The 278,731-nt window shown below is 52.7% G+C and overlaps 11 protein-coding genes across 41 annotated transcripts in view; 4 read left to right on the top strand and 7 right to left on the bottom strand.

The window, feature by feature from the left end:
- Positions 1–31,552: 31,552 nt before the first annotated feature.
- ZNRF4 (zinc and ring finger 4) lies at positions 31,553–37,748 on the bottom strand. Its single transcript, XM_045902261.2, is given in 3 exon segments — positions 31,553–32,877; positions 32,880–33,020; positions 37,661–37,748. Coding segments are annotated over 3 exon segments (1,554 nt in total).
- A 59,871-nt stretch (positions 37,749–97,619) lies between these two features.
- Positions 97,620–105,420, bottom strand: TINCR (TINCR ubiquitin domain containing). Of its 2 annotated transcripts, XM_064572779.1 has the most exons (4): positions 105,106–105,420; positions 101,537–101,652; positions 101,220–101,335; positions 97,620–100,530 (listed from the first exon to the last, which is right to left on the bottom strand). In XM_064572779.1, exons 1-2 carry the CDS (start codon positions 105,363–105,365, stop codon positions 101,646–101,648), a joined length of 267 nt encoding a protein of 88 aa, XP_064428849.1. In that variant the 5' UTR covers positions 105,366–105,420; the 3' UTR covers positions 97,620–100,530; positions 101,220–101,335; positions 101,537–101,645. The 2 variants fall into 2 exon arrangements, with proteins under 2 accessions (XP_064428849.1, XP_045758216.1); XM_045902260.3 differs by lacking the exon at positions 101,537–101,652 and having other exon boundaries at positions 97,621–100,530.
- A 14,018-nt stretch (positions 105,421–119,438) lies between these two features.
- Positions 119,439–153,300, bottom strand: SAFB2 (scaffold attachment factor B2). 16 transcript variants are annotated; one of them, XM_064572630.1, is made up of 23 exons: positions 153,016–153,299; positions 151,753–151,840; positions 147,413–147,477; positions 147,126–147,329; positions 146,116–146,235; positions 145,575–145,637; positions 144,605–144,632; positions 143,182–143,692; positions 142,706–142,755; positions 142,075–142,175; positions 136,830–136,979; positions 136,627–136,739; positions 131,695–131,825; positions 130,511–130,602; positions 127,082–127,218; positions 125,216–125,506; positions 124,135–124,275; positions 123,003–123,065; positions 122,829–122,871; positions 122,145–122,275; positions 120,333–120,445; positions 120,125–120,191; positions 119,439–119,831 (listed from the first exon to the last, which is right to left on the bottom strand). In XM_064572630.1, exons 1-23 carry the CDS (start codon positions 153,199–153,201, stop codon positions 119,681–119,683), a joined length of 3,039 nt encoding a protein of 1,012 aa, XP_064428700.1. In that variant the 5' UTR covers positions 153,202–153,299; the 3' UTR covers positions 119,439–119,680. The 16 variants fall into 16 exon arrangements, 13 of the variants coding, with proteins under 13 accessions (XP_064428700.1, XP_064428690.1, XP_064428729.1 ...); XM_064572620.1 differs by having other exon boundaries at positions 142,075–142,178; positions 153,016–153,298; XM_064572659.1 differs by lacking the exon at positions 153,016–153,299 and adding an exon at positions 152,550–152,911 and having other exon boundaries at positions 142,075–142,178.
- Positions 153,301–153,549: 249 nt separating this feature from the next.
- On the top strand, positions 153,550–190,193 carry SAFB (scaffold attachment factor B). Of its 2 annotated transcripts, none has more exons than XM_045863239.3 (21): positions 153,550–153,871; positions 156,821–156,905; positions 168,321–168,385; positions 168,467–168,673; positions 171,393–171,455; positions 174,109–174,136; positions 175,082–175,592; positions 176,016–176,065; positions 176,894–176,988; positions 178,682–178,831; positions 178,909–178,991; positions 179,338–179,477; positions 179,653–179,741; positions 181,802–181,908; positions 183,984–184,274; positions 185,386–185,523; positions 185,961–186,003; positions 188,767–188,885; positions 189,201–189,307; positions 189,664–189,730; positions 189,864–190,193. In XM_045863239.3, the coding sequence occupies exons 1-21, from the start codon at positions 153,683–153,685 to the stop codon at positions 189,991–189,993; spliced, it is 2,757 nt and encodes a 918-aa protein (XP_045719195.1). In that variant the 5' UTR covers positions 153,550–153,682; the 3' UTR covers positions 189,994–190,193. The 2 variants fall into 2 exon arrangements, with proteins under 2 accessions (XP_045719195.1, XP_045719198.1); XM_045863242.3 differs by having other exon boundaries at positions 153,551–153,871; positions 189,207–189,307.
- A 3,021-nt stretch (positions 190,194–193,214) lies between these two features.
- Positions 193,215–195,400, bottom strand: MICOS13 (mitochondrial contact site and cristae organizing system subunit 13). The gene is made up of 4 exons (XM_045863903.3): positions 194,956–195,400; positions 194,090–194,267; positions 193,835–193,886; positions 193,215–193,453 (listed from the first exon to the last, which is right to left on the bottom strand). The coding sequence occupies exons 1-4, from the start codon at positions 194,982–194,984 to the stop codon at positions 193,356–193,358; spliced, it is 357 nt and encodes a 118-aa protein (XP_045719859.1). The 5' UTR covers positions 194,985–195,400; the 3' UTR covers positions 193,215–193,355.
- Positions 195,401–195,521: 121 nt separating this feature from the next.
- HSD11B1L (hydroxysteroid 11-beta dehydrogenase 1 like) lies at positions 195,522–200,454 on the top strand. 10 transcript variants are annotated; one of them, XM_064572724.1, is made up of 8 exons: positions 195,526–195,795; positions 197,572–197,667; positions 197,759–197,889; positions 198,520–198,631; positions 199,056–199,099; positions 199,280–199,373; positions 199,507–199,672; positions 199,753–200,454. In XM_064572724.1, exons 2-8 carry the CDS (start codon positions 197,595–197,597, stop codon positions 199,946–199,948), a joined length of 816 nt encoding a protein of 271 aa, XP_064428794.1. In that variant the 5' UTR covers positions 195,526–195,795; positions 197,572–197,594; the 3' UTR covers positions 199,949–200,454. The 10 variants fall into 10 exon arrangements, with proteins under 10 accessions (XP_064428789.1, XP_064428772.1, XP_064428781.1 ...); XM_045863236.3 differs by having other exon boundaries at positions 199,011–199,099; XM_064572719.1 differs by having other exon boundaries at positions 195,522–195,795; positions 199,056–199,373.
- Positions 200,455–201,743: 1,289 nt separating this feature from the next.
- On the top strand, positions 201,744–203,010 carry RPL36 (ribosomal protein L36). Of its 2 annotated transcripts, none has more exons than XM_045863234.3 (4): positions 201,744–202,128; positions 202,305–202,399; positions 202,673–202,807; positions 202,880–203,010. In XM_045863234.3, exons 2-4 carry the CDS (start codon positions 202,307–202,309, stop codon positions 202,967–202,969), a joined length of 318 nt encoding a protein of 105 aa, XP_045719190.1. In that variant the 5' UTR covers positions 201,744–202,128; positions 202,305–202,306; the 3' UTR covers positions 202,970–203,010. The 2 variants fall into 2 exon arrangements, with proteins under 2 accessions (XP_045719190.1, XP_045719191.1); XM_045863235.3 differs by having other exon boundaries at positions 201,744–202,183.
- A 90-nt stretch (positions 203,011–203,100) lies between these two features.
- On the bottom strand, positions 203,101–223,165 carry LONP1 (lon peptidase 1, mitochondrial). 2 transcript variants are annotated; one of them, XM_045863233.3, is made up of 18 exons: positions 222,698–223,162; positions 219,379–219,467; positions 218,602–218,721; positions 216,590–216,818; positions 214,843–214,904; positions 214,144–214,273; positions 213,597–213,680; positions 212,289–212,509; positions 211,331–211,469; positions 210,391–210,569; positions 208,890–208,977; positions 208,347–208,469; positions 208,147–208,263; positions 205,804–205,944; positions 205,324–205,489; positions 204,597–204,814; positions 204,337–204,501; positions 203,101–203,465 (listed from the first exon to the last, which is right to left on the bottom strand). In XM_045863233.3, exons 1-18 carry the CDS (start codon positions 223,127–223,129, stop codon positions 203,289–203,291), a joined length of 2,880 nt encoding a protein of 959 aa, XP_045719189.1. In that variant the 5' UTR covers positions 223,130–223,162; the 3' UTR covers positions 203,101–203,288. The 2 variants fall into 2 exon arrangements, with proteins under 2 accessions (XP_045719189.1, XP_064428762.1); XM_064572692.1 differs by lacking the exons at positions 203,101–203,465; positions 204,337–204,501; positions 204,597–204,814; positions 205,324–205,489; positions 205,804–205,944 and adding an exon at positions 205,957–207,675 and having other exon boundaries at positions 222,698–223,165.
- A 1,940-nt stretch (positions 223,166–225,105) lies between these two features.
- CATSPERD (cation channel sperm associated auxiliary subunit delta) lies at positions 225,106–272,899 on the top strand. The gene is made up of 22 exons (XM_064593516.1): positions 225,106–225,113; positions 225,672–225,726; positions 226,552–226,628; positions 232,368–232,440; positions 233,166–233,280; positions 236,895–236,962; positions 238,096–238,209; positions 241,565–241,648; positions 244,640–244,790; positions 245,644–245,739; positions 248,758–248,840; positions 250,221–250,397; positions 253,097–253,210; positions 253,908–253,997; positions 254,792–254,850; positions 258,260–258,338; positions 260,291–260,343; positions 262,321–262,395; positions 263,301–263,429; positions 265,439–265,622; positions 271,278–271,435; positions 272,610–272,899. The coding sequence occupies exons 1-22, from the start codon at positions 225,106–225,108 to the stop codon at positions 272,845–272,847; spliced, it is 2,280 nt and encodes a 759-aa protein (XP_064449586.1). The 3' UTR covers positions 272,848–272,899.
- Positions 272,900–274,517: 1,618 nt separating this feature from the next.
- PRR22 (proline rich 22) lies at positions 274,518–276,821 on the bottom strand. The gene is made up of 3 exons (XM_045863232.3): positions 276,280–276,821; positions 276,130–276,192; positions 274,518–275,735 (listed from the first exon to the last, which is right to left on the bottom strand). The coding sequence occupies exons 1-3, from the start codon at positions 276,407–276,409 to the stop codon at positions 274,594–274,596; spliced, it is 1,335 nt and encodes a 444-aa protein (XP_045719188.1). The 5' UTR covers positions 276,410–276,821; the 3' UTR covers positions 274,518–274,593.
- Positions 276,822–276,950: 129 nt separating this feature from the next.
- The window catches only part of DUS3L (dihydrouridine synthase 3 like), a 4,845-nt gene continuing 3,064 nt past the window's right edge, over positions 276,951–278,731 (bottom strand). For 2 of the 3 annotated variants that reach the window (XM_045863231.3, XM_064572608.1), the window contains exons 7-13: positions 278,594–278,659; positions 278,412–278,522; positions 278,067–278,163; positions 277,864–277,939; positions 277,395–277,583; positions 277,191–277,319; positions 276,951–277,104 (exon numbers count right to left, since the gene is read on the bottom strand). In XM_045863231.3, the coding sequence (XP_045719187.1) occupies positions 277,032–277,104; positions 277,191–277,319; positions 277,395–277,583; positions 277,864–277,939; positions 278,067–278,163; positions 278,412–278,522; positions 278,594–278,659 (741 nt within the window). In that variant the 3' untranslated portion in view covers positions 276,951–277,031. The remainder of the gene's footprint in view (positions 277,105–277,190; positions 277,320–277,394; positions 277,584–277,863; positions 277,940–278,066; positions 278,164–278,411; positions 278,523–278,593; positions 278,660–278,731) is intronic. The other variant, XM_064572604.1, reaches the window with a different exon arrangement.

The following is a 278,731-nucleotide window of genomic DNA, read 5'->3' as shown; positions in this document are numbered from 1 at the left end:
GAGCCCCCACTCTGTGGTGTTTGGTTAGGACAGCCTGAGCAGACTATGAGACTCTCGGAGGGTCCTCCACTGTACTTAACCACGATGGTCTAAAAACGCCCCCGAATCCAGCCCCTCTGTAACCTTCCTGATCTCACTTTCCCCCCTGCCCTCCACTCTGCTCCAACCACACTGACCTCCCTGCCGTTTCTCCAATCCACGAGCGCATTCCGACCTCAGAGCCTTTACACTTGCAATGCCCTCCTCCTGGTATGCTGTGCCCAGCTCTTCCTATGATGAGCTCCTTCTCCTCCTTCGAGCCTCAGATCCTGTGTTGCCCCCTAGATCTCACAGTGGTAGGATTTGGAGAGGGGTGTGCAGTGGGAGGGTGTGCTGTGCTTGGCAGGGAGCTCGGTGTGGGCAAAGACTTGGTGCCAAGAGAGCTGAGACTGAATCAGCTAAATGCAGGTGGAGAGGTGGGTGGCTTTGGGAGAACCAGGGCGGGGGAGAAGATGCCGGAAAGAAAGGCTAGGCACTGGGCTAGAGAGGGTGTTGATGATCAGGATCAATAATTTGGACTCCATCCCGGAAGAAAACCTTGCAGTCCAATCCTAGCCACGGTTCACTGGGCCCACTCTGATTTGGCTAGTCCCACATCTTGCAGGGAGCCCCAGCCCATCGCAAAGCAAAAGACACAGAAGCCCACACTTAGCATCAGCAATGAGCCGGCCAGACTCCATGGGAAACTCAGATAACAGACCTCATGAAGGCCGGAGCCCTGGGCTTGTATTGGAAATTCTCCATTTGCCCATCCCCCTCCACAGATCCACTCTGCAATTGGTTCCCATCCCTGCCTGTGCCCTGGGAGAGGCTCATCTACATAGACAGAACCCACAGTCTCCCACTGGCCAAATCCCGTTGTGTTCCACCAATGCAAGGCAGCATTAGGGGATCAGATAGCGAGAGAAGAAAGAGATGATGTATTTATTCTCCAGACTCTGCTGCACTATGCTGAGCCCTGAGCCCTTTCCAGGTCTCACTCCCACTGCCCCCCCTGCACCCACGCAGACCTCCCCATGGATGCAGCCCCCAGGTGCTGCACTATGCCCCAAGGGTGTCCCATTATCTGCCTACACCTCTATTTAAAAAGTCGTTTATTTCAATGTTTCCCTAATGACCCTGTTTGAGTGACGGTCCATTTTCTCCAGGACAGTATCTGATTCGGTTACAGAACCGTTAAGTGTCTTGGCCCTTTTCTGTAAGGTGAGAACATTATATGACAAGCCATAGAGTTATTAGACATTATTAAACTATGCTCTCCCTGCCCCCCACCCCAGTACAATCAAAATCTTGGGACATCAGCCCCTACAAAGTTCCAGAGAATGGAATTTCCAGTTAGAAGCCTGGATATTAAACCACAGAGATTCAGGATGATGAGCCCCCAGTAGACAGGGACTTTGGGAGAATTTCGACCATAACATTCTCAAGTAATGGGCAGCATGGCAGAGAAGATCTGGCATCCACCAAAAATCCCATAGGGTGCAGCTACCCCAGGAAGAGGCTGCTCAGCCATGGACTACATTTCCCAGACTCCCTAGCTGTGATGTGGTCACGTGACATGTTCTGGCCAATGGAATGTGAGTGGAAGTGGTAAGCCTTATTTCTGAATGGGACTCAGTTTTTCTATTGCTACTGTAGCAGATGACCACAAACCTCGTGGCTTAAAATTGACACAAATTACTATCTTAGAATTCTGGTGGTTAGAAATATAAAATGCGGGCGCCTGGGTGGCTCAGTTGGTTAAGCGACTGCCTTCTGCTCAGGTCATGATCCTGGAGTCCCGGGATCGAGTCCCGCATTGGGCTCCCTGCTCGGCAGGGAGCCTGCTTCTCCCTCTGAGCCTCCCCCCTCTCATGTGCTCTCTCTCATTCTCTCTCTCTCTCAAATAAATAAATAAAAATCTTAAAAAAAAAAAAAAGAAATATAAAATGCTTCTGAAGGGCTGCATTCTGAATCTGTTTCCTTGACTTTTCCAGTGGATCTGACCACGGCTTCTGACTTTGTTCTCTGACCTTCTAGCTTCTCTCTTATAAGGACCCTTGTGATGACATCAGACCCACCTAGATCATCTCCACATCTCAAGACCCTTAATTTAATCACATCTGCAGAATCCCTTTGCCATTTAACATAACATATTCACAGGCTCTGGAGATTAGGACAGGGAGAGCCTTGAGGGACCACTATTCAGCCTGCGACAGTATCTTCAAGAAGCATCTATGAGCTGCAGCAGGTGGCCTCTGAAGCCCGGGAGAAGGCCTACTCATGACACAGAAATTCACAAATCCCACCAGCAGTGCATGAGAATTCCAATTTCTCCACACCCTCGCCAACACTTATTTCTGTCTTTTTTAATTCTAGCCATGCATGCTACCGGGTGTGGAGTGATTTCTCATTGTGCTTTCAATTTTTAATTCTCTGATGACTAATGATGTTGTGCATCTCTCATGCATGTATTTGCCATTTGTGTGTCTTCTCTGGAGAAAGTTCTATTCAGACCCCTTGCGCATTTTTTAAGTTGGGTTGTCTTATTGAATTATGAGTCCTTGTATACTCTAGATAAAAGTCCCTTATCCCATTCTGTACATTGTCTTTTCATCCTCTTGAAGGCATCCTTTAAAGCAAAAAAATACTTAATTTTGATGAAGTCCAATTTATCTGACTTTTGTTTGATTGTCTGTGTTTTGGTGTCATATCTAAATTACCACCACCTGACCCAAGATCATGAAGATTTACCCCTTTGTTTTTATAGCTTCAGCTTTCACATTTAGGCCTATGATCTATTTCGAGTTTATTTTTGTGTATGGTGTGAGGTAGGGGTCCAACAGCATTCTTTTCCTGCATGTGGATGTCCAGTTGTCTCAACTCCATTTGCTGAAAAGATTATTCTTTTCTCCACTGAGTTGTTTTGGTCCTTGTTGACAATCAATCGACCATAAATGTGAAAGTTTATTTCTATATTCCCAGTTTGCTACCATTGATCTGTATGTCTATCCTTATGCTGGTACCAGACCATCTTTATTGCTCCAGATTTGCTGTAAGTTTTGTAATCAGAAAGTGTGATTTCTACATGAATTTTGGGATTAGTCTGTCAATTCCTAAAGAAGAAAATATAGAAGTCAGCTGAGATTTGATAGGGGTTGTGTTGAATCTATAAATCAATTTGGGAGTAGTAACAATAGTCATACATCTTTAAAAGAAAACAATAGTACATCTTCTGGTACATGAATATGGAATGTCTTCATTCAGGCCTCTCATTTCATTCAACAATATTTTGTAGTTCTCAGAGTATAAGCTTTGCACTTCTTTTAAATGTACTCTTAAGAATTTTACTCTTTTTGATGCTATTGTAAAGAGAATTGCTTTCTTAATTTCAACTTCAGATTGTTCTCTCCTGACATATATAAATCTAACTGATATTTGTGTAGTGACTGCATCCTGCAGTTTTGCTAAATTCATTTATCTCTAGTATTTGTGTGTGAGTGCCATGCGTGGTGTGCATATGTGTGTATTCTTTAGGATTTCCTTTATATAAGAGAGTGTCATTTGCAAATAGAGATAATTTTACTTCTTCCTTTCATTCTGGATAGCTTTTATTTCTTTCCCTTCCCCAATTGCTCTAATAGAACCTTCAGTACAAGGTTAAATAGAAACAGTGAGAGTGGGCACCCTTGTCTTGTTCGTGATTCTACTGGGAAAGCATTAATCAAATATGATGTCAAGTGTGGGTTTTTAAAAATAGATGCTCTTTTTCAGGTTTAGGAAGTCCCCTTCTATTCCCTTCTATTTATTGAGTGTTTGCATCATGAAAGGGTGTTGGGTTTTGTCAAATGCTTTTTCTGCATCTGTTGAGATGGTAATGTGGTTTTTGTCTTTTGTTCAATTGATACGGTATATTAAGTTCTATGAAATTTAACACATGCATATATTCAGCCAACCAGTTAGGATACAGAGGAATCCCTTCTTCCCCTAACCTCCCTCCTCCTGCCCCCCAACCCTAATTCTTGTTTTCCATTGCTACAGTTTTATGAGGGGGTTGGTTTTTTTTTTTTTAAGATTTTATTTATTTATTTGAGAGAGAGCGAGAGAGAGAGAGAGCATGGGGGAGAGGGGCAGAGGGAGAAGCAGCCTCCCTGCTGATTGGAGAGCCCAACCCAGGACTCAATCTCAGGACCCTGAGATCATGACCTGAGTTGAAGGCAGATGCTTAACCGACTGAACCACCCAGGCGCCCCGAGTTTTGTGTTTTTGAAAATGGCCTTCTATTAGTTTCCTACACGGCTGCTGTAACAAATGACCACAAACTTGGTGGTTTAACCCAACACACATTTATTCCCTTACGGTTCTGGAGGTCAGAAGTCCAAAATCAGACTAACCGGGCTCAAATCGAGGTGTTGGCAGGGCTGCACTCCTTCCAGGGCATCTAGGGAACATGCTGTTCTGTTACGGGCTGAATTATGTCCCCACCAAAATTCCTATGTTGAAATCTTAACCCCAGCACCTCAAAGTGTTTGGAGATTGGGGCTTTAAAGAGGCAATTAAGGCAAAATGAGGTCATATCAGTGGGCTCTAGTCCAATAGGACTGGTGTCCTTATAAGAGGAAATTAGGACAGGGGCACCTGGGTGGCTCAGTCGTTAAGCATCTGCCTTCAGCTCAGGTCATGATCCCAGGGTCCTGGGATCGAGCCCCACATCGGGCTCCCTGCTCGGCGGGAAGCCTGCTTCTCCCTCTCCCACTCCCCCTGCTTGTGTTTCCTCTCTCGCTGTGTCTCTCTTTGTCAAATAAATAAATAAATAAATCTTTAAAAAAAAAAAAGAGGAAATTAGGACACTGGCAAGCAGAGTGAAGACCATGCAAGGACACGGGAGAACACAGCCACCTACAAGACAAGGAGGGAGAGAGGCCTCAGAAGAAACCACACTTGCCGATGCCTTGATCCTAGGCTTCCAGCCTCCCGGACTGTGAGAGAATACATTTCTGTTGTTTAAGTCATCCAGTCTGGGGTGTTCTGTTGTAGCATCCCCAGCAAGTTAATACATGGTCTCTACCTCTTCCACCTTCTACAGCTGCTAGCATTCCTTGGCTTGTGGCCACATCACTCCAATCTCTGCCTTGATGGTTACACATGTAGGCAAATCTCTCTCTGCTTCCCTCTTATAAAGACACAGGTGAGGGCCCCTGGGTGGCTCAGTCGGTTAAGCGTCTGCCTTCGGCTCAGGTCATGATCCCAGAGTCCTGGGATGGAGTCCCACATTGGACTCCCTGCTCAGCAGGGAGCCTGCTTCTCCCTCTACCTCTGCCACTCTCCCTGCTTGTGCTCTCTCTCTGTTAAACAAATAAAATATTTTTTAAAAAGGACAGGGGTGAGTGCATTCAGAGCCCACCTGGATTCCAGGATAACCTCCTTAGCTCAAAATCCTTCATGTAATCACATCTGCAAAGACCTCCTAGGAGGCAACATTTATGGGTTCCAGCAATCAGGAACCAGATATCTTTGGAGACAAAAGTATTTGGCCTCTCATAGTCATATATACAGAAAAATCAATACGTAGTTTTCTGTGTCTGACTTCTTGCACTCAGCAGAACACCTTGGAGAATCATCCTAAATTGTTGCACATACCAATAATTATTCCTTTTTATGACTGAGTACTATTCCATTGTGCAGATGGACCTCACCTTGTGTACCCATTCATCCTCTGAAGAACATTTTGGTTGTTTCCAGTTTGGGGCAGTTGTGAAGAAAGATGCTATAAACATCCATGCACAGGTCTTCAAATGAACATAAGTTTTCATTTCACCTGGGTAATTCAGTTCACATCGAAATGCAGTTTCTGGGCCCCATGGCAAATGTATGTTCACATTTATGAGAAATGGGCAAATGGTTTTCCAGAGTGGCTGAACCACTTCACATTCCTGCCCATGTCCCGTGAGTGTTCCAGTTGCTTCACATCCTTGCTAGCACTTGGTATTGTCAATGTTCCTTAGCTGCTCTAATAAGTGAGCAGTAGTATCCATTGATGGCTTAAGTTTGAATTTCCCTAGCGGCTAATGACGTTGAACATTTTTTTTTCATATTTTTATTTGCAATCTACTATCCTCTTTGGTGAAGAGTTCAAGTCACTTGCCAACCCACCCCCACTTTTTTTTGGCGAAAATTGTACAAGTAGTTATTTTTAAAAAATAATATAGAGTGCTCCCTTCGGCAGCACATATACTAAAAAAATAATATAGAAACACATGGGGGCAAATGCTCATGATGTTGGGTGAGGCAATGATCTGATACCCAAAGCACAGTGACCAAAGAAAAAAATGGATGACTTGGATCACATCCAAAATTTAAATTTTTGTGCTGAAAATTATGCCATCAAGAAAGTCAAAGAACAACTTACAGGGTTGCCTGGGTGGTTCAGTCGTTTAGCATCTGCCTTCGGTTCAGGTCATGATCCCAGGGTCCTGGGATCGAGCCCCACATTGGGCTCCCTGCTCTGCGGGAAGCCCGCTTCTCCCTCTCCCTGCTTGTGTTCCCTCTCTCTCTCTGTCAAAAAATAAATAAAAATCTTTAAAAAAAATAAAAATAAAAATAAAGAACAACTTATAGAATGGGGGGAGAGAAGGAACTTATATCCAGAATATATAAGGAACTCTTAAAACTCCAAAAAAAAATCAATAACCTGGGGCTCCTGGGTGGCTCTGCGGTTAAGCGTCTGCCTTTGGCTCAGGTCATGATCCCGGGGTCCTGGGATCGAGCCCCGCATCAGGCTCCCTGCTCCGCGGGAAGCCTGCCTCTCCCTCTCCCACTCCCCCTGCTTGTGTTCCCTCTCTCGCTGTGTATCTCTCTGTCAAATAAATAAATAAAATCTTAAAAAAAAATCAATAACCCAACTCTTTACAGGAACAAAGGATTTGAATAAACATTTCTTCAAAGAAAATACACAAATGACCAAAAAACACACGCAAAGATGATCAACATGATTAGTCACTAGGGAATTGCAAATCAAAGTTGCAATAGGGGGCGCCTGGGTGGCTCAGTTGGTTGGGCGTCTGCCTTCGGCTCAGGTCATGATCCCAGGGTCCTGGGATCGAGCCCCGCATCGGGCTCCCTGCTCAGCGGGAAGCCTGCTTCTCCCTCTCCCACTCCCCCTGCTTGTGTTCCCTCTTTCGCTGTCTCTCTTTCTGTCAAATAAATAAATAAAATCTTAAAAAAAAAATTGCAATAGGGCCACTTTATACCTCCTAGGATTGCTTAAAAAAATGATAGGCAATAAGAAGTATTGATGAGGATTTGAAGAAATGTGGACCGTCACATAACTGCTAACATTGGTGGCATTCCAATCCAGTGTGACGGCTTTGGAACACAGTCTGGCAGTTCCTCAAAATGTTAAACAAAGAGTTACCTGATGATCTAGTAATACCACTCCCCAAAATTCAAGAGAAATAAAAATGTATGTCCATGCAAATTCTTTTTTTTTAATTAAATTTATTTATTTTAAGTCATCTCTACACCCAACGTGGGGCTCGAACCCATGACCCCGAGATCAAGAGTCACACGCTCTGCTGACTGAGCCCACCAGGTGCCCCTCCATGCAAATTCTTACATGCAAATGCTCATAATAGCTAAAAGATGGCAACAACCCCAATGTCCATCGATAGATAAATGGATAAATAATACGTGGTACATCACCCAATGGAATTTTATTTCGCCATAAAATGGAACAAAGCACTGATACTTGCCATAGTGCAGACAAACCTTGAAAACACTATGCTCAGGAAAAAGCCAGACCACACAGCGTATGGTTTCAGTCACACGAAATACCCAGGATAGGCAAATCCATAGAGACTGAGCATCGGTGATGGTTGCCGGGGGAGGGGCGGGGAGCAAGGAAGAAGTGGAGAATGACTGCTAATGGGTTTCTTTCTGCAGGAGGAGTGATAAAAATATTCTGAAATTATGTTATGAGGATGGTCGCCTAACTGCGAATATACTAAAAACCACTGAATTGCACACTGTAAATGGGTAAATTGTGTGGTATATGAATTAGCTCAGTAAAAGTGTTTTTGAAAGAGAAAATGAATAAAGATCTCATGTTTACTTTACTCAGTTTCCCCCAATGCTAACATCTTACAACATCATAAACAGGAAACTAACATTAATACAATCCATCAAGCTTTTTCCAATTTCACCTGTCTTACATGCACTAATTTGCGTGTGAGTGTGTGTGTGCGTGCGCGTGCACACACGCGTGCTGCGTGTATCTGGCCAATGTTGTCACATGTGTAGATTCATGAGACCAGTATCATAAACAAGACACAGAACAGATGTTATGCTTCTGTAGCCACAGACACCTCCCACCGTCCCCTCTGGAAACAACTTGTCTGTCCTCCATGTTATAATTTTGTTATTTCAAGAATGCTATATACATGAACTATATAGTATATAACCTTTGGACACTGGCTTCTCCCATTCAGTATGATTCCCTTGAGCTCCATCCAAATTATTGCACTTACGACTAGTTCATTTTTTTCTTTACTGAGTCGTATTTCCATGGTATGGATGAACCCCAGTTGGTTTAGCCATTCACCTATTGAAGGACATTGGGGTTGTTTCCAGATTTTGGCGATTTCAAATGAAGCTACCTTGAGCATTCGGGGGCAGGTTTTTGTATAAACGTAAATTTTCATTTTCTGGGATAAATGCCCAAGAGTCCAATCATTGGGTCATATAGCAAGCATGTGTTTAGCCTTGTAAAACAAAACAAAACAAAACAAAACAAAACAAAACTCCGCCAGACTCTTTCCCAGAGTACCATTTTACATTCTTACCAGAACATGTGAGTGATGCAGTTTCTCAGCATCTTCACCAGCATTTGGCATTATCACTATTTTTTATTTTACCCATTTTGACAGGTGTGCAGTGACATGCCAACTGTGGTTTTAATTTGCATTTCCCTAATGGCTAATGATGTTCAACATCTTTTCCTGGATTTATTTGCCATCTGCAGAGCTCCTTCAGTGATATATCTGTTCCTGTTTCTGTCCATTTTTTAGCTGGGTTGTTGGTTTTCATACTGTTGAGTTTTGAGAGTCCTTTATATATATATATTTTAGATACACATCCTTTGTTGGATCCAAGTGTTTTATCCCATTCTGCAGCCAGAGCAAGTTATTAATTTTGATGGAGTCCAACATCAAGGTTTTCCTTTATAGATCATTCTTTGGTGTCATGCCTGAACTTTCCCTAACTCCAGGTGCTGAGGATTTTCTCTTGTTTTCTTCTAAACATGCAGTGTTTTTACATTTCACATGTAGATCTACAATCTATTTTGGATTATATTCTGAGTGTGACGTATAGCCTGAGAGGGTTTTATCCTTGGAGACCATAGGGAGCCAATGGGGGTTCTTGAGTGAGAGGAGGTATAGAAGGGAAGAGGACCAAGGCAAGCAGAGTCAGGTAACTCATGACAGCCCAGTTCTGGGCCTCAGTTTCCCCCATCAGTAAACAAACAGAGCAGACCAGAGGATAGATAAAGTCACTTTTAACTAAATGAGACCATGTCCCTGGATATTTGACTCCATGCCCCCCTGGCCTGTGAAGCAGACTTAGGGGAAACTCCAGCACCTCCAGAATGTGCCTGAGCCTGGGACCCAGTGCTCAGGTGTGAAGAGTGACCGGGCGGGAAGGTGACTCAGTGGGCCAGAGCGGGAGCCGAAAATACCATGGCTCCTTTCCTCCCAGCTGGCAAAATCAGGTCATTTTTCAATTCCAGTCATTCTCCTTCATACATAAAATTTGCCAAGAGCCACTTTCCCAAAAATCTAAATTGAAAGTAAATAGCATGGGGACAATTCTTGGTGATAAAACCGCCGATTCTGGAGTTTCTTGAGATAATATTTATTCTCCCCTCTCACTAATGTCTCCAGCCGCCTCCCCAGGTTATTAAAGTAATGCGTTTGCTTAACCTGACTGGGGCCACATCCCACCCGGGGCTGATTGGACCCCGTGTGGAGCCCCCCACCACCCCCTCTGCTGGACAATTACATTAACCGCTGCTGGTTTGCAATTACTATAAATCAGAAAAGAGCTTTGGCCCGGATTTGTTTTTCTTTATTGAAAATGTTTAAACCTCATGCGTTGGAAATGTTACCGCCCCAGAGTGGATTTAAACTCTTTCTTCTAGACTCAGAGGGTTGGCTCTTAAGGGGCTTTCTGGGGGTGGTGCTAGGATCATCCCCATTTTCTAGATGAGAAAACCAAGGGTCAGGGAGGATCACACTTGCGTAGTGTCACATAGCTGGTGGTGTTCTGCATCAAAACGGCACTGAGATATTTTGTTTCAGTGCCCACTGGAGTTATATTCCTGGTGGTGAAAATTAGCAAAGACAAATAAGTCTTCAGAAAACATTGACATCGCCTGCCATCTCCAACTTTGGGGCTTATGTCTGTCTAGAGCTGTTTCTCTATGCATACACATTCACTCAGGAGCGAGATGTTTACTGAGTTCTCACTGTGTGCTGGGCACTGTTTTGGGTGCTGGGGATACAACAAGAAACAGAACAGACTTATGTGAAGATCACTCCAGGCAAAGGGCACAACCAATGAAAAGGCCCTGAGGCAGACCTGTGCCTGGCATGTTGGAGGAACAGAGAGGCTGGAACAGAGTGCAGGCAGGGGTGTCAGTGTGAGAGATGGGGGCAAGGAAGTCAGCAGGGAGTAAGCAGGGTGGAATCAGGGGGAAATGAGAGAACTTCATGTGATCTTAAAGGTGGAGGGCCAAGGTGTGCTGAAGATGTGGGGTAAGATCCAGGATCCTGGGTGAGCAGCTACATGGATGGGGCTGCCCTCAGCCAAAAAGAGGGTTGAAGGAAGAGTAGGTTTGGGGACATGGCAGGGCCCAGGGCAGCTGTGTTGAATGCAGGAGCCCTGGGAGCCCCCCATGTGGAGACGTGGAGGGGCAGCTGGACCCCGAGCATGGAACTCAGGGGAGGCCCAGGCTGGAGACAAGACTGTGGGCGTGGTGGGGACATAGAGGGGGTTAGAGCTCTGGACCACACTGGAGTCGCTGGAGTCGAGCATAGGGGGCGCTGGAAGGGGAGACGGAGGAGGGGCCGGAGAAATGGGAGAGAAGCTGGCTAGTGCAGGGTCCCTGGGGGGGGGAGGGTCAGACTTTGCCCAGGGGGGGTGAGGAGGATGAAATGGGCCATCACTGACCTTGACCAGAGGGATTTCAGGGATGGAAAGGGGAAGGTGTGAGAAACGGACGATGTCAGGATGTTGGGGGGGGGAGGGTGAGAGTGATGGAGACATCAAGTGTAGACGACTCTTTCAAGGAGTTTTGCCAGAGAAAGCCGTGGGCTGCTGGAGGGTCAGGAGAGTTGAAGGCGACCTGCTGAGCCAGAGGCGGTGTAGGACAGGGAGGGAGCCGTTTCTGGAGTCATGTCCTTGAGTGGTGCCCGGGACCCCCGCCTCTGCAGTCTGGTCTGCAAAATGGGCACGAGAATCATGCCTCCCCTCAGGCACCCGTCCCCACACAGGCCGGCCCGGCGGTGATGTGGCCCTCTCCCCGGGATGCACCCGTGAGGTGGGTGCCCCTGGCTGGGCTCGGGCCAGTGCAGCCCCCCCTCTCCCCGCCCAGGGGAAGCAGCCAGTCTCTAGGAAAGACACGGTGAGATCCCCGGTGAGAAAGAGCCCCACAAGTCAAAGTGCTTTTTCAAAAATAAATAGCCTGATTAGCATAAGGTATGCAAATGTATGCTAATGTGACAACTATTAAAAGATTCCAAATGTCATCGAGGGAAAACACACCGGGAGGGTGGGGGACGACGGGAGGAGGACACAGCGCGGACTCCGGAGAAAGGTCAGGCGCTCCCGCCCTGTCATCGGGCTTCACACACTCGGGTTATTCCCGGGTGGACCCAAGTCCTATCCTGGGCCGACCCCCGGGCTCTCTCTCCAAGTCTCTCCCCGGGGACACTGTGCCCAGCAGGGGGAAAGTGTGTCCAGGGCGACAGTGCCTCTGTCCCACAGGCTCATACTCTCGGCAGAAGAAAACCGGCACAGGTGACGGGCTGCAGAGGCTTTCCTGAGAATAAGGTAAGAAGAGTATCCCCCGCAACAAGAGACACCCCCAAATCTCCAAAGGACCCGGACAGGTAAGAGTTTTTTTGCTATCCAGGGACGCCTGGGTGGCTCAGTCGTTAAGCGTCTGCCTTCGGCTCAGGTCATGATCCCAGGGTCCTGGGATCGAGCCCCGCATCAGGCTCCCTGCTCGGCGGGAAGCCTGCTTCTCCCTCTCCCACTCCCCCTGCTTGTGTTCCCTCTCTCGCTGTGTCTCTCTCTCAAATAAATAAACAAAATCTTAAAAAAAAAGAGAGAGAGAGAGTTTTTTTGCTATCCATATATACCCTCCTTCACTCCAGGAGAAAATTTCCATCCCCTGCTTTTTTTTTCTGAGGCTGGGAGACGAGAAACAAGACCCAGAGAGGGGAAGGACCTATTTCCAGGGTCACAGGGCTATTCTAGCTCACCTACTCAACAAAAGGATCCCAGGACATCAGGAGTATTGAAAGCATTTTTCGATGTGAAAACTAGGCATCAGAGAGGTGCAGTGAATTTCTCCAAGCCACACAGCAACTGTGAGACTACCCACACCTTGGGATTCTCAAAGTGTAGTCCATCTTACCCCACCTTTCCACCACCAAAACTATTATTTCCCGAATATTTCCCTTCAAATTGACCCACTTCTTAAAATCTTAAATCTATTTAAAAAGAAATTCTTGGGCGCCTGGGTGGCTCAGTTGGTTAAGCGACTGCCTTCGGCTCAGGTCATGATCCTGGAGTCCCGGGATCGAGTCCCGTATCGGGCTCCCTGCTCAGTGGGGGGTCTGCTTCTCCCTCTGACCCTCCAGCCTCTCATGCTCTCTCTCTATCATTCTCTCTCTCTCTCAATAAATAAAAATCTTTAAAAATAAAAATAAAAATAAATTGTTTATCATGACTGTAAATGAAGAGCCAGCATCAATGACCATAAGTAGAAGCTAACTCAATAAAAACTAAATCATATTATTAATTTCTGACTAGAGACTGTTGTCTCTGAGGCTGTGAACTGGGGTTTGCTCTCTTTCTTTGTCCAAAAAGGGAGAGTCCCAGGTGTCAGAGGTGTTAAAGACTGATTAGCACCCAATTAAGACTTTCTTCTTCATAAAGAGGTGAAAGGAAGAACTCTCTCGCTCTAAGAGTCAGGGTATTTCAAGTAGTTTTACATGTAACTTAAAACCATGTCATGGTCACCAGGCTGGTGTTCATCTCCAAGACAGACAAGGGTCTTGATACCCTAGAATTCTAGAATTATGTCCAGGGACCTATTTGGGGGTTCACACTATTCGTGTCTACAGCCATATCAGTGCAGCCCAAACACAGAGAAGGGATGGTTTCACTCATAAAAAGATCCACCCATCCACTCACTCATACATTTTCCAACCACCCACCCATCCATCCACCCACCCATGCAGCCACATCCATCCACCCATCCATCCACCCATCCATCCACCCACCCATCCATCCACCCATCCATCTATCCATCCACCCACCCATCCATCCATCCATCCACCCAACTGTCCACCCACCCATCCACCTTACACCCATCCGTTCACCATCTACCCACCCATTCACCTACCTAACCGCCCTCCCACTCAGCCACCGATTCATCCACTCAATAAATACATATCTCACAACTACTTATACTAGGAACTGTTCTAGGATATGGAGACGCAATCGTGACCAAGACAAATCTCATCCTTAGCCAATGGGAGCTTCTCAACTAGTGAGGACATTTTCCATCCCTTGAGCAACATCATGAGATGGATTAGAGAATTTCACTACATTGCTTAGTGTCAAGGGTCATCCTGGTGGACATATGTGGCCTTTGCCAACCAGCCGGCTTCTCCCCACCTTCAGGAGACAGCAGCACCAGGGTTTTGCCCCGGCCTGGGGGCTGTACCGCACGTTCCAGACCTTTAGAGCCTTTGCTACATCCGTATCCTCTTTCTTCTACGCACACAGCCAGACCACATTCCCAGTACCCCTTGCGGTTGGGGCGGTGGAATTTCTCCAGTAGAATGTGGGTGGACGTGATTTCCGTCACTGCCAGTCCTGGCCAAGCTCTTTCCACGTCAAAGATGGAGAAGCCATAAGACAGAGGTGGCTAGCTCCTGCGTCACCCGGTGGAGAAAAGCTGCTTGCTAAGCAGGAACACCTGTTTGCACCTTACATGCGCAACCCCCGTCTGCCGTGTCGAGTCCCTGAGGTTTGCCCGTTTATTAGAGCGGAGGGTGTTACCTTAACCAATCTACACCTTTCCCACTTTCCAGGGCTGAGGTTTAATTGGCCCCACCCCCAGCTACAGGTAAGGCTTAGATGATTTCAGCCAATGACTGAAGCCTAGTCCTACTGGCCTCCTGATTGGGTCAGCTGTGGTCACGCGGCCGCAGGACGCAGAGGAAGGGTTTGCAGGGCCCCCCACGTTCTCATTCAGGGATACTGATGCTGCTGGCTCAGCTCACAAAGCCCGAGGACGGGGCTTCTCATATTTGTTGCTGGAAACGAAAAAAGAGAACTTCATTTATTATTATTATTATTATTATTATTATTATTATTATTATTATTATTATTAATTGATGGATTATTATTTTTTAATGCTCTGGCTTTTTTCCCGGATGGCCCAAATTCAGAAACTTGTTTCTGCATCTTTAACCCCCTGACGATGCCCTGACTTCCATCTCCAACCAGATTTGGCCACAGAGCCAGTGCTTCTGGGACATCTCCTCTCGGATGTCCACCAGCTACAACCTACCCAATCCCCAGGGCATCACTTTATCACCCACACCAACTCCTCTTCCTGACCCTTCCCCTTCTCCCCTCCATAGCTCTCCACGGCTCCCCTCTGCCTTTCAAGAAAAAGTCCAAATTGTTTTTCAAAAGGCGACTCCACTCTTCCTTGCCCCACCTCTCCTTCTTATTCATCTAACTCATCTTTAAATGTCATCCCTCCAGAAAGCGTCCCCGGACCCCCTAACCCAATGCTGGGAGAGGAGGTGCCTCTGAGCTGCCACAGTTGCCTGGGTATGTGTCTTTGAGTTCCAGGAGTCCCCAACCCAGTGCCTGGCACCCAGTCCTCAACACAGCGCCTGGCACCCAGCAGAGGCTTAATAAATCTTCTGGAGTGAATGAATGGCGATTGGAAATAGAGAATGCCACCGTGCCTAGCAGATACTGCGGGTGCCCCATCCACAAGCCTCAGCACCCACATCGAGGTCCCTGCTGACAGCATCTTTCTGCCGTCACCTGCCACTCACTAGCTGAGGCTTCCTTGGGCTTGGTGCAGGGCAGGCAGGAAGGGCCAGGGAGCTTTAGCCTCAAGAGGCAGCTCTGAGCCAGTGATGGACAGGTGCTGGGGGGTGAATACCCCCTCAGGAGGGACAGCTCAGGTGCACACTTAACTGTCTCCCCGGGGTTCCTAGTAGGACTGAGCCCCGGTTGCCCTCGGCAGTCACTTGCTCATGAGGGTTGGCTCCTTCCTTCGCTCCGGTCCCAGTCCTGCTGTCCCGCTGCCCCTCCTGGCGCTTCCTGAGATCACCTCCCACGTGTACTCTTTGACCCCAAATCCTCCCCTCAGGGCCCGCTTCCAGGCAACCCAACCTCAGAGCTGCAGTGAAAATCTCTCAGCCCCAACTCACTTGCCAGTACTTCCAAGAAGAACTTCAACGCGCTTTGGGGGGTGGGGGGGGAAACGAAAACCACTGCTTCTTGCTCCCTGTCAGCTGTGGACCTTGCTGTCTGCACACACAGACTGCGACATTTGCAGTTGTGTATTAATTGCGGGGTTTTTTTCCCCCCGAGAAGGAGATGCTCTCCTGCAATGTGTGTGTGTGTGTGCTTAATGACTTTCTCATTTTGAGATGGGGCCAGATAGCTTTTTGAAGAAAGTCTGCCCAGAGCCTGGAACATATAGAAAATTCTCCCAGCTTAATAGCACTCCCACCCGCCTGCCCATCCATCACAGACGCACCGCAGAATGAAAAACAAGCACATTGATTGGATCTATTTCTAATCGACTGCCTAAGATACCGTTTGAAATCTGCCATTAGTTGGAAGAAGTTGGAAGTGGCTGTCTCATTTCTCAAGGGCGTGGGGTCTGCGGGAGAAGAGAAAGAAACATGGCAACGTTCAGGAAGCACGTATTAGGTACCTACTGGGTGCTGCATCCCCAGCTGGGGGCTGGGGACACAGCAGTGACCAAGACAGACCCCACCCCGCCCTCCCAATAGGGGGAGACAGGTCACCTGTGACCCATGACCAGGGCCATGACGGAGGATGCTCAGGCAGCTCTGAGGGCGAAAAGGGGCTACCCGATCCAGCCTGGGAGATCAGGTAGGGCTTCCTAGAGTCAGAAAAAAACTGAGAGCTGAAGGCAGAGGAGGAATTAGATGTCAAACCAAAATATGAAATGGGGAAGAGGGCTCTGGGGAGGGGGAAACAGCATGTGCAAAGGTCCGGGGACAAGTGAGGGTGATTTGGTGCGGCTGGAGGGTGGGAAAGTAGCAGGAGATGAGGCTTGGAACATTGGCAGCACCTTGAGGGCCATGGGAGGGTGTTTCAACTTTCCTGTAAACAATAGGAAGCCACGGACAAATTTGGAACGGGGAAGGGAGTGACATTTGTTAAAAATCATTTGGGCATAGAACCATCATATGACTTAGCAATTCTGCTCTTAGGTATATCCCCAGAAGAATCGAAAGCAACGACTCAGATAAATATTTGTAACCCATATTCACAGCAGCAGGATTCATAATAGCCAGGAGGTAGAAACCACCCAAGTGTCCACCGATGGATGAATGGATAAACAAAATATGGTCCCTCCAGATGGTGGAATATTATTCAGCCTAAAAAAAAGAGTGGAGTACTGGTACATGGTATGACATGAGGGAACCTTGAAGACATTATGCTCAAGTGAAATAAGCCTTTTTTTCCCCCACAAAAGGACAAAAATTGTGTGATTTCACACAGTGGAGTTACCGCTTAATGGGTACAGAGTGTCTGTTTGGGGTGATAAAAATTTTTTTGGAAATAGTGGGGATGGTTATACAACATTGTAAATGTACTTAATGCCGCTGAATTGTACACTTAAAAATGGTGAAGATGTAAGTTTTATGTTATGTATATTTTACCACATTTTTTAAAAAGAGCTACAATTAAAAAAGAAGGAGAAGAAAAAAAAAATAACCATTTTGGCTGCTGCAGGAGATCCGGGATGGAGCAGTGAGTACAAGCCAGACCAGAGTGGAGACAGGGGAGAGGGTGAGAAGTGGGCGTCTGGGGGCGTGTTCTGGAAGTGGGGCTAACAGGAGGCCGGGAGGAGGTGCCAGTAAAAGCTTCCTTCTGGCCCCACCTCTGAGGGGTTCACTGTACCCATTCTCCGGAGGCCCGGGCACCCACCTTACCTGCAAGTCCCCTGGCCTCTCCCCTCCAAAGCCCACCCTTTATGGTCCAGCCCGGGGAGCCCCCATGCAAGGAACCCCGAAGGGGCGCTAACGCCCCTTCTTCCGTGCACAAGTCAGAGATGCCGGGTAGAAACTATCTCAGCAGGGAGCGATCCCTCCACCCACCTTCCCTTACAAGGTGCAGATGTAATACCTGCTTTTAAATTCAATTAAGTCAGATTCAGTTCTGCTCCTAGAATACATTACCCAGCTGGAGACGGCAGGGGGAAAAAAAGACAGGAAAAAAAAACACACACAAAACACAACACAGACCTATTTAGAGATTTCCCTCTAAATGGATTTTAATTCTCTCGATTTATCAGAGGCCAGAGGAGCTGCTGACAGCTTGCATTCGTAGTCTGCGAACACAGTTTCAGCCACAAGGATGGGTGAGGAAAAGCTGAATTGAGGTTCTGACATTCACTTCCAGTGGGGAGATTGAGGGGGTGGGTCTGGGGTCACCCAGACCTGGGTTCCAATCCCAGCTTTGCCACTGACTGGCTATGTGACATTGAACCAAGTATCCCACGCTCTCTGTGCCTCAGTGTATGCATCTTTGAAATGGGTACAGTGGTTGTGCTGGTCTCAGAAGACTGGTGAATAATGGATTATCTGAGAGGATTCAGGTCAGGCCCTTAGCAGGATGCCTGGCACATTCTGAATGTTCAGTAAATGCAAGGATGATGATGATGATGACAATGACGAAGGTCATCATTAATAGACATCTCTCTCAAACTAGAGGTGCAAACTGTGTTAGGTCACTGCGGGGGAGACAAAAAAGAAATGTCAGGCTTGAGCCCTGATTTCAAAGGCTGGGAGGCTTTGGGTAGGGTGGGGAAGGAAAGGGAAGGACGGCCTGTGGGGGGCGGGGGGGAGGTAGACTGGCCTAAGCAAAGGAGTGGAAGTGGGACCCAATCTGGAATGTATTGGGGACAGGACACTGAGCAGGTATTGAGGCTAGACAGGTCAGGGAGAATCTTGGATACAGATAGGATCAGAGGGCATGAGATTCTTTATCAGAAGCCCCACTTTGCCTCTATCAAAAGTTATCCAGCCTGTGTCCTGTTTCACCAGGGAAAGCGCTGACAAATCCACGACACCAGGTCACCGATGGGAGAGAGCGGTACAACCTGCCCTCTGTCCCGGAAAGCCCACCTCTGGACTTGGGCCTCACAGGCAGGAAGAAAGCTCCTCCTGCCACTCCCATAGTATTGCCCACCTTCGTGGGGCAGGGGCCAGGTCCTCTGGAGCCACAGCCTGGAGACCAGCACCTCTGGCTCTACCCTCAGCCTCCCATTTCACAGATGGGGAAACAGAAACTCAGGAAAAAAGAAGGGGCCATCCTCAAGCCTCAGAACTGAGACCTGTCCCCAGGAGGCCTGGGTCCTAACGCAACTGGATCTAGATGCACTCTCTGACTTGGAGTAGGCATGGGTAAAAAGGAGGGAAAAGGACTCTGAGAGATTGGCAAAGACAGAGAAAGAAAGCAAAAGGGTGAGAGACAGAGAGACAGATGCAGCGAGGCAGGCAAAGAAGGAAAGAGATGGAAACAAATTGAGAGAGACACAGAAAGCCTGAGGAAATTGAGAAATAGAGACAGGAGCAGACTGGAGAGAGATGGAACTGGGAGAGAGAGAGAGAAGTGGGGGGGGGGGAGATCGACAGGAAGAGCAAGAGATGGAGGAAGAGAGGAGGGGAAAGCTTTCAGGGCAGAAAGGTGGGAAGAAGGAGGAAGTTGGGAAGAAAAGCGAGCGAGGGAAGGCCGAAGCCAAGGGAGAAAAGGGGCAGGGAGCGGGCAGAGGGCCTGAGCGAGGGGGAAGGCGGCCAGGAAGCCAGGAGCCATCACAGGCCAACATGTCCCTAATTGTAATTACACGGGAACATTTAGTTTGTAGAGGCAGCAGAAATGAAAACGCACCTTGCCCATTAATCTAATGGCTGTTAGTCAATCACTCTTCAAAAGGGGCTCGGCTGTGGCTGGGGGGTGGGTGGTGGGTGGGAGTAGCCTGTGGGAGCTGGTGGGAGGAGATGGTTTTAAACTAAAGATGCCCTCAGGGAGAGCCCGAGGGGCAGCTCTGGGGAGAGCAGTTGCCGCCTTAGCTTGCAGGCAGGTGAGCTTCGGAGGCTTGCAGGCAGCCACCAGCCCAGAGGTCTGCCCTGGCGAGTAGGAAGTACAATCTTCAGGGCTGGGAAGCAGGGAGATACAATGTAGCCCAATGTAGCCATGGGAGCGGTGGAGCAATTCTTTAACTCTCCCCAGGGGGTGGGGGAAGGCTTCCTGGAGCCGCTGCCACCTAAACTGTGCTAAAATGAGGCAGGCAAGGGAAGAAGGAAGGTAGAAGGGCCTTCCAAGCAGAGGAAACAGCTTGTGCAAAGGTTGGGAAGGAAATAGGTAGACACCGCCGAGTGCGAGCTGCACAAGCCAGACCACACGGGACCTTGAAAGTCATACCGAGAAGACCTTGTTTTTCTGAGGATGATGGGGTCCAGTTCAGATTTATACTTTAAAAAGATATCCCTGCTGAGGGAGGCAGATTTGGGTGCCAGTCATAAGATCTTTGACTTACTCAAAAAGAGGGAGCTTCCCAGTCCCATAGGTACGCAAGGTACGGCAGAGAACCACCCAGAGGGGGACAAGGTGGGGATTTTGTTATCAGGTGGAGGCTGGAATTGCAGAGTTAGGGTTCTCAGCCAGGAATGTGGGAGGACCCTGTAGATAGGGGTGCAGTATGTTACTCATCTCACTTGGGGGGCACACCTGGACCCACAGTGAAGGCTGGGTGTCAATGAGTCAAAGATGCCCGGGCAGGATGATTTGAGTCAGTGCCCAGTGCACACCTCTCCCCACCACTCTCAGCTGGGGGTGACTCGCTCATTCATTTGGTCTGGAGTGTGGAGGCCTAGGGGAAGTGGGGGAGGACAAGGCCACCCAATTATCAGGCAGCTAGTCACTGCTCCTGCTTATTGAGTAGCTACTGTGGGCCCAGTCGTGTGCAGGAACCAAAATTCGGCCTCCCTGCAACCCCACATCTGTGGAATGAAATCTCTTGACTCCAAAATTACCTTCATCTCGTCCCCTTGTCACTGCCTCCATGGCTCCAGCCCTGGTCTGCTCCCTCATCACTCAGCGCAGTCCCCTCCACCCTGGTACCCTGGCCCCCCGCCTCGCGCCCGCCCCACACACAGTCTGTCGTCCCTGCAGCAGCCACCAGAGGGCGCCCATGAGCACCCGGGTCAGGTCCCGCCCTCCTCTGCCCACAGCACCCCAGGGTTCTCACCTCCCTGGAAGTAAAAGCCCAAGTCCTCTCCCCCGCCCCGGCCCCCAAGGCCCTGCATGGCCTGCGTCGGTCCCCTCCCTGCCCTCCCCTTCTCCCTCTCTCCCCTTGGCTCACTCTGCTCCAGCCACACGGGCCTCTTTGCTGTTCTGGCAACAAGCCAGGCTCTGTCCTGCCTCAGGGCCTTTGCACATGCTGTTCCCTCTGCCTGGAATGCTATTCCTCCAGATCTTCTCATAGCTTCTTTTTATTCAGCCTGAGCATCACCTCTTCAGTGAGCCCTTCTTGATCGTGGGGCTGAAGTAGCATCCCACTCTCTCCTTCCATCTTCTCCCTTGCTTTTATTTTCCTGCGAGCACTACAGTCCTCTGAAATGAATGCTTACCTGTTTACCTTTGTTTCCCTCACTTAAGGTCCAGGGAGCTGAGCTGAGGCCTGCCTTGCTCTCCCCGTATCCACAGTACTCAGGACAGGGCCCGGTACACAGTAAGTAGTCAATATGTGCTTGTTGACTGAATGAATGAATCTTTACAGCACCTCCCTGTAAAAGGGGGACTTTTATCAACCCCATTTCACACAGTGGGGAACTGAAGCTCCAAGAGGGGCAGCCTGCCACCTGCGGGGGCTCCGAGGCTGTCTATTGCTGGAGGGTGCACCCAGAACTTTGTGGGACGAATGGTGGTGTCTCAGACACAGACCAGCAAACTGAGGTTCTGTTTGACCCCGGGGGCGGGGGCGCAGTCCATGCTGCCTTGCGGACAATGTGTGTGTTGTGTACGGGGGAGGGGGCTCCTAACCTGGGGGGGGGGTTCTAATTTAGTAGAGAGGATCCTCTCCTTCCCCTTCCTGCTTTCTCCCTAAAATCGGCCTTAGGATGGCCAGGCGAGGGGCGACCCCGAGTAAAGGGCAAGCCCTTTACTCACAGCCCGGCAGATACTGCAAATTCCTCACCCACGCGCTCCTGCGCATCTCCTCCCCTCTCCTCTCCTCGGCCCCCCAAGTCCCTCCCCGAAGGCTCCAGCAACCTACAGCAGGTCCCCGAGAGCTGAGCCCGGCGCCCGCCCTCCGGGAGGCCGCAGCCAATGGCCGTGCCGCCTGATGAGGTAATGCGCCCCGACCGCGTTCCCATTGGCTGGCCTGGCCCCGTCTCTCCTGGCCCCTGGAAGGCGGTGCCCGTGTGAGGCGCGGGAAGGGGTCCCCTACAGCCTCCGGCACCGCCCCAGGGTGGCACGTAGGCACCTGCACCCTCTCCTGACCGTGGGACCCCTGCCTGCCCTTGCCCTTCTCAGGGCTCATGCTGGACCTAGAAACCCCTGCGCGCCACCTCGGGCCCACAGGGGCGCCCCAGCCCTCCCATCTGAGCAGAAAGGTTGGAAGGATGGAAGATTCCCACCCCACCCCACCCCCCAGCAATCCAAAAACCGCACAGTTTTGATCGACCTTTCTGGATAATTGCACATTCATTGAGTGTCCACGGTATACCAGCCCGGGGCCCACCGGGGATGGAGCGGTGACGAAATCGCACCCAGGTCCCCGTCGTCTGGGGCTCACCGAGGGTGGAGAGGGTAGGCAGCGGCCACGGTGTCCTTGCAGCTGGGCCGCGCCGTCTGCGGGTCTGCGGCTGCCAAGGGGTTGGCAGGGACCGTGGAGGCGGCGGAGGGGGAGGCAGGAGGGGCTTTCCCCTTAATTACCACTTTCGCTTGTTTGCTTACTGGGAGCTCCGGCGGCGCCTTGGGGCCTGCGCCTTTTTGTTCACTGCTGTATTCATTCAACAAACATTTGACACCCCTCCCCCCAACACACACACGCCTCTGGTTCTTTTCTATACTTATTTCTTCCTCCTTTATCCCCCTCCCTCCTGAACCATTCTAATGGCCTTTTTATTATTATTACTATTTTAGGCGTTCTTGAGATTAGATAAGGTCTCATCTGCCTTTTTTTCTTGCCTTGCTTATTGAGGTTTAGCGTCCACGCCACAAATGCATACATCTGAAGTGTACAGCTTTACCTGAGCACCTAAGATCCTGGTGAGCAGTGCGGGCGGGGAGGGGGGGGAGGCAGGGGGGGGGAGTGGAACCGAGTCTTGTAAATGCACGGTGGAATCCTGTCTTGACTTGGAATTCTGATATTTTGTTCATCCCGGATTTTTTTTTTTTTTGACGTTAATTTTGATTTTTAAAAATATTGCAGTCAAAGCTGGTGCAGCCACTCTGGAAAACTGTATGGAGGTTCCTCAAAAAGTTGAAAATAGAGCTACCATATGATCCAGCAATTGCACTACTGGGTATTTACCCCAAAGATACAAAAGTAGGGACCTGAAGGGGTACGTGCACCCCGATGTTTATAGCAGCAATGTCCACAATAGCCAAACTGTGGAAAGAGCCAAGATGTCCATCGACAGATGAATGGATAAAGAAGATGTGGTATATATATACAATGGAATATTATGCAGCCATCAAAAGGGATGAGATCTTGCCATTTGCAACGACGTGGATGGAACTGGAGGGTATTATGTTGAGTGAAATAAGTCAAACAGAGAAAGACATGTATCATATGACCTCCCTGATATGAGGAATTCTTAATCGCAGGAAACAAACTGAGTGTTGTTGGAGTGGGGGGTGGGGTGGGAGGGATGGGGTGACTGGGTGATAGACACTGGGGAGGGTATGTGCTCTGGTAAGCGCTGTGAATTGTGCAAGACTGTTGAATCTCAGATCTGTACCTCTGAAACAAATAATGCAATATATGTTAAGAAAAAAAAAAGAAGAAGAAGAAGGTAGCGGGAGGGGAAGAATGAAGCGGGGGAAATCGGAGGGGTAGACGAACCATGAGAGACGATGGACTCTGAAAAACAAACAGGGTTCTAGAGGGGAGGAGGGTGGGAGGACGGGTTAGCCTGGTGGTGGGTTTTGAGGAGGGCACGTTCTGCATGGAGCACTGGGTGTTATACACAAACAATGAATCATGGAACACTTCATCTAAAACTAATGATGTAATGTATGGGGATTAACATAAGAATAAATAAATGAAAAAAAAATAAATAAATGAAAAAAAAATATTGCAGTCAAATATTACTTACCTTGATTGCTGAGGTTTTTTGGTGCTTCCTTGAATTTTGTCACCGAGAACCGTGCCTCCCCCCTGCTTACCGTAGTTGGGACCCTGTATAGAACATCCCACCACCCAGAAGGCTTGGGGTGGGGGTAGGAGCTCCCAGGGAATATCCCCCACCCACACCCAGGTAACTCCCCCAGGTAACTCTTGGCTCCATCATCACAGACTACCTTGCCTATTTTTAAAATGGATATAAATAGAATCACACAGGACACAGTCTTTGGGACCCGGCTTCTTTCGCTCTTGGGGTGATGTTCTCGGAGTGCCGCTAAGTTGTGACACATCCGAGTAGCCCATTCCTTGTCGTTGCTGTCCTGCTCTGTGTGGATGGATGGTGGCTTGTTTATCTGGCCACCGGCTCATGAGCGTTCGGGTTCTTTCTGGTGTTGGGCTGTTCTGCATGAAGCTGCTATGAACATTGTCACACACGTCTTCCTGTGGACATATGCTTTCGTTTCTCTTGGGCAAACACTCAGGAGGAGGATGGCTGGGTCATATGGTAGGTGTGTGTGTTTAACTTTTTAAGAAACTGCCAAACAGTCTTTGCGAGTCTGTACCATTTTGCCTTCCCTCCCAGCAGCCGAGGAGAGCGCCTGCAAGCCAGGCTTTGGGGCGTTCCTATTTCTGAGCCTTTACTGAAGTGTAACCTATAGTTTTCCTTGCCCCATTTATTGTGATTCTTGCTGTTGTCTTGGTGCTGTGTTTGACCAGGAGGGGGATCGGGCGGCCCAGGCCCTGCTGGGGGTATGACACAGTATCGTATCTGCTGAGTGCCTGTTGTCAGTGTCTTCAAATCTAGGATATTCTGAATTCCAAAACATATCTGGTCCCAAGGGTTTCAGATAAGCTCTGTTAGTATTTACTCTTAAATAATATATATTGAGCCCCCTACATGCTACCCCACTCCCCAAGGCAGCAGGACCACCACAGGGACCAAAGCAGACCCCGCCCAGAGGACTCAGGCTGGGGCATCAGGGAGGCTTCCTGGAGGAGGTGTTACCTGAGCAAAGACATGACGGTTAAGAAAGGGGGAGGGAAGGAGGCAGGACAGGGTATTTCCGGCAGAAAGTACAGCTTCTGCCAAGGCCCTGAATGCTTCAAAGACTTGAAATCTGTCCTTTGGGGACGCAAAGTATCCTGGGAAAGGCAAGAACACTAAGGTCCATGATTGTTTCCTGCCTGCCAGGCAAAGCTCCCCAAACCCTCCTCGGACCCCAAGGAACTGGGGCTTAAGCCTCTGGAGCCCCTGGGCGTCCGGCAGGCACATCATTGCTCTCCCGAGGGGTCTCCGAGGGGCTCATTATGTTCTAATAGGTGTGGGCAGCGTTCTCCTTGATGCCAGGGAAACCCCCCCACCAAGGGGAGACTGAGGGGCTGGGGCTGGGGGCCTCACTCCATCCAAGCACACTCCCCTGGCCTTGACAATGGGCCTGTCTGAGGCTGAAGACTTCTCTTTTTTTAAAAAGGCTTCACTCTCTGGAAATCCGGCAACTTTGTGGGTCAACTATCCATTTCTTCTGCTTCCTGGGCCAAAGATCTGCATCTCCCTGCTTTCCCTTTCTCTTACACTCCCCCTCCATAGATCAGCCAACCCTGTTGCCTCTGCCTGAAAAGTGAATCCCAAATCCACCCACTTACCCCCCTCCTCAATTTCCACCTGGTCCTGCCTCCAGCGTGGCAGTCCTACCTCAGGACCTTTGCACTGACTGTTTCCTCTCCCTGAGTGTTCTTCCCACAGCTCTAATAACTTCACTTATTTCCTTTAAAAAAAAAATATGTGTGTGTGTGTGTGTGTGTGTGTCAAGGATGGAAGCTTCGAGAAAACAGTGACAGTGTTTATCTCGGTCACTGCTGGGTGCCCAGCTACCAGCACGGTGCCTGGCACACAGCAGGTGCTCAATAATAATTCCTTCCGCAGTGGAGGGCATTAATTTGCGGCAACTCAGAAAACAGCCTGGTTGTGTTCCCAAGTCCTGGACGGGAGCGTGTAGCCATGGACACAGATAGAGATATTAAGGGGAAAAAAGACTCCAAATTTTGGTTGCCTCCCTCTGCCTTTAATTATTTTGTCGACAAGGCTCACAATTCAGCAAGTCAAGGTGGCATTTGAGAGGGACGGTTCCCTTTAGCGTAGCTGACAGCTAATTTGTGGGAAGTTTAATTACAGGCGGCGTTAATTAACTGACAGAATGCTGGGCGAGGAAGCTGGCCATCTGTTCCTAAAAACGTCCTCCCCTCCTGGGCCTGGCTGGGAGGCTGGGAGGGGTAGGCAAGGAAGAGGGCAGGGCGTGGAGAAGAGGTGGGAACAGAGGAAGAGGAAGGAAGGAGGACCAGGGGAGGAACCAGAGCCTCTCTCCCCTCTTCCAGATGCCATCGGGGTAAGAACTTGGCACTCAACCTCCTTGTGGCCTCCGCCATTTTACAGTTGCCTCCCGTAGCCACTGGGAGTGGCAATGAGGTCCTTGGAATCTGCTCCTTACTGGTTGTATCATGAGGAGCAGAGGGTGTGGAGCAGAGGAGGTGAAGAGCACACTGTCCTCAGCTCACACTGGAGTGGATTGGCACCCACCAAAGCAGGTTGGGAGGAGGAGCTGGGACAGAGCCAGGGGTGCAGGATACCCTGAGAAACCTGGCCTGGGAGAAGTAGATCACTCTGCCTCTCATTCCACCATTCACTCCTTCATTTCAACCGTTCTCCATGAGGATGGCACAGAAGTGATGCCAACGGCCTCCAAAGGTGGGCTTCTGTGGTTCAGAACCCAGCTTTGTCCCTTGTGAGCTGTTTGCCCTAGGGCAACCACTTAAACCTCTCTGGGCCTCAATTTTCTTCTCGGAAAAATGGGATTGATTCTAACAGGACCTACTTCCATTTGTCTTTCTAGAATAGTCGAGGCCACGCGCTCTTGGGCTGCTGAAGAGAGCTTTGTAATAAACCTGGAGTGTCCTTACCTGTTATAACTAAAAATGCGTATGTGTGTTGAGGCGGGAGTTGTGTCCAAGTAGATTAAGAGTCTTTGTGCCTTTTAGGACTCTGGGTCCTTGAATATGCTGTTCCCTCTCCCTAGAACACCCTTCCACCCCTTGCCAAATTGCTTTTGTTCTATCCTTCGTGTCTTGGGGTAGATGCCCCTTATTTGAGAAGTGTTCCCCGACCCTGCAGGCTGGGGCCCTCACAGCCCCTGCGCCGCACCCCCCAACTCATCGTGGTCCCTCCCCCACACCGGACTGGGAGCCCCATGCAGGCGGGGGGCTGGGTCCATCTCGGTCACTGCTGCGTCTAGGCTGCCCAGCAAAGACCTAGGTGAGTGGGTGGCCAAAGCATATTTTTGTAGGGACAGTTGGAGTTGTGACCCACACTGGGGAGGTGGAGGCCAGCAGAAAGCAGAATTCAAAGTGAGAGCCATTTAAAAACGGTGCAGGAGTGAGCTGCCAGGTGTGGGGCCCTGGGCAAACCATGTTCTCTTTCACAGACTCAGTTTCTTCCTCCGGAAAATGGGGGTATCGCGCAGGAGCCTGGCTCAAGCTGCAAGGAGCTCGTGCGGAAAGAATGTGGCCTGGCGCCTGGCACAGCGTCTGTGCTCAGGAGTCGTGCCAGTGGCTGTTGCCCTCCCTGACTCCAACCCCCCACCCCCAAGCCTCAGTTTCCCCATTTGGCCACACTGCCCCTTAGACAACACAGAAGGACACTGCCTGGATGGGCGGGAGGAGGCCTTTGCTGGGGCTTACTTGGAGTAGCAGCCAAGCAGGGCCAAGGAGTCTGGCACAGGCTGGTCTCGCCAAGCTTGGCAGTGCCCAGCCTCCCTGAAGGCGGCTGGAGAAGGGCCCAGGCCTGGCTGTTGGGGGACTGAGGAAGCTGGGATGAAGCTGAGGCCCCTTCTCAGAGGGGGCAGGTTCTAATCAGGGGGGCAAGGACTTTATGTACACTTATTAAGCACCTACTGGATGCCAGACCAGGCCTTTGCACATGCTGTTCTAGCTGCCAGGATCACTTTTCCTTTTCACGGTGCTGATTCCTGCCCTTCCTGCTCTCAGTAGAGAAGACACCACCTCCAGGAAGCCTCCCACATTTCTGGGTTATGGCAAGCACTTCCCTTTGGGCTAACACGGTGCCAGAGCTTCCTTCTCACGGCTCTGATCACCCAGTATTCTAGCTGGGCTGTGGGCAGGTCAATTAGTCATTCGACAAATACCGACAGGCACTGTGTTAGCGTCTTCCATGCTTCGGGAGCCCTGCGGGGCCCATTGCTATTGCTGTCCCCAGTGTACAGATGGGAAAACTGAGGCTCGGGAAGGGTTATTGGTGGAAGCCATGTGGCCTGAGTCCTGGAGCATAGCAAGGCCTCAGTGAGAGCTGGTTTCTATCCCCAGGGACGGTGAGCTCACTCCCTCCCCTGGCAGCCTGGTTTCGAGAAAAGTCATCTGTCCCATGACCGGGGATGTGCCTGCTTCCCTGTGGTGCCTGTGATCTTGAAGGAGGCTCAAGCTAGAGGCGAGAGGATTCTTTCTCTTTCTTTCTTTCTTTCTTTCTCTCCTTTAACAAACACGTAAGCCAGCTTCCACAGTGTCCAAGTGACAGGCAGTGCTGGCCTTAATATCTGTTCTCCCCTCTTCCATAGGAATAGAACCTCAGGTTTTCAGTGGGACTGTTGGCCACTCAGAATAAAGACTACATTTCCCAGTGTCCTTTTTGGCAAGTGTGGCCACATGGCTCGGTTCTGGCCAATGGGGTGTGAGCAGAAGTGGTATACGGGATTTCTGGGATGTGTCCTTAGAAGGAAGTGGGGAGCCCTTCCTCACCCTTTCCTCCTCATTGACTGGAATGCAGATGTGATAGCAGGAGCTCAAGCAGCTGTATTGTCCCATGAGAAGGTGACCACTTGCTAAGGATATGGAGCAATAATATAGAAGGAGCCTGGGCCCTGGACACCATAGAGCCTCCATGCCATACCTGCACTGACTCTTCATATGCATGAGCCCCATGTGCTTAATATGCTCTGGTTGAGTCTTGTATCCCACCACCAGCCCAATCCTGACTGCTACATCTGTCCCTCCCAGTCCACCTCTCCATTCTCACCCCCTCTCATGCCTACTGGACAGAGAGGTCTGTCCTTGCCTTGGCAGTGCCATAGACCATCCCCAGTGGCCAAAACAGGGTGCCCTGGATAGTGTAGCCTTTGTTTGTGGCATTATGCAAAGCTGGGAGCAAGGACCCTCAGAAACTGGGTGTGAGGTCCTCATCACAGAGCTGCAGCCCCTCAGGGATCATGTGCAAGGACCTCAGCCCACCTCTACACACATACATGCCCACATGTGCGCACACACACACACACACACCAGAGCCACGACCACGGGCCTATCCTTTGCCATCATCAATCCAAGAAGGGAGACCTTTTTCCTTAAGCCACCTCGAAGTTTCCCAGCTTTGTCATGAAGTGCAGACAGCAAAGCACAATTGAAAAACACTTTCATATGTGTAACACAGGAAATCTTTGACTACACACACATATTCACTTGTGGACCTCCCAAGACCAAACTGTTGGGTCCAAATCCCACCATCACTCACCTGCTCTATGACCCCAAGCAAGTGATTTGGCCTCTCTGGGCCACAATTGCCTCATCTGGAAAACAGACCTAGAAGTGCTGCTGAGAAGGATTTTCTCTGAGCTACTTAAAACCCCTCCAGTGGTTTTACTCAGCACCTTGGAATAAAAATCAAATTCCTTCTCCAAATTTACAAGGTCCTGTACCAACTTCCTCCATCCCCTTCCTGCCCTCACCTCCTCCCTGTCCCCCTACCTTGCTCACTCTGCTCCAGCAACAAAGGCCTCCTTGCTACTGCTCCTCAAACGTGCCAGGCCTGGTGCTGCCCCAGGGCCTTTGCATGCACTGTTCCCTCAGCCTGGACTACTCTTCCTGCACACTCACCTCCTTCTTACAATTCCAGGGTCAGCAGTGTCAGATCCAATGTTCCCTCCCTGATCTTCCTCATCATGCCTGGCACGTGGCCAAGCAACTGCCCCTCACTCATTGTCCAGAAGACCCCTTGATATGGCCCAACCCTTCTGAAGAAGCACCTTAACTACTCGCCATAAAATTAAGCCACATCTGAGCTGGTCTCTGAATCCAGCTGCAAACTGGCAGGAGGCACAGGAGACTGAGGAACGTGTTAAATGGCACCAAAAGGACAAGCTGGGCAAAACCCAGGTGGGAGATGTCGCCACAGAGTATATGACCCCACGGCTTCAACAAATAAATTGCAAGGCAAAAGTAAGAGAGCAAGAGATGGGGAAGCTGTCGATTAAGACTTAGGAGACCACCAACGACTCTAGACTTTACCTTGGTCCTGACCCAGACAACATAAAGAAATGCGCCTCACAAGCGTCCACATTTCCGTGCGTCCGCTGGATGGATATCTGATGCTATTAGGGAACTGTTATTTTGAACATAATACTGAAGTTTGTGGGTCTTTTTTTTTAAGAGACTTATCTTAAGGGAACCTGGGTGGCTTAATCAGTTAAGCATCTGACTCTTGATCTCAGCTCAGGTCTTGATCTCGGGTTGTGAGTTCAAGCCCCGCATTAAAAAAAAAGAGAGAGAAGAAAAGAAAAAATGAGTCTTATCTTAGAGCAGGGGCTGTCCCCCTTGCTGACCTCGGGGTTGGGTCATCATAGGCTATCCTGCATGCTGGTGGGGGGGTTGAGCAGCATCCCAGCCCCTACCCCTTTGATGCCAGGAACCTCCCCCCCCCAGGGGCATGACAACCACAGATGTCTCCAGATATCACCCAGAGTCCTTTGGGGACAAAATCCCCAATCCAGGTGAGCACTGCTGCTTTAGAAACACCAAATGTTTACAGATGAAAACCATCTGGCATTTGCATCAGAACGACAACGGACGGAGGAGAGTGGAAGGGTGTATGAGTCGAGAGTGGCCCTGGATAGATAATCGTTGAATCTGAGTAATGGGTGCATATGGGGAAGATCATTATTCTATTCTCTCTACTTGGGTGTGTTTGACGTTTTCCACTATAAAAAGTGGCAATGACGGGGAAATTCAGATCAAAGCTGGAGGTGAGTTCACTGTAACAGATGTACCTTTCTTGGTGGGGACAGGTGAGCATGCTTTCCCCTTGCAGGGAAGCCGGGCGAGGGGTACATGGGAACTCTCTGTAGTTAGTACCTTTGCCACTTTTCTGTACATCTAAAATCAGTCCAAAGTAAAAATTTTATTAAAAAAAAAATGCTGAAATGCAGAATGAACAAGCCAAGCAGGGATGCGCAGCCCACGTGCCCAGGATCAGAACGGAGGTGCGGGGCGTCCCAGCACCACCGTTGGTGTGACGGACGACACAGCGGCCCTGGAGACACCCTCCCACCCCCCGCTCTCCTCACTCACCCGCGGACCCTGGGAGCCAGACTCGGGCTCGCGGGGATTTGCCAAATGGGTGGCCGCAGGGGCCAGAAGCCGGGTGGCCCCACAGCAGTCAGGGCGAGACTCCACTTTCAAACCCACTTTATTCTCTCTAGACTAGAAACACTCCGCATTTCCGCCCTCCCCGGCCCGATCGTGGCCAGCCCGGGGCGCCGCAGTGCCTCACAGGGGTCCTGGGGGCCTATGGGAGGACACCGTGGCCTCGGCCACCCCCACGGACGCGCCACTGGAGTGGCCCTGCGAGCCGGCTCGGGCCAGCAGCTCCAGCCTCCGCGAGCGCAGCCGGGCCTGGATGGCCCAGATGGGGGGCCGGTGTCCGGGCAGCGAGGGGTCCTCGTCGCCCAAGCTGTTGATGGTGGAGTCGGAGCCATCTTCCGTGCCGGCCACCGACTGCTTGCACACGGGGCAGGAGCGCCGGGTGGCCTGCGAGAACCAGGGGTCGATGCATTTGCAGTGGTAGGTGTGGGAGCAGGGCAGGATCTTGAGCTGGTCGCCCTCCTCGTACTCATCCAGGCAGATGGCACACAGGTCGTTCCTCCGCGTGAAGGTGCGGACCTGCGCCTTCTGGCAGGCCTGAGGCTTGACCTCCGGCCCCCGGCTCCACCGGGCCTGGAGCCAGTTCCACAGCCGGCGGAGGACCAGGACCGCGGACGTGAGCAGGGCCAGGGCGCGGCCCAGCACCCAGGAGACGGCCAGCACGGGGTGGCAGTCCAGGTCGGGGCACGGCGGGTAGTCGGGCAGCAGGAGGACGTGGGCCGCCTTGTCGCAGCGCACGATGACCCGCAGGTCCTGCGAGGCCGCCTCGCCCACGAACACGGACGGGATGGCGATCTGGCGCCGCAGGTCCTCGTAGACGTGCGCCATGCGCACCAGTTCGTCCGAGCGGACGTTGTGCACGATGGCTGCCTCGAAGCCGGCCCGCTGGGCGTGCAGCACCTTGAGGTCGAACGTGCAGTCGTATCGGCGGATCAGCACGATGGCGCCCAGCGAGCTGTTGCCCGGCTGCGGGCCCTCGATGGGGTGGCACGCGTTGGCTGGCTTGGCCTCCATCAGGTAGCCCCGCACGCCCTCGGGGGCCAGGGGCACCCCGAACAGGGCCGGCAAATCCGCAAAGTCCACGGCGCTGGCGTTGCCGTCCAGCACGGCCCGCACCACGGCCTCCGAGCGCACCAGCAGGGCCAGCAGGATCAGCGAGGCCTTGACGGCCGCCGGGGCCCCGGCTGGCTGCTGTCGCCGCCCCATGGCCACCGCCCGCCTCTCCTCCCCCTCCTCCGGCTGCTGCGCGGAGCTAGGTCCCGCTGGGGACGGCAGACGGGAGGCCTTCGGGCATCTCCAGGGCCTCGCCGGGGGTCCGTGGCCGAGATGGGCAGGGAGGTGAGCTCGAATGGGGAGCTCAGAGGCAGGGAAGCGGGACAGCTGGGACCAGGGCGTCCCTAGGCAGACACTGCTCCCGGCGGCAGCCCAGTGTGCATCGTGTCCTTGAAGGCCGTCTCAGGAGCCACTGACCTACCCAGGCGGCCTTGCTGGTGGATGACGCTGAGGCCAGGAACCCCCAGGGTTCTAGATGCCCCAGGCCTCTGTGACATCGTCCTGTTCCGTCTTGTCCCCAGGAGCCCCCAGTTGCCTAGGGCTGTGGCCAGGCCAGAATTCCTGGGTCTCTGACCCGGGTGCCCTAGCGGCCTCTGAGAAAACTTGTGGAACGCTCAGAGCATCCCCAGTTCCTGGACCTCATAAGGCTCAGAGGTGCCACAAAGTGGGCTGATGGCCACCAGTGGCGCGGATCCAGCACGTATAACTCTTACTCCAGAGCATCATCTCCCAAAGACTCCCAGAGACCCACCAAGAGAGGTGCCAATGTCACCCCCTTTTGAGATACCCAGAAGGACCCAGACTAGTTCAGGGCACCCTTCCCCCATGAGGTCGGTTCTTGAAACCCAAATTCCAAACCTACTCCCTCTCTCCGCCTCTAGTCACTCTGTTCCAGCCACACGGGCCTCCTTGCGATTCTTACAACACACCAGGCCACACCAGGCATGGTCCTGCCCCAGGGCCTTTGCACAGGCTGTGCCCTCTGCCTGAAATGCCCTTTCTCCAGGGGCCAGCTCTTTCTCAGGACATTGGTCTGAGTTCATATGTCCCCAGAGTCTAACTAGATTTGATTTGGGGGGAGAGAGGTGCCCAGGTCAGGGTGGAGCTGGTAGGAGTGGGTAGTCCCTATCCTCTATCCTCACTGCCCAGTGGGCCTCCAGTCCTGCCCCAGCTTTATCCTCCCACCTCAGTGCCTCCTCTCCAGCCCCGTCCCCAGCTGTCCCCTCAGCCACAGCCTTGGGTATCAGCCTCACGTCCTCCCCACTTCTCATCCCCCAAGCCTCCCACCCTGAGTCTGCCCCCTGCTGGGCTAGGCAGCCTGCTTACATCTGGATTGCTGGGTCTCCATTCACAAGCTGCGTGACACCAGGTAAACCATTCAACCCCTCTGGGCCCCAGACTCCAGATCTGTAAAATAGACATAATGATGAGGAAAACCCATCTTATAAGATGGGTGGGGTGAGAAGTGAATGAGGCAACGCATGATCGGTGCTCAGCGGCGGGTCTGACCTTTTCTCTCTCCCAGACCAGACCTGCCTCTGCTTTGAAATCCTTCTAGTCAGGGATTTTTCTAAAATCCCAATCCTCCCGACTCTCCCATCGCTACCCATTGCCCTCCAGATGCAGCCCACACCTCCCCTCTGTGGCCCACAAGCCTCCCCTCTGTGGCCCACAGGGCCATGATGGTCAAGACCCTGCCAGTCTCTTAAGCCCGAGGCTTTTCAATGCTGCGAACGCATCACGTGTCCTTGAACTCTAGAGCTTTGCAAATGCTGCTTCCAGGGTCAGGAACAGCATTCTGTCTCCTCAGTGGCACTTGGTCAGGCTGACCACTTACTCCAGGTTTTCTCGGTGGCCGAATGCCTCCCAGGGCAGCCCTCGCCTGCAATGGAGAAGAGACAGAGACACACGGGGAGAAGGTCAGGTGGTAACAGAAGCAGACATCGGAGTGACGCATCCACGAGCCAAGGAGGGCTGAGGGAGGCCGGCCGCCAGAAGCCCCAGGCCCGGGGTGGGGGACGGGGCGGGGGCAGGACATGGGGCAGATTCTCCCTCTGAGCCTTGAGAAGGAGCCAACCCTGCCAACACCTTGACTTTGGACTTCTGGCCACCAGAGCTGGGAGAGGATAAACTTCCGTTGTTTCGGGAGGCCCCCCCTCCAGCCCCACCCCCGGTGGTGGTACATTGTGACAATTGCTTGTAGGCAAGGAATCTTCCCTGGAATCCTTGTCCCAGGTCTGTGTGAGCCATCCAGGGCAGGTGGCACCTAGCTGAGAGCGGAGGGTGAATAAGGATGAACTTGGTGTAGGAGGGCAGAGAACAGCATGCTGGGAATGTGACCAGAGAGTGAGAAGGTCCTGAGGTGCAGAAGGGAGGGGGGAGAGGGAGAGAGGGAGAGGGAGAGAGAGAAGGGAAGGAGGGAGGGGGGAGAGGAAGAGAAGGTGGGGGAGGAAGGGGGAAGAGAGGGAGGAGGGGAAAGGGAGAGTGGGAGGGGGAGGGATGGAGGGAGAGAGAAGGGAAGGATGGGGAGGGAAGGGGAGGGAGAACAGGCAAGCTGAGTGTCTGGAAAGAGGGTCTGACTCAAGGACAGGAGAGGGGTGTGCAAGGCCACAGAGGACGGGAGCCACAGGAAAGTTGAGAGGCAGGGCATCGTCTCATTGTTTTTCCCATTTCCACTCTTTATATTTCTGGGCTGCTTGGCTCTTTTGTGATGGGAACAAATTCACTTATTACTCCTGAAATAAAAAGCAATTAGTGTTTCAGAAAGAGGCCTCTGGTTGCTGGCTGGAGGGTGTGGACTGGAGAGGGAGAGGGGGCCAGGAAGCCACGGAGGGGACAGGGACAGAGACTCAGGGAAGGGGCTGAGAGGGGACAGAGAGTGACTCAGAGGGGACAGCAGCCCTGAAAGAGTGAGTGAAGGACAGAGAAGGCGCTTGGGGCCGATCAGTGGTCCCCTGCCGATGCTGTCCCTCTGGGGATTACCCCCAGAAGTCGCTGGTGCTGGCGCCTCTCATGTCTTTCAAGCAACTGCAAATTTTCCTAAGGGACGGTCCTTGGCCCCGCTGGAATTTTAAAACATCAGTGTCTTTGTATTCTGCAAGTCCCATCTCTTTGTGGCAAGAGATTTGGGGTTTTTATTTTATGGACTCCCATCAAGTTTCTAAAGGAGGACAACAGGAGAGTTGATATTTAGGGAGTATTTGCTAAATAAAGGAGCAACGGATGGTTATAGGGGAAAAGATGGAGAAAGGGGTTCTCCAAAGACAGCAGTTGATAATGGGGTGTCTTGATTTCCTAGGGTTGCTGTAACAAAGTGCCATGAACTGGGTGGCTGAGAGCTTTAGAAATGTATTTTTTCGAAGTTCTGGAGACCAGAAGTCCAAGATCAAAGTGTCGGCAGCGTGGGCCTCCCTCTGAGGGCTCCTCTGGCTATTAGAACCTTCTTGGCCCACGTGCTGGTAACCTGGGGTGAGCCAGACAATGAACACCCCTGGGGGCGGCCAGGGACCCACAGCCGGTGGGACCATATCTCGCTCCTCCAGTGAAATGACTCTGGGGGCACATGTCCTTACCACCTCCCAGAGGACCCCAGTGGGACTGAGCCCCAACTGCCCCCCTGACAATGTGCTTGACCGTGCTGCTTTTAAGTTGCCCTGCCTTTCCTGTCTCTGACCACTACCGCCCCGGCTCCTCTCCCAGTTTTTTCCGAAATCACTGCCAAAATAAGTAATCTTGATTCAAATTCTTGTCTCAGGGTCTGCTTCTGGGGGAGCTGACACTAAGATGCTGCCTGAGAATAGAGGCAATGTATAAGAAAGCAGAACAAAGTGACGGAGAGAGACCCAGGTTCTAAAAACATCAGCACCTGGATCTAGCTGAGCCTGAAGGCCACACAACACCTGTACCACTGTTAGATGAACTAATACATTCCTTTTTTACTTAAAAGGGGGTTTCTATGTCCACACAACTAACCTGAAGGGACACTGGGCACAATTGTAAGCCTGATTTTCACCCACATCCCCCCCCACACACACTGTTTGTAGGGGGAGCCTCGTTCAGTGGTGCTGGCGGGGATACACTGAAGATGTCTGGCTCCTCAGGCTGTTAGACATAAGACACATATCAGATGGGGGATGGGATGTGTCCTGTGGCCATAACTTCTCGGAGCTCAAAGTCATGTCTCCTTCCCTCCTTCCCCCAGTGCATCTCCTGGGGCATTCAGTGTTAAACTCGTGCATACATGAGTAGGTATGCAGTGCACACACACCCCAGATCGGATTGCAATCCAGGAGACCATGTGGCCCCCCGGGGCTGGGGCTGGGGCTGGCGGGAGGAGATGGAGGTGTGCGAGGGGTCAGTGATAAGTTGCCAGTGAATCGTTCACCTGCAGCCTGACATGGGCCCCTCTGTCTCTCTGTTTCTCCTCTCTGTGCATCTCTATGCCTGTCTCCTTCTGAATCTCTGACTCTCTCTCTCCCCCCCCTCCTTCTCTATCTGTCCGTTTCTGGGTGAGCATCTCTTTTTGTCTTTGCCTCTATCCCTGTTCCCCGACTCTGTCTCTGTCTGTCCCTGTCTCTCTATGTATGTCTCTCTTTGTCCATGTCACTGCATCCCTGTCTCCTTTTGTGTTTCTCTTGGACTTACTCTCTCTTGCCTGTCATGTTTCCCTCCGTGGCCTCCGTGTCTGTCCTTTAGGCCTATGTTTATCTGTGTTGGCCTCTGTTTCCCCCTCTCTTTCTCTCTCCCCCCACCCCTCAGCCCTACACCTGGCCCACAGTAGATACACAGTGGATTTTGTCAGCTCCAAGGCCAAAGACACACCTCTGTGGACCTGAACGAGCCTGACATGGTGAGGGACGAGCTGGACTTGAAGCCCAACGTGGCCCTTGCTGAGCGAGCTCGTCCTTCCCCGTCTGTAACATGAGGGTGACGATCCATGCAATCACCCGTGGACCTCCCACTGCCCTTTGAGCTTGGGACAGTGCCTTTCCCCATTTCTCCCAGGAGGAAGCCAGCAGCATGCAGAGAGGGGACAATCCCTCCTGAGTGCCACAGCCAAGAAGGGGTTGAGCCACCCTCTCGGCCCCAGACTCCCCAGACCTCCTGCCCCACTGGCCAGGCATCGGCTGCAAATGAACAGGTTTGCCCTCCGAGGCCAGACTCCTTCAGTTGTCTCCCTACCTTTCCTGCCCCGAGGTCCCGGCTCTCGGGTGGCATAGCTGGGCTCGTGGAGACAGAAGACATCTCTGGGGAGAGGGATCTGGTGCATGGGACGATGTGCTAGGCACCGGACAACCCACCGTGGCCAAGACAAAACCCCTGACCTTACAGAGACTCTGTTCTAGCTGAGAAGAGGGAAGACAGCCAGACAACGAATTAACTAAATGCATAAACCAGCCATCAAACAAAATAATTTCAGGGTGTGAGGTGCAGCAAAGGAAATTTAAGCAGGGGCAGCATTAGGTGGGGTGCTCAAGGAAGGTCTCCCCAAAGCACGCACATCTGAACAGAGGCCCAAAGAGAGGGAAGGGATTTGCTTCTAGAACATTCTTCGGGTGCCACCAAATCATACTCCACTGAATCGACCTGGGATTTGCTGGTTGGCGTCATTTCATTTTGTTTATTTGTTCAGCAAATATGTGCTGGGTACCCACTGTGTGCGAGGTCCCGGGCTGGACACGGAGGACAAAGTGACCACGACAGACCCAGTTCCCACCCTCCCAGGGCTCTGTCCAGTGGAGGAGGAGAGCATCCAAACAAATGAACAAGCATATTTCAAACAGTGATAAGTCCCATGACAGAAGTAAGACCACGAAGAGACAAGATCGAGCGCCTGAGAGGCAAGACGAATCCAAGAACGTGAGGTAGAATTTGTGGGTAGGGCGCCTGGGTGGCTCAGTTGGTTAGGCGACTGCCTTCGGCTCAGGTCATGATCCTGGAGTCCCGGGATCGAGTCCCGCATCGGGCTCCCTGCTCGGCGGGGAGTCTGCTTCTCCCTCTGACCCTCCTCCCTCTCATGCTCTCTGTCTCTCATTCTCTCTGTCTCAAATAAATAAATAAAATCTTTAAAAAAAAAAAAAGTAAAAAAAAAAAAAAAGAATTTGTGGGTAAAAGCGTGAGGACAAGCAGGGTATTGGCCCGGTGCCAAAGCAGGGCTCCCGAGATACTTGCTAATCCGAAAAGTAAAATGGTAACTTCCCAGTGGGGAACACGGGGGTCACCGTGGAATCAAGGTTAACATTACTGGTGATGAGATGCATCCGCTTCACGCAGCTCCTGGTCTCCTGCACTGAGGACTCACTGTCACCCCCCACGTCACCCCCCTGTCACCCCCCGCGTCACCCCTGAGGGATCGGGGCAGAGATGCACAACCCAGGCTCGTGGTGAGCTGATACCAGACAGACCTGAACTGAGGGACGTCCCACAAAATCCGTGGCCAGTGCTCTTCCTAAATGTCAAGGTCATGGACAATGATGAGGAGGGACTGAGGAACCGCCATCCCAGACTTCAGGGCACTGGGCAGGTGTGCAGCATGCACATGAGCAGCTCTGGGTGGGATCCTGGGCAGGAAGAGGACAGTCTGTGGGAAAACGGGTCAAACCCGAGTACGGTCTGTAGCTTTGGTAGCAATATTGTACCCACGCCGATTTCCTGGTTTTGCTCGTCATGCCAGGTTATGTAAAATGTCATCATTAAGGAGAGCTGGCCGGAGGGTGTATAGGAGCTCTGGACTTTCGGCAACGGGGATTGGTGCAGCTCTTCCGGAAGTCTAAAATTATTTCCAAACAAAACATTTAAAAAACTCAAACAGCCTTAAAGAAAAGAAGAGGAAGAGGGAGGAGGAGGAGCAGGGGGAGAGAAGGGGGAGGAGGAGGAAGCCTCAGAGGGAGATGGTGGCTGGCAGAGACGGTGGTCAGGGAAGTCCTCTCCGAGTGGCTCAGCATGTAACCCAAGACTTGAAGGGTGACGCGGAGTTGGCAGAAGGAGACGGGGTGAGGAAGACCAGAGTTCTAAGGGGCAGGAAGAACATGAGCAAATGTCCTGTGGCAGGAGGGGTCTGGTGTGTCTGAGGACAAGTGAGGTAACTGCCTTGAGTATGGAGGGTCTTGCAGACAGAGATGAACATTGTGCCTTTTGTGGTAACCGCAATGCAAAGCCTGGCCCTTGAGACAAGGATTCGGGTACAAGGACTTTACGTGGAAAGTGATTCCAGGAAGGGAGCGGGAAAGTGAGAGAGGCATGGGAAGGAGCCCAAAAGGGGGGCTTTCGTGAGCAGGTGACTGTGATGAGCAGAGGGGGCTCAGTCCCGTTGGGGACTTCTGGGGACAGTGTAGAGCTTGCATCTCAGAGATGTGTCACTCGAGGGATGAAGGAGTGGGGGTATTTATGCACCAGCTCCTGCAAGTCACTAGTTGGAGGCTACCAGAGGGAAGAAGAACGTGATTCTGTGACGCTTCCAGCCTGCATGGGTGTGAGCAAAGCAGGCTCGGGTGGAGAGCTGGAGTGGGGGTGCCAGCCAACAGCACGGGGAGCTGGTGAGGGCCCAGGGGGTCCGGGAAGGCCATCAGTGGCATCAGTCACGGGGCCTCTCGAGCTGCACTAACCAACATGGCAGCCACTCGCTACATGTGGCTATTTAAATTCACTTCAGGGGCGCCTGGGTAGCTCAGTTGGTTAAGCGACTGCCTTCGGCTCAGGTCATGATCCTGGAGTCCCTGGATCGAGTCCCGCATCGGGCTCCCTGCTCAGCGGGGAGTCTGCTTCTCCCTCTGACCCTCCTCTCTCTCATGCTCTCTGTCTCTCATTCTCTCTCTCTCAAATAAATAAATAAAAAATCTTAAAAAAAAAAAGTTTAAAAAAATAAATAAATAAATTCACTTCAATGAAGCAAATTTTTTTTTAAGATTTTATTTTTAAGTCATCTCTACACCCAACGTGGGGCTCACGACCCCGAGATCAAGATCAAGAGATCAAGATCAACTCACAACCCCGAGATCAAGAATCTCACGCTCCACCAACTGAGCCAGCCAGGCTCCCCCTCAATGAAGTGAAATTTAACAGTTCAGTTCCTGACTCACACTTGCCACAATTCAAGTGCTCTTTAGCCACATAGGGGTGACGGTGTTGGGGGGTACAGGTCTAGAACATTCCATCATCACAAAAAAATTCTACTGGACGGCCCTGCCCTGGGGAATGTCAAGCAAGAGAGGGACACAATCTGATTGAGGGTCTAGTAAAAATCCCTCTGGATGCTGAGGAAAAACAGCCGTTTGGGGTTAACGATGGAATCTGGGAGCCTAGGGAGGAAGCAGGACCAGGCATCCGGGCTGGAGGGAGCAGAGGCTCGGACCAGTGCAGTAGCTGGCAAGGGCGGAGCAGAGCTGTTTGGAAGTAGCATCACCAGAGAGTCCTGACCATTTGAACGTAAGATGGGGAAGAGGAGGTGAATCTGGACTCTGCTGTGAGCCCCAGGTGGAGGTAGGACGGCCTGGGACCAGGGAGAGGAAGCCAGTTCAGGGACGAACATTGAGTTTTGTCCGGGCCCTGCGGGGCCTGAGGGGTCAGGGAGAAATCCAGGGGGACGCCCCGTTGGCAAGTGGAGTGTGATGGCAGCAGCCTGGGCCGACCCAGGAATGTGGGCCCACGGGGCACTTGGGCCACAAGCCCAGCCGCCAACCACTGGGCCGTGATGTCACTTGTCAGGCGGACGCAGAGCCGCGTCCCCGGGCTCCCAGGCACAGCTTGCCTAAAAGCTAACAAGTTTTGCCTCCAAATGGTTGCGGGGTGTGCGTGTGTGTATGTGTGTATTTAATTCTGGAATGAATTTAATTCTAATTCCGCCGACTTTGGGGATGGGAAACAGCTGTCTTAATGAGTTAAACAGTGGGTTTAAAATAGCGAGCATCTGTTCGCCGTCTGAGCCAGCACCCGCCGAGGCCGCTCCGAGGCTCTGAGCTCACAGTTCAGGGGCCCTGGTGGCGGCTCTCGGGGATGGTGCGGAGTGTGGCCCAGGATGCGGATTCGGATCCACCCGCGCCCCTTCTCCCCCAGGATTTCTGCTGCTCTCTCCGTACAGAGGAGGCTGTTTGCCCACGACACTGAGTGGCACCCCGTGCCGGGACTGCAGCTGTCAGGTGGGTCCCACGGGGGTGACAGATCTTGAGCACAGACCCCTGGGCTTCACGCGCTTCCTGGCTGTGTGGCCTGAGTCACTCTGTGCCTCAGTGTCCTCGGTCTGTAAAGGGGGATGGGGGTAGTAACTCACGCAGGGAGTTGGAAAAAAGTTTAGATGAGCTACCACACATTAAATGAATGCCTGGAGCGGTGCCTGGTAGACAGTAAGCGCTATGTAAATGCATAATGAGGGTTCTTTTTTTTAAGTAAATAAATATATAATAGAATTTCAAAGAGCAAAGAGGGCTAGGTAGAGGAGGTAACAGGGTGATGGATGACACAGACGGGACTGTGTGGGGCTGACGTGGTTGGGGAAGTCAGGGAGGTGAGCCTACCAGGCAGGGAGAATAGCAGCAGGTGCAAAGGCCCTGAGGCAGGACTGTCCACAAATAGCAAGGAGGCCAGCGTGGCTGGAACAGAAGGAGAAGGGCCACAATTCAGACCAGGCTTCAGTTGCATTAAAGGGGATTAAGCTTTATCCCAAAGGTACTAAGGGGCCACTGCAGGCTTCAGGTGGGGGTGGGGAGTGAGATCTGATTGGCAGCCAGACTTATGGCTCTCATCTGGGCTTCTGTGTGCATTTATTGAGCATCTACCAGACCCCGGGGCCTCAGGGGATAATACCATGCAGAATTAGACTTGCTCACAGCCATGTGGAGAGAAAGGGAGACACTGGATATGCCCACATGCTTGCATCCCAGCTCGACACAGTGCAGCCCATGGGTGACGCTCTGGGCACAGACGGCCCTGGGGTTGAGCCCCAGCTCTGCCACTCCCCACTGTATGATCTGTCCGCAGTTTCCCCTTCTTGTCACTGAGTTGTCTCATGCATAGAACAAGATCCACGCCTAGACCTTCCCATGCACCGGCATCGTGTTCCAAATGCTTAGCCCTAATCTCTTAAAAAGTGAACCACACACCGACCATATGACCCAGCATTTCCACCCCGAGGGATTTACACAAGAGAAACCGGAGCCCCCATCCACCCAAAGACTTGCACCCTCGTGTTCAGAGCAGCGGTATCCCTAACAGCCCAAACTGGAGGCCACCCAAGTGTCCATCAACAGGTGAATGAATAAATAAGCTGAGGTTCATGCAAAGCATGGAACATTCCTCAGCCATAAAAAGAAACAAAGCACTCCAACACATGACACACAAACAAATCCCAAAATCGTTATGCTGGACCAAAGGACCTGGACACAACAGGTGCACACTTTAGGACAGCTAGAAAATGCAAACTACTTTATAACGACCGAAAGCAGATGGGTGGTTGCCTGGAAAGGGGGAGGGGGTGGGGGTGAGGGGGAGAGCAGGGAGGATCTACTGGGGGAACCAAGGGAACTTTGGGGGTGACAGATGTGTTCACTGTCCTGATGGTTTTACAAATGGGGGGGCGGGGTGTGAGAGAGAGAGAGAGAGAGAATGCCTCCAATATGCGCACCTCCGATATTTGCAGTTTACTGCTTACCAGCTATACCTTCCATAAAACCATAAAAACAAAATGAAATAACCATAGAACATTCACTTAGCCCAGCACCCAGGGTGCAAGGGGGTTCCGGCTGGGTTGGGGACATCACAACTGTCATGGGGAACGGGCATGGGGGGACGGGGCATCTCAGAAGGAGTTGGCCCAGGGCCACCAGCTTGCACCCAGTCCTCCTCTGCACCCCCTCTGCCCGGGGAAGGAGCCTGGGCCTCGCCAGCCTGCACTTCACCCAGGGCCGCAGAAAGTAATTTCTTAATGTACTGCTCTCTGCCAACAAGACACAAGATTAATTACAGCCACAAACACACTGGGCACCACCTAAATATTTCATAGATCTGTGTGTGTGTTCACACGCACGCACACACACGGAGCCAGGGGGCTGACTCTGGGTTTTTTTTTTTTTTTATATATTCTGCTTTTCCTTTATAAAGGAGGCTGCAGGTGGACAAATCGGGGGACTCTCCCACCAGTGACCTCTTCGCCTGTCTGTCTTTCAGTGCTGTCCTTGCCACAGGGGTCTCGAGGGGATGGGGAGCCTTCGGCCCAGGGTTCGATGAAGGGGATCAGTTCCTCTGGGGCCTTCTGTGCGAGACAGCACCCATGCTGGTGGATGGAGGAGGGGGCAAGTGGGGGGGTCTTGGCCATGACCTTGCTCTTGGGGAAAACTAGAGGCCCCTGTGTCATTAGGGAAAGTGGCCAAGAGCCCCCTCCCCCTTCCGAAAGGACCAATCAACACGCATTTCTCAGTGTGACCAAAGGTCTCTGGGGCTCCGAGGGTGGCAGGTTAGGGTGCAGACAGGGTCAGAGACCCAGCGCCAGTGCAACCCCCACAATTCCTTGGCTGTGTAAGCTCGGGTGAGCGCCTTCCCCTCTCTGGGTCTCGGCTTCCCTACCTGTAGGATGGGGATAATGGCAGTTTCGTATGTCACAGGGCTACCATGAGGCCTAAATTAGTTCTAAAATCCTTATAAAAGTTCTCAGGGCACATCCAAAGATATACAGTTGATGCTCAGTCAACGTAGCTATCACGGGGTAGGTGTTATTACTGTTTGTTGAGCTCTGGGCCCTATCCTGGGAGCTGGGGATGGAACAGCAAAGGCGACAGTCCCTGCTCTTATACCCAGCCCCATGCTCAGACTTTATTTCTTTTTCTTTCATGTATGCACTTTATATATGGAGGCTCACAGGGACTCAGTGCAGAATGTGGACAAAGGAACTCAAAGATGCCTCAACAATCCCAATGGCTCTTCTTTTTGCTGATAGGGAAACTGAGGCCCAGTGAGGGGCAGGGAGGGCTCCCAGGCCTCCACCTCCGAGCGCAGCACTCCAGCCTCAAGAGGGACTCCACATTTTACCAGTTATGGCCCTGCCTGTCTTCAGCACTGCAGCCGCAGGAGCTGCCTGCCAGCAATTTACTAAATGTGACAGCGTCTTGGCCCCGATGGTATAGCCTGAGCCGGTGGCATCTGCAGGCCTGTCACCTCCCATTCCGGGGCTGAGTAATGGACCGAGGGAGCGAGAGTCAGGCATTTACCGTTTGCCAGAGCCCAGCTGCCCAAGTGCTTCTAAAGCAGACTTAGGGGACAGCTAGGGACTCTCACCGACCCCAAGGATGGACAGATCAGGACCCCACTAGACAGATTTGGAAACCTGAGGAAGGTCAGGAAAGGAGTCACATGGGTATCTGGAGGAAGGGCATTGTTAGCAGAGGGTCTGCCCGTGCAAAGGTCCTGGGGCAGGACCGAGCCTGGTGTGTTCCAGAAACAGCCAGGAGGCCCCTGTGGCTGGAGCAGAGTGAGCAAGGAGGAGAGAGGGAGGAGGGGAGGACAGAGAGGAGACGGAGCAGGTTGTGCGGGGCCTTGGGGACCTGAGGGAGAATTTGGGCTTTTCCCCAAGGGAAATGAGAGCCCTGGAGGGCTGTGGGCTGAGGAGGACAGGATCTGACTCTGGTCTCACAGGCGCCCTCTGGTGGCTGTTGCAGGGAGGACAGACCATGGGGGGTCAGGGCAATGCCCCCATGGGTGAGAGTCACATTAGTCAATGAAAGTGGAGGGGGGGGGGGGCAGATTTAGCCCAGATGATCTGGGAAGAAATCTAAAGAGGTGAGCTTTGAGTTCTAGGTGAGTGAGAAGCCACCGTGGAAAAATCTAGGGTAAGAAAGGGCACTCCAGGCAGAGGGCACAGCCAGGGCAAAGGCCCTGAGGGAAGAACAAGCTTGGACTATGTGAAGAGGAGCACAGAGATGGAGTGAGGCTCGGGGAGGCGGGGGGGAACGTGGGAGGAGGGCTCAGATCCCAACCTCACAGAGCCCTGTGGGCCCCAGTGAAGAGTTTGAATTTCAGTCAAAGGCAATGGGGAGCCATGGGAGGCCTGTGAGCAGGGGAGGGACATAATATGATGGATGGTGTGGTAGGCAGAATACTATCCCCCCAAAGATGTCTTCATACTAATCCTTGGAACCTATGAATAAGGCACTTTACATGGTGTAGTGGGATAAATAGTGTTCCCGAAAATTCAGGTCCACCCAAAAGCTCAGAACGTGACCTTCTTTGCAAATAGGATCTGTAGATGCCATTAGTTAAGGACCTTGGCATGAAATCATCCTGGATCTAGGGTTGGCCCTAAATCCAATGACTGGTGTCCATATAAGAAGAGGAGAGAATGTAGAGACAAGGAGAGAAGCGAGCAGCAGAGATGGGGGGACAGGGTCACCAGCCCAGGACCAGCTGGCCCCCCCCCCCCCCCGGGAGCTGGAGGAGGCAGGAAGGACCCTCCCCTAGGGCCTTCGGAGGGAGCACAGCCCTGCCCCCACCTTGATCTCGGACTTGGGGCCTCCGGAACAGAGAGAATAAATCTGTTGTTTTAAGCCACCCAGTCTGTTGGTACTTTTGTCTCGGCAGCTCCAGGAAAAAGGAAATTTGCCAGTGTGACTAGATTAAGGATTTTGAGAAGAGCAAATGCTTTCCGTAGAGCCAGTAGAACCCAGTATGATCACCTGGGTCCTCGAGAGGGGGAGGCAGAGGGTGGGAGGCCCAGAGATGGGCAGACCCCATGCTGCTGGCGGTGAATATGGAGGGGGTGCTGCGGGCCAGAACAAGGCGGGAGCCAGGTCTCCCGGGGCCCCGGGGAGCAGGGGAGCCAGCCCTGTCCACATCTGGATTTTTAGCCCCCTGAACCCAGTGTGGACTTCTGGCCTCCAGGAGTGTAAGATAATACACTTGTGTTGTTTAAGCCACTAAGTTTGAGGTCAATGGTTACAGCAACCATGGGGAGCTCATACAGATGGTTTTCATGGTTTCCACTTAAAAGGAGCAGAATCTGGGCCGATCTGGGCACAGGGCAGCTGCTCACGCCCAGCCCGACTCTCAGTCCTCTGGGGACCCGCTGATGGCCCCCCAGGCCCACTGCGTTTCCTCTCCCCTGACACCCAGCAGATCTGCCTGCCCTGGGGCGGCTGCAGGAAGAGCCTCCCCCAGCCCCTTGCACGTATTACTGTTTTTCAGATCACAAGCACCTCACAGGTCCTCAATCACCTTCAAACCGTGCGGATCAGTGGAAAACAGAGGTCGCACACTGTCAACCCGGGGGCCACATCCAGCCCCCAGATGCATCTTTTCCCATCAGGGCTTTTGTCTGGGTTTTAAAGTGAGTTGGCAACATCTGATCTGGAAGTTTCCTGCCAATGAGAATTGGGGCTTGCTTTGACGAATGAGGGAATCTGGCCACGTGGGGCCCGTGTTTTCTTGTGGAACAGTAGCCTGGTGCTGAGAGGTGCCACCCCCTTTCATGGAGGCAGGGGCCTCCGTCCCCCAGGGGAGCCCACTCAGCCCGCTCAAAGTCATCACCACCACACACTGACCGTGGGAGCCTTCTTCTGATTAAAAATATTAGTACTGGGGGACGCCTGGGTGGCTTGGTCGGTTAAGCGTCTGCCTTCAGCTCAGGTCATGATCCCGGGGTCCTGGGATCGAGCCCCGCATCGGGCTCCCTGCTCAGCGGGGAGTCTGCTTCTCCCTCTCCCTCTGCCTGCTGCTCCCCCTGCTTGTGCGCTCTCTCTCTCTCTGACAAATAAATAAAATAAAATAAATATTAATACTAGTTTGGTGGCTCCTCAGTAAGCTAAACATAACCTTACCATATGACCCTGCATTTCCACTCCTGGGTGTCTACCCAGAGGAATTGAAACTAGGTCTTCAAATAAAACCTTGCACAGAGATGTCCGTGGCAGCATTATTTATAGTAGCCAAAAGATGGAAAAGACCCGAATGGCCATCTGCTGATGAGTGGATACCGAAAACGTGGTCCATCACACTCTGGAATATTATTCAGTTGAGAACAGGAGCAAGGAACCCACACACTCTGTCCCGGGGACGGACCCTGAGCCCACGACACTCAGGGAGGGAACCAGATGCAGAAGGCCACACGGGGTGTGAGTCCACGTGGGTGACACGCCCAGAACAGGCTCATCCACAGACGGGAAGGGGGTACGTGGGTGTGAGCAGCTGGGGAGGGGATGGGAGGTGATCGTTAACAGGTACAGGGTTTGCCCTGAGGTGATGGAATGTTCTAGAACTAGACAGAGGTAGGAGTTGCACAACATTGTGAATGTACTAATCGCCACTAATGGTACATTTTGTGTTATGTGTCTTTCACCACGATGAAAAATAATTTTAAAATGTAAAAAAAATTAATATTTTGGGGTACTCAGTGTTCTTTTGGGGTGATGAAAAATGTTTCGGAACTAGAGAGAGGTAGGGCGACCTTGGGAATGTACTCCACTGCACTGGTTAATTTCACGTTGCAGTTAATTTCACCTGGATTTTTTTTTTTTTAGAATTTATTTTTTTTTTTTTTAAGATTTTATTTATTTGACAGAGAGAGCACAAGCAGAGGGAGAGGGAGAAGCAGGCTCCCCGCTGAGCAAGGAGCCCGATGTGGGGCTTGATCACAGGACCCTGGGATCATGACCTGAGCCGAAGGCAGACGCTTAACCGACTGAGCCACCCAGGCGTCCCTCACCTGGATTTTTTTTCAAAAGTAATAGTAAAATAAAACCAAGTAAAATCCTGCTGTAACAACCTGCTTGCCTTGGGTGACCCCCATTGACAGGCTGGTGCAAATGCTTCCAGAACTTTCTCCTCCCATGTCATTGTTCTGCAGCTTCCTCTTGGCCCAGCCACGTGCCCCAGACATCAGTCACATCGGCTCATATAGCCAACCCCATCCTTTATCATGCATCATGCCTGCATAGTGTTCCTTCGTACAGGTCGCAGGGGCCGCCCACCCCCTGGTGGTGGGCTTCTGGTCGTTTCCAGTTATTTGTACTTCAGCGCTAAAGAAAGGTGATTGGACATGTCTATCGCTGTGGAAGGGGGGTAGAGGCCGAGTTTGGTTTATTTTGAGTTTCATTGGGTACTGCTGACATCTCCCACTGTCCCCCACATGTGTGAGGGTATTTGATCCATGTCCCCCTCCTCTCCTCCCCTGTTCAAAAAAATCCTCCCAGGGCTCCCTAGTGCCCCTGAAACAATATTGGAAATCCTCCCTGCAGCCCAAAAGAACCCGTGCGATCTACCCCGTTTCCCCTCCTCCCTCTCTCTCCCCCTGGCTCACTCTGCTCCAGCCACGTGGGCCTCCTTGCTGTTTCTCCTTCATGCCAGGCATGGTCCTGCCCCAGGGCATTTGCACGCGCTAGACTCTCTGCCTGGATTTCTCTTCCCTGCCCACCCCCTTCTCCAAGCAAACTCCTCATTTTGCAAATCACAGCTCCAATGCCATTTCCTCGTTCCAAACGTATGGAGGGGAGAGAGACAGGTGAGGTGTCTGAGAGGGAATGGGAGCCGGTCCAAGGGGAGAAGCCAGGCAGAGACAAGAGAGGAGGGGCTGGGGAGCTGGGCCGGGGCCAGGGTGTAGGGAGAGAGGGAACGGGAGGCCGAAAAGCCTGCTGGGGCTGGGTGGGGACAGCTGGCCCCTGTCGTGCGGAGCCCCCCACCCCCTACCAACGTGCTAGCTCTCACACATCAACACTCGCCAGAGATGCGGGAAATATTTTCTCTCCGACTGACACTTTTGGCAAAATACAATTGCTCCAGCTTTTTCTGTGCAAAAAACATGTCCATCAAAACCGTCCCCGCAGTGCCTGCAGGAAAAGGAGGTCGCTGGATTTGGTCCGGGGACTGCAAGAAGGGCTCCGGGGAGAGGGAGATGCAGCTGCCTTGTCTCTGTCTGCAGTTGGAGGGCGACATAAAAACAGTAAGAATAATAGTAAAAGAGTGGCTGCTCGCTGGGCACTCGGTCAGGGCCAGATGCTCCCCTATCTGCCTTCTTCGGGTGCCTGAACACCTCCATGGTGGCTATGATCCCCATTTTTCAGATGAGGACGCTGAGCCCGGAGAGGGAAAGACACATCCCCAAGATCACGCACAGCAGAGTCAAGATTTGAACCCAGACCCCACTCCATTTCCGCAAGGATGCCTGAAGAGCTCCTTCCCACAGGAAGGAAAGAAAGGCAAGAGAGGCTGAGTGATCAGCATATGCAGGGGCTTCAACAGCTGCGTCCAGCAGCCCTCAATTAAATCAGTCTGTGCCTATGTGGAGCCTAGAACAAGGGGCACCACTGAGAGGGCTCCCAGCCACAATGGGGTGTTCTTGGACTCCCCTAGCTGGCCAATCATACCTTCTTCGACTGCCTACATCGTCCCTGCCACATCCCAGTCCCCACAAACCCTAAGCCAGGGGTAAGCATGGCGGCGGCGGCTGTGCAAACTTAAGTAAGTTGCTTAACCTCTCTGTGCCACAGTTTCCCTGTTTGTTATAATAGAAAAAAATCAATCTCTACCTCCCCATTGAAACAGTTAATGTTCCCCCAAACACTTGGGACATGGCCTGTCACACAGTAGGTGCTTAGAAATGGGGAATCTAATTAGGTAAGTGATCCCTGACCACGGATTGGGCCACCCCAGGAGGCATCTTCCTCTCTCCCCACCCTCCCAACCCAGGGAAAGGTGCGACCTCCAGAAAGGCAACGGGAAGATGGCTCTGGTCCTGGAGTCCCAGCTGCTGCCTGTTCTCATGGCAAGGGACTGACTTTTCTAGAACGTTGCCCCTCCTCCTAGTTTCCATCCGGAGCCAGAACCGCCGCATAAATCCCACTTTACGGCTGTTATTGACGGGGAGCGGGGAGAGCAGCCCTAGCAAGGCCCAATTAATTTTCCCGTCTGGCATCTGTGCGCTGGGCGAATTTCTGAGCTCCTGGAGGGAGGGGGCAGAGTGAGCTGGGGACAAGCCAGGCTGAGGACAAGGTCGTGGGCAGGCAGGAGCACTCTAGACCCCATCGTAGGAGCACTGTTCAGGGAGTTCCAGATTCTGAGCCCCAGGCTCTTGTCTGGAGTGTAGAATAGGAGATGGCTCTAAATTCTGAGTATACGGCAGGGTGTGCGATTTTTAATTAGGATAAAAGCGAGAGTTTCACTGCAGGGACATTTGAGCAAAAACACAAAGGATGTGAAAGAGGGAGGAACAGCTTGCCAGCAGCAGGAACAGCCCGTGCAAAGGTCCTGGGGCAGGACCTTGCTGGCATGTGGGAGGATCAGCGAGGAGGTGTGTGTGGCTGGAGCAGAGTGAGCAAGGGGGAGAGAGGGAGGAGGGGAGGACAGAGAGGGCACGGGGGCGGGTCATGCATGATTTTCCGACCGGTGGAGGACTTGGGCTTTTACCCCAGGGGGGAGGTGGGAGGGCTGTAGGCAGAGGAGGGCGGGACCTGACTCGGGAGCTCACGCGCGCCCTCTGGCTGCTGTGAGGAGAACACGCGGGAGATCCACAATGAAAACAAAACCCAGTTATTAAATTCTCCAGGCTGCGCGCCCCAAGCTGTGAGCCCGAGACCTCCTCTCTCGAAAAGGAAAAATCGCACATGTCAAGAGGTGTTGAAGCACTCTCGGTGAACTTTCTGCAGTAACCCCAGACCCCAGAAATGGGGTCTCTCTGCTCTGGCCGCTATGGAAGCCATCAGGGCTTTGGAGCCGCTAACGTGTGTCTCGCGCACCTGTGGAACTGCATTTCAAATTTATTTCATTTTTCAATTACATGTTTTTAATTGTGATAAAATACACAAAAATTCATCATTTTAACCATCTCTAAGTACACAGCTCAGCGGCATGAAGCACATTCACACTATCGTACAGCCACCCCCATCCTCTGTCTCCAGAACTTTCCATCTCCCCACACGGAGACTCTGTCCCCACGAAGCACGGACTCCCCACCCCCACCCTCCGTCTCCAGAACGTTCCATCTCCCTAAACTGAGACTCTGTCCCCACGAAGCACGGACTCCCCACCCCCTGCACCGGCCCTGGCTCCCACCCTCTCCTCTCTGGCTCTGTGGACGGGACTCCTCTGGGGACCTCCTGGGAGTGGGGTCCTGAGGGATGTGTCCTTCTGGGTCTGGCTCCTCTCACTGAGCAGTGTCCTCGGGGTCCCTCCACGTTGTGGCAAGTGTCAGGGTCCCTTCCTTTCTAAGGCCGGATCGTATTCCAGTGCGTGGATGGACTGCACCGTGTGTTTCCATTCACCTGTTGATGGGCACGTGGGTCGTGTCCACCCTTTGGCCATTGTGAACAATGCTGCTGTCAACATGGGTGTGCATATATCTGTCTGAGTCCCTGCTTTCAATAAAATTTTATTTAATTTTAATTGATTTAAATTTAAATAGCCACATGTAGCTACTGAGTAATGTATTGGACCATGTGTCTAGAAGGTTTGAAAGAGAATTGAGAAAATAAATGTTCTCTTCCTTCCGTGTAATGTGATACCCCATCTGGGCCAACAAATGACATCTTATAAGAACCCCACATTTATTAGCATCCCACATGATAACTTACTGCCCAGGGTGGACACAGCCCCAGGGCTCTGGGACAGTGGAAGAGCCCATGTCCAAGATGAGGCCTCCTAGGCCCATTGCTTTCTCCTCCCCGGGGCAGGTAGCCTGGACCGCCCACCCCCCCAGGCCTGGGGATGATGGCTTTCATGCCCTTGGCCACTCCTCTCTGGCTGTTGTTGTCCAAACCTGCCTACAAGAGCCCCAGCACAGCCACACCCCACCCCATGGCCGTGGGCCTCATTAAGGTGCCCAAGGAGGTTGAGTGGGAGAACATGGCCTTCCTTGCATGTCACCTGAGCTGTAGAAGAGCCCTGAAGGAAAGGGTTAAGTGTAGGTGTATCAGTCAGCTATTGCTGTGTAACAAGTACCTAAAATGTAGCAACTTCAAACAACACATTTATTATCTCAGTTTCTGTGGGTGGTGAATCCAGGCATGACTTAACTGGATCCCCTGCTTCAGGGTCTCTCACAGGGCTGCAATTTTGGTGCCAGCCAAGACAATAGTCTTGACTAGGGAAGGATCTGCTTCTAAGCTCCCTCGGGCTGTTGGCAGGATTCATTGCCTTATTGCTATAAGCAGGAAGTCCCTGGATTCTTGCTGACTGTCAGCTGGATGTTGTTCTCAGCTTCTGGAAGCCACCCAGTTCCTTGCCACATGGCCCTCTTAATGGGCTGTTCCCAACATGACTGCTTGCCAGTAAGAGAGAATAAGTGTGGCAGGTCTGCTAGCAAGACAGAGTCTTATATAAGGTAACATATCATGGATGTGACATCCTATCACCTCTGCTGTAGTCTACTGGTTAGAAGCAGGTCACAAGTCCCACCCCCACGCAAGGGGAGAAAACACACAAAGTTGTGGACACCAAGAGGCAGGAATCATAAGAGCCACCTTAGGATCTGTCTGCCACAGGAAGCGAAGGGACAGAGTGCTTGCAATGGCTCTGGGCCCCAAGGGGTTTAAGGGCTGGAAGGAAGGAAGAAAAAGAGGAGGGGGGAGGAGCTGAAAGTAAGAATGATTGGGAATTGGGAGACAGACATTAAATCCCAACACATTTTTGTTATTCCCTATTTTCCCAGGGTTCTCTGGCCAAAGAAGTCACAAACCTGGTGTGACATTTGCTATGATGGGTGCACAGGATCCTGGGGGAGCCCAGAGAAGGTCTGATTCACCCTCGGGGGGGAGGTCAGGAAGGGTTCCCTAGAGGAGGAAGCCTCTGGTCTTACCCCTAAGGATGGGATGGAGGCAACCGTGAGATGGGGCAGCAGGGTCTGGGTGGAGGGACCAGCAGGGAAAAAGTCCTGGAAGCACTAAGGAGAGAGATGTACATGCCTGGCAGAGTTGTGTCGTCGTGCAAAGGGGCGAAGGCCTGAGTCATCACTGCCTCTGAGGGAGGTAACGCCAAACCCATTATACAGATGGGGAGACTGAGGCTCAGGGCATGAAGCCACTTTCTCCAGGTCACGTGGCTGGGAAGAGGAGCAGCCCAGTTTGTGAAATGGGTGCTTGAGTTTCTTCTCTGCTCTCATACCCTAACTCTGACACCCCCTTTTGTTTTTGTTTTTTTAATATTTATTTATTTGACAGCGAGAGAGGGAACATGAGCAGGGGGAGCAGGAGAGGGAGAAGCAGGCTTCCCACCAAGCGGGGAGCCCAATGCAGGGCTCAATCCCAGGATGCTGGGATCATGACCTGAGCCGAAGGCAGACATTTAACGACTGAGCCACCCAGGCGCCCATGACACCCCATTTTGGACCTCAAGATTAACAACAGCAACAACAATAATACTGGTAGTGATATTTGTTGAGCACCTTCTGTGTGCTAAATCCTGCTGTCAATGGTATATATACATCAAGGTTGGCCCAAGGTCAAATGCAGCCCTACAACTGTGTTTTACATTTTTAAATGGCTGGGGGGAAAAAATCAAAGAATAATATTTTGGGATGCACAAAAATGATATGAAATTCAAATTTCCGGGTCCATGAATAAAGTTTTTTTTTTTTAAAGATTTTATTTATTTATTTGAGAGAGAGAGAATGAGAGACAGAGAGCACGAGAGGGAAGAGGGTCAGAGGGAGAAGCAGACCCCCCGCTGAGCAGGGAGCCCGACGTGGGACTCGGTCCTAGGACTCCAGGATCATGACCTGAGCCGAAGGCAGTTGCTTAACCAACTGAACCACCCAGGCGCCCGCCATGAATAAAGTTTTACTGGCACACAGCCAAGCCCATTTGTTTGCCGTATAATTTATGGCAGCTTTTGCACAAGGGCAGAGTGGACTGCATGGCCTGCAAAGCCTAAAATTTTGACTTCCTGGCCCTTTACAGAAGTTTGATGGCCCCTGCTATTCATGTAGTAGCTCTTTATAACAGCTCTATAAGTGAGACTCTATTGCTTTCTTTGGTTTATACAGATGGGGAAACTGAGGCATGCAGAGTTAGGTGGCTCGGCTAAGATCTCAGTGGATAAGAGGCCAAGCATGGATTTGAACCCAAGTCTCTCCACCATACTGGTCACGCCCTCTGGCACTCCACTCAGCACTGAGGGCTGAAAGTGTCTGGTTCCAGGTCTTTCTCCCCCCAGCCTGGGGAGGAAGTGGGTGGTCAGCGAGTACCCAAGATAAGCTTCCTCCGGACCATCTGGGAAGACAGCCAATTAAGAGCAAATCAATTAAACAAACTCCATGCTGGCTGCTGCCCTGTTTTTCTGACCTCAGCCAAGGGGCTCATGTTCTGGGCCCAGCTGACTTGGGTTCAAGCAAATGCATTTGTGGGCAGATCTGAGAAGGGGCTGCAGGATCAGGAATCCATCCAGAGAACTCAGACCCAGGCTCTTGGGAGCCTTGATATTAGATTGTATAATCTGACACCCCCCCCATAGGGAAGGGGGGCTGCATGAGTAAACACTGGGAGAGGGGAACCCGTTCATCTGCAGAAGATGAACTGCTTGCTAGGACTGGCAGTGTGAGGGGAGCAGTGGGAAAAGAAGGCTATAATTTGCTCATTTTACCAGTCAGTCAAGTAATGAAGTTTGCTGTTTCTTTGTCGCATGCCTTTTGCGAGATTTGACACCTGGAAAGGGAATGTTGCAAAGCAGGCCCTTCCTGATCTGCACAAACCTGGGCTGAAGTGAAGATTGCATTGCTGCAGACATCTCGTGAGGAGTCTACATGGAGCCTGAGAACAAAATAATGCAGAGAAAGCGGAGCAGAGAGACAGAGAGAAACGAGCTCCTGATCCAGCCATGCCTGAAACTCACATACACCCGGACTTTCTAGTTACAACCTGAGTTTTTATTCATATGGCTTCTGAGTGGTAACAAATCATGCTCTCACCAAATATTCCCTGATCTTCACCTTCTGGGCTATGGAAGATTACCTTATTATTCAACAAATTTCATTCAACCTCTTCCCAAACTCCATTGGGAAAAATATACTTCCCTGCCCCACTGAGGTCAGGCCCAGCCATGTGACATACTTTGGCCAAGGCAAGAGGAACAAAAGCAACAATATGACAGTTTGGAGCCTCAGCTCTAAGAAGGACTGCATGTTTCCACAAGCTGTCCTGTGTTCCTTTAGCCACGAGACAAATAGGTTGTGAGGAGTAACTGATCCAAGGAAGATCAGAAACACATGGACCAGATCTGGACACAATCCACAGATTAGATTAGAGGCCAGCTGACCTGAGGATGAGAGAATGAGAAACAAATGTTTGTTGTTTTATGCCGAAGAGACTTGGTGGGTGTTTGTCACGCAGCACTAGCTGGCTGTTGCACGATTGGTGGATGTTTGTCACGCAGCACTAGCTGGTTGTGGCACGATTGGTGGGTGTTTGTCACGCAGTACTAGCTGGCTGTTGCATGATTGGTGGATGTTTGTCACGCAGCACTAGCTGGCTGTTGCACGATTGGTGGATGTTTGTCACGGAGCACTAGCTGGTTGTTGCACGATTGGTGGATGTTTGTCACGGAGCACTAGCTGGTTGTTGCACGATTGGTGGGTGTTTGTCACGCAGTACTAGCTGGCTGTTGCACGATTGGTGGATGTTTGTCACAGAGCACTAGCGGGCTCTTGCACAATTGGGAGATGTTTGTCATGCAGCACTAGCTGGCTGTTGCACGATTGGTGGGTGGTGGGTGTTTGTCATGCAGCACTAGCTGGCTGTTGCACGATTGGTGGGTGTTTGTCATGCAGCACTAGCTGACTGTTGCAAGATTGGTGGGTGTTTGTCACGTGGCACTAGCTGGCACTTGCACGATTGGTGGATGTTTGCCATGCAGCACTAGCTGGCTGTTGGCACGATTGGTGGGTGTTTGCCATGCAGCACTAGCTGGCTGTTGCACGATTGGTGGATGTTTGTCACGCAGCACTAGCTGGCTGTTGCACGATTGGTGGGTGGTGGGTGTTTGTCACGCAGCACTAGCTAGCTGTTGCACGATTGGTGGATGTTTGTCATGCAGCACTAGCTGCCTGTTGGCACGATTGGTGAGTGGTGGATGTTTGTCACGCAGCACTAGCTGGCTGTTGCACGATTGGTGGGTGTTTGTCACGCAGCACTAGCTGGTTGTTGCACGATTGGTGGGTGGTGGGTGTTTGTCACGCAGCACTAGCTAGCTGTTGCATGATTGGTGGATGTTTGTCATGCAGCACTAGCTGCCTGTTGGCACGATTGGTGGGTGGTGGATGTTTGTCACGCAGCACTAGCTGGCTGTTGCAAGAGAACCAGATGGGATTGTGCTCCCAGCTTCTGTGACCAGGCGGGTTGAGGGGGGCTGTGTGCCTCATTCTGGCATCGAGGATGGGAAATGACCTGTGTCACTTCAGAACCTTTATTGCTAATCAGAGACCCTCTAGAGCTCTCTTCCTGTGCCACAGAGACTAACAATTTTCCAGTGGCTGCTCCATCAGCCAGGGTTGGAGTCAGGTGACATGGGGCAGGTCCCCAGCCTGGAAAAAAAAAAAAAAAAACCCACAGCAACTATACAAGGTGAGTGAGAAATAAGCCTTGGATGTTACGAGCCTCTGAGGTGCGGGGACTGGCCGTTACTGCAGCAAAACCAAGCCTGTCCTGATATAGCAAGGATAGAAATTTGTGATCGGTCAGGCAGAAAGAGGTGGTACAGATTACAGATCAAAGAGCAGACTTCCCACCCTAAGAGGTGACATTTTTCAACCCTTTCCTGTGGCTTAGCACGTTTCCTATTTTATTTCAAGTTTATTTATTTATTTAAGAAATCTCTATATGGAACATGGGGTTTGAACTCACGAACCCGAGATCACGAGCTGCACGCTCCTCCAACTGAGCCAGTCGGGCGCCCCTGAGTGACTTCATCTCACCCAGGTACCCACGTGAGGGAGTAAGAGTTGATACCATCTCCACTTTATGGACCAAAACAGTAGGCTCTGGAGGGGCCATCATTTGCTCAAGGTCACTTGCTCAAGGTCACCTAGCCAGGAAACGGTGGAGCCAGAGTTGGCCTCTGGACCTGTCTGACTCAAGAGCCTGCCTCTTCCCAGAATCTGGCGTCCCGCAGGCCACAAAGCCCCAGGCATCAGCAGCCAAGTGGCTTGTCATCTCCACCAAGCCCAACTTGGGACTGCAGCAGAAGCCACGCGTCCGTAGGCCCTGACGTTGCTCAAACATACCTGTTGGGATTTAAATCAGCAAAACTACCTTCCCCAGGGTAACCTCATGGAATCACCACTCAGTGCTTCTGGTTCCTTCCACAATCTCATGAGGGTCACGTGAGAGGTGACGTCCTAGCCCAAGGTACCCAGAACTCCGTCCTCAGTGAGACTCTGAACGCTCACTGCTTACTTTTCTTCTAAGCGCGTGGTCATCATGTGATACTGATGAGCTGCACGGGGACTCAGATGTCCCCACGCCCCCCCCCACACACACAGGTGCATGTGGGCTGCAGGGTTTCTGGGCTTGTGGCAAAGTCTTGAAAAGACCATCTTTTCCATAGCTTTGGCTCACCTCCAGAACACACCCACATACTTACTTATGATGATATCCCATGGACTCTGGGATGCCACCAAATAGAAAACCGGCCTTTATTTTATATCCTGCTAAGGAGGAAAACAGCCCTGCCCGGTTAAATCAGGGCCCCGGCTAAGAAGACACATCCCGATTACAGAGACATTAAAACAGGAAAATTGCTTATCTTCCATTCAGTGACACATGCTGTGTTCATTGTCTCGTGACCGTCTCTTCTGCTAGACCCGGGAGGGAGGGCGTTGCTTGTCATGGTCACTGCGGAGTTTGCAGGGCCAAAAACAGGGCCCGGCACACAGTAGGTGCTCAATAACTACTGGTCAAATGAATGAATGAAGTGTCTGGCCTGATGTTAAGAAGTTTCAAGCACAGTTTCATGTTACCCTCACCATGCAGACCAGACCATCAGTCTGCATTTTCTGAGGGGAAACTAAGGCTTCTAAAGGGATAGTGACTTGTTCAAGGCCACACCATCATGCCTGAGACTGACCTCCCGGCCTGAGGCAGCCTCCAGACGCAGCCTCCAGCCCCCGCCTCCCTTCTGCTGGTTCCAACTTTGCCCCAACACCCTTCTCTGCCAGCCACGCTTCCCCAGAACCTGTCTTGTGAAAAGCAAATCACGCCTGCCTGAAAGTCGACATCGAAATTACTGCTGAGCCCTTGACTCTGGGTAATTAAGAGCATTTTGGGACGCCTTGCTTGATTAAAAGCAGATCACCCGTTCAGAATGAAAATTCGAAGGCAAACTGCTTTTGTTGCCTTCACGACGCTATTTTAAACCCACGAGGCTCTCGAGCTAATAAAGGCCCGTCACTTGGGCTGTCGGCCTGCTCAGGACCCATTTGCATGGACCCCAACTGCTGTTTACTGCCGTCACCGACGCGGCACCCAGACCCGGAGGGACCCCTATCGGGGCATCAGACCTCAGCGTCGCCCCAAACCTGCTCCCATCTCAGAGACACCCCCAGGTTTGCCTGGCCCCCACCAGTCCCCACTCTCCCCCAGAGTTCTTTACTCTCTCCTCCTGGGTCCCAGGCTCTGCCTCCTCCCTGGCCTCCCACCTCCAGTCCCAGGCCTCCTATCCACACTCTCCAAAGGGCTCCTAAAATTTGATCAGGCTGCCCGCCGGCCATCTTCACCCAACTAACCCCTCCTTCCTCCTCCAGACTCAGCTCAGAAGCACCTCCCCTGACCTCCAGGCTCAGGGGCCTCCTCTGGGCTCCTCAGTTGCCTGTCTGTCCCTTTTATCGCTCTCAGCACTTATGTTGTCACTGCCCAGGCACGTGTCCCTCTCCCCCCCCCAGACTGGGAGCTCTGGGGGGACAGGGCTGGGTGTGTCCTGGTCACTGCTGGTGTCTCCAGTGTCTAGAACAAATCGCGGCAATGAGGAGGTAAAAAAATGAATGAATGAATGAATGAATGAATGAGTGTGTGTGTGGGAGTGGGAGGAGCCAGGGACCCCGTGGATCTCAAACAGCCCCTCTCTCAGCCCTGAAGCTCACCATCTGCAGGCTCAGAGCTCCCACCCCTACTACTTTGGCCCCTCCCCCACCAGAGCCAGCCCCTGGGTCCCCACGCCAGGGAGGGGTGTGGGCTCCACTCTCTAGGGGGCTGGGGGCCGGGGGTGGGGAGGAGGAGGCTGGATTCCCGCAGAGGTGCAGTAGGAACCTCAGTGTGGGCTGCTGGGCACGCATCCAGTTATAGCGAGGGCCACAGTTACGACTTGACAATTTTGCCACTCCAGGGTGTAAAATGCAAAGGGTCAGCGGACAACAGCTACCAGTGTTCAAACTCCAAGCATACACGGTGGCCGGGCCAAATCTCTTCTGAGAATTAATAACAATGCAAAGCAGTGGTTCTCACGGGGTGGGGGTGGGGAGGGAATTGATTCTGCCCCCCCAGGGGACAGTGGCCAATATCTGGAGACATTTGTAGTTGTCACAACTGGGTTGAGGGTGCTCCTGGCACCAAGCGGGTGGGAGGCCAGAGATGCTTCTCTGTAACCCCAGGACAAGAGCCCCCACAGAGATGTCAGCAGGGTTGGGGTGGGCTGACAGGACCCTGATGCCACCTAATGTCTGGGGACACTCACTCTGCACCAGGCTTTTCTGGGGGCTTTTCTATTTTAACTTCCTTTGAGGTGGGCCCACACACCAGCCCATTTTCCAGATGCAGAAAACCAAGGTCCAGAGCTGCAAAGTCATGTCCCCAAGGTCACACCGTCTGTTAGAAGGTCAGCCATGCAAGGACAGGGAATGTGGTCTCTGTCTTAGTCACGGCTGGGGCCCCGGGACCCTGGGACCCCATACATAGAAGGTGCTCAGGAAATGCTGAATGAGAGCAGAGCTGGGATTCCAACCCAAGCCCGGTGATCCTTCGGCATTCAGCTTATTCTGTGAGTCTCCCACTCAGCTGAGTGACCCTTCCGCTGTCCCCCTCGTGTCCCTGCAGCTTCCAGGACAGCTGAGCCCCACGGGCTAGAAGGCTGGGGCTAGAAGGCTCTGGATTCCCGGAGGCCAGGGCTGAAGCTTGACTTCCCGATTGTGGCCTCTGAAAAGGGAGCAGGTGTTGGCTACTTGCCGAGGTCCCAGTCGCTGCCTTTGTGCTTGAAGCTGGTAGAATCCGCTGCTCACACGGGCCTCTTTTCAATCCACGGACTCCACGTTCCACCTTCGCTGCCACATTCTTGCCTGAAAATCCCGCATTCTGCTCCCGGCCAGCCCAGAATGCGGGTGCCTTTGTTCGTCTTTTCTTGGCCTTGTCTGCGTTAATCGCTTCCTCCCGGAGCTGGGGGTGGGGGGGTGGAGAGAATAAATAAATGTGGAGGGTAAAATAAAAGAGATCCTCCAAGCTTTGGGCAGAGGTTTCATGGAAGGGGATTTTCGTCTGGCTCTTTGAGATACTGACAAAAGCGGGCGAGGGGTGCGGTGCGGGGGCGGGGGGGGGGGGGTCGGGACGCCGCATCAGGGCGGGCGCACTTGGCCCGGCAGCTGCATTGAGATATTCACAAAAACAAATTCATTGGGCCTGTCTTCGTGAAGATCTGGCTGCCAGGCATTCATTAACCCATGACACCACCATCAACGCTCCCCAGGCCTGGAGAAGGAAGGAAGGCTGGGGGGTGGGCATCAGCCTGAAGTTGGATTAGAGATTTGGGGAGCAGAGACCACCTAGGAGCCAGTGTCCTCTTTTTCTCCGTGACTTGCTGTGTGATCTTGAGGAATCTACCTGCTATCTCTGTGCCTTGTCAATAATCAACCCTTTCTGTTCCCGCCTAGGAGGGATGTACTATCTGGGAGTGATCCGAGAGTGGAAGGTACTTGCCCAAAGTCACCCAGCCATCCAGAGGGAAGCTCTAAGTTCAGGGCTCCTTACCAGAGGCAAGGAAGAGAGGAGAGGCCACGGAGGCTGATCACGGCATCCACACGGAGGACAAAAGCCACCATTCCTACATCATCCTAAGGATCATTCCCAGATGGCCTCCGGAGCCTCCCCTCCCCCCCTGGACCTTGTCTGTAATAATAATGCATCCAGTGTACGTTGATTAACTCAGTTATTCAGGCCAAAACGTTGACTGAGCTCCTACTGTGTGCCAGGCTGTGTGCTGGACACTGGGGACAGTGACCAAGGCAGAAGGACCCAGAATTCCCGGGGCTCACAGATGGTCATGACCAGGCAGTTCCAGCCCCAGGGTGACCAAGGCTTTGCTGGGGACACAGAAGCACTGCCAGACACATCCAGAGTAACCCAAGTCACCAGGAACCGTGGAGCAGGAGATGTCTGGTCTTGCAGGTCCTCGGGGGGTGAGCAAGAAAAAGCCAAGTGAAGTGGAAGGAAGAGAGTCCCTCCAGCACGGACGAGGCCTGGAGAAAGGAACAGGTTTGGGGCACAGAATGGAGACCACAGCAGACCGGAGAGGCCAGACCCAAAGCCCACATTAGCTGCTTCACGGGACAGGAGGCAGCGTGGTCCTGGAGTGGTGTCTGTCTTTGGGGCTCTCCACTGCCGAGGGGGATGAGCGATCATGTCCATTCCCATTTCTCAGATGGGAAAACAGAGGCTGCTCGGTAGGGAGCATGGCTGGGCCAAGGTCACAGGGCAAGTGGGGGCAGCGTGGGGATGGGAGCAGACCAGGTGACTCCGGGACTGGTGGGGGGGCTTCCTGGCACTCACCGCCGTTCCATGCAAACCCCATTCACGCTGAGGCGCGTCCCAGTAAATGAAGCGGCCTCCGCTGATATTTCAAGGAGGAGGGGTTTGTGCGAACAGAAAGGCTGTCAGAGCCGCCCGCGTGAGCTTCCTGCGGCTGCCTAGCAAAGGCCCGCAGCTCAGGGAGACAACGCAAGTTTGTGACCTCGCGTTTTTGGAGCTGGGAGGTCCAAACTGAGTCTCCCGGGGCTGAACCCCAGTGCGGGCAGGGCTGGTCCTTCCGGGGCCCTAGGGAGACCGTCTCCTGCCCTTTCCAGCTTCCAGAGGCTCTGCATCCTCGGCCCCTCCCTCCATCCCCACACAGCACATCCCTCCAGCCTCGGCTTCCATCCTCATATCTTCTCTGACTCTGAGCCTCCGGACTCCCTCTTCAAAGAACTCTGGTGATGACATTGGGCCCGCCTGGGTCATCCAGGATAACGCCCATCTGAAGATCCCTAGCTTAATCCCATCTGCAAAGTCTTTTCTGTCTTGTAAGGGAGCACAGTCACAGGTTCTGCCCACCACGCCCACCCTCTGAGGGGTCTTGGCCCAGAGAGGGTCAGAAGAGAGGGTCTGGGCAAAGCCTTGGCATCAGGGGACCTCAGTTTCCTCATCTGTAAAATGCGTATCAATCGTACACCTTGACTCTTAGGGTCGTTGAAAAGTTTTGCTCCACCATTTAACATCAAATAGTCAGCAGTGACAAGACACACGCGTGGCCTCTGTACCCATGGGCAGGATGATGGACATTAAACATGGGGGGATATCAGCAACGCTGGTGGGATGGAGCAAAATGGGGTCAGGGAGGGCCTCTCTGAAGGGGGGAATCCGTGATCAAACATCCATATAGAGAAATGGGGGAAAGCTGTCCCAGGAAGTGGGGATAGCAAGTGCAAAGGCCCTGAGGCAGGTCATTGCCTGGTGTTTTTGAGGACCAAATAGGAGACAGGAGAGATTGGTCTGGGGCGGGGGGAATAGCTCAAGGATTCATGGGAGATGTGGGGCTGCAGCCTGGGCAAAGATCAGGAGTATGACCAGCCTAGAACAGGGCAGGGGAGCAGACAAAGGGCAGCTGGTGGACAGAATGGAGGGCCCCGAGGCAAGCTCACGGAGCTGCAACATTCAGAGACTCAACTTTGCCCGTGGCCCGGGGGAAGCCTTAGGAGGGTGGCGAGCAGGAAGGACCTTCCGGCAGTAGATGCCAGCCTGATGTGTAAGAGCCAGCCTGCCCCCCTTTGAATCCCAGTTCTGTCACCCTCCTGCTGTGTGACCTTGGGCAAGTCACCTCCCCTCTCTGGGCCTCGTTTCCCCATCTGTAAACTGGGGATAACTGTAGTGCTAACATCACAGACCTGTGTGAAGATGAGATGAATAAATTCATGACAAGCTCTGGGCCTGAAGCACAAGAAAGCAGATGCCAAAGGCTCATTCACTTCCAGGCAAAACTCGCCCCTAAAGATTCTGCACCCCCTCCTCTCCGGTCCCCTGACTTTTATTCTCTTTGATGATACATATTCCCATGTTCCTGGGCGGGGAATCTTGTGTTGTCAGGAAATGAACCGCCACTGCCTGAGCTTGATAGAGCCACCACGCCCCAGGATCTGCTCACGACAGGGGGGTGCAGGAGGAGGCAGGGGAGGGGCACGGAAGCTTCAACGAGGGGGGCAGAATTAATCACGACTCTGTTTGCAGGACGCACCCCAGTCACTGCAAACCATTTAATAACACACACAAAATTGTTCATTCCCTTGAGGCAACGGAAGGAGGCGGTTTGCATTAGGATGTCGTTTCTTCTGTGTAAGAAAGAGGGCGGAATAAAAGCCTATTGGTGTGGGGCCCTGGTTCTGGGTTCAAGCCTGAGAAAAATGCTCCCAAGTCCCAGAGCGTTGCTCTCCCTGGGCTTCCCTGCTCTTCTGTTCTGTCCACGGGCCCCGGTCGCTCTAAATCCCCCCCTCCAGGTCTGCCCGGCGTCCTGTCGGGACACACACGTGCTGATCCCGTGGAACTGAGCACTGCAAGGGGCCAGGGAGAGGTGGGAGGCAGGGATTTGACCCCGTGCTATCTCTCCCGTATTTTTCCTTCAGTAGATATTTATTGAGCGCCTGCTGTGTGCCTGAGCCCATGCAGAGCACAGGGGACACGGAAGAGACTGAAACAGATTTTTTTAAATGCTTGCCCTTGTGTAAGGACATGGACAGGCTGAAAAACAGGGAGATGGGCATTATGGGGGAAGTAGGTGCACAGGGCAAGGGGGCCTGACCCAGAGAGGGAAGGCATCACAGAAGGCTTCCTGGAGGAGGTGACTCTGAGCAAAAACCTAGAGGATGTGTTGGAAAGAGCCAAAAGAGGGGATTTTAGGGGGTGCAGCAAAGGGCTGGAGAGGAGACCATCTCTCCCTTGGGAAATCAGAGAGTGTATGAGGGATGCTGGGGGACCCAGGGAGGAGGCAGAGATGGGGGCCCCAGTTGAGGCAGAGCCATGGGGCAGAGAGGAGGAGACGGAAGGAAGGGAAGCGTTGGAAGGAGGGCAGGCAGAACCTAGGGACAGACAGGCGTGGTGGGAGCGAAAGTGAGGCCAACATCCAGGTCTCCGACTCAGGGACGGGGCGTGTGGGGCCACCTTGGAGATGGGAACCCAAGCAGAGGGGCAGATCGTGGGGGAGACATGGAGGCCAGATTGAGTCCTGAGGATGGAGGCACGGGGGAGGGGGGGCGATGCAGGGGAGAAGCCCAGGGGGGCAGCTGGACCTGCAGGTAGGAGCCTGGGCTAGTCTGAACCCTGGCCTCAATGGAGTGATGCTATTTCCTCTGCCTAGAACACACTTCCCCCAAAGCCTCCACCCAACTTACACACTCCTCTCCCTCCAGGTCTCTGCCTGGAAGACACCTCTGGGTGCCCACTGTGCCTGTGCATCCCCCATTACAGCGAGGAGCACGCTTTGCCATCACCGCCTGCTCCGGGGGGAGCCCGTAAGGGAGGGACCCCACCGTCCCCGTCCTGCTGCGTCCCGGCACCCAGTCAGAACCCTGGGCCCGTCTGTTGCAGGAACAGTGTGTCTGGCTTTCTCACCATGACACGCCCAGCACCCAGCGGTGCTCCCGGCCCTCCGTGGAGCCCTTTGGGTCACCCCTTGCCAGGCACCCAATCCCCTGCGGTTCTTTTTTTTTTTTTTTTTTTAAGATTTTATTTATTTAACAGAGAGAGACACAGCGAGAGCAGGAACACAAGCAGGGGGAGTGGGAGAGGGAGAAGCAGGCTTCCCACCGAGCAAGGAGCCCGATGTGGGGCTCGATCCCAGGACCCTAGGATCATGACCTGAGCCGAAGGCAGACGCTTAACGGCTGAGCCACCCAGGCGCCCCCCTGCGGTTCTTCAAGAGCCCAACACACAGAGACCTTTCCAGAAGCCGCGGAAGAAAGCCAAAACTGAAGAAACGTCAGAAGCACTGGTCTATTTTGACGGAGCGTATTTCACAGACGCGGGCTTCCCTGCACGCCACACCCAAGCCACTGCGAGCAAGTGGGCTCTTCACAAGGGCGTTACACGGTTTATTCTGAATTATTCATTCAAGGTGCGCCAAGGGCAGGACTCACCCTTCCACGGACAGGCATGAATTGAGCACCGACTGTGTACCAGGTACTATTCTCGGTACTGTGGATGGGGTGGTTGGTGGCCAAGAGAGTCTCGCTGCCGGCCCTCATACAGTCCAGTGGGAAAGACAGAGAAGGAACACATAAGCAAATAAACAAACAAGGAAATGTCAGACAATGATGAAGTTCAGGGCCAAAACAAATGGAATGATGAAGTCGAGAAATCCGGGAATGTTAGTTAAGTCAGGGAAATCAGGGAGGGCCTCCTTGAGGAGGTGCTATTTGAGCTAAGAAAGTTGAAAGTTGAGACGGAGCCAGCCACGTGGCTATCTGGGCAGAGAGCACAGCACATGCAGAGGTCCTGGGGCAACATCACGCATGTTGGAAGAAGAGAGAGGAGGCCCATGTGGCTGGAGCAGAGTGAGCAAGGGCGAAAGAGGAGGAGGGAAAGACAGGGAGGTAAGGGAAGCAGGGTGTACAGGGCCTTGTGAGCTACAGGGAAGACATGGACTTTTCCCCCGAGGGAAATGGGTGTCCTGGTGGCTCTCCGTAAACACCTGTCCCTCCTGGATCTGTGTGACTGTCACATCCACAACCTCATATGGAAAGAACCCTGAAAGTAGACCTTTGAGGCTTCTGGGAAGACAAGATGATCCTCACCTCCCACATGGCCCTGGCTAGACCCTGGCATCCCCTTCTTGACCAAGCCCTTGCCCCACCCCAGACACCAGGCTGGCTGTCGCATCCCGCACAGGACGGCCTGGCTGAGCCCAGACACGGTCCCCACCTCACTCCTGCCCGACACATGGAGCGCCCCAGCCGGAAGCTACTGATGTCTTCCCACCCCCTCCGCCCCCACAGCTGCCACCTGCCAGGGCTGGGGTAGGGGGTTGGGAGAGAAGCCACATATTCCCAGTGCCCCCACCTAGTTTCTGGACACCTGGAGGGGGAAGGTCATGACCACATCGATCCTGCCAGGGGCTGAGTATGCAGAGAACCATGGTGACTGTCACAATGTCTGGACTCCACTCATGTGGGCCTTGTGGAGGCCATCAAGAAATTCCTTTATTCATTCAACAAACCCTGGCCTGGTACCCCTTTTGAGTAAGTCCGAACCAGGCCGAGCCCCAACTCCAGCTGAGTTTTGATCCAGGCTGTGATGCTGGATCTGCCCCCCTCGGGGCCTCAGGTTCCACATCCATCCCCACAAGAGACTGGGCCCCTCCCAGGCCCACTACCTCTAAATCCTAAACACGGCCCTAAGTCCCACTGCAGGACCCAGGGCCACAGACTCACACTGGCTCAGCCTGGTCCAAAAGAGCAGGGGTCCTGAGCTGCCTTCGCCCCTCAGAGCTCCCAGGACTGGAGGTTTCCAGGGGCCCAGGGCAGTGAGTGAGCGAGTGAGTGGGTTAGGGTGGAGGCGGCCCCAGCTGTGGATGAGCCTCCAGCTCTAGCCATGGATGCCCTGCCAGGAGCTCCATCTCCCGCCCAGCGGGGGCCGCATTAGCCGCTCAAAACCCATTCTGGGAAATTAGAGCAGAGACCTCTGTGACAATCAAGGGTCATTCTCAGTCTCTGGTTCCCAGGCTCTCCCGCAGGGATGACAGCCCAGCAGCCAGTCTGGGGGGGACACTGGGGGACTGGGGGATCCCAGCTGGCCGGCTCCCGGCCTGAGGCCTTCTCCAAGCCAGTCAGAGAAAGAAAAGTGAAATCACTGAAGGGTTTAAGGGAGTTAGTGCTCTGCCCCAGCACCTTCCTTGGTTCCCAGCTGCTGAAGACTTTAGTCCAAACAGGTGAATCTGACAAACAACAGCCCAGAAGAGAAGCTTGCTTTGCCAGCCCTCCAGCTCTCTCCCCACAGAGTTTGGGGGTTTCCTGAATGGTACCCCAACCTCAGCAACCCACAAGGCAAAGTGGGACCAGGTTTGCATTTATTGCAGAAGTAGGGTGGACTTCAAGAGTGGCTTGATCCAGTGTTCTAGCTGGTCATGAAGAGTCAAAGTTCACTCTCTTCTGAGATTGAATCCCAGCCTCTTCCCCAAACTCCCCAAGTTTTTCCACTCCCTGGGTTTTTGCCCACACCTGGCAGGCCTGTTCCACTTTTCTAACCACCCCCTCCCCCTAATTCCTTGGCTCAAATGTCAAGTCCAAAGATGGCACTGCCATGGAGTCTGGAAAGAGCGGTCAGGAAGTTGTCTGCTACCCAAGCCCAGTCTTGTCTGCCCCTTCTCCAGGCCTCAGTGTCCCAGCCTGGAAAATTAGAGGACATGAGTGCAGGATCCTTAGAACCTCTGGTGGCTCTAGGGATCAGTGAGTCTGGGCCCCACAGGGAGTGCTCGCTGGGGATCAGTCCTCTCGATGGCCATTTTAGTCACGATCCTAATAGTGGACATTAGCGATCCTTCCTACCAGCCTGGTAAGTAAGGACCAAGCTAGGTCCTTTGGTCTGTGATGAGGTGAGCTTTCAATCCCCAGCTTCCGCACGAAGTAGGCCCTAGTGTTAGCACCGTTTCACGATTTAAGAAAACTGAGCCCAGAGACCTCTAGCCTCTTCCCGAAGATCACACAGCTGGTAGGTGGTAGAGCTGGGACTTGACTTTGACTTCCAATCTCATTCAAGAGCCTGACCCACAAAAGCATAAGCAACAATAAATGATGATTTTAAGCCACTAAGTTTTCAGGTAATCTACACAACCGTAGTAACTAGAGCAAATCCCCAAATCTTAGTGGCTTTAAAACAGCCCAGGTTTATTTACCACTCACACTATATGCACAGTTGTCAGGAAGCCCCTGTGTCTACCTCACACAGGCTTCGAGGCAGATGGATAAAGCATCAGTGGTCCCTGAGGCAGGGGAGTGGGGATGCAGAGATGCATACTGGCTTTTAAAGGCTTCCACCTGGCACGCACATCACTTCTGCTCACCTGTTATTAGCCAAAGCAACTCACGAAGCCACACCTCACTTCAAAAGGCAGGTGTATGGGGCGCCTGGATGGCTCAGTTGGTCAAGTGTCTGGCTCTTGGTTTTGGCTCAGGTCACGATCTCATGGGTCGTGAGATTGAGCCCCTTGTTGGGCTCCACGCTCAGTGGGGAGTCTGCTCCAAGATGCTCTCCCTCTACCCCTCCTCCCACTCATGCCTGCACTCTCTCTCTCCCCCCATAAATAAATAAATAAATAAATAAATAAATAAATAAATAAATAAATGTCGCATTCGCTCTGAAGGCATAGGGAAGGATCTATTCTTCCCTCCCCGCTTCTGGTAGTTTCTTGGCTCATGGCAGCAGAGCTTCAAACTTCACATAGTGTTTTCCTTGTGTGCATGTCTTTGTGTCCAAATTTCCCCTTTTTTATAAGGACATCAGTTACAGGTGCATTAAGGGCCCACCCTACTCCGGTATGACCTCATCTTAATTAATTACATCTGAAGTGACACTGTTCCCAAATAAAGGTGCCTTCTGTGGCATTGGAGCGTAGGACTTCAACATATGAATTTGAGATGACACAATCCAACCCATAATAGCAGGGAAGTGCAATTGTACCTCATTCCTGGCAGGAGGAGAACTGGAATCCGGCAAACAGCCTTCATAACCACAACACACCCATTTATTGAGTGCCTACTATATGCGAAACTCTTTATGAGGCACCCCACACGTGCTTGCTCATCCACCTCTCAGGACAACCCTGCCAAATTGGGGCTCTCATCCCATGTTTTAGTTGAGGAAACTGGGGGCTCAGAGCTAACAAAACGTTGCCTAATGTTGTACAGCAAGTCAGAGGAAGTGCCAGAGAAAAATCTATTCCACCATCTTGCCATCCTTCTTCCCACAGAGTCTGTGGGTTCCCTGAATTTCCTCCAACCTCAGTAGCCTACAAGGCAAAGTAGGGCCAGGTTTGCCTTTAATTCAGAAGTAGGGTGGACTCAGGGAGACTTTGACCCAGTATTCCAACAGGTCAGCAAGAATCCAGATTCCCTCTCTCTCTTCCCTCTGTCACATTCATCCTAAATCTGGTCCCCTCGGGGAAGGAGGGAGGCTGCTGATAGCTAAGGAGAGAGAGAGAGAAAAAGAGAGAGAGAGAAGATTCATGAACCAGCTGCACTTGAATCTACCCTCCTCCCACTGGGTGGTCAGTTTGTGAAGACAGGGATATTTGATTGCTTGGCTGTATCCCAAGTGCCCAGAACAGTGCCTGGCACATAGCAGTTGCTCGGTCATATAGGTGAATGAATAAAAAAGGCAGGATCACCCTCAGACAAGTCATACTTCTCTCCTCGGACTGAGGGTTGAGTCAGCTTCCCCTAAAGCACATGACCAAGCAAACTTGCGGGCATGTTAGATGGGATGCGGAGGCTAGGGATAAATGTCCCTGGCTGCCTCCCCCTGCAGGGTTTCTCTGTCTCCTTCCCAGAGGCTCAGGTCTCACGGGGTGACCCTCCCCACACAGCTCTCCCTCGGGTCCAGTAACCGTGTCCCCTTGCTTGTTCCGATCTAGTGGTAAGGACACACCACTGTCGCTAGCCTGGGTGCTGAACCATCCCTTAACGCCTTTCTCTTCATCTCAACCACCCTTCTAGAAATAGTACCTTTATTCAACTCACCACAAATTACTTGAATTCAAATGGGCTATGTCCTACTGGGACCGTCCAGCTCTTCATCTCTGTCCTTGCTGCCACCAGGCTCTCACCAGACTCCGCCCTCCTTCCCCAAATTACAAAAGAGCCTAGGGAATGCAAGCAGGAATGGAGGGGGATGTCTACACTAGCAGAAGTTCTGCTCTACTTGCTAGGAATTTACTCCACCAAGCTCCAAGCTGTATGCTTTCCCCATGTGCTGTCATTTCAAGCGTCAAGGTGCTCTTATCAGTACCCTTTTACAGATGAGGAAGCGGAAGCTCAGAGAGGTCAGAGTAGCTTCCCTGTAGGGGTAGGAAGTCCCAAAGCCAGGTGTTATCAGTTGAATTGTGTCCCTTCCAAAAAGATCTGCTGAAACCCTAACAACCAACACCTGTGAACGTGACCCTATTCGGAAATAGAGTCTTTGCAAATAAAATAGTTAAGATGAGGTCATTAAGGTAGGCCCAAGTCCAATATGACTGGTGTCCTTATAAGAACAGGGAAGCTCAGACCCAGACCCACACCCAGAGAGGACAATGCCATGTGAAGACACACAAACAGGGAGACGGCTTGGGGGGGCGGGGAGCGGGAGGGGAGATCTGTCACCAAGTGCCAAGGATGCCTGGGGCCACCAGGAGATGGAAAAGGAGGGAAGGAGCCTCTGGAGACTTTGGAGGGAGCAGGGCTTTGCCAACACCCTGATTTCAGACTTCTAGCTTCCAGGACTGTAAGAGAATACATTTCTGTTGTTTAAACTCCCAGCCTGTGATACTTTGTTGCAACCGTCACAGGAATAAACTAGAACAACAGGTTTCCATCAGACTCCAGGATTTGTGCCTGTTACATAGGATTCCCCTAACTCTGCTTCTCCTCGAAGCCACCCAAAGCCCAGAAAATAAAATTCATTTACTCCTTCTCTAGGGAGACTTTAGATCAGATCTCACCTTGTCCCCGCTCTGGCCTCTGTCTCCACACCGGGAGCTACTAGAGCTAGATTGCAGTGCCACCTTGGGCCAGGAGAGGTCGCTCACACGGCCAACTTCTGTCCTTGCCATAAACCTGCAGCCTGACCTTGAAACCCTGTGTGTGTGTGTGTGTGTGTGTGTGTGTGTGTGTGTGTGGTCGGTACCCCAGTCTCAGGAAATCCTGTCCCCTCTGCTTCAAACCCACCCAGAATCTGGCAGCTCCTCTCTCCTCTGCCTCCACCCTGGTCTGAAACCCCATCAGCGGCCCCCTGGGACAGTGCAGCACCCCCCGGAAAGCGCAGTGCCCTCTGCCCTGGTCCCTGACATCCTGCCCTCGCCCCCCCACAGCCTATGCTCCCCACAGCCACCACCAGAGGGCTCCTGCTTCAATGTCACCTCCTCAGGGTAGCCTCCTGTGATGGTTCCTTTTATGTGTCAGCCTGGTGGGGCCTCAGGGTGCCCAGGTGTTTGGTTAAGCATTACTTCGGGTGCATCGGTGATGGTGTTTCCAGGAGAGATTAGCATTAGAATTGGTAGAGTCAGTAAGGGAGATGGCCCTCCCCAGTGTGGGTGCGACTCATCCAATCCACTGGGGGTCCGAATAGAACAAAAAGGTGGAGGAAGAGAGACTTCTCCCTCCCTCCATCCCTCTGTCCCCCTCCCTTCCTCCCTCTTTCCCTCCCCCTAGCCCCCTTCCTTCCCTCTCTCCCTGTCTCCCTCCCTCTTTCCCTTTCTCACCCCACCCACCCTCTGTCTCCCCCCACCCCCAGCTGGTGGTGCAGGGACATCTGTCTTCTCCTGCCCCCTGACTGGGACTTCCAGCATCATCAGCTTTCCTGGCTCTTGAGCTTGCTGGCCACAGACTATACGACTCCTCAGCTTCCATAATCTTGCGAGCCAATTCCTTACAACAAGTCTCTTTCTAGACATCTATCCATCCTGGTGGATTTGTTCCCCTGGAGAACCCCGACTGAGACACCACCCAGGGCTTCCCTGTCCGGTCACCTCAACCCGAGGCATTTTCCATTTTATCTCCTTCGCTGAGCTCTGAAAGCACCTTCTTCCTTCCCTCAGTTACACTCTGGCTCCCTCTGCCCTGGCAGAATTGAAACCATGCGAGGACAGGCATTTTCTCCACTTCAGTGGCTGGGTCCCTAATACCTAGAACAGTGCTTGGTATACAGTAGGTGCTCAAGATATGGTAGCTGGATTGAATCATTGACTCCAGGATCTGATGACCCAGAGGCCCACGTGATGGTGGAAGGAATAAACAGCCCATTTTCTCTGGATTACAACCACCGGCCGCAGACGAAGGACTCGAACCCGGGTCTCTCCACTCTCACAGCGGGCCTGGTCCCTCCCGGCTTTGGAATAACCAGGACACAGGGTTCAGAAGTGAAGATGGGCAACAGGGAGGGGAACCCCAAATTGCCCTCCATGAATTGCCCTAAAGCAGGGCAGCTCACTCTCTGGGGGGCGTCCTGTGGGCACTGTGGGGGCTGAGCAGTCCACCCACTCGATGCCAGGAGTACCCCCCATGTGAGAACCACAGATGTCCCCGGACATCACTCAGTGTCTCCTGGGAGGGCAGAACTGTCCCTCGGTGAGGGAGGCAACCCTGCCCACCTCCCTGCCTGACGCCCTGCTCGCTGTACCTGTGGGCCCCGGATATGGGAAGACCCGGGGAGCCTGTGCATTCCGGACTGGGCCCCGATGGCAGGCGGGAGGCCTGGCCCAGCCTGCCCCGTAGCAGCCAGACCAAGGAAATTGGATTAACTCGAAGGAGCTGGCCAAGATGATCCGTCATGCCATCTGAAGGACAGCGTATTGATCTCCGCGTTGCGAAAAAATTAAATGATATCCCTTTTTGTTATTTAAAACGCTGCTTAAGCAATTCTGTAATGGAACAGTCCGGCCCGGGTCCAGGAGCTCCCTGGCCGGCCGGCCGCGGCTCCCGATCGGGTGGAGGCCGGGGAGTGTGGCCGCGGCGCTGTCTTCCCCTGGGTAATTGATGACCCGGGAGAGAGCGGCTCCATTTTGCCGGCGACGTGCGCAGCTTTGATTTATTAAAGACATAACAATTATGAAAATAGCTGATTTATAATCAACTCGCCCGGGGCCCTAATTGATTTCTGGGGCAAAATTTAGAACGGGAGGAACTGACACCTTGGGAAAGGGGCCACCAGCCTTAGGGATGGGCCGTGATGGGGTGGCTGGTGGGGCCTGGCCCTGGGGCGGGGGGGGGTTGGGGGTGGGCAGGAGGACGGGCCTGGGAGACAGTGACCTGAGTCTGACCGCATCCGTTGTCACCTCGTGAGATGTTGAGCTTCTGGTCAGCTTTGCCTGAGGCGGGTGAGCTCCATGGACACCACCATTTCCAAATGACAGAGGCGGCCCCAGATCCTACAGAGGCCATGTGCCATATTGCCCGAAAATCTCTCGGCATGCTCTGTGTTTGGAGACCTCCTACTTGTACCCATAGCAGCCCTGAGAGCCTGGCACAGGGTATGGAAATGAGTCCGCCCCACTGTGTCCAGAAGCTTCTATTCCTTCAGAGCCCCATGCAAGGGTTGCCAAATTTGGCCAATAAGCGTACAGGAGGGCCAGTTAAATCTGAGTTTCAGACGAACAACAAATGAATTTTTAGCATAAGCATAGCCCATCCATATTGGGACACACTTAGACTTAAGAATTATTTGTGGCTTATCTGGGCATTTTGACAATCCTACCATGATATTCAGGACCCCAAGAGCCCCCAGGAGGGCCCATTCTCCTGATGAAGAAGTGGAGGCAAGAGGATGTTCCGTGTCTGCCCAAGGTCACATGGTAGCTGACTTCAGATTCACACCCAACCCTGGGGTCTGAGCCTTGCCAAGCCTTCAGGATCCTACCCTGCTTTCAGAGGGAAGGGACAGGCTAGGCTGCTTGCAGTGACCAGGTCTGGTGACAAATGGACTTGGGTTCACATTGCCCCAGTGCAGCCTTATTATTGCTGTGTGCCCTTGAAAAAAGAGCCTTGCCTCTCTGTGCTTGAGTCTCCAGAACTGTAAAATGGGCATGATTGTGGTATCTCCATCACAGGGGGCGGGGGAGGGTAAAATGGTGTGTGGGCACCCACACCAGATGAGCACTCAGTCCTTGGGAGGCATTTCCTGGAGCTCTAACAAAGACGGAGAAAGACAAAGACAGAAAGAGACAGAGAGTTAAGGACAAAAAGAAAGTTGGCAAGAGAGGAAGTCAGAGATAGAGTCACAGAGAGAGAGAGAGAGCAATAGAGATGCTTGCACCCCATTTGGAGACGGGGTGCCTCCAGAGGGTAGGAATTAAGTCTACAAATCAGAACGTTCAAGCAGTCTCTGTAAGGCAGGCAGAGAGCAAATAAGAAGCCCGTGGGACACAGAGATCCAGAGCTCACCACCCAGCGGCCGCCTGCACCCAGTCCCCGTGATGGCCCTGCTGAGCAGTTTTAAGTATCGTTAAAGATAAAATAATTTTCCCCCTCTGAGCCATGTGATTGACGAGGTAATGGGCCCCGCCGACAAGGAGAAGGTCAGGCTGGAATGTAATCAGTTTTTTCCAGAGCAATGCATAAACATGATGGCACAGAGGCGGGGAAGAGAGGAGGGACCGTGATTGTCCCCAAACACTCTGAGCTCTCAGCTGCAGGGCATGATGAGGCCACGGTGACAGTGGGGACCGGGGGGGCCTCCTGGAGGAGGTGTGGCCGCAGCTGGGATTGGAAGGAGAAGGCATCACGGGCAGCAGAGACTGCAGAAGCAAAGGTGTGGAGGTAGGACATGTGTCTCCATGCATCTTCCTGCCCCCACCTGATCTTACTGTCAGAACCCACAGATCAGTGCATTATTCCCAGCCTCAAACCTCCCGTGGCCCCCAGGCCACCCACTCCAGGCTTCTCTCCCTCTTATTAGCTGTGTGATCTTCGACCTGTCAGCTCCCCATCCCAGCCTCAGTCTCCTGATGTGTAAATCAGGATGGGTATCGCCCTTCTCCACCCGTGGATATGGCCAGAGAGCTCAAAGAAAGGAACACTCAGAGCAGTGCTTTTGGCTGCAAGTAACAGGAAAACCCAAGTTATTCGGCTTCAACGTTAAAAAACATTTTTCATTTTATACAACAAATCACTAAGGTCTTTACTCAAAAAGCGCCTCTTCCAAGAACCAAACTGATCAATGCTCCTGCTCTCTCTCTCTTTTACCCTTTCTCTTTTTTTCTCCCTAGCTCTTAATACATCCTGACTCTATTTGTTCATTATTTGCTCCAAGTGTCAGCTCCCTGAGGGCAGAAATTTTTGTCTGTTTTGTTCACATGCTCTCAACAACAGTTGCTCATTAGATGCTTGTTAAATAGATGGATGGCATGGGGCGCTTGGGTGGCTCAGCTGGTTGAGCGTCCAACTCTAGATTTCGGCTCAGGTCATGATCTCAGGGTCGTGAGATCAAGCCCTATGTCAGGCTCCGTGCTGAGCGTGGAGGCTGCTTAAGATTCCCTCTCTCCCTCTCCCTCTGCCCCTCCCAGCCCCTCTCTAAAAATAAATTAATTAATTATTTAATTAAAAATAAATGGATGGTTTACTTATTCATCCAGGGATGATATATTCTGCTATTCAAGAACTTAGTCCTGTGTTTTCCTCAGTATGTCCACCATGTTACTCCTCATAGTCTAAAATGATTGCCAAAGACAACCATCACACCCTTGTTCCAGCCCCAGGAAGGAAGAAGAGTGGAAAGGGCAAAGTATTTCTCCAGAGGACTGTCTCTTTTAAGGAACCTTCCCAGGAACCCCTCCCAAAATGTCATTGACCGGAACTCAACCACATGGCCACACCTAGCTAGGTAGCTGCAAAGGAGTCCGGGAAATGTAGTCTTTAACAGGTGCCATCCCTCCACCTGCTTAATCCAGCCGCGGTTCACAGATGAGGAAGAAGGGGATGATGGGTGTAAGGAGGCAGAGCAGAACGGACATTCCCGGACCCTCACATCTGATAATGCCTGTTTTCGTTTCCTATGGCTGTTGTTCCTATCACCACAACTTACGAAGCTCTTAGTAAAATAACAGCAGTAAAATTTATTACCCTACACTTCTGGAGGTCAGAAGTGAGACACAGCTCTCCAAGGCGTCTGCAGGGCTGCTTCCTTCTGGAGGCTCCAGGGGAGAACCGTTTCCTGCCTTCTCCAGCTTCCAGAGGCACCCACATTCCTTGGCTCCTGGCCCCTCCCTCCATCTTCACAACCAGCAAAGGCTGGTGGAGTCCTCACACTGCCATCTCTTTGCTTCTCCCTCTCCGGCCCCCCTCTTCCACGTTTCAGGACCCTGGGGATTACACTGAGCCCACCACTCCAGAATATTCTCTCTGAAGGTCAGCTGGCTAGTTACCTTCCTGCTGTCTGCTGGATTGCTGCTTGCCATGTAATCTAATGCAGTCTGGGGATTATGGCCTTCACCTTCTTGGGCCTCCACAAAGGGAGACATTCCACTGTACCCATTGCCCAGATCAGAACACTGAGGCCCCCAGACACAGAGCAACTTGCCTGTGGTCTCATAAATTCCAAAAGCTGGAGTTCGAACCTATGCATGCATGACTGCAAAGCCTGTGCCTCCTTGACCGTCATGTTGTATGACCACTCTTGTGATTCGCATCATTACTATTATTGTGGCTATAATAATATTACTATTATCACTCACCGACCACTCACTACGTCGGCACCAGCCTCCAGGATTCCCACTTGAGCTGACCCCCTACAGAAGGGTGTTACAAAGGAGAGCATGGAGGCACGGGGAGGTCGAAGGGCACTCCAAGGTCACCCAGGGGGTGGCAGAGCCAGAACTTGAACCCAGGTCCATCTGGGGACAGACCACTGGCCTCCCCACCACTGAGGAGAAAACCACGGCCCGACAGAGGCCGCAGAGGACCCTGCCTAGGTTACCCAGGCCCTTTTCCTGGCAGAGGCTGGGGCAGCAGAAGGCACAGGAAGCCAGCCAAGTGCTGAGTCTGCAACGCAACATATTTCCACAAAAGCCACTGGCCATGTGGCCACGTGGCCCCAGGGCTCTGCAGATGATCAATCTCGCCCTGTCCCTCTTGCTGCCTGCCCCCCCCACGCCCCCCCCCCCACACGTCCACCCCAGTGCCCTTCATCCCTCCCTCTCCCGGTCTCTGCCCAGCTTCCCGCATCCTGGAGGAGGCATCAGGCGAGGAGGGTCAGCCCACCCCATCCATCACAGAAACTCTCAGCAGCAGGATTTGCTAGCCAGAGGGTAGGAGCACAAATCATGGGGTTCACGGGCCAGGTCCTCAGCTCCGGTTCTCCTGCAGTGTTGGGCCAGGAATTAACTTGCTATGCCTCCGTTTCCTCGTCTGCAAAATGGGTTTGAGGAAAGAGAATCTGCGTTGTAGGGTTGATGTGAGGGTTATGAGAACTATGACAAGCACTTTGGGTATCGACAGTAGATAAATCCTGTATTCAGCCGTAAGAGGTTTCAGGGTACCTTGGGAAGGCTTCCTGGAAGAGGCAACATTTGATCTGAGCCTTAAAATTCTGGGAGAATTTGGAGAAACTGAGGGGGAGGGGAAAGTCCTGGTGGGTGAATGGCTTGAGCAAAAGGCGTGGAGGCTGGAAGCTACACAAGGGTGTTAGAGCATCACAAGGAGAGGAGGAATGAACCACCCAAAGACCTCAAACGCCAGGTGGAAAGAGTCGGGGCTCTGCTGTCGGTAATGAGGAGCCGTGAAAAATTCTGGGGTGCCTGGGGCCGGGCAGTGACCCAGTGAGAGAAACATATCGGTGCTCGGAGGCATGACGAGGTTTACTGACTTTCCCCGGGGCCACCGGACAGGCAAGTTCCAGGGCTGGGATTTGAACCGAGGCAGTCTGGTACCGAGGCAGGAGGGCTCCTACCGGTAGCACCAGCTCCAACCCCAGAGCTGCTTACTCAGCCGCTCTGTCCCTAACGCCTCCCAGATGTTAGAGGCTGGCCCCCTCTCCTATCACCCCAGCCGTCCCTGAACCTTCCAGCCTCCGGGACCGGCCGAGACCGTTGTTTAGTGAGAGAGATTCTGCTTGTTCCACAGAGATCACTCGCTGGGTGCCCGTGATGGGCTGAATTGTGTCCCCTGCCCCCAAATTCAAATGTGCAAGTCCTAACCCCCAGGACCTCAGAATGTGACTGTATTTGGAAACAGGGTTTTTAAAGAGCTAATTGAGTTAAATGAGATCATTAGGGTGGGCCCTGATCCACTAGGACTGGTGTCCTTATAAGAAGAGGAGATTAGGACACAGACACATGCAGAGGGAAGATCATGTGAGGACAGAGAGAGGACAGCCATCGACAAGCCAAAGAGAGAGGCCTCGGAAAAAAACAATCCTGTCAAGGCCTTGGCTCAAACCTCTAGCCTCCAGAATTGTGAGAAAATAAATGTCTGGTGTGGAAACTGCCCAGTCTATTGTAGTTTGTGACGACAACCCCAGCAAACTCATACAGTGGCTGGGAGAAGAGCTTCACCAGCCCCAGATCCTCATCAGTCAGGACTGTTTGGTCTGCAAGTGACAAACAAACACACAAACAAACAAAAAATGAATCGGTTCAGATTCTTCTTAAGCAAGAAGACAGCTATTATAACAGAACACAGAGCTGCAGGCATGGTTCGATCCAGGTGCTCAAATCATGCCCAGATCATCTGTTTTCCTTTCTACTAGCTCCATCCTCAGGGAAGTATTTCTCTCATGGTGATCAGATGGTGCTAGGAAGACCAGCCTCCCATCTGCTCAGCAACCTCTGAGGAAAACAAGTATCTTCTCCCCTGTAACAGAACTTCCCCCATAAACCCAGCAAACTGTTCAGGAGCTCATTCTGATTGGGCCAACTTGGGTCATGGTGGGTGATCCAGTCACCCATCCTGGTGGGTGATTCAGTGAGCCAGTCACTGAAGCCAGAGTTTCAGCAGCCTCTAATTGTCTTCCTGGGTGTCTTTATTGGGCTGCACTGAGGCAAGGAACGGGGGTGGGGGCGGGGGGGGCATGGGGCAAATCGTGTATTAGTTGATCCCAGGAAGCATCAAGGAGGGGAACGTGAGACCTGGAAGGGAAATGGCCAACACAGAGGTGATGATGAGCAGGTGGTGTGGAGGGGAGGGGTCTCTAGGATACTATAGAGAACGTGCCTTGGAGTTATCCCAACAGTAGGGTCAGGCAGCTGCCGTATTTACCCACCGGCTCCCTATCTGTAAAGGTTGAGTGCTGCATTAATTCTCTTGCCTTCTGGCCTGGCCTGCCCTGGCTGAGTGAGCTCCAGCAGCCAGGAAGATATCTTCCGAGAGCAGGTTGCCAGTTTCTGCAGTAAGCAGGCTTGGCCCGCAAAGGTGAGCTCAAGAGGATACGGGTATGGTGGCTACACGGGCTCATAGCTTCCCTACCTGGTGCCCAGGCTGAAGCCAACCCTGCCTGAACCTCATGGACCAAAAGCAAGACAAGGGAAGTCCCCCTAGGAAAATCCAAGGCGCTGTTCTGGAAGAAGGAAGGATGCAGGACAGGCTAAAGCAAAGATGGTCTAGATACAGTCAGTTCTTCATTCTTCCCATGAATCTCACGTGGCTGCCTCTTGACATTTCCCTCAAGTTGTCCAAGAACCCCAAGACCCTTCTCGGTCCACAGCTCAGTCATGCTTGCAAACATCGGTGGCAGGCGGGGGGCGGGGGGGGCGGGCAGATGGTGGGATGGATGGGCCATTCCTACTGTTACTTCTGTGGCGATGTTGAACAATGGTTTTGTGCAGTCCTGCTTCCTTGTCCCTGCTGGTCCTAAGCCAGGTCCTTGCACACACCGGTGGGACTTCAAGGTGACACTCATTTGGTTTACAGTCATGAATGAGTTCAGGTCCCAATCACCAAGCTAGACACCATGACAGGTGAAGTGAGTGAGGTAGGACTTCCATCCCCACTGAGCCCTGTGTTAGAATCCAGTCCCTTCTCTTTTTCCTTAGAACTAAGTCCCCACTGGGACACCCCCGAGTGCCCTTTCCTGCCCTTAGATCTCTATCCAGGCCACCTCAACCCATCAGAGAGAACCTCAAATGGGAAGGAACTCTGCACATCCAGGAGTTTGGGGAGAGGTGTATTAGCTAGTTATCATTGCAGAACAAATGGGCACCAACTTAGCAGCTTAACACAACACTCGTCTATTATTTCACAGTTTCTGTGGTTGAGAGCCAGGACACGACTTAGCTGCTCCTCTGCTCCAGGATTTCTCAAAAGGCTGCAACTAAACTGTCAGCTGAGGCCACAGTCATCTCCAAGTTCAACAGGAACTGAGTCTGCTTCCAAGTTCAAGAGGCCTTGTGTACTTCTTTTGCTCTCTCGGAGCCCAGCTCCCATGCGAGCAACCCCAGGCTAGTCGGCCAAAAGGAGAGCATCCTTGATCTTCATAGAAGATGATCACAGCTCAAAATCCAGTTGTCCCAGACAGCAGCCAGCTGACCCCCCCAAACAAGAGAGCCCAGCCAAGATCCACAGAGCCGCGTACCCAGCCCTGAGTTGAGTGCAGAGGCAGGACTGAGGCTGGTTAAGACGAGCCGAATCATCCAGCTAATCTGCAGACTTGGGAACAAAAATAAGCACTCGGTGCTTTCAGCTGTTGGATTGGGGGCTGGCTTGACAGATCCAATCTGCTACGGCGCCATCATCACAACGGGCTCCCACTGAAATATGAATAAAACGAGGAGGAATCACTCAGTCGGCTCTCCCCAAATAAAGAAGTTCTGCTTCACAGAGTTTTGCTGTCTCTGCTCCACAAAAGAAAGGTGGCTGGCAGCTTCTCCTGATTAAAAACTGTTAAGTTCCACCTCACCAGGCATCCCATTAACCTCCTCTTCCGGCCACCTTCCCGGGAGGGCTCAGGAGCCCGGGGATGCTCTTGCAGCCTTGCAGGCTGGACTGGGGACTGGCCAGGGGTTCTCCGAACAGCACCCCTGCCCGCCATCCTATTCCCGGCTCTCTGCTACGGAGGCTCGCTCGCTAAGGATCTGCTAGCCTTTTCTTTCCCACACCTGAGGCCCTCTTAAGGCAAAGGAACAATAATAGCTGCTGAAGAATAGCAGGATGGACTTCAGGAAGCCTCAGGTCAAGGCTTGTTCCGGACTCAGCCATGAGGTTGGACTCATCACTGTCCAGGAATGCTTGGTAAATAAAGGATGTCTCCTGCCCACTCCCCAGGCCCATCCCTGAGCAACGCCTCCCACCCCCACTCCCCAGACCTCCTTCAAGGTCTAGCCCGGAACAGAGCTTCTGGGACCTGCCCCAGCACATCCTCTCTCATTGGTGGGTCCCGCCGCCCTACCCGTAGCTAAGTATGTTTACTATCACCCCAGAAAGCAAGCACTCTCAGCCCCACAGCTCGGTGATCACGAGCATAAACTCTAGAGTATAGAAAGCTTAGAAAACCTGCAAGGAATGCAGGAATGATTCGACCTTGAAGGATGATCCACCCATATCTGTGCAAAGGGGTAAAACAGTGCAGAACCTCAGCATCACCCAGATACACTGTTACGGCAACAAAGCAAAAGTCCTGGATACAGTTTCTGTTTGGGATGATTAAAAAAAGAAAAGAAGTTCTGTGGATGGATGGGGTGGTGATTGCACAATGGGGGATACCCAAGGCCGCTGCGCCGTTCACTTAAAAATTGTTCAGATGGTGAATTTCCCATTATATATACCTGACCACAATTTGAAAGGGTTGGATGGGGGCGGGGCAGAAGGAAAGGTTTTGCCTCTCTCAGGGTGACCCCACTTTATGCTTCCCACATTGCAGTCCCTCGTGGGAAGCTTAGAAGCAGCGTCAGGAACCAGTTTAGAGAAACTGCGATCCGGACAGGAGGGGAGCTGCCCAGAGCCACACAGCAGGGAGGGCTCATGGCCGGGACTTGAGCGAATAAGAAAGTCCCCAAGATCCCTCTCCAGGGAGCGGCTGATTTTGCTCAAGCTCCTGGCAGGGGAGGCAGAATGAGAAGGAAGTGTCTTCTCTCCTTGCGGGAGCCTTGGGAACGTCTCCCTGGGGAGAGGTGCCGGCTGCTGAGGACGTCCCCGTTAAGTCTCCGATCAGGAGATTCGGTGATTTCATTATTGTCTGCAAAGCTCCCGGGAGGGTTCGCGCACAGGTAATCACCCGTTATACAGGGCACTGGAGTCATCAAGGATCCCTGAGGCTGCTCAGAGGGTGGGGCCGAGGTGGGGGTGCAGAGATGGCCCTGCCCATCACCTCTGTGTGGAGAGAGGTCTGGGGGGGAGGGGGGGTGGGGAAGCCCAAGGTCACAGAGCCAAAGCCAAAGAGGGGCAAGATACTCCCTGACAGCTACCAAAGGGGAAACCTGAGTCAGGTCCCTTCCCTCTGCCCACAGCCCTCCAGGCCTCTCACCTCCCAGGGGTAGAAGCCCAAGTCCTTCCCGTGGCCCCCAAGGCCCTGAACTACCCCGTCCTTCCTCTGACCTCCCCTCCTCCCTCTCTCCCCCTCGCTCCCTCCATCCCAGGCCCTGGTACTTAATGAGTGCTCAGAAAAAAATGAAAGGCCTCGCTCAATGCAGAATAAATGGGCACCTGGAGCACATTTGGAATCTGAAAAGAACTTCTAGTGCACAGCCTCTGCTTGGATTCCTCTCTAGATGAGAAGCTCACTACCTTACAATCAGCTCCCATTCCATCTCAGAGCTGTTCTGGCCATTAGCAGGGTCCTCAACAAAGACTAGGCTGAGTTTTGTTCTCTGAAGCGTGTGTGTGTGTGTGTGTGTGTGTGTGTGTGTGTGTGTTGAAGGATGGGGGAGTGAAATGAGGTCATGAGGGAAATTCTGGAAGCTTTGCAGAGTAGCCTCTGTTTTGAACAAGTTGAAAGCCTGAGGCCATGAGGATGAGGTGAGCCAGACTGACTTCCTCCCTCTCCCTCTCTCTGTGTCTCTCTATCTCTCTCCATTTGTCTCTCTGTTTCTGTCTCTCTCTCCTTTTTTCTTCTTGTCTCTGGGTTTCTATCTCTGGGTCGCTGTGCTGTTCAAAGTCACACAGATACCAAAGCAGCCTCCCAGCCCCAAAAGAAAATTGCTGGCCACCCCAGCAGCAGAATAATTGAATCCGCGGGCGGCCCGGGATTGAATCAAGTGAGGGAGTAAAGGTGGGTGGACTGGGGGGGGGGTTGAATTCAGGCTAAAAGCCGCCGCGCCAGGAGGATGTGCTTAGCTCTAGGAAGTGGGGGCACAGGCGTGGGGGGTGGGGGGCTGTGAAATCTCAAGGGCGGCTCTGGCTCCCCCCCTGCTCCACATGAGCCGGGCTGAGCCCTGCAGAAGGAGCCAGAGGTCTGCGGCACCGTCTCTGCCCATCCCACACACAGTCTGCTGAATCCCCAAAGCCAGCTGGCAGGGCCGGGAGGTGGGGGCTTCACCAGGGGCCCCTGCCAGGGGCAGCCCAGCTCAGCAACTCGAGACTCCGTTACCTGTCATCCATCCACCCATTCCCTCATCCCCCACCCACCCACCTATCCCTCCCCCCCACCTATCCTTGCATCCATCTGTCTCCCACCTAGCCACTCACCCAACCTGCCATCCCCCTGCCCCTCAGCCCCCTCATCCCCCCATCCTCCCTCCCACCTATCCTGGTCAAACATTCAGCAAACACTTATTAAGCTCCTGCTGAGTGCCCATTCCTGTGCTGGGTGCTGGAGATACTGGGATATTGGAGGCCCCTGCTCAATTGGAGTTCAGCATCTAGTTGGGAAGATGAATGCTAAGCAAACAATTGAACAAACAGTTCCATCACAGAAATTGTGCCAGTTCTCTAAGACACGCTCTGTCTGCTCTGGGATATCTAATACGGGGAGGGGCATCATTAGGCCCAGAGGGCATGGCCGGGCTCCAAGGGGGAACAGTGTCACAGGCAGAGGGAACAGCATATGCAAAGAGGAGGCAGATGCCCAGTGGCTCAAGGGCAGGGCATGTGGAGCGGGCCCTGGACATGAAGTGAGGACCCTGGACAAGGAGTGGATGTGAGGGGTAGGGGCTGCCCCCAGATTGGGGGCTGCTGGAGAGTCTCCAGGCGGATGGGCAGGAATCAGCCAGAGGAAGTGACAAGGAGGCAAAGGAGATGATCAGGCCACAGAGGTGGGAGGGAAACCAGGGGTGGGTGGGGTCTCGAAGCCAAGGGGAAGGAGACCCGGGCATGGCCAGTCTTCCCTTCTCCTCGCCCGGACCACCCAGCCTGAGAACTGAAGGTCCTGCCCGCCAGCCCGGGCTCTGCCCAGTGACCTCTCTGTCTCTTCCTCCTGTTGGACAGCTGCTGGGGCCCTGAGGACCACGGAGGGAGACCCCTCAGTGGTTGACCTGGCAGCCTCCATGTTCTCCCTGTGAAATGGGAACATTCCAGCCGCTTCCAGAGGCAGAGGGGAAGCACCAGGGCCAAGATGACCACAGTGAGAAGTTATCATGTCCTCTGCACGATGACTGGCATGGCCTTCTGGCCCCGGCATCATTCATTCGTTCGTTCATTCATTCATTCACTCAACAAATAGTTATTGAGTGCCCAGGTACTGTTCTGGGTGCTGGGGATACAGCTGTAAAGAAAATAATCACAGCTCCTCTATCCTCGAGGAGCTAATACTTAAGTAGCATGAAACAGAGAATAACACACAAATGCTGACTCTAATTTCAGGAAGCACTATGAATTATAAAGCAGGGAAAGGGGACATAATGGTTTGGTAAAGATGCCCATAGCTGGGGTCGTCAGGGAAGGCTTCCTTGAGGAGGTGATGTGTGAGCTGAGACAGTGGAAGGAAGCATCAGTCTGGCCAAGATGTTGGGGAAAGCACTCCAGGTGGGGGCAACAGCAAATGCAAAGGCCCTGAGGCAGGACCAAGTTTGGCATTTTAAGAATCAGCAATTTTGTGTGGCTGGAACAGAGTATGAAGGAGCGGGGAAGGGGTCCATGCTCCCTGACCACCCATCCCTGGCACTCCTATCCCCCTTCTCTCTTGCTTCTCCTCCACTGCAATTCAAACCATGTCCCACGCTATACCTTTTCCTTATTTATCTTGTTTGTTTTCTCTCTCTTCAACTGTCAGCTTCATAAAGATGGAAACTTCTTTCTTTCTGGCTGGCCTGTTTGTTCCCTGCTTTGCCACCAGAGCCTAGAACAGTGCCTGGCACACAGTACACGCTCGTAATTTTGAATTAGTGAATGAATGAATGAATGAATGAACGAACGGACAAATGAATAGTCATCATTCCCATCAGGAGGGCCAAGTAGGAAGGTGATCAGAGGCTCTGGCCACTTCAAGAGGCCCCTCTAGGAGGTCAGAGCTGAGAGATGTGGGGTCAGGGCCTCCCTTGATTACTGCGATTCTAATTAACTCCTGAGCAGAGAGGGCTGCCCGCTCGGAGGAATTAGAGATAAGTTTGCATCCAAGTGTTTGAGCAGCAGCTCTATGGGGGAGGGCAGCAACTCCCCCCTCACCCCCCACCAGCCAGCTGGCTTGGGAGGCGGGTGCGGAAAGAGGTCATTTGCATAGGCAGGTAATTGGTTTTGCAAATAAATCTGGTTCTTGAAATTTGTAGATTAGCAATAATACGTCTCCAGATGAGAGAAAAAGGTCACGGATGAATAAAACTACAATTAAACTTTCGGGAGATTATTAAACTAAACAGAAATCTGGCACGGGGCGGCCGAGGGAATATGGAGCAAGGCAGCAAAGGTGGAGAGGGTCTGGAGTGGGGGGGGGGTGCTCTAGCCTCAGGGGCCAGTGGATGTCCTCACCTCGCTGCCTCATGAGAGCATCTTCTGTACGTCAGGCCCTGTGCACAGCGGGGCGTTCTGTGCGATACGCCCAGGATCCCATTTCTCAGTAGAAAACTGAAGCCGGGGGAGGGAGAGGAAGAAGCCCAAGGCCACGCCAGGCAGGACTTGAACCCAAGACCATTAGCTTTGCACTGTCCTGGGTGGCAGTGAGCCTCATCTTACAGCAGGGGGAAGATGAGGATGGAAGTCCACGTCTGTCTCCTCTTGGCGGGGTAGGACCATTCCTTCCCCACATGAGCTTCACGTGCCTCAAAAATTGGGGCTAGGAGCACTTCGGGTGTGATTTTCAATTTGCAAATGTTTTCATACTTGTGTGGCAACTAAAAGGAACCCAGCGGTCAATGGACCAGGCACTGTGCCTGGCATGATGGGGGTGCCTCTTTGGTCACCCCAGGCTCTTGGCTGCAAGCAACAGAAATGTGCTCTGGGAGACATAAGCAGGACCAAAATCGATAAGTAATTCTCAGGGTAGAAGACAAAGGTGGAGAAAGAGGGTGAGCTGATGGAGAGGAAGGGGGAGCCGGGCAGGTAACACAACCCTCTTTTGCCACCCATCAGCATGTGACCTTGGGTAAGTCACCCTTCCCCTGGGACCTGTTTCCAAGTCTCTAAAAGGGGGAATGATTGTGCCTGCTTTATTTACTCAGTGTACTCATTCAGAATATTTCCCGAGTCCCGACTGAGTGCCAGGCACTGTTCTAGGCACAGGGAAACCCTGCCCTGGTCGAGCTCACAGCCTAGTGGGGGAGACAGGCAGTAAGCAAATAAATCTATAGAGCTTTAAAGAGTGCAAAGTGCTAGGAAGAACATTAGGGCAGGGAAGGCTTCAGGAAGGAGCAAGAAGTGGGGAGGGAGAGCAGATTGCAATTTTAAACAGGACATTCAGGAAAGGCCTCTGAGAAGGTGATGTTTGAGCAGAGATCTGAAGGAGGGGAAGGAGGGAGCCATGGAGAGATGTGGAGGAGGAACATCCCAGGCAGAGGATGTGCGAAGGCCCTGGGGCAGGACTGAGTCTGGCATGCTGGAGCAACAGCAAGGAGGCTCATGCGGCTGGAGCAGAGTGAGCAAGGGGGAGAGAGGGAGGAGGGGAGGACAGAGAGGGAATGGGGCTGGGTCACGCAGGTCTCCTCGTCCAGAGATCAAGAAAGGCCCTGCTAGGATCACTGAAACAGTGAACAATGTCCAATCTTCCTTCCCAGCCCATTCAGTGGCAGAGGCTGTGGGCTGGCCCTTGATATTCATTCTCTGCTTTCTCTTTTAGAAATAGAAGCTGCCCAACTAAAGACCAGCCTCCCTTGCCGCTCAGTGTGACCTTTTGGCTACATAGTGGACAACAGGGTGTGAGCATAAACCATGCATGTAACTTCCAGGTGCTAACCTCAGAACATAAGGACAGGCCCTCCTCCACCCCTTCCCGCTACCCTCCTCCCACCTCATCTGGAAGGTGGCCCATGATGGCAGGAGCTGGAGCAGCCTGTATGGGCCACAGATGTAAGTTCAGCTGAGGAGGTGGAGCCACAAGGTAAAAAAAGTCTGGTCCCTGGTGATCGTGGGGCCATCACTGCAGCATGGGATGATGCCCGGACTGTGAGGACAGGAATGATGAGCTGCTCTTTCACGTAAGCCATGGTCTTATGGTGTCACAGACACGGTCATAGACTCAAGGCAACACAGAGCTCAGATAATACATAATCAAAAGTTTTGAGGGTGGCTCAGTCGGTTAAGCGTCTGCCTTCGGCTCAGGTCATGGTCCCGGGGTCCTGGGATTGAGTCCCGAATCGGGCTCCCTGCTCAGCAGGAAGCCTCTTCTCCATCTGCCTCTGCCCCTCCCCCTGCTCATGCTCACGCCCGCGCGAGCTCTCTCTCTCTCTCCCTCTCTCACAAAAATAAATAAATAATATATTTTTTAAAAGCTTTGAGCACCACCACCGCGCACATTGCAAACCCCAGACTTGCTCTCCTCCCTGCTAGCACGCCCCTGCTGCAAACTGTCCATCACCCATTGCCCCCTCCTGAGGTCCCAGAGACTCGGCTCTGCGTTTCCCAGCCTTGCTACAACCAAGCTGGACCATGCCAAATGTGCCACCACGTGGCCGGCCGGGAAAGTGCACCCCCCTCGGCTCTCCTCGGGGAAATCCTGCCCGTCTGGGGCTGCCCACTGGTTCCCCAAAAGACTTCATTTTATTCCAGGATATTTGCAGGACCGCCCATCCTCTCCTACGGTCTCTTGCCCCTCATCTCGCCCTCTGTCTCCCTCCCAAATTTTGGCAGCTCCACTAGAGCTGCGCTGGGTCCTTTCAACCTCTAAGTCCTAGGACGGTGGTGGTTCTGGAAGGCAGAAGGCGGCCCAGAGACCGCCAGTGGCCTGGCGGGGTCGCACAGCCAAGCCATCCTCTGCGAAGGAAGCAGGACGTGGAGCCCGGCGACAGAGGGCATTGGGGGCGCTTACTGTGAGTGCCCACCACTACTCCCCCCGCCCCCGGGGAACCCCTGCATCAGGGCTGGGCCATTTCATCCCCTCGTTCATTCCACAAACTCTGAACAGGGGCTGTGTGCCATGTCCTTCTGGCGACACAGGACCAAAGCACACTCTCTCCTCCCTCTGAGAGCTCGCGGCTTAGTGTCGGAGCTGTGGCGAGGCGCCGGGAAGAGGCGCCTGAGCTGGGCTGGGCCTCGGGCTCCCCGGAGGAGGTGATGCACACGCTGAGAAAGTGAAGGGGAGAAGGCAGCGGGGCCCACGCGGAGGGAACAGCAGGAGCCAAGACGCAGAGGTGGGTGCGGTGACTGTGAGCCCCTGAGAGGCAGCCAGAGCTGGGGGGGAGGGGGGGTGCGGGGTGTGAAGTTAGGGAGGTAATGGGAGCTGAAGGCAATGGGGAGCCAAGGAAGGATTTAGGGCAGGGGGGCAGTGCGATCCGATTTGCCTTTGGGGCCGATCGCCGGGAGGAGGGCGGGGGCGTGGGGGTCAGTCCTGGAGGCCGGTGCGGGCCGGTGAGGGCCCGGGACGGGGCTGTGCGTCCCCGCCGCATCCCCCTGCGGCCTCGCTGCGCCCGGGCGCGAGCGGGAAGGCGGGCCGGGAGCGGGTACCTGGCAGCCAAAAGCCCGGCAGCTAATGAGCCCGGTGCGGCGCGCGCTATTTTTAGCAGCAGCTCCTCGGGACGCCTAATCGCTCCGGCCGGCTCCCGCCAGGCTGCCATGGAAACGCTCAGCGCCGCCGCGAGCGCGGTCCCGGTCCCCGCCCGCGCGCCCGCCCCGCCGCCGCCCCGGCCCCGCTCCGGCCTTCGACCCTCGGCTCGTCTCCGCTCTGCTTGCAGCCTCGGCTTCTCGCCCTTTGAAACGGGCCCACCTCCTAGGACTGCAGGGACCCGGGTGCCCGGAGCTCGGGTTGAGCCCAGCGCCTGGCCCCGGCGATTTCAGCCCCTCGTTGAGCACCTACTGCATGCCACGCATGGCCCTAAGCTTTCCGAGCATTCATCTGACTCATTGAATCCAGAGGCATTTTACGGAGGGGTTGAATGGTCTGCCTAAGTCACACAGCCTGCAGGTGGCAGAGCAGGATGTGAACCCAGGCCAGCTGGCTCCGGACTCGGCACGAACCCCCTGGCCAGCATATATGTTTAAAGAGGAATTTGGAGGGTTTGTGTTGATCCGCCAAGGAAGGCCTCACGAATGGTGGCCTCTGAGGCGAGTGGGGTCCGGGTTTTTACCCCCCACCTTGCTTTACGGGAAAGCAGAGGTGAGAGGCTTTACTCCCACAGGGGACAAATGGGGGCATCGAGGCCCGGCCAGGAGCAGCCAGTTGCGGGATGCTGATGCCTGAAAGCTATCGTGGAGGGCATGGGTCCCTGGCACACGGACAACGGCCAGCAGCTGGTGCCCACAGTTCTTTCAGGCAGCGTCGCTCAGGCAAGTTGACCGGGGCGAGCTGGGAGCCGGGATGGAGGAGTCCGAGCAGGGGAGGGAAGAACCAAGCCCCACCTGGACCAAGGGGTGGGGAGGGCAGGCAGGGGGTCAGATGGGGCAAGAACATACCCCCGCTTGGCTCCTCCCCCGTTTCCCCCCCCCCCAACCTCCCCGTCTGTAAAGTGAAGTGTTGATTAGCACAGTCCCACCTCCCAGGGGCTGTGGGGACCATCAGAACATTCATACAAGTCCGACCAATGCAGGGACCTATCCGCCTGCCCTTAACATTGGATATTTTGTTCCGCGAGGACTCTTTTTTGCATTGGTTTGAATTTTTGAAAATATGACTTAAAATAGTATTTCTCTTGTTGACCGGGCTTGTTGGCGCCTGCTTACGTTTTGTCTTACCCTAACCCCGGCCTGGTGATAATCATGAGGGTAGTTCAGGACTGTGCCTGGCCCCAGTAAGCCCTCGGTCAAGGTGGCTAACATCTTCAGAGAGCCAGGTGCTGCCAACAGCTCCGAACGTCGTGGGATCCTAAGTGCTGGCGCTCATTCACTACTGTTGGCACCAGCCCTGTGCCCTGGGACCTCCGGCCTTGGCGGGCTCACCTGGAAGGTAGTAATAACCTGCTCATCCGAAGTATTTTTATCAGTCCCGATCCGTGGAAGTGAGGGAGGGAGGGATGGGAGCATCATCCCGAGGCAGGCACACAGTGGGCCTCCTTCCCACCACCCCGCCTGGCCCTGAGCTGGGGTTTCTGCCATTAGCACTGCCTCCAAGGATGCTCCCTGGGACGAGGTGCTGCAGGGCTGGCTCCCCTGCCTAGGGCTGGGGGCGGAGAGGGGGACACAAAGGCCCTTACCCTCCCCCCACCGTTCCCCAATCACCCTGGCAGCAGGAAGGGCGGGGGGAGGGGAGGCCAAGGTTACCATGCCCCTCCCCCAGCCTGGCTGCAATTAGCCCCGAGATGAATTAAACATGAGGCCGGCCGTGGAGGGGTGGCAGCGGCGTCTCTGACACTGCAATTGTTCCCAGGCAGAGGGCGGGGCTGATGTGCGCGGCGGGGCGGGCGGGGGGCGAAGAGCAGCGGGGTAGGCATGGGAACCCATCGCTCCGGTTGCCGGCTGACACGCCCCGAGTTTCCACCGTTAGGACTTCTCAGCCACTCACCCCTTCCTGAGCATGCGAAGCTCCCCAGGACAGAGCTCTGGGTCGGGGCGCGGAGAGGTGCGGGGCGGGGGTGTGGCGAGATCGAGGGGCGGGGGTGGGAGAGAGGGAGGACGAAGGCTTCGCACCCGCACTGCGGGCCTCCGGCGGCCCGAGAAAGCCCGCGGGACTGGCGGGCCCTCACTCTGGGCTCACCTTGCCCCGTCCTGCACCAGTTAAATTCATTCCCTTGGCCCCAGGAAACGGTGAAATCTCCCCACCAGCCCGCTGACAGGCCGCAGGCGGGAGAGGCAGGTGGAGACGCGGGAGGGACCGGGAAGGGGTGGGGCCTCGGCCTCCCCAGTGGACACGCCCCCCCAGCCCTGCCCTAACCTCGCCCTTCCACCTTACTTCCAGATCCACCACCCGCTCCGACGGCGGGACTGTCCCCAGCTCCACCCCCAGGATCAGCCATGTGACCTCGGCGAGGACGGCTTGCCTCACAGTGCCTCAGTGTCCCCATCTACATAATGGGGAGGGGCCGTGGACCCAGGAGGCAGAAAAGTGTCAGAGTTTAGCTTCCAGGCCCTGTGCCCCATCCCCGGGGAGCCTGTGACTCAGGTCACTGGTTCTCTCCCCTCCTGTTTCCTTCCCTGTAAAATGGAAAGATAATAGTGCTTGGAAGGTGGGAGAAGGGCCATCAGGGGCCCCTCTGTCCCCCGCCCCCCGCTCCCCACAGCCTTGTCTGCAGCCAGAATGAATGTGAGGACAACTCCTATCTTCCCTGAGAAAAACCGATATAGAATCATCTGTTTGCAGGTATTTTAGACCAGAAGGATGTTTTCCGCACTCATGGCTCCTCTAGGTCCCCACAGAATCCAAGAGCCCCTGAGTGTCCCCACCCCCATTACTGATATCCTACCTGCCCTGGGCCAGGCCGGGCCGGAGACCCAGCCCTGGAGGGGATCTCAGGCTGGGGAAGCCAAAACCAGCCAGAGACTCCCAGCCCAAGTGGTCAGGCTGGACAGAAGAAGACGGGGTGCCCCACGGTGGAGTGGGTGAAGCCTCAGTGCGGGGTTCACAAAGAAAGCCTCATGCAGTCATGGACCCTGAGTTTTGAAGACCGAGGAGTATTCACACACAGGAAGGAAAGCTGTTCCTGGTGGAGCAAATGGCCAAGGCAAATGCTTGGAGGCAGAAAGCAAAGGAAAAAAAAATCACAAATTCTGGTCTCTTCTGGAACCCAAAGTGGCTCACCTGGATACAGCAGCCTGGCCAGGCTTTGCAGGACAAGCTCTCAAGTCAGAACCCACCCTGATGTAGACAGTGGGGCTCAAGAACACAGATCCTAGAGTCAGACAAGTACTTGCAAAGTGGGGGTCATAATAGCCTGCACCCCCAGAGCTGTTGTGAGGAACAGATGAGTGAAGAGGAGTGTGTAAACACTCAGCACATACTCAAGTACTCACAAGGTGGCTGTTGTTACTATGGTTCCAAACAGGACCACGCAGATCATTTTTTAACAGTTATATATTCATTTTAATGTATATCCTCCCAAATTCATACATTGGGAGGATATACTGTCTACTTCACTCAAAAAAATATATACCTGCGTTTTCATTGTTTCATTTTAAAATAAATATGTTTTGTTGGGAAAGAATGGGGAGGAGTTTTAGAGAAAAAGTGATGAAGCAAATGAGGGAAGCCTCGAGTCGGGAACTGCTCTGCTAATAGATTTCTCAGCCTGCTCCTGGGCTTGTAATTAATCCTGAGGGGCTCATTAAGTTCCGGCTTCCGCTCCAGCCACTCATCGGCCTCCCTCCCAGTCTTCCCTCTGCCCCAGGGAGGCCCAGCCTGGCCTGCCCCTGCCGGGGCCTCCCTCCTGCAGTGCTGCCTGGCCCCCAGATCCCTGGGCTTAATCATGGAGAATTAAGGTTTAATCAGAAGCTTTTACTGCTGGGAGGGGAGGCTGTGCGGGGGAACGGCCTCCCAGGTGCAGCAGTAGCGGGAATAGGGTGAGGCCAGCGGGGCAGGGTGAAGCCAGAGCAGGGTCAGAGCCTGGTGATATTTCACACTTTGATACGTTGTTCATTGTAGATGTTTTTGCACTTATTGTGGTTTTTTTTTTTTATTATTTATTTGTGAGAGAGATTGAGCATGCACGAGTGCATGAGTAGGGCTAAGGGGCAGAGCGACAAGCAGACTCCCGCTGAGCAGGCTCAATCCAAGGATCCTGAGATCATGACCTGAGCCAAAGGCAGACGCTTACCCGACTGAGTCACCCAGGCGCCCCTTTTCATTGTATTTTTTAAATGTGGTATTAAAATAGTAGTTATCCAGGGCGCTTGGGTGGCGCAGTCAGTTAGGCTTCTGACTCTTGGTTGTGGCTCAGATCATAATCCCAGAATCCTGGGATAGAGCCCTGCGGTGGGCTCTATGCACGCTCAGTCTGCTTGAGATTCTCTCTCTCTCTGCCCCTCCCACTTATGCTCTCTCTCTCCAAGACAAATAAGTAAATCTTTAAAAAAAATAGTACTCATCTGCATGACTGAGTTTGTTGGCACCTCCTAAGTTTTGTGCAGAGGCTGGTGTCTCTCTTGCCTCCCCTTAATCCTGGTCATGACAGCTGCAGGGAGGCTGGAGCTCCTAAGTAAGCATCCTGAGGCCAGGAGCTAATTGGAACGTCACCACTGTCAGAGGATGGTCTACTACTGGACTGATTTTATAGATGGGAAACTGACGCCCAGAAGGGCAAGTCACTGGCCTCAGGTCACCCGGCTAAGAGAAAGCAGAGGCAGGATTTGAACCCTTGACAGCCTTCCAGGGCCCCACTTCCCTTGGGGTAAAAGCCTAAATCCTCCCTGTGGCCCCCAGGGCTCCCGCAGGACCCGCCCCCAAGGGCAACCAGATCAAAGGAGGGCTGTGGGCAGAGGAACAAGGGGACCGGACTCCGGTGCTCACGGCCGCCCTCTAGTGGCTGCTGCGGTCCACGCGGCACTAGTCTGCACTAGTCCACGCGGGTGATATAACCATGTACCTGATTCTATACCGTCCAACATGCGAGCCTCTGACATACATACATACATTCATTCATTCATTCATTCATTCATTCATTCATTTAAAGATTTTATTTATTTATTTGACAGAGAGAGACACAGCGAGAGAGGGAGCACAAGTGGGGGGAGTGGGAGAGGGAGAAGCAGGCTTTCCGCGGAGCAGAGAGCCCGATGTGGGGCTCGATCCCAGAATCTTGGGATCATGACCTGAGCCGAAGGCAAACGCTTAACGACTGAGCCACCCAGGCGCCCCGAGCCTCTGACATTTAAAACGTGACTAGTTCAACTGAGATGTTCTGCAAGTACATAACCCACATCAGGTTCCGAAAGCCTTGGTATAATGGGGAGGCTGGGTGGCTGAGTCAGTTAAGGGTCTGACTCTTGATTTTGGCTCAGGTCATGATCTCGGGGTCTTGAGATCAAGCCCCACGTAGGGCTCTGCGCTCAGTCGGAGTCTGCTTGAGATTCTCTCCTTCTCCCTCTGACCCCTCCCCCCTCCCCCCCTCTCTCCCAAATAAATAAATCTTTATTCTTTTTTAAGATTTTATTTATTTGACAGAGAGAGAGAGAGAGGGAACACAAGCAGGGGGAGCGGCAGAGGGAGAGGGAGAAGCGGACTCTCTGCTGAGCAGGGAGCCCCAAAGCAGGGCTGGATCCCAGGACCCTGGGATCATGACCTGAGCCCAAGGCAGACACTTAAGGACTGAGCCACCCAGGTGCCCCCCCACCCCCGCCCAATAAATAAATCTTAAAAAAAAAAAAAAAAAACTTGGTATGAAAAAAAGAATGTTAAGATAGCTCCTTAACAGTTTTTTATATTGATTGCATGTTAAAATTATATTTTGGCTGTATTGAGTTAAATAAAACATATTAAAATTAATTTCACCTGTTTCTTTTTACTTTTTTACTTGTGGCTACCAGAAAGTTTTAAATTACATATGCGGCTTCCATCATCTTTCTACCAGAGAGCGCTGGGTATTTAACTTCTCACTCACTGCCCACCAGGGGACGCTGTGCCCTTGCGGTGGGGTCTGGCACTCCAGAATCTAAAGGAGAAGGAAGTAGTAGTTCAGAGAGTTGCTCCTTTGTGGTTGTTGTCTTGGATCAGGTCTTACAATTTGGACCTATGTTTGCCATCTGCCATCGCTCACTGGCTAAGGGAGACAGAGCCCCCTGTGGGTAAGGAGTCTGCCTCCCACACTGACCCCATTTTATTCTGCCAGGGTCAGGGGGGAAGAATTAGGCCTCCAGAGGCAACTCACAGATTCTGCAGTGTTTGTTATATAATTACGGTGGGCCACCCTCTGTTAATTCAAGGTGATTCCTGCAACACATTCTTCCAACAGACAAGGATTTTTTCCCCCTTTTTCCAAATGAGAAAAATGGAGGCTCAGAGAAGGAAAGTGAGCTGCCCAAAAGAGCCCAACAGAGGCAGGCTTTGCACCCAGGTCCATCTGGCTCCAGTGCCTTCTGGGCCTCTCCCCCCCAGCCAGCTGCCTCTCAACCTCTTGGAAACTCTTGAGAAATGTCGAGCAGACATGGCGGTGAGGACACTCTATCTGTCTAGATCAGGCCAGCTCAGCAAGACAGTCAATAATTAATTCTGAATTTTCCCCATTTATCACAGTGGCAGGAGCCGGAGTGAATGGAATCCTAATCCCAAGCTTCTGTGTTCCTTGGCCACCTGGAGCTGGACACAGTGGTGACAGCAACTGGGGCAGGGTCCCTCACTAAGCCTAGCGAGGGAGGGTGTTCCTGGCTCCCCAGTCCCTGACACTGGGTTATTAAACATTGTGCGATCCAGCAGTGCCCAGATGAGACCCATCCCAGCCTTCACAGTGCCCACAGGCTGGTGGAAAAAATACACACTGAATAAGTAATAATATAAATAATTAATGCTACAAAGGAAAAGAACAGGATGGTGCGAGAATGCAAAACTGGGGGGACATGACTTGTTTAGGGCCTCCTCAAGGAAGGGACATTGAACGTGCAAATCAGATGAAAGGAGAGGATGGGAGAGGATGCTGCATACAAAGAGCACACGCAAAGGCCCTGTGGCCAGGAAGAGTTTCTCCCATGTGAGACCCAGCAAGAGGTTGAGTGGGTCTGGAGCTCAGAGCACTAGTGGGAGGTCAGTGCCGACTCAGGAGCCCTCAGAGCCAGGCCTGGAGCCCTCATGGGGAGGCCAGCAGCCTTCAGTGGGTACCAGGGGCCATCAGGGGAAGAAACAGGCAAGTTTCCCTAATGTTCTGGGGGATGGTAGTGAGGCTGCTTCCACCCCAGGTGAGTCAGATGGCAGGCTGGGCAGTTGACTTTGCGATTTTTTTTTTGTTTCGTTTCTTCTTACAACTCCTTTCCCCTTGGAGGATTCTTTCAAACCCATTTCAGTGCAGGGATTAGTCAGGATTTCTCTATACCATGAGAGCAACTCCTGGCCCAGTCACCCCTGCTTCCTTGGACAGCTGGGAAAAATGAGGCCCACAAAAGGACAAGGATCCACCAAGGTCATGCAGTGGAGGACTGTGGGTCTAGCCCAGAGGAGGGGTCTCCGGGATCCCAGGAGCAGCCTCCCACCCTGCAGCATCATGGGTCTTCTGCTGAACGTTCCTCCAGCCTCCTGAGGGTCATCATGTGGGTGTCTTGGCCTTTGTGTGAGTTACAGAAAGTGTCCCCTTCCTGGGGCCCCCTCACCCCTCAGCTGGGTGCTTTGGTGCAGTGAACAACCTGTCCCACTGTCTGTGGCAGCTGGAGCAGGATCTGTCCTGGTATCTCCAGCAGCCAGCACAGGGCCAGGCACACAGAGGGCACTTACAAATGCCCAGGGAACAAATGAGCAGAGGCAGAGAATGCCAAGACCTGGCTTGGAGACACCGAGGGAGAGAGTGAGGCAGAGAAGGACGGACTCGGGGAGTCTGGGCGCTGGCAGTCTCTGGCTGAGCCACCGACGCCTCCTCTGGGAACCACCTGGATCTACCTGCCACCCAGGAACACCCCCCACCCCCGGGATGCTGGGAGCCCAAATCAAGTGGGCAGCTGAGAGGCGGGAGGTGGCCCCTCCCCAGGACGCCTTGGGCCCCAGGAAGAGATGGTGGCTGCCAAGTCTCACTCGAAACTCCTTGCAGCCCAGACTTGCTCTGGGGGTGGAGCCAGGAGCCCGAGAGGCCCCAGGGGCTGGCGGGGGCAGGTTTCCCCTATTTTCACAGGCCAGAGAGGGGAGGGGCCGGTTGGGGCCAGCCAGAGTAGGAGTCGAGGGAAAAGGTTCCTGCGTGGAAAGAGGCGCTCACCCGGGCAGAGCGAAGACCAAAGACCAAGTGAAGGAGCTTGAACTTGATTGTTGTTCTGAAACACATTTAACCTTTTATTCATACGCACTCGAAGATGGCCCTTCCGTACCTGATCCCAACCAGGTGATGTGACCCTGGGGCCCCAGGCTCAACTCGTCAGGCTGGGAGGACCAACACACCGCCCAGTTCCCTGCGTCAGGTCTCAGTCAGCAGGAATGGAGGCTGCAGGACCCAGAGGCCCACGGGGAGCCCTGCAGAGCTCACACGGGGGGGGTGTCATAACCAGGCAGGTGCCAGAACTGAGCCGAGTGGGCAGTGATGCTGCAGCCCCTAAGTAGCCAGAGCTGGGCCATAGAGAGATCTAGCATAACTGAAGCCCAGAGGGAAGCGGAGGCTCTTCTTGGAGGACCAGAAATGACTGTGCGAAGAAGGGGGCATTGCAGCTGGGCTTTGAAGGATGAATAGGAGTTTGCCAAAGAGAGAGGGTAGGGCATGCAAACTGGCGGTGGCCAGAATTCAAAGAACATGCTGATGGAGTAGCAAGAGAAAACAGGATTGGAAAAGCACAGTCCATCAAGGTCCGAGTTCTCCAGATCCTAGCTCGGGGCAGCTTGCCATTCGAGGCCAAAAACCTCCAGGATGATTCCCCTGGGCTCTGCCAAGCCCTGCCAGGCCTGGAGCCTCCTCAAAGGCCTGACCGCTCTAGCCACTGTCATCTTCCTTCTTGGGTCATAGGCTCTGTCCACTTTGGTCCATGATGACACTCGGTGGGGGACACCACTTTCTACATGTGGCCCTGGGACCTCAGGCCAGACTTGTGCCTCCCTGTATCTCATCTGGAAAATGGGAACACTGGGAGCTACTTTTATTGCTTTTTGCATTCACCTCGGGGACTGGGAGGCCTCGGAGGGACCAAGTGAAGGAAGAAAAGCAGTAAAAGGAATAAAGGGAAGGAGGGGGAGAAGGGAAGGAAGGAAGGAAGGAGGGAGGGAGGGAGGAAGGGGAGGAAGAAGGAAGGGGGATGGAAGGGGGGAGGGGAAGGAGAAGCTCTGTACTCCTCCACCAGGCAAACGCCAAGGGACAGGTCCAACAGTATTATTTCAGTACACGCCTGGGCTGTCGAGGCTTAAGAAACGGGTGGTGATTTGCATATGATTTGCATAGTGTTTGTTAAATGTCAAAATGGTCTGAAATGCTTCCCCCAACCCCCTGCCCCCACCCTCAGTCAAGAAGCAGGAAACCCTCCCCTTCTTCCATCAGGGACCCCACAGGGGCTGAGACCCCTCAGTTCAGGGGCTACTGGGGCAGCAGCCCAGAGAAAGATGACCTTGGACACCCCATCTGTAAAATGGGCCACAATCCCGGCTACCACCATGGGGCAGTTATTTGTCTAGAGTTAAGTCAAAGCTGGCCAAGGAAACGGCCCAGACTCTGGCACGTACTGGGGGCTGAGGAATGGAGCTGGGTGATCATCAAGAGCCCACTTTCCTGCCAGGCCCCGTGGGGCAGGCCCCCATGTGTGCACAGGGGTGTCCCTGGGCACAAGTCAGGCACGTGTGCATGGCTAAGTGATGGACAGATCCAAACCAGCCAGGAGCAGGGGTCAAGCAGCCGAGGCCTCAGCTTACCCATGACAAAAGAGGGTGTTGGAGGCCCTGCCCTAGGAGGAGCCCCAAGGAACAGGCACTGGGGTCTCAAGGTCCCTGGTCTTGGACTGGGCATCAGGGGGGTTGGAGCCCAAGGCTCGGAGGGCAGGTGAGCAGAGCCGGGTGGGCCTGGTGCCATCCCTGTGCCAGCAAAGGCTGAGGGTGGCTCTCCCCGTGGCCGCCACTGATTACCCACCTGTCCACGCTGCAGCCAACATGCCTCTTAATGAAAACATTATTTCTTCCCAGGCTCCCGCGCCTCTGCCCTGCACCACGCCAGCACCTGGACCGTGAACACGGCCCTCGAGGGAGTGGGCCAGCCCCGCGCCTCCCCCCCAACCCTCCCAGGGTCTGTGCAGAGGTCCTGACAGCACGCGGCACAGGACAGAGGTCCAACCCGGACCCGGCGTTCTACCCGGCGGGTCTCGTCCCGAGAATTCCCAGGACACGCTGCCTGCAATGCCCCCAGGGTCACCGCCTGTGCCCCATGGCTCTGTGGACAGGGACACAGACACGGCTCCCCCAGCCCCACCCACTTACCCAGGGCCCTTCAGACCCAACCAGGAGACCCCGCATAGGGAACAAGGCAGCCGGATTTAGGGGATGAGGACACGGCCAAGGGAGTGGGCGCAGGCGCACAGTGGGGAGGTGTCTGGGCCTGGGACCATGCACCATGGGACGCTGGAGAGCTGGGGGAGGGCTGGGGCCCCCCAGTCTCCACCTGTAGTCATTGGAGATTTCATTAATAATTGGCTGCACCCCCCCCCCAGCCAAGGCTGTTCACAACAGAAGGGGCTCGCGGGGGCCCCACAGAGGACAGAGTGCTCACTGGCTGGTGAGGAGGGAATCCCAAGAAGACTTCCTGGAGGAGGCTGGAATCCCAGGTGAGTTGGAGTGGCAGGGAGGACTGTAGAAGGTGCGTCAGGCAGGGGGCACAGCTCGGGCACAGGCGTGGCCGAGAGAATGTACAAGGTAGGAGGGATGAGGTCCCCGAGCTCCTCTCCACTCCCCTCTGTGCCTCTCTTCAGGTCATATGCCCTGGCTGCACCTGGGAGCCTTCCGAGGTGGCACGCTGGTTCCCACTGCAGACTGGGCACTGGAGGCCCCGAGGGGGGAGCCGGGGCCTCAGGGTCACACGAGCTCCCCGCTGCTGACTGGGCTGGAGCAGCAACATGCTGGGTCAGTGCCCGGGGCCTGGGGGGCTCCGTCGGGCGCGTCCAAGGCAGCCGGCAGCCGCTGGTCAGAAGGTCCGGCCAGTACTTCACTGAACACCCCAGGAGCCCAGAACTTGCAACGGCAGCAAGGAGGGAACAAAACAGTTTCAAGCCAGGCCCGGGGAAGGGGGAAACACCAGCTTTCCTTTTTCCCTTTCCCTCCCATCCCTGACTTGGACAGTGACACAGCAGCCACGTCCTCCTCTCCGCTGGCCCTGCCCCACCCCCCCAGGGGCGGGAGCTGCGCTGTCTTGGAGCCACCTGGTGACCGTCTCAGGAATTGCAGGCAAAGAGCGCAACTCAACCAAACCTGCCAACCAAAGCCCAGTCTTTGCCGGGTCAGAAGCCGGGAACGGAGCCCAGAGAGGAGCGATTTGCCCAAGGTCACACTGCAAGTCGGGGCAACATCATTCCTGTTAGTTAGGGGCAACAAATGTTAGTCTAAAGGTAAGCAAGAAAGCAAGGCCCATGTCCTTATCCAAGGGGCAAAAAAATCACAAGGGTGTGGAGTGGGGCGATAGTCAACCACCATCAGTCCCTTCTCCTCTCTGGGCCTCAGTTTCCACATCTGTGCTCTCTACAATCTCTAAGGTCCCTTCTGCATTAGGAGTACTAGAGACTTAAGGGGTGTCTGGCTGGCTCAGTCAGTAGAGCATGTGACTCTTGATCTCGGGGTTGTGAGTTCGAGCCCCATGTGGGGTGTAGAGGTTATTTAAAAGTAAAAAAAAAAATCTTAAAAAAAAAAAAGTTCTAGAGACTTACCCAGAGTGAAGTCAGGGCTCCCAGGCGGCGCCTCCGGAAGGTGCCCCCAACCCCAGCCTGCTCCTTCAGCCAGCACCTCCGGTCCCCTGGGTCATTGCTCTACCTCCTCCAACTACCTGAAGGATGGGGACAGAAAGACACAGGTTGCAGGCCAAACGCAGCCCTCCCCTTGGCACTCAAGGCGTGATCTGCTCAGTGCCAGGCCAAAGCATCTTCTGGCACCTGCCCAGGGCTCCCTTCTGGCCTTGAGCCCCTACCCCCACTTCCAGGCCCTGCTAGAGCTTCCAGGAAGGTGTCCTAAGCAGCCCCATCCTCACCTCCAGGAACAAGACATTGAACAAATATGTACTGAGGACCTCCGATGTGCCAGGCACTGATCCGGGAAGACAGCAGTGAGTAGGAGGGACAAAAATGCCCCCATAGAGTTTACAGTCTAGGGGAGGAGATGGGGTGAAAAAAATCATGAAACATAAAGAAGTCAGCTGCTGATTAGTGCTAGGGAGCAAGATAAAGCAGGGGTGGGGGGTGGGGCATGTCAGCAGGATGCAGTGGTAAACAGGGTGGTTGGTCAGGGAAGATCTCACTGTGGTGTTATCTGAACCAAGGCCCTGAAAGAGCGGAGGGAGGGAGGAAGGGTGGTGGAAAGCATTCGAGGCAGATGGAACAGCCAGTGCAAAGACCCTGAGGCAGGACCCTGCCCGGAGGGTTGCAAGAACAGTGAGTTGGCTCTATCCTAGTTCAGTCTCTGCCATCACTTTCTTGGAACTCTGCCCTGGTCCCCAGTCTTCTGCCCTCAACTCCCCACAGTCTGTCCTCCCCACCCACAGTGACCACCAGAGGGCACCTGTGAGCTCCTGAGTCAAGTCCAGCCTTCCTCTGCCCACAGCCCTCCAGGGCTCTCACGTCTCTCAACAGTAAAAGCTGAAGTCCTCCTCATGGGCCCCAAGGTCCTGCACGACCTGCCCTGTCCCCTCCCCGCCCTCCTCTCCTCCCTCTCTCCCCCTCCCTCTGCTCCAGTCACACATGCCTCCTCACTGCTCTAACACACCAGGCCTGGTCCTGCCCCAGGGCCTTTGCACGGACTGTGCCCTCTGCCCAGACCATTCTCCGCCCACACTTCCACTTGGTTCCCTCCCTCACCTACATTAGGAATTTACTCAAACTGTCACCTCATCAGTGAAGCTGTCCCTACAACCCTGTTTAAAATAACAACTCTTGGGCTGCCTGGGTGGCGTAGTCCGTTGAGAGTCAGACTCTTGGTTTTGGCTCCGGCTGTTGTGAGATCGAGCCCCATGTCGGGCTCTGCGATCAGCATGGAGTATGCTTGGGACTCTCTCTCCCTCTCCCTCTGCCCATCCCCAGGTCCCATTCTCTCTCTCTCTCTCAAATAAATGAATAAATCTTAAAAAAAAAAAAAAAAAAAGACAACTCTCGGGGGCACCTGGGTGGTTCAGTCGTTTAAGCATCTGCCTTCGGCTCAGGTCATGATCCCAGGGTCTTGGGCTTGAGCCCATGTCAGGCTCTCTGCCCAGCGGGGAGTCTGCTTCTCCCTCTCCCTCTGACCCTGCCCCCTGCTCTGCTCTCGCTTGCGCGCTCTCTCTCTCTAATGAATAAATAAATAAATCTTTTTAAAAAATGACAACTCGGGCGCCTGGGTGGCTCAGTCATTGAGCGTCTGCCTTCGGCTCAGGTCATGATCCCAGGGTTCTGGGATCGAGTCCCACATCGGGCACCCTGCTCGGCAGGAAGCCTGCTTCTCCCTCTCCCACTCCCCCTCCTTGTTCCTGCTCTCGCTCTCTCTCTCTGTCAAATAAATAAATAAAATCTTTAAAAAAAAAATGACAGGGGCGCCTGGGTGGCTCAGTCGTTTAAGCATCTGCCTTCGGCTCAGGTCATGATCCCAGTGTCCTGGGATCGAGCCCTGCATCGGGCTCCCTGCTCAGAGGGAAGCCTGCTTCTTCCTCTCCTATTCCCCCTGCTTGTGTTCCTTCTCTCTCTGTGTCTCTCTCTGTCAAATAAATAAATAAAATCTTAAAAAAAAAAAAAATGACAACTCTTACCCCTCCACTCCCAAATCATCCCACCCTCTGAGTCCCTCCTTCCAGAGGGCCTGGGGAGGCCGCTCTCCTACCCCACCTCGAGCCTCCAGGACCAGCATCAGAGGCTCCTGCTTGCCAAACATCACCCCAGGTTTGGCAGACCAAACCTTAAGGGCCAAACCCAGTGCGTGTGACCCCCATAAACTCTAGGGTTACACATCCTGGCTCTGGTCCATCCCCTGCCCACCGTCACCGCCTCACTGCCTGGCTGGCTATGGACTGGCCTCCAGCATTTCCCAGAGCTGCCCGGGGACCTCTCCACATGCTCTCTGCAGACCCCTCCTTGGGCAGAGAGATGCCCCTCATGCACATCACCTTGGCCAGGGGACCCCTTTGGAAACCTCACATGGCCAGGTCAGAGTGTGGGCAACAAGCATCAGGACAGGATTGGTGAGGGAGACAGAAGGGAGGAGAAGGCAGAGAGACTCAGAGAGACAGAGAGCGGCACAGAAAGAAACAGCAGAGACAGCAACGGACAGAGATACAGAGACAGGAAGAATGACCGGAAATGAAATAAACAGGGCCCCCGCACCACTGAGAGGGGAAGGGACTGAGAGGCACAGTAAGAAAGACAGGGCAGGTCAGAGAGAGGGGGCAGAGCAAAAGAAAAGGAATCAGGGGCGCCTGGGTGGCTCAGTTGGTTAAACAACTGCCTTCGGCTCAGGTCATGATCCTGGAGTCCCGGGATCGAGTCCCGCATTGGGGGGGTCCCTGCTCAGCGGGGAGTCTGCTTCTCCCTCTGACCCTCTCCCCTCTCATGTGCTCTCTCTCATTCTCTCTCTCTCAAATAAATAAATAAAATCTTTAAAAAAAAAAAAAGAAAGAAAGAAAGAAAGAAAAGGAATCAGGCTGGAGCGGGGGGCGGGGGGGCGGGGGGGGGGGGACGGGCAGCCGCCCCAGGCCTCTCACTGCCTGTCTCCAGTCTCCTCCCAGCTGGTTCCCAGAACAGCCCGAGCTCAGGCCCTGGGGAGGCCCCTAGTCCACCCTCCTTCCCCCATCGCACCCCATTCCACCCGGCCTTCCTGCCTTCCCCCCAGCCCTGCCCCACTCCCCACCCCGGACCCCACCCCAGACCCCAGCCGGGCTCTCCCGCCTCCTCCCAGCCGGGCCCCACTCCGCACCCCGAGCCCACCCCGGACCCCAGACCGGACCCCAGCCGGGCCCCACTCCGCATCCCAGGCCCCAGCCCTGCCCCACTCCCCACCCCGGACCCCAGCCCGGACCCCAGCCGGGCTCTCCCGCCTCCTCCCAGCCGGGCCCCACCCCCCACCCCGAGCCCACCCCGGACCCCAGCCCGGACCCCAGGCGGGCTCTCCCGCCTCCTCCCAGCCGGGCCCCACCCCCCACCCCGAGCCCACCCCGGACCCCAGCCCGGACCCCAGCCGGGCTCTCCCGCCTCCTCCCAGCCGGGCCCCACCCCCCACCCCGAGCCCACCCCGGACCCCAGCCCGGACCCCAGGCGGGCTCTCCCGCCTCCTCCCAGCCGGGCCCCACTCCGCACCCCGAGCCCACCCCGGACCCCAGCCCGGACCCCAGCCGGGCTCTCCCGCCTCCTCCCAGCCGGGCCCCACCCCCCACCCCGAGCCCACCCCGGACCCCAGCCCGGACCCCAGCCGGGCTCTCCCGCCTCCTCCCAGCCGGGCCCCACCCCCCACCCCGAGCCCACCCCGGACCCCAGCCCGGCCGGAATTCCCGCCTCCCCTCAGCCCTGCCCCACCCGCACCCAGCCGGGCCCCCGCCCGCCCCTCCCCCCAGGCCCTCGCCCCCCCGCCCCCGTGCCCCGCCACCTGGGGTCGCTGACGAGCAGCAGCACCGAGCCGTCCTGCAGGCGCACGTCGCGCACCGTCTGGTGGTCGTCCAGCCGCCGCGCGTTGTAGTAGAAGGTGCGCTTCCAGGAGCCCACGCCCTGGCCCACGAGCTGCGCGCGCAGGTCGCTGAGCGTGTCCCGCGGCCGCACGGTGAGCGGCAGCAGCAGCGCCTCGTCCGCCAGGTGCACCTTGATGTGGTAGCGCTTCCAGCGCGACAGGCCCCGCCGCAGCCCCTCCATGGCGCCCGCCCGGAGCTGCGGCCCCGGCCCCGGGCCCCGCGCCCGCCCGCCCGGCCCGGCCGCCCGCCCCCGCGCCCGCCCGGGCACGCCCGGCGAGCAGGCGGGGGCCCCGGAGGGCGGGACGCGGCAGCGCCGGGCCCCCCCCGGCCGCGGCCGAGACCTGCGGCCACAATGCACAGAAAGGAGACGCGTCACGAAGATAAATGCGTGCTGGGGCTCGTGGGAAGGGCCGGGGAGGGAAAGGAGGAAGAGAGGAGATGAGCGGGCTATTGTAGACAGAGATCAGGGTCAAGGGAGGTCTCTCCGAGGAGGTGGCATTTGGATCGAGTCGGGAAGGAGGAGGAGTGCGCCGGCCATGGAAGAGGTCGTGGTTGGGAGTACTGCAGGCCGAGCAGGGAGCCAGCCGCCGGTGCAAAGGCCCTGGGGCAGGACCCTGCCGGGCCTGCTGGAGGAACCGCGGAGGAGGCCCTGTGTTTGGAGCAAGGCGAGGAGGGGAGGGCGGGGAGGTTAAAAGGGCAGATTGGAGGGCGGGGAGCAGGACTTGGGCTTTTACCCCACGGGAGGTGGGAGCCCTGAACGCTATGGGCAGAGGAGGGAAGTGACTGAAGTTTTTATTTGTTACTCATTGATTCCTTTATTTCCTTCAAGACACATTCAGCAAGCACCTACTCTGTGTCTGAGCTGTGCACCAGAGAAATCTCAACCTGGGGGCCTCGCCCTCAAATGTCTCTAGTTGGGGAGGTGGGGACAGAGAGCAGGACACAGACACTCACAGCCTTATGTGGTCAAGGCTGGAGAAGTAGGAGATCCCAGGCTGAGAAAGGCCAGTAGGTGGGGATGGCTTCCCAGATGGGGGGGCATTGGAGCTGGGGCTCTGGCAGATGAGTGGGAGTTCAACACTCCCAGGAAAGAGGTACCTGCCCATGATTCCCAACTATTAGTTCAGTGTGTGCCTAGTGGGGAAAAGCAGGAGTCAAGACTTACAGCCAGTGGCAGCCACGGGTGGTTCTGAACAGGGGATTGCCCACCCCCAGTTCCTTGCTTGTCTTCTTCCACCCATGCAATCCCTTTCTCAGGCCCAGCTAGTCTCTCCAGTCACACTTATCCAAGCACCCTCTTCCCAGAAGCCTTCCCTGATTGCTGCCTTTCCCTACCCATTGCCATACCTGCCAGGACAGGACTGACCGGTTCTGGGTATCCAGGATTCTGGCTTCACCTCAACAACTCTAAGTCTGGACTTAGAAGCCAGTTTCACTGGGCCCACTGGGAAGTCCTCCTCTAGCAGTGGCCAGGAGGGTAGGAGGATGGGAGGGAGGGAGGCTGAGGCCAGAACAAGACAGAGAGTGGGCTCCAGTCCTGACCCTGACCCTTGAAAGTTTCTGAGGAAGGAACCTACCCTCCCTGGTCCTCGAGGTCCCCATCTATCCAGTGGGATTGTTATGAGGACAAAGTACTGCGGGTGAAGCACTTAGAATGTTCCTGAAGCGTAGTCACTCACTAATTGGCTATGCTGAGAGAATAGTCACAGAGAAGTGCAATCTGACTCCTCAGAGAAAAGCAGATAAAAATAAAAATAGCAAACAGAAAAGGCACCTGCTAAGTGACAGATGGTGTTCTGGGTATTCGATTAAAAAAAAAAAGCTTCCCTTAATTCTCACATGACACTATTATCTCCCATTTTACAGATGAGTAAACCGAGGCATAGAGAGGATAAGTGACTTCCTTAAGGATACGCCGTGGAAAATGGCAGAGCCAGAATCCTAGCCCAACACTAGCCACCAGCTTCCAGACATCATGTTCTTGTCAACTACACAGCTTCTCATGCAATCGTCAGAGTTCAGATGCAGATTTTAAAAGTGACTAAAAGCAGGGCGCTGAGTTTGTTAAACATCGGACTCATGATTTCAGCTCAGGGCATGATCTCAGGGTTGTGAGATTGAGCCCCGAGTCAGGCTCTGTGCTGGGCATGGAGATTCTCTCTCTCCCTCTCCCTCTGCCCCTATCCCCCGCACCCCTGCTGGCGTGTTCTCTCTCTCAAAAAAAACAGAAAGTGACTAAAAGCAAAATAAATTTCAGATGGGCCTCTACCCCCTGAACATTTTTTCCAAAAAAAAAGACAGAAACTATAAAACTACTAGAAGAGATCGTGGGAGTTCAAAATAGCAATCCCAGAGTGTTGAAGCATGACATTAAGCCCTAAAGCCTTTAATTAAAAGATTAGTAATTAACTGCATACAAATATAAAATTCCTGCATGCACACACACACACACACACACACACACACTAGAAGGTCAATAGACAAAGTTAGGGAAACTTTTCCAAGACATGCTAGATAAAAAGCTGATTTCCTTAATATGTAAAAAGCTTCCAGAAATCAATAAGGACCAACAACCCAATAGAAAACGTACCAAGGACATATGGTTTTTTAAAAGGAAATACAAATGTCTTCTAAACACATGAAAGGAACTTATTATTCTCACTCATAGTAAGCGAACTGTAAAAGAAAACTACCAAGAAACACCCCCCCCCTTTTTTTTTTTATTAAATCAGGTTGCTTGAGATGAAAAGGTTGGATAATTCACCATGTTCTTGGGCCCCGTTTTGGGAAAAGGGCAATCTCACACATCGGGGGTCAGAGTGTGAAATGGCATAAGCTCTCTGATAAGAGCTATTGAAATGATCAGCTAACTGTATCTCTTCTGGGAATCTGTTCACATGCCCAAGGATAGAATATAGCACAAGTGCTATTTACATATAATCCACAGCAAAGTAGGAGGCTGAGCTCATTGCACAAAGGAGGGAAACTAAGGCTGACTAAGGGAAACTAAGGGCAGGTGGACAGGCTGGCTCTACCTGCAGAACCAGGTCACCGTGGCCCCAGCCACCCCCAACTCCCCCCACCCCGCCCTGTCAGGCTAAGTCAGGCCTCATGCATCCATGAACAGGTCAGAGCAAGGCCCGGGGATGCCGGGCTTTAGCATACGGAGGCCAAGCCAGCCACGCTGAGCCCTGTGAGTGCTGAGTGTCAGTTCCAATTAATTCTGACTTTCTCATTAAGCCGTTAGGAAAGCCAGGTGGCTGTGGGCGGTAGCCCTCTGCCTGGGCCGCTGGATTAGAGGGATCATGGTTTCTGCCTCAAGACACTATATTATCTGTCACGGGCAATTATGGAAGACCCAGGCGGACAGTGACAAGCTCAGAAAGTCCCTGAGCTCTGGGATCTGGGAGGCTGAGAGTCGTGGGATCGCCAAAACTGTGGACTCCCAGAATCTTGGAATGCCTGGCGTTCTAGACCCTCAGGATCAATCCCCTGAACATTCTAGAATCGGAGAGCCAGGGTTTAGAATGGAAATTAGCACACATCACTTCTGGCTGTCTTAGGAGAAAAGGCACGTTGGGAAGCTCCTGAGGGAATTCAGAGAAGGAACAGGAAGTGGGAAGGGTGGGTGGTCAGAGGCAGAGGGGGCACAAGTGGGAGGGGCCTGCATCCCACCAACACCGCAGGCAGATGGGAAGACAGGGTGGGTGCTGGGCCAGCTTGCCCCTACCATGCATGGCATGTCCGCTGAACTTGGCATCACAAAATTCTGGAATCACAGATGCTCTTGTGATGCAGAAGAGATTTCTTATCTAGTTGTATCCCCTTGGATTGGAGGTCTCCAAGCCACAGCCGTGGGCGCTCCGTGGATGGGACATGAGTTCTCTACAGTCCCTACCAGCTCCGATTCACTCCTTGACCTCTGAAGGGTGAGTCTGCTCTCACTGGACCCATCATAGTACTAACTTTTGTATCCTTGTTTTATGACAAAGAAAGTGAGTGCCTGGGGCAGCTGTTTGCTGTTTGCCAGGGTCCCCCCAGGTGAGAGGCTCGGGAAAACGGACAGTACCTCCCTGCTTCCCCTGTCACCGATTCTATGAGATGGGTACTGTTGTTATCCCATTTCTCAGATGAGAACACTGGGGCTCGGAGAGGGAAATCACTTCCCCAAAGCCACACCAGAAGGCAGGGTTAGAGCCCCTGGAACATGGCAGGAGTGAACTAATGGGAGGGCTCAGGTGTCTCTCTCTACCTGGGGGTAAACAAAAAGGAAAATGTGTGCAGAGGTGGGAATGGCTTTGAGAAGGGCATGGAAAAATGATTTCGGATTTTCTTCTAAGGGCAGTGGGGAGCCATGGGAGGGTTTGAAGGAAGGGAGTGGTGTGATCTATTTTATGCATTAGAAAAGTCCCTGAGTGCTGAGTCTATCTCAGAAGATGGATACATTGATCCTTAGCTAAGAAAGGCTTTGCCTCAGGTCAGAGTGCTCTCTTCATAGCTACTACTTCTTGGACCTCTGTCCTCCTCCAATGAAATTTCATAAGGAATTCATTGCTAGGATGTCTGACAAATGAGAACTCATGGTGGTCCCTGTTGGTAAATTGGGTTATTCTAGTCTATCTTTATTGAAAACAGAAGTTATTTGCCACCAACATGTTCAAAAGTGGCATCCTTCATATGAAAAGAGTTGTTAGAAATAAATAAGAATTGAGAGATACATGCATAGAACATGGATGCTATTTTGGATACACAGAAGACGTCAGTGGGAAATTATAAAAGAAAGGCTCACATGCAAAAGTGTTTAACCACCCTAGAGCTCCCCCATTCTTATATTTGAGAAAGATATCTGATATCTGATAATAGTAGATTTTTTGAGGATGCAAAACAATGGGTACTCATTCCATTGCTAGCATGAGTTAATACCATCTTTCTGGAAGGCAAAATGGCTAAGTGTATCAAAAGCCTTTGATGGATAATAAGCAATTATAATAACTCACCTTTATTGAGTAACAAATCAACTTCACTTATGATGTTTTCTCCACTTGAACAGAAGCTCCCCTAGGGCAGGGATTCTAGTGTGTTTTGTTCACTGCTGAGTCCCTGGTGCCAGGAATAGCAGCTGGCTCTGATTTATATACCCAGCATGATCTAGTCTACTCATTTTCCTGAAGTTTGAGAACCACTGAGCTAGACTAGACAAAAAGGGAGGTTTTGGTGCAGACAGATACCTGAGCATCCAACTTACTTAGGTTTTTAAGACAACCATCGAATCTGTAGCGGTGCAGGGAGGATTCTCAGGGGCTCCCACTGACCCATGCTTTAATGGATGTGCTTGTAATTCTAAGGATTAAGTGAGATGATTCTGTGCCAGGCTGTGCCAGGCAGTGTTCAAAGAGCTTCACAAAACTCAGCTCAATCACTTAATAGCAAAACGAAGAGTTAGGTGCTAACATTAGGCCCATTTCACAGATGAGGAAACTCAGTCCCAGCATGAAAGCAGTACCCTAGCTAGGGCCCGGTGCATGGTAAGTGCTTAGGTTTAGTAGAACCTAAATCTCATTCAGTGAGTGTGTGAGCATCAGTTCTGGTCTCCGCAGGAAGCATTTCCTCCAGAGTCCTCGGGAGACGGGGGACCCTCCTACGGAGCACCAGGAAATGCTTCCTGTTTCAGTTCTTAAATTCCTTGAGTGACTCAAAGCAGAGCTGCCAGGGAAGGTGAACAGAGATGGTCGTGGCATGTTTCTGGGGATGTGGAGACGCACAACATTATAGTCGCCCCTTCTCCCCAGACAGACACAGGGACACACATGACAAACAGAGACAGCACAGCCCCTGAGACACACACACAGCCTGGATCCCAGCCCCAGCTCCAGCCCCCGCCTCTGTCCCTTATCCTGGGGCCCAGGGCCTCCCACTAAAGGGGGGGCCGCCCAGTGGGGGAGTCGTGGCGGAGGCTGCGAGAAAGAGCCTCGCCCGGCTGCAGGCGGGGCAGGCGGGACGGCGGAGGACACAGAGCACGGCTCTTGGGCGCCACCCGGCGGGCACGGGGGGCAGGGGGCACGGCAGCCCCCTCAGCTCCACATCTTTGCGGGTCTGTGGGTCTCTCTGGGTCCGTGTATGCCTTTGTCTCTGCATCTGTCTCTCCTTCTGACTCTCTCTGTGTCTCAGCCTCTGTCTCCCTTCTCTGGAAGTCTCCGTCTCTCTCTGCTGCTCTATCTCTTCTGCGTCTCTCTGTCTCTGTCTTTCTCCCCCAGGCATCCCCCTACCTCTGGAGCCCGGGACCTCTTCCACAGAGGAACCCGAGTGTGTCCGGTGACCCCTCCCTGCCCACCCCACTTAGCAGCAGCGTCGCCTGTGCCCTGTCCCCCGATGGCATCTATGGCATTTCCTGCCACCCGTGGGCGGCCAGCATGACTCAGTCCAGGTGGGGCATGATGGCCAGCCTTGTCAGCTTTGCCAGCCTACATTCTGATCTTTGGGGAGGGGACCCCTGCTGCACCTTTGTCCAGACAGAGCCTGATGCATGAGCTCACCTTGGCTCACCCTTTCCCCAGGGCTGGCTGGTGCGGGCTCCCTGAAGGCGGGAAGTACTGGTTGCACTGGGGAGGGGAGGGAGAGACAGGGATGGTCACCCTTGAAGCCTGCTGGGAGGGCAGGGATCTCCTCTTCTCAACTGCTGAAAACCCACCATGGGCCCCTCATCGCCTACAGGCTGCTGGCCTGATCCCTGAGCAGCCCAAGCCTCAGAGCCCACTCTGACCCCAAGCCTCCCACTGGCTCCGTTCCTTCGAGGTGCCACGCCCTTTCCTTTCTGGGGGTTTTTGAGCATTCTGCTCCCTCTCCAGATGCCCTTCCCGTCACCTCCTCCGGGAAGCCAGCCTCCCCCCACCCCCTGCTTGAGGCGTCCGTGGAGCGCCGACAGCAGCTGGGTCTCCTGGCACAGAGCCTGGCACTTAGGAAATGTCCGGGGAAGCGTTTGCTAAACAAACGAGCACGCGGGAAAGGGCTCAGGGGCTCGGGGGCGCCTTCAGGCCCAGATCTTCCATCTTGCCGTGCTGGGGGCACCCTGGCCCAGTGGGCTGCTCCCGGCTCTGTGCCCTGTGTCCCTGGGACAGGGGGGGAGGGGTCGTTTTCTGGGCTGCTGCTGAGATCTACCCTGCTGGGTCTCACTTCAGCCGAGTCCGTAAATATTTGGGCCGCCGTGGCCAGCGCATCCATGCGGGGGAAGCTTCAGTGCCTTTTATGAGCCTCCCCGCGGGCGGCCTAACGCGGGGTTTCTGTGGCTGGGTATGTGGGGCGTCCGGGAAGTTTCACAGCTGGTTGGCACGGGGTGGGGAAGGCTGTGGGGCTGCAAGGAGCTGCAAGACGCCACTTGACCCCGCAGCGTGCAGCCTCACGAGGCCAGGGCCAGGCCTCCTGGTTTAAAAATTGCTAATGCAGGGGCGCCTGGGTGGCTCAGTTGGTTAAGCGACTGCCTTCGGCTCAGGTCATGATCCTGGAGTCCCGGGATCGAGTCCCACATCGAGCTCCCTGCTTGGCGGGGAGTCTGCTTCTCCCTCTGACTCTCCCCCCTCTCATGTGCTCTCTCTCATTCTCTCTCTCTCAAATAAATAAATAAAATCTTTAAAAAAAAATTGCTAATGCAACATTATAGATTACAGCCGTGGTTGAGAAGGCAGACTGAGCAGACTCCCTTCCCAAGTCCGAAGGACATGCTGAATCCTTAGGGGGAGGGGTTTCTGGCAAGGAGGGGGAAGGCCCCTCTGGAAGAATCAACAGCAGCTCTGACAACCGGCTAAGCACCTGCTGTATGCTGAGTAGTGTGCAAAGCACCTTCAACGCATCATCTCTTGCGTCCTCGGAAAGCACCCAGCCCATTTTACGAGAACAATCAGAGGGGTTCGGGGTAACTGGTTTAGGGTGAAGGGCAGGGCTGTGATTCTGACCTTCCCGCCTGGCATGGGCTATAGTAAGTCACCCAACCCTCATGGAGGCCTCCCTGGCGGCGCCACCGTGGTGATGCCCTGGAAACTGCACGGCACTTCTCACCCACTGGTCAGGACCCCAGGGGTGACTGGAGGTAAGGCCTGAATCAGATCAGCAGTTCTGAGTTGGTGGCCTGCATTTTAGGCTAGCACCTGCCTCCGCCCCGGGTGACTCTCACTAGAGGGGCTCCTCCATCCTTTCCCATGACAGCAGTCTTTTTTTTTTTTTTTTAAAGATTTTATTTATTTATTTGAGAGAGAGAATGAGAGAGAGAGAGCATGAGAGGGGGGAGGGTCAGAGGGAGAAGCAGACTCCCTGCCGAGCAGGGAGCCCGATGCGGGACTCGATCCAGGGACTCCAGGATCATGACCTGAGCCGAAGGCAGTTGTTTAACCAACTGAGCCACCCAGGCGCCCCTCATGACAGCAGTCTTACTACTGCTTCCGTCCCAACAGGTTTGCGATGCTCCCTCTCAATCCCAGGAGGGACGGTCGGCCACCTACCGGCTGTTTCCTGGAGACACCACAAGACCGAGGATTTGGCGACCCCATCAGACACTAAACTAGGGGGATTTCCCACCGTCCTAGTTTGATATTTGATGCTTTAATATCAGGGGGCAGCCCCTCCAGGGCTAGCTAATTCCCAGAGACAGCAAACGTCTCACCCTAGTGTGCCTTTTACACGCAAATCACCAACAAAGAGTCCACAGCTCTCTCCTCTGGGGGGCTCTCACACTCCGGGCCAGGATCCCCCCAAGGCCCTGGGGTCAGACAACAAGGCCAGCTCCCCACACCCCAGAGCCCGCTGAGATCATTCCGACGAGCCGCTCCCAAGCCTGCTGACCCTGCTTCGCCGTTCCTGCTAGCAGAAACCACAATAAAGTTCTTGTCCATTCTGTGCCCAGCCTGCCCCCACCTTGGGAACAGTGAATAACAAACTTTTTCTTTTTTTTAAGTTTTTTTTTTTTTAATGTAATCTTACGCCCAGTATGGGCCTCGAACTCACAACCCCGAGATCAAGAGTCGCATGCTCCGTGGACTAAACCAGCCAGGTGCCGTCAAACTGTGTTATGGGTGGCGGTCCTCTCCAGCTCTGCGGCCCTGACCATGCCTGCGTCATCATGAGATCTGGGTTTTGAAATACAGGGCACTGGAGAGGCGGCTGAGCACACGCCCGCTGACGTCTTACACTCGGCCTGCTGCAGGGTGTGGACGGTATGCGGGCGCCCCGGGAGGGGGTGGATCTGAGCCCCCACCACCGCCCTTAATTCACCGGGTCCCGCATCGTCGTCCCGAGTGTAGGACGCGGTCTCTGCTGTGTCCTTATTTGCTGCCCGAGGTGACCCCGGGCGGCTCTGTCTGCTGTGGGTTCCAGGTCGGGCAGGTGCAAGCCAACAGCCCCGGGGCCGCCCTGCTGCTCCTGGGCGTGCCCACCTTTCGGGGAGTGATCTGGCCCCGCCCCCCCCCCCCCCCCCCCCGCCCCACACTGCTTTCACTTTCGCTGGGGCCAAGTTGGCCTCTGAGGGTATCAGGGACGCAGCAAGTTACCCTGGAGGTCAACTCTAAAGGTCAGGCACACACAAAAGAAATAGTGTAGACAGTAACCTTCGAGTCCGGCCTGCTCATCGGCGCCCAAAGGCACGGTCACTTCTCTGGTTCCCAGAGAAGCTGGGACTGAGCACGTCCGGGCTTGGGGATGTCTTCACAGCCACAGGACAGGAGTAGGTCTCACTTCTTCGGCCAGCGTTCACATCTGCGACCCCCAAAGCAGAGTGTTTCATGCCCCAGGGTGATAGGCGAAGTAGAGCCCCCGCCCACCACCCAAGGATGTCCATATCCCAATCCCTGGTGCCGTGACAATGTTCCCCGACGTGGCAAAAGGGACTGTGGCAGATGTGATTGAGGTCAAGGACCCTGATGAGGAGAAGAGCCTGGATTCCCAGGTGGGTCCAATCTGATCACACGAATCCTTAAAACTGGAGGCTCTTTTTCCAGCCTGTGGTCGGAGATGGAACTCAGGAAAGATGGGAGGGCGGGGTGGGCTGCAGGCTCTGTAGACGGAGGAGGGGCCAAGGTCACGGTGCGGGAGGCCTGGGAACCTGGAAAGGCAGGGAATCCGGATTCCTCCCCCACAGCCTCTACAAGAAACCAGCCGTGCAGACACTGGGTTGTAGGACTTCCGAAACTTGAGAGGGTAAGTTTGTATTGTTTAGAGCCACTGAGCTCCTGTTAATCTGTGAGGGCGTCCTACACAGGAAATGCACACACCCAATTATCCTGCAAGCGTTGTGCGTGTGCAATGCTCCAATCCTAAGATGAACACAGCACTCTGGGGAGAGGAGGAAATCCTGAGGACCCAGCGCCCCACTGAGCCAAAGAGGCCTCCAGCAGACACGTTGGACCTGCCGTGGTCGCCCATCAAATCCTCCCAGGATGAAGAAGTTATCACACCCCTCTGAGAAACGGGAAAGCAGTGGGCTCAGGGGGTGAGTCACTTTCCCAAGGACCCACAGCTGATGAAAGAGGGCGAGCTGAGATGTGAACCCACTTGGGAGGTGTGAGCTCAGGTCCAAACCCTGGCTCACCATCCTGTGATGGCCGTGCCCCAGGGAAGGGTGGTCTTATGTGGTGGGGTGGGGGGGTGTCAACACCAGCAGAGACCCCACCCCTCAGCCCAGCCAGCCAGTTAGAAGGCCCTCCATCCCCACTAGCCAACAACTTTTGCGGCTGTTATTTTTTAAAACTCAAAAGGGCTTTTTATAACTTCGTGTTTGAGGTTTTTTGACTAGGAGTCACACAGGCAATTTAAGACTGGCAATCATCATGCAGACTTGGGAATTCCTGCAAACTGAGAAAATTTAACCTAGCAACTGTTTTGAAATGTAATGAAATCTGTATGAGTACAAAATTTAGCAATTGATGAAGTTGACACATTTTTGTAGATGTGGAGACATTTGATAAGGTATTAATTCTGATTTTGCAGTTTTCTTTATTTCTGGAGCTGAGATCTCTTCCTTCCTATTCTCCAGGCCTCAAAACATCTTACAGTTTCCCTGTACGGCACGAGCACCCCGGGACCTTTCCCTGCAGGCCCCCCCAGTGCCAGTCAACATTAAGCACTTACTATATGCTAGGAACAATTCTGAGTTTTTCATGTATTTGACTAATTTCATCTTCACAAAGATGCTTTACGGTGAATACTATTATTGTTCCCTTCTTCCAGTTAAGGAAGCCAAAGCAGAGAGAGACTATGAACTCCCCGTGGGCGGACAGGCAGACAGGGTGGATCTCGAGCCTGCCCTCCTAACCTCTACCCAGTGCCTCTCACTCCGATGGTACCCAACAGAACCCCCATCTTCAAAAAATTTTATAAATTGTGATAAAATACATATAAAATGTAACCATCTCTAGGTGCACAGCTCAGGGGCATGAAGCACACTCACACCGTCCTGCAGCCACCCCCACCCTCCGTCTCCAGAACTTTCCATCTCCCCGCACGGAGACTCTGTCCCCATGAAGGACAGACTCCCTACCCCCTGCCCCGGCCCTGGCTCCCACCCTCTCCTGTCTCTGTGGACAGGACTCCTCTGGGGACCTCCTGGGAGTGGGGTCGTCCTTCTGTGTCTGGCTCCTCTTACTGAGCAGTGTCCTCAGGGTCCCTCCGCGTCGTGGCAGGTGTTCAGTGTATGGATGGACAACGCTCTGTTTATCCACCCCACCGTACACCGTTAGGATGGCTGTTATAAACACACAGACAGAAACTGGAAAATCAGTGGAGCGGCACTCCGCGCGTCACTGGTGGGACTGAGATGGGGCAGCCGCTGTGGAAAACAGGTGGTTCCTCCAAAGTCAAACACAGAATTACTGTGTGAGCCAGCAATTCCAGGCCCAGGTACCTACCCAGAATGGGAAACAGGTATGCTGGCAAATACGGCAATAAATGTTCACAGGAGCCAAAGAGTGCCAACAACCCTGTGCCCACTAGCAGCCCCCTTTTAGAACGCAGACTTGGGAGACAAACCGTAAGAGACTCTTAATCATAAGAAACAAACTGAGGGTTGCTGGAGGGGAGGGGGTTGGGGGGACGGGGTAACCTGGGTGATGGACATTGGGGAGGGTACGTGTTGTAATGAGCACTGGGTATTATGTAAGACTGATGAATCTCAGACCTGTACCCGTGAAACAAATAATACACTGTATGTGTGAAAAAAATAGTGAAAAAGTTTTTTTTAAATAAATACAAAGAACACAGACTTGGTTCTACCTCCCTTTTCTCTCCTGGAATAAAAATCAGACCTAATACAATCTAACTACACACTATTTAAAAACAAAACAGTAAGATGTGTTATCAGACACAAACAGAAGAAATAAGAAAACAGTGTCTAGCAGATCCCGCGAGCTTCGGCCTGTAAACGCTCGGGCCCAGGATGATGGGGGGCTCAGGTGCACACCCGTGCCCGGCTCCAATCCTGCACGGAGGCGGTGGGGAGGCAGGGACACCCGGGAGCCCCAGCAGCCTGTTCATAGAAAGGGGGAACTCTAGGTAAGGTCCTGGAGTCGAGAAGTAATTTTCCCTCGATTTACCTGGAAGTTGCATCCGGGCAAGATTCCTGTGTGGAGGTATAGGCCCCAGGACCTCAGAAGGTGGCTTTATTTGGAGAGAAGGCCTTTCCACCGGCGTTCAAGTTCAAATGAGGTCATTTGGGTGAGCCCCGACCCATATGACCGGTGTACTTACAGAAAGTGGAAATTTGGCCACAGACACGCAGAGAGGCTGGATGACGGAGGCAGAGAGGTCAAGGGGATGTGTCAACAAGCCAAGGGACGCCACCAAAGTTTGTCAGTGACCCCAAAGCTGGGAGAGCATGGGACAGATTGTGTCACAGCCTCGGAGGGAAACTTGCCCCAGACTTCTGGTCTCCAGGACCGCAAGAGAATAAATTTGCTTCCAGCACTGTCTTACGGCAGCCCTAGCAAACACAGATTTTATGCATCTACGTAAAACCGAGTCTGGTGTCAGGCCCAGCTGTTTGGAAGGGGCTGTTCTCGTCCCCACAGGCTGTCCAAAGCTCTGACGGGGCAGCTCGGCGGCAGCGCCCAGGCCGAGGGCCCTCAGTCTCACTCCCGGATGTCAGTCACCCCTGGAGGGCGGTCGCTCCACAGCAACGAGGGGACAAGATCTCAAAACGGGTCTCACCCACAACCCCAGGCTGATTATGGCTTTTATCACCCAATGTGGGTGAGCCCAGACCCCAATTTCCAGACTCTGGCTTGCGGAGGAGACGGGCCCCGTGTAGGAGGCACCATGGAGACAGCATCCTGTCAACCTGTCACCGGAAAATGACTCCAAAAGCCCCCGTGGTGCCGGGGAGCTCACGAGGTATTTACTTGCCGCAATTCAAAGAGGACACCAAGAGCCAGAGCCGACCTGCCTTTAATGCTCAGGCTTCCACGGCAAGCTGGGGAAGATTTTCAGATTGCTCTTTTAAAACTAAACACCCCAGCGGGAACACAGGCTACTCCAGGAGAATTGGCAATTGTTTGGTAGCCTGTGGGGCGGCTGTCCTAGTTCTGGAGGGAGGGAATCCAGGTTCCCAGCAGGGGCACTGGGGGAATTAACTCTCCCCAATCCGGATCAGGGCCAGGATTTGTGGGACACAAACTTGGCCCTTGGATGCCCCAATGGGCCTGCGGTCACCCAAGCTCCCTGTTGGCACCTGCTCAGCTGTCCTGTGGGAGAAGCACTTCACTGTGGGGTCACACTGGAGGGGCCTGGACTGGAGGGCTCCCGCTCACCACTCAGGGCCAGCCAGGTGCCTTGTGTGCCAGACTTTAACGAGGAATATTAGGATCCTTTATAATCACACATGAGGAAATTACATATTAATTTGCATTTCCAGAAAACTGGGGGGAATCCGTCACCACCAGTCCCACACCAAACAGGGCCTGCCCTCAGCCAGATCGCCAAACCCTGCACACCATCACCAGATGCCCCCCACCCCAGGCACGCTAGCATAAGGGGTGAAGTGATTGGTCTGAGGCCCCCACCATGCATGCCCCCCTCCTCCAATTAAGAATTTCTAATTCGGATCCCAGCCCTGCCACCTACTGCAAGCCCTGTGACCCATTTCCTCATCTGTGAGAAGGGGAGTGCGCCGGGCTGTTGGGAGGACTCGCTCAGACGGGCTGACAGCCTCGACCCACAAGCACAAGGGTGCTGCTGAGGTGGGCACCGCCCTCTGCTCTGCAATCACTGCAACACACACGAGTGAGAACCATAAACTTTTATTAATGGAAAATGGAATGCCTCGTTAACAGAAATGTTGTCTTAAAAATGGCAGAGAAGAACACGTTTATTTAAAAAAAAAAAGTGAATTCACATTGTTTTGAGCTACAACATGGTGGCAGGATTTGCTTTTGTTTCTGAAAAGGTTCCACAAGTTCAAGGTAATTCCGGCTGAGCTTATTCAACAGTGCATCTGCCTACCTGGACACTCGGGGTGAGTGGGGTTTAGTAGCGACGGGTGAAGTGGGGGTACGGGTGGGGGTGGGGGTGCGGGACTCTGCTGCCCCGGTCCTGGCTGGCCAGTCCTCCACCTTCCAGTCCGCCACCGGGCACCATGTGACCCTGGGAATGCCCGCCTTGTGCAAAGCCGCCTCGCCTAGGAACAAAGGCACACGTTTTGTCCCCTTGAAGGGCTTCACATTTTCTTATGTGGGGCAGCATACGGCTCTGCAGCCTTTAGACCTGTTTGGCTTTTTCCAGGTGAGAAAATCATAATCCCAGACTGCATTCCGGGTAACTGAGGAGTGCGACTTGCAGAAGCTGCCAAGAGCCACTTTGGGGGCTTGTTTTCAAAACAGTCACCCTAGCAAGTTGGTCAGACACGCAAAAAAGGGAGAGGAAAGGAGGGGCAGGAACAAATTAATTTTATCCAGGGACGAAACTCCTTACCCCGACATCCCGCCCCGATTTGCCAGGTGTCCTGGCCCCGAGGGCCCAGATAGGCCCCTCTCACCACCTGGAAGAAAGGAAAGAGTCTGCACACACTCCCCTCTTGAAAGCTCCTGGAAGCCTCTGCAACTGCCAGAGGGGACCGGCCCCTGGACTGTCCTGAAAACGTGCGGCCCTCCTTCAGCTCCTGGCAAGAGTCAGCCCATACCTTGCCACCGCGCATGCTCCCGGCCCGCCGTGCCTGTGTCCACCGAGCCTGGCCACGCACGCTCCGGATGCTCTTCTAGCCTCTGACTGTGCTCCGCCCAGTCACGTCCAGCCCTTCGGTCAGAACAGAAAGCAGATAGGTAAGTGTCCCTGGCGCCTCTACGGTGAGGCCGTGGCCCCGCTGGTCCTGTCCCAGGTCAAGGGTTCCTGAGGGAAGAGGCAGAGGATGAGAACAGTCACGCCCCCAGAGACACACGCGTGGTCAGCGAGCACACGAGCAGGAGCTCAGCCCAGCTACCGCCAAGACCACGCGTGCCACCTGCGAGGTTGGCCTGTGGCCAACTGACAGACGGTAAGTGCTGTCGAGCATGTGGAGAAACAGGGATCCTAACGCGTGGCCAGTGAGGCGGTCAAACAGGACAGCACGCGGTGACCGTGGGAGCCGCCTAGTCCATCCGTGCTTACCCACCCAAGGGAACGGGAAACATGTTCATGGAAAAACTCTCGCACAAACATTCCTTGCAGCACGACTTTGTGACAGCCCCAAGGTGGAAACCACCCCAGTGTCCCCTGGCTGGTGAGCGGAGAAACAAAGTGTGGTCTCCGCACACGTGGCACGTTACTGAGCCATAAAAAGGGATGCAGCTGGGGCGCCTGGGTGGCTCAGTCGTTAAGCGTCTGCCTTCGGCTCAGGTCGTGATCTCAGGGTCCTGGGATCGAGTCCCGCATCGGGCTCCCCGCTCAGCGGGAAGCCTGCTTCTCCCTCTCCCACTCCCCCTGCTTGTGTTCCCTCTCTCGCTGTCTCTGTCAAATAAATAAAATCTTAAAAAAAAAAAAGGGGGGGGGGATGCAGCTGACACGTGAGACCTCGTGGATGAACCTTGCAAACACGATACTGAGAGAAACCAGACAAGAGGCCACATAATGTGATTTCATTTGTGTGAAATGCCCCGAAGAGGCAAATCCACAGACAGACTGGATCAGTGGGAGGCAGAATGGGGAGTGACGGCTAACGGGTGCTTCCTTTGGGGGTGCTGACAACGTTCTGTGATGGATGGTGGTGATGAATAGCCAGCTCTGAACACACTACAAGCCCTCAAATGGTACACTTCAAGTGGGTCAACCCTACAGCATGTGAATGTGACTCATAAAAGTGGTTTAAAAAAAGTTAGAGAGAAACTCCAGGTAGTACAAATCCAAACAGGGTTCCAGTGTGTGAGCACCAGCAGCCACCAGGGGGTCCAGGCCCAGGCTGACCTGTCCTCTGAGACCTGGGACGAGGAGCCCATTGGAGCCCCCGACACCTGTCCTCGAGGGCGAATGCTCGGCTGCCCTGCATGTGTGGGTGACAGCCGCCCAGCCCCACGGTCACGGCGCTCGGGGCTATCTTTTGTCTGCAGAGGAGTTCTCCCGGTTTCATTTCCCACAGGTATTTAAGGCAAAATGGACTAAATGGTATTCAAGGACCAAGTGCTAAATAGGTCACTTGGGAAAGAACACTTTACGTTTATATCTATCAAAGTGGTGCTGCCTTCTTCACTCCATACCTGAAAACCCACCTGGGGGAGGCAGAACCTTCTGACAGGCACCACACCTGCCTTAAAAGCGCCTAAAGGTGACTGGGGGACAGGGGTGGGGGTGCATAAAGCTTCTCTGGTCCCCGGGGCAAGTGTAAGAAAGGCTCTAGGGCTGTCTCCATCAGCAGGCAGGGGATCCCATTCCTAGGGGCTGAGGCAAAGTGGGAAAGGGCTGTTGGGGGCAAACCAGCAAGGCACCCAGGGCCGGCCCATTTCCAGAGCCGCTCGCTGCTAACCTGGGTGGAGGCAGTGGCCCCCGACCCTCACTCATCCTCTTGTCAGAGCTGTAGCCCCCCCAGCCGTCCCGGGAGTCCCGGCTGTGGCGCTCTGGTGGTCCTCCATGGCCATGGCGGTCGTCTGAGTAGTGCTGGAAGGCACAAGAGGGACAGGGCGACTCTAGCCACATCACTCCTGTGAGCCTGTTGCAGCCGGCCAGGCTGTGGCTCCTGACCCTCAGCTCGCCGGATGCTCCCTTCCAACCCTGACAGTGCTTCAGAACCCTTGAGTGTCCCTACAGCTCCATCTCTGGCGCCACACGAAGGGCCAGCTGAGGCCTCTCTGGCCCTGTGCATGTGGAGAGCCCCGCACTTTATGGTGCTTGACGGCTCCGCCCAAGGGTCCTCTGAGAAGAGTCAGTCTTCCCTGGAAGAATCAGGATACCTCCTCCTTGCTGATGACAGGAAGGCCCCTCCCACACCCCCAGGGTGGTCAGTGCCCGCAGACCCCCAGATACATCCTTCTCAGGAGGCGGCACAGGCCCTACGTAGTCGAAAAACACAGACTGACTAATCAGAAAACAATCAACGATGCACACTTCCACTCACCGGCCAGAACGGACACGTCCGCAATCTGCCCCCCCCACCCCCCGCCCCAACGCAGAAGCAGGTGCGCCCCAGGCTTGGCGTCTGGGATTTACTTACTTGCCCATCTCGTTCTCCCATCACTGACCTTGAACCTTCCCTCCTGCAAAAGCGAAATATCTCATTCCAACGGCAGCTGGTGGCACTAGACAACATTTCGGCAGGCCACACACACGAGTTCCACAATTGGGGTACTTATTCCATTCCACCCAGTAAGAACTGTAATTTACTGGCCTGTGCAAAAAAGCTGGCTTGCATCTAAAGCCTTCTCCCTGAGGGTGGGAGTGAAACCGGATCCTAAGAAGGTGGGAATAAAGATTTTACTGAACTAAAATCCCTTGGAGGGATCTCAGAGGTAGTGACCCACACCACGAAGCCAATGCCTATTATCTGTGGCCAAGTGACAAAATCCAAGGTCTACCAGAGAAGCCTTAGAGGGTCCCCAACCTCTGATTTGATCCAATACATGTGATTCACACCAAATCTCAAACCACCATTCATTAAATGAGTCGCTTCTCAGCCCGTCTTTCCCCTGCTCTCCCTTCCTTACAGAAGAGCTTATGAACGGTGAAACGGCTCAGGGATATGCAGCCCAGGGGAACATGATAAGAAACCCAGACAGAGAATTCTTAAACTAGAAATTTGAGGGTTGCCTTTCTAACGAACTACATATATATATTCCCCGTTTAAAAAGACACTTGACAAAAAAAAAAAAAAAAAAAAAAATTTTTTTTTTAAAAAGGGCCTGGCTAAAAAAAACCTTTTCAAACCTTTAAACCACCACGCTAGGCAGCAAGAACTTTCCCGCGTGCTACAGTCAGTTCTTGCCTGGTGTGCTGGCACAGGAACCTCTGTTGCTCAGTGAACCCCGTGGACGCGGACTCCGGCCTGCTCTGCCTGCAAAGGCTCAGGCGGGTCATACCCCTTCTCTAGACGGCTTTCTCTCCGTAGAAACAGGAGGCTGGGCATGCCCTCCTCGAAACCCTCTGTTTCCCAAGGGACGCTTTGGTGGAGGGGTGGCTGGGACAGAGCCCAGGGGAGCTGTGAGGCCCAGAGTATGGGCCCTGGAGAGCTGGGCATGGGGCTGCGGAGACTCAGGAATCGCCCCCAGTCCCCACTGGTCTGTGGAGGGCAGTGCGTGAAAGGAGCTGAGGGTCCTCCCGCCACACAAGCTAAGGATGCCCTAAGGGACGCCCGAGTCCAACATCCTGCTCAAGGCGCGAGCTTCTAAATCCCACGTGCAGCGGGTCAGCCAGGCACGGGGAGCCTCACAAGTAAATGAGACGTCGGAGAACAGAGGGAGACCCATGCCTGCGTCAGGCTGAGCTGGCTCCGTCCACAGCTGCAGGAGAGGGTGGGTGCTGACCTGTCAGCCACATGGTCCTGGTATTGGCCCCGGTCTCGATGGTCAAAGTCATGGAAGCGGTGATCAGGCCGAGGGAAGTCTGGGCGGTACCTGTCCTCCATGGCCACACGCTTGCCTTCTGGCCAATAAGCATCATCTCGCCTGTTTTTTATTTTTAAAAGGACGTGAATTTCATTTATGACAGAGAATGAGGGGAAAAGGGAAAGAGGTGGAGGTGGGGAGGGGAGCTCTCTCCAGACCCAGTATCGTGTAAAATGTCCTGCAGGGCTAATCTCTAAACATTCAATCATTATTGCTTTGATTTGATAAATTAAAATCCCCCAAACTGCCAAGAGGCATGCCGGTATTTTCATCTGACAGTCCTGAAAGGAGGGCTGCTGGGAGCTAATTGTATCACAAGGCTGTTAATACCTTGATCCCCGTGTGAGCCCAGATGCAAGGGAAATGAAATATTTGATTCTTCTGGAACGCCATTCCGAGCTGCCACATTTCCCCTTTCCTGTCTTCTATGGTAACCTGCATCTCCCTCTGAGTTTTTTGCAAAAGCAAAGGGAATTAGATTGGGTGATAGTGAACTACATACAGCTCAGGATGGCATTCAATTATCTTCTTCCTGATTTTTAACACTGGGCTCATGCATGGGTGGTGGGGTGATGGGTGACCATCAATTAAGCAGCTCAGAGGGGCTGGAGACCAATAAACCCACTTTGTGAACGGGAAGGCAATTTCCTTTTCTACAGTGCAATTCCATGCCTCTCCCTCTACGAGGTCATGGTGCCCACGGGCCTAATCGCAGGCTCGGCCGGCCCCCGACAGGCACTTGGCAGGTGGTTATGCTCCACCAGGAACCGCAGTGTGAAGAACGGGGCAGCCTAAGCGAGAGCATCACAAACTGTTCCCCAAGTGGCAACCATCAAGCTTCTCTGCAGAGTAACTCCGGGAAAACGCCGCAGAGCCCCCAGATGGAGAAACTCCATGAACTCGAGGTGGAGGCAGCTGTGAGTCCTGCGCGGGCGTCCAGAGGCCCCAGATTCGGTCGTCAAGGTCCCCAACCCTCCAGGGAAGGGGGCCGGGTCCTTACCGCCCATCGTCGTAGGGCCTCCGCAGCACCGGCCGCCGCTCCTGCTCGTAGCGCAGCTGCTCCTGCTGGCGCCGCAGCTCCTCCCGCTCGCGGTGGATGCGCTCCTGCTCCTTGCGGCGCTCGCGCTCCACGCGCATGCGCTCGCGCTCCAGCCGCTCGCGCTCCATGCGCTCGCGCTCCAGCCGCTGCCGCTGGCACTCGAGCTGCAGGCGCTCCCGCTGCAGGCGCGCCTTCTCCTTGCGCTCGTGGAAGGCCTCCAGGCGCTGCTCCCGCTCGCGCTGCTCGCGCTCTCTGCGGGAACACGGGAAGGCCGCCCTGACTTGCCCGCGCCGGGGCACCGTCCTCCCAAGGGGGAGGTGGGGGACAGGCGCCACCCCGCTCCGCTGAGCTGCGCGCCTCGGCCGCAAACCCCCTCCTCGCAACTCTCCTTTGTCACAAAAGCAAAGCCAGGGGAGAGCAGGGTGGGGTCTGGGCCTTGAGGACTTGGCTCAAAGGCACCAAAGTGAAGCCACACATTAAGGGGGAGAGGTGTAAGAGAAGCCAAGGCTGACTGCTACAACGAAGGCTGCCTTGCACAGAGAGAAGCCCGGAGGAAGGACTGCACGATGCTGTGTAATGGGCCCTCCTCCTTCACACCTTCGCTCCTACAAGGCTGCATTTTCTTTTCTTTTTTTTTTTTAAAGATTTTATTTATTCATGAGAGACAGAGAGAGAGGCAGAGGGAGAAGCAGGCTCCCAAGGAGCAGGGAGCCCGATGCGGGACTCGATCCCAGGACCCTGGGATCATGACCTGAGCCGAAGGCAGACGCTTAACCATCTGAGCCACCCAGGCGCCCAAGGCTGCATTTTCTAATGACCGCGCCTTTTCGCGCCGACCTGGGAAGCTGTGGGCACAGAAGGCCAGGCATGAGCTGAGGGGGCCGCGGTATGCGGCCTGGCGCCAGGGCTCGCACCATCAGCCACCGCACGCCCGGAGCTGAGGGGGACTGGGGACGCCCCCTCTGCATCTGCCACAGGAGTCGCTGCCACTCCTCGCACCTGCCCCCCAGGGACTGAAAAGGCTCCAGAGTCAGTGTGAGCCAGTGGAAAACATGACAGCCAATGGTGCTTTTACTTTCTAAAGCTACATAAGCAGAGACACCGGAACCCCACTATGTAGGGAAGCAAATGTAGCGTAACTGGAGAAGTTTCTACACGACCCGCTTTCGCTCAAGCAAGTTCTCCAAACACCATGACGTAAAGCTTTCGTTTCGCCGAGCGGTATACGAGGGAAAATGACAAGGGAGCCCTGGATGGGAAAAGGCAGAAGGCAAGACTGGGAACAGGCCTCCTTCCATAAACTGCCTCCTTAACAAAAGGTGAGTGTGGCAAAGAATGTCGTGTGTGACGGAGGCCACCTGAAATTGCGGAGATGTAGACATTTCAGGAGTGAAGACGCCACTCCCGTGAATAACATCTCTAATAATAAAAATGCCACATCCCTTGGCTGCATTCTTGATCTTATTTATGTGGGGTTTCAGCAGGGAAGACTGAGACCTCGACACTGGGGGTCCTTCCATCAAAGCCACACACAGGTGAGCTTGCTACCTGGGCCAGGAGAAACGCTACACAGTGGAGAGCAACTCTGATGAGGGCGGCTCAGTTGGTTAAGCGTCAGACTCTTGATTATCAGCTCAGGTCTCGAACAAAACCAGCTCTGAGGAACATCATGCCGAGGCTGACCACGACCCCTGCTGACCCTCGCCTTTTGCCTCGGGAAACAAGGCAGCCAGCAAGCCTAGGCCAGGCAGGTCACTCGCTTGGGGAGAAAGGCGGAACGCCCCCAGAGGAGACCACCCACCTGCCAGGCTGCGGGGCCCCACTCACCGCCGCCTCTCCGTCTCTCGGATCTCCCGTTCCCGCTGCCTCTGGCGCTCGCGCTCCCTTTGCTCTTTGATTTTATCAAACGACAAGATGTCTCTCTTCTCTTTGCTTTCTGATTTGCGATCCTGACTCTTGGAGCTCTGTTTACCAAAATTGGTTTATTAACGTCAAAAAAATGCAACCAGCACACAAAGAAAGTTATATGCGTATCTGGGGTAGCTTAAAATTCTTCTGTCCCCCATGGTTTCCACGAAGGCCCAGCAGGCAGTTCAGCTCACCCACAGCCCAGAGACGCTGCTCACTCGAGAGCTACCTTCACACACCGCAAACAAGGGGCGTCACGGAGGAGCAAGGAGGGATGACACCCCACAAAACCTACAGGCAGATCTAGCGCAGGAGGGCCAAGCACTCTGCGTAATCTAGAACAAGGCCTCACAGAGCCATGGGGCAGGTGCACACTGGATGCCCAGCTGGATGATGGACTGCACTTCTCACTTCTCACCTGCTGCCTCAGGCCTTCAAATACAACAGGCCGAAGCAGCTCTCCTGGGAAAGAGAGCTCCTACTCAGCTACAAAGTAGTCACGGGCAACTGCCCTGCCACTCCGTTTCCAGGATAAGGCACAAAATGTCACCCGCCGACTCTCATTTCTGAGGCTCTCGGAGGCTAGGACACCCAAGCTAGCCACGATCACTCTCCCAGGAAGCTTTCACAGCTTGGAATACAGGGCCTCTTGCTGACCCACCACCTCAGGGTCTCTAGGGAAGGAGCCTGGGAGACATTTCAAAAAATTTCCCCAGGTTATTTTCTTTTTAAATTTATTTATTTGACAGAGAGAGACACAGCTAGAGAGGGAACACAAGCAGGGGGAGTGGGAGTGGGAGAAGCAGGCCCCCTGCCGAGCAGGGAGCCCGATGCGGGGCTCGATCCCAGGACCCCGGGATCATGACCTGAGCCGAAGGCAGACGCTTAACGACTGAGCCACCCAGGCGCCCCTCCCCAGGTTATTTTCTTAATTACCTCGTGGGTGGTGGGGCTGGAGGACCAACCCAATAGAAAGGCAAGAACAGTTACGAACAGATATTCTGCCAAAAAGAGAGGGCCCCAGAGAGGACAATCCCATCACAAAAAAAGACCGGAACCCAAAACACCAGGATGATACTCTTCACCCATGAGATGGGCAAGGGGTTTTGAGTCTGTTCCCACACACTACAGGCTGGAGGGCGGACGGCCAGACGCCTGAAGTGCCCAGGTGAGGGTGCAGCTAGTGTCCACAGCCGGGCCTCCCACATACCAGCAGCCTGGCGCGCTCTACACACCCAGGGACTACAGGATCCTGTTCCCTTTCTGAAGGGCACTCGGAGAACATCCGTCACAAAGAACAACATCCATGCTCCTCGGCACCTAGAAACCCGGAGCCCGCCACGGCCAGTGCACACCAACGCTGCCACACAGCAGTCCTCAACAGGGGCCGTGACACCAGCAAGTGTCCCTAATCGAGGGACTGGGTAAGAGATCACAGGGCAGCCGTAAACATAGCTTTTTTTTTTTGTAGTTTCATGGTTTTATTAACACGAATATGACGTGCGCAACAAACTATTCATTTTCTTCACTGTGCAGCCTGGCACTGGGACTGGTGACTCTGTCAGCTGGGCTGCTTTTCCCACAATAGCTTTGCGGTTCTTGGAGGAGACACTGTGAGCAATCTCTGCACAGTAAGATTTGCTGCACATCAGCAGCACTTCAAGCTCCTCAATGTTGTGCACTAGGAACTTCCGGAAGCCACCTGGCAACGTGTGCTTTGTTTTCTTGTTGCTCCCTTGATGTTGGGCATCAAGATCTGGACCTTGAATCTTCTGCACACCCTACCGTCAGTGCCTCTGGGTTTTCACCAGTTGCGCTTAATTCTGACATATCGGTCTGACTGGTGCCAGATGGACTTCTTGGTCCCCTTTTTAACGATCCTGGGCTTCACCAGAGGTCTGAGGGCAGCCATGATGCCCAGTAACAGATGGATGCCGCCTCCGTAGGCAGCACCGAGGAAGAGAGGGGAAGCTAAACACAGCTTTAAAGAGAGGGCACATACACACACACGCAACCTGCACGGCTCTCAAGGGCATCATGCTGAGGTCACGTGCTACATTCTCACTGGGACAACATTCTAGAGATGGGAAGCAGAGGACCAGCTTCCCAGGGCTGGGGCTGGGCTGGTGGGGTGGGTCACAAGCGGGAGATCTCTGCGGTCTGGCCCTGGATCCTGACCGCGGTGGTGCTCACGTGGACTCCACTGTAACTGAAAGTCCTAGCACTCCATGCACGCACATCCCACAGACCAATGTCACAGTCCTGGCTTGGAAACTGGGCTATAGTTATGTGAGCAGAAACTACTGGGGGAAGCGGGGTGATGGGTACATAAACCATACTATTTTGGCAACTTCCTGTGACTCCGTAAATATTTGGAAATAAGAGCGTACACGCCGTGTCCTGTGTACGATGCCCTTGGAAAGGAAGTGTGAGGAGTCCACGTGAAAGTGAAGAGGCTTCTATTATGCTGTCATCCTCCTACATGACCTCAAGGTTCTAATCAAGCACACTTTATTACTATTTATTTTTTCTAACTCCAGAGTTATTCCGGTGGTAAGTTTATGGGGTTTTTGGGGGGGCTTTCTTTAGATTTCTCTATTTTTATAGTTCTTTTTATGGTTTTCACGTAGCCCGTAAGACATTATGAATGAGTGTATTCGAGAACACAAGTTTTCATTTCAAAAGTCAGTCCTTCACAACAAAATGTTCTTGGATGAATACCGATAGCTCTGCGTTCGCTCCAAGAGGACAGCTCTCCTCGGGAATGTTTCAGCTAGAACCTTCAGCTGGTAAGCAGAAGGTTTTGTTTTCCAGGGTGGAAAAAAACAAAATGAGAAGCCACTAGTTTGTCCAGCTGTGTACCGCTTAAGAAATGGAGGTCCATTCTCTGACAACATCAAAGTCGGTTTTGCAGTGGACTCTTTTCTTTCCCGTTAATGTCACAGAAGACGAACAAATCAAGAGAAGAAGTGAATCAACTAGCACTAGGTCAACCAAGGAGCAGAGCCTGCCTTCTGACTTGAACAGCCTGGGTCCTGCCCATCCTACCCAATGGTGGGCTTTCTGTGAACCGGTTTCCTTTCAAAAAGATGGTATAATCCGACGAAGAACCCGCGAAGGGTCACCCCATCAGGGAAAGTAAAAACATTAAGTATTGTTTTGAAATAAGCTGTAGAACCTAACTCTGTGTGTGTACGTACAATCGAAACAGTTAATAACATGCCTTCTGAGCACTTCAAAAACTCTTCAACTTTTAAAGGTGAGACAACGTTGTTTTCATAATGCAAATCAAAGTGGTCGTTAAACCACCCACAAATCCGCCGGACTTGGGGAGGAAGCAATACTTACTCTCTCTTTTGACCTGCTTGTGGTTTTCACGCTAATGACAGGCTCTCCTTTCGATTTATCCATCACGACCGTCCGTTCCATTCCTCTGCTTCCTTCAGGAAAAAAAAAGCAATCTTTGAAAACCCGCTGATGCCCCCACTTCCCGACAGCAGGTAGCGCACGGGCTGACTGGGGGTTCTCGCTGCTCCCTCTAGGGACTCATGCGAACCCCTGGAGCCTCCGCACCTCCTCTCTCTCCTCGTTCTGACCTGCAGCGCACATTACGGACACGAAGCAGCTGGTGTACCTTCACAGGTCTTTGCTCACCTGGGATGAAGTGGCTGTGATTTCCCCGAATCTTACAATGTAAATCTAAGTCAAGGTGCATTCTGCAACACAAACACATCCAACCCACCAGCTTCCTTTACCCGCATGCTCAAACCTAGTGGCTCCAGGATAACCAATTTCCATTTTTTAGTCCTCCTCCACATTCTGGAAAGCTCTGCAGAATTCAGGCCCTTGTGTTCTGAATCAGATGGCTGGGCTTCCCTTCATTCATATACAGCAATAAAGGCTTCCAAATGGGTTCTTCCCCTCGATGACACAATAACCAAACTCTTAACCACCATGACTATTACTGATTTGGGGAGATTCGCAATACTTGAGAAACATTTTAAAAACGCGTTCCTCATGAGACTGCCAGTAAATTACCCCAAACACTTAAGATCTAATTTGTAATGCGCTGTACCAAATTCCAAGGCTCCAGATGGCTGAGTTTTGTTTGTTTTACTGGGGGGGAGGGGCGGGGAGAACTGGGTTTTGTTTTCTCCACAAAACATTCTGTGGTGCCTCATGGCAATCTGAAGGTGCGGAACAAGCTGCAGAACAGCATCAAATCTGTGACAAGAACCAGGACACCTCTCCCTCGCACATCTGCCAAAGGTACGCAGGAAGAGCAAGCAGCCCGGTCCCTGAGCCGCCAGTGACCATAAATCACGAAGCGGAACACCTCCAGGTGTGTGATGTCACCAGAGACTCCTTCAAGCCAGTCATCCCCTGAGGCCCTGCTGCTTTATCAGCTGCCGATCAACAGAGCCCACAGTCAGCCCAGGCACACCGCCCTCACTGGCTCACTCCATGACACCCCCCCAGCCCCTCCCACCAGGCTCTACTCTCCTGGGGAGCCCTGGGCAGGTGCTGCTCACCTGATTTGGTGACTCGGGACCGATTTGTAGGTCCTGGTTTCGGCTCATCCTCGTCTTTTTCTTCCTTCTTAATGTCTTCAGGCTTTTTTTCCTCCTTTTTCTCCATCTTCTCCTCCTTCTTAATCGCAGTTCTATTTAAAAACACGGTCATCACACTTGAGTTCCTGGGACTCTGGCAGCAGCTCACACTTACTGACTTCCATACACAACCAGCCAGCCGGGCAGCAAGTGGACGGGAATAGTTACTGGGAAGCTGCCGTGATGATCTAATACCCGCTCGAGACACAGCCCTTATTCCCCCCGGAGTTCTCTGCTACACCTAGAAATATGCAGCACGGAACTGCAGGCTCATGGACAGTTTTCCGAACTGCTCGATGCAGTGGTTTGCAAGACAGCACACGGGCACACGAGAGACACTCCCAACTAGAGAAGAATGCTTGCAAAAAACTGATTTTAAGTGTTTCACTCCAGGTGGAATTTTTAAGTTTTTTTCCAAATAAATTCAGTATAAAATAGAACAGAGGTACAGCATGAGGATGCGAGGTGCCTGCTACATGAAGCAGTGGGCCATCCACCCTGAACACTGCACCTGGTCACTTCTGCATACTCTGGGGGAGTTAAGATGGCTACGTTCCAGCTCATGTGGAAACTGTTAGTAACACTTCAGCTGAAGGCAGCTTTATTCTACGCGGTGAACTAAATCATCATTGCCACTCACACTTGTCTCCCATATTCCCTAATGCTGTTTGTCCCGGGTAATTAAATCCCACACTTATTAAATGCCCGCCATGTGCCAGGGTCCAGGACGGGAAAGCCAGGCCCCTCAGGGTTCCCTAACCAGTGCTCCCTGCCCTTTCTTCCCTACAACCCAGGCAGAGCTCAGGCTGTCCAAAGAAACCTCTCAGCTCATTCTTCCTCTCTCAAATTCCACAGTACAAAGCTTTTTTTTGGGGGGGAGGGTGTGGGGGTGTGTGCGCGCGCAAGTGTGTGCGCGCGCAAGTGTGTGTGTGTATGTTTGGAGAGTGGTGTGTGTGTCTGTCTGTCGGGGGCAGAGGAAGAGAGGGAGAATCCTAAGCACATTCCATGCCCAGCGTGGAGCCTGACCTGGAGCTCAATCTCAAAAACCTGGAGATCATGACCTTAGCCAAAAACAAAGAGTCAGATGCTTAACCGAATGAGCCACTCAGGCACCCCGGAGCTGTCTTTAAAATAATATTCACTTTGGGGCACCTGGGTGGCTCAGTAGGTTAAGCATTTGCCTTCGCTCAGGTCGTGATCTCAGGGTCCTGGGATCGGGCCCTGCATCTCGCTCTGTGCTTAGCTTGGAGTCTGCTTCTCCCTTTCCCTCTTCCCCTCCCTGCCGATTTGTGTTCATGCCCTCTCCCTCTCAAATGAGTAAGTAAAATCTTAAAAAAAAAAAAAAATTAAAATAATATTCGCTTTAAAAAAACCTTAAAAATTTTTTTTTTTATTTTTAAGTCATCTCTATACCCAATGTGGGGCCTGAACCCACAACTCTAAGTGAGATCAAGAGTCGGAATGCGCCGATGGAGCCAGCCAGGTGCCCCCAAAAAAACTTTATTAAAAAAAAAAAATTGGGGCACCTGGGTAGTTCAGTTGTTAAGCATCTGCCTTCGGCTCGGGTTATGATCCCAGGATCCTGGGATCGAGCCCTGCATCGGGCTCCCTGCTCGGCGGGAAGCCTGCTTCTCCCTCTCCCACTCCCCCTGCTTGTGTTCCCTCTCTCTCTGTGTCTCTCTCTGTCAAATACATAAATAAAATCTTAAAAAAAATAAAAGTAAAAATAAATTTTTTTTTAAATAAATATTTGAGAGGGGCGCCTCGGTGGCTCAGTCGGTTAAGCGGCTGCCTTCGGCTCGGGTCATGATCCCAGGGTCCTGGGATCGAGCCCCGCATCGGGCTCCCTGCTCAGCGGGGAGCCTGCTTCTCCCTCTCCCACTCCCCCTGCTTGTGTTCCCTCTCTCGCTGTGTCTCTGTCAAATAAATAAATAAAATCTTTAAAAAAATAAATAAATAAAATAAATATTTGAGAGAGAAAATGAACAGAGGGAGGGGCAGAGGGAAAGAATCCCAAGCAGACTCTGCTAAGCGCGGAGCCTGAAGGGGCTGGATTTCACGACCCTGAGATCATGGCCTGAGCCAAAAGCAGAAGTTGGACACTCAACTGAGCCACCCAGGCGCCCCCAATATTTTAAACTGTAAACACATACCATAATAATTGATGGTGTGTACCAGGATCAAGAACTGGTTTTTTTTAGCGTATTGGTTTTGCTTAAGAAAAAAGAAAAAAACACAAAATCCCTAACACTGTAGGTGCGTCAACTTATTCAAACAATTTCCCTGGGACGACCACCTTTACTGAATGGCCTTTACTGTCAATGACTGGGCTCCACCGCCCGTGCCTATGCTTTGTGAGGCCCCGCGAGGCTGGGACGGCACTCAGCATGCTGCACTATAGCACTTCTCCCCTCAGCTTTGTTGTGGGTAATACACGCGGATCTGGTTCCCCCTCAACGGCTACAGCCGTCCGTGTCCCTTCTAAGAGGAACAGTGATGGCTTGCGGTGACTACATGGCTGCAAGTAAAGCCACAATGAATTACATCTGATGTGCGTCTCCCACTATTCTGGGGTGGTGCCTTCTCTCTCCAAGGAGACCCCCTGGTTGTTCTGTACTCACATGGCACCGCCTAGACACAAAGCAACCTCCTGTAACACCAAGTTAAAACTAATTTCTAAAATACAAACATGAGAGTATGAACAAAGGCTGGAGAAATATACACAAAAGAGGGTCACCCTTGGGTAGTGGGATTATGCTTGACATTTGTGTGGACTTTCCAAATGTGAACTATATATAAATCACCACTCACCCAACTCGGGGAAGACGAGCCACTTCTTTGGAAAAGTGTTTCTAATTTTTCACTTAGGTTGACTACTGAACCTAGAAATTTTTTTTTTAAGATTTTATTTGTCAGAAAGCGTGCACAAGAGCAGGGGGAGCAACAGGCAGAGGGAGAAGCAAGCTCCCCGCTGTGCAAAGAGCTCGATGCAGGACTTGATCCCAAGACCCCAGGATCACGACCCGAGCTGACTGAGCTACCCAGGCGTCCCTGAACCTAGAAAAAAAAATTTTTTTTTTAAAAGATTTTATTTATTTATTAGACAGAAAGAGAGACAGCGAGAGCAGGAACACAGCAGGGGGAGTGGGAGAGGGAGAAGCAGGCTTCCTGCCAAGCAGGGAGCCCGATGTGGGACTCGATCCCAAGACCCTGGGATCATGACCTGAACCGAAGGCAGACGCTTAATGACTGAGCCACCCAGGCGCCCTGAACCTAGAAATTCTTAAAGTCAAAGAAAAGGTTAACAAACAAAGGTTTACTGGAAGAAAAAAATATGGTTAAAACATATTTTGAAATGCTCAACCTCCCAGTCAGACCACCTGAAGGCAGTTTGGTTTTAAACATACCAAGTTCATCACCTGGTTATGTGCCCCAGTGCTGGGGGCAGCCAGCCCAGACCGAATCCTGGCCTTGCCACTTCCTCGCTGGACTGGGTGCTCTTTAGCCGGGCACGTCTCTTTCTGAAGCCTATTCCCTCTGTGACCTAGGACCCTTCCAGGGATCAATCGAACCACCTGATGCAGGTGAGCTAGTTATTACCCCCCTTCCTTTCTCCCGCAAACACGTCTCACCGTGTGGTCAGAAAATCAATAAAGATGCATTCCAAAACACCAAGAACTCTGAACAACTCTGAAGAGCTACCAATATTCTACAAATACAGGGTTTTTTTGTTTTTGTTTCTTTCTTTTTTTTTTTTTTTAGCACTGCTGATAGAACACATCTCTTTGGAGAAGCTGCTGATAAAATTACAGGTCTCGCTTGTAAATACACGAAGGCTAATCTGACATCCATTGCTCATGGGCCAACAGATTCCAATTTGGAATGAAGACTGGCAATTATACCTTTCAGAATGGGAGTTGTAAACTTAGGAGTATTAAGGAAGTCCACACATTCGCTCGACTGTACGTTTTCTTAATATAAGAAACAATGGCAAAATGGAATCACTGAGACTGACAGATTCTCAGCAAAGGGTTCAATCTTTGGAGTGAAAGTGGCCCTAGAAGGGCAAGTAAATGGTACTGACAATATAAACTTAATGTACTCAGCCCTGAGAATTGTACCACCATCAGGAACATCACCAAAATCTACCTTCTCCAGAGGATACACCGACGACTCTGAGAAAATTAGCAAGCAATCCTGCTCTGAAAAACCTGTCCCAATTTCCATCCTTTATAGATGGTATCTCAGACCCAGAGATCCCAAAGTTCTGTGCCAAGGTACCCCACGGGTGCCACAGGAAACTCACAGGTATCCCGGGATATCTTATATTTTTGAGGGAAACACAGCAATAGTTGACAACTGCCTGACACTGCACAAACTACTAGCTTGAGGTCATTCTTTTCAACATTAGATTGGGTTGCGTTCCTGTGATAAAAAACAAGGACTGCATGAACACCAGTCTGGGTCAGGAAACAATTCCATGGTATGAGTGGCTGTGCAAGGACCCAGAACTCTGAGTGAAGTAAAATTATTATTCTTTCCTTTCAGATGTGTTATTTTCTTTCAACAGCCCACTAAGTCGTTTGGACGTAAATACTTACTAAGGCTCCTGTGAATACACTTTTGAGAGTTACGGGTTACATCGCAGGGACCCTTACTGAAACCTGAACACGTAAGTGGTAGCAAGATGCACAAATATGATACGTAAGTGAGAAGCCAATGAGGCTGCTTGCGGCAAGGAGGACACGAGTTTGCCTGAGTGACCCTGTGGCTGCCACCTACCCTCTTCCCGACCAGCCCACCCCCGCACCCTGAGAGAAAGCTTAAGAGAAAGGTTTTAAATAATCAGTTTACTTTTCAATTTTGATCTCCACAGGATGATGTCTGTCAACACTAGATAATTTTTCTTTCTTCACTTCACATTCTTTCCTGTCAGACAGCTTTTTCCCAGCAGGTTCGTTTTTGGCCTAAAATACAACACAGATTAGAAATGGCCCATGGTCCTGGTCTCCTCGCTCGTGAACTCGATAGGTTATAACAGGCAAGAGTCACCTCACCTTCTCTACGGAGATCATTCTTCCATGCAGCTCAGTTCTGTGGAGATGGCTGATGCACTTTGTAGCTTCATCAGATGTCGACATGGTAACAAATCCATAGCACCGAGCTCCGGGACTGCGGGCGTTGGTCACCACTTTGGCCCCAACAACCTTCATGAGAAAGGACACGCTTACCTTCCCATATAAATCACCACACGATTTGTCAAAAATGACTACCAGTTACCTGATCATCAGAATTCTTTCCACTAGTTTTTACTTCTCCACAAATTGTTGGTTTGCCATAATTAGTTATTAAAGTGGTTCTACCTCATCCTGACTATCAAAATACAATTGCTTCCGATACAATACAAGATCAGCCCTCAGAGTGACAAAAGACGAACAGGGAAAGCTAAAGACTTTTTTTTCCCCCCTAAAGATTTTATTTATTTATTCATGAAAGACAGAGAGAGAGGCAGAGGCAGAGGGAGAAGCAGGCTCCCTGAGGAGCAGGGAGCCCGATGCGGGACTCGATCCCAGGACCCTGAGATCATGACCTGAGCCAAAGGCAGACACTTAACCAACTGAGCCACCCAGGCGTCCCAGCTAAAGACATTTAAAACTCCACAAACCACAACTCATTAATCAAAAGTACTGCCCACTTGGATCATTTTCTCCAATTGGATCTCGACTTCCAGACAGGTTGACACACCAAGCATTACCCCCCTGCTGCCTAAAAAACCTCGCAAATTAGAGGAAATGTAGGCAACCGGGGTTTTCAGACACTGTACACCAGGCCACACAGGACGGTGACCCCTGCAAGGGACACACACACGTATGGTTGCCCTGGCTTACTTCCTAGAGGTTCCCAGCCAAGGGCAGGGAAGAGGACCTGAGGTAAGGGTGGGAGGTGGTATCCGAGAGCTGAGCACAGCTCAATGTCTGAAGAAATCATAGTACCGGAGAGGAAGTGCTGCATAAAGACAGCCCCAGAGCGCTACAAAGGGCCCTCTAAGCAGCACACGTGTCAGAGGCAAGGGAGAAAACCACCTGTTAAGAGCAAATAATCCCCAGGCTCAGAGTCTCAAATAATTCACTTTTTCCAGAGTGAACCCGGAATGGCAGCCGGAATGGAAAAGCTTGCAATTCACAGGGCATCAGGCTGAGACCTCAGAAGGGTGCTGCCCTGGAAGTGCACAAAGCTAGCCCCAAATTAAGGCTGCTCTGCTCACCTAAAGAAGCCTAATAGCAACCTGGGGAGGAACAAGTAACTGAACTATGTCCCAGCAAGAGCTCAAGGACACTGACAGGGACACACGAATAACTAGAACGCCTGGTGTCCGATCAAAAATGACTAGGTAAACCAAGGAATGAGAAAATGACTCTAATGAAGAAAACCAACCAACCAATAAAGAGATCCAGAATGCACTCCAGTAACAGAATTAGTGGATGATGACATTAAAAGTTATTTTAGCTATATCCTAAATGTTCAACAAGTTAGGAGAAACCACGGAGCATGTTAGGTAAACACAGAGAAGATATTTAAAAACACCCAACCCCAAAGTCTGGAGATGAAAAATACATGAGATGGGACGGACAGCAGACACTGCAAAAAAAAAAAAAAAAAGATGAGGGAACTTGGAAGACATAGCAACAGAAGCTACTCGAAATGAAACAGAGGAAAAAAGATGGAAACAAACCAAAACAGAACCAGAACATCAGTGGGCTGTAGGACCACCTGTGGCGTCGTCAAAAGAAGCACAGAAAACCTTAGCGGATGAAACCATAGCACATCTGTGGCATGAACTGCTCCAAACCAGTGATAAAGAGAACCTTCCAGGTAAGCCAGACAAGAAAGACACCTGTGCCCTAAGGAGCAAAGGTGAAACCCAGAGCCAACTGGTTAGCCAACATGAGCCAGAAGGAGGGAGCACCACTGCTGTCTGGACCAAAAATAAATAAATAAATAACCAACCCCACAATTCTGCATGCAGCAAAAACAGCTTTCAAAGTGAAGGCGAAAGAATAATTTTCAATAATTTTCAGATCTACAAAAGCAGCAGAAATTCATCCTTGGCAACACTGTACGATAAGAAAAGTTTAAAGAGGGAGGAAAACAATACCCAATGGGAACTTAGATATCAACAAGAGGGAGTAAAGAGCACCCCAAAACATAAACATGGAGTTAACAAAGAGCCCATGCTTTTTCTTATTTATGTATCTCTTTAAAAGATAAATGTTTAAAGCAAAAACAAAAACAAAAAACACCAAAAAATGAAAAAAAACAAAAAAACACAAACACACCAAAATCCAAACCAACCAACATATCAACGAACCAAGAATGTACTATGCTGTTTATTAAAGCCGTGACACCACCACCACAAAGGCTGGGAGGGAAGGATGGCGGTGCACGTTATCAGGTTCAAACGCCCCCTGGGAACTGGAATTTTCATCACTGAAGGACAGACCGCATTAAGCCTTGTAATAGAATTCCTATACGCAGATAGCAAAGAAAACGTTATAGTTCAACCAACGGCTCAAAGAAGAAACCAAAAGACAAATACCTTGAGACAGATGAAAAGGAACTGTAACACAGCAAAACCTATGGGGCGCAGTAACAGCAGTTAAGAACAAAGTTCACAGGGATAGATGCCCACATCAAGAAACACAAAAAACTCAAATAAGCAAGCGGACTTTACCCCTCAAGAAACCAGAATACAGCAACACTAGTGACATAAACTAGTTCCAGCTAATAAGTGACAGATCATAAAAAATACTCAACACAGGGGCGCCTGGGTGGCTCAGTAGTTAGGCTTCTGCCTTCGGCTCAGGTCATGATCCCAGAGTCCTGGGATGGAGGCCCACATGGGGCTCCCTGCGCAGCGGGAAGCCTGCTTCTCCCTCTCCCACTCCCCCCTGCTTGTGTTCCTGCTCTTGCTATCTATCAAATAAATAAAATCTTAAAAAAAAGTCTGCACTGGGGCGCCTGGGTGGTTCAGTCGTTGAGCGTCTGTCTGCCTTCGGCTCAGGTCCTGATCCCAGGGTCCTGGGATCGAGCCCCACGTCGGGCTCCCTGCTCCGCGGGAAGCCTGCTTCTCCCTCTCCCGCTCCCCCTGCTTGTGTTTCCTCTCTGGCTGTTGCTGTCAAATAAATAAAATCTTAAAAAAAAAAAAAAAACTCAATTCAAAAGGCAGGAAATACAGAGAAGCAAGGGATCCAAGAAACAGAACAGAGAGCAGACAGGGAGCCAGATGGCAGATTTAAACCCCACTATATGATGCTCGCGTTAAACGTAAATGTTCCCGTAGGACATTCTAGAGAACTGAACGTAGAGCCAGCACCAGTGAAAGTGCAGAGCCCCTGATCAGGACACAAGAGCCCTAGAGGGTCTGGCTCTGACCAGCTGTGATTCAGTACGTCAACGTGAGCAAGGCCTCTCCTCTCTCTGGACCTCAGGGTCCCCAGCTGTGAGACAACAGGGGGGTGGGGGTGGGGCAGTCCATCATCTTCACGTTCCCAGCAGACCCTGGTGTCCATGTTTCCACTTGCAGATATGGAGGAGCCTGCTCTCCCTGCAGAGGAAAGCCCCCCTCTGTCCACATCACCCCATACAGGGCCAAAGGGGACAGACTCTCCTGAGAGAGTCACTTCTTTCAGAGAGGAAGCTTCCCCTTCTTCCTTCTCTTCAAGGTCAGGGGGCTGAGCCAGACAGGATCACATGACCTTCCCATCAACCTAATTATCCTTGCAAAGACATCACCTCCCACGGCCCTGAGAGCAAAATCCAAGACCACCTCACCTGTCCCTGGGCCCCTGGCCTTGCCCTCCACCTTCACAGCAGCCTTTGATGGGTTCATCTTTTTTTTTTTTTTTTAAGAGTTTATTTATTTGTAAGAAAAAGAGAGAGAGAGCACAAGTGGGGAGAGCGGCAGGCAGAGGGAGAAGCAGGCTCCTCACTGAGCAAGGAGCCCGATATGGGACTTGATCCCAGGACCCTGGGATTATGACCCAAGCCAAAGGGAGACGCCCAACCAACTGAGCCACTCAGGCATCCCTGATCAGTTCATCCAAATTACAGACTCGTCCCACCACTGGGCCTAAGTCCCACGGCTTTAGTTCAATGCCGAGCTCTGTGGGCAGGGCCAACTCTATCATTACTCAGGCTTCGGCTTAAAGAGCACTTACTCAGCAAGGTGCGCTGAACCCCAGACCCCCATCTAAACTCGGTCTCCCTCCCACACACTGATGGCAGGCTGTAACGTCCCTGAATGAATCCCTCGTCACATGCTGTATTTACTTAAATGCTCTCTCCAGCAGCCTGTAAGATCTAGGCCAGCGCCCTCATAGCGGCTACGCTTCACAACTGGTGCCTCAATCAAGAAGGAAGTCAACAAACACTGAGGACGGGTTGCAGCTTCCCAGTTTTAAGCCCTTCTGAAAGACATTCGCCGTGAAGAAATATTCACCTCATGAATGCTTCTTCTGGGTCCTGTCCACTTAAGTCACAAACACATTCGCCAACTCCTACTCGGGGATACAGACCTGGGCAGAGAAATGCCCACGGCAGCCAGGACATCCAGCAAAGCTCCGCCTGGACTCCCTGCAGCTCCTCCCTGACAAGGGGCGCCAAGCCCCCACAGGCACCCACAGGACCAGGGTGGTCCTCCTGGCTGAAGGTGAGACTGTTTCACCATCTAATTCCAGGACAACGAAAACTGGGTTTTAAATGTCCTCGAGTCCCTGCAAGGCTTCTGAATGGTAATGTTTTCTTTCTGCCCCTGTGGACCAAGTCTTTGTTGATTTATTTTTAACCCAATATGTTCCTGTTCTCGAGCTACGTATTTAAAAATGCAGGAATATTAAAAGCCAACTCTTCACTTATTGTTTGGGAAAAAAAAATTCAGCATGCCAGCTTTAAGTTTTGTATAAGCCAAAAAATGAGCAGTTTAAGAGAAATTAGAAGAACGTTCAGACGTAGCTATTTATATACATTTTCTGTGACACGATGAACTATCTGCTGCCTATTACCCACTCTCAGCGAAGAAACAAGGCACACTACCCAAAACCAGGTGAGCCTTTTCTCCCTCGTGGTTTTGTTTTTTTAAAGGGAAAAACATAGACACATAGACACACACACACACACAGAAAAGACCACCAACAAAACTAACAATAGAAGAAAGAACTCTCCATAGTCTTGAGTTCATTATTTAACGCCAAACAGAGGCTGGGTGGCGAGAAGTTGGGGGGGGGGGGGGGGCGGGGCACACACCTTCCCATACTTGTTGAAAAGGTTCTTCAGATCCGTCGCTCGAGTTGTGGAGGACAGTCCACTGACCCACAGGTTCCGGCCAGAGCTGCTGCTGGTGCGACCTGCTGCAGGAGGGAGAGGGTCAGGCTTGGCCTCCAGGCCAGATAGGAGCACGACCTGCCTCAGGACGCAGCCCGCTCTTAGACCCCAGCTACCTCCCACTTCAACTCTTCTGGTCTAAGCATTTCAGGATGGAAGACAAAAAATACAGGTTGCAGAAACCGTTCCCTTACTCAAGGAATCATCAGGTCCTCGTCATTTACAAACGGAAATGAATTTTGATGACCAATTCTCAACCGGGATGGCAGTTTCTGCAATCTTGTTCTGTTATTCTAACGGGCAGAATGGGACTGTAATAGGATGCGGTGCACTGGGATTTTCACTATCCCATAAATGAAAACCACAACAGAGACATAAACCACAGAAGCTCACCAACATTTCAATCTAGTCTCTCAAGATACTGTTAGATGGTTACTTCCAGTAATCCTCCATGAAACCAACCACCGGATCCCCAGTGTGGGTACCTGTAAGCCCCTCCCTCCCCAAATAAGGGATCCGTAGGCGGCTCCCTGCCACATAAATTAAATCATACCTTTTTCATCTTTAATGATTGGCTTTATATCTTTTTCTTCCTTAAAAGAGCTAGAGACAAAAGCGAACGTTACTCAGACGGGAACAAAATGAAAGACAACTAAATTAAAAGTATGGTATGTGCTAAAAACTGAATACCTACCAGAAAATTAGTCTGAAATAAAATTTTAAGACACCTTTGCAAGCTTCTCTAGGCAATGTGACCCCCAAAATACCATGTCAGATTCTTAAAAGTCAATTGGATTTAGCTGAAGATAGCTGTTAACAATTTAAGAACACAACCATAGTAGGTTGAGAAAAAGAAAAGAAATAGATTCACCCATTAGAAATACACAACGAGAAATAAAACATGGTTTAGAAGTAAACTACAATTGCATCAGTCTGGCTGGCCAATTGCAGAAAAAACAGCTTATGTGTGTCATTAAATGACCAATGAAAAGGAGATAGCGTCTGGTCTAAAACTGAGAAAAAACAAACCTCATTTTCTGATCAGCGCCCTCACTGGCTGAGGACTCTTTAGGAGCCGGAGGGACTTCATTACAAGCTTCAAAAGCAAACTTCTTCACGTCTTCTTTGCTATCTCTGGGGCCTGGGCTTGAGGCTTCCGGGGGCGCTTCCGCGGCCTCCTCGCTAGAGGCTTCCGTGTGCTCTGAGGCTTTACTACTCTGCTCAACTGGCTTCTCTAGCCCTACAGGCTCACAGTCCGTCCGCGCGCCATCGCCTGGCTGCTCCACGGGCTCCCTTTTCACTACCGCTAACAGGGTGTCTGCCCTGCTCGACTGAGCTTGTGCTGTTGACTCGCTGGCCAAATCTAAATCACCCTCCTCCGGATGGGCGCTGCCAAAAAGGTCCTCTTCCTCCGCAAGCTTTCTGTCTGGCCCCACGCTACTTGTATCCTGTGCAAAGGGCTGCTCCAGCTCGGAACCTTCTTCTTTTACTGGCTCAGATTTACAAGTTTCCCCCAAAATGTCGAGTATTTTCTCATTTTCTACGGATTTAACAGGAATAGAATGGCACAAGGTTTAATTACCAGGGAAATAAAGCAATCACAAATGCGGAACTGGCACGGCTGCCACACTAACACGAAGAGAACTGCTAGCTACACAGAGATTGGAAAACCCGCGGGTACACAAAGTTACACCGGTTTACACTACCTGCGCTCCAACCGACTGCTACAGGAAGCCGCTACGCTACATGGAAGAGAAAAGGCCCCCACAGATTCAAACACCTACAACCACATGGCTGCTTCTCGACAGTCTTCTTCCTGTTTTTGTTCAAGTGTGGGTCTTCAGACTTAGTTTTCCAATGTCCAAGGTGCCGAACCGAATGCGATCGCCATTTGATGACAACTCAATTTCCAAATTTCTTTGAATTTCTTTTAACAGAACAGTCCAATACGCAAACCAGAAACTCTTCCAAGGTGGGAGATAAACGCAGTCCACAAGGGGAGTAATGCGTTGAAAATTTTCCTGAAGAGACTCTGTTTCCTCTTCTGGAATCCAGTCACTTCTCGGGTTATAAGTGCCCTGACAACCACTTTATCCTGCCTTAACTGTAGTAATCAAAAAGACTGCAGCAAAATATCACAAGATCTGTTTCATGTGTAGAAACACATGGAAGAATCACTGGGGGAATTACTTAAATGCCCCTCTACGTGGTTAGAGAGATGAAAATAATCACTACATCTCACCAAATATATTTGACCTCCAGAAACCAGAACGGCACTTCCACAGATCTGGTGATACGAGTGGGTTTCCAATCTCTGATCCTTGTACGATCTGGATTGTCCACCATTAAAATCATTTACGCGACCATACACAGCTTAGAATATATAGATAGATTGAAAAAAAGAGTGGGAAAACTTTCAAACCATTAACTGTCGTGTTTCTCTTATCAGTACCTGGCTCCAATAGAGGTTCTTCAATATCCTGTTTTAAAAAAGAAAAGAGAAAAAAATTCCATAAAGTACTTAAAAACTGGGCAAATACACTTCCCTGGCAGACACAGCTTCAATCACATGTGAATAAACACCTGTTTCAAATAACTCTCTCCACTCAAAACGACCATATTCCATTCTGGGATGATTCGGTGAGGACAAGCCCATTTTGTTGGCCTCTCCCCAGCAAAGCCAGGCAGGCAGCAGTGACACTCGGCCTGTTCAATTCTCCCTGGAGGGTCTGGCCACCCCACCCCAAGTCTGAGCTGACCTAGTGGCCTCCGGAGAGAGCAAAGACAGCCACAGCAAGAGGTCGCACAGACGGCGAATGTTTTGTATGTCATACCAGATTTGAGATCGATTTCTCCCCAAATAAGCTGTTATTTATAACTGGAACCTGTCAACAAAACCATCTGTTCACTCCTCCCAAAACCTTCCACTGACTTCCCACTGTACTTAAGACAATGGGCCAAACCCTTTCCCCGACCCACAGACGCGGGCAGTCAGGCCCATCCACGTCTGCAACCTCACCCCTGCGTCTCTGCCCCCACCCTGTGTCCTCCGTCCCTACATTCAGCCACTCTCCCTCCTTGCCCAAGGTCCTCTTTTCCCCTTCACTGGGCTAACTCCAGACCCATGGGTCAGACCTCAATTTGAGTGGGGTTTCCTCTGAGAGCCCTACGGCCCAATCACCTCAACTTCTCCCTCGAACTTTTCTAGTCATTTTCTTGCTGGTTATGAACACTGTCCCTACCGAATGCAAACAGTAGGACTGTACTTGTTTGGCTCAACCTCTTACCCCAGGCACTCAGCTCATTTTACGAATCATTTTTACACAGAATCATTTCTACACAGACACACATCCTTTTTCACCATGGAAAATCAACCGCTCACATAATGTTTCCAGCCAGGGAGCACCAGAATGGTATCTTACCGGAGGTACTTTGAAGTCCAATGATGAAGCATCCAAAGTGTTCTCGAAGCCCTCCCCATCCACCTGAAAGACAAAACAGAGAACCACGTAGTGGAGACAGAGCTGTGAATTCCAAGACCTGCACCTCACCAGTTTCTAAGGGGCCCACGTGTCTACTTCCCTCAAGCTGCCCACCATCATCTACAAGTCCACTGTTGGATTATTCGGTTTCTCGCCGGCCTTCCTGACTGCTCCATGACTGGGCGGTACTGCACCCCTGAGAGGGTCTCACAGACAGCAGGTGCTCGGTCAGCACTGGCCCAGGAAGGTACACTTTCAGTTCCCAGGCAGCGTCTATTTCCTGGTGGTCCACATATGTGACCCGGACACGATTTCCAGAGCAGAGCTCAAAAGCAAAAGGAAAAACTTCACACTTCTCCGATTTTACTTGGCAACGATACTTTGAAAAATAACAGTAACTGGGCACTTTCACCTAAGGTGCTTTATTTAAAACATTTAACTGAACTACTCTTAAATGTCACTCGATTTGACAGGTTTTTACCTTCTTGAGTGAAATACAAAAACATGCCTTCTCAAATGTATTTTTTTTTCCTTTCCCAGGTTTGAAGCTTATGACCGGGATGCTTGGATTAACCAAAAGGTAAGAAGCCAAGTCCATGCTCTGGAAATAATTAACACACAACAGGATCACACTGAGAGAGGCCAAGACCAGCAAGTCAGTTGCTCAATGGCACCCTAGGCTGAGGGGCAGTGACGTTTGGAGTTTGTTGACTTTTGAACCTTTAATGTTTAAAGTCCAGTCCTACAAGGGCCCCCCTTCCCCCTGCCCAGCTTAGTGCCTTTAAAAAAAAAAAAGAGAGAGAGAGAGAATAGAAAACCAAACCAAAACACAAAAAACTAAGAGGCTGAGTATGCCAAGGTAGTAAGATTAAAATGGCAATCAGTTTTAGGATGGCCACCAGAGTTCTCTGCCAAATACTACAAGCGAAAGCTTGAAAAAGCAATATTGGTAACAGAATTCAAGCTCTCCTTTATATACTAGGCCATTAAGCGTGGTTTTCTTTTCACGGGAGGGGTGCTTCTGAGGGCACGAATACTTTCCTTCACTCTTTCCCGTCTTTTAATAGAACCATCTAACCTTGTACCTAAAGCACATCTTAAAAAAAAAAACCAACAGGATGACCGAATGCTGAGATTATCAACTGTTTTCTGTTTCCTGTTTTCCAAAGGAAAATACTTCCACCAACAGTGTCAGCCTTTTACGATTCATGCTGCGGAAGGGCCTCCCACCCTTTTATCAAAATACTCCCCGGGATCGTAGAGAAGTGAGCCGTTCGTTAACCTCTGACTTACGTGCAGTTTAAATGGATATAATTTACCATGAGGCTTTAGACACGGAACTCCGTGTTTTTGGTGACTGCTGACGCGGTGGTGCACTACTTAATCAACCGCCAGTGAGCTCTCACTCCCAGCGGCGGCCCGCGAGCGCTGAGGAGCCCCGAGGAGCCCCGGGGCTACTGGCACATTCCACCATGTCTTCAAGTTACCTACAGCATGCTCTGTGAGCTGCGCCGGGAGCTCTTGCAGTTGGGCCGCCACGTATTCTTTGCTATCACAAAGGGAACCGAGAATGCTGTCAGCGCCGTCCTCCCCAAAGTCGGGAGCACTGCTATTCTCAACTTCGCTTTCTTCCAACACACCCACATCCATCATGTCAAGGTTCTGCAAGCTCTCTAAACCTGCATCCATATCCTCCTGTCAAGAGAACGAAAGGCGTCAACGGCCGGGTGGCTGGTCACAGAGCTCCTGCTAGTGTCTCTACCGTGGACGCCACATACCTGCCCATCTCTGGAATCTTCTTCCAGGCCATTGTCTTCTGTACCTTCTTCCTCCATCTTTTGTCCTAATTACAAAGTAATTTTTCAGTCAGATAATGCTCAGGTTCTGGCCTCAAAAATGTGTATACTTTTTATTCTAGAAATCCCCCCAATATGGGTGTGCACGAAAATGTCTGATGAGGAATTAAAAACTTAAGTCATCTATCTAGAAAACTGTAGCCAGCCCAAACATTCAAAAGGGAAACAAATCACGACAGTCTGTTTGTATGCGGGATACCAGTTGTCCTCAAAAGGGGAAGTGGGGAGGAATTTGGCAATGACTAGAAACATTTCTGGTGTCACAACTCGGGGATGCTACCGGCAGCTAGGGTAGTGACCAGGGATACTGTTCAACATAAGATACTGCACAGGACAGTGCCCCACCGGAAAGGATTACTTACCCCAAACTGTCAACAGTGCCAAGTTTGCAAAACACTGTGGCCCACCATACAGTGTCTTACAACTTCAAAAAAAATTATGCTTCCAAATATAAAGAATATTGAATGCCACAGGAAAATGCCCACAAAATTAAAAAACCATATACAGTAGTTCTACTTTTATTAAACAGCATGTATACAATGAAGTGTGAAAATGCATTTATAAAATATACACGGGAACGACTCAGGAAGTCACCAACAGGGATTAAAATACAGGGTGATAACATCAGAGATAATTTTATTTTCATATGCATACTTCTTACATTTTCTGAAGTGTCTAGAAGTACCCTTTTTGTAATTTTTTTTTTTTTTAAGATTTTATTTATTTGAGACAGAGAGAATAAGAGAGAGCACATGAGAGGGGGGAGGGTCAGAGGGAGAAGCAGACTCCCCGCCGAGCAGGGAGCCCGATGCGGGACTCGATCCCGGGACTCCAGGATCATGACCTGACCCGAAGGCAGTCGCTTAACCAACTGAGCCACCCAGGCGCCCCTTTTTATAATTTTTTGAAATGAGAAAACTAAACAGGAGACATCAATCTCTGAGTAAAGACCCAAACTGCAGTGTGTACCCCTGAAGCGCCTTCTGCACCATCATTACGAATACTCATTCAAGATGTGTGGCTTTACTAAGTGTCAGGCACTGTGCTCTCTCAGCTAATACTCCCCACAACACCACCAGGTTTATTAGCTGCAGTTGACACGTGAGAATTTGGTTCAGCTCTTAAAAGAGGTCCTAAAGATGGTTGGTAGCAGCACCCACTTTCAGTGCCTTTAAATAGTAGCCAGCAGTTCCCACAATGGATGTCAACAGGAGAGATGCAGACCTTTCCAAAGTGCCCTAAAGGAGGGGGGACGACAAACGCTGGGCGGAGAGGCCGGGCCCCAGTTCCAAGGGCCTGGTTTCAGCTAACTAAAAGCTGAAGGGGCGGGGGACCAAGATGCTAGAAAACCTAACTCAAAATTGTAATCTTTCAAAACATACCCACAAGCTTCAAAAATGTTGCCTGTTTAAATGAGTTAGGACAAGAGAAGGTCTCTTGTTCTAACTCATAATGAAGTTTTTTCTCAGAAAGTTTAGCTTATTTTTTACTTCTTTTTTTAAAGATCTTATTTATTTATTTGACAGAGAGAGAGAGAGAGAGAGAGAGAGAGCACAAGCTGGGAGAGCAGGAGAGGGAGAAGCAGGCTCCTCGCCGCTGAGCAGGGAGCCCAATGAGGAACTCGATCCTAGGACCCTGGGATCATGACCCGAGCTGAAGGCAGATGCTTAACTGACTGAGCCCTTTTAACTTTTATGTAATCTTGAAGACCTAATTTCGAACAGGACACCATGAGGGTCCAGTGCTTCATGTAACTATGTGTGCGGACACCTACAAAGAACATGCTAGCTCAACTACCTATAGGAGCTGTTCTTTGCCCCAGGGCCCTGGCCACCTGTTTCCTGTCTGGGCCTTTGGTGACTTCTCAGTAAAAACGGAAAGGGAAAGGACCAGTGCCCTTCTAATCCCAGCTACATCTATACTGGGACCAACATCCCTTTATACAAACAAAAGTAAGTACTATTAAAGCTTTTTTGACAAAACGGTAACTTCAAGCAGTTTTACCATCACCTAAACCGTAATCCAGACATTCAGACACACACTGGAAGCACTCGGCTAAGGTTTGGTTTGTCTTAATGATGCAAAAATCCCTGTTAAGAGCCAAGAACACTTTGATTAGTAAACATTGAACCTCTCAAGTTTTAAAGGAGCACCTATCTTAAAAACTTCCACTAAGAACTTTTATTTTTTTAATTTTTTTTAATTTTTATTTATTTATTTATTTTTTAAAGATTTTATTTATTTATTTGACAGAGAGAGAGATAGCAAGAGCAGGAACACAAGCAGCGGGAGTGGGAGAGGGAGAGCAGGCCTCCCGCCGAGGAGGGAACCCGATGTGGGACTCGATCCCAGGACCCCGGGATCATGACCTGAGCCGAAGGCAGACGCTTAACGACTGAGCCACCCAGGAGCCCTCCACTAAGAACTTTTAAATCGACACACACCTCTGTCTGCACTCACTTGACTAGTCAGCATTTATACTTGACCATTACAAGAGCAGCAAAATCACATCGAGGTGTTAAAATCCAGCTTAAATGTAACTCCTCTATATAACCTAACTAAAAAGTTTAAGCTTTTAAAACACACATAAAAGGGTGCCTGGGTGGCTCAGTCGTTAGGCATCTGCCTTCGGCTTGGGTCATGATCCCAGGGTCCTGGGATCGAGTCCCATGTCGGCCTCCCTGCTCGGCGGGAAGACTGCTTCTCCCTCTCCCGCTCCCCCTGCTTGTGTTCCTCCTCTCGCTATCTCTCTGTCAAATAAATAAAATCCTAAAAAATAAATAAAACACACAAAGTTTTAAACAGATGAGTCATGGAAAAGTCTTTCTAGAAAAGCACTTATAGGGCCCCTGGGTGGCTCAGATGGTTAAGCGTCTGCCTTCGGCTCAGGTCATGATCTCAGGGTCCTGGGATCGAGTCCCGCATCGGGTTCCCTGCTCAGTGCAGAGCCTGCTTCTCCCTCTCCCTCTGCCACTCCCTCTGCTTGTGCTCTTCTGTCTATCTCTCTGTCAAATAAATAAATAAAATCTTAAAAAAAAAAAAAAGCACTTATATAAAGTAAATTAAAGTTACTGAAAAGGCTACAAGCTGGTTTCTTTTCCCTTTCTAAGCATCTGTCCTCCACTGCCTAAGTTTAAGTCTTCTTCAGATGAACAGGGTACATCCAGCCATGACAATTTTATGTTGGCACCTTTCAAGAAAATAATCCCCATCACCTGGAAGGTCCCAATTATATTGTCCTCACCCATATAAAAATGAGGATGAAAGCCAGGGAGGGTAACAAGGTTTCAAAGTTTCAGGGAATTAAATACTTCCAAAATTAGCTAGTACCACCCACAAAAAGAAATGAGGCACTAATCTATGTCACAAAGTGAATGAACCTTGAAAACATGCTCAACAGAATAAGCAGGCACAGAAGACCACATATTGCTATTTACATGAAATTGAACGGTCAATTACACACTGCGAGTCCGCAGGAGGGGGAAATGGGGAGCAAGTGCTAATAGGCACAGGAGCTTCTTTTTGTGACGATGAAAATGTTCCAGAATTAAATAGTGTTGACAGTCGCATAGTTTTGTGAATATACTAAAATGTAATGAAGTGTACACTGTAAATGGGTGAATTCTATAGATGTGAAGTGTATCTCAATTAAAAAAAAAAAATCTCACTGTGGGGCACCTGGCTGGCTCAGTTGGTAGAGCATGTGACTCTTGATCTTAGGGCTGTAAGTTCGAGCCCCACGTCGGATGCAGAGATTACTTCAAAATAAGATCTTAAAAAAACAAAACAGAACAAAACAAAACCTCACTGGTTAAAAAAAAAGGCTGCATGAAAATACTCCAACAACCTGTTCTGTATCCTTAAAGATAGTCGGTTCTACTCCGTCTCAGATTGGTGTCCTTTTCTTTGGTTTAAAACCCCGTTTTTCAACTTCCCAGGAATAAAGTCACGTAGTGTATTTGGTTGCTCAGAGCAGCTTTAAGAATGTGACTTACTCTGGTTGTTTTTGAATCCCGATGACAAGAGCTAAAATGTCTTTAAGGCAAAATTTACGTAACACTTGCATATCTCTCTACTCCTCCCAGCACTCCTGACAGAGCTACTTGTAAGGTGGTGAAAACCAAGCCTACTTGTTAGATGGGAACAATGAAGGCCAAAGACATTCTCTGGGCCCAGAGGACAGAGGCGGTGTTAAAAAACTAATCTGTAAGTAAGTTCTCTACACGTTCAGGCCTCCAGCAGCAATAAGTACAAGCAGATACCTTTAATACATCTCTTTGTTGTCCTCTTGCTTGTGGCTTCCAACGCGACACCAATTTCATCAGGATCCTGCCCTTCTTCCTTAACCGCCTATTAAGAAGAGATGAAACTTTACAACACTGTGGAGACCTGCAGGGCACACATTGTTCTCTGTTAAGTAACAACTTCCCAGCAAACAAAGTCAAACACTTCCTTGCAAAGAGCAACAACTCTGGTTCTGCTCTCTGGGCTGCCAGCCCAAAAGGCACAGGATGAACCCAGCGCAACTTGGTTCTCTCTGGGCCCTAAGCACAAAAGACAAAGGGATGTGTGAACTGGGGCTCCAGGGTCCAGGTCAATGACCAGTTCCAAAATGGCCCTTAAACTAGACATTGCCTAACCCTCCACTTTAATAACGGTAACAGTAACAGAGATGCTGCACTAGGTCCACTAAGTCCACCATCTGTAAAGGTCTGAGTGGTGTTCCACAAGCCATGCTTGACTTCTGGGGAGAAAACCCACCAGACAGACTGGGAGTGGGGTGTGTGTGTGTGTGTGTCTGTGTGTAGGGTTGCTCAGCACCTTCCTCCGGACTGGCACAGCACTGGACACTCAACGGTAAACCCAAGCTCTGCAACGAGCTTGCTCCGGTTGGGGAGACAGCTATTCCTCCATACTCAACGTGGGGTTGAGTGCGGCCAGGTGGGGCATAAACACAAAACGGTGCAAGAAAGAAGCAGGGAGGTGGAGCAACACTCTAGGAGGCACGTTGGGGAGACATCTATCCCAGGGAGAGCGAGAAAGGCTACGAGGCACTAACCAGAAGCCGTGAAGAATAGCGGTGGAGGGGAGGGCATGACAAGAACAGAAGTCCTGGAGTATTAACAAGCACAACTCCCTCTCCTTAAGATCGCAAAGGCTCTTTACTCATCCGTGCTCCAGGGGAGGAAACTGAGGGGCAGGGAGAAGGCACCTATCCAAGGTCACAGAACCGAGTCTCCAGCTGGAGCCCGGAAGAAGTCCAGGCGGCCACCCGGCGGCGAAAAGGACGCGCTTTCGGCACTCTTGAGGCGACCAGCTGGAAGGAGGATCAAAAGCGAGGCAGAGAGGGGCGGTGACGGGCCAAGGTCACACAGCCGGGCCCCGTGGTCCCCGCGAGCTCGGGCCGGGGTCGGTCACAAGGGGGAACGGTGGAGGGGGGCCCGCGTCCGAGAATCGCGGTGACAGGTGGGCGCGGGGGCGTGCCGCGGCCCCCTGCTCCACCCCGGGACGTCGAGCCGCCTCACCTTCTTGAGCCGCTCCATCAAGACGCTCTTGTTGCCGCCCGTGTCCAGGTTCCGCTTCTTTAGCTCCGCCCGCAGGTCTATCACCCGCAAGTCGCTCAGCCGTCGCGTCCCAGCCTCCGAGGTGCCCGACCCGACAGCGGCTGTGCCAGAACCCGACTCGCCGGACCCTGCCAGAGTCTCCGCCATCCCAGGTCTCGCGTCCCCGCCACCCACTTCCCACACCGCCGGCGGCTGTAGCGGCTCTGAGCACAAAATGGCGCCGCCTAAGAGGAAAACGCACTCGCTTCCTCCCGCCCCGCTTTCCGGCAGCGCATGCGTGCCGCACATGCCAACTTTCTTAACAGCACGCGCGCTCGCGCGTCGACCAACCGCACGTTCCCCACCACAACGCGCAGGCGCCGTAACTGCAGCACGCATGTGTCACGGCCGTTCGCGGCGGGAGGCTGGCGAGATGCAATGCGCCTGCGCACATCCCTGTGAGCGCTCACCACGCATGTGCACACGCGACCGGCAGCGTCGGCTCCGCGCCGGGTGCGCCTGCGCAGAAGGGAGGCGCGCCAGGGCGGCTGGAGCGGTTCCCTCGCAGGCGGCGCCATTTTGTGCTAGGTGCCCAGATAAAACCGGCCCGGTTCTGTGTGAAGTGGGCGGCGGAGCCACGGTCCCTGGAATGGCGGAGACTCTCTCAGGACTAGGCGATTCGGGTGCGGCGGGCGCAGCGGCTTTGAGCTCTGCCTCGTCGGAAACCGGGACGCGGCGGCTCAGCGATCTGCGGGTGATCGATCTGCGGGCGGAGCTGAGGAAACGGAATCTGGACTCGAGCGGCAATAAGAGCGTTTTGATGGAGCGGCTCAAAAAGGTGGAGCTGGGGCCCTGCGGGGGCGGGCAGGAGAAGAGAAGGGGGTCCTGGCGGCCGCGACTGCGGTCCCCTGGTCTCGGGGTCCGCCCCCGGTCCCTTGTGGGGCCTGCCTCTGGCCGGGAGCTCCGGGCTTCTCCCGACTCTTCCCAGGCCCTAGCGGGAGCTCCCAGCCTTGCTGGGCTCGGGTGCGAACCTCAGCGCCGCCCTGGGAAGGAAGGAATGTCTGGGCGCGAACCGGCGAAGGCGCCGCGGCCTTGCGGCGGCGGACGGCAAGGCCCCCAGGCCGAGGGTTCCTGTTTTCTTCACCGGCCACTGCGCGGAGGGCCTTCCTCTCAGCGGCCCACCCTAGCCTCCAAAAATGACGGGAAACCCGGAAGCCCTCACTTCTGGGGCGAGGTGGGGGGACTCGGCCAAGGTCACACGGCCGTGGAGACGAGGCGTAGGGACTGGGACCCAGGCCGGGCGCTTTTCTGAGCCCGCGCTGGCCGCGGGGCTTCCTCTGGAGATTCCGATGCTCCGTGGCCCGTTAGGGTCGACGCACTTTGAAGAGGGATCTAGTTGACTGGGCAAATGTGCCAAGAGCCTGTTCAGAGGTTAAAAAAAAAAAAAAAAGGTTTGTGAATTTGCAAGCTCTAGGTCGGGGAAATAGCACGGAAAAGGAAGTACTGTTGCGATAGCGAGCAGAAACGTAAGAGACGTTGGTGGGGAGAACGTGAAGACGGCTTCAGGACTTTGCTAGGAGGCAGGCAGAGTGGGGGCTCTCGTCCCTGTGTCTGGCCTTGGGTCTCTTCCGGGTCTCAGAGGCCTGATCTTGGGCACGGAAGGCGTTTAACGCTCTCTCAGCTTGTTGATCCTGTAAAGAGAAGGAAAGATCGTGCTTTCGTGTTAGGATCAAACGAGATTGCACGAAACGGGTTTGGCGTGCCGCCCGGTACATGAAGATACGATCGTTGACACAATTCATTTTTTTCTCTGTGCCATCATTTGTTATTTGCAAAACCAGGACTCTTATCCCTACCTTGAGGGGTTCTGAGGGATGGGTGTGAAAAGCGTGAGCAGTTAATTAAATGTTTGGGTCCTTCTTCCCTTTTTTCATATTCTCGTTGGCTTTTTTGTTTTTCTCCCATTGACCTATTCTCGTCTTGGGACCTCTCTCGTGTAATCGCAGCATCGCTACCCCCAACCCCTGCAGACGGTGTGATTTGCGACTCTCTGCACCCTCCTGGCTCCCGAACAACTGAAGACCAGGGCATTAGTTATTACGGATTGCTATTAAGGGGAAGTAGGGATTGTTTCCCATTTTCTGAATGAGGAAGCTAGGGCTTGAAAATGGTGGGTTGATTAGTCCACAGTCAGTTGGGCTTTTCTAACTTGATCTTGTGTTTGTTTCACTATGGATACGAACTTCCTTTACTCAAGTTGGGGCAGGTAGTTCGTCGACCAAGATGTTCTAGGAAAAATGGTGGAAGGTTGAGGGTTGCCAGCAGGGCCTCCAGTCAGCAAAGCCAAATTGGGACCTTTATCCTTTTTACTCAGTCTGCAAGACTGCAAAGCTGATAGGATGGCATTGAACCTTCCTGTCAGATTGGTTGCTGAAACTGGTATGTGACTTCAAGGATCCTCCATCACTATTATCTCAGAGCCATTCTTCATTTCTTCTCCCTGTTTTCATTTTCTTAGGGGTGTGGTCATAGGACATAAATATCAGCGACTATGTTAATATGCTACCTTATCCAAGTGAGTCTAGAATTAACTGATTTTGTTTTTTACTTCTACCGTCTAGTTTAGTTAGTGTCCCCTTTTTTGTGTGTGTGATTTTTCCAGAAAGGGCAAATGAGGAAAAGGCGGAAGGAGCACAAAGAGTAGTTTCCTGAGCTCTGTAAGGATGACTCATAGCCTACAGTGTCCCTGGGGATGATCCTGTAAACACTGCACCCAGAGGAGACATATTGAGGGGCAAAATGGTACACCTCCTGTCTGGGGCAGTTCTAGCAGTATTCCAGAATCCTCTTTTGCCAGGAAGAATGGGAGGGACTTTCTGGTTGTGTTTTCCTTGATCCCAGAGCAGAAATCCCAATTCCTTCTCCTCACCCTGGCTTCGGAGAGAGGAGAGATTTTCTTTGTTCCTGGTACAGTTCAGATGTGGAGTCCCTAAGCCCCATTGCAAATTCAGACTTCGACGCTGAGAAACTCCTGAAGATCGGAATTTCTGAAACCGTCTAGAAAAAAGACATGCTATTTGAAGTGGGTTTAAACAGAACTTGTGCTCATAGGATAGTACAGTAAAGAGAGAAAGAGTTATCAGTAAAACCTAAAAGCGAAGCCCAGTATTCAAGGATAACACTGATGACAGGCTCAGTAACCATTTGCTGCGGGCCGCCTTGGGGCTATGCGCTGTGCTGAGTGTGGGTGCGGGCTGTTCAAAGGAATGATGAGCTCTTGGGTGGGAGGTGGGGCTTGCCAAGAGATCATTATAATTCTGTACCCTTTCAGGTAGGTCCCCTGCTGGTTAAGAGCAAGACCTTTGAAGTCAGTCACGGATGTGAGTGATCTGATGAGGTCATATGGGTCATGTCCAGTCTCATGGCACACACAGTACGATCTCAGCCGAGTGAGTGTTAGCTGAGTATTCTGTCCAGACAGTGCCAAGTGTAGGCATGGCATGGAGAGGGAGTCACAGAGGGTCAAACAACACGTCACTGGGTGAAGTCATAGGAAAGGGAAGAGTGTGCTTTTTCCTTTTTGAGTTCCCTTGGGTCCCTAGTCCAGGATGGACTAGATTGTGGTGTACTAAGAAATAAGTTGACTCCAGAGCCTTTGTTCCAAGGTAGAGCAAGACAACAGATGGGTGGGGGGAAGCCCTTTCCAGATCAGCAACCTGAAGTTTCCGTGGAAGTCGAGTCTGCGTGCTGCCTTTTTTGCTAAACTATTTTTTAACCTTCCGTTTAGGCAATTGAAGATGAGGGGGGTAATCCTGATGAGATTGAAATTACCTCCGAAGGAAACAAGAAGACATCAAAGAGATCCAGCAAAGGTAGGAAGGATTTTATAAGCACTGCTAATGTTAAGAACTTTCTTCACAATTCTTTCCTTTGCCAATGAGCCCGTTTAGTTGGCTGTGTTTGGGGTCTGTGAGCTACCCTGTGAATCCAAAGGGCCTGGAATGAAACTTTGCATTTCCTTTAAGATTTCTCTAGTGTAGGGGCGCCTGGGTGGCTCAGTTGGTTAAGCGACTGCCTTCGGCTCAGGTCATGATCCTGGAGTCCCGGGATCGAGTCCTGCATCGGGCTCCCTGCTCAGCGGGGGGTCTGCTTCTCCCTCTGACCCTCTTCCCTCTCGTGCTCTCTGTCTCTCATTCTCTCTCTCTCTCAAATAAATAAATAAAATCTTAAAAAAAAAAAAAAGATTTCTCTAGCGTATTTTTTTTCTGGTACTTAGGAATTCAGACAGGATGGAAGGGATATTAACATATTGGTTCATTAGGCCTCTCAGCAGCCCTTATTTATCCAGACTCTTAACCTTCTTTACATAGAGAGTATTTAGGACTGCTTGGGTCTCCTGTTTCTCTGACTTCTCTTTTAAATACCACCTGGCCAAAACAGTTGTCTCTTTCACAGACATTGCTTTCAAAATTGCCTAGTGCATAAATGATGCATTCATTCCACATGGCATTAGTGATGTTTATCATCTGACCCAAATCTCCATTTCCCTCTTCTCCCCTTCAGCCTTCCTCTACTACATCCTGGGCTTTAGTCAGGCCCCGAACATGTGCTTCCCGCTCTTGGTCCTCTTTTGCCCAGTACTTATGTTCCTTGCCTACCCCTCTCCCCATGTGTCTGCATTCAGGTCCTTGTTCATCAACAGATGCCTTATGATCCCACCAGTAGCAACTCCTCCTACCTTCAGCCCTCCGCACAATGATGACCTGGTTCCTTAGACCTTGTTTTATTTATTTATTTATTTATTTTTTTAAGATTTTATTTGTCAGAGCAGCCGCATATGCACACATGAGCAAGTGCACAAGCAGGGGAAGTGGCAGACAGAGGGAGAAGCAGGTTCCCTGCTGAGCAAGGAGCCCAATGTGGGACTCAGTCCCAGGGTCCTGGGATTATGACCTGAGCCAAAGGCAGATGCTTAACCGCTTAACCGACTGAGCCACCCAGGCGGTACCCCTTAGACCTTGCTTTAATGCTAATGTCACTCTGCCCCATGTTAATGAGATTATTGAGGGGAGGGGCTCTATCTTCCTTGTCTTTCTTGTTCTTTAATATTTACTTAGTAATTTCATTCAATAACATTCAACTACTGTTCTTTTTTTTTTTTTTTTTTTTTTTAAGATTTTATTCATTTGACAGAGAGAGACACAGCGAGAGAGGGAACACAAGCAGGGGGAGTGGGAGAGGGAGAAGCAGGCCTCCCGCCGAACAGGGAGCCCGATACAGGGCTCGATCCCAGGACCCTGGGACCATGACCCGAGCCAAAGGCAGACGCCCAACGACTGAGCCACCCAGGCGCCCCTCAACTACTGTTCTAAGAAAGAATCAGCTAGGGGCACCTGGGTGGCTCAGTCGGTTAAGTGTCTGCCTTCGGCTCAGATCATGATGATCGAGTCCCACATTGGGCTCCCTACTCAGCGGGGAGTCTGCTTCTCCCTCTGACCCTCCCCCCCTCATGCTCTCTCTCTCTCTCTCTCATTCTCTCTCTCAAATAAATAAAAATCTTTAAAAAAAGAAAGAATCAGCTAAAACTGGGCATTTGAACTGTTCTAAAAGTTCTCTTGGTAATTGGTGGCTTTGTTGCTCAGGCCCCCAAACAAAATGAAATATTCATATTACCTGGCCAGTGGTGAAGAATTGGGTTTGAAATGTCTTAAGAAGCAGGGACCAATTGTCAGCCACACTGTGTGGTGTAAGCTCTTGGACAACAGCAGTCAGGTGACCTCACTTTGGAATGAAGTCACTTCTGTGGTCCATAGTATATTGTGCCTTTTTGGCTTTGCCCAAGTAAATGTCTTTGCCAGGGTAAAGAGTACTGGAAAATCACAGAAAGACAGACTGATGGAAAATAGAGCGTGTTGGACCTCTTTTTGTGTTTTCTTTTCTTTTTGATAAAAAAATTTGTTTTGTTTTTTAAATACAAGCATTAAGTGAAATGTAGAAGCTCCTTTTTTCCTAGTGAGGAGGTAACCCATTATTAGAAGGTTGGGCATACTTTCCCAGACTTTTATGTGTGTATGTGGTCTTTTAGAAATAAATATATAAAGGGGCGCCTGGGTGACTCAGTCGGTTAAGCGTCTGCCTTCGGCTCAGGTCATGATCCCAGGGTCTGGAGATCAAGCCCTGCATCCGGCTCCCTGCTCCTCGGGAAGCCTGCTTCTCTCTCTCCCACTCCACCTGCTTGTGTTCCCTCTCTTGCTGTCTCTCTCGCTGTCAAAAAAAAAAAAAAATATGCACATATATTTTCCTTAAGGAAAAGGTCTTAGTTTACAAAATATTTTTTAGATTGTTTTTTTCCCTTACCACATTAAGGACGTATCTCCATAGTGCCTGCAAGTATAAAAAGACCTTTTTTTAAACAGCTTATTGTAACGTTTCTTATCAATGTACCAGTTTGGTTCATCAGTCTCCTTTGTTATTAAACTGTTGAGATTTTTTTCCAGTTTTGACTTGGCATTTCCAGTTTTCAGTGCTGCCATGAACCAGAAATGTCTCTGTGTAAAGAAATACATTTTTGGGGGCACCTGGGTGGCTCAGTCGGTTACGCGGCTGCCTTCGGCTCAGGTCATGATCCCAGGGTCCTGGGATCGAGCCCCACATCAGGCTCCCTGCTCAGCGGAGAGCATGCTTTTTCCTCTCCCTCTCCCTGCTGTTCTGCCTACTTGTGCTCTCTGTCAAATAAATAAATAAAATCTTAAAAAAAAAAGGAATACATTTTTTGATAATTTTTTAAATATTTTATTTGAGAGAGAGTGAGCAAGAGAGCACAAGCAGTGGGGAGGGGCAGAGGCAAAGGGAGAAGCAGACTCCTAGCTGAGCAGGGAGCCTTACGCAGGACTCGATCCCCAGGACCCTTGGATCATGACCTGAGTCCAAAGCAGACGCTCAACTGACTGAGTCACCCAGGTGCCCTATTTTGTGATAACTTAATTAGAAGTATAATTACGGGGTCAAGGATATGTGCATTTTATTTTGAAATAGCTACTGACAAGTAGTTTTTCCAACCAGCTGTACTGCTAATATCTCCACCAACAACAGAGAGGGGGTGCCTGTTTAAATTCTCACTGAATGTTGAGGATTATTTATCTTGTTACGTGTTGCCTTTTACGTAGGAGAAAAGTATTATATTTATCTGCATTTTTCCACAGGTAAAATTTTAACTTACATCTCTTTACAGGTTAAACCGCTTCTGGTAATGGGCCATCTGTATTTTCTGAACTGCTTTTAATGCCCTTTGCCCACTTTTCTACTGAGTTTGTCTTACTGATGACTTCTGAGGGCTTGCTCTTTAAAATGTTGCAGTTGTTTTTTCCTAGTTTGTCATTTGACTTAACTTCTTCGTGATGTTATAGTCATTCAAGTTTTAATCTTTAATACAGGCTGCACTGTCAACCTGTCCTATATGGTTTCTAGACTTTATGTTGTGTTTTAAAAGGCCCTCCTTGGGGTGCCTGGGTGGTTCAGTCGGTTAAGCATCCAACTCTTGATTTCAGCCCATGTTATGATCTTGTGGGTGGTCGTGGGATGGAGCTCCGCGTCAGGCTCAGCGCAGAGTCGGCTTGAGATTCTCTCCCTCCCCTCCACTCCTGCACATTTGCACACTCTTTCTCTAAATAGATAAAAAATCTTTTTTTAAAGTTTAGTTATTTTATTTTATTTTATTTTTAAAGATTTTATTTATTTATTTGAGACCGAGAGCATGAGAGGGAGGAGGGTCAGAGGGAGAAGCAGACTCCCTGCCGAGCAGGGAGCCCGATGCGGGACTCGATCCCGGGACTCCAGGATCATGACCTGAGCCGAAGGCAGTCGCTTACCCAACTGAGCCACCCAGGCGCCCAAGTTTAGTTATTTTAAAAAGGTAAAAAAATAAAATGTCCTCCTTTGCTTTAAAATTATAAAAAGTATTCTACGTTCTACGTTGTAGAGTAATATTTATGGTTTTGTTTTTTTTAACTTGGATGTTGAGTTCATTTGGAATTTACTTTTGCATATGGTGTGAGGTAGGTAGGGATCAAAGTATGGACCATTTCTGACTGATTCTTTGTGCCTTTCCCCGGTCACACTCCCCTAAGCCCCCTAACACCCATCCCCCCCCAAAAAAAGTTTGTTATTACTTTATGATGGATTAGTTTTGCCTGTTATAGAACTTCATGTAAAATGAAACCATTCAATACAAACTCTTTTGTGTCTGGTTCTTTGCTTGGCATAATTTGTTCTATTCCTGAGCTTTACAGTACCTTTTGATATTTGGTACGGCAAGTATGTACATTCTACTGAATTATTTTCAACAACCTTTTACATATTAGCAAGAGTTTAATGAAAATAAGGTTCATTCTTCTGACCTGTTTGAAGAAACTGAAAATGCTTTGAAATCATACTGATTATTTTAATCACAATCCTAGAGTGTATGTCAGGCAATCTCAGCACTTCTCCAGAGTAGTTTCATACCAGTCATCTCTTAAGCAGAATCTTTTGAATTATCAGAACAGTAAACGTAACTGGAAAAGCGAAGTTTATGTTTGCTTTTTAGCTCTTTTCTGATCTTTGCTGCTGGGCTGTTTGTCTGTTTTGACACAGGTTAATATTAGGGCAAAGATGCAAGAATCAGAAAAAATTTTCATGTGTCCTTCATCCAGCCTCCTCAGATGTTATCATTTTACTAAACTTCTTTACCCTCCCCCCACCTCCTTATGTATGTATGTATGTTTTTTTTTTCATTTCTGAACTATTTCAGAACGAATGGCTGGCATGGGCCCCTTTGCCCCCCATACTGCGGTATTGCCTGACAGCAAGGGTATTACAGAGACCTAGTTGTCAAAATCAAGACATTAACATGGATACAGTTGCCAAAGCTGACATCTTCTTTAGATACTAGGTTCTTTATAGCTCAAAAGTTAAAATAATCCAGGGTCATGCATTGCATTCAGTTGTCATGTCTCTCTGGTTTCCTTTTATCTGGGGCAGTTTCTAAGACTTGTTGTGTTCCTGTATTGCCATTTTTGAAGCGTACAGACCATTTGTTTTGAAGGCTTTGAAGGTTTTTTGAATTGGGATTTATTTACTTGTTCATTTTTTCTCTCTCTCTCATTAGATTCAAATTATATACTTTTGTCAGCAGTACCAGAAACTTCACTCATCCTCCATATTCTCTTCCTCCGCTTATCCTCTGGAGGCACATGCTGTCCATTTGAGTAACTTAAAGTGCTGTTGGTCAGGTTTCTCCACTGGAAAGTTACTATCTTACCCTTTGTAATTGTATCTGTGGGGAAGATACCTTGAGACCTCTGTAAATATCTTATTCATCCTCAGCTAGTTTTAGCACCCACTGATTCTTATCCACTGGTGATTTTCTTTTTCTTTTCAGATTTTATTTATGTATTTGAGAGAGAGAGAGAGACCACATGAGAGGGGGGAGGGTCAGAGGGAGAAGCGGCTCCCTGCCAAGCAGGGAGCCCGATGCGGGACTCGATCCTGGGACTCCAGGATCATGACCTGAGCCGAAGGCAGTCACTTAACCAACTGAGCCACCCAGGCGCCCCTCCACTGGTGATTTTCTAAATTTATCATCCTGTCTACGTTTATTAGTTGGTTTTCTGCCATAAGGGATGGCTTGCCCTTCTTCCTTATTTATCAGTGAGAAACTTAGAGATTCTTACTTTGTAAATTATAAACCTTTGTGATGATTATTTTGATGTTCAGATTGTTCCAGTGAGAGCCCTTCAAGCTGACTTGTGTGTCTTTTTGACATACCCATATCACTCTTTGAGCACTTTGTTACTTTCTGGCAGAATAGAGTATTCCAGTCTCTTGTACTTTCCTGCTGAACCCTGGGAATCAGCCATTTCTTCTAGGCACCCTTGTTCTTTTTTGTGGAGAGTGGTACCTTGTAGGCCAGTGCTGGGTTTGTAAGGTCTGTTGGACTGACTATGCCTCATGAAATTAAATGCTGATGAAGCAATCAAATTAGCCAGTGACAGCTTCAGAAATGTGAAAAAAGTAAAGCCCTGGCTAATAAGAGCAGTGCACCAACTAAATTTGCTAGCTAGTTAAAATTGTTTATTAATTGATTCTCTTGGATTTTGCAGGTGGCAGTGATACTTGTGAGTCAAAGAGTTAAGCAAGATGGATATAAAAAAATCTATGTTTAGTGTTCTTAAGTGGCAAAATAAAAGTAAAAGGAAATATTTAAGACCTGTGACATAACTAATTTTGAGAAAGTTTTCGTAGATGTGATGATCTCATATTAGAAAGTTGTCGATTAGCCCCAAGCTGATCTAAAAAGAAAGTGTATAAGAATAACCAAAATTGGGGCCCCTGGGTGGCTCAGTTGTTAAGCGTCTGCCTTCGGCTCAGGTCATGATCCCAGAGTCCTGGGATCGAGCCCCGCATTGGGCTCCCCACATCAGGCTCCCTGCTTGGTGGGAAGCCTGCTTCTCCCTCCCCCGCTCCCACTGCTTGTGTTCCCTCTCTCGCTGTGTCTCTCTCTGTCAAATAAATAAAATCTTAAAAAAAAAAAAAAAGAATAAATAGTAAAAACAATTTTAAATATTCTAAATATTAAAAAGAATTTTAATAGTAGGACATCAAACAGTGGAAAGTTTGAAGATTTGTTCCTCTTAAAGGTGGCATTGGGGTTGCCTGGCTGGCTCAGTTGTTAGAGTGAGTAACTCTTCATCTCAGGGTTGTGAGTGCAAGCTCCATGTTGGGTGTGGAACCTATTTAAAAAATATATATTTTTAAAAATTTTATTTATTTATTTGATGCCAAGACCCTGGGATCATGACCTGAGCCGAAGGCAGACGCTTAACAACTGAGCCACCCAGGCGCCCCTAAAATTTTTTTTTTTAAGGTGGCTCTAAGGATTTTTCAGTAGATGATGCTGGAACAGTTGGCTGTCTATCTGATGGTGGGGAAAGGTCTGTTCTTCCTCCTTCCATGGCAAATAGAAATTCTGGCTAGGATAGCACTTTCATAGTCACCGTGGTGAGGGAGACCTGAAATGACACTAAAAGCAAGACAAAAAGGCAAACTCAGCTGCATAAAAGGTTTAATCCTCTCAGCAAAAGACATAAATAATTCAGATGCAACAGGCTTAGAAAAAAGTATTGTAGAATATGAATATTTAGAAACCGTTAAGTATTCTTACATCTCAGTAAAGAAAACATGCAGTCCGGTTGGCAAGTGGAGACTATGAATAAGCAGTTCACAGATAAAATAAAAACAAACATGACCTGTATACAAAAAAAGGTTATCTTGCTAGTAATTGAAGGAAAGCATATAAAAATAGAATTATCATTTTTGTCTCTTATGTTTATAAAAATTTATACTGTTCCTAATATCCCATATTAGCAAGGATGTGAGGAAATGGGCAGTTGTTGGATATGGTAAATTAATAAAGCCTCTTTGCACTGGGGTCACTAAACTAAGCAACGTTCGCAGTAGGAAGTAAAAGATGGGGATGGATTAATATGTAGTGCAAGAAAATATTTATGAGCATGAATCTTTTATTAGTGAAGTAAAATTGACAGTGAAATGAGTGTGACTCTTTGAGTGGATAATTACATAAATGTATTTGTATAATCAAATACGTTTTAAAAGTAACGACCTGCCCACATGCATTAGGCCACTCGGGGTGCTGTGTTGGAATCCGAGCAGAAGTCCGAGGAGGCAGTCTAACCGGTGCGTTTGGAGATGATCCCTGAGGCAGAAGTACAGCCAGGAAGAGGAGCTGGCTAGAGACAGGGTAGGGATGCCAGAGCAGGGCAAGTAGAGCCTTAGAGTTTGGAGGCTGGGAACGAAGAGGACCTTCCTCTGGAGAAAGGATTTGAGCGGCACCTTTTCCCTTGGTACTAAAGACCGCATTCTGGTTTATTCTAGATAGCTGTATTTTTCATTCAAATCAATTCTGCATTGGCTTAAGCGCATTTTTTTCCTTTTTAGAAAGTAGGGTGCCTTGAGGCACCTGGGTGGCTCAGTCGTTACGCGTCTGCCTTCAGCTCAGGTCATGATCCCAGAGTCGTGGGATCGAGCCCCACAGCGGGCTCCCTGCTCCACGGGAGGCCTGCTTCTCCCTCTCCCACTCCCCCTGCTTGTGTTCCCTCTCTCGCTGTCTCTCTCTCTCTGTCAAATAAATAAATAAGATCTTTAAAAAAAAAAAGAAAGAAAAAGAAAGTTGGGTGCCTTTTCCCAAATAGTGCTTCTTGATAAGCTTCCCAGCCAGGGTTATGTTTTCTATATATACCGAAAATTAATTTTTTTTTATAGGGGTTGTTTTTGGTTTTCTTTAAAGATTTTATTTATTTGACAGAGATAGTGAAAGAGGGAGCACAAGCACGGGGGAGCTGGAGAGGGAGAAGCAGACTCCCTGCTGAGCTAGGAGCCTGATGCAGGGCTCCATCCCAGGACCCTGGGCTTATGACCTGAGCTGAAGGCAGACGCTTAACCATCTGAGCCACCCAGGCGCCCCAAGACTAAATGATTTTAAGACCATGAATTCCATTGACATTTCTGGTCCTTTCTTACTTGAGAGCATTTCCCCCTCCCCCAAGAGGTTTAGGCTGCCGTGTATCTGTGCTACTGCTCTGGAGCAAAGGTGGTTGTGAAAGTGGAAAACTGATTTTGCTTGTTGGAAACCTGCTGCCTCTCTTGTGAAAGGGAGAGAGAAAGAAAGGGTTGCAAGTTTGTGGTGACCTACTTAGGTTTTTCCTAGTAACTGGGATAGAACTGGATAAAACCAATGTATATATTCTAGAATGATACTAGCTTTATCAAATATAAATCTGTGGAAATGCTGCTGGTGCAACTTCCTGGTATATTTACATAGAGACCATTGAGGTGAGTTCAGACATTTTTTAAAGCTCAAGGCATATTTTGTCTTAGATATTACAAAATGGCAGTGGTGTTCCCAGCCAGCCACTAAGGCTATTTGCACATAATGTATTGAATTCTACTATTAGTGTCATGATCTATGTTTTTAAATAATATATTCCTGAAAAACCTTTCAGATTTCCTGAAAGATATTTCTGAATGAAATTAGAATATGGAAATATCAGGGGTTCCTGGGTGGCTTAGTCGGTTGGGCGTCTGCCTTCAGCTCAGGTCATGATCCCAGGGTCCTGGGATCAAGCCCCGCATCGGGCTCCCTGCTCCGTGGGAAGCCGGCTTCTCCCTCTCCCACTCCCCCTGCTTGTGTTCCTGCTCTCGCTGTCTCTCTGTCAAATAAATAAATAAATATAATCTTTAAAAAAAAAAAACCAAACTCAGTTATGGTATAAATGATTAGGTTTGGGTTTTTTGTCTTCCTTCTCCCGCCTTTTTTTGCCCTGAATATTACACATTTCATATACTTACAAGTTTAATCCTAAAATATAAGCAAGTTAATGTCTATTTCTCTTATATTTCTTGAAAAAACACTTAATGGCCTTAAGAAATCCATCTTCAGGTTGGGAAGAAGGTCTTGAGGGAAGTGAGGGTTTTTTTTGTTTTGTGACTAAGTCACAAAAGAAGTTGAGCATTGCCTTTGTGATAAGGAGCTATAGCTCCAAAGCATGTAACCTTACTGGGTACTACACTGCTTTTGAGACATGGTCTCGTATTTCATACGTGGGATTTTATTCTTCACAATGAAAAGAGTCAATCAGTTTAATTTTAGCGGGCCTGTTCTTAGATCAAAATTTTCACTTTTCCCCTACATTTTTCATGATTATCGTGGCTAGTGATTTCCATTTTCTCTTCAGCCGTGGCATTTCTATTATCCTTTACATATTTCTATTTTTTTTTAAATTCATCCTTATAATTAATACAAAAAATAAAGGCAAATCTCCACATAAAATGCTATTTAGATGAATGTGCCAATGTGCCTGCCCACTGTGAACTGTTGTCTTCAGAACAGATTGTGAATGTTCTAAAATTAATCTCTCCGTAAGAAATACTAAAAGGTTGAGTGAAGGAAGTTAAGGGGAAATTATTTCCTCATTTTTCAAAGCAACGGAGTCAAATCTGTCTAAAAACTGTAATGTGAGCCAGAAAATGAGTCCAGCCTCCTGAACAAAAATACTCAACCTAAGGATAAATTCAGGTTAAAAAGGTATTCCTTTTTGCCTAGAACATTGGCAAGGGTAAGAAATAAAGCTGGTTTTAACAGATTCAGAAAGATTGGCACTTGTATTCATTGTTGATGGAACTGTATGAATTGGAACAACCTTCCTCTGGGGCATCTTGATGATATGTGGGTTCTTTGTTTTTAATAAAAGTCTTAAAAATATACACACCCTTTGTCTTAGGAATGCCATTTCTAGAAATATGCTCTAAAATGGTAATTGCCTATGTACGAAAAGAACTGCCAGGATGTTCATCTTTATAAGCATTTTCTTGAATTTCCACGCATACGTATTAATTAGATCAATGGTGGTATCTATATAATGCTGTTAAAGAATATGGAAATAAGTTCATAACATAGTAAGTGACAAGATCACAGAATGATGGTACAGTGTCATTTTATACAGTAAATACAGTGCATGTATATACATAGCAGAATAGAGGAGGATGTCTGTATGTCATTATAACATGGGGGCTATAACTAGGTGGTAAAATTACGAATGGCTTTTCTTACTGCTTATTTATAGTTTGTTGTGTCAGTTTCTATGGGAAAATATGCCCCATGTTTGTTTGTTGGTTTTTTTTTTTAATAAGTTTTATTTATTTGACAGAGACAAAGCGGGAACACAAGGAGGGGGAGGGGCAGAGGGAGAAGCAGGCTCCCCGCTGAGCCAGGAGCCCGATGTGGGGCTCGATCCCAGGACCCTGGGATCATGACCTGAGCCGAAGGCAGACGCTTAATCACTGAGCCACCCAGGCGCCCCTATGCCCCATGTTTCTTAACTAAAAAACAGCACACTGTATGAAATACTGTCTTCCCCACAGCCAAAGCTACTTGACGCAATGGCCAGGCATTAAAACAGGTCTGATCTGCCTTCACCTTACTAAGTACTCATTTCCAGCTCCTTATACTTGCACAGCCACTTGATGAGAACAGAACCTCTTCTGCTTGAGGGGGACGGGGGCGCGGGCTGCTCTGTCCCGAAAGGCCTTTACCCTTCCAGGATTACCATTTCTAAATTGGGAAGTGCTACAGGTGTTGGTGTCTGCTTCTGTGATGCTTAGGGCCTGTAAAAGTTACTGCTTCTGGAAGATACAGATCATTGATCTGGTGCTGTAAACTATTCTCTCTTCAGGGCGTAAACCAGAAGAAGAGGGTGTGGAAGACAATGGGCTGGAGGAAAACTCTGGGGATGGACAGGTATGTGCAGCCTTGTCAGTGAATCAACTTGGTGGATGACCTACGGCAGTCATGTGATGGTTGTGTTTTGTTTTGTCACAGGAGGATGTTGAAACTAGTTTGGAGAACTTGCAAGACATTGACATGATGGATATCAGTGTATTGGATGAAGCAGAAATCGATAATGGAAGTGTTGCAGACTGTGTAGAAGACGATGATGCAGATAACCTCCCAGAGTCCCTGTCCGATAGTAGAGAGCTAGTCGAGGGAGAAATGAAAGAGCTTCCTGAGCAGCTTCAAGAACATGCTGTAGGTAACTCGGCAGTGTCTCTCTCTAGGATGCACCGTGAATGTATCCGTTCCTCAAATGTCCTGAGAGATGATAAGGTTTATATTTGGAATTGAGCTCTTTTACTGCTAGTTCAGTGGGATGGTGCTTAATCTGTTCACGTGTAAAATCCAGACAATCTGAAAACACTTTGTTGAGAAGTGTCTCGGTGAGATCCAGGAGTATGTGCTGTTTGCATAATGCATCATTAAACATTTCAGGGACGCTCTCAGAGACCTTCCTATTACAGGAGCTTGGTCTGTGGTGGTATGGTTCGCATGCCTTGAAAATAGCAAAATAGAGGTTGAAAGTTGACCTTTTCCTGATAGCTGATCCGTGCCTTCCTCCTAGTCAGCGTTTCATAAAATAAGCTTTGACACGGTCTTCAGAGCTTTAGTTTTTTTCATTTTAGAAAAAAATCTAATTATACTACAATTATAATGGGTACTATTTATTGAATTCAGTTTGCCAGGCATTAGGCAGATGTCCTTCAATACTTTAACAAGAACAGGGCATATGTAGATGATATTTTGCCGATTTTCCACTTGAGGAAATCCGGGAGTAAAGAGGTAAAGAAGTCTCTCCAGGCAGCCCACAGCTCCGAAGAGAATAAGAATTAAGACCAGGCTAAGTCCAGAGTCTGCTTTAACTCCTACATTGTGTTGACTTGGTGCAGATAATTTGTTGGATTATTTCTGTGAGGATGAGTGTTTGTCGGGTAGACCGAAAAGGCAGTGAAAATCAGCAGCTGTTAGGCATCTCAGTAGCAATCCTTACATGTTGGTTCCTGGGAGGTACCTTGATTTCTTAGTGGCTCTCAGATCTCTTGCAGTGAGTATATCGAGTTGCCCCAAGGGAAAGAAGCCCTGTTTTCTGCTAGTGGATCCGCTCTTGCCATTCGTTAGAATATTTTTGCATTTCCTCTTAGAACTGATTCTGAGTATCCTGAGAGGTAGTAGTTTGTCATCTTTGAGTGGGGAGTTTGATTTTGAGAATTGACTGTCATTTTGATACAAATAGGGTGTGTAATTTTATTTTTCGGTGTAAGTCTCATTTGCTGGCTTCGTAGAAAGTACCCAAAACACTAGAGCAGTGACACAAAGTACATACCCTTCCTTATTAGCTGCTCTTTCTGAAGGCTGTTTTTCCCCCCTGACTAGAAAATAATACCTTCAGTCATAAAAGTCTGGAAACATCCTACATGTTTGCCAGTGATGGTTAATTAAAATTGGTGAAAGTAGGGTAAGTTAAGAATTGAAGGCCGTTCACTAGAGGTCTCACAATTTGCTGAGTGACCTTGGGCAAATTACTTAACCTCTCTGGACCTCACTTGTAAAAATAATAGGTTTTGGGAGGATTGAATAGATGAACATTTATTAGTAGCTTAGATCTAAAGTCATCAAACGGGCCAACAGCTGTTGGAACATAGCCATACCTGTTTTGGCAGTCGTCCGTGACATCTGATTTCTCAAACAATAGAGTAGTCATGACAGAGACCATCTGGCCTGCAAAGTCTCAAATATTTACTGTCTGGCCCTTGGTAGGAAGAGTTTGCTGACCCTGGTTTGGAACTGTGCCTGGCATATAGCAACACCATGGGGCTGTTGTTGTTACTGTAAAATTGTAGTAGTATTTCTAGTAACACAATTGTTACTGTTACATAACCACGTAAATGAGATAAGTAGGTTCATAAGAACTAAAGCAGTTGTCACAAGGGAGGCGGAAATAGGGCAGGGGACAGAAAGTGCTGCCGCTCAGCGCACAGAGAAAGGAGGGGTGGTCTTGCCCGCATGTGTGCAGCGCTCTTTGTGAGCATGTACTGACTGTCCGCAGACGGTTGCATCAGGGGAGGGAAGGGGTGGCGCAAGGGTGGTTTCCTAGTCGGGTAAACGTAGTATAGCCACGCATGTTGTTGCTAAAGTACTTGAAAATTACCCCCCCTCCCTAAAATATAACCACCTTGGGGCTTCACAGCAAGCAGTTTAAACTATTTTGGTTCTCACAACAGTAATATTATGAACCTCCCTTATGTGTGTGGGGAATCCCCACCTTATTGGGGAGAGCTCACCTTTTGGAATAGAAGGTCAACATACCAGTCATTTTTCCCCAACAGAGGGGCCTCCGTGGGCCACCTGCCTTGGCAGTCCTGTGTTCCTGTCCCCACACTCCAGTTTGGAAATTGATGAGGCTAAGAGGCCGGTGCTCAGACATGCCATCTCGGTCTTGGCCAGAATCACCTTGGGGCAGCGGGCTCAGTAGCAGTAGCGTTCGGGCTTGGAGAAGTGGTGGTGGCCCCAGAAATCCCAAGAATCCATTCTGCAGTCTGTTTCTGGACCTTGTTCACAGAAGAGCAGCCCCCAAACCTAGTGTTCCAACTGACTTGGGAGAGTCTGTGTACTCTTTAGTTTTAATCTCTTTTCTGCTTAACTTAAACTTTGTTTTTCTTTCTTCGCTTGGCTTATATCTTAAAACCCTCAGTGCTACCATAGTGGGTCTCCCAGTCTGTTTGCAAGTACTATATACATTTATAACATTTTTTTAAATCGAGGTGAAGTCAAGCTATAATGCTGTTTGGATTCCTGCATCATGTTTGGAATTTTGTCATAAGTGATTTTCATGGTTATTACTTTTCATTTTACAGATGTACTGTCATGTTACCTAATACTGACATTGTAAACTGTATTTTTGTTTATTTTACAGATCGAAGACAAAGAAACCCTAAATAATTTAGATACTTCATCATCTGACTTCACTATATTACAGGTAAATTATATGTCTCAGTAATTTTAGAATCAAAGGTTAGACTACCATTTCTGGAGACCACTTCAGATGTTGTATGGCCTTCCCAAGTAAAAGTCATTACAAGGTTTGTTTGACCTATTGGCATTTTCAGAGGGCTTCGTTTTCCACTTTCCCCAAATACAACATGCTTACTACAAAGGACTCATCGTCGTGGCTTCCCCTACCAGCACTGTGGCTTATCTATAGCTGGGAGGAGGGCCTGTCTGGGGACGTTCTTGTTGATTTTGACTGCTGGGGGAAGAACTGCCTGTCTGATCTGTTCTGGGTGGCATTCTCTGCAGAAAGACTAAGGGGAGATGGTGGCGGGGGTTGGGGGAGCACTCTCTACCTAGGAGATATTATTGGGGTCCAGGTGAGGACTCAGGAGGGTGGGGCGGCGAGAACACAGACATCACAGCTGGGAAAGGTGGCATCTTGGGGGGTCTGGTTCTGCCTTTGGGAATTTTTCTCATAGAAAATGCACAGATTTCCTTTGATGACTTTATCGTCTTGACTGTATCATCTGTGTAAATATTAAATCTTAGATGAGAACAAATGAGATGTGGACTAACTTTCAGGTAGGATTTACATAAATGTGGGTCTTGAGTTACCTTTTAATTTTTCTGCCAGCCTGCCTAGATATATAAACCATTGGAATAAACTTAGCTGGATAGCTATCTGATTTTCTTCGTTGGATTGGAAAGTTTTGCAAGGAAATGAAAATACAGTCAGTTTTTGCCAGTGTTTATTTTTGTTTTGGGGGGTTTTTTTTGTTGTCATATTTCATTCACCTGTATGCTTAATTAGAAATCCTCTTTCAGATGCAATCTCCATTTGCTTCAGCCAGGCAAGGGCAAGGTTAGTTATTGGCAAGTCAGAAACCCAGCTTCAAGGAGTGTACAAACCTCAAGAAAGCATGGTGGAACCCAGCCTACCTTTAGGGCTGATGTCTCTCTCCAGCTGCAAAGTGACACCATCCATTCCTGGCTCCGAAAGGAAAGGAGGAGCTGGGTGTCATTTTCTCAAGTCTTTCTAGGTCCAAGACTCCTGTGTTAAAGTGGGAAATACGTAAACCCTTCCAGAGACAAACAGGGATAGATTTGTTTCTCTCTGGAGAAAGTTAAAGGAGAGAATTCTGCCTAGAATGATCTTTGGCTTTAGTAGTGGGGTTAAATCTCAGAGTGGGGTACGTTGCATGAAAACAAAATACATAGAATGAAGGTGTGAGGAAAGTGAACAGTTTCCTGGGGCTTTTCAGAATGGCAGGCCAGCTCCCAATGAAGGTGTGGACCTCCCGCCCCCATGTCCCAGGCGTGTGTTCGTGCCTGTGGTATGTCGGGCGTGCGTGCAGAGATGAATGTCGCCATCCTCACAGGGCCTTTCCTCCCTGTGTGAAGTACACACCAGCCATGTTGGGAAGAGACCTGGGCTGACCTGGACTCCTGCTCACACAGCCATTGTGCAGAATGTGGCTCTGCTTTGTATCCTTAAGGCAGTTTGTCAGCCATTCTGTGCCAGTCTCCCAGAGGAAGGATGATACTAAGAGTACCAACCTGTTAGGGCTGTCTGATGATTAACGTGTGTGTGTAAAGGGCTTAAATACGTGCCTGGAACCTAGTCAGCGCTCATCAGTATTGGCTGGAATTCCAGGATGAAGTGCCTCATGCAGAGGGTCTGTAGGCACTGAGGACCCCATAGTGAGGGAAAGGCTCTTCCTTAGTGGGGCAGCCTCTGAAGCCATTAGGAGAAACCTTTCTAGGAGGAGATGGCCCCTGAGCTAAGTGCTGGGGGATGTGTGGGACTCAGCTGGGGGTGAGGAGGGGTATAGATGGACCTGTCAGGAGAGAGTTGGTGTGAGGGGCCATTGCCAAAGGCCATAGGCCACGGAGGAACCGTGTGCTCACCATGGTGGCAGATGGATAGGGAAGGGATGGTAAAACCGGATGCCGTTGGAGGCGAGGAACAGCAGTGGTCTGGATTGCTAGGGCTTCCTGGGAAGGGTTTGGGGATGTTTAGGGATTAGAGGTGGCACAGTGGAAACGCCGGTGGGAGAGATAAGGGAGGAGTAGTGTGTAATCCTGGAAAGAGCGCTCAGGTGACCAGGTGCAGGCATGGTAGGACCATGAGAACTGAGAGCAGGGGTCAAACCACCTGTGCCTTTATTCCCTCACTCTCTGAAAATTTCAGCAGTTCATCTACAGTAAGTGAAAAAAAAAGATAAATGTCAGGCATTCTGTTACACACTACATGTGGACAAAAACACTGCCCTCTTGGCTTTTTTAAGAGTTCGGTCTAGGGGGACAGACGGGCATGTGATGCAGTCATTGCCATGGAAAGTGATAATGTTGCCAGGCGCTGGAGACATGAGGCAGCACAAACAGGAGCAAACGCCAGATCCCAGGCCCCTTGAGAGCAGCCCAGGCGGAGGGGGTGGGCTGGGGTTTGGGGCAGAGGCAAGCGAGGTGCGGTGTCGTGTGTGGGCTCTGTCCTGAATGTGAGTAGGTTCTCCGCCTGTTGTGTTTGTGAGTTTCTTAGTCTGTGTTTTAGAAATTCCCTTTTTAGTTACAGCTTTTGGTGTAAAGAAGCTGTAGGTTTCATTCATCTGGCACAGTCTTATTTATGTTTTTTGTTGCAGGAAATTGAAGAGCCATCCTTGGAGCCAGGTACTGTTAAACGAAAAACTTACCAGCGGGGGTTTGGAACCATTCTAGCTTTCCACCTTCTCTAATTTAAATTCTTTAATTTTAAAAAGTTGCCTTACTGTAGTATACATTGTTCTAAAGGTTTACGATCCAGAACATACCAGGATCATAGAGATTGGAAACCCAGCCATATCACCAGATCTGTGAAAGTGGCTCACTTCTCATGTTACAGAACGTTTGATGAGATGAAACGATCTCATGCCTTTTTAAACGTAAACGGCACTTAAACGAACGTAGAAAGAGTTTGCATGATGCCTCTCACGAGCTAATACCCGTGCTCCCCACAAAACAGATCTTGTGATATTGGGCAGTGTCTTAACTTTGTGGTTTTTAATTCAGGCAGTGCAGGTAGCTGTAGGGAGATGCATTTTAACACATTGAGACATAACTGGATTCCAGAAGAGGAAAGAGTTTCTTCATGAGAATTCCAAACAAATGCTATTCACTTTCTGGACTGCAAATATCTCAGAGCACCGATGGAAGAGATTCTGGTTTTCATGTTGGACTGTTCTGTTAAAAGAAATTCAAAGAAAGTTGGAAATTGAGCTATTCAGTGAATGGTGATACATTCAGTTAAGCACCTTGGACTTTGGAAGCTAAATTCGGAAGAGTCCTGTGTAAACGACGACAGAATGAAGACTGTCAAGAATCAGCCAGAAGGTTTTGGGGGTTAAATCTCTGGGATGCTTTTCTCTTCCATGTAGCGTAGCGGCTTCCTGTAGCAGTCGGTTGGAGCGCAGGTAGTGTAAACCGGTGTAACTTTGTGTACCCGCGGGTTTTCCAATCTCTGTGTAGCTAGCAGTTCTCTTCGTGTTAGTGTGGCAGCCGTGCCAGTTCCGCATTTGTGATTGCTTTATTTCCCTGGTAATTAAACCTTGTGCCATTCTATTCCTGTTAAATCCGTAGAAAATGAGAAAATACTCGACATTTTGGGGGAAACTTGTAAATCTGAGCCAGTAAAAGAAGAAGGTTCCGAGCTGGAGCAGCCCTTTGCACAGGATACAAGTAGCGTGGGGCCAGACAGAAAGCTTGCGGAGGAAGAGGACCTTTTTGGCAGCGCCCATCCGGAGGAGGGTGATTTAGATTTGGCCAGCGAGTCAACAGCACAAGCTCAGTCGAGCAGGGCAGACACCCTGTTAGCGGTAGTGAAAAGGGAGCCCGTGGAGCAGCCAGGCGATGGCGCGCGGACGGACTGTGAGCCTGTAGGGCTAGAGAAGCCAGTTGAGCAGAGTAGTAAAGCCTCAGAGCACACGGAAGCCTCTAGCGAGGAGGCCGCGGAAGCGCCCCCGGAAGCCTCAAGCCCAGGCCCCAGAGATAGCAAAGAAGACGTGAAGAAGTTTGCTTTTGAAGCTTGTAATGAAGTCCCTCCGGCTCCTAAAGAGTCCTCAGCCAGTGAGGGCGCTGATCAGAAAATGAGGTTTGTTTTTTCTCAGTTTTAGACCAGACGCTATCTCCTTTTCATTGGTCATTTAATGACACACATAAGCTGTTTTTTCTGCAATTGGCCAGCCAGACTGATGCAATTGTAGTTTACTTCTAAGCAATGTTTTATTTCTCTTTGTTTATTTTAAACTGATTACATAATCTTTTTTCTTTTCTCAACCTATCATGGTTGTTTTCTTTAAATCTTCCTAATTATCTTTAGCCCAGCAGAATTAATTAACTCCTATGGGTCTGAAATCTTATGGTTAGGTCAGATTTCCAATACAAGTTTGTCGGGGTATCATTTTTTCAGAACTAAATTTCGGGTAGGTATGCAACCTCAGCACGTGTTTTATAATTTTGAGTTTGTTTCGTCTCTGCTTTTTCCTTCTGGAGTGACATTATCTTTTGTCTCTAGTTCTGTCGAAGATGACTCGGATACAAAAAGGCTTTCCAAAGAGGAAAAGGGTAGGTCACTGGGGCGACACTGGTCTCTTGGAGCATGTTTGGCCTTGGCAGCAGTGGGGTTTCTGGTTCTAGTTCATTGCGTACTGCGTTTCTTAACCAGATTTGCCTCAGCCTTTCATGAAGCCTTTCTCCACTCCTCTGCTATTTACTCTGCAGGTTCTGGGTTATAGGGAGCAAGCCAGGTCCTCAGAGTTAAGGTATCGATCTGAAGCAGACTCCTGCTTTGGCTAGAGCACTTTGACACTTTGAGCTCATTAATCCTGACTGACCCTTCGATTTGCTGATTCCTTAGCCTCAGTGACACTTGTAAATGGAAAAATTTTTTCTGATTTCAGATATCTTGGGGTTACCTGGTACTTCAGATTTATCAACACCGTATCTGTTATTAAAATCGCTAATGGAGAAGACATTTTGTCGGTTCAGATTCCTTCTTAGCAGCCTAGAATACAAACAAGGGATAGGTGGGAAGGTATTTGCGACAAGAAAGAGAAGGCTCTGAATTGGGTTCATCCTGATAGCAGCTGTTTTATGTTCAGAAGCCACCCCACTGGGCTGCCTAATGCCATTCGGTGACTTTCTGAGGGAGCAAACTTCCCATGGTCCTAATAGCCCCTGACTCACTATATCGCAAGTGGCATTGCTCGCAGCCCTGGGGAGCCTAGTGTGCCATTTGCAAGGGTTTTGCGAGGACGGGGGCAGGCCCTCCTGCCTAAGCTGGCTTGGGTTGTGCTGGCAACTGGAGAGCGTCTGGTTTGGAATGACTTCCGTCTTTAAGATTCAGGATCCTGTGAGTATGGTGTTTCTGACCAGGCTTTTCTTTTGAAATAGGTCGTAGCAGTTGTGGTAGAAATTTCTGGGTTAGTGGACTTTCTTCTACCACCAGAGCTACAGATTTGAAGAATCTTTTCAGCAAATACGGGAAGGTAAGACCAGGGGTTTTCTGGAGAAGAGAATGTTTTGAAGCCAGTGTAGTATGGCCTTTACATGCAGATGATTGTCGCCTCTTGGTGACTGCTCTGAACAACACCTTGCCATTCTTTAAGCTCGCGTTTGCTTATGGCTTGTGAAGGATCTGTCTGTCCACGGTTAGAGGTGAGAGAGGTGGAAGCTCCCAGAGCCCACATCAACTTAGTATTTTTTCTTCCTTTTCCCCGGCCCAAAAGCCACCACTTGAATTTTAGAGGATTTCCTGAATCCATTTCTAATGGTTTTGAGCCTTAAACTCCAGCTCAGGGAGGGTTTTGGGGGTCGTAGAAGAGGGCAGGGTGGGGAGAGTGCAGAACTCGAGTGAGGCTGTGGAGAGGGGTTGTGAGCAGGGCCCGTGGAGTCAGATTGGTCTGGGTAGCTAGAGGCCACAGCTCTGCTGCTCGTTTGCGTGGCCGGGAGCATGTCACTTCCCCCATGAACCTCGTTTCTACACTTGGGGGCCCTGAAAGTTGCTGCCTCCCTGAGATGGTGTGTGTAGCTGTAGCAGAGCTGTTGGTGCCTCCGCCCCATGACTCTCAGCTCACCTGCTCTCACCCACAGCTGGGGCAGCTCTGGCCACTTGTCCTCTGCAGCACTTGCCTGTCCTCCCTCCCGGCTCAGCCCGTGAACTGTGGCAGTGATGGATAGATGCGCCCGCCTCCCCCCGCCCCCAAGGCCTGCTGCAGTTCCCTGTGTGTTTCCGAGCACCTGTGTTGGGTCTCTTCCCTACTCTTCTTCACCATCCCGGGCTCCTTGTCTCAGAGGTAGCTTTTGGGGCAAGCCAAAGGCTCGGACCTTTGTAGTAAGGGTTCGACCAGTCACAACAGAAAACCAATAGTATTTACCTTGGTTATCGATGTCCGAGAACTAACGAGTGGAATTAAATATGACGTGGTTGTAGAAAGAACTAGCGATTCCCTGAGGCTCAGTAATACAAGGTCGGCCCCTTTGATGATTCCACTGTGGCCCTCAGAGCAGATGGGTGCTCTCAGCAGGGACATGTCACCTTGGAGCCTCCAGTGTCTTGGGTGCATTGCAAGCTTCAGGTGTTTTGAGTCGGGGAGCCAGCCCATTTGGAAACTCCCTTGGGTCTGAGTCTCTGTGTGGCGTAATGAGGATGAATGCTGGCTTATGGGGGACCTCCCCTGAGCCCGGGTGCCTAACTTCAGCTTGCGAGGTCACCTGGAAAATTAAGTAGTATGTAAAGATGTGCCTGTAGCACCAGAAACCTCTCATTGAGTTTTGTTACTGCTCCGAGTAAGTGTCGTCTCTCAGGCTCCATCTGCAGATACGTCTTCTTGCTTTACTGCCCACATGGCTAACGGAATGCCGGCAGCGGCCTGCTTTGTATTTCACTTCCTCGATGCTCCTCTGTACTGCCGTCTTGGTCCCCAGGAGGAGCAGCCGGAAGTGGGGCAGAGCCTCAGAGGAGTCGCAGTGAGGCAGTAGCATTATCCTCCTTAGTTGTCAGGTGCCACTTGTCGGACAGCGGGTAACAGGGCCTCCCCCACAGTCCTCACCCTAGGGAGGGCGCCAGGACTCATGGATCCGAGGAAAGCAGCGTGAACTGTGATGCCCTGCTCATTTCATCTGGGGTTGGGGCAGTAGTGGGGCTCCTGTCTGAGCCATATTTGTGTGCTTTCCTTTGAGGTGGTGGGTGCCAAGGTGGTGACAAATGCCCGGAGTCCTGGAGCTCGCTGCTATGGCTTTGTTACAATGTCCACAGCAGAAGAGGCCACAAAATGCATTAACCACCTGCACAAAACAGAGCTCCATGGGAAGATGATCTCAGTGGAAAAAGTAAGTGGCTGTTTTCTTCCAGGGATGTGACCCTTTTAGGAAATAAGGTAATACTTGCATTTCATTCTCTTTTTTAGGCGAAAAATGAGCCTACTGGGAAGAAAACCTCTGAAAAGAGAGAGGGTGAGGGGAAAAAGGAGAAGTCCAGCACCAGTGACAGGTACTGCTCTTCTGTGAGGGAGCTGTGGCCAAGATGGTCCTTTTCTGTAGTTCCCGTTCTGCATGTTTTCCATACAGCTGGGGGAGACTGCAAGGCCCCTCAATCCCTTCATTTCTTTACGTTTGGTGGAAGGGTTTCACCTCCAGTAGCTGAGATTCGTTCCTGCAGTCACTCTTCCGGGGGTGCTTGGGGAGAGCAGGTGGGACTCCCTGTTGTTCATCGTCCTGTCCATGCCAACCCAGGCAGCCTCCTGGTCCCGTGGTGCTCAGGGCAAGAGTCAGGTCGTGGCTGCTTGCTCTAAATAGGGGATCTAACACGCTTGTGTGTCCTGGGACGTTATTTCTAGGTCTGCGAACCTTAAGAGGGAAGATAAAGCTGATAGAAAAGAGGACGTTAAGAAAGGTGAAGACGGAAGCGGAGAAAAGAGTAAAGATCAAGACGATCAGAAAGCTGGCCCCTCAGAGCGATCTCGAACTACAAAGTCAGGTACTGTCACCGGAGATGCCACTTTGTGTTTGTTCTTCTCCTGGTTGGTGGGCTTCATGGTTTACTGGAGTCAGTCAGCAACACAAGTTAGGTTTCTTTTCCATAGAGTTGAGTACTTTTTTCTAATTTGGGTGTTTCCTGTTTCTTCTGTTACACAACTCCTTTCTTCCTGTAGGAAGTCGAGGAACAGAGCGGACTGTGGTGATGGATAAATCTAAAGGTGTGCCTGTTATTAGTGTCAAAACATCAGGATCCAAAGAGAGAGTGAGTATTCTTTTTTTTTTTTAAGATTTTATTTATTTGCGAGAGAGAATGAGATAGAGAGAGCATGAGAGGGGGGAGGGTCAGAGGGAGAAGCAGACCCCCTGCCGAGCAGGGAGCCCGACGCGGGACTCGATCCCGGGACTCCAGGATCATGACCTGAGCCGAAGGCAGTCGCTTAACCGACTGAACCACCCAGGGACCCGAGTATTAATTCTCTCTTTTTCTCATTTCACATTTCTTTCATTTACATTTCTATATAGTTTAGGGAATTCTTGAGCTTAATTTAAGAAAGATGGTATATCTTTTCAAACCGTAGACGTCTTGACATTCTAAAAAATAGTTTTAAAAGTTTTCATTAATAATTCTGATGAGGAAATTTTTTTTTTTTTAAGATTTTATTTATTTATTTGACAGATAACGAGAACAGGAACACACGCGGGGAGAGTGGGAGACGGAGAAGCAGGCTTCCCGCTGAGCAGGGAGCCCGATGGGGGCTCGATCCCAGGACCCTGGGATCATGACCTAAGCCTAAGGCAGATGCCTAATCATCTGAGCCACCCAGGCGCCCCTGTTTTTTGTTTTTTTGTTTTTTAATTTCCTAAAGCTGATTTTAAAATTCAGATGTGGTGGAGAAGGTTCCATAATAGCTCAAGGGTTAGAGCAGTGGTCTTAAAAATTCAAATATGGGACTGGTTGGCTTTTTTTTTCTGAATCAGCCTGTGTATGGCTATTTTATTGCCTCCCCTGAAAGTTTCAGCAGCTTTCCATTGTGCATTCCTAAACTCTTGTGCAACTCAGCCAGCCTTTCCTGCCTTTCTAAATCCGGTCTCCACTTTGGCTCAGTCCCACGCTCTTGCTCCTTGCGGATGCTCCAGAGAACAGAGAAGTCACAGAGGACCCATCTTAGGTTCTTACCACTTCACTCTGCCTGCTATTAGGGTCTTGGGCAGCTGTTGATATCCATAAGTGCAATTTTTGACAGTTTTGCAACTTGGGTAGATATGGGTCCAGGGTCCCCAAGGCCACCCACATTCAGTGATTCACTCTAAGGACCACTAGGCTTAGCCTCTGGTGGGCACTCCCAGCTAAGATTGGCTCCAGTGGTACCGTAAGGACCACAGCCAGATCGTGGGGAAAAGACACAGGCAGCATGTGCAGGAGACCCGTGCGGGCTCCCTTGTGCTCTCTCCTGCCTGTGAGCTCACGCAGCCCTGAAAATGTACCAGCACGTGGGCACTGTTCCTGCCCAGGGAAGCCCATCAGCCTGTTAGAGCCTCAGCACCCCAGGGTTTTATCAGGGACTGGTTACATAGGCGTTCTGCCAGGTACAAACTTCCTGACTTCCACAAGGAAAGCAGGTGGTCAGCACAAAACACATTTGCGTGGTCTAGGCACTAGGTTCCCAGGCTCCAGCCTAAGGCCTGCCATGTTACCCTGTGCTGCAAGGTGACAAACCATTGAAGCTCCTGCAAGCTTCCATTGTGGAAAGTTTCAGTCTGCTTGTGTTTGTACAAATGATCTCTGTTAATGTTATAATACATGTGATCTCTTTTACATTTATTTTACATAAAATAATTGGAAAATGGCCACAATTGAAGTACGAGCTCCAGGGCTAAGGATGGGAAGGTCTCATAAAAGTAATGTGACCACACAAATCAGGAATCCTCCGATATACCAGAAGTAGCCATGGTTGGGCACTCACCGCCTGTTTAATTAGGAAGGGAAAGAACAAGAAGAGTAAGGAATCTATTTTGGATGCAGAAGACAAAGTATTAAAAAATTGGTTATGATCATTGAAAAGTTAAAAAGTTTAGTGGGAGAAGTGCTTCCATTTTGACCCTATTGAAAGTACTCAGTGGATAGTTTAGCATGGTGATGAGGCTTTTTTAATTATAAGGAAAACATGACATTTCTTAAGAGGGGAACACCTTGTTACCTGGTTGTTCCATTAAACATTAGTGTTTATTTCCAACTTTCGTATTGGATGTTTGGACCTGGACCCACCTGATTCTTCTGTTGTCATTTCTGCTTTAACTTCTGGATGTTTCTTGGTGAACCAGGTTTCTAAGAGCCAGGATCGCAAATCGGCCAGCAGAGAGAAGCGGTCCGTTGTGTCCTTTGATAAAGTCAAAGAGCCTCGGAAGTCGAGAGACTCTGAGTCCCGTAGGTGAGTCTGTGTCCAGGTGTGTTACTGGTTTGCTTGTATCTCTGGACTGGTTATAATCGTGTCCTAGGGGGATAGTTCCAAAGTCCCCTGTCTGTGGAATATTGCTTTAAACCTCTTGGCTCCTTTTTTTTTTTTTTTTTTTTTTTTTTAAGATTTTATTTATTTATTTGAGAGAGAGGATGAGAGGAGAGAGAGAGCACATGAGAGGGGGGAGAGTCAGAGGGAGAAGCAGACTCCCTGCCGAGCAGGGAGCCCGATGCGGGACTCAATCCCGGGACTCCAGGATCATGACCTGAGCCGAAGGCAGTCGCTTAACCAACTGAGCCACCCAGGCGCCCTAAACCTCTTGGCTCCTTTGGCTTTCGTCCTGTGGTTTTTTCCCCATGATCTTCTCATGCAGATAGGCCCGTCTCTTTTTGAAGATCATGGAAGGGAACGGCAGGGAGTTGGAATGCCTTCTTGGCGCAGTAGTGCTCATTAACCTACCAAATGTGCCCCAGAAGCTGCGGAAAGGGAAAACGAGAAACAGTGGAACGTATGCAGGGAGAGAGTCATGACAGTTAATTTTTCCTATCAAGAAACCATTCTTTTTTATTTTTAAAGATTTATTTATTTTAGGGGGTGGGTGGGGAGGGGAGCAGAGGGAATATCAAACAGACTCCCCGCTGAGTGCAGAGCCCGCCATGGGGCTCGATCTCGTGACCCAGAGATCATGACCTGAGCTGAAACCAAGACTCGGACGCTCCACTGACTGAGCCCCCCAGGCGCCCCTCAACTTGGGAATTTAAAAAAAATCATTAGTAATATTGGCAGAGTGAGAATGAGTAGAGGGGGTAAGCTTCCTGCTTCCAAGGGCAAGGCAGAAGGCACTTTTGTTGAAGTAACTGGCAAATAGAGCCACGGACCTGACCCATGTGCGTGTGGGACTGTAATATGTCAAAAGGGACATTTCTCACTAGTGACCAAAGGGTGGACTCCCCCAAATAGCTTCAGGTCACTTGGCTGTTCTTTAGACAGCACTTTGGGTCTCTAGCTCACGTCAGTGATAAAACAGTCACCATAAACTGGTGACTGAATGTAAACATGAAGTCTGCATTTGTATAAAGTTAGAAGTAAGAATATTCAGGAGTTTAGGGTTGGAAGGAGAAGTCAACTAAATAAGAATGTAACTTCTGTTCATTTCGTAAAGACACGTGAGAGATGGGAATAAACGTGATTTGAAATCACTGTAACAAGGCAAAAGTAACCTGACGGGAAAAGCAGACAGAAGAGAGTTGCCCGAAGGGACAGGTCAGACGCCGCCAGCCATGCAGCGTGGCTCAGCCTCACTGGGCATTGGGGTGCATGTGAGAAGAGTAGCTATTCTGGTCCAGGCCACGGGCACAGTGAGGCCGGAGTATGCATTTCTGCGGGTACAGACATGTATCTGGAAGTGCGTGGCCAGGGCTGGGGGGAGACAGCCCGGCAGCCGTGTCCCCCGGCTGCTCGCCGTCACCCGCACAGGGCGCCGGGAGGAAACGCGCCGGGGTGCAGTTGCTATCGCTGGGGACAGAGTAGCAGCCGGGGGTCCCGCACAGCCTTGCCGACCCCTCTCGCTGCTGCCGCAGGCCCCCGCTGGTCGGTCAGCTCGTCTGAACTTCTACAGCCGCGTCCAAAGGTTCGCCCCGTTCCCTGGTGACTCATTGAAGCTCACGGGTTAGGGAGCAGAGGTTTTCGTTGAGACTTAGTTCGCTATGAAAAGGATGTTCTGTTGCTTAGTTTTAATTGGCTATTTCATGGAATGAGATGTTGAGCTCCAGAAAAAATTTCAGGGAGTGAGGCTGAGCTCCTATTCTAGCTGCCCCTCTACGCGCACACGCCTCTTTGCCCCGATGACCCGCCGGGCAGGAACGTGGCTGGGGCGGGGCCCGCTGCCCCCCTTGCCCTCTCGTCATTGGGCCTGCGAGAGCTGGAGTCCCGTAGGGGGAGGCACAGCCCCGAGTTCGCGTTTCTGCCGAGCCCCAGGGCAGGCCCGCGTTCCCGGCTCGGGAGCCCCTGGGTGGCCCGCGGCCCCTCCAGCTGCCGCTCTCCCGCAGGGTGCGTGAGCGCAGTGAGTGGGAGCAGCGCATGCAGGCGCAGTGGGAGCGGGAGGAGCGCGAGCGGCTGGAGATTGCCCGCGAGCGGCTGGCCTTCCACCGGCACCGGCTGGAGCGCGAGCGCATGGAGCGCGAGCGGCTGGAGCGCGAGCGCATGCACGTGGAGCACGAGCGGCGGCGGGAGCAGGAGCGCATCCACCGCGAGCGCGAGGAGCTGCGGCGCCAGCAGGAGCTGCGCTACGAGCAGGAGCGGCGGCCTGCGGTGCGGAGGCCCTACGACGTGGATGGCCGGTAAGAGGAGCTAAGTGGAGCGGCTCTCAGCCCACCCTAGCGGTGGCCTGGCCTGTTTAGAACGAGGGTATGGACCCCAGGAGCATGTTAATGGGAGAGTTTTGTTTGAAAGGCAGCACAGGTGCATGCTGCAGCCCAATTTGATGTCCTTTACGTCGTCGGGAACGTGAGACATGGTTACAGGTCGGTGGAGAAATAGTTGCGCAAAGCAGTGCCTAGTAAAGCCTCACGTTCAAGTCCTAGTGCAAACCGCAGAGGAAGGAGTGCGGACTCCCAGAGGCTCACGTGACACCCGAGTGCTAAGCGGGTGGCCAGAGACCAAGAAACCCCTCCTTCGGGCCCCCTTTCTAGGCTTTATCATCACTGTAGGGACCTGGTTTATCCAAAGAACAATTTTTTATTTCCCGGACATACCGATGTGATGTGTGAATACTAAAATGTTAGCCCCAGTGAAAAACAGGCCTGATTTCAAACCTGCTGTTGGGAGTCGGGGGTGGTAGTCCCAGCATTGATCTATCTGATCAAAGCTTTTCCACCTGCATCCCCACTTGGGAAAAAAACACAGTTTGTATTCATCTTTTCTCAGCTGCGTTGGTTAGAGAGGTCCCATGTAATATTCAGCAGGACTGCTCTTGAGGGCCTTCAAGTTATTTTAGGACTTCTGGCCTTTGTGCAAATACTGATGCTGGGAGTTCACTACGGTCCTAAGTGTTTTGAAACCATATGTTTCGAGTGCTTCTCAAAGCCCTCGCACTGGTGTCTGCTCGGTCAGGTCCACGTTGGAGGAGAGACCATGTGCTAGGGAGAGCTCGAGGTCCCCGCTCACGCTTGCTGTCCTCCTAGATCGAGGCGGTGTGCTATTCCCAGAGGCGACCTGCAGAGGTGTGCCCATCTGCCCTCCTGTCAGGGAAACCAAGGTTCTGTGTAGGGGAAGCGGGGCACGTTAGACGAAATAGAACGGAGGCTTCCAGTCGGATTCCACATCACCCCGCCAGCCCCTCTCAGCTTGTGAAGTAATAGGAGCCAAGGATCAGTTGAGGGTCTGGATCACCTACTTCCCCAAAGGTCATGAAGGTGGAGGAGAAATTGCACTTACTCCTTCCCCTTCCAGGAGAGACGACGCCTATTGGCCAGAAGCAAAGCGGGCCGCCCTGGATGAGCGCTACCACTCTGACTTCAACCGCCAGGACCGCTTCCACGACTTTGACCACAGGGACCGGGGCCGCTACCCTGACCACTCCGTCGACAGGTCAGCCAGGCCCCCCTGGCCCTGCCGGCCCCCTTGCTGTCTACTCTCCTCTTTCATTCTTTTTTTTTTTTTTTTTTAAGATTTTTACTTATTTATTCGAGACCGTGAGAGAGGTAACACAAGCAGGGGGGAGTGGGAGAGGGAGAAGCAGGCTTCCTGCTGAGCAGGGATCCTAATGCGGGGCTTGATCCCAGGACCCTGGGATCCATGACCTGAGCCAAAGACAGACGCTTAACGACTGAGCCACCCAGGCGCCCCTCCTCTCCTCTTTTTCTGAATGCTGAAGAACTAGGGTTGGCCCTTCTAGGCTTTGCGGGCCCACTCGAACCATTAGAGCATGAATTACCTGGCTTCCATTTGGGAAATATTTTGTTTGTGGGGGCCTAACCGACCTATTTTTCTTTCCCTAACATTTTTATGTAAATTGCCTTTTTCAGGAGAGAAGGTTCAAGATCTATGATGGGAGAAAGAGAAGGACAGGTGAGTCAGATACTCCAGTTGTATCCTGTTTTTGCCGTGGGATCAATTCTCCCTCCTCAACTGAGGAGGACGAGTCGTTTATCCTGGAGCCTCTTTAGGCCTTGACCCTGAAGTTCTGTCCACCTGTAAATAAGAGTAGTAATGCCCTGTGCTAACGGCTAAAGAGCCTTGGGCGCGTCCGACGGGCTCTGCTGGATGGTCGTGCGCTGCACAGCTGAGCACGTGCAAGTCCAGGGCCGCGGAGGTCGAGCAGTGCTGGCTGACTTGGGTCCCCCTGCCCATGGAGCCTTGGAAAGCAGCTTAGTCTTGGCCACACCTGCGCTCTGCAGATTGATGGCATCAGAAGATAGGCTTGACTGGCTCCTTTTTCCTGTCTTAGATTTAGCTTGAGAACTTCCCCAAAGAGCATTGACTTTCGTGGGTTTACTTGGAAGATCAGGGGGACTGAGGGAAGGGTGTGGTCAGGGCATCCTTGGGCAGAATTGCCGCCCCGGGAGTTTCCTTTCCCTGCCTCTAGCACAGACCACTCCATCCGGCTTTCTCCTCCCTCTTCCTGAGGGCACAGCTGGGGGTGGCTGCCTTCCTTGGCCAGCTGGAGGGGGTTCTTCTGCCACCTCCGGAGGAATCCTCACATGATTCCTTTTTCTCTACTCCTGGAGGTAAACCTGAGATGCAGCTGAATGTACACTTGGTCTTCTGTTTCTCTTTGGTAAAGTTGAGTGCGGTGGTCAAATGTCTCAGGTTCCAGAACCAGAACCAGAGTCGCATCCTGGTGCCAGCACGTGTCTCCAGCTGGAAATCGAGGGTGCTTCCTCTCCTGCACAAGGGAGTGGGACCCAATGGGCCGATAGCCATGCTAGCACAGTCCCTCACGTGGACCTCCTGGTCTCTGTGGCCTCCCTTGCCCATTGTTGTTAGTAACTAAAGCGCTGCTGAAACCAAAAGGGTGCTTTTCGTCTTGCACACTGTCCTAAATAAGACCCCAGTGCAGCCCTGGATGGCAGGTGGGGACAGGGGACACAGAAGGGGAACACTGCCACAAGCTTTCTGGTCTTGCTGAACCCTCACACGGGGTGGTCGGTTGGACAGAAGAGCGTGGCTACGTGGTGAAATACCAGGGAGAGCTGGAAGTGGGCTTCGTATGAAAAGTGTTCTCTGTCAGCTTTGTGTTTTTAGAAGGCTATTGATAAAAAATTATTCTTTTTTTTTTTAAGATTTTATTTATTCATTAGAGCACGCACAAGCCAGTGGGAGGGGCAGAGGGAGAAGTAGGCTCCCCGCTGAGCAGGGAGCCCAACATGGGGCTCGATCCCAGGACCCTGGGATCATGACCTGAGCCGAAGGCAGATGCTTAACTCACTGAGCCACCAAGGCACCCCGATTATTCTTTATTAATATTTTTGTTTGTCTAAAAGTAAAGGAAGCGGTTTAAATCACAAGCTGTGATTTTTTAAAAAGGTGCTGTGTTTTGAAGGTTCTTTATGGAAGTGTTACTTTGGGGTCTCGTTTGCTCGGCTCTTGCTCCAAGTGGCAGCACCAACTTTCTTGGACGCTTTGGCATTTGGTTTTGCTCCTGGAAGGAACCATCGTGTACAGTGGGCCCCCCCCAACCCCCTTCTGTTGAGGGAGATGTCTGCACACAACGAGAGGCCAGGGGAAGCAAGGAGTGGAGCACATTGGTTAGGGCTCCCCGTGTGAGCCCAAGCCCACTCTGGCCTCAGGGACTTCCTGGTTCAATGGGTAAGATAAGCATGGCTGGGAACAGCCACAGGGCGGCCGGCGCATTCATCCAGGGGCTTCATGACCAGGATTCCTTTCTCGGTCTTCTCACTCAGAGTGTGATCCTGGCCCAAGAGAGGGCCAGGGCTGCAGGTTGGATTCATGGGACAGTGAGAGCAACGGTGGAACCAAAGCCACCTCACCGGCTCTCAGAGCAGGGGCAGGATTCAGGTGAAGGATGAGTGGGCATTTATTTCAAACCGCTTTTCCTAGGGGCGCCTGGGGGGCGCAGTCACTTAAGTGTCCGACTTTCGGTTTGGGCTCAGGTGGTGATCTCAGGGTTGCGGGATGAAGTCCCATGTCGGGCTCCACACTTAGCGGGGAGTCTGCTTGGGCTTCTCTCTCTCTCTGCCCCCCCGGCCCCCACATGCTCGCTTGCTCTCTCAAATAAATATTTAAAACAAATAAAGCTTTTCCTAGAATAGGAGGCTTTCTCTTCCATCCTTCCGTCAGATGGCGCCCGGAACGGGGTCAGGCATTCGTGTGGCCTGTGCCAGGCAAGCCGTTTCCACAAGCGGGGCCCCAGGGCGGCTGGCGGTGGGCTGGCCAGCGGCGTCAGGCCCAGGATGAGTCGTGGTAAAGGATCCCTGGTGGCCCTTCTGTTCTGGTGGTTCTGTGGGGCCGGAGCACATGCACCCGGCATACCATTGTCTGTTCTTGGCGCAGGGCAGTTTACTAGGCCCAGCGCCCTTGTCTCCTTAGTGCCTGAGTTCTCTCCACTTGGATTAGGGTGGATCTCAGCCCTCAGTTTCTTTCTCCATTCTGTGACTCCATTTTTCGACTGTCCTCACTAGTGCCCAGGCGGACTTCGGGGATGTGGCTGTCGTGCAGGCTAAAGGCCTGTGTGGCACAAGACCACGTGTCGAGTGCTTAGCAGCACTTCTGAACTCTCGTCATTGTGATTATTAGCTTGTTGCCCCAATGGCCTTGGGATCCAGGCTCGAGACCGAAGCTTTCTTTTTGTTCTGGTTCTTTAACATCCAGCATTACCCCGAACGCCACGGAGGACCAGAGCGACATGGGCGGGACTCCCGCGACGGGTGGGGCGGATACGGCTCCGACAAGAGGATGAGCGAGGGCCGGGGGCTGCCTCCTCCACCCAGGTTTGTGTCCTGCACCCCGCCGTGCTTGCGCAGGCCTCACACGTCTCTGGCAGGATTGATGTGTCCAACTGAGGACCCTCGGTCTCAGGGAAAGATGAGGGCCGGCCCCCTGACCCAGCCACTGGCCTCTGCTCGGGCCGCCTCAGAGCCCTGAGCAGCCTGGAGAGCCAGGTCCCGCTTCCCACGGACCCCCACCCCAAAAGCGATGGGGACTGGACACACAGAATGCTAAATGCACCTTCCAGAACCCACCACCCCTCCCACTGTGAAAGGCAGAGAAGGGGGCAATCCAAATCAGAGATACCTTTTTCCAAGGGGCAGACGTGACTGGGGGGACCATGGCCGAAGAATAGAGGATGACCGTGCGTGGCAGGGTGCTGCTGATGGAGGCATGATAGACAGGGACCACAAGAGGTGGCAAGGTAAGGCCTGGCTCTCGGCCGGGGCGTGTCTGTCTTTGTGGAGAAGCGTCTGGAAAGCTCAAGCAGCTTCTTGAGGCAGGAAGCGCTTTCTCTGCTCTCCCCAAGACCACGGGGTCTTGCTCATCACTGACTGGACGTGGGCGGGGGGGGAACGGAGGACGTTCACTCCTCTCTGCCTCGACTTAGGACAGCAGGTGTGCGGTTCGTGTGCTGATGCCTTGGCCGGGATCTGCGGGTTCTGGGTTGACTGGGTGGCTCGGGAAAGGGACTGGAGTCACACGAGCCCCGTGTTGGGGTCCTCATCTCCACGCGCTACGCTCGGAGGCGCTGTTCGAACTGTATTTCTTGTTTTGTAGGTGGCGAAAGAAGTATGTCTGGTCACTCTGGGCCGGGTCACATGATGAACCGGGGAGGGATGTCAGGGTAAGTGTTCATGCTGCTTGTCCTCCTCCCGGTCTCCTCTGCATGTTGGCTCACCTGGGAGCAGGTTTAAAAGTGCCGGCAGGGCCGACGCAGGGGCCCGGCCTCTGTAACCCGGGATCCGTATTGGTCGTAGGCGCGGCAGCTTTGCCCCCGGTGGGGCCTCGCGGGGCCACGTGATCCCCCGCGGTGGAATGCAGGGGGGCTTTGGAGGACAGAACCGGGGGAGCCGACCCAACGACACCCGCTTCACTCGCCGCTACTAAGTGCTTGGATCCCCGTGTTCTGTCACGTGGCTACAGGAATATGTTCTGTTAGGAGTTATCTTAAACTGTGTACAATAATTTTTTTTATCTGCTGCCATATTGTAGCTCAATACAATGTGAATGTTTTTGTGTTTTTTTTTTGTTTTTCTGATTTTTTTTGTTTTTTTGTAATAAATGTGTTTCTGTTCACATACCCTTTATTTAAAGCGTTTTCTCTCTTTATTTCTCCTCTTCGTGTTAATTATACTTGGCGTTGCTGAGCCACGGCTCTTCCTTCAGGGAGAGATGGAAGGGGCAGCTTTAAGGGGCTGTTAGGGTTTCCAGAAGCCCTTTGCTGACCGCGCACCCTCTTGGCCTACGTGAGCTCAGGCCCGGAGTTCATGGGATTGTGGCCATTTGGTCCCTCTTCCTTGTCCTGGGCCCTTTGATGTACCTCAGGTGGTTCTGTCCCCCACGCTCTGCCTCCATGTCCAGGACACGCCCAGCCCTTGCTGAACAGGCAGGCCGCTGTGCTTTTTTTTAATGCGGGGAAAATACACAGAACATGGAATTTCCCATTCTAACCACTTCTAAGCGTACAGCTCGGAGGCGTTCGTATTTGCACGCTGCCGTGCAGCCAGCCATCCCTGACCTCCGTCCGCAGAACCTTTCATCTTCCCCAACCCAACTGTCCCCGGTGCTCACACTCCCTGCCCCCATGCCCCCCCCATCAACTCCCCACGTCTGTGGCTTTGACTCCTAGGATCTCCCAAGTGGAACTGCATCCCAGCGGGCTAAGATCTGACAGCAGTATGCTGCCTCCCCAGGTCAGCCAGACTCTGGTCTCCTGGGGCCCGGCATCTGTGGCCGTGGTGCTGGGGAGGGAGGCCGGGCCCACCCATACAGGGGAGTCGGGGTGACGGGGAGGCCTGCTGCCTCTTGGTCTGTGGAAGCGAGCTGGTGGAGTCCAGCCCTGTCTGGGGGAAGACAGACACGTGACCCAGCCTTCAGACTCTGCGGTGGGCCAAATAAGCCCCCTCCGGAAGGGGCCCGAGGTGTCCCCACCCTAATCTCTGAAATCTACGCATGGCACCTAACGCGACAAAAGGGCCTTTGCAGCCAGGATTCAGTTAAGGACCTGGAGATGGAGAATTATCCAGGTTATCCAGGGGGGCCCAGGGTACGTGTGTCGCCTCTGTGAGATGGCCCAGCCCTGCCTGCTCTGTGTTCTCAAACAGGTGCACCCTGCTCAGCCCGTTCCCTCACCCTCTCTCACCCTAAAACTGCGTGCCCCTCTGCCGGCCCTCGCTGTGCGCACCTGTGCCTTCCCAAAGCCCTGCCTGCCTGCCCAGCCGCCCCCGGACCCGCCCCCAGCCATCTCTGCTTCTCCGGAGCCCCCACCTCGCGGCCCCCTCCACCCCTGACACGGGCGTCCTGCGGGGGCTGCAGTCGCTCTTGTGAGCAGTGCGGCTGGGGCTGCAGGCTCGGCCGCCCGCATGGGCATGAGCACGAGCACGAGCATGTTCCTTCCGTGGCTCCCTCCTGACCTCTAAGGGCTGGAGTCCCTTCCTGTGGGCATTGCCGGGAGTTGGCAGAGTGTGGCAGGGCGGCCCTGGCAGGTTCCCCCCGCCCCCCTGGCCCAGGTCGGCCTCAGTCTCTGTAAAATGGTGGTAGTGATGATGGTGGGGTCCGGAGGCTTCAGGGACCTTGTGGAGCACATGCCACAGCCCCAGCCCCGTGTGCCCTGAGCACAAACCCTCCTGTCTTCGAGGGCCCAGGACTGGGTCCACTGGGGTGAGGCACCTGGAAATCCTGCACCCCGGGGAGGGTTGAAGCTAACTCCCCGGGTTCCAGGCTGCGTGCAACCTTCTCCACCTGTAAACGGAGCCCACGGTCGGCCCCCTTCCCTGGGCTGCGGGAAGGGCTCGGTGGAGGGTGCCAGCCAGGGGTGGGTCACAGGGCTCAGCCCCGACCCAGGGCTGGCTTCCCCCCAGGCAGCCCCCGGGATCAGGGATGTTCCCACGCTGCCCTTGCCCTGGACCTGCTCGTCTCCTTGCCGTGGCCCAGCACATGAGCGGGCAGGCGCCACGCTGGACATGGGAGACCCAGCCAGAGACTCTTCCTGGAGAGTAGAGTGGCACACTCGGGGCTCTGCCTCCCCAAACACCCCAGACCAGGCCACCCATCCCCCCCACACACACTCCTCCCCACAGCTCCCGTGGACACAGGAGCTTCTCATCCCCGGAGAGCCTGGGCAACGTCTTGGCTTCTGGTCTCTGCTTTCCTCACCAGTAACCGCTGTCCTCTCCTAGTTCACGGGCCTCGGTGAGCTCTGTCCCCCAGACCAAGCAACATAACCCCCAGAACTCTTAGAAACAGGGGGATCCCGTGTCAGCTCAGGGCACCATTGGCCAGGCCTCTCCATGCTCCTGAAGCGACATCCTAGGCAAGTCTTGGGCTCCCAGCCAAGCCCACCTTCTACCTGCCGTCATCTGCGAAACAGGTTTCCTCCCACTGCCATCATGGTGGGATGCCCTCCGGGCTGGGAGTATTCCCAGGGCCCACCCTCCCGGCGATTCAGCCCCCAGGGGTTGGGGCGGGGGGAACATTCAGGTCACCAGGCAGCTGACCCAGTGTGGGGCGGGAAAGCCTTCCCAGGGGAGCAGGGGATGCAGGGAGGGCAGAACCTCTCTGGGTACGGGAGCCCCCCACCCACTGTAATGACATGAAGCCTGTGGTCCCAGGAATCCCCAGATTGTGGGGAGAGGGTAGAATGCGGGTAGGGAGCAGGCAAGGGAGGGCCAGGACCAGACGAGACAGGTAGGTGATCAGCGAGCTGAGCCAGATGTAGGCTCAGTGTCCACAGGAACTCCTGGCCGTGTGGAGAGATGAACTGATGAATTGTGCCCACTCTACCGAGTCCCAACGTCCAGAATGCCCCACCCTGGCTCAGCCCTCCACGAGCAGACATCCCTAACCTGGGCTGGCCCTCAGTACTTCCTCAACCCATTCCTGGGCCCTGAGCACAGTCAATGGAGCGCCAGGGCCAAGTGTCTGCTCCCCATCCCCATACCAGGTTGGGGGCCCAGCAGGCAGGGCCCCGGAGAGCGAAGGCGTGAACCCAGGCCTGGGGGCAAGGTCAGGCCCTGAAGAGCTGCTAGGTGCCAGAAGCCCAGGCCCCTGCGCTCTGGGCACCAGCCAGGCCACCCCAAGTCCCTGGGGCCAGCACACGGGTCGGGGAGCACTTCTTCCAAAGTCCTTTATTGGGCCGGCAAGGCCAGGAGCTGCCCTTGGAGTGGGGTCCCAGTCCCAGTCTGGAGTCTCAGGGTCTATGGTGCCCCTGCCCCTGTTCCTGACCGGGGCAGGTGGCCTCTTCTGACAGGCTACTTGGTTCGCTCCTTCAGGTACGCCCAGCCCTCCCTGGAGTACTCGCGGGCCTTGGAGGGGGCCGCCGACAGGGCCGACATCACCGTAATGATGCCTGTGGAGAGGGAGGGCCCAGCGCCTTCAGCCCCCCGCTTTAGTCCACCAACACCAGCCCCCCGGAAACCCTAGCTCTGCGAGGCTTTTAGAGGCACCCGTTCCAGGTGCATCAGTTCCACACGCGGAAACAGGCAGAGTGGGGCAGGGCCTCCTCTTGTCTAGGTCACACGATGAGCTCCAATGTGACCCATCCTCCAAGGAGGCTCCACTTTGCTCACACCTCCCTGAAATCTCCACCCCTTTTCCTCTTTTAGGTCTGTGGGAGCTGCACGGAGCAGCAAGGGGAGCAACGGAAAGGAATGACCAGGAAGCGGTGGTAGGGGGTGCTAGGCTGGGGGGTATCCGGGGCCACCCCCCAAGCACAGGGACCAGGGCCTACCTGAATTCCAGGTGTCGCGGATGTGAAAGTTAAACTTTGGAGGGGCTGGGAGCTGGGAAGAGAGGGGAGAAGGGGCAGGTGAAAAGGGAAGGGCCCGGCCAGCAGCCCCAGCCCCTTCCCGAGGCCGGGAAGAGCAGCACAAAGCCCAGGGCCGAGGATACCAGGCAGGGCTGGAGGGACCAGGGACCAAGAGCCACCCCGGAACTGACACCCTCCTCCCACCAAGCCTTGGCCTCACCCCCAGCCCCAGGGTACCTGGGGCATCTTCAGACCGGTCTGCTCACACACGTACTGGCCGAACTGGTACATGGCTGGGGGGACTACCTCCTCAGCCTTCTGAAGGACGGCCTGGCTCTTGTCGCTTGGCCCCAGCAACTCCTGGTCATACACCAGGTAGACGGCACCCCCGGCCACACTGCCCTTGATGAGGAACCTGCGGTCAGGGAAGGACAGCCGCTCAGCAGCTCCTCGGGCACTGCTGGCCGGCGCGGGGCTCTAGGCCCACACGGGGAGAGGAGGCCGGCTCCCGGGCGCCACGGTCCTAGGAGTGACACGCCTGAAGCCAGGCAGCCAGTACGGAAGAACAAGGCACGCGGGCGGCCCAGACGCGTGCCTGGCGCCTACTGTGCACAACGCTCAATCTACACTGCGCCCCACTGGACTGGTAAACTGAGGCCCGGGGAGGAGGAGGGGTCACTGGTGATCCCGCACACAGAGCACGGAACCGTGAAGATGTAAGAGCCCTGACTTTATGCCTTCCAGCCCCGGGAGGCACGACCTGCGCGCCACCCTCGAAGGGTTTCCAAGTGGCCCTGGTCGCTTCCCGTGTGTCATACGTCGCTCTGGGCACGCATGAACTTCCTGGTACAGCGCCTGCGGCATTCCCACCTTCCAGAGGAGGCAGCGGGGACTCCGACACAATCAGGAGGCAAGGGCTCGCTGGGAAGCGGGAAGGAGGCGACAGGACATCTCGGGAAGGCCCTCCCCGCCTGAACCTCAGCTTCCCCATAGGGGCGATGGGGGCACGGAATTCGGAGATCCAGCTGGAAGCAAACCAGAGGTAGTGCCCACAGGAGGGGACCTTCTCGGGGGCTCGGGGCCCGCCCGGCAGCCCGACGCACCTCATCAGCGACCACACTCGGGGCACCATGGTCGCTCGGCTCCGCGCGCAAGGACACTCCACTCGCCCGCCGCTTCCGGCGATAGCGCCGCAGAGGCCTCTGGGAAGCGTAGTCGCCCTAGTCAGTCGCAAAGGCCTGCGGGAGTCGAAGTCGCGCGACGGCTCAGAGACGCCGGGAGAGGGACCGCGCGAAAGGATTCTGAGAAGCGCAATCTCCAGAGCCCGTCCGCCGCAAAGCTGCCTGGGAAACGGAGTCAGCACCGCCCCGTGAGGCGCCGGACGCCTCGCCTAGCCGCCGAGACTCCTGGGAAATGTAGTCCGGCCTGACACGGCCCGGGTGGCGTGGGGGGGAAAAGAGGAGTCACGCGTCTAGAGTGAGGCCTGGAAGTGACCCAAGAAGATGTCGGGGCCCGGGAGATCCACCCGCGCCCGCGCGGGGGACTGAGGGCCCAGGACCAGGAAGAGTGTGCCAATAGCATGGTTGTCATGGCAACGCGACGGGCGGAATTGTGCGAAGGGGCGGGGCCCTGTGTCACGTGATCTGGTCAGGGGTGGGGCTTTCGTCCAGGGGGCGGGACCGGGACCGGGACTAGTGCCGGGAGGGGGCGAGCCCGGCGGAATGCCGTTGCCGGGCAACGCCCGGGAGCGGTGTTCCCGTGGCTAGGCCACTCCCCCTGAGGAGGTGGGCTCGGTGTCACGTGACCCGGACCCTAAGGGAGGGGGGCGCGGTCGGGGGCCCGGCCGGAAGCGGCCGCTTAGGGAGGTACGAGGGGCGCGCTGCGGGTTCCCAGGCCCGGCCCCCGGCCCCGCTGGACGGCGGGAGAAACTAAGGCCCGAGTGGGTGAGTGCGAGGTTGGGAGCGCGCAGCACGTCGCACGCCCTTTTTGTCCAGAGGGGAAACTGAGGCCTGGCGAGGTCAGGAGACCAGTACGTTCTGCGAGGGTCTGGTTCTCCCAGTTCCTCCCCCATCGCAGGCGGCTGCTTCATCCATCCATCCACCCATCCATCCATCCTTCCGTCCATCCAACCATCCATCCATCCACCCGGACGGCCGGCCAGCTAGCCGTTCATCCGCCCGACCCCACAGAGCCCTGCATAGCTGCTGGGGTCAAGGTGGGAAGAGGGTCGAGTTGCGGGACTCCGCGGGGCTTCCCCCGGAACGTGGGGAGAGGTGGGATGGCTGCCGTGACTGGGGAAGGGCGAGTGCACCTTTCTGAGAGCTGAGAAAGATTCATAGACAGTAATGGTGGAAGATGCGGATGGACAGGTGGGCCAGACCCGCGGGGCATTGTGGGCTGAGGTGAGGAGCTTGGTCTCCATGGGGGGCAGTGGCGAACCCTAGGAGGCTTTGGAGCAGGAAGGGGAACATCAGATTTCTTTGGAAGATCCCTCTGGCTGCCGGAAAAGCATAGGGTGGGAGGGAGGGAGTAGGAGGATGGGAGAGGCAGCTGGAACTTTGCAGTGGGGGACGAAGGACTGAGGCCTGGATCTAGAGATCTGAAGGCACCCCAACCCCACCATCTCTCAGCTCTGGAAGTCCCCCTCTCCTCTTTGTCCTACTGAGTCCAGATGACAGAAACCCCAAGATGTGATGGTCCTGCGCCTTTCTCAGGGAAGATTCATGACCTGCCCCCCGCTTAAAGCAGTTAAGCACTTGGCCTGTTTCTCTCTTTCACCTTCTCCCTGGAACAAGTAAATCCACTCCCACAGCTGAAGTCACATCTTAACCCTAATGACACAGGCCCCTGTGTCCCCTACCGAGCCCTAAGATTCCTTCTGGGTGTCTCCAGACAGAGCCGTCTTTCTGCCCCACCCCCCCGCCCCCTGCCCAGCTCTTCTCTCCAATGTTCTTCATATCACTCAGGGTCAGTCTGGTATCTGTTGAGCGTCCTACTGCATGTCTGGCACTGTTTGGGGCCCTGAGGACCCGACAGTGAACAAAGCAGCAGCAGGTTTCCGTTTCCTTCCTGCCTCATGGAGCTGACAGTCTAGGAGGAAACAGGGCCAGTGAACATGTAACAAATCGTCAGGATAATTTCAGGTCATGGCAAGTGCTGAGAGGATGGCAGTTGTAGAGGGAGGCAAGGGAAGGAGAGGGACCAGGAGGCGCTCTAGAAAAGGAGGCCAGGGAATGTCCCTTGGAGTAGGTCAGTTTTGTGCTGACTTCAAAGAAGTGAGAGAGCAACTCCTTGGGTTCTATTTGGGAAGAGCATTCCGGGCAGAGGCAACAGCCAATGCAAAGGCCCTGCGGCAGGTTGGAGACTGGCTGATTCTGAGGAACCGTGAAGAGGCGGGTGTGGCAAACAGCAGAGTGAGCCAGAGGGGCTGGTCCCTGCAGGGCCTTTTTGACCATCAAGGAGGCCGGCTTTTGTCCTAAATGAAATGGGGAAGATGTTCAGCAGGGGGAGGCAAGATGTCATTTGGCTCCTTCGAGGAGGGAGAAAGCCATTGAAGAGGCCAGGGGAACCTATGTAGTGACCTGAACTAGGTAGCGGCTGCCGAGATGGAGGGGAGATAGGGCAGGGCCTGGAGCATCTTCATCAAACAAAGGCGCAGTTGTGGAAATGGGGGTGGCTGTGGGCCAGGCCTGTGCCTGTCCTCCTCTCTCCCGCTGCAGAACCTGCAGACCCAGGGCTGGCCATGAAGGTTCTGCTCCTCACCGGACTGGGGGCCCTGTTCTTCTCCTACTATTGGGATGACAACTTCGACCCTGGTGAGTGCTTGGAGGTGGAGGAGGGAGGAATCGGGCCAGCTGTCCGGTACCGCCCCGCCCCCCAGGATTGACCACCCCTGCACCCTGCTAGCTGGCCTGCAGGGAGCCCGAGTGCTGCTGACCGGGGCCAGCGCGGGCATTGGGGAGGAGCTGGCTTATCTCTACGCACGCCTGGGCGCCCACCTGGTGCTCACGGCCCACACCGAGGCCCTCCTACAGAAGGTGAGGCAGCCCATTTCGTGGGGCGGGAGTGGGTGGAAAACGGGGCCTGGGTGTAAAAACTTCCTTGCAAAGATCCAGGCTTCCGGGGTGACCTTGGGCAAGTAGCTTAACGTCTGAGCCTTAGTTTCCTCTTTTGCAAACCAGAGACAATTAAAGTACCTTCTCCTGGGTTACGGTGTTGGGTTGATCCATTAAGACAGTGAGTGTAAGACAGGGAGTGTTCCTCAAAACTGGGGTTATTGGTGGTGTCCAAAGCCTGGCCGGCAGCCAGGGTTCTCAACTTCAGACGAGGGGTGGTGGACACTGCTCAGCAGCAGCCCATTGTGGCTCTAAGGAGATGTACGGTTCTTGGGCACGGACCTTGCAAAACTTCTAGAGAGGCCAGAAATCTCGAGATTTATATGACATCCCCTGAGTTTTAAATGTTGGTATTGAGCAAATAAAACGTGCCCGATTTGGGCCCGCAGGCTGCCGGTTTGTGACCCCAGTGGCAGAGCTTTGGGAATAATGTTGACTGTCACCTGAAGCTCCGAGTCGGGGAGGGGCTTGAGGTTGGGGCCCCAATGGTCTAGCAGGTAGAGGGGGCCCAGCCGGGGTGGACGGGCCCACGGGCAGCTCTGGCCCCCCCAGGTGGTAGGGAACTGCCGGAAGCTGGGCGCTCCCAAGGTCTTCTTCATCGCTGCGGACATGGCCTCCCCTGAGGTGCCCGAGCGCGTGGTGCGGTTTGCGCTGGACAAGCTGGGTGAGGGGCGGGGCCTGGACTCTGGGACTGGGGCCGAGCCTCACCCGGCAGGACCCGAAAGGGGTGGGGCCGTGGCAGTCGGTGGGCGGAGGTTTATGGGTCCGGGGCGTGGCTAGGGGTGGAGCCCCATTGCCTCCAGGGGGCGGGACTCTGGACTGGGCCTTACTGGATCAGGGACGAAGCCTGGCAGGATCCAGGGGGTAGGGCCCGGTCTCTTTGATATTAGGCGGGGAGCCACCCGGGGCGGAACTCACTGGGTCAGTCCTCTGGCCGGAGCTTCTCTAGTTCAAGGTGACGGGGCCAGGGGCGGGGGGCCTCTTCGGGCCCAGGGGCGGAGCCTCAAGGACTAGCTCCTTGCTGATGGGCCTCTCCGGGCCAGGAGGGCTGGACTACCTCGTGCTGAACCACCTCGGCACCCCGGCAGGCACGCGGTCCCGGAGCGTCCAGGCGACACGCTGGCTCCTGCAGGTGCCCCGCCCCACCGCGCCCAGCGCCCCATCCTTCCTATCCCCAGGCTCCACCCTCCCCCCGCCCCAATCCCCACCTCAGGTCCGGCCCCTCCCAGGCCCCGCCCAACGCCTCAAGGCCCCGCCCCTCCCGGGGCCTGAGTGTCTCCGCGATGCGGTGACTCGCAGTCGCCACCTCCAGGTGAACTTCCTGAGTTACGTGCAGCTGACTTCGTTGGCGCTGCCCAGCCTGACGGACAGCAAAGGCTCTCTGGTGGTCGTGTCCTCGCTGCTCGGTGCGTGCCCGCGGGGCGGGGAGTCGGGAGGTCACAGGGCTCGAGGCGGGCGAGCCTGGGGAGGGCAGGAAGGCTCCCTGGAGGAGGGGGAGCGCCGTGTGGTCACTCAGCTGCTGCCCTCCCGCGCTCCTAGGCCATGTGCCCACATCCTTCTCCAGCCCGTACTCGGCGGCCAAGTTCGCGCTGGACGGCTTCTTCGGCTCTCTGCGGCGGGAGCTGGACGTGCAGGACGTGAACGTGGCCATCACCATGTGTGTCCTGGGCCTCCGGGATCGCGCCTCGACTGCCGAGGGAGTCAGGTGAGGCCCGGGGCCATCAGGGGCAGGGGGCTGTGGGGGGCCGCCCAGCTGCAGTCTCCACCGCGCCCTCCTGTCCCCAGGGGCGTCACGAGGGCCAAGGCGGCCCCAGGGCCCAAGGCAGCCCTGGCCGTGATCCGCGGCGGCGCCACACGCGCCCCTGGCGTCTTCTACCCGTGGCGCTTCCACCTGCTCTGCCTGCTCCGGGGATGGCTGCCGCACCCGAGGGCTTGGTTCATCCGCCAGGAGCTCAACGTCACCGCTGCCGAGGCTGCCTGAGCCCCCGGCCGTGGCACTCCTTCATCTTCCCGGAGGGGAACCCTCCATCCAGCCGCCCCAGAGCGGCGGCGACACAAACCGAGACACCTCTGAGCTGGTGGCCGTGGCTCAAGACAGAGTCATCAAGACAGAAAAGGACAACCGAGAAAGTCTCCCAGCCCCTGGAAACGGTCACAACTCCGGGCGAGGTGACACGGTTGCTGCTTCCATTTTGTAGATGAGAAAGCTGAGGCTCAGAGAGGTGGTGTGACTTGCCCAGGCCCCTGGCCATGTCAAACAGGGCACCCTGGGAACCCTGTCCGTCTCCCACCTGGAGCCAGTGCCTCCCTGATCTCTTCTTTCCACTCACGCAACCTTGGAGGGTCCCCCTACCCTGGCCGCAAGCAGGGGACAGCCTTCTAACTGTCCATCTGCCGATGGGGTCTGAGGCCGGGGAGGAGGGAAAGAATGTGTTCTGGGCTGGACCCAGCCTTCTGTTTCATAATAAAAATCCTTCTTCCCTTGCACATAGGTTGTTCACATTGCTTAGTTTTTCCAGTTTGCTGGTGGCAGGCGGGTAAAGAGGGATGTGTGTACAGGGATGAGATGACCAGACTTCTCCACCCTATTTAACAGTGAAGAAATGGAGGCTGAGAGACGTAGATCTCACCTGGGAAGTCAGGGGTGGAAAGAAAGGTACTGACTGTGTGTCAAAGGCCACATTTGCAGTATAAAGCATGTGGTTTGTGTGCCGATGACGGAAATGTGTATCAGGCACTAAGCCCTTGACATTAGTGATCTCATGGCATCTTCACAATTGGACGTTGGTGCTACAATTGTTAACATTTTATAGATAAGGAAATGTGCTTGGAGAGAGGGAGGAAGGGGTGCCTGGCTGGCTCAGTCGGTGAAGCATCTGCCTTCAGCTCAAGTCATGATCCCAGGGTCATGGGATCGAGTCCCGCATCGGGCTCCCCGCTCCGTGGGAAGCCTGCTTCTCCCTCTCCCTCTGATCCTCCTCCCTGCTTGTGCTCTCTATCTCAAATAAATAAATAAAATCTTAAAGAGAGAGAGGGACAGAGAGGGAGGAAATCCGTGGCAGGAGGTGGGATTCTGACAAGGGACTTCAAACAAAGTGTTGGCTGTATTTATCGGCACATCACTGATGTTTATTTACATCAGGTCGTGAAAAATTGACACTTCCTCTCCCTAAAATGATAAATTAGTGTGGTTTGCATAAATAAAAAGCAACTGTACAGTTAAAAACTGTAGAACAAATACAATATTGCAAAATGCTAGCTACTGTTGGCTGTGCAAGGCTCTCTAGAATTAGCAAGTGTTAGAAGGGTTAACCCCAAAGAGACTAGCGCAAAATGGGGACCATCATTTGGGAATAAGTAGGATTGAAAGACAAAAACCAGAAAAGAATTTTGTTTGTTTGTTTCTATCATGCCTCCAGTCCCTGCACCACCGAAAATCACATCAAATTATATCAAACGCCATCAGGGGTACTATACCAAATCGCCTTCTTCAGTTCTAACACAGTTTGGTGTCATACAGAATGAAGCCAATATCTGTTTATGGAAATTTTATTTTGTGTCAAGTACCATTACATCTTACTCGAACAGTTTGGAATAGGTACTATTATTGTCCTCATTCTAATAAAGATTTTTATTTATGTATTTATTTGAGAGAGAAAGAATGAGCGGGGAGGAGAGGGAGAAGCTGGCTCCTCGGGAGCAAGGAGCCCCACCCGGGGCTGGATCCCAAGACCCTGGGATCATGACCTGAGCAGAAGGCAGACGCCTAACCGACTGAGCCACCCAGGCGTCCCTTATTCTCCTCATTCTATACACGAGGAAATTCAAGTACTGGGAGCCGAAGTTCCTGGCGCAGGGTCCCTAAGCCCGCGCCCAGGTGGGATTAGCCAGCAAGCTGCAGAAGTAGGATTCCAACTCTCAACCCATCGGCAAGGGAAGGCACTTCAGTTCCGGCTGAGGCTAGTTTCAACCCACTACCGTAAGCGCGCATGCGCAGGTAGACGGCTCGCGCATGCGCATAGAGACCGCAGGGCCTCCAGCCGCCAGGGGGAGCGCGCGGCGTTCCTGCCTCTCTGGCCCGCTCGACCCGCGGAAGCGAGATAGCCCAGAGTTCCGCGGGGCGACAGCCCTTCCGCCGCGGGAGCCATTGAGGAGCAGCAGGTTAGTGGGGCGCCGGGAGCGTAGCATCTGCTGCCATCCGGACTCCGCGGCCCCGGTGCGGCTCAGGGCTCTGGCTGGGCGCCGGGAGGGAGCCCGGGGGGGGTCGGACGCGGGGTCCGGGCGGCGGGGGCCGAGCCCGGACTCACCTCCACTCCCCTCTCCGCTCCCGGCCCCAGCCATGGCTCTGCGCTACCCTATGGCCGTGGGCCTCAACAAGGGCCACAAGGTGACTAAGAACGTGAGCAAGCCGAGGCACAGCCGCCGCCGCGGGGTGAGTGCGGGCGCGGCGCTCGGGGGCCGTGCTGGCGGGAGGGTCGAGCGTGAAGGGGGTGGGGCGTGGGGCCCGCCCCGCGGCGGGTGGACACCCCGGGAAGCGCGCGCGCGGGCAACGGACGCGGGGCGAGGCCGCCGGCCGGAGGAGGGCCCGGCCCGAGCGGGGGCGTCCTGCCGTGGGAAGGCGGGCGGGAGGGGCTGCACGCCGCCGGTGCCGCAGCGGACGCCCGGGACCCCGGGCGCCTCGCCCTGACGCCCCCCGCGCCCCCAGCGCCTCACCAAGCACACCAAGTTCGTGCGGGACATGATCCGAGAGGTGTGCGGCTTCGCCCCCTACGAGCGGCGGGCCATGGAGCTGCTCAAGGTCTCCAAGGACAAGCGCGCCCTCAAGTTCATCAAGAAAAGGGTAGGTGCCCCGTCGCGCGCAGGGGCCGGGCTGGGACTCGGGGCCCGGACTGAGCGCCCGCCTTGCCCGCAGGTGGGGACACACATCCGCGCCAAGAGGAAGCGAGAGGAGCTGAGCAACGTCCTGGCCGCCATGAGGAAAGCGGCAGCCAAGAAGGACTGAGCCCCCCCCGCCCCCCGCCATGTAATAAAGCCTTTTCGGAACTTGGGGGTCTTGTGCTGGTCTGCGGGAGGGGGCGCGCCTCCAGGACGCACCGGTGAGGGGCAGAGTGCACAGAACAAGCAGCCAGGCGGTACCGGAAAGGGGTTTTAATCATAATTAAATAGTTCACATATGCCAGACTCCGTGATTAAGCCGTAACTGAGGTCCTTCGACTTGGGCCTCCGCTGAGCCCCTGGGTGGCTCAGCTGCCCAGAGCTCCTGGCCCTGGTGCCCCCTTGGCCCAACCGGCCCGTCTGTGCCAGCAGAGCCGGGCCTGCCGTCACCGCTCCACGGCCAGGGCCGCCGGCTGCTCCTCGGGGAAGGCGATGGTGAAGATCTCGCGGTAGTGCTCCACGAAGTGGACCTCCAGGCCCTCGGTGATGAAGGCGGCCAGGTCGTAGAAGTCCTTCTTGTTCTCGGCTGGCAGGACGATGCACGTCACTCCAGCACGCTTGGCCTGGGAGGGAGGGCCCGCGGGCACGTCAGCTGAGCACGGCTCGGCCCGGACCGGGCTCCCCCGCACACCCTATCTCGCAGCTGAGGAAACTGAAGCCCGAACCCCATTCCCGGCCTCTCTTCAGGAGCCAGTCTCCCAGAGACCCCGTTTTCTGATGCATCACAGTAACCAGGGCCTTAGGCTGAGTGGTTGGGCAGCTAAGCGCACCAGGGAATTTAACAGAAACCGTGCGTTAAAGCACGCCCAGCCTTACTGTACAGCCTGGGGGCACCTGCGAGCTCCAGACTCCCCCCTCTGCTCTGCCCGCAGTCCTCCAGGGCTCCTGCCACCGGGCCCCACGTCACCCTGCCGCTGCCTCACTAGCCCTTTGGGGGACCATCCAGGGACACAGCACGTGCTGCCTTATTTCATCTCCCCCTTTGCAAGTGAGGAAAGTGAGGTGTAGAGTGTCTACAAGGCTGGGGACCCCACCTTGTAGGCAGTTCAAGGGGGGGATGGGGCTGCAGGTAAGGCCAGGTTCCAGGAGGCAGGGGATCCAGGGCTGCGTGATGGGGCCGGAGTCCCACCACTGAGGGAGAAGCCCAGGACCAACTGGTCGAGGTAGGCCTCTCGCTGCACCCCCAGGAGGCCATTCTCCTGCTTTTTCTGCATCCCCGATTCTTGGTTGAGGAAGGAGAGCGACCAAGATGGGAACTCTGCTCCAAGAGGCAGAGGCCCACTGGACAGGGACGGCCAGGACACTGCTCAACACGGGCCCAAGTCGTAGTCCGTAAGCAGCGGGCACCCGTCCTTGCCTGCCTGAGGCCTACGCCAGCTGTGCGAGGACACAGGGCCACACGGGGGGGGGGGGGGGGCTCTGGTCCAGACTCACCGCGATGGTCTTCTCCTTGATGCCGCCCACCGGCAGGATCTTGCCCGTGAGGGACACCTCGCCCGTCATGGCCAGGTTTGGCCGCACCGGCCGGCCCGTCGCCAGGGAGAGCAGGGCCGTGACAATGGTGCAGCCGGCGCTTGGGCCATCCTTGGGGGTCGCGCCCTGGTGGGGAGAGGCAGGTGGGTGGGCGGCTGGATGAGGGCTGGGCTCCGCTAGGGGGCCGGGGCTGGAGCCCGAGCGGGCAGGCGGGGCCTCACCTCGGGCACATGCAGGTGGATGTGGGAGGTCACCAGGTAATCATTGGAGGGGTCCTGCTGCATCAGGAAGGCCCTGGCGAAGGTGTAGGCGATGCGAGCACTTTCCTTCATCACGTCCCCCAGCTGGCCTGTCACCTCCAGGCTTCCATCCTTGTCCCCCTTGCTGTCCTTGTCTCGGGGCCGCCGAGGGGACGTCTCAACAAACAGCGTCGAGCCTCCTGGCAGACCAGCCACAGAGGCTGTGAACCCGGGACCCCTCCCCGAGCCTCGCAGTGGGGCGCCTAGGGGACACCCACGTCTCCCCTGCGCGCTCCCGCTGGCCTGCCGCCCCCCTGCTTCACCGTGCAGCGCTGCCACTGGGACTGCCGCCGGTTCACGTGGACACAGCGAGGTCGCGGCCTCCCAGCACCGAACCCCAATTCCCTTCCGTCTCATCCAAATGAGCAGGGACTGCACTGTTCCGAGCCGGCCGGTTTTGTGGACCTCTCCCCACGGCACCCCCCCGGCCCGCTGCCCGGCCTCCCTGCGGGGCAGAGCGAGGTCACCCGGACGAGGAGGGCCCCCTGCTGGGTGTCAGCGCCCCCCAGGCCAGAGGGACGCCCCTCAATGCAAGTAAGGCTTGTGGGGCGCTAGCGCCACCTTGTGGGCCCATCTTCTCCCTCCTTGATGAGCCCCCGGTCTCCCGAACCCCTTCAGTGAGGGGAGCTGGGACGGAGCTGCTGCTCACCCATGGCGGTCCAGGCCAGCCCCATGACCACGCCGGGCGGCGTCACGTCGTACATGCGCTCCACGGTGAACACGGGCTTCCCCACGAAGTCCTGCAGGTTCTCGGGCGTCACCTCCACCAGGTCGGCCTCGCCGCTGACGATCTTGTAGGCAGACTTCCGTAACACCTGGAGCGGGCAAGGCAGCAGGGTGGGCGTGCGCCCCTCACCCCACGCGTTTTTAATTTTTAACATTGCGGTAGAATACATAAAATGACCATTTCAACCACTTACAAGTTTACAGCTTCACGGCTTCAAGTGCGTTCACATCCGTCTCCAGAACTTTCCATCTCCCCACACGGCGACTGTCGCCATGAAGCACCAACTCCCCAGCCCCCACCCTCTCCTGTCTCTGTGGACGGGCCTCCTGTGGGGTCCCCCTGCGGTGGAATCTGCAGGGTGTGTCCCGGGGTCGCCCCCCCACCCCGCCCTCCCGGGCTCACCTTCTCCACCTGCTTCTGCAGGTTGCGCACACCACTCTCCCGGCAGTACTGCTTGATGAGCAGGGTCAGCACGTCTGACGACAGCCTGGCCTTGCTCTCGTCCAGGCCACACAGGGCACGGGCCTGAGGCACCAGGTACCGCTGGCAGGGAGGGGCCTCAGGGTCAAGAACCGGCGCCTCTCCTGTGGCCCCCACTCACCACTGAGCCTTCCCAAGACCCCTGGCCGGCTAGAGATGATGGAGACGGGCCCAGCACCAGCCTGCACAAGCTCTCATCCCGGGGGGGGGGGGGGGGTGCTGGGAGGGGGGGGAGCAGGGAGAGCTCGCGGAAGGCCGCCCCAGGAGGTGACAGCAAAGCGATGACCCGAGAATAAGGAGCCAGCAAGGCGAGGAGGAGGGAGTATGGGCAGAGCGCATGGTGGGCGCCAGGACCCCACGGTGAGCCCGCAGATGCCCAGCCCACCACCTCCAGAAGCTCCCAGGCCCCTGCTCCTGCCGCATCCTCTGCCCAGGTTCCATTCCTGCCCTTCCTCCAAATGTCAGCTGAGATGCCACTCCTCCAGGAAGGTCTCCCCTGATCCCTGGGCTCCCCCCACTCACACTGACCGGCTGTCACCCCGAGCAGACAGGAATGTGGAGGTCAAGAGGCCCCAAGGTCCCCCACAGCCCAGCCCGACTCCTGCCACACAGCAGTCCTGGGACAGACAGACCTGAGCACCAACTGGGGGGTAGAAAGCAGCTGAGACATGAGGGACACAACCATACACGTCAATACGTTTGTTGACCGACATGGGTGGCCCCGAAGCCTCTGGGAGTCCATGTTCTCTTATCATCCCTTTAAAGGTTTAAAAGCAGTCCCCTGCCCAGGTCCCAAGCCTGCCCCTCCTTGGCCGGGTGGGGAGGCCCCAGGACCCCTGTAACTACCTCAGCCAAGAGCTCCTCTGGCTCCCCTCCCACCCCAGGAGACAGGAGGCTGGTGTCAGGCCCCGAGGGCTGGGGCCCAGCACCCATAGGCTGCAATGGGCTCAGGGAGAAACGTGCGCAACCTCTTTCCAGTTAGAAACACTGGGTCAGAAACAGTTTCCCTTTTCTCTGGAAGGAAATCTGGCTCTCTGCTCCGCTTAACGTTCTTCAGGATAGGAATCCAGCCCCCGGCCTGGGGAGACCAATAACGTCCAGGAAATGCACAGAGACCTGAATCCCGGGTGAGCCTCGGCCTAGGACACTCGTTCCGTCACAGAGCTCAAGGACGCACGGCTGGTGGGAAGACGGGCGGCAGGGGTGCCGGCCCTGGGACAGGTGTGCTGGGGACAGGGAGCAGCGCACTGACGGCGGAGAGGACTATCAGGGCCGAACGCACAGTCCCCAGCGGAGCACCAGCTACCCGTGCCTGGAACACCCAGGAGAGACTGTGCTCTTTCCCCCTTGTTCCTGTGCCGGGGCCCGGGAGAGTGGGGTAGAAGAAATCTGTACTGGGTGGGTCTCTGGCCCCCGAGCTCCCGAGACCCTGGAGTTTTCAAGTGGCAGGGTGAGTGGGCCAGCTGCTGGGACCTACGATACAGCCCCTTGGCACCACACCTGAGCCTGGGCCAGCGAGGTGGCTCCTGGGGCGGGGGTCTGAGGGCCTCGCCCCGACCCCCAGGGAGAGGAGAGGGCTGGAGGGACAGTCACGGTGGCTAATGATTTACTCAACGATGCACACAGAATGAAGCCTCGATAAACACCCTGGGCCGAGGAGCTAGGAGAATGCGGACCCGCCGGGAGGCGCTGGGAGGGGGGTGCCCAAGGACCGCCCAGAAGCCCCTGCCCCTGCCCCTGCCGGGCTTGACGCGGCTGTTCCAGCTGTTCCCCGGTTGGATCCTCTATAATGAACTGGTAAGGAAGGAAACCGTCTGAGCTCAGTGAGCTGTTACAGCAACCCAGCAAGCCCCAAGAAGAAGTGTGGGAACACCCGATTTACAGCCAGCTGGCAGAAGGAAGCGAGCCCTGGAATGCACAACTGGCATCCGAAGCAGGAGCATCCCGGGGGCCTGGGCCCTCAGCCCGCGGGGGTATAACATGAACCCCAGGCAGGAGCGGAACTAAGCCGGAGAAGCGGGCGGGCTGGGGAAGTGCCCGCGCCGGGGTTACACGGCTCACAGCGGGCTCGCCTCTGCTCTTGGCGACACTCACGCTACACGAGTGGGCAGACCCCAGCCGCCCCCGCTCCGAGCAGGGCCGCTGTGGACTGTCCCCTGCAGCTCTGGTTAGGGGCCTGGCACTCGGTGCTCAGTTATGCCCCCAGCCCCAGCTGCAGGGGGGCACCCCCGCTGTCTAGAGCTGGGGCGAGGGTCCTGCGCTCACCTCTGCGATGGCGAGCTTCTCCTGGGCCACGTAGCCAGACACGTTGATCATCTCCATCCGGTCCCTCAGCGGCTCTGGGATGGTCTCAGTGACATTGGCCGTGCAGATGAACAGCACCTGGGGAGGGCAGCAGGGAGGTACCGGAGGACTGGCCACCCTGCCTCTCCCCACTGGGCCCAGCTCCCCGGCGGGACACACACCTTGGACAGGTCCACGGGCACGTCCAGGTAGTGATCCAGAAAGTTGGCATTCTGCTCGGGGTCCAGCAGCTCAAGCAGTGCTGACGAGGGGTCCCCCTGGTAGCCCCGGCCTATCTTGTCCACCTGAAGGGGCAGCAGAGGTAGGCAGTTTGGGAACCCGTCCCGCCCCCCCGTGCCTGCTTACCAGATGCTCCTGGTGGGAGGGTGCCGGGCGGGACCAGATTTCACTAGCACCAGGGGCGGGCACTGGGCAAGCCCGGAGCAGGAGGGCTGCCATGGGGTCCTCCGAGGCAGGACAGAAGCCTGTCATGAAGTGGCCTGGTGGCGGTGGGACCACACGGTGACTAGGGGACAACTGAAATGGCAGGGGCCGCGGGTCCAGTCTTGGATGCAGACTCTGCCTGGTCAGGACTGCCTGGAGCTCTGGCTCAGGAGGACCTAAGGGACTGTGTCTGACCGCGGGGAAGGGTGCTAGGAACGGAGGCTGGGCTGCCTCGTCAGCTCCCAGTCCGGCCGTGCGCCCAGCCCTTCGTCCGTGCACACCTCATCTATCAGGATCAGAGGGTTCTCCGTCTTGGTTTTCTTCAGGCATTGGATGATCTTTCCTGGCATAGCACCCACGTACGTCCTCCTGGGGGGCAGAGCGCAGGAGAGGTGGGCTCCTTACCCGGCGGCACCCACAGGCCCAGCTCGCAGAGAGCCCCAGGACCTCAGTGTACCACTCGGCCTCTGTGGAGGGCTGCCTGGAGGCGGCAACGGGGAGATGCACAGCAGGTGGCCACCGTGGAGGCGGCGTGGAGGCTGGCACCGGCTGACGGCACCCCTCCAGCCTGTGCTCTCCAGCGACGGGAATGTCGCCCTCCAGGCCTGACTCAGGCTGGGAAAACAGATGCAAAACCAGGTCTCGCTCAGACCCGTCCCCCCGGCCAGCACCTCCTATCCGGATGGTGGAATCCAGCCCACACGGCCCAATCTAACAGAATAGAGGTCAGGAGCAGCCAGGTGCTGCCGGCGGCAGAAATGCTCCCCCCACCCAGGTCTCCCCAGGCACAGCACGGCCTCCCAGGCCTCGGGGTCACAGGGCCCATGGCCCAGACCTGGCTAGCGCTTGCCGGAGTGCTTTTTGACCTCCTCCTTGCTCTACTGTCCCAGCTCAGCTGCGGCAGTCTGGCACTCAGAGAGAGTAAGGCAGACCCGAGTCCCGTGCCTGCGAGGGAAGACCCAGCAGGGCAGACAGATAGCCAGATGGAGCAGGGAATCACGAGGTACAGTAAACCGTATACGCTCTACAAAGGTAAGACAGGATGGAAGATCTGAAATGACATTTCAGGGGCAATAAAGTGGGGATAGGGAGCGTTTTGAGAAGAGGTCCTGAGCAAAAAAAGCGAAGAGACAAGCTATGTGGGTATTTGAAGGAAGAGGGTTTTCTGGGGGAACAGCCTGTGCAAAGGTCCTGGGGCAAGGGCAGGACCAGGCGTAGTGTGCTGAAAGCCCATGTGGCTGGAGCAGAGTAAGTTGGGGGGAGAGAGGGAGGCAGAGACGGAATGACGGTGTGAGCTCCAGGAGAACACACCATAACTGCCCCAACGGACGGGCACACGCACACAGCTGGCGGTTCTCAGACCCTGGACTCAGGGTAGCAGCCCCTGCTCCGGCTGGGGAGGGAGAGAAGACCCAGGAGAGGTGCCGGGGCCTCACTGACGTGCTGCCCCATTCTCAGTGGGGCCCACCTCGCCCCTGGCTCTGGTCCACAGTCCCTAGTCCTGGGGCTGGGTGCATGGCCCTGAACTCTGGCCGCAGCGCTGGGGGAGCTGAACTGGGTAGGATGGAAGCTGGAATAAGCGAGACCGACTACCAACAGCCTGGCAAACAAACACTCCCGGGAGTCTGCCTGCTTGGCAGTCGAGAGGCCAGTGTTCTGAGCCAACTACTGAGCGGCTGGACTCCGCTGGGCTCGTGGGTCACTTACCTCAGCGTGAGCAGAGATCACCGCTCGCCCTGACACCCCCCTGCACACACAGGAACGGAGCCCGGCCGGGCCTACCTGTGCCCTTTGATCTCAGCCACGTCCGTCATGCCCCCGACGCTGAAGCGGAAGTACTCGCGGTTCAGGGCGCGGGCGATGGAGCGGGCGATGCTGGTCTTGCCCACGCCAGGGGGGCCGTAGAAGCAGAGGATCTTGCCCTGGGTGGAGCCTCGGAGCTGGCTGACAGCGATGAACTCCTGCAGGTGGAGGCAGGCTCCCATGAGCCACGCGCCGCCCACTCTGCAGGACCAGGGGCCCTACCTGATGTGATCCTCGCCACTGTCACGCTGCCTTTCAGGCCGAGGGGGCTGTGCAAGGGACCAGGCATGACCCGGAGGGGCCGGGCGGACTGCAGTGACCGCCTGCGGGTGGCCAGGGCAGCAGGCCGAGCTGCTAGCAACCCCTTCCTCCCACATCCTGGACCGTATCGACCCTCTTGCCGCTCCAGCCACAGCTTACTGGCGCTGAGCCAGGCCCGTCTCATGTCGTCAGGCACGATTCTTGTCCCTCCTCGGAAACCCGAGGCCCCTGGAGCAGACGGCCTGGCCCAGGCTGCCCTTGCCGCCTCTGAGCTGCTCCTCCCCCTGGAGCCCTCCACCTCTCCTCTCCTTCCTCAGCCTCTGCTGACCCCCCCGCCAGCCCTGTCTTGGCCAAGACCCTCCCAGAGCCTAGACCAGAAATTCCGCAAGGGGCTCCTCTGAGACTCCCCCCGCCCCTCCCAAGCATGGGGGGAAGCCTGGGTCCCGAATCCAGATCACCACAGACCCTGCTGCTCAGAGCCCGCCCTGTGTGCTCAGAACAAGTGCCTGGGAGGTGGGACTGTGGCGCCCAGGGGAGGCTTCGAGAAGCCCATGCCCAAGGACCTGCATGAGGGGTGCAGGCGGGCCTCACAGGGACGGGGTGGGCTGTAGGGGGTGGGAAGGCCTGGGACCCAGGGGAGGGGTGCGGGGGACCTCACCAGGATGCGCTTCTTGACATCCTCCATCCCATAGTGGTCCTCCTCCAGCACCGCCTGGGCCCGGGCCAAGTCCAGATTCTCATCGCTGTACTTGCCCCACGGGATGGACGTCAGCCAATCCAGATAGTTACGAGTGACACTGCCAGAGGACAGACCAGAGCTGGTAAGCGGGGCCCAGCTCACTGCCCGGCGCGGCCGCGGCCAATCCACGGTGCCAGAGCCCGCTGACCCCGACGCATGAACCGCGCCCAGGGTGCCTCAGCTGGAGGCGCCGATAACCGGCAAAGGCCGCACTGTGGGCGCTGCCCGGCTCCCAGCACAGGGGCTCGGCCTTTTCCTGGCCCAGACATGGCGAGCACGGGGACTGCTCGGAATCCCCTTCCGTGGAGGTGGCAGGAGACTACCTCACCCGGGGCACGTGGGACACAGGGCTGGCTGGTGGCAGGTCAGCGCTGCCCCAAGAGCAACCCCAGGTTGGGAGCTGCGCACCCACGGGGCAAGGCTGAGGCCCCAGGAAGAGACGCTGACTTCCTGGCTCTCAAGGGCATGCAAAGGAGGGCACAGAGGCAAGGGGGCAAGGGGGCAAGGGGAGGGGTCCTGGCTGGAAGCACTGCTTAAAGCCAGACATCCCTGGGATCAAATCCCTGTCCCCATCCACCAGCTCAGAGGCCCTGCTCACTGACTTGACTTCTCTTAAGAGGTAATTTCTCCAGCTGGGAAACGAGTGACAAAAAAAAGTGTGTTCCACACGGGGTCGCCAAGAGGACCATCACACACCAAGTGCTTCTCAGGCGCCCAGCGTGACCAGAGGGTGCCCAAGGGACCCACCCTCCCGACCTCTGGGCCTGGCATCCTGGACCCTGCCAGGTCACCGGCTTTTCCGAGGCTGAGGCACGAGAGGGGGGCCGCCTTCGAGGGCGGACGCCATGTGGACGGGCACGGCCCCCAGGACGCTCACTTGAACTCGGAGGAGTGGTTGTCCAGCAGGCCCAGCTTGCTCAGCTCCTCATCCACTACGTCCATGACGTGCTTGGGGACCACGAGCTCCTTGAGCCGCTCGCGGAACTTCTCCTCAATGGCGTCCTTGTCCTCCTTCTCCAGGCCCAGCTCCTTCTTGATGATCTTCAGCTGCTCCTGCAGGAGGTACTTGCGGTGCGTCTGCTTGATCTTCTCCTCCACCTGCAGGGGCCGAGGGGCCGCGGTCAGAGCACACGGGAGGGCGCACAGGCATGTCCGTGGACTGCCACGGGCAGGGGGCGCTGCTTCCTCCAGACACAGTTAGAAGGAAACGCCGAGCGGCCGCTTCCAACCCCTCCTCCTTGAACCCAGTCTCCCTGAGCTAGAAATAAACAATGCCAAGTTCCAAGAGAGGAGGGGATTCGCTCTTTGGGCCTGACTGCGACCAGGTGAAGCTCGCCTGCCGCTAGCGCACCTCCCAAAGGCGCGGACCTCCTCTGGATGGACAGGGCTGCAGGCAAGGGCTCGGAGGTCGCTGAGCACCAGGGCCGCCTACAGCCCCCACTCCTGTGTCCCATCGGAGGTGCATTAAGAACTGCCTTGTGCCGGGGTGCCTGGTGGGCTCAGTAGGTGGAGCATGTGACTCTTGATCTCAGGGTTATGAGACTGAGCCCCACACTAGGGGTAGACATAAATAAGTACTAAAAAAGTGGCAGGTGCCTGGGTGGCTCGGTTTGTTAAGCATCTGCCTTCGGCTCAGGTCATGATCTCAGGGCCCTGGGACTGAGCCCTGCATTGGGCCCCCTGCTCTGCAGACAGCCTGCTTCTCCCTCTTTGTCTTTTCCCTCTGCTCATGCTCTTTCTCTCTCAAAAAACAGATAAAATCTTTTAAAACGATGTTATCAAATAAATCTTAGAAAAAAATTTTTTGAAGTTGCCTCAAGCTAATAACCAAGTGTTAAAAATTTTCCAAGTAAAGATGTGACCTGAAAGTTTTCTTCCAAAATAAAGTAGAAACAGCGAGTCAATTCTGAAAAACAACATGACTGGTAAGCACCAATGATCCAGGCAGCCCATGGATTGGGCCACAATCAGGAAGGGGGGCCACAAATGGCGGAGCCTTGGGAAAACAGATTTTCAACCTCTCCCAGGCTGGTCCCCAGTGTCCGGCATTTTCCCAGGATGCTGAACCTAGCGCACTGCTCTGCCATGATGGAGGGCATCCTGGACTGCAGAGCTTCCCAGCCCCACCCGAGTGATGCCCGCACGGCACCCTCCCTGGGGAGGCATGTCCTCAGCCCGGGCTCACCTCGCGCCCCAGGCGCTGCTGCAGCTTGCTGAGCTCAAACTCCTTCTTGAGGAGGGAGAGGGCCTTGTACAGTCGCTTGGGAATCTGCCAGGAAAGGGAAGACGTAAGCGACAGTCAGAAGTCGGCACCTCTCTGTGCACGGTGAGCATGTGGGGGGAGCAGGCACCTCCCAGACGGAGCGCAAATAGGGCAGAGTGACCAGGCCACGTGTCACCAACCCGAGACAACCTGCTCTGACCCAGTAAGCCCAGTTCTGCAAACACCTCCTACAGATAAAGTCCGGCACATCTGCAAGCTGTGGTCGAGAACGTTCGTAGGGGCATGGCTCATTAACAGCACAAGCCGGGTGGGGCCAAATATACCACCCGCTAAACAGAAGGCACCACCCGGAGAGAATGCCAGCAGCCGCGAGAGAGACAGGGGAGCAGGGTGCGGCCTGACAGACCCGTGCAAGCACAAAATGGAACTGTAAAGCAGAGGTGGGGACAAGCAGCCAGGCTGGGAGGCCTCCCACCACGCAGATCAGCACCGGCCAGGGCGCACTCACGTTGGTCTCCTCCAGGACGTCCTGCAGCTCGTGGGACTCAGCTCCGGTCAGCGCAGCGCCCATGTCGCTCAAGTAGATGGGGTTGTCTACCACCCTCTGGCCGGCCTGCATCATCTGCAGCACAGACTCTCTGGAAGGGACAGAGGATGCTGCCACGGGGTGCAGGGATGCTGCAGCAGCCAGGGCTGGGCCCCTGGCAGGAGCGCTGGCCTGAGTCTCCTTTCCCGGCAGCGAGGGTCAAGGTCCTGGGATGCCCACGGAAAGCCAGGTGTGGAGCAGTGAGGCCACCCGTCCTAGAATCACGAGACTAACGACCCCATGCCCAGACACAAGCCCCCTCCAGCAGCCATGGAGTGACCTCCAAGTGAGATTCCCTTCCTCCACCTCAGCTGATGACAAAAAGGCTTCCGGCCAAATCCAAGGCCGTTAGTATGAAGGAGGCAAAGAACCTGCACTGGTTAAGGCATCTCCCTCCACCCTCCCCTGCAGGGCCTCCCTGCCGCAAGGGAAGCAGGATCTACTCACACAGGGCTGGGCTCTAGGCCCTGAATCTCTGCCCCTGGCAAGGTTTTCTATCGGGACAACACTCTGAAAAAGCCTCCCACCAACCCAGCTGCAGAAAGAGGCAGACAGACCCCAGGCTGGCCTCAGGGAGGGTCGACCACACACCAGGACTAGGGAATGGCGCCGGAGACCAACCTGTAGAGCGGGTTCAAGGCAATGATGTCCCGGATGGTCTTCACAATCTCAGCGGTCAGGGCCTGGCAAACAGGGAGGCAGCCATCAGTCCCTGGGTCCAGCAAGGGCCATGGCCCAAGGAGCCCCTACCACCTGGCTCAAGCCAGGTAGGGCCTCAGATGCCCAGGAGCATAGCCTGAATCCACCAGTCATGGGGACTCAGGATCAAGACAGTAAAAATGAACACCAACGCCTACCTCCTTATACCACGCTCAACCTTGACCTTAGATCAAGCCATTTTCAGAAAAAAAGGAGGACGGGGGTTTTTTTACTCCTTATTTTTTATTTCAAGCACAAGTCTCACAACCAACGCTCCCCTCCTCAACTTCAGCATACTCTGGTTTGAATCTCCTCTCTGGGGATGTGCCGGCAAGTCACTAGAGCTCTTGGCCTATCCCCTCCCAGAACCTCAGGCCCAGGCTCGCCCTCTGCTGTGGATACCACAGGCATCACCGCCACAGCGAGGACAGTGATGCTCCTGGCGGGACCATGGACAGTTTATGGGGTAACCATCGGAACCCGGTGATTTCCAGAAGGTGGCTCCCAGCATACCACACCCCAGTGAGGGCACAGGTGGGAATGGAGAAAGCATCCAGCCTCTAGTTAGGGGTTCGTCCCTGAAATGACGGGGCTAACCTTCCAGAAGGAACTCGTAGAGAGCAGCTAGAGGCCCATGGCGCTTGCACAGACGAGCACGAGTGTGCAGCCTCCTCAAGTCTCCCAGATTCTTTTCCCTGGGGCATCTATGAATTTCGCCGTGTTTTTCTCCCACTAGCGATCCTCATAGGAAACTCTAAAGCTCTGCTGCCCAGTCCAGCAGCCAGGCATAGCTACTCACATTTAAATAAATTAGAATCAAGACAAAACCAGACATTTCGTTCCTCAGTCGCACTAGCCGCAGATCGAGCACTTGATAACCATGGGGGCTAGTGGTGCAGAACCAGAGAACGTTTCCACCATCGTGGCATGGCCCTGTGGGTGTGACTGCTGCCCTGGGCAGAGGCAGCCAAACCCCTCCCAGCGCTCGGGGCAGACATCACCAGTGGACCACAGGATTCCTTCCCCCCAAGCTCAGAAGCGCCCAGAACTCTGTTCAACACTGTGCCACGACAGCAGACCGAGGCTGCTGGCTGGCTAGGCACGGCGCGTTCTCCCCAGGGAGGCCAATGATGCCGGGACGCGCAAGGGTAACAAGCCTTTGATGACCTCTGCCTTTCTTCACCCCCCACCTGCCGGAGGCAGCCCCCGCCGCTGCGGCACCAGGAGACCGGGCGGGAAGGCATCACCCACCACCTAGACAGCTGGCTCCCTACGGTACGATGGCGGCAGGCAACCTGCATCTGGGCTCAAGGCAGCCAGAAGGCTGCTGCCTGCCTGTCTATAAGCCACGGGGAACAGTGCGTGGGCCCTGCTCCCACTCCCTAGCGCCCTGGGCTTGAGGGAAAGGAGCCAGTATGAAAAGAAGGCTGGAGGCTCCTGCACAGCGGACACGGGCTGGACCCAGGTCACAACCCTGCCTCCTGCACACAGGCAGCTAAGGGCCTCGGCACATTTCCTTTACCTTCTGGATGCCACTTTCTTCCTAGACTTTGGGGGGGGGGGGGGGGGGAAGAGCACATTTTGCACTCCACGAGAACCTGACAGCCTAACGGGCTAGAGCCTCATGTCCCCTGCCCAGGGAGCTCCGTGGGCAGCCGCAGCGACTTACTTTCACTTCTTCCGTGACCTGGAAGTCCTCGTGGACAACATTCTCCACCTCCACCATGAGCACCTCGCTGGGGGGCCCCGAAGAAAGTTCTGTCATCACCTCTACGTGGTGCCCACCGCTCAGCTCCTCCTCCGCCTTCTTGCCCCGCTTCGTCTTCCTGCGGGGATTCTGCTTGTTTTCGGCTTCAGCCTCCTCGGGCTCCACCTCCAGCTGTCTGTGGATGTGAATCCTGAAGACGGAAACAAGGGAGACGTGAAGCTGCAGGGGCTTCCAGCGCTGACAACGGAGAGGCCCGCTGGGCCCAGGAGCTGGACACCAAGCTGCTGTCTCAGAACCCCAAAACAAGCACCCCCCGCCCCTGGCACACCGCTGGCCTCCAGCTGACCCAGCCACTCCGCATTTCACACCAACACCCGCTGTCCTCTGCGAACATCTGAAGTCTGCCGGGTAAGCCAGCGGCAACCAGCTCTGGGGCCCATCACAAGCTGTCTGCTCCACCAAGCGCAGCCCAACTCTAGGACCCCACCTGCCCCTCCCTCGGCCTGGAGTTCACCAGACAGCAGCTCCTTCGTGTTGCTCAGGCCTCAGTTCAAGGGCACCTCCACAAAGAGGCCCTCCCTGTCCACTCCATGTGAGGTCCAGCCCCCATCTATGCCTACTCCTCACCCTGTCCATCTTCGCATCCCCCCAAAGCTCCCACCACTGCCACAATTCAGCTGGTGACCTGCCTTGATGCTCACATCCTCCCCTCTTGGGATGGGAGCTGGGCCCCTGGCCTGTTTCTCCACACCCAGTTATCTACCACCTCCACCCCCAGATACCCAGCAGACATCAGGGGTTAAGTGACATGAGTGCAAACATGCCATCTCACCTCTTGGCTCTGTCCTGTCCCACAGGGTAACTAACTGCCACCTTCCCCAGAGGGCCAGCCTGAGAGCTGGCGGGGCGGGGACCCAGTGCCTGGCTGACCCCAGTTGACTGCACAGAAAAAGTAGGCCTGGCCTTGGAGCCAGCAGGACTCCTTCCATAAGGCACCTCATAGGTCAGGACAGCACTTAGTAGCCACCACCATTCCATTCATTTTGTTGCATCTTCCACTCCCTCCGGCTCACAAATCCCCCCAGGGGATAGAGCGGCAGCCTCTTTCCCCTAATGGAAGCAGATGAAGACGGGCGTGGAAGCTCCGTGCAGCGGGACAGCCACCGGGACCTTTCACAGAGCCAGTGCCTAACACAGCCCGTGTCCCCGAGTGTGTCCTGGGGGTGCTGCCTTGCTAACACCAGAATAAAGCTCTGGGAGGGAGAAGGACCAGAACTCGATCCTCAACAAGTGCCAATGGGCGTCTCTGTTGAGGGGCTTTTCATAACATTTACTCCGTTAATGGCTCAGGACTCAGAAATGTTTCCCATGTGGATTTGACTGTGGCACTCTTGACAAGCATCTTGAGAACCAGTGTTTCCTGGAACACAAGTGAAAAGCTGGAGAGCTGCAACCCAGCGGGATCCTGCAAATTTTTCATAATTAACTGTGACAGGACAAGGATTTAAACTGGGCTCACACGCTGTATGCAGCCCTCCGGCAGAGTGGCCGTGGAAACTACACAGACTGACAAGGAAACGTGTCTGGTCGAGTGAAAAACCGCGGCGCTAAGCTGGACATCCAGCATGATCTGCGCACAGACGCAGACAAGGCCACTTGGGCAAAAAGCAGGCATGCCCAACCATGAACAGCTGACACCTAGGCACGTAAGCCTACCGAAGCTGGGGCGTGAGGCAACTTACTGTTCAGTATCTGTGACACGCCTGTGAATGATGTGCATGAAAGATACAAGCTGTCACTGACCACCCATACTACCACTTTAAGAGCGACCCAGAGGTGACCTGTGTCCGCCATCTCCAGGTTTGGTCTAGCTCCTACAAGGCAGTAGGGCTGAGCAAGGACGGCCGGTACCAGAACCTGGGGACCCTCAGTGCCTCTGCCCCGCCCCATCCTACACACTCGGGGCCCCTCACCTTCTGTGTCCCATGACGATCATGCGCAGCTTGTCCCCAAGGTCTTGCATCTCGTGGATCTGGACAAACGTCCCCGTGTGGTAGACCTCATCCAGACTCTCAACCACGTCAGACTCATTGCTGAGGGACAGGGACACAAAGGTGCACGGTCACAGGCCCTGATTCCCAGTGGGATATCTCGGGCGAAGAGGGAGGAGGAAGAGAAGAGAAACACTCCTGCCAGCCTCCACTGGAAACCGAGGGCAACCTCCTCGCTCCTGCAGGGGCTGCAGGGCCCCCCAGAGCGCCTGCCAGCTGAGGGCGGCCCTCGGCTGCCGCTGCTGCACAGGTGAGTAGCTGCCAGGCGAAGTCAGCTATAAGGACAGGCCCGGACGGAACGGATCTCATTCCACACCTCCCCCTACAGAACGTACCTTCTAACTCAGAAGCGCAACTAATTCCCACCTGGAGTCAAGGTGGATGTACCTGGAGCTGTACTATCCGCCCACCTAGCTCTGCTCTCAAGCGACCTCACAGGCAGGTTGACCACCAAAGGTCCTGGAGATTAATATCCGCCCCCCGTCAACAACTTGACAACACATGAAACCCAGAGCCGAGCCAAGTCTTCAGCCCAGACTAAAAAAGTATGCTTGGATCTTGGCCTTGTGCTTGGTAGGTTTTGCTTGATTTCTTCCAGGTCAAAGGTCAGAGGTCCAGACTACTCTACAGAGCAGGACTTGTGATGAGCTGCACTCCAGGGCAACTTCAATGACGAAGTGAAGGAAAAGTTACACTTACTTGTCATCCCTCTTCAGAAAGACACCGGCGTATGGCTGGGCAAGACGGACTTTCCTTCTCAGCAGCTCAACCAACTTCTTATTTTTAACCTAGCATGACAATGACCCCAAAGTGAAACACAGGGCAGGTTTTCTAGCTGACGTTTTGACAGCAGCTCTAGCATTTTCTAGATTATTCTCGAGGCTATACTAACCTGACCCAGGACACTAACCAACACAGTCCAGGAAGTCCCAAACCAAACACACATACACATACACACACACGTAGAGAATGTAGTGGGACAGGTTGACAGGGCTGCATTCCTTGGTGGTTCCCCTGCTTTCTAAAGAACACTCAAAGTAGACCAATGGCCAGAACCAAGAAATTGATTTCACTTCCAATTTCAAGAGCTTTTCAGAGATGAAATGTCTTGGCTTGAAAATCCAGACTATTCTGATTTTATCAATGTCAGAAGGACAACACTAAATGTGCACAATTCAGCCGTGGCCCATCCCCCAGGCCACAACTGCCTTCAATTTGCATCGTATTTCCCAATCACATCTACACCCTTTTGATCAAGGCCTGAAAGCTTCAGGATGACAATGCATCATCTTGATGTCACTTCAATGACAGGGAGAGGGCTAACATCTTCTAGGGACTTCTGATGGGGCAGGAGCACAGATGTCCGTAAGGCTCAAGTGATTTCCTTCCAGCCCATTAATTCCCACCCCAGACCCTGATTACACTGAAGGGCCCTCAAACTTCAGCATGCATTGGAATTACCTGGAAGACTTGCTAAGACAGATGGCTGGGCCCCAGCCCTGGAGTTTTTTGACAGAGGAGGCCTGGAGTTGGCCTGGGAATCTGCATTTCAAACGAGCTCCCAAGTGATGCTGATACTGCTGGCCTCATCACCACAGTTTGAGAACCAGTGTTCTAACTCATCCCTTAGCAGGCGCTCTTAACTTACAGTCCCGGAATTCCTGACCCTACAGATGCGTTTTTCCCAGGGAAAAGGTCCATGACAGCAATAAGGATGGGTACATGACCCACCACATATTAAGAACCACTGATCTATACTGAGAGGCCACTAATAAGGGGAGAAACTACAGGAGCAACTTAGCCCCAGGCCGTGTCAACCACACAATCAAGAGTAAACACAGCTTTGTTAATAGGTCCAGAAACCTTTTCCCAGTGCCATGGAAGTTTCCCTAATTCCTCTCTGGTAACAGCTGAATGCTGCATCTTAGCACTTGCCTCCTCTCTTTGGCAGGATTCCTCATCGTCACTGACAAGGTAAAAACAATAGAAACACAGTGCATACCATGTGCCAGTCTCCTGCTTTCCGCAGTGTTTCATTTAACCGTCCTGGCTAACTCTGGGTGGGGAGACAGAATCTCCTGGAGTCCTCCTCTCTGGGCACAGGGCACAAGAGGCATCTGCCACTTTGCAGGGCTGAGGGGACCGTAGCTGACCACTCCTGGCCCCAGAGGTCGGCTGGGGTCAAGGCCAGGAAAAAGGCCTCCAGGGCACACTTCTGAAATGTAAGGAGCCTACCACACAGGAAATAGCAGCAGCTTCTGATTAAGGTATGAGGCTATACCCCTGACACAGATGGACTGACCTCCCAGACCAGCTCTAGGAACTGAGGTATGATTATGAGGCCCATTTCACAGATGAGAAAAAGAAGGCCCAGAGGAACAGCTTTCTGAAGGTGAAGGAGCTATGGGTGGTGGAGCTAGGATATGAACCCATAGGCTCTGGGGCCTGCAAGTAACCACTACTCAAAACCAAGGAAGGGTGCCTGGGTGGCTCAGTTGGTTAAGTGACTGCCTTCGGCTCAGGTCATGATCCTGGAGTCCCGGGATCGAGTCCTGCATCGGGGTCCCTGCTCGGCAGGGAGTCTGCTTCTCCCTCTGACCCTCCTCCCTCTCATGCTCTCTGCTTCTCATTCTCTCTCTCTCAAATAAATAAAATAAAATCTTTAAAAAAAAACAAAACAAAAAACCAAGGAAGACCCTTGGGAGAGTAGCTCGAACACACACAATCAGCAGGTGGGAGAGGAGGTGGAAGGGGCTCCTCCGGTCCTGAGATTTATTTAGCAGAGACTAGAGTATGAGGGAGAGGCTGGAGAGTGAATGCAGAGGCTGATTCATCATATGACCTTGCTCAGTTAACAAATAACCTTTCACCAAGGACTCTAATTTCCACATTGTTTTTAAAAAATGGGGGGGGGGAGGGGGCGACTGGGTGGCTCAGTTGGTTAAGCGACTGCCTTCGGCTCAGGTCATGATCCTGGAGTCCCTGGATCGAGTTCCGCATCGGGCTCCCTGCTCGGCAGGGAGTCTGCTGCTCCCTCTGACCCTCCCCCCTCTCATGTGCTCTCTCTCATTCTCTCTCTCTCAAATAAATAAATAAAAGCTTTAAAAAAAGGGGGGTGGAGGGAGGGGACAGGGAAAAAGGAAGCCATCTGGGTCCTTCCTACTCTAAAAACTCAAGTTCCTTGCACTCATATTGCTTTCTATTACATCACCCCAGTCCATCATCCCCATTCCCTTAGCTCTTAGTCTGAAACGATCTTGCTTAACGTCTCTTCCATCAAAATACAAGTTCCTTAGGCACAGGGATTGCATCTGACTTGTTTGCTGCTGTATCCCCAGTGCCTGTTACATAGCAGGTCAAGAACACTCTTCTGAATGAAAAAACCATGGCTGCACCCCTCTGAAAACATCCTTCCCCCACCTTCCTCCTAAGTCTCCTATACTCTATTCCTGGCTTTATTATCCCTATAGCAGTCATTGCCTTCCAACATGTAATTTGCCTACTAATCTTGTTTATTGCCTCTTGTATCCCGCTAGAACGTAAGCTCCAAAGGCAGGAATTTTTATCAGTCTTGTTCACTGCTGTATCCCTAAAAACCGTACCTGGAACGTGGTAAGCGGTCAAGAAATGTTTAAGGAAAGAATGAATCCTGATCCCAAAGGGGCTCGAAACCAGACTGCAAACCGCCCCGAGTAAGAGTGTCACGAAACATTTACCAAAACCCGCAGAAAAGTAACTGGGCCACAAGACTTTTCGGTCCTTTCCAGCATCGGAGAGTTCTATGACTAAGGCTCTAATTGGGCAGTCTTAAGTTCACTGGGTTCATCAGGGATCTGGAAGGGGGAGGAATCTGGCTCAAGTTCACCAAACTAGCGAGAAGGCAAGGACTCGAACTCCAACTTTTAAGAAGCTTCATGCCTGGAATAAGTTGTGGCATGAGGGTGCTCAAGGATCCCTCGGTCCAACCCGCTGCTTGAAGAGCTGGGGAAACTGGAGCCACCGCGGGGCTGCTCATTACCTCGATAATCTTGATGAAGCGCGGAAACACCGGGTTGCGGGTGACGGCGATGAGCGGCAAGTGCGGGAATACCTCTGGAATCGTCATAGGAGTCAGCGCCGTTATGATCGGGCCTTCCCCGCCCCCCGCGCTGGCCCCCGAGCCCGCGGCTCCATCCTCCGCGCCGCCCTCGGAGGCATCCTCGCCGCCGGAGAATGCGCCACCGCCGCCGCGGCTGTTCGCCTCCCAAAGTCCCCGCCACTGGCCCGCGGCCACGGGGCCTCGGCCCCACAGCGCCCAGGGAGGCGAGGCGTCGCAGGCCCGCCGGCCTCTGGGTAACCACACTCCGGCGGCAGTCGGACCCCGCCCCCCGGCGGGGGCCAACAGTGGCCGCCGCAGCGCCCAACATCGCGCAGCGCCCCACAGCCGCACGTAGCCTGTGCCCGCCGCCATAGCCCGGCCATCCTGGGGACGCACAGAACTTGCGTCATTTCCTCTCGCCCGCTAGTGCGCACGTGCAGTGCCGCGCGTGCCCAGGGCCCCCCGGGGGGGGGGGGAGGGGGCGTGACCCGGAACGGAAAGCGGCGGGGGTGGGGCCTGCAGGGCTGTGGGGGCGGGGCTCAACCTTTTCACCGCCTCGGCCTCTTCCGGTCTCCCTGCTGGCGCGCTGGAAGCCCCTTCGGCTCACGTGGAGGGCTGTGGGCACGCTGCAGGGCTCCTGAAAAGCGAGCCGCTGGTGCTGCAAGAGCAGGTGTGAGAACGCGTAGGCAGCCCTGTGCATACACTTGGGCTTAGGCGCGCGGGCGACATGCCCTCCAGCTCTGGAGCGCGATCTGGTTGGTGGATTCGGGTTTCCCGGGAGACGCTGTGCGCATGCTCAAACTAGCCAGCCCACGGGTGGCTGTGCGCCAGCTGGAGCCCTCCCTGGTGGCGGGTTCTGGAGACGATGAACGCATGCTCAGACTGGAGAGAGCCTGAGCGTCAGTGTGCGCACACTCAGACGCTCGAGGAGGGGGGGGCGTGTTGTGTGCGGCTTCGCGTTCCCCGGGAGCCGAGGTGCGCATGCTCAGACGCCAGGCGTCCCGCTGGCGGCTGCGCGCTCAGGTTCAGGCTCCAGTCTGCGCATGCCCAGACTGTGAGGCACCACCCAGCGGCGGTTGAAGTGTGTTGGTGGCGGTGGTTCTGCGTACAAGATGCTGGTGTCGGTGCCGCTGGTGGCGGCGATCCTGCGGCTCTGCTTGCTGGCCAGAGCTCAGCCGCTGTGCCGGTGGGGCTGCCCTCCCCAGGGAGGGGGGCTGCCCAGGGTCGGGGGGGGCCCGGCTCGTCCCTGAGCGGAGGCTCCCCAATCTCGTTAAGGCTTCCCAGTTTCTTGTTCTAGAAATTGAACTTGCTGTTTCCCGTTCTTTCACCCCAACTCCTCCGGCCCATCACAAAGTCCCCCCACTGCCACTTCAGAGCTTGGGCCCGATTCCCACCCTAGGAGCCACGTCCGCTGCGGCCGCCGCCCTAGCCATGCGCTTCTCTCCGTCGCCCACTCCCGCCCCCAGAGGGATCGTTTGTAAACCGCTCTGATCTTGTCATCCCATTGCCCTGATTCTCTGTGGCGCCCAAGATAAAACCCAAGTTCCTGGCCCGGTCTACATTTCCCCGCATGATCTGGCCCAGGCATTCTCAACAGCTGCGCTGCTGACATTTAGGACACTCTTTGGGGTGGGGCTGTCCTGTGCTGCCTAAGATGTTGCGCATGCTGCCCTCCACCCGCTCGATGCCAGTAGAACTTCCTTACCCAGGCTTGACAATCCATCAAGACTGTCTCTAGGCACTGCCAAGTATCCCCTGGAAATTTGAGAACCACCGATCTGGCCCCTGCCTACCCCTGAATCAATGCTCCAGTCGCACCATCCTTGAACAAGCCGAACTCTGGCCATAGCCAGCCAGCCTTGCGGACAGGGGAGACGGCGCTTGCCACTCCCTCTGCCTGGCACACTTTGCTTCCAGATTTCTCCGTGGCTGGTTCCTGATCCTGGTTTAAGGCATTCTGATCCCGACTTAAAAAGCACACCTCCTTATTTAAAGCACCCCCCCCCCGCCCCCGCAATGGCTTTTTCCTATCAATCACTAATTTCTGTTATTGTTTTGATAAATTTTTTGTCTGTTGTTGTCACTACAATATTAGCTCCATGAAGGTGTGGAGTATTTATCTCACTCGTTACCCAGAACATTTTTAGATTTCAGTAAATATTATATTAGTGAATACTGTATGGAGGGTGCCACGGGGGTTAGACAGATAAATGCTAACGCCCAGTTCCTGTCCTCAGGGAACTCCTGCCTGGAGTAAGCTGTCATATTAAGCAGGGCCCTGTTTGCCCATGAAATAGTAAATGTGCGCTCCTGGCGCGTGGCCTAACTTGATCTTTACAACAGTTGTCATGGAGCAGTGAGTCCTTAAACTTATTTTATAGACGTGAAAACAGACCCAGCAAAATTAAAGACTCACTGATCTAAAGACACATAGCTAGTAAGCAAAAAGTAGAGTTTTCCAGTAAGATTTACCGATGGGATTTGTCCCAAAGTTTAAAAAGATTGGTGATACCCAATTCTCCCATTTCCTCACACTGGTTCTCCAAGTGTGGTCCTGGACCACAGAAGCATCACCTTGGAATTTGTTAGGCTTGCAATCCCTGAATCTACTGAATCAGAGACTTGGAGGTGGGGCCCAGCAATCTAAACTTTATCAAGTCTCCAGGTGCTTCTGGCGTATGTCAAGCTGGAAAACCTCTGCTATAAGCTATAAACTGTACCAACATTCTCCAGCCACCAATACCCTCCATCTCCCCGCCCCTAGCCACAGCCAAAGAGAGAGAGAGAAAGAAAACCCGTAACCCTAAAGCATCAGGAACAGGTATTTGAGGGTTACCCCAGAGATACCCTGGTAGGAGTCATGCTGAATATTCAGTAAAAATGACAGATGGTCTCTCTTGTCACTTACCTCTAGTAATCACACAGTGAGGACAGGAAAGGTGTTTCATACCATTCAGCAAATTCAAGGGGTATGTGTCTCCATACTTCTCTCTCTCTCATTCTTCACTTTCAGAACTAACACTTGCTAGTATTTCTCGGGCGCCAATGATGTGTCAGGCATAGAACATTATCTAATCCCTACCACTGTACTTTGAAGTAGGGCTTAACCTTTCCCATTTCACTAAAAATACTAGTTGAAAGCGATCAAACGACATGAAGAAAGCCAGGAGATGGAAGTGGGTTTAGAACTCAGATCCCCCTTTTCAGTGTTCATTTGCCACATTGTAACAAGAAGCAGACCCTTACTTTGCTTACATGACATCCTGCAAGAAGGGACTTTTTTTCACCCCATGTGTGCCTACAATGCAGGAAAAAATATTTCACCTGTTAAAAAATGTGTTTCCTGTTGACATGGCATTATTTCAGAAGTGGTGTCTGCATTTCTAAATCCTCTCCAAGCGCCTGGTCCCTAACATGTTACAATTACAATTCCTCATCCTCTGGTGTCTCTTTCAAATAACTCATGATCTGTAAATAAGCAATAACATGTACAAGGAATGCAATGTGATATCAGTAATTATCCTGTGAAAATTTTTTATTTTGACATAATTGTAAATACGCAGCAATTTGCAAGTATAGCACAGTGATGTCTCAGGTACCCTTCACCCAGCTTCTTCCCTCCCCTGCCCCCCACGACATCTGATGTCACCAGAGTGTACTAGGAAAACAGGAAAATTACATTACATTCCTATTATGCACCTACCACAACTTCACCTTTACAGTTTCAATGTTATACATCAGGAAATTGTTTTTCTCAGCTGTTCATTATTATTAAGATTTGATTATCTCTCTAGGACCAACTGTATTTTTCATCTACGAGACCACACTTGATTAAACATCCTTGCAAGAAAAACATAGCCCTGTATCTAGGGTAAGTGACCATTTTATATACTGTTACCTTCCTTTTTTTCTTTTTTTTTAAAGATTTTATCCATTTATTTGATAGAGACACAGCAAGAGAGGGAACACAAGCAGGGGGAGTGTGAGAGGGAGAAGCAAGCTTCCCACTGAGCAGGGAGCCTGATGCAGGGCTCGATCCCAGGACTCTGGGATCATGACCTGAGCCAAAGGCAGACGCTTAACAACTGAGCCACCCAGGCACCCCTGTTAACCTTCCTTTTTATTAACACATTAGATTTGCCCAATTCATCCATTCAACAAACATAAGGAAGATGGCTCTGTCCTGTGTTGCTGGGTGCTGGCCTGTAGGGAGTTCATAGTCGGGGTGGGAGTCAGAGGAAGAGAAATGAAGAAACCAGCAAATAAAAGAATTACGGTATGGTATGGTACCACCTGTCACAGATCCTGGATATAATTAATCATCACAGAGGGGGGCACATTCAAAGAAATGGGAACACTCTGCCCAGCGTGCACTTGGGGTCATCAGGGTGCAAGGTTAGAAAACCAGATGTGTACACCATACTGAAATGTTTACTCCTCATCCTCAGGGCGATGGAGGATTGGGGGATACACAATTTGTGTTCAGAAGGATTTCAAGAGCCCAACCCCCCCCCCCAAAAAAAGAAAACCCAAAGCAACAACATGCTAAAGCCTAAACAGAAGGCAAGGCTATAATAGAGGAGCAGGAGGGGACTCAGCAGGACTTATCAGTTCTCCTGGGGTGTGGAGAATGGAGGTGAGCAAGCAGTTTAAGGTGGCCCTCAAGTTTCTGGTGTAAGAAACGGGGTAGGGGAGAGAGTTGGCAGTATGGGATGGCTTGCTGCTTGCGAGACATCGAGGACACATGAGGCCAGAGATGGGAACAGAAGGTCATCTACATGTCAGTGGTAGTTCTGGCCGTGGGCAGTCACCTAAGGATCCCATGTTCATCGGCCAGAGGTTCTGGTGAATCTTGATTTTACAGAGCAGGTGGGAGAAGAGAAAGAGAAATTGGAACATAGGAGACAAAGAAGCTAAGGAAGCCAGGAGCCAAGGAGGAGGGAGGGATGTCACAGAGAAGGCAGAGCACGTGGGTGGGGAAGCAACCAACGAAGCAGTAGGACAGATGGGAGAGAAAGCAAGGACACAGAGGTCCAAGGCTTATGACACACTCTGCAGAAGCCAGGACATTCTGGCACCTGCTACAATGTGGATGAACCTGGAGGATGTTAGGCTCAATGAAATAAGCAAGACCCAGAAGGACACATCCCGCAACCCCACTCCTGGAGGTCCCCAGAGGAGTCCCGTCCACACAGACAGAGAGGAGATGGTGGGAGCGGGGGCTGGGGCAGGGGGTGGGGAGTCTGTGCTTCACAGGGACAGAGTCTCAGTTTGGGGAGATGGAAAGTTCTGGAGACAGAGGGTGGGGGTGGCTGCAGGACAGGGTGAGTGTGCTTCATGCCGCTGAACTGGACATTAAAAATGATTCTAATGGCATATTTTATGTATATTTTATCACAAATCATGAAATACACATATTGTGTGTGCGTTACTGCAATTCAAAAAACTAAAAATTTAAATTAATTAAAATTAAATACAGTGCAGAATCCACGCAAACTAAGCACATTTCAAGCACTCAGTGGAGTGATGGCAAGCGTGTCGGACAGCTCAGGGGCAGAATGTTTCCCTCGTCACATCTGCTTTAGAGCAGGAGTCACAAAAACGATGGCCTTCCAGGCCAGAGTCAGCCCCGCCACCTGATTTCGTATGGCTGGCGAGTTAAGAATAGTCTTTACATTTTTATATGATTGAAAAAAATCAAAAGTAGAACCATATTTTATGACATGCGAAATGATGTGAAATTCAGATTTCTGTGTCCGTAGTAGTTTTACTGTCTGTGGGGGCTTTTGTGCTACAAGAGCAGAGTTGAGTGGTCAAGACAGAGGCCATGTGGCCCCTAAAACATTTCCTCTCTGTCCTTTTACCCAGGAAGTTTGCCAGCCCCCTAGCTTAGAGCATAACATGCTTAAATGATACCCTGATGCCCAGAACACATTGCAGTCAGAGAGGGTCTGATTCCAACAGCTTCTGGCAACGAGACATTCTAATGCTTAATACAATGATGAAAACGTCACTTTTTGCCTGTAGTGTTGGCGAGGATGAGGGCAAACGTGGATGAGGCTAAGTGGGTTTGGACAGTTTGGCAGAATCTGTCAAAATGTTCAACACACATTCTCCAACACAATGATCCCATTTCTTGGCAGTTAAACTAAAATTATAATTTGTTTATGTTGCTGGTGTGTATGCTTCCTGAGACCTTTATCCCACCTGGAACCTCTCCCTAGAGCGTCCTTTCCTCTTGCAGTCAGGGGGAAGAGCATTCCAGGTGGCAGGGACAGCATGTGCAAAGGCCCTGAGGCAGGACCTTGCTTGATTTTTGGAGGAACAGCTCAAGGACAATGAGTGAGGGGAAGGAGTGAAGGGAGATGTCAGCAGTATCAGATCACACGGGGCTTTGTAAGATGTGGTGACAAATTTGGATTTCATTGGAAAGCCACCAGAGATTAAGCAGGGGAGTGACACAATCTGACTTCTCTTTTAAAGGACCATTGATTGTTGGGTGCTAAACAGGAAGCAGAGAGGTGAGACAGCAGAAGGACACAAGTGAGGGGCTGAAGCTATGGTCCAGCGGGACACCAGGGAAGCAGCATTGGAGGGAGATAGGATTAGGAGAGTAGTACTTGGAAACTAGTGGCTCAGAGGAGGAGGGGTCTTGGGGCCAATCAAGGAAGGCTGCATGGAGGAAGGGGCATCAGGGACTAGTTGAAGCCCAGGTAGGATTTCAGTCCATCAGGGTGACTGTGTAGGGAAGCTCAGTAGTGCTGAGGGCAAGAAGCCCTAGGGTAGGGAGACAGGTAGAGCTCAGATCATGGACCACCCTGTAGGCCCGTTAAGAAGTCTTGCCCTTGATCCTTCAGGATATAGGTAGCCAGTCAAGTTTTCTGAGTAGGAGCGTCGGCCTGGCTGATGCCAACAGCCACTGCCTTTGGAGCTGGCTGTTATCTTGTGCTATAACATCATGATATATCTAATTTAAACATGTTTCCTGGTTTCTTTCCCTTGTTTACAGACGTCATATTTTGTTGTCCACATGCCAGTCTTTTGCAAGACTGGCATGAGAGTCCCCTACTTTCTGATATACTGTTTCAAACTTTTTTTAAAAAGATTTTATTTATTTATTTGAGAGAGAAGCACAGAGCCAAACGCAGGGCTGGATCTCACAACTCTGAGATCCTGACCTGAGTCGAAACCAAGAGTCAGGTGCTCAACCAACTGAGTCACCCAGGTGCCCCTCTAATTTACTGTTTTCAAGTTGTGTCTAAAACCAGATCACATAAAATTTGAAGGAAAGCATATTCATAAGGTATTTGACCTTTAGCCTGTGAACAGTAGTGTTGATTTTGCATGTTCTTAAGTTTGTTGTTACTTCTGGATTCTTAACCAGGTTTCTAATAGCTAGGGTTCCTGAAAAAGTGAGCCACTGTATATTTATTTCAACCCCAAACTTGTTTCTTTGTATTTTTTTCCCTAGTGAACTAAAGAAGGTCTTGTAGGGGGGCGCCTGGGTGGCTCAGTTGGTTAAGCGACTGCCTTCGGCTCAGGTCATGATCCTGGAGTCCCGGGATCGAGTCCCGCATCGGGCTCCCTGCTCGTCAGGGAGTCTGCTTCTCCTCTGCCCCTCCCCCCTCTCATGTGCTCTCTCTCATTCTCTCTCTCTCAAATAAATAAATAAAATCTTTAAAAAAAAAAAAAAAAAGGTCTTGTAGGTAGAAACAGTGTTTGGTCATCTTTATGTCCCCAGAGCCTAGTATCCAATAAATGTGTGCCAAATGCATGAATGAATAGAGTTTGTTAAAAAAAAAAAAAAAAAAGGTGAAAACCTTATAGTAGTTCAGAAAACTTTTTGTTTAGGGGGCGCCTGGGTGGCTCAGTTGGTTAAGCAACTGCCTTCGGCTCAGGTCATGATCCTGGAGTCCCTGGATTGAGTCCCGCATTGGGCTTCCGGCTCAGCGGGGAGCCTGCTTCTCCCTCTGACCCTCTCCCCTCTCATGTGCTCGCTCTCTCTCATTCTTTCTCTCTCAAATAAATAAATGAAATCTTTAAACAAAAAAAAGAAAAGAAAAGAAAACTTTTGTTTAGAATACTCACCTCAGGGGAGCCTGTTTTGGCTCAGGTCATATATCAGGGTCATGAGATGAAGCCCTGCGTTGGAGCCTGCTTGGGATTCTCTCTCTTCCTCTCCCTTTGCCCCTCCTACCCACCAACCCCCACCCCCCACCCCCCACTTATATGCACATGTGTTCGCTCACTGTCTCTCTTTAAAAAGAAAAGAAAAGAAAAGAAAAGAAAACTCACCTCAATGACAGAGTCTAAAACAGAAACAAAACCCAAGGGTGCCTGACTGGCTTAGTCCATTAAGCATCTGACTCTCGATTTCAGCTCAGGTTTTGATCTCAGAGGTTATGAGTTCAAGTCCCACATTGGGCTCCATGCTGGGCATGGTGCCCACTTAAAAAAAGAGAGAGAGAGAGAAACCCCAAAATAAGTAAACAACTAAAATAATATTCTGTAGTTTATGCTTCAGTGTTCCTTTCTCCTCCAATGTTTTATTGGTTTTGATGTCAACTGAATACTTGCTGAAAGTATTTAATCCTGTAAAAGAGACAATATAAAGGTAAAAATAGAGAATTGTATCACTCTCATTCAACTTTGTATTAGAGGTCCCAGCCAATGCAATATGACAAGAGAAAGACATGAAATGTAAAACTCATTGGAAAGAAAGAGACATTTGCCAATCTGAGTATCAGCTACTAGAAGTAATAACTGAGTGCAGCAAGAGGGCCAAATACAACACAGACATTGAAAACATCAACTGCTCTCTTGTATACTAGCCATGAACACTCAGAAAAGGCAGTTATGAAAAACATCATTCTTAATAACAACAAAACTTTAAAACATGTAAGAATTAACTCAGCAATTCCTTTCTGTCTAAAACCATCAAACTCTTCTGGAGGAGGCAGAAGAAAAAAGATCTGGATAAGGAAGCAATATACCATGTTCATGGATGGCCTTTCACTTCTTAAAAGTTTCCTGCCGGAGGAAACACATTGTTTCTTTTGTGCATACACATTCCTGGTCTGAAACCTTTTACTTTAGTGGGATTAGAACCATATAAATGACAAAGCTGAAGTTCATTCTGAGTAAGACAAGCTGTTGCTTAATGTACATTTTATATAATTTTATATTTGACATGGTCACACTTCTAAAATGTTATTTCAAGAAGCCAAATACCCAGTCTATAGAGGTTTACTCATGCAAAGATAGAGAGATAGATAAAAATCTAAACCTAAACCTTGTTTTTAAAGGGGGGGGGCACCTGGGTGACTCAGTCAGCTGGGCGTCTGATTCTTGATTTCACCTCAGGTTGTGATCTCGGGGTCATAAGATCGAGCCCCATGTCTGGCTCTGTGCTCAGTGGGAAGTCTACTTGGGATTCTCTCTCTCCCTCTGCCCCTCCCTCCTGCTCACACACACCCTCTCTCTCTGTAAAATAAAATTTGTTAAAAAAGGAATTTTGTTTGAGTAGAACATTTTAGAGTGTCTGGCATTATCTTTTTTTCTTTTCTTGTGTGAAATTTTCCTAATTTAACTCTTTTATTGTCTATTTCAGAAGGCAAATTTTTTTCACGAGAGATAATTTCAAAAGTAGTCTCCTTCCACTTTCCATCCCTGCATCAATGAAGGTAGTCATTTTACTGAACCATCTGAAGGATTCTCAACATAAGTAACACTCAGGGGGAAGATACAGTTTGGAAATATCGCACTAGTCTGTTTTTGTTAGTTTGGGGGCTTGTTTTACAATGTACCTCTTAAAGATATTGAGAATAGTGTCTAAGCCAGAAGAAGGGTTGATTCTATTCTGCCCTTATTACTGAGATAGCCTGTTTGTTTTTTCTGAAGCAGAATTGTTGGAAGTGCTCCTTATAACTGTTTGTGTGTTATGAATAGATAGATTATATGCACTAATTTCAGGGCCTCCCTAAATTGTCCTAAACCAAAACAGAAAAACCTTTGCCCTCTCAGTAACTATCTTGAGAAATTCTACCACTGGGTCCTACACTAAAGAAGGCTTTGCCATCTATTAAAATGCCAGTGTTTCTCTTATAAGCAACACATTTATCATTTATGTTCATCGTTCATAATTTACACTTCAGGCTTTATCTTCAGGGAAAGTTTTGATAAGGAAGAAGGAGATAGCTAAGGAGGAAGGAGGTATCCAAGGGCACCAAACACCAATTCCAAGCTCTCAGTTTCGGTCCCAGCTGCGCCCAGAATATTCAGTTCCCAACACCTGGGAACCAAACAACTCTTGCTAGCATACATGTTTCTTAAATGTGCATCTAGACATCTTACTTTGCTAATCGTCCAGAAGGATGCACCTCCTGATATCCTGTGTCGTTATTTTTAGGTTGGCACACCAGAAGTAACATCGGCACATATCGCTGACTCAGTATTACTGTTAGTAGTGAATCAAAAAATCTATATTTATGATTACGAAGCCAATTCCTGGAACACATCTATAGGTATACATGTTTTGTATTTTTTTTTTAAAGATTTTATTTATTTATTTGACAGCGAGAGACACAGCGAGAAAGGGAGCACAAGCAGGGGGAGGGGGAGAGGGAGAAGCAGACTTCTCGCCGAGCAGGGAGCCCAATGTGGGGCTCGATCCCAGGACCCTGGGATCATGACCCGAGCCGAAGGCAGACGCTTAACAACTGAGACACCCAGGCACCCCTGTTTTGTATTTTTTTAAATTTTGTTTGCAATCTGCCAACATCCAAGCACAGGTTTTTTAATTTTGGAAATACAAACAAAGCTGCTCCTTGGATGTCAGCCCCTAGACACTACCTTGTCCTTTAAAATTCAAATGAAAATTGTTTGTACAGTGGGAACCTAGTGTTTCTGTCGGGGATTGTAGTTACAAACCACAAAAGCCTGCTCTGACATGATTGGAGCAAATGAGGGACATCAACGGGAATTGCATTGGAGTGGATGTCAGGGAGGATTGAGAAGAGCCAAGAATGCACATACATGCTTGGTGACAAGGCTGAGTGATGGGAACATTCAGTCCCACCTACTGCCCATTAGGGACAGGGAACAGAGAGAAGGTAAGCTGTATGAAGAGAGAGAAAGAAGAGAACCCTCACGTAGGAGGCAAGGGGATGAGGTCAAGAATGAAGACAAGGGAGATGCCATTCTTTAGAAAAGAAGGATGGTTGGTACCCATTGTGATGAGAAAGGTGTCGGTTTGCGGCACCTCGGTGGTTCAGACAGTTGGGCATCCGACTCTTGATTTTGGCTCGGGTCATGATCTCAGGAGGTGGGATCAGGCCCTGTGTTGGGTTCCCTGCTCAGCATGGAGTCTACTTCTCCCTCTCCCTCTGCTCCTCCCCACCCTCCTGCTCTCTCTCTCTCCTAAATAAAATCTTTAAAAAAATTTTTTTAAACTAAAGAAAAGAACAGAAGAGAAAAGGAAAAAGAAAAGGGGTCAGTTCCAGGTTTTTCAACCCTAGCACTGCTGACATTTAGGGCCAGGTCATTCTCTGTGCGGGGGGCCACCCTGGGCACTGTGGGGATTCGGGGCAGCATCCCTGGCCCCTCCCACCTCCTGCCAGGAGCGCCCCTCCCCTCTCCCCATCCTGACACCACAAATGTCCCCAGACATCATCCACTGGATGTTCACTGGGAGTCAAAATCTCAGTCAAGAGCCACAAGGGTTGGTAGATCACCATCTTGCAATTCGTTATTCTTTTACGTCACTTATATTAGTTTTGGCGAAAGACTGTGGACCCCACGAGAGGGAACCTTGCCCAGCCAGTGTGGTATCTGCCAGGTGCTTGCTGAGCCCTGGCTGGAGAGGGGCTGGCAGCCCCCTGGGAGGGACAGGGAAGCACAGCAGGAGAGCCACACCTTGGTTTGGCCTCTGTCTGACTTCTCGTTAACAGTGTTGGGATTTGACCCCCGACAACAAGGTGACCTGGCGATGCAGAATGAATGATGCTTGGTGGTGTGGGGGGTGCGGGTAAAGAATGTACCTAACCCAGGTGGAGCCAAGTCCCAGGGCTTCTGTCAGGGACTGTAGTAACAAGCCCCAGAAACCTGCTCTGACCAGCCTGGGGGCCATGTCATGCTGTCACATCCAAACCAAACACCCAGCTGCCTCCATCCATTCCTTGCAGAACTTACTGCCCGCAGCCAAATTGCCACATAGCCCTCCCTGCTTTTGCTCCCTCCCTCTCGCTCCCTCCAAAATTCACCCATGAGCTGGCTCTTGCTTTGCTGCCCGGTCCTCTATCCCCCTCCTGACTTTCCGCATCACTTCTTTTCTCTCTCACATTTCATGCCTCTTTCTCCTTCTTGGGGTGGGGGGAAGGGAGCCTAAAAGTCACATAAAACTGACCATTTTAACCATTTTAAAGTGTACAATTCAGTGGCATTTGGTACATTCCCAGTGTTGTGCAACCATCACCACTATCTAGTTCCGGAACATTCCGTCACCTCAAAAAGAAAGACTGTCCCCATCAGCAGTCACTCCCCACCCCCTCCCCAGCCCCTGACAACCACACACCCACTTCCTGTCTCTCTGGACATGCCTGTTCTGGACGTTTCACACACGTGGAATCACGCACTTTGTGGCTTTTTTGTGTCTGGCTTCTCTCCCTGAGCGCCGTGTTTTCGAGCTTCCTCCCCATTTGTCAGCGGCTCGCTCCTTTTTAAGGCTGAATAATATTCCACTGTATGGATGAACCACTTTTGTCCGTTCATTAGCTGCTGGACACTTGGCTCGTTTCATCCTTTTAGCCATTGTGCAATAGCGCTCGTGTGCACATTCCTGCATGAGTTTTTATGTGGACGGAGGTTTTCAGTTCTCTTGGGGTAACCTAACCTAGGAGTAGAATTGCTGGGTCATCTGGAAACTCCATGTTTTAACGTACTGAGGAACCATAAGGGCTCCTCGTAGCATAATTCAGTCTGGTCTCTATTCTTTCTCTTCTCTCCATCACTTTCTTTAATAGCATCCAAAGGGCTGACTCGCCACCCCCTGCCCCAGCCCTGGCTCCCACCATCTACCTTCTGTCTCTATGGATGGAACTCCTCTGGGGACCTCCTGGGAGTGGGGTCCTGCAGGATGTGTCCTTCTGGGTCTGGCTTCTCTCACTAAGCACAATGTCTTCAAGGTCCATCCTTGTTGCAGGAGGTGTCAGAATGCCCTTCCTTTTTAAGGCCAAATAATATTCCACTGTGTGTCTACGTGACATTTTTGCCCATCCATTCATCATTTGTCAGTGGACACCTGGATTGCTTCCATGTTTTAGTTAATGTGAATAATCCTGCCTTGAGTCTCTGCTTCCGGTTCTTTGGGGTAGAAACCCAGAAGTGGGATTGCCAGATCTCTATTTTCAATTTCTGGAGGAACTGTCATCCTGTTTGCCACACCACACGCACCCATTTACATCCCCACCAACAGTGCATGAGGCTCCCAGTTGCTCCCCATCCTTGCCAACACCGGATGTCTGATTCTTTGATAATAGCCATCCTAATACGTGCGAGTGCCACCTCGCTGTGGTTTTGCTTTGCGTTTCCCTGATGATCGGTGATGCTGAGAGCACCTTTTCCTGTCTTTGTTGGCCACGTGTATATTTTCTTTGGAGCTGAAGCTTCTGCTATTGTAATAGAATCAAAGAAGGCCTCCCTAAGAGAAAGGAGCCCTGCAATTTTGGCAGGGTCCTAAGAGTTCCTGCGAAACCAGTGGTTCTCAGTTGGGACAGGTGTGCCCCTCTTGGCAATGTCTGGAGATCGTTTTAGGTGTTAAGACTGGGGGAGGGTGCTGCTGGCATCGAGTCAGCAGAGACAAGAGTGCTGCAAAGCCGAGTGCAACACACACAACACCGCCCCACAACCGAGAACCGTCTGGCCCCAAAATGTCAGTAATGTCAAGGTTGAGAAACCCTGCTCTATCCCTTCCCCTGAAATTTAGGGAGCTCGTGGTTTATTTATTTTTTTTAAAGTAGGCTCCACACCCAGTGTGGGGCTTGAACTCACAACCCCAAGATCAAGAGTCGCAGGCTCCACCAACTGAGCCGGCCAGGCGCCCTGGAAGCTCGTGCTTTTTAAAATGATCTTGTCCTTTTAGGTATAGAACACCCTGTTTCACATGTTTCCGGTGACAACTGTTGTTATAGCAGACATCCCTTTTGCGTGGTGAGTATATGGTGTGGAGCCTGTCATTTTTTACTCTGTTTTGAACATAGATCATTATGAATGAAAATACGGGCAGAGTAATCCATGAGGGCTTGGGCATCAGGTTCCATGAGGGACCTGGGCAGGATCCCTTCCCGAGGGTTCAGAAGAGGACCTGAGATACGGGATCACGTGGCCGACACACTAGGAATATATCCACCTGCCTTCCTTTTTTAAACTTGTTATTTTGAAATAATTATAGACCCTGCAGGAAGTCCCACGCCCCCCTTACCAATGGTCCCACCAATGGTTCCACCTTACGTAACTATAATAAAAAACTAAAGCCGGGAAGCTGACATGGAAATAACGTGTGCGTCTAATTCTGTGCCGTTTATCACATATGTGAAGTCACAGGAGGACTTCTGCCTTCTAAATACTGGACTGTTCCATCACCCCAAAGCTCTCCCTCCATACATCCCTGCCCTGCTGTCCCTAACCCCTGGCAGACACTAATCTGTTCTCCATCTCTAGAATCTCATCATTTCAAGAATGTTCTATACATGGGATCCTACAACATGAAAATCTGGGGATTAGCTTTTCTCCGCAAAACGCTCTGGAGACACCTCCCACTGGTTGTGGGTATCTAATACATTCCCCTTTGTCATCGAGTAATACTGGTTGTTTCCACTTTTTGGTTATTATGAGTAAAGCTGCTATGAACATTCATTTGTGTCTGCACATAAGTTTTCATCTCTGGGATAAATGCCCAGGAGTGTGATCACGGGCACATCTATCTCCTTTTTTTCAACTGAGATATAATTGAGATGCAGCAGTGTATAAATTTAAGGTGTACAATGTGTTGATTTGATACATTTATATGTTATAAATAGATGATCACCATAGCATTAACTAATATCTCCATCACATGATCATCATTTCCTTTTTGTGGTGAGAACAATTAAGATCTAGTCTCTCAGCAACTTTTAAATTTATAATACAGTCTTGTTGTCTGTAATCACTATGCTGTGTACTAGATCTCTAGAACTTATTTATCTACCCATTGCAAGCTTGTACCCTTAGAGAACATTTCCCCAACCCCTCTAACCCTGTATCTCCTTTTAAAGAGACTGTTTTATGTGTTTCTGTTCTTCCAGGATATAAGTAATTCAGTTTTTGCTTATTTGCATGGAGATCAGATATCTCAGACCAATGTCTATTTCTCAAACACCCGGGGATACAGATTTCAGAAGTTTGCCTATGAAAGACAGGTATGTTCAATTTGGTAAAAAAGTGAACAAGAAAAATAACAAATATATATTTACATCCTGCATGGTAGGAGTAATTAGCAATCGCTGGGTGAACAAGGGCTTTTCTCTTTTTAAGAGTCTGATGGGCTGGGAGAGTAGGGAAAATTCCAGGTCAAAGGAGCTGGCTGGGAAGCTTAGGAAGTTAAGAAAGGTTTCAAAAGGTGTTAGGTCATTGGATGGTTTCAGGAGTACTTATGTAAATAAACCTGGTGCCACAGTAAAGTCTGCACTTAACCCCAGGCCCGCCCAAAGATCGGTACCATCAGGTACCATCCTCATCCCAATTATACAGAGGAAAGAACTCTCATGGGTCAGTTCCCACCCTCCCCAAATTATATTCATCCAAAACCACAGAACGTAACCTTACTTGGAAATCGGGTCTTTGCAGATTTAATGATTTAAGTTAAGATGAGATCATACTGAATCGGGTGGGCCCTCAATCCCATGCCTGTTGTCCTTCTAAGAAGAGAGGACATGGAGAGATGCACACAGAGAAAGAGGCCATGTGAAGATGCAGGCCACATTGCAGGGATGCATCTGCAAGCCAGGAGATGCCGAGGATTCCTGGCAACCACAGACACTGGAAGAGAGGGATGGCGAGGTTTCTACCTCAGAGGAACCGGCACTGCCACCACCTTGATTTCAGACCTCTGGCTTCCTTCTTCCACCAATGTGACAGTACCTTTCTGTCGTTTTGCGCCATCAAGCCCAGGGCAGCACCGGGACATGGAAATGTGGGTGAAGGCACAGAGCGGTGCAGGGCCTTCACCACACAGCCTGGCAGAGCTGGGATCCGAACAGCTGAAGTGGGACAGGATGCTTGGGTAGCTAAGGGCACGAGGAGCTTTCGTTCTGACCCCGAGAGTGGCTCCTCCCCCAGGCACTCGGGAAGTATGTGCAAAGCAAGGCAGGGAGTCCACTCTGCTCTCAAGCTCTGACCGGCTCCTGAATGGGGTTTCTCTGCCCTGCCCAGGAGGCCCAATGGAGCCCAGAACTTAACTGCCCACATATTTCCATCCAAAATTAGGCCTAGAAGGACTTAACATGTGTGCTCAGTTGAAAATGATCATCACTAAAAAACCTGAGAGGTAGGTAGATAGACAGAGGGACAGACAGATAATAGGAATCAGCTCACATGCTTAAGGGGGCAGAGAAGCCCCACCATCTACCATCTGTGAGCTGGAGAACCAGGAAGTCTGATGCTTGAGGGCAGAAGATGGACAGGACATCCCAGCTCAAGAAGAGAGAACAAATTCCCTTTTCCTCCTCCTCTTTGGTCTACGTGGGCCCCCAACGGGTTGGGTGATGCCTGCCCACACTGGTGAGAGTGATCTTTATTGGGTCGACTAAATTAAATGTGAATCTCTTCCAGGATCACCCTCACAGACACACCCAGAAATGATGTTTTACTTGCTACCTGGGCATTCCTTAGCTCAGTCCGGCTGACACATAAAACGAACCAAAGCAAGTTCCACCCTTTGTCAACTTGGTACCCCTACGCATCTCCTTCAACCATCCTTAGTCTCCAAATAAAGACACTGACAAGGTCATCATTCCACCCAACACAATACAACCATCCTAAGCACAACTGAAAATGCACTCCTCCCTTCTGTATGAAGTTTACTCTTCTTTTTGATGTCTCCTCACTCAATACAACAGTCTTTCTGCTCTGTGGGTGTGCGTGTGTATGTGTGTGTGTGGTTATTGTTTTCGAGGCCAGAAGGCTGATGTACCTGAGCAGTCGTGAGTCATCTCCTTGGAGTTCTGCCAGCAGGGGAGGAGTTGGGGTGTCTGGTGGGGAGATGAAGGGCTGGAAAGTCCAGCAACCTCTGCCGTTTGGGATGGATTGACTGTGAGTCTTGGTCACCTTGGGCCACCGTAACAGACATCACAGACTGGGCAACTTAAACAGCAGACATTTATTTCTCACAGTTCTTTTTTTTTTTTTTTTAAGATTTATTTATTTATTTGAGAGAGCGAGAATGAGAGAGAGAGAGAGTACATGAGAGGGGGGAGGGTTAGAGGGAGAAGCAGGCTCCTCGCCGAGCAGGGAACCCGATGCGGGACTCGGTCCAGGGACTCCAGGATCATGACCTGAGCCGAAGGCAGTCGCTTAACCGACTGAGCCACCCAGGCGCCCCTGTTTCTCACAGTTCTGGAGGCTGGAAAATCCAAGATCAAGATGCTGGCTGATTCAGCTCCTGGTGAGGGCTCTCTTCCTGGCTCACAGAGGGCCACCTTCTTACTGTGTCCTCGCATGAAAAAGAGAACGCTTGGTGTCTCTCTTTTTAAAGATTTTATTTATTTGAGAGAGAGAGAGAGCAGGGGGAGGGGCAAAGGGAGAAGGAGAAGCAGACTCCCCACTGAGCAGGACCCTGAGATCATGACCTGAACCGAAGGCAGACGCTTAACCAACGGAGCCACCCAGGCGCCCCTCCCAATATGAATTCTTGACCAGGTGCTCTGGTGTCTCTTCTTATAAAGACATTAACCCCATCATCGGGGCCCCACTCTCATGACCTCATCTAAACCTCCTTAGCTCCAAAAGGCCCCACCTCCAACGACCATCCATCCCATCAGGGGTGCCAGTTTGAATGTGTGCCCCCCCCAAAATTTCTATATTGCCATTCTAATGCCTGATGTGATTGTATTAGGAGGTGAGGCCTTTGGGAGTGTTTCGATCATAAGGGTGGAGTGAATGGGATCAGAGTGCTTCTAAACGAGGAGGCCACAGAGAGCTTGCTAGCCCCCTCCCATGTGAGAACACAGAAGACTGTAACCTGGAAGTGGGCCCTCACTTGACCGTGCTGGCACCTTGATCTCAGATTTCCAGCCTCCGCAACTGTGAGCAGTAAACCTCTGTTGCTTAGAAGCTACTTGTCTGTGGCATATTCTGTGATACCAGCCAACATGGACTAAGATGGGGTTAGGACTTTAACATATGAATTTTGGGGGAGACACAATTCCGTCCATGGTGCTGTTTATAATAGAAAACTCCCAGGGCGCCTGGGTGGCTCAGTCGTTAAGCGTCTGCCTCCGGCTCAGATCATGATCCCGGGGTCCTGGGATTGAGCCCCGCATTGGGCTCCCTGCTCCGCGGGAAGCCTTCTTCTCCCTCTCCTGTTCCCCCTGCTTGTGTTCCCCCTCTGGCTGTCTCTCTCCTCATTCAAGGTTCTGTCCTACATGCTACATTTCCACAGAGGGGAAATAGATCGTAACAAAAAGACTTCCCTTCATTTTAGCTTACGAGGTAATCTGGAGTTAAAATCAAATGCGTTAATGATTTATTCATATGTGATATTTGTTTGTTTTATAGGCAGAACTAGTCGGATCTTTGGGTGGGATCTTCTGCTTTCACTCCTTGTCACAGGTTGGGCTGCTTCTCATTGATCAAGGGAAGGTGAGTAACTTTGGACTGAGAAGAAAGACTTAAATGACCTTTGCCCCAAGCCAGGTTTTTGTTAAGACACACACTGAAATCCATCTAGCTTTTCATTCACCTGTTCATCCATGTATCCATCTACTTAACTATCCATCTGTCCATCTGTCCATCCATCCATCCAAACAACCATCCATCCATCCATCCATCCGTCCATCCGTCCATCCATCCATCTGTCCATCCACCCACCCACCTGTCCAACCTACTTATCCATCCATCCATCCATCCGTCCGTCCATCTGTCCATCCCATCCACCCACCCACCTACCCACCTGTCCAACCTACTTATCCATCTGTCCATCCATCCATCCACCTACTTATCCATCCATTCAGCCACCCACCTGTGCACCTACCTACCCAGCCATTCACCCATCTATTCACCTACCTATTCATCCATGCACCCATCTACCCACTCACACACCACCACCCTCCTCCCCCTTTCACTTGTTCATTCAGTCATGCACTGGGCAATATTTAAGTAGTGCCTAGGAGGTGCTTAGCACTGTGCTGAACACTAGGGATAAAATACAAAGTATGTGTACATATCGCTGACAATGCACAAGATTGTTTTAAATGCTTCATGTTGAACTCTTTGTTAATGATTATTTTCATGGGTATTCAGAAAATCAGTACATGACATCTGTGACCTCACAGATATCATCTAGAATAAGACTAAGTTAAGAAGAGGAGCCAGTCCAGGGCGCCTGGGTGGCTCAGTTGTTAAGCGTCTGCCTTTTTTTAAAGATTTTATTTATTTGAGAGAGAGAGAGAGCAGGGGGAGGGGCAAAGGGAGAGGGAGAAGCAGACTCCCCACTGAGCAGGACCCTGAGATCGTGACCTGAACCGAAGGCAGACGCTTAACCAACGGAGCCACCCAGGCGCCCCAAGAATATGAATTCTTGACCAGGCGCTCTGGTGTCTCTTCTTATAAAGACATTAACCCCATCATCGGGGCTCCACTCTCATGACCTCATCTAAACCTCCTTAGCTCCAAAAGGCCCCACCTCCAACGACCATCCATCCCATCAGGGGTGCTAGTTTGAATGTGTGCCCCCCCCCCAATTTCTATATTGCCATTCTAATGCCTGATGTGATTGTATTAGGAGGTGAGGCCTTTGGGAGTGTTTCGATCATAAGGGTGGAGTGAATGGGATCAGAGCGCTTCTAAACGAGGAGGCCACAGAGAGCTTGCTAGCCTCCTCCCATGTGAGAACACAGAAGACTGTAACCTGGAAGTGGGCCCTCACTTGACCGTGCTGGCACCTTGATCTCAGATTTCCAGCCTCCGCAACTGTGAGCAGTAAACCTCTGTTGCTTAGAAGCTACTTGTCTGTGGCATATTCTGTGATACCAGCCAACATGGACTAAGATGGGGTTAGGACTTTAACATATGAATTTTGGGGGAGACACAATTCCGTCCATGGTGCTGTTTATAATAGAAAACTCCCAGGGCGCCTGGGTGGCTCAGTCGTTAAGCGTCTGCCTCCGGCTCAGATCATGATCCCGGGGTCCTGGGATTGAGCCCCGCATTGGGCTCCCTGCTCCGCGGGAAGCCTGCTTCTCCCTCTCCCACTCCCCCTGCTTGTGTTCCCTCTCTCGCTGTGTCTCTCTCTGTCAAATAAATAAAATCTTAAAAAAAAAAAAAGGGGAGTCAGTCCATGTAAACTGCATTTGAAAAAAAATTTTAAGGCAGAAAAAGAGTCAGTCCATGTAAACCGCATTTGAAAAAAAATATTAAGGCAGAAAAGGATTAAGTACAATATTGCATCCTGGGTAGGTGGGATGTGCAGCTCTGGAGTTCAGGGGAGCCCTGGTGTCAGGAAGCTTCGGATGGTTGGGCTGACCTCCATGGCTGAAGCCCCCACCCTCTGGCCGTGTGCTGGGTCCCGTCCCTGCCCAGAGTGCCCTCATTAGCATAGTCCCCGCCCAGAGTGCCCTCATGACCACAGAGTCCAGGGTTACCACCTATGCACAGTTTCTCAGGCTGCCCACCCGCAATCCCACAGGCTTTGGTTGGCGGGTGTCCACACTTGGGGTGGGGGGCAGATGCACTGCGGGCTCTGGGGCTCGCTCCCTGCACGTTTGCATTCCTAGCCTATGTCCGTTGAGCTGCCTCGGTCACGGCGTCTTACGGAGGAGGAAACCTGCAGGGCATGTTTCTCTGTTCAGTACTCAGTACTCAGTGCTTTTCTGCTCCTGGCCCCTGAGTGCCTGAAACTGCTGGAGGCTTTGGCCTGGGGCTCCCTCCGCAGGGAGCCGAGCCCCAGTCCTGACCCAGCTGCTGTGCTCTTGCCGGGAGGGGCAGCCCGGGCTCACGGCTTTCCCTGGCCTCACCTGGGAGCAGTTCAAGGCTGCCCTCCTTCAGGGTTGGCGCCTTGCCTTAGCTGGCTACTCTGCTACCCGCAGCTCGGTCCCCCAGGACAGGGGACCAGACGCGGCCAGTGTATTACACAGTGGGCCTGGGCTGGGGCCCGCGATGTGCACTCACAGGCTCAGCACGTTGTGCAGATGGGCCTGCACCGCCCCCGCCCCAACCCCCCCCCCCCCCCCGCCTGGTGTCCTGGAGGTGGCAGCTGCAGGGGTCCAGCGCCATCCATCCTGCCCCGAGCGTGTTGTCTGTGGCAGCCCAGGAGAGGGCAGGGCTCCTCAGCCTCCCACTGTGCACACTGGGGGAGGAGAGCTCTCTGTCCAGGGTTGGTCCAGGGCCATCCTGGGCACTGTGGCCTGTGGAGCAGCGGCCCCAGGCCAAGCCGGGAGCAGCCCTAGTCCTGACAGCTCCTCGTATCCCCCCGGACATCGCTCAGTGTCCCTTGGGGGCAGGGCCGCCCCAAGCTGAGAGCCACTGGCCCAGATAATAAGATTTGAAGGAAGTCTCCGCCGCAAAGCACGCCGACCCCTGCTTCCGCCAAGCCTGTGATGCCTTCCCCCAGATTCCGTGGTCTTTCCCTCTCAGGCTAGGTTCGGCTACTCAGAACACCCGCTGAACAGCAGTTTTGGGCTACCCTTCGACTACAACGGGACCCTGGACATCCTCATCACCCCAGGCCAGAAAGGCATTCTAATCTTCTGGTTTGAGAAGAGCCTGTTGGTTTCCAGAAACTCAGGTGAGCCAGGCCCAGGCTCTGGGTGTCCCCCTCTGCGTGGGGAAAGCACAGCTGGTTTTTGTCTCCCCTGCCTCCAGCAGGGGAGAGGCCTCCAGCCCATTCTCACTCTCGGTGTTCACTGTGTCCATCTCTCCCCCTGCCCCCCACCCTACCCCAGTTTCCTGCCCCAGGAGTCCTGAGGGGGCCACGTGGGCAGGTTCTGAAAGTCGCCCACCAGTCACCTAGGGCAGAGCCCAAGTCTCCCTCCAAGAACCACAAGCCTTGTTTCGGCGCCAAGGTCAGCGACTCCAGGACATGGCTCGGAGCTGCCCACTTGGACTTGCCCTGGCCAGAGAGAACTGGGAAAACAGCGCAGCACCTCCCACTGGCCTAGCTGAGAAGCAGAAGGCAGCCCCCCCAGGGGGAAAGGGGTACTGTCAGGGAAGACCACCCACTACGCCCACTACTCAGGCCGCCTGAACACCGTCGATCCCCTCCCCTCCCCTCCCCCCAGTGCAAGAGAAGGGCTCAGGGCTGGCCTGTCCATTTGGAGAGCTCATCGGAGAACGGAAGCTCTTGTTCCTTGCCCGTGTTACGCATAAGTCAAAGGCATTCCAGCAGTGAGACAGCCTTTCTTGTGAACTCCGCAGCCGATGCGCCACATTCCCGTCCCACCGGGCACACAGGCTTGGTTTTCTCAACCCTAAGCGCCTTCTGCACGATGCTCTACAGTTGGTGCGCCTCGGTGCTGTGTTTTCCCCCACTTTGTATCATTTGAGTCCCTCACCAAGGGTTGGGGCGGGCGGCGGGGACCACTCGGTGTTTCAGCAGTGGGGGGTCCCTTTCCTCATGACTGTGCCCTGTCGTCTCACAGGTCAGCTCGTCTACCCTGTCCATGTGCAAGAAGGACCCAACACCTTGTATTCTTCCATCTCTGAAGCCAACATCACCATCCACAGCGTTGCTGCCAGTGCGTGCCCCACCCATGGGTAGCTTTCTAGAAGTGCCTTCTACGGGGCTTAGTAACCACTGACCCACTAGATTCAGTCTAGCCAAAACCAAACGGAACCAAACGAAACCCGAACCAAAATGTGATTATCACACATTCGGGAACAATTCCCGGCATAAACTTGTACCCTTCACCAGGAGGTAGAATAAGGATTGGGTGTTGGCTTCCTAGGCCGTTACAGCAAATGCCCACAAACTGGGGGGCTTAGAACGGCAGATGGTTCTGAATCGAGGTGTCGGCAGGGCCGTGCTCCCTGCAGAGGCTTCAGGGGAGGATCTGCCCCAGGCCTGCCTCCCTGGCTTGTAGGTGGCTGTCTTCCCCCTGCACTCCCTCTGTGCGCGGCTGTGTCCAAACCCCCCCCCCCGCCTTCTTTACAAGGACACCCATCATACTGGATTAGAACCCACTCCGATGACCTCATTTTAACTTAATCACCTCTGTAAAGACCTGATCTCCAAATGCAGTCGCCTTCTGAGGTCCTGGGGATTAGGACTGCAACATATCTTTTTTGGAGGGGACACATTCCAACCCATAACAGATGGCATCTCAGGATTTCTTTGCCACTCAATTACTGGTCCTGCTACTGTCCTGAAAGATGAGCGTCGCCCGACTAATATTTCTCCTCACAGGAGGCAAAGAGTGGGACACACTGGGGAGTCACGTGGGCGCTAAGTCAGTATCTCCCCTGTTGGCTGATCATCGCATTACATTCTAGCATCTGTGTCCCTGTAGCTGTTTAAAGTTAACTTTAAATAGTTACAGAAATTCATGATGTAAAATGCTCTTATAACTAAACCAGTGGTGCATGGTCCTTTAAAGGATGTTGTTGTTGTTTTTTTTTTTTAATATTCCAAGTACAGTTGAAGTCCCTTGGGGCGCCTGGGTGGCTTAGTTGCTTAAGCGTCTGACTCTTGATTTCGGCTCAGGTCATGATCTCAGGGTCGTGAGATCGAGCCCCGCATCGGGCTCCGTGCTGAGCATGGTGCCTGCTTGAGAGGCTCTTTCTCCCTCTCCCTCTGTCTCTCCCCGCCCCCCACCCCTGTTCACTCTCTGTCTCTTAAAAAAAAATTATAATAAAAATGAAAAAAATAAAGTCCCTTGTACCGGCTCCCTAAACCTAGGCCCCTCTTTGGCTTCCTGGAGGTAACCATGGTTAGGAATTTGGGGTGAAACACAGTCAGTTGCAAGATGCACACCGCAGATCAATTATGGATCTGCTGAGAATGTCTAGCATCGCCCAGACGGGTTGTTTGCTTGTACATAAGGGGCGTCCTGTCACTGTGTGAGTCGCTCTGCCACCTGCCTCCTCCATTACACCTCATTTTCTACTCCATTGTGGTGAGAACACGTAACAGGAAGATCTGCCTTCCTAACAAATCGTGAGGTGCCCAGTGCAGTATTTAACTACAGGCATGATGCACAGCTGAGCTCTAGAACGGACTCGTCCTGCATCCTTCAAACTCTAGACCTGTTGAACAGCAGCCCCCCATTTCCTCAACCTGGGGACACTCAGCGATGTCTGGGGATGACATCAGAGGAGATGGTCGTCTTGTCTGGGGGCGTGCTACTGGATCCACTGGGTGGAGGCCCAAGATGCTGCTCAGCATCCTACAAGGCACAGGACACACACACCCTCCCCCCACTACAAAGAAGGATCTGGCTCCAAACTCTGTAAAGCCAAGGTTGAGAAACTAGGTTAATTCGCTCCTTGCTCTGCAAACACCCCTCCGCATTTCTACATCAGATGCTTTCCCCAAGTTTCAGCTTAAGCCTCACTTTTTCTGAAAGCGTCCTTGATTTTCTTTTTTTATTTTTGTTATTATTTTTTTTTTAGAATTTTTTTTTTTAATTTATTTATTTGAGACAAAGAGATAGAGAGAGAGAGAGAGTAGGAGCAGTGGGGAGAGGCAGAGGGAGAGGGAGAAGCAGACTCCCCGCTGAGCAGGGAGCCCGATGCAGGGCTCGATCCCAGGACCTGGAGATCATGACCTGAGCCGAAGGCAGACGCTTAACGACTGAGCCACCCAGGCGCCCCGATTTTCTTTTTTTAAAGAATAAAAATATGTAGGAAATAAGTTGACCCTTTCACAAAACCTTTTAGTGGTGTCCTGTGTTCCTTGGAACTTTGTGTCTGCAAAAGACCAGAAACAACCTCAGTGTCCATCCGTGGAGGACAGGTTTAATCAGTTGTAGTTCATCCGGGTATATTCATACACATGAAAGAAAACAGTTAAGCTCTTTTCTTTTCTTCTTTTAATTTTATTTATTTATTTGACAGAGAGAGACACAGCAAGAGAGAGAACACAAGCAGGGGGAGTGGGAGAGGGAGAAGCAGGCTCTTCAGGTGCCCCAAGTTCTTTTCTTAAAACACTTGAGGGGGTTCCAGAATATGATACCGCGAATACAAGACTACCAGAAAAGATGTTTCTTAAAACATTTAACTGGGGTTACCTAAGTCAGGGGTCAGCAAACCATGGCCCAAGGGCCAAATGTGGCCCACCACCTGGTTTGGTAAATAAAGTCTTATTGGAACACAATCATGCCCATTCATTTACAAGTTGCCCCTAGCTGCTTTCACAGAGTTAAACACTTGTAAACATAACACATGATCGGGGCGCCTGGGTCGCTCAGTCGTTAAGCGTCTGCCTCCGGCTCAGGTTGTGATCCCAGGGTCCTGGGATCGAGTCCCACATTGGGCTCCCTGCTCAGCCAGGAGCCTGTTTCTCCCTCTCCCTCTGCCTGCTTGTTCTCTCTCTCTCTGTGAAATAAATAAATAAAATCTTAAAAAAAAACAAAACACACAATCAGCAGAGCAGAAAATATTTACCATCTGGTTCTTTACAGAAGAAGTTTGCTGACCCCTGGCCTATATGACGGAATCTGGGGTAATTTTTTGTAAACTTTTTATATTTTTTATATTTTCGTCCATTGAAACAACCCTTATTTCAATTTTGTTCTATCTTGTTTGGTTTTTCCTAGATGAATATGAACTGGCAGTTTTGACTCAGGAGAACAATTTGTATTATTGCAGCTTGGGAATCCTATCAAGTTCTCTAATCAAAGTAGGTAAAATCAAAGTAGTGTCATTGTCCCGCCGATGAGGAAATCGTATTCTCAAACTTTTTTTTTTAAGAGAGCAAGCGGGTGGTGGGGGGCAGAGGCAGAGAGAGAGGGAGAGAGAATCTTAAGTAGGCTTCATGCTCAATGCGGAGTCCAGCGCGGGACTTGATCCGTCGACCCTGAGATCATGACCTGAGCCAAAATCAAAGGCCAGACAGACACTTAACTGACTGAGCCACCCAGGTGCCCCATTGTTCTCAAACTTCTGATCCTTTTTCTGAAGGCTAGAAATTACTCTGTTTATTAAAATAGTCAGACTATTTTAATAACAATAGTAATAATTTTAATATTAATGTTAATTAATATTTAATTAACATTAATATTGAAAAAATTAACAGTAATAGTGATTTTACTAGTTATGAAAATCATGACAGCAGCAGCTAAAACCTACTGAGCACTCAGAATATGGCAGGCGCTGGTCTGAGTGTTTTCCAACTGTTACCTCATTTACCTGAGTGTTTTCCAACTGGAACCATCATCTTAAGAAGTGGAACCTTAGGGGCGCCTGGCTGGCTTAGTCGGAGAGCATGTGACTCTTGATCTCGGGGTCGTGAGTTCGAGCCCCACACTGGGCGTAGAGATTACTAAAAATAAATAAACTGAAGAAAAAAGAAAGAAAAGAAGTAGAGCCTTATATTGTCCCCATTGGACAGACGGGAAAACTGAGGCACGGAGAGGTAGGAAGTGGTGGTAGGGAGGGGTCATTTCACATTACCTTATACATCATGCCTATCCGATTCTGTTTCATCCTCACAAAGCCCCAGGAAGGAGATCATAGCATCCAACTTTTACAAGGGAGGAAAAACTGAAGTTCAAGTTTCCCTCTTTCCTAAGGCCCCGTAACTCGTTAGCAGCTGAGCCAGCGAAGTCCCCCAAGTGTGCTGATCGCTACCTCAGTGCTTTTGCTGCTCAAGCCACAGGCACCATAGTTCCAGAAGGCTGCCTGGCATTGGAATAGGATAGGACGAGGAATAGGACTGTCTCTTCGAAGCCTTCACCCTGACATTCTGACGACCAGGGCATTTTCTGGGTGAGGGTCTGTAGCTTTCGTCCCGACTCTCCAGAGTGGTCCAGGACCTGTGCATAAGTCTAGACTTAGTTCCTGCCTATCCTCTCTGATGAAGAAAAGACGGAGTTTCCATTATTAATCACCAAAGAATGAATGAAGCTGAAGAGTAGATTTCTCCACAAAGTGTACCGATGACTTTGTTTGTTCGTTTGTTTGTTTGGTCTACCTTCTTTAAACCTGACGTGTAAGATAAAATTGATGTCCTCAAAAAAGACTTTGAATGACCTGATTTTCGAAATTGCTTTCCTTTCAGTTTGCAGGCCAAAACCTCTGGTCCCAAGAGGCAGCCCTGATGTTCACTGATGTGGGGAGAGTGGAAATACTGACCCCACTCCCTGATTCGGTGTTTCCAGCTTTCGATTTCCAGAAGTGCCCCGTGAACATCCAAGCGGTTCTCATGGATCCCCAACTCCAAGTTGATGTTTGCAAAGTATGTGATCATCACTGTTTGGATCAATGTTCCCGGCACTCTTTCTAAAAAAGACAAATCTCACAGAGCCAGAGTTGGGCATTTGTCACCAGCAACCACACCCAAGAGCTCCAAGGAGGGTTGCCGGGGAAAATATGGGACGAGCAGTTATACTTGAATTTCACATAAACAACTAAATCTGGCAACCAGCCACCCCTGATCCCCAAAGGCTGGCACCCTCTCCTTATATGGGCTTCATGCCCCTTATTTCAGATAGAAACATACATCACCTTAGTAGACGCTCTTTGTAACAAGGAAGCCAGCCAACCCTTAACGATGGTTTGTAAGAGAATAAAGCAAATGATGTGCTTGCCAGGACTGCTCCCTCCTCAAGCAGTCAGATGAACCATCAGTGTTCTATAGAATCTTACCTGGAGAGCTCTGGAGAGGGAGATTCGATTGGGCTCTAGGCTTCCACCAAGCTGTGGGGCTCAGCCTAGACCCCCCCACCCCCGCACATGGGCTGATCAAAGGCGGGGGGGGGGGGTTATAGAAATATGGAAACCTGGATGCATCAATTTTGATTCGTCGTTCTGCGAGTAACAAAGTCCAAATCGAATGCGGTTAAGCCGCAAAAGCAACTGTTGGCTCGTGCAGCCAAAAGGTCTGAAGGGGGAAGACCTCAGGCGAGGCTTGATTTAGTAACTCAGGTCATGCCGGCAAGGAACCGGCTCCTGGCCATCTCTGAACTCTGCCTGCCGGGGGTGTTCCATGCTTCATCCTGAAGATTCATCTAGATGCCTCTGGGAAGCCCTGGGTTCTCATATGGTATCGAGCCGGCAGCTGCAGGCGGGCAGCCTCGCACAGTATCCCAGGCAAGAGACAGGGTCTCTCCTCAGAGTTCTGCAGAAGCCAAGAGAAGTCCCCACCCCCTCCAGTGTCTCCCGCATCTCATTGGCTCAGAGGAGATGACATGCTCACTCCCGCACCAATCACATGGCTGGGAATGAGCCAATCAGAATCCACTCCTTCGAATAGTAGTGAGGTTAAGTCCACCAGGCCATCTGCCCAAGGATGTGAAAAGGGCCGGTCTGCCAAAGGAGACTGAGGATACCCTGGGGTAGGGGGATCAGCTGCTGGACAGAAGTAGTATAATAGTTTTCCCAAATCCCACCAAAAACAGCAAAAAAAACCCCACCCAAAACAGCAACTACATAGCATAACGAAAATCCATGGATTATGGGGCTCCTGGCCAGCTCAGTCGGAAGAGCGTGTGACTCTTGATCTTGGGGTTGGGAGTTCAAGCCCCACGTCGGGCGTACAGCCTACTTAAAAAAAAAAAAAAAAAAGCAAAAACAAACAAAAAACATGGATGAAAGCTGGGACAATTAGTTGGATAGTATGAGTCCACAAGGATATAAATAAGTGACTGAATAAATAAAGGGAGCAGAAACACATCCCCCGCCTACAGAAGAACTCTGAGTAATGTACGTATATACTCTCCCTCCTAGAGGAGAAGTTTAACCCCTGCCTGAGGGTGGACTGGTCTTAGTCATGTGCTCATAGGGAACAGTCTGGAAAGGGGGAGTAGCCACTTGGTAGTGAAGAAACCTGGCAGGCACCATCAGGCAGCAGAGCAGGATTCACATCAACCGTCCCGTAGCTAGGGCAGGATTCTCCACCCCAGACCTGGAATCAGCCACTTCTCCAAGAAGCAACTCATTGGCTACCTTCCTAGGATGGCCAGAAGCCAATCCTTGTTTCCTTGAACATGGGGTAAGTAAAAGGCAAGATGCAAGCATTTATCCCATCTTCCCTTCCAACTGTTCTACTGGGTCAGCGAAAATTAGAAGGGGGAAAGTGTCTTAAAATTCTCCCGGCAGGGGCACCTGGGTGGCTCAGTCATTAAGCGTCTGCCTTCGGCTCAGGTCATGATCTCAGGGTCCTGGGATCGAGCCCCGCATCAGGCTCCCTGCTCAGCGGGAAGCCTGCTTCTCCCTCTCCCACTCCCCCTGCTTGTGTTCCCTCTCTCACTGCCTCTCTCTGTCAAATAAATAAATAAAATCTTTAAAAAAAAAAAAAATTCTCCCGGCAAATGTGTGAAAACAAAATGATAGAATGTCGTCTTGTGGCAACCCCAACACCCAAAGAGAGGGACGGCCAGCCTTAGGTGCTGCTGATAGAAGATCAACCACCCGTTGAGTCTTGCCAGTGTGATCCAACCCAGAGCTGACGGATCCAGCCTCTGGTCTGCCAGAAACTCCGCGCATGGAGGAACATGCCCACCTGTGCCAGGAAAATCCAGACTGTGGGAATCTACAGGTCCAGCAGCCTGGGTGCCTCAAAGATGAATAGAAATGAAAAGAAAGGGATGACAAGGAGCCTGGGGATTGAAGGAGACTTATACAGAACAACGTTTGAGAATGGGCAGGACTAAGTCCCATCACCTAGGGATGCACACATAGCAAGAAAGCAGTTGTGGTAAAAGTCAGGTGGGTGGGGGAGGGCACTTCTGGGGAGAGGAGGCCCTGCTAGGGGTTGATGGCATGGACCTTGAGGGTCTTCTGGGGGCTGCAGGATCTATCAGGAAGACATGAGTGACAGATTGGAAAGTTCCATCCCTAGGGGAGGCCACGGAGGGCCTCCCACCTGATTGCCCATTCTGCTTTGGGAACAGGAGCTTGGTTTAATTCATGGATTTGTTTGGCATTCCTACCTAGGCAGAACTTCTGCAAGGAGAATTTGACAACAAAATGTACACCATTGATATGAACAGCAAATTGGAGCTGACCGCCCTGATGATACCGCGGCCAGGCATGTCCCTGGTCCCACTGGTAAGGTCACCTCCTGCATCTGACAGGCGCTCCTGAGACGGGGCGTTCTCCAGCGTCCTAGGCTCTGAGAGCCCCCTGGCATCCCCCAGGGGGAGACCTCGCTTATGATGCTTCATAGACATGCCCTGTCCTGCTCCTCAGTGGGCCTCTGCCTGTCTGGCCTCCTTTCCCAGGGCCTGTGCCCCTCATTCTCCGCCCTTCTCCTGGGCTGCCCCGTGCTTCCCATAAGCTCCTCTGCCTCTTAGCCCAGCTGGAGCCCGACTCAGGCCTTCCCTCAGGCAGTGGGCGGTGCTCGAGAGACAGTGGGTGTCCCCGGACCTGAAACCCAAGTGTCCAAGCCTGGACTCTCGGCTATAAGTAATGGAGCGGAAAACGGGGGGGCCAGTTAATGCAAGGCCATGGGACGAAGTCCAGCCAGCCGGGACCAGCGCCTGCAAAGGGACGCCAGGCCATGCACTGGGGATGGGTCTGGGTCCTGCAGCTCTGCAGCTCTAGGCTGTCTGCTGCACAGGGCTCGGGGGTAGATGAGGTTGGGCACATGTGGGGATTGGAGGGTCCCCTGCCTTTGCAGAGCAAGCTCGGTTTTCAGTGGGAAGGTGCACTGGGGTCACCTGTGGATGAGACCCCCCAGTGGCACCCCTTTGTGCCTGCTGGCCCAGAACATTTGTGTGTGCTTCTCCTCCCCGGCCCCTGCCAGGCGATGGTGAGCAACCCCCACTCCCTGGGCCTGCAGGCCATCATCTACGAGGACGGCTACACTTATGACGGGAACACCAAACACAGACTGGTGAGCTGCGCCCCTGCCCCAGCCCCAGGTGCATGTGATGAAGGGCACAGCCTTGACGGCACCCAGCCAGCTCTGGCCACCTTAAGGTGCCTCTCAGCCTGACTTTCCTCCCTCCTTTCCTTCCCTGCACACAGCGAGGTAAGGCGCTGGAGAATCTGGAGAGGACATGGCCCTGCCCCTCCCCCCAGGCAAGGCAAGCAGCAGTCACCCAGATTTAATGAGTGAGGTCATTAAGGTGTCACAGGGGATAAGCACGAGGGCCATAGCAGAGAGCCTAACACAGCCCTGGGGAAATATGGGTGGTTGGGTAAACCGAGGCATCAGGACGGAGCGGAACTAGGGGGACCAGGAGGGGCTTGGCCAAATAGGGTCTGGGGGATCCGTAGGGCCAAGCCAGGCCTCATGGTCGCACTATGGGGTTTGCGCTTGACCCCAGAAGCCTGGTGTGGGGTTGGGAGGTTTCCACGGGACAGGGGCAAGGCACCAGTCTGCCACAAGAGTCTTTGGACCAGTCCTTGCCACCTTCTAAAGAAGAGGGGAAACAAAGTCACCCCTCACTACAGGTCCCCCAAAGGCAGCAAGGAAATGCATGAGCTTGGGGTGATCATTTCCATGAGCTTCTAGAAGCCTCTCGCTGGTGGTACAATTAGAATCAGGAGAGGGCTAGATGCTCTCCAGGCTCCTCCTCCCAGGGCCCCGTCCTACCTCCATCTCTCCTGAGCCCCGACTGTGCGACTGTGCGTGGCCCCAGGCTGTCCCACCATCGCAGTGCCCCTTTGCTCTTGACTCCACAGAACATTTCCCTGAGGCAGCAGCACCACTGGGGAAGAGCCGACCCCAATTTCACCTCCAGGTATGTGGTCGCGTAAACTGGAGTGGGGGAGGGGGCGGCCCAGGCTATCTATGGGGTTCCCTTAACAGGGTCTGGGAACATGGTGCCGAGATCCAGACTCCCTCCCTCCAAGGACGGTAAGGCCAGAATGATTGAAAACACTTTCTAAGTGGTGGGTCCCAGAAGGACACATCCTACAGGATTCCACAGCCAGGAGGTCCCCAGGGTATATATTTCAACAATAAGCTTTAATTCTAGATCTAGAATTTTGTACCACTGTATAGTATAATTGAAATTTGCTAAGAAAGTAGAACTTAAATATTCTCACCACCTCCCCACCCTAAACAAAGGTAAATATGTGAGGTGATGGATGTGTTAATTAACTCCATGAGGGGTGGGATCCTTTCACAATATGTATATACACCAAATAATTACATTATATACCTTAATGATCTTACCATTTATTTATCAGTTATACCTCAGTAAAGCTGAAAAATGCAAATGAAAAGTAAAAAAAAAAAGTACATTATATGTTATTAATATAGAATACATGTTCCTCTCTCACACTTATGGTGAATTTATTTAAAAATCACTCAATTTTTTCTCTCTGTTTCTCTCTGTCTCTCTGACTCTCATGAATAAATAAATAAAACATTAAAAAAAAAAAAAAAGGGCTCCTGGGTGGCTCAGATGGTTAAGCATCTGCCTTCGGCTCAGGTCATGATCCCAGGGTCCTGGGATCGAGTCCCGCATCAGGCTCCCTGCTAGGCGGGGAGCCTGCTTCTCCCTCTGCCTCTGCCTCTCTCTGTTTCTCTCTGTCTCTCTGACTCTCATGAATAAATAAATAAAACATTTTTTAAAAATAAATAAAATAAAATAAAATAAAAATAAAAATCACTCAATTTTTGTATATCCTTGGCCATTAGAAACATCAATCAGATCTCCCAGGAGAGATTTTCAGACCACATGCTTGGACTTTAATCCAACAAAACTAGAATTGAACAGCCAGAAAAGCAAAACCAGTAACAAAAAGCCCCATTTCTGGGGCGCCTGGTGTTTCAGTGGGTTAAGCGTCTGCCTTCGGCTCAGGTCATGATCATGGGGTCCTGGGATTGAGCCCCACTTTGGGCTCCCTGCTCAGCAGGGAGCCTGCTTCTCTCTCTCCCTCTGCCTGCCGCCTCCCCCCCCCCACTTGTGCTCACTCTCTCTGCCTCTTTCTTAATTTAATTAATTAATTAATTAATTAAAAAAATTTTAAAGCCCCTTTTCTTGGGAATTAAGAGACACTTTTCTAAATAATCCTTGAATCTCAGAATCCATGGAACACAGCTAGATACTCAGAGGAAAATGTGTATCCTGAGCACTTTTATTATTAAGGGGAAAGATGGACTAAGGATGCAGGAACTAAATATTTAACTTAAAGAACTAGGAGAACCTCAAAAAGAAGGGGATTAACAATGATACCATCTGAAATGTATTAAACAGAGGGCAAAAGACAGTATCAAGTCACAATGAGACTTAAGGCTCGCTCTTCAGAAGACCAGTACACTAGATGAGACCCCATGATCCTGCCAAAGGAGGAGAGAATTGAAATGAACATTGGGAATGGAAAATGAAAAGTATGGACACAGAACCTATGAAAAGAATAGTGGGAGGGACTTCCTCAAACTAAAAAGCTCCTGCACAGCAAAAGAAACCATCAATAAAGTGAAAAGGCGACCTGCTGACTGGGAGAAAATACTGGGGCTGATCTCCACCATATGTAAAGAGCACACACAACTCAATAGCAACAACAACAATACGATTAAAAAATGGGGAGAAGATCTGAATAGACACTTTTCCAGAGAAGACATAAAAATGGCCAATAGTACTTGAAAAGATGCTCAATGTCACTGATCATCAGGGAAATATAAATCAAAACTACAATGAGATACCACCTCACACCTTTCGGAATGGCTAAAATCAACAATACAGGAAACAATAGATGGTGAGGATGTGGAGAAATGGGAACCCTCTTGCACTGTTGGTGGGGATGCAAACTGGTGCAGCCACTCTGGAAGACAGTATGGAGTTTTCTCCAAAAGTTAAATGTAGACCCACCATACAATCCAGTAATTCCACTTCTGGGTATTTATTTGAAGAAAACAAAAACATTAATTTGAAAAGGTGTATGCACCCCTATGTTTATAGCAGCATTATTTACAGTGGCCAAATTATGGAAGCAATTTAAGCATCTATAGAGGGATGGGTAAAGAAGATGGAGTATATGTACAATGGCATATTACTCAGCCATAAGAGGAATGAAATCTTGCCATTTGTGATGACATGGATGGATCTTGAGGGCATTATGCTAAGTGAAATAAGTCAGGCAGAGAGAGACAAATAACATATGATTTCACTTACATGTGGAATCTAAAAAACAAAACAAAACCAGACTCATAGATGCAGAGAAAAGACTGATGGTCGCCAGAGGAGAAGGGGGTTGGAGGGTGGGTAAAACGGGTGAAGGGAATCAAGAGGTACAAACTACCAGTTATAAAATAAATAAGTCACTGGGGGGGCACCTGGGTGGCTCAGTTGGTTAAGCGACTGCCTTCGGCTCAGGTCATGATCCTGGAGTCCTGGGATCGAGTCCCGCATCAGGCTCCCTGCTCAGCGGGGGGTCTGCTTCTCCCTCTGCCCTCTTCCCTCTCCTGCTTTCTGTCTCTCATTCTCTCTCTCTCAAATGAATAAATAAAATCTTTTTAAATAAATAAATAAATAAATAAATAAGTCACTGGGATGTAATGTACAGCATGGGGTATATAGTCAATAATATTGTACTAACTTTGTATGGTGACAGATGGTAACTAGAATTATTATGGTGATCATTTTGCAATGTATATAAACCTCAAATAACAATGTCCTACACCCGAAATGAATATCGTATTGTATTTCAATTATACTTCAGTGAAAAACAGAATAAGAAAACATTATATGTAGCTCAGGGATAATGAAATTGGACATCAGATGTTGTTTTCAGTAAGTTATTATATGTAAATTAACAAAACTGACTCAAGAAGAGATAGAAACTCAAGGGAGGGTGGGGTCATTATGTGTGAGCAGAGGTTCTTGGGCACTATTCTGGAACAAATGGCCGAGTGGATGGGTGGACAGATGGACAAATGGAGGGATGAATGGATGGATGGATGAATGGATGGATGATGGATGGATGGATGGATGGATGGATGGATGGATGGATGAATGATGGATGGATGGATGAATGGATGGATGGATGAATGGATGGATGATGGATGGATGGATGGATGGATGGATGAATGGATGGATGATGGATGGATGCATAAGTAAATCGATGGGTCAGTGATTATTGTTAACACTGGCACTATAGGGACACAGGTGTGCAATACCACACATTCCCGTTGCCTTGCAGCATAAAAAGACCCACAGGATCTACCATCACTCTGGACATAGCCAACAAGGAAATTTCGTGTGTGGACCTCAAGCCACTGGTGTGTCGCAAATTTTTGCTGTCCCATATTCTTTGTTGTTAGTGTTAAGAATAATGGCCCTGGGGGTGGGGGGTACGGCACTTGGGTGGCTCAGTTGGTGAAGCGTCCGACTCTTGATCTCAGCTCAGGTCTTGATTTCAGGGTCATGAGTTCAAGCCCCACATTGGGCTCCACGCTGGGTGTGGAGCCTACTTAAAAAAAAAAGAAAAGAAAAGAATGGGCCTCATCTGGCTTTTCTTTGAGGGGCTGGCTGAGCCCATGCTCAGGATCTGAAAATGGAGGTGATCCTGTCCCAGTTGCCAGGGTCACTCCCTTTCCTCCTGACAGCATCCCCCAGGACTGCCCCTCATGACTCACCGTCCTTGGAGCAGGTGCATGGGTAGTCTTGTTCCTTGTTGGACATGCCCGTAACAGGGCTCACCAACTCTGGTAATGGCACTGCTCAGTGCTCCAAGAGAATGGAAAACAATATACATCCACACAGAAACCTGTACACAAGTATTCATAGTGACATTATTCATAATAGTCAAAAGGTGGAAGCAACCCAAATGTCTACCGATGGGTGAATCAATAAACACAATGGGGCCCATCCTCACACTGGAATATTATTTAGCCTTTAGAAAGGAAGGACATCGTGACACCTGTCACAACATGGATGGACCCTGAGGACACTGTGCTCAGTGAGATGAGCCAGAAGGACACATCCCGCAGGATGCCACTCCCAAGACGTCCCCAGAGGCGTCCTGTCCACAGAGACAGAGAAGAGATGGTGGGAGCCAGGGCTGGGGCAGGGGGTGGGGGGGTTCGTGCTTCTTGGGGACAGAGTGTCTCAGTTTGGGGATATGGAAAGTTCTGGAGATGGATGGATGTACTTGCTACCACTCTGAGCTGTGCCCGTAGAAATGGTTGAGATGGTGAATTTTCGGGACGCCTGGGTGGCTCAGTTGGTTGAGCATCTGCCTTCGGCTCAGCTTGTAATCCCAGGGTCCTGGGATCGAGTCCCACCCACATTGAGCTCCCTGCTCAGTTGGGAGCCTGCTTCTCCCTCTCCCTCTGCCTGCCGCTCCCCTTGTGTTCTCTCTCTCTGTCAAATGGATGATAAAATATATATATATAAAAAAAAAAGATGGTGCATTTTATATCATATGTATTCTATACCACAATTTTTGTAAAATTGATACAATCTTGCATCCTGTTCCATGGTAAATCCATGTTTGTCTTAACATAAAGCTCTTTTTCAAACACCAAAAGTTTCTCTGTCTTATGCTTTTTATTTTTATTTATTTATTTTTTTTAAATTAAAGTTTTGGGGTTTTTTTAAGATTTTATTTATTTATTTGACAGAGACAGACACAGCGAGAGCAGGAACGTAAGCAGGGGGAGTGGGAGAGGGAGAAGCAGGCTTCCCACTGAGCAGGGAGCCCGATGCGGGGCTCGATCCCAGGACCCTGGGATCATGACCTGAGCCGAAGGCAGACGCTTAACGACTGAGCCACCCAGGTGCCCCTGTCTAATGCTTTTTGGACTCCCTTTTATATCTCTGAGGGTGCCACCATAGTCCAGTTTCAGAAGCATGTCCCTAAGACTATCAGGCTAACCCCAAATAACTTTTTCTCTTTTTTCCTTTCTGTTTGTTTATTGATGCCCATCCACTCATTCATTCATTCATTCATTCATTCTCCTCCCCTCCCTTCTATACACCCAATATTATCCTGCATTTATAAATTGGTTTGTGATGGGACCACTTAGGCTCACCCCATAGATCTGGCGGGCTCTTAGGGCTTGAGCTCCAGGGGCCAAGCCTGGCTACAGTGAATCCCAGGAGCCCGGGTCACCGTGTCAGGATCCAGGCTCACCATGTCCAGTCTCTCCTGGGTGTGAGTTTTTCCTGTGGCTGGACCATCAGTGGCCCTCACGACCCAGGTCAGCATCCCTGCCTCTCTCCTCTGCAGACGGCGCTCATTTCAGTGGGTTGTGACCAGGAGAAAAAGATCGTCATTCAGAAGTAAGTGTGTTGATGTCGGGGTGGGGGGTGGGGACGGGACAAGCTTGGTCACAGTTGCTTCACAACTGTTGAAGTCGGGTGACATTATCCTGTCTACTTTTGTGTATATTTAACATTTCCATAATAAATAGTCAAATAATGAATACGAATAAGTTAAGTTGGTGTTTCTGGCACAGTGACCTCCCCTCCTTTATCAATTTGGTGATATTTACATTTTTTCCTCTTCCCTAATCCTTTGTGTGTTCTCTTTCCTTTATGAGTCCCTGAATTCCTCATTTTGATTAAAAATGCTGAGGGTTTTTGGTTTTAATTGGTTGCTGAAATTTTGGGGAACTTTGCCTCCAGTATCCATAGTTACCCCCAGGGAATGCAGCCATGAGAATCCAATTTAAAAAAGAAAAAAACCCAGAAGATTGGCCAAATTGCCATACTTTTCCCCTTCAGGCAGTGGTGTGTTGATAAATGTATAACAATTGGTCCTGGGCCGGGGGGGCGGTGGGGAGGGGCCTGAATCCCAGACCACGTGCCAATTCCTGTGGTGTGAATACTCAGGCCCTGTCAACTTAAAGCACAAATATGAACGATCCACTGGCCCACAAAATTCCAGAAGATTTAACACTTGGCTCTCAGGAGCTAATTGAGGCTAGCTAGCTTCAGTGCTCCACTGATCAAGGGCAATAATAAACTCAGGCGACGATTTTACCACATTTCCCCCAAATGGAAACATTTTGTTGAATCAATAAATTATATATTTAGGACATGTGTGCAGGGAACATTTTTTAAACGATATATGAATAGCTTCTGCCAAAGAAAGTGGGGAAGATATTTGCCACATGTGTAACCAGCAAATGGCTTGTATCCAGACTTTATAAAGAATTCCTACAAATTAATCATTTTTAAAAAGACAAATTTAAAAAAAAAAGGCAAAAATCATGAACAGGAACTTCCGAAAAAGAAAAAAGAAAGAAATCCACATGGCTGGTAAACATGAAGAAGTACTGGGAAGGTGGCCAACCTCACTTAATAGGGAAAAGAAAACAAAAACTTCTTAGAGGCCATTATTCGCCCACCAGCGTGGTAAAATTTGCAGAGTGTGGCCAGTAGCAAGTGCTGGTCAGCACGGGGAGCCCCTGGCAGCCTCTGGAACACACTGACTTCACGGTTGGGGGGTAGGTATATTTTTCAGCGCTTTAGAAAGCACATCTTTTTTTTTTTTTTGAGACAGAGAGAATGAGAGACAGAGAGCATGAGAGGGAGGAGGGTCAGAGGGAGAAGCAGACTCCCTGCCGAGCAGGGAGCCTGACGCGGGACTCGATCCCGGGACTCCAGGATCATGACCTGAGCCGAAGGCAGTCGCTTAACCAACTGAGCCACCCAGGCGCCCAGAAAGCACATCTTTTGACCCAGCAATCCAATCATGCACATGGACATTGGCAAGGGGTCTGGAATGTTCTTAGTAATATTATTCCTAATAGCTCCTCACTGGAAGCAAGCCAGCTCGACTCCATCGACAGGACGATGGACAAACAGGTGCTGGATGCCATGGACTATCCCAGCCATGAAAATTGTCAAGGCAGAATTGCCTGGACGGGTTGTGCAAACATGGATATGGAGCAGAAGACACAACAGAACACACACAACATGATTCTAGTCTTTAAAACCCCCAATCCGGCAGAAATAAACCACATTGCCTAAGGAGGCATGCCCAGATGGTAACACTACAAAGAAAATCCAGGAAATGATTGTCTCAAGAGTCAGGACACCCAGTGCCTAGGTCTGGGCCTCTGATAATCATTCTCCCACACGAATCCGGGCCCCTTGGAGATTCTGGGCAGGGAAGATGCAAGCTGAGCCTGGAAGTAAGACAGGTCTCAAAAATGAAACCAGCGGGGGTATACATGCCCAAGGGAAGAATTCATGATTCTTTTGGTGCTGCATGGGGGCAGGGAGCTTCTCACCAACTTTTGTCCCTTGCAGCGAAATCTCAGCCTGTCACAAGGGCATCCTCGACCCCGTGGGCCTTCAGGACAATTACAGCTACGTCATCGAGAAGTGAGCCCAAAATTTCCCTTCACGCCCTCTCTCCCGTGACTGCCCCCTAACCCCAAAGGCAAATCGGAAATCATTTTTAGGTTGATATCTGGACAGTAGGGAATCTGAGGTGGGGAGGGGACAGGTAGGGGAGGTGCAGGTCAGCAGGGAGCCAGTGTGATGTGGCAGGGCCGCCAGCCCAGGTTTGCCCACCTACCAGGCCACCCTTCTGCCATCTTGCCAGCCTGCCACCACCTCACCTGAGCGAACAGAGGTAGCCAGACACTGTCAGCCAAGGCAGGAGGGGGTGAGGGCCAGGGTGACCCTCTGTGCGGTGCTGCTGGTCCCGAGTGCCAGTGAGCGGTCACGGGGGGGACTTGGCCCTTCTTGGCACCCGGGCACAGGGAGCCCCCGACCCCCAGCAGGGGAAGACACGTGCGTGTGTTTTATACACCACGGCCCCTCAGATACAAGCCAGGAGTCAGTCACCTGTCCACACTCACGGCCAAGGCCAACCTGGCGCTGCTGGGCTTGCTGACCAGCGAGCCTGCAGTCAGCCCTCGTGCGGGCACGGAGGGGTGCATGAGGCAGGGCCTCAGGGAAAGAGGTGACAGGACACACATGGAGAGGTACAGAGAGACAAGAGAGACAGAAGGAGAGACAGAGAGGGACAGAGAGAAAGACAGAGAGAGAGAGAGTAGAAGGAGCTGGTTCACATAACTGCCCAGGTTTGGCCCGTCCACAGTCTGATGGGGGAGGCTGGGGGTGCAGGGAAGCGTTGCAGTTCCCGTCCAAAGGCCGGGCCGGCAAGCCTGAAGCCCAGCAGCCGGCCCGGCCTAGCGGGCCCGTGACGTTAACCGTCGCAGCGTTCCCGGGGTCATTCTGACCACGGCTCTGAATGCTGCCCCCTACCCGTCTCTACCTAGGGAAGCCTACGACCCCAACTTCCAGGGACAGAAGGCCAGTGAGGATCTGGTGGTGGACTACCAGTACGAGAAGCTGGGCTGCCCCCACCTCGTCTACTACAACACCCCATGGAAGCCCGTGGTGGAACTGTAAGACCCCGGGAGGGCCCTTCACTCACTCCCCTAGCACTCCCTCCTCCCCGCCGCCCGCCCCACCCCTCTCTGCACACCCCAGATCCCCAGGGGCTCCTCCGGGCCCTGCCCCTACTGTGCCCCTCTCTCTGCGATGGCTTTTTTTTTTTTTTTAAAGATTTTATTTATTTATTTGAGACAGAATGAGAGAGAGAGAGAGCACATAAGAGGGGGGAGGGTCAGAGGGAGAAGCAGGCTCCCCGCTGAGCAGGGAGCCCGATGCGGGACTCGATCCCGGGACTCCAGGATCATGACCTGAGCCGAAGGCAGTTGCTTAACCGACTGAGCCACCCAGGTGCCTGGCTTTTTTTTTTTTAAGATTTATTTATTTATTTTAGAGAGAGAGAGAGCCAGCAAGAGTGGGGGAGGGGCAGAGGGAGAGAGAATCTTAAGCAGACTCAGCACTGAGTGCAGGAGCCTGATGCAGGGCTCAATCTCATGACCCTGAGAGCGTGACCTGAGCTGAAACCAAGAGTCGGACGCCCAACCAACTGAGCCACCCAGGCGCCCCCTCTTCCTTCAATGTCTTACCTCACACAGCCATAACAAAATACCACCAACGAGGGGCTTAAATGACAGGCACTGGTTTTCTCACGGTTGGTCCTGGAGGCTGGAGGTCCAAGGTCAGAGTGCCGGCAGGGCTGGTTTTGCCAAGGCTCCCTCCTTGGCTTACAGGCGGCCACCTTCTGCCTCTGTCCTCAGGTGGCAGAGGGAGTGAGGACAGCCATGCTTCTCCCCCCCTCCTGTGGGATCAGGGCCCACCCTTACGACCTCACTCAGCCTCAACCACCTTTTTAAAGTCCCCACGTCCAGACAGAGTCACACAGGGAGCTAGGGCTTCCACACGGGAGTCTGGGGGACACGGCCTAGCCCATGGCTCTCATTTTGCTCCCCCTTCCGTGGACTCTGCTGCCTTCCTTCATCACAGCCCCTGCACACCCCACCATGCATAGCTTCTACACTGTCGTGGGTCGTCGACCAGCCAGTGGGGCCCCTGGAGCACCAGCCCGGGGGCCCAGAACCACGCCACCCTGAGGTGGAGCTACCTCCTTGCTGCCCCAGACCAGCAGTGCCCAGTGGAAATGCTCCATCCTTCTGTGCCACCCAGGTGACAGGAGTGACACGTGGCTCCTGAGCGCTCCGAGTGTGGCCAGGGCGCCCGAGGAACTGGCGTTTTCCATTGTACTTAATGGTAATTGACTTAAACAAGCACGTGTCGGCCAGTGGCTCAGCTCCGTGCCCTGCAGACCATCCAACTCAATAGTAGTAGACTGACTTCATGACGGCAGGAACCCGCTTACACTTCAAAACAGGCGGGGTCGTTAGAATGTCCCGTCTCAACTCCCCATGGCCCTAATCCCACGCGCGGGCAAGACTGTGGGGCCGGGCACATGGGACCAAACCCCAAACTCAGAGCAGCCATGTGAGGGGATGCAAGCCCACATGGGGTAAAGATCAAGAAGAGTGACCAGTCAGGCGATGGGCGTAAGCTCCCACCTGGCAGGAGATCACAGACTGTGTGCCCCCAAAACGGTGATTTTTAGAACAATCCGAGTCAACAGCCCTAAATATATCCCTTTGGACTGGTGGCAGATGTCATCAGAAAAGTGTCAGAGGACAGGTGTGAAGGGTTTTATTCATCTGTGTACTGGTTTACTTATTAACTAATTAATCTATTTCTTTACAAGTGATAGTTTTTGGCTATAGACGCTCACACCAGTTTCTCCCAGTCTCTGCTTCTCAGAGAGGCCTTTTGTGGCCATCCCGCGGGAGACAGGGCCCGCGCCCCCCCACCTCCCCGCCCTCCTCTGTCCCACCTGCTGCTGGTTCCCTCCTCGAAGTGTCACGAAGTGTCAGCCTGGTGAGGCCGGCCCCCCTCCCCCGCCTTGCTTGCTGCCCCCCCAGCCCCCAGCACACCTCAGGGCTGCTTCATCGCCCTGCAGCCCAGCCCTGCGCGTGTGTCCTAGGTGGCGGGAAGGAAAGTTCCAGGAGGTTATCAAGGCAGAGTTCGTCCTGCTGGAGGTGCACGGGCTGTTCACATACACGTACTCCCTGACCGCCCAGACGGCGCTTTGCCGGGCCCAGCCGCAGAACTGGACCACCATCATGGAGAACCCCGGCGACAAAGGACCCTTCGCCTGGGACCGAGAGGTAGCGTTCACTCTTTCTCCAAAATGGGTCAGAACAGCGCGCCTCGGCCAGCGGGCAGTCGGTGCTGACTGGTCAGGCCAGGGGTGTGTTCGGGGACTTCTCCAACAGCGCTCGCTGGATGGCTTATGACAATAGACATTTCTTTCTCACGGTTCTGGAGGCTGGGAGTTCAAGTTGAAGGCGCCGGCAGGGTCCGTGTCTGGCGAGGGCCTCTTCCTGGATCACTGACCACTGTCCTCTCCCCACGTGCTCACAGAAGCATAAAGGCACTCATCCCATTCATGGGGGCCCCACCCTCATGACCTGAGCCCCTCCCCAAGGCCCCACCTCCCCGTACCCTCACCTGGGGGGTCAGGTTTCAACATAGGGATTTGGGGGGACGCAAACCTTCAGTCCACAGCAAGGGGGTGGGCGTGGGAATGCACACGAGGACACCTGGGGCCGCGTCTGGGAGTGCGAGGCGAGCAAGTCTTCGGGAATCTCTCTCAAGGGAGTTGGCCAGACCATCGCGGATGTCGGCACCAAGGCCCTGGGGTGGGCGGGGGTGGGGGGTCGGGGGGAGGCATTCTCATAATGTGCAAAATTCCAGAACCATCCCAATGCCTATCACTACCGGGGCTGATTAAATTCATGGCCTCTCCCGCCGCGGGAGCGTTTCTGTCGTGCACACGGGTTCGTACTCAGTGGAGAAATAAGGGTAGGGTGTCAGCATAAGGAAGAGATCCTTCCCGTGCGCAGGTTCCGTCTACTCAGCCTCTCGTTGCCAAGGGCGCGAACGCAGCGCAGCGCAGCAACGCCACCAACAGGTGGCGCTCGCTCCCCACACCTGAAGCCCATTCCGCGTGTAGACACTTGGCTCCTGTCTTAGCCCGGCACCTTCAAAGCTTTCTCACACTCCTCCCGTCTCAGTTTGATCATTGACTTTGTTACTGACGGTGGGTTTACTTTTTTTTTTTTTCCCCTATCTGAGGTGAAATTCACCTAACCTATATAACCAACCCTTTTATTTTTTTTTTAAGGCTTTTTTTTTTTTTTTTTAAGATTTTATTTATTTATTTTGACAGAGAGAGACACAGCGAGAGCAGGAACACAAGCAGGGAGAGTGGGAGAGGGAGAAGCAGGCTTCCCGCTGAGCAGGGAGCCCGATGTGGGACTCGATCCCAGGACTCTGGGATCATGACCTGAGCCGAAGGCAGACGCTCAACGACTGAGCCACCCAGGCGCCCTATAACCAACCCTTTTAAAGTGTACAACTCACTTAGGCGATGCGTTTCATGCATTCACCATGCTGTGCAAGCACCACGTCCCTGATAGATTTTTTTTTTTTATATAGAGAAAGCCACACAGATGTGATTTGCGTTTATTATTTTCCGACTGTGCCCATATGGAGTATTGCATTCTTCTTGTTAGTGCTGTCATTCCAAGTAGCATGAGAGATTGTCCCATTACAATTTGTTTTTCATCAGTCCTGGGGATTGGCAATTTTGTAGGATGAGAGGCTTTTCCATCATGTTGGACCCACAATGCCTGCATTTTCAGCACAGTCACTGGATGGACTGTTTATACGGCCCCTTAGCCACTGAAATCCACAAGATGGAGCTAGCTATTTCAATATAAATGGGGCTTTAGGCTAAGCAACTGTCTCCTTTTTTTCATTTCACATGGTCTTTTTTTTTTTTTTTTAAGATTTTATTTGACAGGGAGAGAGCGAGCACAAGCAGGGGGAGCGGCAGGCAGAGGGAGAGAGAGAAGCAGGCTTCCCGCTGGGCAGGGAGCCCGATGCGGGACTCGATTCCAGGACCCCGGGATCATGACCTGAGCTGAAAGGCGACACTTAACGACTGAGCCGCCCAGGTGCCTTCACATGGTCTTTATATGACCCAGCTTTTTAAATTTTGTTTACTCCCAAAGGCTTTTTTTTTTTTTTTTTTTTTCTTCAAAGTAGGCTCCATGCCCAGCATGAAGCCCACTGTGGTGCTCGAACTCACAACCCTGGATCAAGACCTGAGCTGAAACCAAGAGTTCGGAGGCTTAACCGACTGAGCCACCCAGGCACACCCTGAAGGATTTTTTTTTTTTTAAGTAAGCTCTACACCCCACGTGGGGCTCACACTCACAACCCTGAGATCAAGAGCCACATACTGTACTGACTGAGCCAGTCAGGTGCCCCATACCCCTTTTAAAAATTAAGGATTTTAAAAAGTTTTTTCAATTGTGGTAAAATATGCACAACATAAAATGTACCATTGTAGTCATTTTAAGTGGCATGAAGCACCCTCACACAGTCCTGCAGCCACCCCCACCCTCCGTCTCCAGAACTTTCCATCTCCCCACACGGAGACTCTGTCCCCACGAAGCACGGACTCCCCACCCCCTGCCCAGCCCCGGCTCCCATCCTCTCCTCTCTGTCTCTGTGGACGGGACTCCTCTGGGGACCTCCTGGGACTGGGGTCCTGCGGGATGTGTCCTTCTGGGTCTGGCTCCTCTCACTGAGCCCAGTGTCCTCGGGGTCCCTCCGAGTCGTGGCAGGGGTCAGAGCCCTTTCCTTTCTAAGGCTGAATAACATTCCACTGGATGGATGGACACCATTCATTCACCTGTCAGTGGACGCTGGGGCTTCCACTTTTTGGGCATTGTGGTTAATTAATGCTGCTAGGAACACAGGTATATAAATATCTCCTTGAGACCCTGATTTCAGTTCTCTGGTGTCCCTTATTAGAAGGGCACTAATCTCACCCTGGTGACTCCACCCTCAGGACCTCGACTAAACTTCATTACCTCCTAGAGGCCCCACCTCCAAATTCCATCCCATCGTGGGCTAGGGTTTCAACATATGAATTTGGGGGGGACACATCCAGTGCCTAACAGGGGCACAACCAACAGGGGCTGGTGAGGGACTGGATGATGTGGGAGGAGAAGAGTCAAGCATTGTCCTCATTTCCAGCTTGAACACGTGGGCTGACCCTGGGGCCATTTACATCGTAGGGACGAAGCGGGCAGCAGAAGGAAATACAGAACTCTCTTTGCACGTGGGAAACTCAGAGGTGCCACAGAGGAGCCCAGCGGCTAGCGAAACATAAGGAGCCGCTGGAGGACAAGTGAGGGCTGGCATGGGTTTGAGAACCAGCTCTGTTGGCATTCTGACTTAAGGATGTGTCTGCCAAGGAAGCCAAGGGAAGGACCAGAGCAGCTGGAGGAGTGTGCTGGGGGGGGCCGGGGGCTGGAAAAGAGGTGCTTTTGGGGCACCGTGTAGATCCACCATGCAGGGAGCTGCTGACAAATGGGAGGGCCTGTTGCTGTTAACACCAGGGAAGCTGAGATCCAAGGGGTGCTTGGTGCCAGAGCACAGCTGAAATCAGGTGTCCGCCTTCACTCTGTCCCTGGACCTGCAGAGGGGGCAGGGCTTGGGGATGGGCAACATACACCCAGGTGGCCATCCACACCGTGGACATTGCTTCTGCATCTGTGTTCTGTTTTTAATTCTGAGAACTTTCAAGCTCAGAAAAGCCGAAAGGGCAGTAAGACGGATAACTAGCCACTACCGAGTGCTGCCAAACCATCCACCCCCAACTCAACAGGATTGTTTGTCGAGGTTCTGCACCTTAGACCCAAGGCATGGGCCGGGGCGCCCCTGCAGGGGCATTCAGCTGGCAGGTGCAAGAAGGTTCTCTCCTGTGTGGGGCTTCTGTTAGCCAGGAGCTGAGTTGTCCATGTGCTTTTTCTCTCCCCAGCAGGGCAGCCCGGGCTCCCTTACAGCATGGCCTTGGGGCCTGGAGAGCGGCTTCCTTTTAAAGTCACGTGACTGTGCTCCCCTGGGAGGGTGCTCTGGGGTTGTTCAGCCGCTGCCCCACTGACAGGTGTGGGCCATTTCCAGTCTCTCACTTCCATCCACCCGCATGGGTCCCTTGTCCTGTGGAGCTGCCTGCAGGCAGGGTAGGGCTGGCTGGGTTACAGGCTACAGGCATGTGCAGTTTGGGCGGATGCCACGAAGGTCCCCTCCGCGGGCTGGTGCCACGTGCCTCCCACCCCGCGCCTGTCCCCACAGCACACCAGCTAGGTGTACCACCCCCAGGACGAACTCGTCCATTTCCGTGCGCCTGACTTCCCCTATGGGCTGGGCTTCGTGTCTTTTCCTGTTTGAGGGCCACTTTCACTTCTTTTCCTCGTTGTCAAGAGCTCTTTATAGAGCCAAGAGGTTAACTAACTCTCAGTTGCAATACAGTTTGCAAATGCCTCTCTCAGTTTGTCTTCGATGTCTCTTGGGTTTTTGCTCATGCCATGCAAGAGGAGCCCTTCAGTGTTTTATATTGCTGGGCTCACCATCATTTTAACTTTCTGGCTTTTCCATTTTCTGTCTCTTCTTTTGTTTATAAGCCCAGCCCCCCTCCCTTCTGGGCCCACCAGCAAATAGTGCAGAAGAGCAAAGTTTCCCACTCAGGGAGGCAGCATGATGTTACCAGTTAAGAGCAAGCAGTTGAGTCACGGATGAAATCCTGGGACCCAGGGACGGGGAGGAGAAGCTGCTGCCACCACCTGACCACTTCTTGACGCCACGACCGTGCTGGGCGGCAGCACCAGTGAGAAGCCCCAGGAAGGTGGCTCTGTCTCTTTTCTGCCTTCGGATTTCCCAGGTGTATCAGTTAGCTAGGGCTGCTTTAACAAAAACGCCACACACCGGGCAGATTCGACACCAGAGATGGATCCTTTCCCGCTTCTGGAGGCCAGAAGTCTGAAATCAAGGTGTTGGCAAGGTCGGTTCCTTCTGAGAGTGAGCAAGAATCTGTTCCAGGCTCTCCTAGCTTCTGGTGGTTTGCTGGTCATCTTTGGTGTTCTTTGGCTTGTAGACATACGCCCCAATTTCTGCCTCTGTCTACACGTGATGTTTTCCCTGGGCACGTCTGGGTCCAAATTTCCCCTTTCTTTTTTTTTTTTTTTTAAAGATGTTTTATTTATTCATTTGAAAGAGAGAGAATGAGAGACAGAGAGCATGAGAGGGAGGAGGGTCAGAGGGAGAAGCAGACTCCCCGCCGAGCAGGGAGCCCGACACGGGACTCGATCCCGGGACTCCAGGATCATGACCCGAGCCGAAGGCAGTCACCCAACCAACTGAGCCACCCAGGCGCCCCCAAATTTCCCCTTTCTATAAGGACACGAGACATACTGGATCAAGGCCCACCCTAACAAGGACCTCATTTTAACTGGATCACCTGAAAAAGACCCTATCTCTGAATAAGGTCACATTCTGAGGCCCTGGGGGTTAGGACTCCAGCATATGACTGGCAGTGGGCTCGGTGGGGGGGATGCCTCAGCCCATAACACCAAGAGTACTCGAAACTGGCAGTATTCATTCACACCCGGACTCAGGGCTGTAAGGGATTCTGGCGAGCAGAGCGGCTAAGCCTGCAGCCCCCAGAGCATGGGAAGGCCCGGACACAGGAGGGCAGGATAAAGGCTGAGCAGCCACCCACGGTGTCCCCCACGAAGGTCATGAACCACCTGCCCACCAGGCACTTGGCCCTGGACTCGCCCCTGTGGGTGTTTGGTGAGAAGTGTTGCGGGTGGGGCCCTGCATGCAGTGGGGGTGCATCTGTGGGCACTGGCACGGCCCTCCCCAGCCTCCGGAGCCAGTGGGCATGCCTCTGTCCTTCTCCCCAGAACTACATGAGCTGCCATGACCCAGACAACGATGCCCCGTTGAGATGGCCAAATGTCCCGTATCAGATCTTGGGAGGCCCGACGGCAAACAAGGTTATTTTTGACCAAAGGAATGGAATCTACATCTTCTACATTTCTATCGTGGATCCGTACTACAGGTGAGCAGGGGTGAATCGCCCTGTGCCAGGGGCCTCTGGGGGGATGGCTGGCTCTCCTGGGGCGGGTCACACACATGCGAGGGACCCACTTTTCTCCCTCCCCTTGGCGGGTCCTGGATAAACATCAGTGTTCCCAGCAGCCCAGACTGTCCCTGGGAAGAGTGATATTTTAAGTTCTAGATGATATTTGTTCACTACTAAATAAGTCTTATTCAGAACCCATGCTGGGTGCTGGGGGAAGAGCAATGGCTGGCAGCCACGTCCCTCGCAAGCCCCACCTCATCGGTGGCGTGCATGAGCTGACTCTTAGATCTCCAGGGATCTTGCAAGCCAACTGTCTTTCCCTTGGTGGCCTGAAATCAGCCACGGCAGGAGAATTTACACCATGGGACTCAGCACACCCTACAAATTTCAGCCTTTCCCCCTTAGAGCTTGTTGTTGAATATTTTCCACCCACGTGTGCAAAGAGGTTTCTAGGCGTGCTGGCCTAGATTACCAACGTCTCCCACTGGAAGGGGGCATATGGGACAATATCCTTCCCCCCCATCATCTATCCCCTCTAGACAGATACAAAGTCCACCCCCAAAGCACATGGAGACCCTGCCTTCCCTTGAGACCCCACACCCTGACCTCGTGGAGCCAACTCTGGGATGGCCATGGGCGGAAGACATGGGGTGGCATATCCAGAGGAGAGGACTACCTTTGGTCCTATCAGCTCCTCTCTCCACACCATGCTTCCAGCGAGTTCTCCTATACCCTGGGTCCCCTCTCCTGGGATGCCCTTCCCTTCTGGCCTGCTCCACCCTGCCGCTCATTGCCTGCCTCGTGGATGCCCGCGGCCCCATCATGCCCGCCCTCTGCTTCCACTCGGCAATGGGATGGTTTGTTTGCCTCTCTAGACTGAGCCTGGGCTATGGAGTCAGGGAGACTGCTGGTCCCTGGAGGAGGAGGGTACCACAGGGAACCTGGGGGGGAAACAGGACCGTTGCCAGCAGACGGAGGACAGCAGACTCAGACTGGAGAAGAGTTGAAATGGACAGAAATGGAACTCGGTGTCCCAACTGACCACCGGGGGCCCCGCGCTCCTATCTGTGGGTTTTAACACATTTACTGGGGTGAAGGGCAGGGCCCCAGGGGCAGCACCCCATGGCCTCTCTCCAACCGCCCCTTGCAGCTACTGTCACTTGGAGACCACCTTCAGCGTCTACGTGTACGGGGCCTTCCCCCTGTCCACCATCCCGGCGGCAGTCACGATCATCCCGCTCACGGTGGCCATGCTGCTGTCCGTGTGGTTGGCCTACGCCATCCCCAAACTGCTGCACACGGAGAAGGGCCTCAGGTTCAAGGGCTTCTGGATTCATCTGTGCGGGAGGTGCCGAAAGGCTTGTGCGTGTTTCCGAGGCAGGTGCTGAGCGTGCCGGGGGAGCCCAGCGTGGTCTTAAAGCGTTCTATTAAAACCGCCGGCGGTGGTGTGCGTGCGGCATGTTCTGAGCGTGTTCTGAGCGTGTTCTGGCCCCCTTCCACCCGCCTCCGCCGCTTCCCGCGGCATCCTCATGTCGCAGCTCCTCTGCGACAGGAGCGGGGCAGCCCGGGTCCTCAACAGGACGCCGGTGACATGAAGGAGCCGGGCACCCGGCAGAGTAAGAGGTGACCCTCTGAAAGGCCTAAGACACAGCCATGTGTCCCATTAGAGAAGTGGGAGGGGGGAGTCTGCAGAGGCAGCGACTGGTGGGATTCCATTCCTGGGGTATAAACCCTCACGTGTATACAAACACGTACGTGCGCGTTCTGCTACGTACACGGAGAAACGTCTGGAAGCGTCGATTTCACGTGTACACACACATGTATATACATGTGGATGCATGCACACACGTGCACGGGTGTTTTGTGTACGTATACACGCGTGTGCATGCACGCCTGTGCATCCACACCTATGACGCAAACACGTGAGCAGCTGAGTACGCGTGTACATTTAGATACGCACACCTACGCACACACATGTAGCTAGTGTGTATACAGGTGCGCATACATGTGTCTACACGTGTGCACGCACAGGTATGTGCACGTCTATACAACGTACACGGCTTTGTGTATTCTCCCTAGCCGGCCAGTATGGGTCCCTCTCCACCCACCACCTCACTCTAACTCCCGGGTGGCATGGGACGGCCACCTCATCTGAAGGGAGAACTTGGGTGGCCCCGTGAGTTTCCTGACTGTTAGGTTAAAAAAGTACATTCCACGGTCCGCTTCATGGTCCAGTCCCATCTCGGTCCTGTCGTGGAAAGCCTCGACCCGCAGACAGAGCAGGGAGCCGTTACCCCGCCCTCCCGGGCAAGCGTGTCCCCAGCCACCCTCCACATTAGGCTGACAGCTAACATTCGCATTGACCTTCAAGGAAACCAAGCCCATCCTCCGACGTCCTGGGCCAGGGCCTTCCCTTCGCCAAGTGCACTTGGCTTTAGTCTCAAAAACACCCCAAACGTGGCTGCGGGGAGAGGGGGCTCAGCAGGAAGTGGAGGGCAGTGGGGGGCCAGGCGGGGCAGGCACAGACTTTGGAAACTCTGGAAGGAGGGTGCAGGGAGGTGAGCCCAGCAGGCTCCCGGCGCGGTGCGTGGCAGACGGGAGGTGCCGGGTTCCAGCTACTGACGCTGCCTCCCCACACCCAGCCACCCCCAGGGCCACCCCCGGGGCCACCCGACCTTGAAGGCCCTGGAGACCCAGCCCAGGGCCTGGGGCAGGAGGGCCCCTTGGTCCTCTGCAGGGGGAGAGAAGCAGGTTGGGGGGGCGAGGGTAGGCCTCATCTCTGGGCCATTTCCTGCCCCTCTCTGGGCAAAAGATCCTCACAGCACAGTCTGGACAGCATCTCCCCACCTTCCAGAAGCCGCCCCCCCGCCCCCCCGGCCTCTCTGCTGGCTGACTGATTTTCCGGGGCTTGGAGGAGGGATTTAGAATTCCCTGTGACTGTAGGGCTCACCGGCTCAGCTTTGGAAGCCCAGTACCCGGGAGGTGCTGAGGGCCTGCCGGGCCTTCCCATGTGACCCCGGGCCCGCTGCAACAGGGCGGAGGAGGGGACCGTCCTCCATGTCCAGCCTCAGCTCACTGTCCCCGGGCCCTGTGATGCCACCAAGCTGACAGCAAGCCGAGAGATCAAATCCATTTTAATGGGGGGTGGCTCCCAGGTCCTGCCTGGGCCCCGAGGGGGCGGCACTGGCCGGGCCCGCAGCCTGCTTGCCCTTGCCTCCCTGCCTGCCCTTCTTGGCGGACGAGGTGCCGGCCTTCCTCTTGCCGGGAAGCTCAGGCCGCACCGCGGGGGCCACGGTGTTGGCGGCTGGGGGCCCCGGGCCGGGCGGCGGCTCCTCATCCAGGGCCTTGAAGTTGAAAAAGTAGTCCACGTTGGACACGGTGTCCAGAATCTCGGGCACACTGTAGTCAAAGGACAGCAGCTCGTCCGGCAGGTGCAGCGAGCGGATGTCGCTGGACGAGTCGTCCCTGCCGCCCCGGCTGTCCGGCAGGGCGGGCCCAGGGGCCGTGCGCGGGGACCCGTCGGGCTCAGCGCTGCTGCCCGGCAAGCAGTCGAAGAGCTTCATTGCGTCTTCCAGAAGCACCTTCTCAGGTAGCACGAAGGCCTTGGCTGCCTCGGGGGTCCTGGCCTCGCCCGCCCCCAGTGGGGCTGCCTCTGCCTCGGCCGCCTTGGGCTCCCCGGGGCCCGGCGGGTACAGCAGGGCCGGCCCGGCCCCACCACCCTGCAGCTCCTTGGAGGGGAAGGCCAGGGGCTCGCTGGGCCCGTGGAACTGACTGAGGTGGCCCTTGAGGTGGCCGTAGGCACCAGGGGGCAGCGCGGCCTCAGTGGGGAGCGTAATAAGCACGGGAGGCAGCTTGTTCTCCTTGGGGACAGGTGGCGGTGCGGGCGGCGGTGGGGCTGGCCCCAGGCCTTCCTTGAGCAGGGGCGGAGGCAGCTCCATATAGGCAGGGGGCCCCCCATCCCCTACAAAGCCCAGAGCCTCTGGCCCAGGCCCCTCAGGTGGGAAGTAGGGCATGAGGTACTGGGGCCCCCCAGGCAGTGGCTGGTAGTGTGGGTACGGCGGGGGCGGTGGGGCCGGCACCGGGGCCTTGAGGTAGTGCTGGGGCTCTAGGAGGTAGGTGCCTGGCGAGGCGGGGCCCCCAGCCGGGCCCCCGGGGGGTCCCCCACCGCCCACTGCCGTCAGCTTGTACAGGGACGACTGGCCGAAGTCGGTGGTGGCCCACTCGATTCGGTAGATGCGGGGGTCAAAGAAGCACCCACAGGGTGCCATCTGGAAACCTGCAGGCCAGGGAGGGGCAGCCCTGAGAGGAGCTCTGGGAGCCACTTGGGGGAAGGAGTATAGGGTGGAGGGGGTGAGGGGCACAGCCCAAACCTCGGGGACCCATCTGTGGGATAGGGGATAGAGGCCTGGCGTAGGAGTCCATCTGAGGAATGGGGACGAGGTCCTGCCTTTGGGGTCCCATCTGGGAGTCAGGAGCCCTGGGCATCATTTTGGGGACCTGTCTGGGGAATGGGGTGCACAGGCTTTGCCCTTGAAGGCCTACTTGAGGGACCAGATACATAGGCCTTACGTTTTGGGGGCCACCTAGGGCCAGGGGCATGGGCAGGATAGGCCCAGACCCCTCCAGCCCACCCCCGAGTCCTCATCAAGGGTTGGGGGAGGGGCTGGTACCTGCCGGAGGGGCTGGAAACACCTCTTTCTCCGGGTTTGGGGGCTGATACAGGTTGGAGGAACCTGTGGACGAAAGCACTCCTGAGCCCTGGTCCCTCACCCCTCAGGCACCCCCACCCACCCTCGCACCCGACACCCTCCGACTCGTACCCACAGCAGGAAGAGGCTCTGTGCAGGTGGGAGCAGGCTGGCTGCCTGGCCCCTCGGTGCCATCCAGGCCCCGGGGGCTGAAGCCTTCTTGGGGAGCCGTAGGCGCATAGAAGGGTTTGGGGTGCTGCATGGGGAAGCAGGGCGCCCGGCCTGGGCAGGCCAGGAGGGCAGCAGGTGGGGGCCCGGTGGCCCACCCGGAGAACAGGCTCAGAGTCCTGCAGAGTTCTGTTTGCCTGGTTACTCCGGGCGGCAGGTTCCAGGCTGCGGCCCGCCCACTGGTCAGGATTCCGGTATCAGGGGGTGGGGGTGGGGGGGGGTGGGCAGAGGGCAGATGGAGAAACCAAGGCAGCCAGAGACAGGCCTCGCAAAGGGTGGGGCAGACCCTTTGCCAGCCGTGCCCTGGGCAGCTCTAGGGCTCCTTCCTCCAGGCAGCCTGCCCGGATCCACACCCACGAGGGCCGAGGCCCCTGCCTCACAAGCCCTAGCGGTTTCTTTGTGGGTAAAGCCTCCCTGGGCAGCCGTGGTGGCAGCACAAGGCTTGGCCCATGGGGGCGGCTGGGAGATCGTCAATGAGAAAGGGAAAGTAACTGCTGGGGACAGGTCAGCCCGGCGTCGAGACAAAGCTCCCCAGAGCGGGACGGGGAAGCCTCGGGGTCACAGAAAGGCCTGGGTTTTAAAAGAATAAAATTTATTGTCTTCTCGCGCAGCAGGAGGCCCCGCTGGGCCCTCAGACACCCCGTCCCCACCCGCGGCTACTTGTACGCGTTGGCCTTATGCTTCGGCAGAAAGACGAAATTGGGTGGCACGGGTCCCAGCAGCATCTCACTGTGAAGAGGGCACAGGGTGGGGTCAGGCCTGTGGCCCACGGGCCCCTCGGCCTCCCACAGCCCGGCGCCTCGGTCTCCTGGCACCTGATCCGGATCCAGTCGGCCGCCTTCTGGCTGGCCATGAGCGTCTCCAGGTAGTCGCGGCCCAGGTAGTAGGGCGGCCGCTCGTTGATCCTCTGTGGGAGCCGCTCCAGGAGGCCCACGGGCACGTACCTGCGGGCGGCGGGCACGGGGTGAGGCCCGGCCGTCCCCACACACGGCCCCCCACCCCCTGGCCCCAGCACCCACCTGCACAGGAAGGACAGCCACTCGAGGAGGAAGCGGCGGGTCTTCTCCACGCCCTGCGTGTCCGAGCCCCAGTGCTCCAGGCCGTAACGTGTGAAGTCCTGTAGGATGGCCATGCGCTCGGACGACGAGATGTCCCAGTGCCGCTGCTCCTTGATCTCCGTGAACAGCCATGGTTTCAGCAGGGCACCGCTGCGGGGGGGCGGGGGGCGGGAGGGGCTCGGTGGCTGGCGGCTGGAGCCCTGGTCCCTGCCTCCCCGCCGGGCTCAGCCAACCTTCAAAGCCCAAGAGGTCCAACCCTCAAGCGCACAGAGGCCCGCTCCCCGCCTCCTCCCCAGCAGCTGCGTCCCCCCTCTCTGCCCCTTGTCCTGGAAGAGCCACCTGCCGGGAACACCGAGCAGGGAGGGGGGCAGGGAGGGGGGTGTGGCTCCGGCCGGCTCTTTGTAGCCCCCCAAACCCAGACCACACTTACCGGGCGATCATCACCCCCGCGACGCCAGTCTGCATGGCGCGGTTGGCATCCTCGTACGACAAGACGTCCCCGTTTCCTGAGGAACAGAGGCTGGGGGGTCTCAGGGAGCTGGGGGCAGGCGGGAGCTCGAGGGGAGGGCCCGCCACCCAGTGACGTCCCCGGGGGCAGGGCAGGGTCCCGGGGGGGGGCGGCAGGGGACCCACCGAACAGGGGCATGGGGCTGGCCGCCGCCACACACTGCGCGATGTACTCCCAGTCAGCCAGCCTGGTATAGCGCTGCTCCCGGGAGCGGCCATGGAGCTGCAGGAGAAGCCACGCGCCGGAAGGGAGAGACGGGCCGGGAGGCGGAGGACCAGACCCAGAAAAAAGACCCAGAGAGATCAAGAGGAACAGGCTGAGAGAGAGAGACAGAGAGACGAAGAGACAGACGGAGGCAGAGACGGAGGGAGAGCCAGAGAGCAGGAGGAAGGAGCAGGGAGAGAGAGACCATTAGGAAGGGCTGCCGAGCGCTCCTGAGGCCCCCACGCCCTCCGTGCCCCGAGACCCACCGTGACCAGGGCTGCACCCCAGTCCCGCAGCTCGGGGAGCAAGCGGTGTGCCAGGTTCACACGCTCCTGGACGCCCGTGCGGATCTTCACCGTCAGTGGCACGTCCAGCACCTGCGGCGACGGCAGTGGTCAGCGGGACCCGGGGTCAGGCCGGGAGGAGGCGGGGGCGGCCGAGGGCGTACCTGGTTCATGCCGCGGACGATCTGCTGGAACTTGGCTGCGCGGTTCATGAGGGCACAGCCCCCGCCCTGGCAGAAACAGGGGGCTGGAGCAAGGGAGGGCGGGACACAAGCTGGGCCTGACAGCCTTCTCTGCCTTCG

Source organism: Mirounga angustirostris, unplaced genomic scaffold, assembly GCF_029215605.1.
Source record: "Mirounga angustirostris isolate CCGP_5_RB_7025 unplaced genomic scaffold, mMirAng1.0.hap1 SCAF_1, whole genome shotgun sequence".
Classification (NCBI taxonomy): Eukaryota; Metazoa; Chordata; class Mammalia; order Carnivora; family Phocidae; genus Mirounga; species Mirounga angustirostris.
The sequence above is the reverse complement of the archived record's forward strand: the minus strand, read 5'-3'. Positions and strand labels throughout refer to the sequence as shown.

Bases quoted from the DNA above. Each gene is read 5' to 3' on its own strand.
- MICOS13 (XM_045863903.3), bottom strand. From the start codon at position 194,984: ATGGTGCCCCGAGTGTGGTCGCTGATGAG. The intron at 194,268-194,955 runs GTGCGTCGGGCT...CCCTGACCGCAG, and splicing joins CGAGTGTGGTCGCTGATGAG to GTTCCTCATCAAGGGCAGTG. The intron at 193,887-194,089 runs GTACCCTGGGGC...CTCTCTTCCCAG, and splicing joins CCGGTCTGAAGATGCCCCAG to CTCCCAGCCCCTCCAAAGTT.
- TINCR (XM_064572779.1), bottom strand. From the start codon at position 105,365: ATGGAGGGGCTGCGGCGGGGCCTGTCGCGCTGGAAGCGCTACCACATC.
- RPL36 (XM_045863234.3), top strand. From the start codon at position 202,307: ATGGCTCTGCGCTACCCTATGGCCGTGGGCCTCAACAAGGGCCACAAG. The intron at 202,400-202,672 runs GTGAGTGCGGGC...CCGCGCCCCCAG, and splicing joins GGCACAGCCGCCGCCGCGGG to CGCCTCACCAAGCACACCAA. The intron at 202,808-202,879 runs GTAGGTGCCCCG...CCTTGCCCGCAG, and splicing joins TCAAGTTCATCAAGAAAAGG to GTGGGGACACACATCCGCGC.
- HSD11B1L (XM_064572702.1), top strand. From the start codon at position 197,595: ATGAAGGTTCTGCTCCTCACCGGACTGGGGGCCCTGTTCTTCTCCTAC. The intron at 197,890-198,519 runs GTGAGGCAGCCC...TGGCCCCCCCAG, and splicing joins CCGAGGCCCTCCTACAGAAG to GTGGTAGGGAACTGCCGGAA. The intron at 198,632-199,010 runs GTGAGGGGCGGG...TCTCCGGGCCAG, and splicing joins GTTTGCGCTGGACAAGCTGG to GAGGGCTGGACTACCTCGTG.
- LONP1 (XM_045863233.3), bottom strand. From the start codon at position 223,129: ATGGCGGCGGGCACAGGCTACGTGCGGCTGTGGGGCGCTGCGCGATGT. The intron at 212,510-213,596 runs GTGAGCCCGGGC...CGGCCCCTGCAG, and splicing joins AGCAGCGCCTGGGGCGCGAG to GTGGAGGAGAAGATCAAGCA. The intron at 208,978-210,390 runs GTAGGCCCGGCC...TCTGCCCCCCAG, and splicing joins GCTGAGATCAAAGGGCACAG to GAGGACGTACGTGGGTGCTA.
- PRR22 (XM_045863232.3), bottom strand. From the start codon at position 276,409: ATGCAGCACCCCAAACCCTTCTATGCGCCTACGGCTCCCCAAGAAGGC. The intron at 276,193-276,279 runs GTACGAGTCGGA...TTTCGTCCACAG, and splicing joins AGAGCCTCTTCCTGCTGTGG to GTTCCTCCAACCTGTATCAG. The intron at 275,736-276,129 runs GTACCAGCCCCT...CCTGGCCTGCAG, and splicing joins GTTTCCAGCCCCTCCGGCAG to GTTTCCAGATGGCACCCTGT.
- CATSPERD (XM_064593516.1), top strand. The intron at 248,841-250,220 runs GTAGGTAAAATC...CTTTCCTTTCAG, and splicing joins TATCAAGTTCTCTAATCAAA to TTTGCAGGCCAAAACCTCTG. The intron at 265,623-271,277 runs GTAGCGTTCACT...CCTTCTCCCCAG, and splicing joins CCTTCGCCTGGGACCGAGAG to AACTACATGAGCTGCCATGA.
- SAFB (XM_045863239.3), top strand. From the start codon at position 153,683: ATGGCGGAGACTCTCTCAGGACTAGGCGATTCGGGTGCGGCGGGCGCA. The intron at 174,137-175,081 runs GTACTGTTAAAC...TTAAATCCGTAG, and splicing joins AGAGCCATCCTTGGAGCCAG to AAAATGAGAAAATACTCGAC. The intron at 179,742-181,801 runs GTGAGTATTCTT...TTGGTGAACCAG, and splicing joins CATCAGGATCCAAAGAGAGA to GTTTCTAAGAGCCAGGATCG.
- SAFB2 (XM_064572620.1), bottom strand. From the start codon at position 153,201: ATGGCGGAGACTCTGGCAGGGTCCGGCGAGTCGGGTTCTGGCACAGCC. The intron at 131,826-136,626 runs GTAAACTGATTA...GTTTTTAAATAG, and splicing joins GTGGAGATCAAAATTGAAAA to AACTGCGATTAAGAAGGAGG. The intron at 125,507-127,081 runs GTGAGTGGGGCC...GTGTTCCCGCAG, and splicing joins CGAGAGACGGAGAGGCGGCG to AGAGCGCGAGCAGCGCGAGC.